The 279941-nt window shown below is 40.6% G+C and overlaps 3 protein-coding genes and 1 pseudogene across 7 annotated transcripts; 1 reads left to right on the top strand and 3 right to left on the bottom strand.

The window, feature by feature from the left end:
* Nucleotides 1–34962: 34962 nt before the first annotated feature.
* On the bottom strand, nt 34963–64040 carry TNFRSF11A (TNF receptor superfamily member 11a). Of its 3 annotated transcripts, XR_003927443.2 has the most exons (11): nt 63532–64039; nt 50874–50955; nt 50288–50413; nt 49592–49735; nt 48418–48511; nt 47953–48047; nt 46965–47072; nt 45008–45060; nt 42460–43345; nt 36608–38191; nt 34963–36569 (listed from the first exon to the last, which is right to left on the bottom strand). XR_003927443.2 is itself a non-coding variant. In XM_030042151.2 (10 exons), exons 1-10 carry the CDS (start codon nt 63589–63591, stop codon nt 37812–37814), a joined length of 2025 nt encoding a protein of 674 aa, XP_029898011.1. In that variant the 5' UTR covers nt 63592–64040; the 3' UTR covers nt 34963–37811. The 3 variants fall into 3 exon arrangements, 2 of the variants coding, with proteins under 2 accessions (XP_029898011.1, XP_029898010.1); XM_030042151.2 differs by having other exon boundaries at nt 34963–38191; nt 45008–45057; nt 63532–64040; XM_030042150.2 differs by having other exon boundaries at nt 34963–38191.
* A 7616-nt stretch (nt 64041–71656) lies between these two features.
* On the bottom strand, nt 71657–158263 carry RELCH (RAB11 binding and LisH domain, coiled-coil and HEAT repeat containing). Its single transcript, XM_041118301.1, is given in 32 exon segments — nt 71657–73474; nt 79904–79974; nt 84802–84890; nt 85932–86048; nt 86993–87026; nt 87028–87132; nt 88754–88817; nt 89817–89899; nt 94033–94132; nt 94792–94898; nt 95762–95841; nt 96280–96328; nt 97405–97528; nt 98085–98241; nt 101357–101504; nt 102399–102563; nt 103255–103395; nt 104135–104206; nt 109007–109097; nt 113761–113873; nt 122044–122067; nt 122203–122298; nt 122691–122766; nt 127166–127474; nt 128445–128536; nt 128628–128831; nt 131536–131649; nt 131760–131815; nt 131924–131995; nt 140247–140336; nt 157531–157924; nt 157926–158263. Coding segments are annotated over 32 exon segments (3675 nt in total). The 5' UTR covers nt 158043–158263; the 3' UTR covers nt 71657–73353.
* A 159-nt stretch (nt 158264–158422) lies between these two features.
* PIGN (phosphatidylinositol glycan anchor biosynthesis class N) lies at nt 158423–269689 on the top strand. 3 transcript variants are annotated; one of them, XM_030041907.2, is made up of 29 exons: nt 158423–158517; nt 174224–174483; nt 179398–179519; nt 180658–180756; nt 185568–185674; nt 191435–191559; nt 192795–192925; nt 196809–196925; nt 201741–201781; nt 203715–203774; nt 204812–204904; nt 206796–206851; nt 221223–221301; nt 223539–223721; nt 227043–227179; nt 228219–228318; nt 228449–228541; nt 229950–230041; nt 235056–235167; nt 241198–241306; nt 247625–247727; nt 250153–250255; nt 252420–252506; nt 255173–255228; nt 255715–255790; nt 257089–257162; nt 260081–260123; nt 261846–261898; nt 269285–269689. In XM_030041907.2, the coding sequence occupies exons 2-29, from the start codon at nt 174257–174259 to the stop codon at nt 269406–269408; spliced, it is 2802 nt and encodes a 933-aa protein (XP_029897767.1). In that variant the 5' UTR covers nt 158423–158517; nt 174224–174256; the 3' UTR covers nt 269409–269689. The 3 variants fall into 3 exon arrangements, 2 of the variants coding, with proteins under 2 accessions (XP_029897767.1, XP_040974265.1); XR_005930827.1 differs by lacking the exon at nt 158423–158517 and adding an exon at nt 264280–264356 and having other exon boundaries at nt 269285–269376; XM_041118331.1 differs by lacking the exons at nt 158423–158517; nt 252420–252506; nt 255173–255228; ... (3 more) ...; nt 261846–261898; nt 269285–269689 and adding an exon at nt 251912–252407.
* On the bottom strand, nt 222736–222879 carry LOC115353181 (annotated as a pseudogene).
* Nucleotides 269690–279941: the final 10252 nt, after the last annotated feature.

The following is a 279941-nucleotide window of genomic DNA, read 5'->3' as shown; positions in this document are numbered from 1 at the left end:
TCGAAGCCTCGCAGCCGCCTGAGCGCGCAGAGGCTTCATCGGTGATCCAGAAATGTTGTCCTTATTGACAGATCCCTCTGTGAACTTGGTTGCCGCAGGCTGCTGGCTCAGCTTCTACGCCTAGCTGTGACGGTCGCAGTTTGGATGAATGAGCTGTGGAGAACACCGAGAGACGCGCAAGCCAAGGAGCCCCCGTTTTCCTGTACTCTGTGTCACCACGCTGGGTGCAGGCAGCCGCAATGTGTCTCCTGAGGAGTGAAATGGCCTCCCTCGCTAAGTTCTTACAAAGACGTCATCGGCATTTGGGGGTTTTTGTTCAGCAGGTCTAAAACTTCTCCAGCAGTGCTTTTAGAAGGAAGAAAGCCATAAAGAAGAATAAAAAGCACAACACCGCGACACCGGACTGAATGCTGAAGCTAAAGGAGGAACTAACAAAGTAACCTTCAGCACTATCCACATACAATTCTTTTGTTTTTTAAATTATCCTATTTTTTTCAGTATTGACTTCTGACCAAGGCAGTCAAAGATTTTCCATTAATTTCAGCAACATATAAAACCAGTTTCATAATCTCAGTTTGTTTGATCCTTAACCACTATTAAGGATCTGCTAAAACTGGTTTGTAAGGGTGTGAATGAGGTTAATCTGTGGCCCATTTAAAAATCAGATAGGGAGGCTGTAGGACATATATATATATTGCATATAGAGTAGTGTGTATATATATATATATTTCATATATATCAGGATATATATTTTTTACATGTTGATACTGTTCTCCAGCTACTGTCTGTGCTATTAGTGTTCTCACTTTTACAAAAAGCTGTAAGAAATGCTCAGTGAGGATCTTTGCATGGATTCTCATACTACAGGGTAGAAGATACATAAATGGGGAAACAAAATCTTCCTTTCCTCCTTTCTTCCCTTTCTTCCCCTTTCCCAGACTGTAGGAAGATCAACTGCCTCTTTATACAAAGTTTGCAAATGAGTTTAATTCACTGTCAGTAACATGGATTATTGTCAGGTCTCTCAGCCCAACTCCCAAGGTGTAAGGGAATCGTTTCAGGCAGTGTCACCCAAGTGTCACCCAAATATCACCCAAAAAACAGCCTGGAAGAAAATGTAAGTTCCCTGACAAATCTTTGGAACAATTTTGCTGACTCATGATTTGTCATTTATCTCATGATAGTTGGCATTTTTTTGAGTATCTTACCTTTTGTGAAAGAGGAGGTACTTACCTTTCAGCCCTGAGATCTGGAAGAAAAAGTCTTGAGAACGTGACACTTGAAATTCGCTAAAAATAAAACCTGACAAATCACTAGGTTGTTATTACTTATTTTTTTTATTTTTATTGCTTTGATGTGTTTTGAATATTTGAGCTGGTTTATTCTTTCTTTGGGCCTCTTCAGCAGGAGTTGAACAAGCTTATATTTGAAAACTAAATACAAATTTAAGAAATTACATTTTTTCATTAGGCATTTATGGAATGAAGACAGGCATTTTTAGGACTTTATATTCAATATGACTAGTAAAATGCAGAAGATGACCCGTAGTCCTAATTATGTTAGCATCCTGTGGAGGAATACGCATACAATTTTAAGCACAGTTTAAATGGTTTAAACATAGTTTTGGATTTAAAGTTACTGCAAAATAAGTTCAGCGTAGGCAGAGCGTGTGTTCCCAGGATCAACTTCATTATGAAAGACTATTTCTAAAGTCAAAGTTGCTGGTTATTCATTTGCAAAGGTCACCTATCCCAGGCCTCTTCGGCAAGCTTGCCAATAAAGGTACTGTTACGAAACAGGGTTGCAAATTTCAGCTCACCGTTCAAGGAAAGCTGAACTGAGGCCGCGGTCTTTCTTTTACGTTAATGTCAAAGGTGAATTATTACTATTTTCAGCTGGATGCCGCTCAGAAACGTAAGAAAGAGGGACACGTTACCAAGCTGCTAAGATGGGGGGAGCTTATTTCAACTTCTGTGCAAATGGAGCGGGTTCCTTACCTGCACGGCGTTCCAGCCCGTGGTACGCATGGCAGCCTGTATCGGTTTGCTTTTCTCCCTGTAAAATAACAAACAGAAGTTATCAAGAGAGTTTAAGGAGAGTTAAGAATACAGTAGCACTGGGATATTCTTATCCTTTGGATCTTCTGGCCAGCAGTTTCCCTATGCTGATGGAAATTCTCGGTGGGATTTTACCATCAGAGTACAGCCTGCACTGATTCGGATCACGCTGAGTTCAAGCCGGCATAAATTGTGCCGTGTCAGGATACATTGTACCCAGAACTGAAATTTGCACAGAAAGCTACTACCTGATCTAGATGACAGTTCAGTTTTGGGGAGGAAAGCAATGGGATTTTCAACAACATTCAGCTCCGGGTTTTCTAATATTCCAGACGGACAGTGGTGAAATGCCTGTGCCTCCAGAGTGAACCATCGCAGTGAGCAGCAGGTGAACTCGTGCACGCGGGCAGTCTGCACGCACAGCCTAGCTAACGCCAGGGCTTTGCTGTCGTGGGAAGTCCTACTTCAATAAGACCATTAGACAGAAGACCATTTAAGCATATGCCCAAACCAGTCTCTGCCCTAGTTAGCAGTGAAGTACGTCCTTAAGTGCAAGGCAGTGAAATTTAAACACCTACACAGAGAAGAAAATACTTGAGCCACCTTAAACATCTGATGAAAGTTAATTGAAATCTGTCCTGAAATGAGGGCTCGCAGGAGGAATGTGGGTGTGGCTCAGGCACGAAAGAGCCTAAGCACCAGGCCTGCCCGATATTAGTCACGTACGCGATAATTATGTACACAACAAGCACCCGGGAATCAAACTCTCCTGGGAGGTTTATTGACTAGATTACTTCATAATCTCTACACTTGGGCCAGGAGGAGAAGAGCAACCTGCCGACCAAACCGTAAGGAACCGTCGTGTGCACTGGACATTCTTCAAAGCAAAACTCTCGCCAGTGTGGACTCAAAGGTACCGGGGAAGCAGCGCTACATCCTGACCTTTAAAATCTGCAGTCACAGTCACAAAGACCAAGGGATGCCAGCGTGAGCTGCAGAAGAGTCATGAGTCACTTGTGAGATCTGTGCTGCAGAAGGAACACGTTATCCCTTCGCTCTGCTGGTAGTGCCAGTCTCTTTCTGTCTTAAATGATCCATCTGCTGCTGCCCAAATTAGACACACAGCTCTCGCCGTCACTGTGCAAAGTGGCCGCCGCCAGTGCTCAGAGCGTGGCGTTCTCCGTGGCTCAAGCCTTGCCTAGCATCTCACCTACAGCCAGGGAAACCCCCTCATGCCAAGCGTGGCTTATGTCCCACCGAAGCCCTCTAAAGAGGAACGGTTGCTGCAACTGCCAGAGCCAATTTGTCAAGGTCAGGACCCTGTGGGTCTTTGCCGGGAAGCCCAGCTGGAGGACAAAAGGAGAGATCTTCCTGTGGGGTGGGAGTTGCTGTCATGAGCCTATGGACGAGATGGGGTCTGGTGGAAAAAAGAACACCTCAGCTGCACAGCTCGGTGCTGCTGGAGGTGTGAGGCGGTCATCTGCTACTGCTCCTTTGTCTTCTGCTCCACACGACTTGTTTGGGTCAGGGCACACAACATCACTGTTCAAAACCTGCTCGAGCTTCAGCTCATCTCAGTATGCTGTTGCTGTTTGTTTGCATCCACTGCATGCATTAACCTGAAAACAATGCAGGAGTGCTTACCAGAGCAGGTGTTACAGGCTGCCATTCAGTTATTTTAAGTAGGTTGTGAAAATATGTAGACCCAAAGAAGCAACCTTCACTTTCCTCACGCTCTCTCCCACAGTACATGTATTTATATTGAGGTGACTGTAGTTCAAGTTATCTGTCCTTGAAAGTTTTACTCTTTGCTCTTTGGGGATGTCCACTGTTCAGTTCAGGTGTGAATCCCTGCTGCTAAAGCAGGCATTCTCCATTTGGCAACCTCTCGGGAATAAAACAAGGAATTGGAAACCTCTTAATGGGTAGGTGTTTCATACTGGAAGTGTTTCTGGCTTTCCACTTGTGAAGAACGAGTAGGTTGCCTTGAAATAATGACATTTGTAGAAGCTCTTTAAGTCTGATGTGTATTTATTAGGACTTCATGGCATATAAGCAGGATGGCTTACAATCTGGGGTATATGAGGAAAAGCATCACAAAACCTATTCTGGAAAAAAGAAGAAATTCAATGAATCAGTCAAGTGGATACCTCCTACAGAAAAAAAAGAAACCTACATAAGCTCTTGTTCCTGCTGAAATTAATAGCCCCACTTCAGTGGTTTTTAAAGGATCGAGGCATCAAATTCGGTGTTTAGTGTCAAAATCTCGAACCCTGAGCAAACCTGAAGTAGGGGACCATTGAATGGAAAATATCTAAAGCATCTCTGGGCACTGAACACCAGCATGGGTCCTTGGAGCTACTAGTGCAGCCCATGGGAGGGCAGCCCTGCCCTCAGCTCAGCCAGTCTCCAGCCTCACCCCCGGGGGCATCGCAAACTCCCGCAGAAAGGCTCTCCTCTGCTTGGGTGGTTTGGTTATTTTGATGGTAGTGCCCAGTCTCAGGAGCAGCTGCGTTTCTTTTTCATAAGGAAGAAGAGTAATTTCTACGTGGAGGATACAGGGCAACCTCCTCACGTCAGTGGGCGCTCACCTCATTCCCACTCCAGTTCAGCAAGGGCACTCCAGCATATGCTTAGCTTGAACTTGCATGTAGAAGTGATGATGCTTGTGCTTTGTTTAGCAGAGAAAGATGTTTCATGCTGTTGAAGCCCAAAGCCTTATTCTTTTTTTTTTTTTTTTGTCCTCAGTTACAGGCTGTCCTTAATAATTGAAGACAAGTGAAGGGTCACAAATTACCCCATTTCACCCTGCCCCCATTTCATCCCTACCTCAAGGGATGTTTTCAACAGGATATAATTATCATCCACAATCGTCTACTAACTGTTGAAATAATAGTTTAGTCATGCCTAGCTTTCTCTAGCATGTATTGAAAGAGCAATCAGTATTTGAACGAGGAATACCCTTTCTTTCCCAGAAATCTGGAAAGTATTAGAGGCTCTGAAGAACTAAAAAGCCTGGCTGAAAAATCATTGGTAAGAGGCTCATTTTTAATTAATAAATTTAAGAACTTTTCTGTCAAAAAACCTCTTAACATCATCTTCTCAATTAAGCAATTCAAGATTTACAGACTTTTTCTGCATTCATCCCATTTTTTCTCCTCTCTGTGCCATTTTATTCACAACTGCTCTTCTTCCTTAAATACTTGCCATTGGATATCAATGAGCTTCAGATGCCTTTTGATGGCCTTTGAAAGTTATTCCCTTAATAAATCTGTTCTTAGCCCAAATGATGTTTTCTTGCTGTGACCTGTGCCAAATCTCTTAGTCCCTCCAGCTCCAGCCATCCCTTCTGCTCTTGCAACGTTGGCCAAACAAGGTTGCTCAGTGTCTTTCCCACAGAGGTCCCAATATTGCCTGCTGCAAGGGAAGATATTATCTGTAGAAGTCAGGCTGCCTCAAGGACGTGGATGGGGCCTGGGCTGCTTCCAGGATGGACGGAGAAGATGCTTCCAGAGCTGGCTGGCTCGAGGCCAGTAGGGACTCCTGTGTTTGCCTCAGGTCCCCATTCGAGAAATCCCTTTTCTTCTACGCTACACTTGAATCATCCATTTTGGTGATAAACTCATCTGGCCATGACAGAGCCTTCCTCTGTATTTGTGCAGTGGCCAAGGCATTGATCAAAGCCTCTAGAAAGTAATAAGATACATAATAAAAGAGTAATTAAGAAACCCTCTCTCAGTCAGGGACACGTTGCTTTCTGTATCTTTAATACGCCTGGTGTACTTTGAGACACTAAAAGAATAACAAACTGTAATACTTTGAGTTTGCCTGAAGATGATGAAAAAGCCCTGATGATAGAAGGCTTAAATTGGAAAATGTTGTGAGCACGCAGTCCACAGTGCAGCGTTCTTATCTACCTTGACAACCAGCTTTATCACCTCCCAGAGAAAAGGTGGCAAAATCAGTTAAATCAAATGAATTACTGTTGCAGCCTTTTGCGGGATCCCTAAAAAGGCACTCCAGCTCCTTGGGAAAGGATGTTCTGTACCTGCATTTTAAATCATTTCAAGAACTTAACTTTTTACCAATTTACTTACTAATCAGTGTCAGAAGCCAGCTGCAAGATAATTTTGCCCAATTCTTTCTTTCTCTTCCTTTCCCGTTTTAAAGGTTCTCCAGGGATTGCCATTCTTCAGTCCTGAACACTATGTTTAAATACTTTAAAAAAAAAAAATCTTTGAAATGCGAACATCTAGCTTGGATACGTAGCTTAAATCTGGCATCTAATGAATTCCAAGGGGTTCCCAGCTCTCTCAATTCCTCTGAACATCACACTTTAAATAATTTAAAGATTCTATTGTCCTAGGAGCTCATGTTTTTTAAGCAGTAGTAATGAACACGAGAGAAAAGCCAAAGGAATGTGACAGAGACATGAATTTCAAACTGCAAGTGCCAAAAAAAGCGAACACTTCTTTTCCTTTTGAATAAGCTTGCAACCATAAGAGAAAAAAATGAAAATAATTGTTGAAACTGATTTGAGACATGCAGCTTAACAGAGGTTTCCTCTCGCTAGATCTCTGGAAACGCTTGGACTTTTTTTGCCATCTGCAAAGTGCTTTTCAAACATTGTTTACTTAATCTTAACCCTCTCCTGGGGGACCAGTGGGAAATTACTGCATTCTTTTTCAAGGTGTAGAAATTGAAACAAACATGGTTAAGCCTCATCATTTAGGAATTAATTCCCAGTAGATGTAATCTCTTTGGCAATTCCATCTTCAGGAGTGATGGCTGGAGGGAGCAATTGGAGAGGACAAGAACTGGGAAACTAGAAAGTTTCCAGAGGAAGGGATCTTCAACAGTGAACAGGGATTAAGGAGGAAGAATGTGTAAGCTGGAATCATGCTCAGGAGTAGGAACAGTTATTTGGGAGCCCTGTAAAATGTCTGAGAGGTAAAGTAAAATCCATAGGCCTGGTGGGGCAGGGGGAGGTGAAGATGGTGTCTCAGAGGAGCGGAGGGGCGAGTGGCACAGCCTGCCTGGGGTCTCGGCAATAACCCTCTCCCGTCTCTGTCTTCCCGTCTTGGTCTGTGGAATGGACCTAATACTTAGGCAGATTTCCTCAGGGAGGGGATGAAAGCACTGTGAAAGCGTTGAACAAAGGAGGGCATTTAATGACAGAAGTGAGAAATACAGCTGCACCACATTGCCTCTGGTTAGCCAAACACTGACCAACCACCATCTGCCGTTGCCACTGCAAAGACATATACCCAGCACACGTTTTAGCACTGCCAGTTCTCTTGTTCTGTCTTATGCTAAAATATTTGTTTGCAATAAAAAAAACCCCTGCAGGTCAAAAAAACCTTGACAGCATATCTGAAGAACACATACTTACCCTGCCGTGCAACGTCATCGGAATAGTAGTGGTTTACTTGTTGGCTATAAGACCCAATAGGCAAGGTCTAATAGCTTGCTTACCACTGGCTTCTCTCTCCTGTGGCCACCTCAAAGCTTTAGCCCAAGAAGCTTGGCAGAATTGGTCCATAGTGTGCAATTAATTGCAGATTAAAAATACAACTTCAGGAACTTTGCCAATGAGATAATGTCAGACAGCGCTCTTAGGCGCTCAAGTAGACTGATTTATCCCTAAGCAGTATCTGCCCTTTTAAAGATGATTAGAGCAGTCAGAACTTTTGACTTAAAAAAAAGAAAGAAAGAAAAAAAAAGCAAAGCTTTTGAACATTATCCTGCATTGCATTCAGTGTGAATTAGTGAATGATGTCAGACCTGGAATGTATTGCTTTTCATAAACAATATTATTTGCAATAAATCCTCTATCAAATTGTATTGTAAGGGGGGCAGGAGAAGCAGGACATTACGTTAGGAGCTCTGTATTCCTAACCTGCATTGCCTGACCCTGTCAACAGTCAACATGAAGATCCATTTTACTGCACTGTAGCCATATAAAAAGGAGCTTAAAATGGAAATAAGATGATTGGAACCAATGAGAATATCCAACAAAATGAATTTGCATTGAAAAATGGTTTTTTGTCAAAGCTGAGATGATTTGTAGGGATGCATTAGCTGTGATGAAATTCTTGATGGTCTCTGAAAACTAGTGTTACCTTCTTACTGCTGACCAGGACACAAGCAGAAATAAAACATTGGGATTTTTCAATCTCACAATAGATGCTTCAGCACAATTTTGTTCTGTTGCATAAAAATTGTTTCAAACCCTAGTGCAGCTTGATAACACATTTCCAAATGGTGGGAGGGAATTCGCGTCCTGAGGCTAGCTACAAATTATACTTGTGTCTTCTTTAAAGCCCATTTACGTGACTACAAGGGTGCAAAATTGCTTTTGTATAAATGAGACTAAGTCAGAACATAGGGAGTATCATCTCAAACGAAGCTCGCGTATACACCCACAGCGCAAGTGTTGGATACTGTTTGCTTTTATAGATGTGGTTTTCTATGCCAAGAAACCTATAAAGAAGACCAGCATAGGTGTCATCAAGGAACAGCTAGTAAAATAAGAACCACTGAAAGAAATAGACCCTGCCCCATCCTTTGGATCATCATTTTACATATCAGAAATCCTGTCCTTCTGGAAGGCCCATAAAAATAGCAAATTCTGGATACTGTTTATTCTATAGGTATAATGGGTGTGTATATTTTTGGTGGAAAATGCTGCCGATTAGCCTCATGCTGTCCTTAGCACAAGGGAGGGGAAAAGTCTTTCAAACTTTCAAACCTCAGACCTCACTGGAGGGAAAAGTAGCTGATAGGAAAGCAGGCTGCATCAGTTACAGGAGGCAATTATGGAGAACAGAGTTGAAAAAAAGAAAAATTCAAAATGGCCAGGAGTCAGCCGTATAGAGGGAGACGAGATGGAAAGGCTGTGAAGGAGAGCAAGGTTAAGAAGAAAGTCCAGGACAAGAGAAGCTGCCAACTAATTTCTAGTGCTCAGGAGAGAGGCGAGAGCACTGCTCCCAGGTCTGACCCTTCCATGTGCCTCAGCTGTGTGAGGGGGCAGGACGACAGTGTCAGCTGCTGGTATTTTCCTGATCCCACTGCAAATTGGTTCAGGCAGCTGAGTGAGCAAAAAGTTACCGGATTTTTTAAATATTTTTTTTTTCCAACTTGGCAATTTCAGTTTTGTATCCATTAATTTTCTGGTTTGCTCTTTGAACTGTCTCACCATCAGACAAACTTTGTGTTGGGGCAAAGCGAGTGCCTGGCTGGAACTGTGTTTGTTCCAGCTCTGACTTAGACCAGCTTAAACTGTCACGGAAATATCCGCAAGATGTTTTCTAAACCTAGTGTGAAATCTGCAGGCTTGGGTGAGTGTTAGTTGCTTTAGAGCTATTGCTAGCTGTACACTGGGAATCTCTTCAAGTTCAAAACTTGTTTTTTTGCAGAGACCACCAAGCAGACATCACAGACATAATAGTAATTAGATATCACATTTGAGCTTACTTAAACTAGCAGTTGATTTGGCAGACGCCTCATCCCCTATTACACATACTTTGAACTATTCAATCTCTATTTTCAATGTTCTTTGCTTAAATCCAAGCAAATCCAGAGTCTTTCCTGAATCCCAGCCCACCCGTAATACTGAAAGATCAGAGAACTTTAAATATTTTCATTTGTGCTCCCTTGTCAGAGACATTAACAGAAGAGCATGGATATATACCGTATTTGTATGTGCTAATGCACAGGTAAGGTATCCTGCTCTACTTAAAGAGCTGCAAGAGGCAGAGTCACTTGATTTGCATAAGTTATGAAGGCATTGCCATTCCAAGAGGCATCCCTTCCCTTTGGACTAGCACAGTAAAACTTATTGCATCCTTGTCTGCGTAACCATTTCTGCCTGCCAGCAGGCAGGGAAGAGGCTGCTCTGACACAGTAGTGCTGCAGCGGGACTCGAGAGCAACTGGCTGAAAGCAGGAACGCTCGCCGACGTGGGGAGGCTGGTCGCAGAGGTGATCAGGACAAAGTGACATGGAAACGCATCAGAGAAAAACATAACGTAACTGAACAATTGGGCGGAGGTAATGAATATATCCCATGGAGATGAAGGGTGAAAATTACACAGGACAGAGGGGTGGGATATTATCACAAAGTTGTTTGGTCCCAATCACCGGTTTTCACTCACATTTTAAGCAGTGCAATGTGAGCACAAAATGGTTGCCGCCACCTTACCTTTGCTGGTTTTGACCCTGGTTATTGACTGGTGTAAACATAAGCAGTTACAAAAAATGCACTGCTAATCCATTAACAGCACTCAGAAAAAAAGCATTTTATGTCCTTACAAAAACTTCCATTACAAGATCTTACAACAAATTGCAAAGAGCAATATGGTAAAGCTCAGAACATCTAAGCCAGGCAGGCTTTTTTCCATCTCGTGGTGCAGATAGCAAGTTGAGGTGCTGAGAGATATTAAGTACCTGGTTTAAGCCGCAGAGGCTTGAGCACAACTCAGGCCCGTAACTCCCAACTTGGACTTAGCTCAGCAAAATGAGAACCCTCCTTCCCTGACATAATAGCTTGAAACAGGAAGCAAGAAAGGAAAGCAGCTTTGACCAAATTTTAAAATTAGTTTTAAATTAGAGTAGGTAATGGGAATATGAATGGATGATGGACAATAAATGGGGGTGGGTGGGGAGGGAAGCAGTGAAGGAAGGTAGGCTAGAGAGAGGTGGTGGCATTAAACTGATGAGGTGTTCTTCTGCTAGCCATAACAATAAACTGTCCAGCAAAATCATAAAGGAAACATATATGGTATGACTGGAGCGTATGCATACACGGGCTAGCTCTAATCCTGCTGCCCCAGGTAACGAGAGCAACAAAACCGCAGCAGTGCAGACTAACGGAATCAACTAACTGGCGGAGACTTGTTGCCTCCCAATACATCTGACACCGCTTGGTACCCGAGGGGATTCCACCGCACAGCTCCGGGTTGCAAAGCCAGCCGGTGCGTCGCTCCCTCGCGGGTCTCTGCATGACACTTCATTGCACGGCCGGGATGTGCTCTCAGAAACGGGCCCAGGCGTTGATCTGCCGGAGAAGCACTTCACTAGGTCGTGCTGATGAGAAAATCCAGACTTGCCAACCAACTATTAAGAGGAATGAGTGGGTTTTTTCCTGTCTTTGAGGAAGAATCTTTGCCTGTCGCTTTTAATTAGCCAAATTATAGCTGTCATTGTGTTCCACAGCTCATTAAATACTAGGAGTCTGCTTCAAATGTTATGGGGAAATTAAAGAGACAGTCTTGATAAGATCCCTTCTTTCATCCAGAAAAAATACGACCTCTCTTCTATCATGACACTTCACTGAATCAAGCCTTTGTTTCATCCAAGCTTGTTTTTCCCCTGCATTACACCTTTCTAGTAATACCTAGGGACTTTAATAGAGTGGTACTGTTCTCTGGAAAAAAACAAAAGAAAAAAAAAATCTATAGATGGACAGGCCTCTGCTACCAGGCATGCTGACCTCTCACTCTTACAGCCAGGATGGTTGAGTACTACATCACTTTGCCTCAAGATACCTTCCACATAATGTCGTCATATTCTTTCATCAAAGACACACAACCACATATTCCTGAACTGGAATTTCCCCTCCCTTGCTGGAGTTTATGGAGTTTTGATCATAAATGTGGCACACACAACTGTTGTAATTTTTTCTCTGCATAATGATTTATCTATCTACTGGAGGCAGCTGTCGTACAGGCCTTAGTTCAAATACAGTGTATTACAGAAACAGACTCTACCTTTCCACACTGGCTGTATTTTTTCTTGCTTTGCTGTTGCTCTAAAGAAAATACAGATCAAACCTAACTAGATTATAAACCATTCCTACTAAAGCATACATTTATATACAAAAAGCGCAGGAATAACCAGTGAATAAAAGACTTCCGTGTTTGAATTCTGTATTGAAGTCTTACTCCAGCCATAACAAGAGTTGCTAATGGATAGATTTCAACTACTCTTAGTCTTAAATATTTAATTACAGACAGCCTTTGGGATCTCAGTCAAGGGTGTGGATCCCATTGTACTCAGCACAAATCCAGAATGAAAGGATGGTGAGTTTACAGCACAGATATAAGGCCAGATGCAGTGGACTATAAATGGGAAGATACATGGAACCAATGAAATTATATTGACCTGTGGGCAATGTCCTGGTCTCAGCACCCTGGTGGCTTAGCCCTTGTCTTTTCTTTTTATCAGCACCATAAAAAAGCAGGGTGCTTTAAAGTAGTTAGTGAAAGCGGTTAATAAAATAGCCTTGTGCACACCTTCAGTAAACTCCATTAAAGTAGGAAAAGCGGCATCAGAGAAAACCTGATGGTGTTCATTTCATTAGCTCTTCAGAAAGCGAAGACGGCAGCGTCTAGTGGAGACCAGCTCAAGGGGCTGGTCCTTCGGTAGGGACGGGGATGGTGTTGCTCAGAGCACGAGCACAGGAAAAGGCAGAGAGAGGGAGAAAGGAGTCCGGAATCAAAATCAGGGACGAAGGCCAAGTGGGAGCAGTTAGACACAGAAGATGGACAACATATGGCAATAATATTGAAGGGGATGGAAATAAAATGCTGTGCTGTTTAATACAGGAAAAAGAGCACAGAGGAGAGATGTCAGGTGGGGCAGACGCTGGAGAGAAGCTCGACTCTTCCAGTACATTTAAATCTAAAGAAAGGAAGACGCACAAGAAGGTGCGTGCAAGGACGCTAATCAAGGATGCTTCTACATTGCGTAAGATCCTGGGACCAAAATAGCTATGTAACTCTGAAGCTTTGCCTATGTTCAAGTACATTTCCAGGGCCTGTTATTAAATACAAACATACTGTTTACTCTCTCTTTCTCTTAGAAATACCAAGTCACACTGGGAAAATACAGTTAACATTTTATAAAACTATCAGCACACTGCTTGGTAATTTTAGTCCCATCTAAGTCCTGCCTATGCAGTTAAAAACTGGGCCATGTGCTTCCTGTTAAAGCAGAACATTGTGTCCCACCGTGAAAGGCACACCACGTTCAGGTGTCCACATTTCATGGGGCAAACTAATAGGTCTGATGGGGCAGCAAATCTGAGACCTCTACAACACTAGCCACTCGTTTATCAGTCTTGCAAATGTGCAAGTAAGATACAGGCTTGTCAGTAAAATACATTTCAACTTCATTTTCTCCAAGGCAGAAAAATAAAAGGAGAGACCCAGAGAAAAAAAAAAAAGAAAAAAAAAAGATTTTTGGCGCCTGAATGTCTATCCTTTCATTTTCAAAATCTGCTTTTATTTATCCTCTGGTTTTCATTGATCTCTGGTGATAAATGTGCCAGCTGAGAGAACTTAGTTCTAACAGACAGTTTTTCTTCCCTCTGCCAAAAATGATCAGGTTTCCTCTGTGAGCTGTGCTTGGGAGTCTTCAGTCAACTTGAAATATATCTCAATTCAGCAGATTATAACCAAATTAAATACAGCTTTGCTCCAAAACCTTTTTTTTTTTTTTTTTTTTTTTTTTCAGGGTCTTCGGAATGAATTTTCATTCCTTTTCTCTCTAAAACACACAGGTTTATTGACAGCATGTGTTGGTCTCTGAAATCCAGCACAAGTTTCTTACTGCACCTTATTATGAATCCCTCCTCTGATCTTTCTCAGCCAAGCATCTCCTTACCCACCCGCTCTCTCCTTCCCCTGCTGCTTCCAGACCCAAACCCTTCTCCATCACCCCGCTGGCACGGTCACCTCCACGTGCCTGGCCATACTGGTCCCCAGCGTGGGGCAGGACGGCTCCGAAGGCACCCGCGAGGCCCTTACTGGTACATCACCCCACAGTGATTTTTTAACTGCACTTTGCAGGCTCCTGGGCCACCTCTGGGTTTGCTGCTCAGGGGGCTCCCAGCCCACTGGCAGGAGGCAAAAATTAGCTACTCGCAGGTCTGCAAATGGAAAAAGGTGGAAAAACTGCAGCTCAAAACCAACCCACTTCCTCCTTGTTGCTGCTAGCGAATCCCTTTTCCTAGGCTGCTTCCCCCAGCTTATTTCCTCTTGAGCCTCTCTGTGTGCATTTGAGTATTTTCTGACTGCCAGCATCTGAGTCACCTCTGTCCCATCCTGAGGAGCTGAAAGTCCCTTTTACAGCATAGGAGTTAATTCAGTAGGAAATCCCAAGGAGCAACCAATTTAAACATTGTTTAATTAAGGGAAAGTGCTTCTTTTAGCCTAAATTTGATGCATCCCTATACCCCAAACATACACTCAGTGGTTAAAATGGCTTGATAGGGCATACAACAGCATACCACGTTTGCAGTGTGAGTACTAGCACTTCTGTAAAATACTGGGAGTGCTGAGACTACATACTAGCACTTCTCCATTTGCATACTGATACTTCTGAGTTTTCACATGGGGACTTCTGAATTTCCCCTGTGACTGACATATATAAAGCGTGGGTACACGCCAGAAGGTAAGAACATACTTCTACGTGTGCTTGCTCCACTTGGTCTCTGTTTTTTCCTCTATAATGAAACCTCCTAATCCATTTAAATCAGGAGGGTTACATTTTAATGGTTCAAATTTCCCAACATATAAAGCAATGGGTAAGTTGAACATTGATTGTGCTTCAGTAAATCAGGAGTTACTTGGGGGTAGTTAACTAACTATGACCTGGTCTTTACCGCAAAGGAGTTGGTAGCTCGGACCACAATGGGGTCTTGTACAGAAGTGGTTGCAGCTCCATTACCATTGTCATCTGGTTGGTTAATACTATTAGTAGCATGAGTCAAACTAATTTCATTTGGTAATGGTGAAATAATACATCTATAAATAATGCTCAACACCTTATGTAAAAATAGTTAAAGTAAAAAAATGGTATGACATTTTACCTTTCCTGAAATTAAACTTACTGCCACTACAGAAATCCAATTTTAACATACTGGTAAAAACCCAGGAAGAAAAGCAATACAATTATTATTAACGGGTTAGTAAAAAACTCCTATGACGCCACCAATTGTTTCACTTTTAGGTAGGAAACACGTTCAACTTCACTGCCTGCTTCTAGTTGTTTATCACCAGCAATCTAAATATCCTTTGATCGGGGCTAATGGGGCTTTTTGTATGCAAATTCCCACGGTTCAAGTAAGAAAGTGAAAGTGATTTATAGTACGTGCAGCCAGACGCACTTGAACGTCACACGTCATCGGGGCGAGTTGAAGCCCAAAGCCTTGGCACGGGCGGTTCGAGGCGTGGAAGGGGTCCCTCGCCCCTCGGCTAGCGGGGCCGATGAGCAGGGCACCCCGACCCCGGCCCCATGGCGGGCGGTGGGAGGGCTGCTGCTCCCGAGGAGGAGGAGGAGGAGGATGACGACGTGGGACCAGACGGCGGTTGTTTAGCTTGGCCATCCTCACCTCCCGTGGCAGCCGCTCTCTCTGGCGGCATCCAGTCGTTCCCACAGCAAGCCTGGTCTTAGCCCGGGATGCTCGCGCTCAGTTATTACTTTGGACGCAGCTGAAGTTTTCCTGAGGAGCTCGAGCCACGGCGCGGGAAGCACATATTTCAGTTTGCAGCCGGGGCCAGAGCTGAGCAGGATTTCTCTGGCAGGAGGAGGGCGGCAGTCGTTTCGCCTCGGGCCCCTCTCCTGGCTGGATGGCGAGGGGCGGTGGCAGGGGAGGTGGGAGAGCTCCGCAGAAACCCACAGGAATCTCCTCATGCAAAGCCTTCGGCCGCCTGAGACGCTGGGCTCGAGCCAGGTCCCCTGGAAGTGAAAACAACTACTTAACAGTTTCAGAGCCTTCTTTATGTTTATTTGTAAAGCACTTGGCTACAGGTGAGTTAACATTAACCCCATTCCGCAGAGAGCAGAAGCAGACAGAGATCCCCAAAAGCACCCGGCAAACTAATGGCACAAACGTAAAGAGAAGCTGCGGCATCTTATTCATAGGCCACATGTAAAAAAAAACAATTAATGAAATCCATGGAAAGTAAGAAAAGCACATTTGTCTGTAGAAATGTTTTCATAGGATCACTGTTTGAGCTGTGACTCCAGCTGATGTTTAAGTCTGTGAGCAGACAGCGGCTTCACAGCGAGCTCTCCTTCCCTGAGGAACCACATCGGGAAGAGCCATTTGGACAGAGGGAAACATGGCTTGGATGCTGACAACCTGACTTAATTTCTTATTTCAGGGTGACTTAAGCCTTCAGAGGTCTATACCAATTAGCTCATAACTCGTTAATGATGTGGTAAGTCACCACATCTCCATTTTGTTTAAGAGATGTAGAAGACAAATTAACGGTCTGCCTTATTGTTCCTTGAAGAAAAGAATATTTTGTTCCATTTAAAAAATGCAGTCCCCTAAAATAATTCTATAAAATTTAAATAATGGGTAGACCTATGTCCTTGCTCAAAGCCCCATAACTACACATACACACACCAAAAAACCTGCAAAATGATGCAGCAACCAACCCAACACAAAGTATCATCAGCAACGGCTCTGAATCATCCAGGGAAATGCCTGTCAGCATCACTCCTAGAACAAGAGTCTGTGGCTGCTCTGCTCTTTTTATTACCAGAGAAGAACCTGATGGTGGTAGAGCAAACCATGTTTTTATTATTTGTTGCACAGGTCCCCTGTGGCACTCCTTTATGTAGCCATCCTTGTTAACTTATGTGCAGAGATATCACATTGCTCAACTTAACTGCACCCTCGCAATATCAGAAATATGCCTGTAGAACCAAAGAGATAACTTCATTAGCTCAGCCAGCAGAGGGAACTGCTAATCAGCACTAATTGCTCACAAAGGCCTAATGTACATCCTACCAAGTTCAGTAAATATCCATGGTTTAACCCCAGCCAGCAACTAAGGACTACGCAGCCGCTCGCTCACTCCTCCCCTACCCAGTGGGATAGGGGAGAGAATCAGAAGAAAAAAGGTAAAACTTACGGGTTGAGATAAGAACAGTTTCACAGAACAGAAAGGAAGAAAATAATAATAATAATAGAAGAATCGGAATATACAAAACAAGTGATGCACAATGCAATTGCTCACCACCCACTGACCAATGCCCAGTTAGTCCTCGAGTGGTGATTCCTCCCAGCCCCACTCCCCCCCAGTTTATATACTGGGCATGACGTCACATGGTCTGGAATACCCCTTTGGCCAGTTTGGGTCAGCTGCCCTGGCTGTGTCCCCTCCCAACTTCTTATGGCCCTCCAGCCTTCTTGCTGGCTGGGCATGAGAAGCTGAAAAATCCTTGACTTAGTCTAAACACTGCTTAGCAACAACTGAAAACATCAGTGTGTTATCAACATTATTCTTGTACTGAACCCAAAACACAACATTATGCCAGCTACTAGGAAGAAATTAACTCTATCCCAGCTGAAACCAGGACAACCCAGTAAGTTATGGTACTTCATGTTTTCTACTCTGTGTCAGAATGCAAATCACCCAGCGTATTCCAGCATCTCCCTCCACAATACTCCCTCAGGCCTTCCTCTCCCCTCACGTTGACCTTACAGCTTTCTCCTGGAAGGAGGGCAAGCTCTGAAACCCATTTTGCACAATGGCATTTTTGTGTCTTTCTGATCAATTGAATACTCAGCCAAGTTCAAATCCTGGCTAAAACAAGCAAAGTCATATTCCCCTCTAGTTCTGCTCACATCCCAGATATATTCTGCCAAACAGCAGCTGTACAAAGCTAGGGTTAAATCAGGCAGTTCATATTTAACCACAAAGCCAGAAGCAGGTTTGACCCACACTGACTGACTGGCTGCGTAACTGGGCCAGCACCACAGCCACAACTGGTGCCCCAGCAGGTACCGCTCCTCTGGACCCGCCCCCCCCCCCCCCCCCCTTGTAATTCGTCCCAGCTTCCCACAGAGGAAACACACACACACAAGGTGCAAAATACTCTTTGCTGTTAGTGTTGCTTATTAGCAGTCACTTCAGAAGCACTGTGGTTATCAACAGCTGGTCAAGGTACAGCCTGTTTACATCCCCTTCCCTGCCTCAGCCCAGCCTGAACCAAGGCACTTCACATCTTCCAACATAAAATACTTCTCAGTGATATCAGTTTGCTTCCAAGAGGGAAAAACAAAGCAACGCCTTATGCCATTTGCAATAACAGTCCAACTTGCTTTACCCAGTGCTCATCCTGGTGTTTTATTTCCCTGCAACAGGTAAAAGGTGCTTGCAATACCTCCTCCCTGCCGACAGCCATAGCTCCCATTCTGGCAGAAGCAGCCCCACCAGCTAGAGTGGGAAACAAAAAATCCTCCATCAAACTCAAGCAGTCAAAAGGGGATCCACCAGCTCATGAGCAAGGCAGGCATATGGCAAAAACCTCATTAAGCAGCTTCTGATGATCTCAGATCTCGGAGTTCACTGAGCAACGAGAAGAACTAAAGGCAGCTCACTCTTATACCAGCCACCTGCGAGCCACCAACATCACTTTAATGGGCAACGAGCAGCCGGAGCGCAGGCTGTGTTAGCCACACCTCAATTACAGAGGCTAAATAGAAACCCGTATGGCAGCTCCCTGACACCTCGTTTTCCGCACGCTGAACAGTGTAAGAAAAGGCTTGGGTAGCCGAAGACCTGGCCTGCTGCATTCACATAAAGTCAGCAGGGGAGTCTCGTTTGGAGGAATATAATGAATTAAACTGGAAGAGGTCCAGGACTCAAGTTACACTAATTATGGGTTTAAAATTAATGTAACACTAAACACCTGCTTCCTTCGATCCTGAGGAAGGTGCCTTAGAAGGGTGTTACATCTAATTTGTGCTTTGACAACCTTGAGGGGAAGGTGCTTTTTGCACATGAAATTAATTGCTTAGGAGCTCTCTCCCTGGGCCCTCACATGGAAATCGGAGCCTTTGAAAAAATGAGGGAGTGAAAAGACAACGGCTGTAAGATGAAACTCATGATGGAATAAAGGCGGCAGCACCTTACAGAATTAATTTTACTTTTCCCTGTAATACATCTATGGTTAGCTTAGTAGTTTTCCATCTCTTTAACCCTTCCTTTTCCATTACAACTTATCTTTGAAAAACCCCAAAACTTTACATGGCTCAGCTATTCCTTTTCCAGCCTGGATTGTTTTTCTTTTCCGTGTTTAAAACAAAACTAATTTAGGCACACAAAAAGCTGTCAAAGCTCAGAGCTGATGAACCTCACCCAGCCTGCCCCCACCTCGCACTCCTCAAGGGAGTCTCTCTCTTTCTTCTGGGGTCCCCGTGAAGGGGAAGCGGCACGGCAGCCGCCCTCCTCCTCCAGGTACCCTCTGGCCAGGCACGGCTGGCATCAGCTAAGTAGCAGCCTTGCCTGTGCATGCCACCTGGGAGCAGAAGCAAAAGCCTCCCATACACCGCCGCAGCCGGAGGAAAATTGTTTAGGGGGCCACACGCCTCAAAAAGCCCTTTGAGGGTTTCTGGGGACACCTCTGACCGCAGCTGCCAGCCATCGTGTGGCAAAGCGCACGTTCCTCTCCCAGGTGACCCGGGACGCAGGTGCCTCTCCGTCCATCGCGTGGCCTCGTGGAAAGGCAGGGAGGGGAGACAAAACCATTCCTGCACGCCGAGCTTTAAAAGCAGTGTGACCTGCACGCAGCCGTAACACCTGGGAAATCAATCCCCTTTGGGACTGGCTTACAGCTTGTAAATATTACTCACCCAGAGTAGTTATCCCAGAACAGTTATTTTGGGACATGTGTAGTCACTGCCTTTCTTAGTTCTTGCAGCTGCTTGTGCTTCCTGCATTTCCGATGCCTCCCGTGTGCTGTACTGCACCTGTGGGGAGACTCGTCCCACTCTTCCAACTTTTTGGGGCAACTTGGAGCAGCTGCCATTTTATAAAGGAAAATAACGGAACATAAAAATCATTTTACTTTTTTCTGGCTCAGCGGGATCCTTAATCAGCTGGGAACAGGGATTAGCTGTCTATTATTTTGAGTTTGACAAACTTAGCCCTGAAAACAGAATATTGTTGATGTCTTAGAAGTCACCAGGTTCTCCATGGGGCAGTACTTAGAAGGTGGAAACCATCTGACCAACTTGCAAGCATTTTCTTACTCCAGAAAAACGGGTAATGAGATAAATCCTCCTCATTCTGCAAGCGGATTTTTCCCAAACTGAATAAAATCAGCTCATTACTTCCAGCTCTGCGCTAACTGTAAACAGCCCTTGTTCCCCACGGCTGCATCCTCAATATGTTGTGGGCCCAGAAGTACATCCTTGATAAAAAGGTCAAGCATTCCCATAGCCATCGCTCCAGGGGAAGGGGAGTCCCAAACGGCTCGCGGAGGAAGGTGTGAACAGGCCCGCAGGTTTGATCAGAGGAGGTGGTAAATTACAGAGCCGAGAGGGAACCAGCCCTGACAGGCTTAGCTCGAGCAAACTAGTTAAAACAATTTTTGCACTTGTTGATGCTATTTCAGTGCCTCCGTCTGTAACATCTGGTTGCCTTAGATACATGAGGTAACTACGGCAACTAGCTATTACAGGGAGACAGATAAGAAATAGATCAACATTGCTGAATTTGGCAGGCTCTAAAATAGGTTTTCTGTAAAGTAAAGCAGGTGCAGAAGGTACAACAGCATCGTGGGGCCGTGAATGGGAAAGGTGGCCGTGGCAGGAGGATACCCTAGTGTTAGGCTGTGTAAGCATCTGGGAGCATTACCCCTTTACATCTGCTTACAGCAGAATTACTGGCCAGAGAGTATTAACAATACTTGGGATGCTCAAAGGGGATGCCCAGTATTTGTATTGGAGCTATTTTCACAGTAAGCCATCTCATCCCCACCTCCCTACCCTCCCCCCCAAAAAAGAAGGAACTGGGAGCTACAAGTTGTCCTCCCCAGTTTTCTAACTAAAGCGGGGGGAATATCTGAGGTGAAAAGATTGTGGTGACCAGAATCACTGTGAGCCTGAACACACTCACATCCTAAATATCACCACTTTAATGGCACAAGTGACACCACGCCTTGGTGATGTAATGTACTGTAGTGCCACAAAACAGACCAGAAAATGTTGCACAGTTTTCATCTTGGTGCTTTGCAGAATAATTAGTTAATCTGTTTGAAGGCAAGCAGCTTTCAGGCTGTGTATGGTGGGTTGTCATCCCTGTAGAAAGTCATTAAAGTGCACTGAAACATCCCAGTGACCTCTTTGCTCTAGACAGTAGGGAGGAGTGGGTGTTCCCAGATTTGAAAGTGAACCATCCAATACTGCCAGAAAGACATGTTTATGCCCAAAATGTCTGTCTGACTTTTTTCTGGCTTGCAGGAAAAGCTGTGTTAATAAATCCACATGAAAAGCTGGATCTGCATGCTGTCTGAATATCCTTCACCAGGATTATTCCTACACAGAAATTTTCTCTGCATAGCTAGAACAAAGCCTTCATTTCTTATTTGACTCAAAACTGCAGGCTTTTACAGAAGGAAGCCAGCTCCACTGCTCCATCTGATGCATTTCATTAAAAATACCTGTAAGATCAGGGTGTTACAACAGCTAACCAGCCCAGTTCTGCTAATGAAGGGCATCATTCATTAATCCTGGCAACATTGTCTTCCCAACCACAAAGGGTGCTGCCTTATTATATTGCTTACATATGAAATGTGAGTGTCTAACCCAGAAGATCCCCACCTTTTCACCTCAGCATGCTCCTTGAGTGAAGTCTGCACAGAATTTTATTTTCCTGAGGATGTTTTTCTCATTAAACAGACTAGTTGGTAACTAACGTAAGGCCATATTTTTCCCAGCAAATTGCCCTCTTGGAATTCTTTGCTATTTATCTTTAGAGACGTGAACTAGTTAGATGAACAGAAATGAAATTCAGTCTCAGTAAATGTAAAGTAATACACGCTGGAGGAGTAGTGAGAGCATTTTCAAGCACCTTAAGGGCTCTAAATTAACTACCTCAATTTTGTAAAGCGACCCAAGTGGCAATGCATAGCTCAGTGAAAATCGTTTCTCAATAAGCAATCAAAAATGCTGACAAGATACTAGGAAGTTTAAAGAATGGGCTGCAAATTAAAAAAAAAAAAAAAAGAAAATATTTTAAGACAATTTCAAATGACCAAGCACTGGGCAGACTCAGGTATAATATTGTCTATTCACCGGTCAAAAGATTTCAGAAAAGGTATCACAAGGGTTTGGAGGAATTTCATAAAAAATAGCAAATAAGAAACCTTTCCAATCAAAGACAGATTTGAAGGAGCAATACTGTATTCTTTAGGAAGCAGAAAACTAGGAGGGGACCTGAGGGCAAGCATGGGAAATGAGAAATGATCTGGAGAAGAGAGATCAGGAGCTTCTCCTTTTCCTTTGTAATACAAACTGGGAGTATTCAGCAAATTAAAAGATGGGAAGTGCATAACATAAAAACCGAAATGCTTTTACACAGGCCATGCAACATAAATCCCTGGAGACTGCTGTGAAAGCAGTCTAGGAGGTTACTGCCTGGACGCCCTTTCCTGTTTGGTACCTGCAGGGCAGTCTCTCGAAGGACCATATGCTGGCTCCTTGGCCACCCCACATCCCTGGCTGAAACCTGAGCTTGAAACCTGAAGAGAAGCGGCCATGTAGCAAGATGTATGACGTCTGGCAGCTAGGAGTTGAGGTACATGCTCCACTCTACCTCATTATGGGGTCGAAAGCCACCAACAGAGGGGTAGTAACAAGTACGTGACGATAAAGAGCTGCAGCTGCTGGCTCAGTGAATATAGGTCAGAGCTGCAAAACCTTAATCTACAGAGGAAGTATGAATGTGAAAAACATAATCAGATTCAAGCAGGATTGCAAGTTGTGTGGGTAACCAGTGCCCTCAGAGTTCACCTAAATTAACTGATAGAGAATTTATCTCTTTCCATGTAGATGCAAATGAGACTAAGCAGCAAGACCTTCTGAAAACACAGTGACCTTGTCAGGTACTTTAGAAAAATTACAAACTTTTTCCACCCAGTGGGCAATATATGGCCAGGACCTTTCAACAGTGGTGCAGCAAGCTCACCTCCACTGTCTGTTGTTCAGCCACTATTAGCTGGGCAGCGCTTGAAATGAGAGGGTGGGTAGAGGAATGGGGGTCACACCACATCACCTTGGCACAGAGGATCAAAGTCATTGTTTTGGGGGACAGAATCCACCAGAATACTGGTGCATCACTGTATGTTAAACGGTGATGTACCTATGTGAAACTTCACTGTGTGTTAAACTGTGAGCATCACTATGTGTTAAACAGAAAACAGAGAAGCAATCTTAAGCCAGACAGAAATTTCTCAGAAGTCAATTAGCTTTTTACCTGTGGGTAAGTTCCCTTTGGACAATTCAAACCCATCTTTAGATCTTTCTTCCCTGTAAAACTGTTGTGGGTGATCTGCTCACCATCACCAAATTGCCATGTTAACATTACAGCCACTGAGGCAGCTGCGGAGGACAGGCGAGGGCATGGTTCCTGCGGGGGGCAGGAGGGGTAGAAGCGCTGTTAGCAAAGCAGGTGTTTGGTGGAGGAGCAAAAATCTCAGGTGCGGAACCGTTATGACTTTGACTCAGAAAGTAAAATAAGGCTTCAGTTTTGTGAGGCCTTTACAAGAGCATTTTTCTTGACATGTGCCAAAATTCATATGTGGTCCAGTCACATAAGCAGTGACCCTAGGTGCAGAACACCTAATGATTTCAATAGGAATGTTGTATTTGGGCTGCTTGCAGAATCCAGGAGCCCTGTGTTGCACATAACATATTTGGTACTGTGTCAGCCTTAATAGGGGATAAGCTGCTCTAATCAGACATCCGTTTAGGGAGGGAAAAGAGAGCCTTCAAGTCTTGCTCTTTGCAGACACATGTCCTTCTCACTGTTAATCTGAAAAGTGACATTGATTCTTTTCTCTGTAGCGGAGCCATGCTTACTTCATTTACATCTATTGAGGTCTATGGCAAAAACTTTTGCAAAAAGAACCATAAATTTTCGCAGCTGACTTGAAAACTAGCATTGGGACAAGCGGAAGACGACCTAAGTCTACTCAAAACTCAGCGAACAAGGTGGTATCCTACTGGGATGAGGGGTTAAGCCCTCTGTGTGAGCTATCTCTCAAGGAGCAGGGTGAAGTAAGGCTATACCCCCAAGATTTGGCTTTTTACTTTACGGTGCCATATACAGTGGTTTGAACACTGTACCCACCTTTGGTTATTCTCTGATATTTGGGACATTAAGCCCTCCTTTAGTCTACAGAGGCAACAGAGCAGCCTGGGCTTTGTGTGATGGGACCCAGTTTTTATAGAACTGGATTATTGAGACTGGTTTGAACACAAAGAAGCCAACTGATTTTTTTTTTTTTTTTTTTTTTTTAACCTTCTAGGCATCAGCAACAGAACTGGAAAAAAACTCCTAACCATCTCTTTTTATACAAGGAAGTGTGGCGGTCTGCCGTGATAGCTGCATGGGCTCTGAATAAAGCAGCCAGTGCAGCAGAGGAGGAGCGTGGTGGTATCTCAGGCAGCACCCATGTGAACATGACCCACCCTCCTCTGCCAGAGCAAGGGAGCCCCTAAATGCTGCAAGGTGTGACTGGTTCAGTGACTGATTTAGTCGCTGTTGGTTGGTTTAAAGGTGGCTTGCTGTATACAAAAGATGAGGAAGAGGTAACGTGCTCTGAAACCAAGTGTGGTGTAACCAGGTTGCTCCTTTATGAGTGCTGCCCAGTGGGCTCCTGCCTCTCGGAGGACACGCCTGGAGACCCGCTGCTGGGCACAGCCACACAGCTGAGACGATGTGCTGCTACTGCTCCCTCCAGGGAAGTTTCTCCTCTTTTGGTAGACAGACTTCAGAAATGCTGGTCTTCCTCCAGGAGCACTGATCCTGAGGGCCATGTCAAACAGGGGCCTGAGCTGACAGCTCCACTGGGGCCAGAGAAGCCCTTCTGGCCATGCCCCTGGCTCTCCACCTTCCTGAGCTAGATCTCATCACCCTTTCTGACTTCGAGGCATGCAGCTGCACGTGCCTTGACCATCTAATCCACTGTATTTGGGTTGACTTCCTTCCCTGTTTGCTGCTTCTTGCTCCCAGTAAATAATTCCTTGTCCTCTGTAGCTGGGGCTCCTCAGCGTTTCATCTCCTCATCCATCAGGCACCTCACCTTTTTCCTCTGCTTCACCAGGGGTACCTGGTGCCTCTCCCTCTGTCTCACCATTTCTCCTTCTGTTCTGCCAGGCTCCTCCATGGCCACTAAGAACTTGAGGCTCACCAGCATCCCATGAGACACCAAATGCCTCAACCCAGGGTGTCAAGGAGTTAGGAAGTGAGAAAAGATCTTCAGCAAGGAAATATTTCTGGTGCCTTTGTCTTTAAATCTACATGCATGTAACTTCGGGGAAAACAGAGGAAAAATTGTTTCAGAATGAATGCATTTTCTTTAGAGTTTAGTACTATGTATTTACTATATGCTATTAATATTACTTACCAGCATTGCATCACAACATTCACTCTTTAACCAACAGTATGTAAAGCCTCTGCTTTGTTAAAAGCTGTGTCATGGTTTAACCCCAGGCAGCAACTAAGCACCACGCAGCCGCTCACTCCCTCCCCCCTCCACCCAGTGGGATGGGGGAGAGAATCGGAAAGGAAAAGGTAAAACTTGGGATAAGAACAGTTTAATAGAACAGAAAGGAAGAAACTAATAATGATAATAATACCAATAATAAAATAACAACAACAACAACAACAATAATAATAAAAAAAGAATTGGAATATACAAAACAAGTGGTGTACAATGCTCACCACTTGCTGACCAATGCCCAGTTAGTTCCCAAGCAGTGATCCGCCCCCCAGGCCAACTCCCCCCAGTTTATATACTGGGCATGACATCCCATGGTCTGGAATACCCCTTTGGCCAGTTTGGGTCAGCTGCCCTGGCTGTGTCCCCTCCCAACTTCTTATGGTCCTCCAGCCTTCTTGCTGGCTGGGCATGAGAAGCTGAAAAATCCTTGACTTAGTCTAAACATTACTTAGCAACAACTGAAAACATCAGTGTGTTATCAACATTCTTCTCATACTGAACCCAAAACACAGCACTGTACCAGCTACTAGGAAGAAAATTAACTCTATCCCAGCTGAAACCAGGACAAGTTATCACAGGCAAAACCAAGTCCTGTTTGTGTTGTTTTTGATGAAGTTTGAATCTGAACACAAATATTCTACTATTTTTTAATACTGTGTGTGATAGCTATTAGTGCAATGGAAATCTATCAGGATATTACTAGGCTGCCAATATTTGCTTTAAAAAAGTAACTTTTTATAGTAGCTGTTTTACATTTCTGTGCTATTTTTTTGCCTCAATATGTAGTCTTTGTTCATAAATCTTATATTAATGCTTTCCTTTTTAGGATATATATAGTCTTCACATATAAGCTATATTCTATCCATACATCATATTTTACAGAAATGGCAATGGGAAAATACACACAAGTGTATTCCATCTTTAATACTATGTGTCATCATTCAGACTCAAAAGTGCAGAGGTTATAGTAGCTATAAATGAAATAGTTTTCTTTATGTTGAGTTTATTATACAGAATGCAGTTCTCACTTCAGGAAACTATGTCCAGGTTAGACTCACAGGCAAAACCGACTTCCATATTGTAATTTTCAATACAGTAAATGTCAAGGATTCTTTTTCTCTGTTAAGAAAAGTCTTTTTTCAGAATTTCTACTCTCAAAGGCAGCTCAGAAATGAGACGACTTCTAGGAAAGGATTTCAAATGGAGGCAACTCTTGCCCCTGTACGACCAGAGTCAGATAAGAAAGCTTTAATACTAGCACAAAACATTCTTTGACTTCAAAGGTTTAATTTCTAGCTGGCACAGGACCGATAAAACCAATCATTTCCTCTTTAGATTTTGGTTTCTACTAATTGAATGTCTGTTCTTGTAAAGCATGTTAGTGAGTGGCACACAGTGCTGGCTGCAGCCCAGCTCGCCAAGCTCCCGAGTTTATCCATTTGATAAAATACATAATTATGCGCATTGTGTGCGCGCAGCCCAAGGTCCCACTGACTTTGACGGCTGATAAGATCTCATTTTAAGACCATCAGCATCTGTTCATAAGTTATTATTCCTCCCATTCCAATTTCAGTTACGTTATTCGTTGCGGCTGTTTATCCTCATTGGCTGAGGATTTCGAAGCAGCTTCGGGGATTTAGACACATTTTCTGGTTTATGTCTATATTCTTTACATTTCCTTGAAGAATCCCAGTTACCCTATTTATAGGCCTTTGTTAAGCCCTGTGACAGCAACCTCTTGGGCCTTTGGCACAAAATTTATACATTTCACTTAAGGGTTGGTCGATGGGTGAAACAGATTAAAAGATGTATTTGAAGAGCACAAGAATAATATATTCTCTGTGTACGTAGCGGCCTGAAAAGAAGAATACAGGCTTGGACTGTGGCAGTGGTGACCTAATTTAGACATTAGGAAGAATTATTTAGCAATAGACACAGCGACACGTAGGCCTACGTTGCCGCAGGATGCCGCAGCGTTTCCATCTTCGGATTCTTTTTAAGGGCAGGCTGGGGTTATACAGGGTCTTCTGGCGAGCCGTGCCTCCTCTGAGGCCGGCTGGCTCTTCAGGACCCCTCCGACCCCGAGGCTCTGCCGTTTCGTACCGCTTGCAGGGAAAACGTGGCGGTGAGGCGATTTTGGGGAAAGGGGCTGGCAACGAAACGGCCGCTCCCTCCCCCCCCTCCTCCTCCTTCTCGTTCTCCTCCTCCTCCTTCTTCTCGTCCTCCTCCTCCTCCACCTTCTCCGCCTCCTCCTCCTCCTCCTCCTCCTCCTCTCCCCCTCCTGGCCGCCACCCCGTGCAGGCGCTGCCCTGCCGCCCCATCTAGCGGCAGCGCGCACCGCTGCCGGCAGGAAAAGGCAGGAAAAGGCAGGAAAAGTCAGAAAAGGGCAGGAAAGGGCAGAAAAGGGCAGAAAAGGGCAGGCAGCTGCCGGCGGGCCTGCGGAGGCACCGGGCAGGGCCAAGGGAAGAAGGAGGTTTGTTGGCGTACGGGTCGCTAACACGGGAGAACGGCGGTGAACCTCGCAGCTGCGCGACATAGCGTGGATGTTATGCTGATGTCAGAGGAGATGGAGTTTTTCTGTGGTTTGGGTGGTTTTTTTCCCTTCTTGACACCGCCGTTCTCCTGCCTCCCAAAGCAACATAACCCTGTTTTACGGATGGAGGCTGGGGAAAGAGAAGGGGGTCAGGGCTAGCACAGGAACCGCTCATGCCGGGGTACGAGGGCAGGCTGGGCCCGGCACCTCTGGTGGCAGCAGCCGCTCCAGATTTAGGGCGTTTTCCAATGGCTCGTTCCCAGGTGGGCTGAGGGAGGTCACAAAGACTGGGGCTCAATGAGGCGACCACAAGGTATTGCCTCGTCTGCCCCCCGAGCCTTAAGAGTCAGCGTTGGCACCTTCACACGCTACAAGGACAGCTAAGTCACGACGGTGCTTCAGGAGGCATCGCTTGGTTGATCCCAACCTTGAGAAGTTATTTAAATACTAGGCACAGTGTAATCTCCCATGTATACACATATACATGGCTGCTAAAGATGTTGCATGCATTTACCCAATGGCAAAAAGTAATCTGCTTATTTCTATGCAGCACTGTCAGGTTAAAAGCATTTTCTTTGACCTCGCGCACAGTCAGAAGTCCATAAGCGATCATACATGATACTGGCAGTGCTCAGGATAGCCAGCATCCACAAAGGCATTTTTCACGCACGCTGGCTGCAGGGAATACACACCACACCGAGACTTCTAAGTTTCCATCTTGATCACATTGCTCAAACATGAGAATGAGTCACCCACCATACTGAAAACCATGACCTTTGTATTTACGCCAAAAAAGGAATGATAAGCTTAAGAGAGGGAAAGAAAACTAGAGAGAAAAAAAAAAAAGAACCCAAACCAAAGCCTGTCTGCTGTTTGAAACATGTCAGCTGCTGTTATTCAGATGCAAGCTAAAGAAGTTGTTGCTGTGATTAGGTTTGGTTAGTGTATCTGCGTGAACTCCAAGGGACTCATGCCAGCAGCACTGCAGTCCCCGCAGCAGGCATATTCTGGTCACAGTAAAGCAGGGCAAAGCTTCGGTGTCCATCCATTCAGTAAAGGAACCATATGAGATTTTTATTTAGAAATAGAGTCCACCTTTAATACGGAGCAATCCTGCCCTTCAACCATCTCCAGCAAAAAAATTATGCTGTGAGGGAACAAAATGGTAGCATGGAAGAACGCTTACTGTCAAAGTAACCAAAACATGGAGATCCAAAAGCAAACAAGTCTTCGAGACTTTTAAAAATGGTTAATGGGACAGAATTCTTGAGTCTGGTTTTCCTCATGTTCAGTATCTGCCTAAAGAAGAACAAAAGTACTTACTAATTTCTAGTATTTTTCATCAACAAAGCACCAGCTGCAAAATTTACTACAGAGCAGATAAAAGTATATAGTGTGGTAGGCCTGAATGGGACCTGCTGAAGAACGTGACTTTCAAGAGAACAGACTTAACGTGCATCAACATTTAAATATAGCAGGCTGGCCTGACTGACAAAACCTAATCATTGAAGTGGATTTATTTTTATGTGCCTCTCTATATCATACTTGGATCATCCTTTCAGACAAAGGGGACAAAACCCTTGCAATGATTATTTGTGTAAGTGAAGATGATGAACCGGACAGGCTTCTAACATATCCACAAAGTGCTGCCCATCCAGCAGACAAGTTGGATTCACGGCGTGAGGATGAAAAGAACAGGGGTTGCAGGAAACATTTATGAGCAGCCTGCTGAGACCATCATTACAGCCACTTGCATCCATCCCATTCTCCGATACGTTCAAAGGGTGTTCTCAGAAAGAAATTTGGCCATGCACCAGCGGGCAGCTGCATTTTTAAGTGGACACCCCTGTTAAAGAAACATTTTCTGTGTTATAGCATGAGCTCTACCATCTGTTGTCTAGCTCATTTATCACCAGCTAAGCTTGCAAAAAAGCTGGTGAGGAACTGAAATGATGCAAAAAGCAAATGTCCTTGGGGAAACAGTGTTTTGTGTTTCCCACAGGGAGCAAGAACTCCTGTGCTTTAGAAGTGCCTACAACACTAAAAGAGAGAGAAATAAATGTCAGAACTGATCAAAACCAAAAAGAATAAAGCAAGCAAGCTGCTTCATAAAGGCTAAGTAATTGAGATCTGTAATAGCAGGCCTGCATGCTGAAAAACGCCTTCTAAATCCTCATTTAAGGTGCTTCAAATAATTGAGACTTCGTTTAAATAGCCTGCCATTAAAATCTGGTGAAGATCAATAGGAACAGCCTATTAGGGCAGCAGTTTCTGCATTTGAAATGGTTGGCCCTTATGTGCTGCCTTCTGATTTGTCTCTTCTGTGGCTGCCTATGGCCAATTTCACTTCATTTTGTATGCACTGATTTTTTTTTTTTTTTCTTCAGAGACACACAGGGCTGATTTAATCTGATGGAAACCCTGGATCACTTGCCGGCTGCTGCTTCCCCTGTGGGAGAGAGGGGACCCAGATCTCACAGGGTTACACCTGGTGCTGAGCACTGGCCATGACAAAGCCTCTGGGATGCTGCTGCCCACCTTGCCTCCGCCGGAGGGGCAGGGGTCCTCTCCAGCAGCAGCAAGTTGCTGTCTTCTCCCCCCGTCCCCACAGGGCAGTGAGAAGAGGGAGCACGGCTCTTTCAGCCTCTCCTCTTCGTACCAGCTCTAGGCCTTGCCGCTCACCCTCCCCTTCCTACAGGTGGGAAATCTGAAGGCCCATCCCCAGGCACAAGATAAAGCTTTCAGACCTGTAACAAGACAAAAGCACAACAGTGGGGAACTTGCTGAAATATTGGGGGTTTTTTCTGTCATTTTAGAAACTGGCTGAGGAAATAGCTGTATTAGAACAAAAGCGAGAGCTTATAAGCTTTTGAGGAAAGACAGAAAAGGTAGAAGCAAAGGAGGGGTTATGCTCTTTGTAAAAGAGTGATTTGAGGATGCGGGCAAGAGCACAGGTCAGCTGAGTGCCTTTGGGTCAAAATCAGAGGTGTCACCATCAAGGGAGTGCTTGTGGTGGGTGTCCCGGATGGGCGACCTGATAGGCAAAGAGAAACAGATGAAGTCTTCTTCAGATCACTTGAAGACTGACAATGGCAGCCTTGGCTGCAGTGATAAGATAGTAGAGTTTAACATCCTAAGGGGTGTGAAGAAAGTAAGTAGCAGAATAAAGCCCCAGAACTTCACAAGAGCAGATTTTAACTTGCTCAGGGAGATGGTAGGAGGTATCCCAGAAGAGCCTGCCTTGGAAGCCAAAGGTGTTCAGGAGTATTGGGAGACTTTCAGAGACAGCCTTCTCAAAGCACAAGAGCAGTCCATCCACCTAAGCAGGAAAAGGAGCTGGCACAGCAAGAAACCAGCCTGGTTAAACAGTGAGCTACTGAGAGAACTGAGATGCAAAAAAGGAACATGAGAGAGATGGAAAAGGGAACAGGCTTCCAAAGGAGAATATTGAAATACCACTCAGGCACACAGAGAAAGGCTAAAGCCCAGCTGGAGCCCAGATTGGCAAGAGACGTCAAGAGTAGCAAGAAAGTACTAACATACTGTATGTATGTTAGCAAGTCGAATGACAAGGAAAAGGTAGGTCCACTGCTGAGTGGGGTTGGCAAGTTAGTTACAAATGACAAAGGGAAACCTGAAGATTTTCCTTCATGTGTTCTTTGCCTTGATCTTCACGAGTAAGGTCAGCCTCCCAAGTCTCTATGGAAGCAATGACAAAGCAAACAATGAACTGCTGACAGTGGGAGAGGGTTGAGTTCGCTGAGGTATGTGTTGGCTTCTCCCACTGGCCACCTTCTCGTTCATGCCTGGAGATAGCTTCCATGAGGATCCATTCCATAATTTTTCAAGGGACTCAAGTGAGGCTGACTCATCTGTAATTTCCCAAATCTTCTTTTTTTTTCCCCCTTTTTGTAGATGGGTGTAATATTTGCCCTTTTCCAGTCAGCTGGGACTTCCCCTGACCTCCATGAACTGTCAAAGATGTTAAAGCGTGGCTTTGCAATGACGTTGGCCAACCCTCTCAGCAGCCTCAGATGGATTCTGCCAAGTCGCATTGACTTGGATAAGTCCAGCTTGTACAGGTGGTTCCCAACACTCCTGAGCTCCTTTGCCCTCCTTGGGAACCTTTCTAACAGTTTCCTGGGAAGTTGAAATCGGGAGCAAATTTGCGTGTGATCACCTGCATATAATGTATAGAAATATGAGACTACGAATAGAAACAGACCTGTCAACTTTGATGCAAGTAAAAACTAGTGCAATGCCCGAGGATCGATCAAGTGGTCAGGCTAAGGAATGAGCCAGAAAGGCTGTGGTAATCCTCAGCCAAAACAAAGAAACCATAAGCCAGCTAGCCAAAAGAAAAAGAAGAAAAAAAGCAGTGTTAAAACACATCTGATCGGACACTCTGGCATACTTATCTACCACAACATGGTTCCTTAATGTTATGCTGTCATTGCCTTGTTCATAAGCCAGAAAGAATTGTAATAATGCATTTTTTCCCCATGTTCATGCTCATGTATGCTCACGTTTTACAAAAACCCCACAACCAACAAATGTTTGACAATATGACAAGAGCGCTGGAGGGCCCGAAGGCAAGACGGGCAGGCTAGCAGACCTTGCTGCAGAGACGACACAATCACTTGGTGGCCACAACCAGCTTTGATGCCTTGCAGAAGGAAAAACCAGGGAACCAGACTTACTGAAGTGAGAGCAATGGGAAATGCAGGTATATGCTAGGATCTGTCAAAGGGGAGATCCTCATGGGGACCCCCTAGGGTACAAACACTGGACGACAGCAGAGGCCTTTGAAGGTGCATGCAAAAACTGCACATTGCCCATTGAGGAGTGCAGCCTCAATTGCTGGATAGAATGGGTTTGAAGGCATAACAAAGACTGAAAATAACATATATTCAGCTCAAGTAAATCATCCCATACATGGTGAAAGTGGGAAGGAAATAAGAAGGTCTAAAACCCCCTACAAGAACAGGAAAAAAGGAAGAAGAGAGGAATTTCTGCTGCACCATCTCCTCAGGTAAAGACATCATGTGTGATCAGCAACACCACTTAAACAAGAGCAGTTCCTTCTCTGGATTTGGGGGGAGGAATGCTGCTTTTTGATTTGCCCCTTACAAATATTACCACAAATATTTGCAAATTGTGGACTCAGCAATCATATGTAAAGTAGTGTCTTTTACCATGGAATCAGGTTAAGTAAACTGGGATGTTAAGGAGCTGTTCCTTTGTGTTTTGTTTTCTGCTTCAACCTTCCCACTCAACAAGGTGTTTGACACCGCAGCACAAAGGCAGAGTAAACTCGTATGGCAGAGCTCTAAGAGAAATAATTTCTCATATAGCAACAACTCACTCTTCATTCTGGAAGCTAGGATAGCACCAGGCAAGAGGAAGAGGGGAGAAACACATTTCACACCAATCTTCCAGTCTGAAATGGGACTCGTTCCCATCAGCACCTGGGATCACATGCCCTTTGCTTCAGCAGTGACTGCGACTGCCACAAAATTAGTAGTTCAATTTTTCCAGAGATACCACTGCAACTCAGCCAAGGTGAATGTGAACTGTTGGCATTTAGCATTGTGGGGAGCAGGGGGTGGGAATCCTCACAGGCCAAATCCTGCCAGGCAGAGCTCTCTGGTGCCCGCACCTCCAAGCCAGAGCACTGTAAAGCAGCGCTGTGGGCAGGTTGCCCTAGCATGTACCTTCCAGGTCAACATCAAAGTATTCCTGATGGACAGAAAAGCCATTTGGAAGGAGGTATGAAAAACTAGCTTGTAAGATTTGGAGTGGTTCAGCATTCCTTGCAAGAAACCTCAGACAACTTGGTCAAATACACTTCAATTTTCTGGTGAATATTATTAAGCGTCTATTAATAATATATATTACATACTCCAGAAATAACTTTTCCACAAGAAGAATTTGCAGCCATTTTACCACATCCAGTATCATGTGCTGGCAGAAATGAATTCTCCAATCGTTGCAGATTGTTTTTAAGGGTGGTGGTGAGGGGGCACTGCTGCCTAATTTGAATGGAGGTATCTGATAAAACTATAGCTCTATTAAATACCTAATGAGCACAAAGGTGTTCTTCAGCAGGGTTCTGTTTTATAATAGACACAGGGGTGTAGTTGCTCAGATACCATCAATATGATAAAAGGAAGGGAACCTGAATGGACAAGTAGAAATTACGACATCTTAGCGATGCTACTCCCAGGTATGCTGTAAGCCTCGCAGAGTGATTTCCAATCTCGGTGTAAACACATAGCAAAGTACACAGATTAACAGCAGTTATTGTCTGTATTGATCTTTAATGCCATATTGTTTTCCATGGGGATAAGAAGGGCTGTTCTAGTGCCCTTGAACAAAAGATTGTTGCTTGTTTTCCCATGGTTATATGCAGAATTACTGCTGCCCTTCTAGGCCTGAAGTGGCTGACTCTCAAGAGCACCTAGTATATTCGTCATGGATAACGCATGTTGTGACTCCTCAGACTGAAAGACTTGTAAAAACGTATGCTGTGCAGGAGACTTCAGAAATGAGTTGGAATCAGTGCCCAGTTCTCAGCAATAAAGCATTACCACACCAGATCTACGAGAGCTCCTGTCTGGTTCCACGCATGTGCGTGGATGCTCTTGTACATTATTGCAGAACATACTGGGGAAGGGAAGCACTTTTTGTTAAAACAATTCTACATACAAAAAATGTTACAGAAGCCTAACCAGGAATGTTTTTATATTCACATTTGATTTTTTTTTGTCAAATTAAGCATAGGCATATAATAATGTATTTGATTTTCTCTATTCGAATAAAATCTTCACTTTTTCTCAAGTAGATCTTTAAGATTTTTATTATCATTAGTTATGTGTATTACAATAGCAGCCAGAAGCCTCCAAATTAGTGCCCAATGCATAGGGCCCCATTGTACAAACAGATGTTAAAGAACAGCCCCAGCTCCAAAGTGATGACAAATGAAATCGTGAGGATAAAGAAGTCCCTTTGGGGCCCATGTCTAAGCAGCCAGGCAGAGACCCAGGGAACACTCGGCATGCTGATGGTTTCTTCGTTTTTGGGTAGACTCTGGAGGAAGAAAAAGAATCAGATCTCTTGGCGCATCACATTTCCCCTTAAGGGAGTGGCCACGGCGCTGAGATCACTATGACCCATTTCTTCATGCTTGCTGATGATCCTAGTTTCAGTCCTTGCTCGGTAGGATCCTGAAATTCAGCAAGTGAAAAATGTGTCCTCACTGAGGACACATAGTAAACTTCCCATTGTCTTCTCTGAAATCAGGATTTTCAGCCTGCTCTCTGGTGGTGGATACAAACCAAGGGAAGAAAGAAGCTGCAGAGGAAGAAGGAGGAGAAGACAGACTTGCAGACAGGTAGTTCACCCTGAGCTGAGCACAAGAATTCAGTCCCTCCTGCCCTGTAAGTGGGGCTGGTTGAATGCTTTCCAGTGGGGCTGATGTCCTGCATGAATGCTTTCCAGGAAAATACAACTGAAAAAATGAAGATGAAGAGCGAGAATATCTGCACCACCTTGCATGAAGGTGATGGTGGCTCTACTTCTTTGTCCCTATTGCACCAATGCCTAGGGGACAAAGAATTAGGCCAGAAGAGGCTAGAAAAGTTGTAAAGGATCCAGCAGGAAAGGCAAAAGAATACCACAGATAAGAGAGCCTCAGTTACACACTTTCAAAGAGGCAGAGGTAGCTTGGGCCATCACTGAATGGGACAACCTACCTGCCTGGCCGAGTCTACGCTAGGATGGTCTAGTTTTCTGAAGGCCATGCAGAGATGAAAAGGAGACTGGTTGTCCATGCGCCCTTTTTGCCAGCCACCTAAGTGAGAGCCTTGCACGTTTGTACTGAACTTTACATCCCAGATATATAAATAATGCAAAATTATTCTCCTGAGAGGTGAAGGTGGCTAAGCCCATCATTTTGTTTTATGGATGAGAAGCTCATTGTGACACAGTGGTCACCTTGTCAGCTTTATAGGTGCTCTTCACCCACAGAGCAGTACTATTGCAAAGAGAGCAGCTACGCAGTGAACCCCTCAGCTTTATAACCTCCCCGGGTAGGAGCCCTCCCTACCAGAGAGCTTTTCCGTCAGGGCAGATGAGATCACGCTAGATAAGAGATCTCTTTGCTGTCTGGCAGGAAACACAGCACTGACCCTCCTGAAGGCTCAGATTGACGATAGCCTCCTGCAGCGCTCACATGTGCAGGATAATGTCAGAAAATTACCCCATGTCAGGAAATCATTAAAAATGTTATCTTTTCCTCTTGGGAGTTCCTTGAGACTCTGTTCCCTTCACCTTTCTCTCCACAGTGGCTGCTAGAGGATGCTGCAGGATACGGGACCTGAACCAAAGCCAACTGAGTAGCTGAGACTCCCTTCTGACTACAACTACTATTATTCTTTAAATCTGAACCTTTGGTCCCATTGCTTATCAGCTCTCAAAATCTGAACCTTTGGTCCCATTGCTTATCAGCTCTCAGTGTGACAGTGGCTACACTCTGATTTCAGCTCAGACAGGCTGAGCTCTGGAAATAGCTTCATGCTACCTAAGTAAAGCTCTGCTTACTAATGAAAGTATTAGAGGGAATGACAAAATTGTTTGGGCAGATGAAGGAACCCGTGTTTGACCTTGACTAAATTCTCCATCTTTGGGTAACCCCTCCCTCTCCTGTCACTCAGGAAACGTCCACAGCTAGTTATCATAGACCCTTCCTCCACCTGCTAGCAGCTCTGTGTCTTAGATTTTGGTAACATTATTCATGCAGCAGCACGCCAGGCACACGTCACTCATCTTCAGGGGTTTGAATTCCTCTGGCGAGGTGCAAGAAGGCAGAGGTGAATCAGAGTCCAAAACGATAAATGCTCTTTGCTCGGCATTAATCTGATATGCTTTTAAGGCGTATCAGCTGTATTTTGCCTGTTATCATGTGCTTGGAGCAGCATTACACCTATTCATACCCACGAGTTAATAAGGGGCAGACCAGGATCTTGGCTCTGGCGCTGGTTTGAGGCTGGAGCATCTGCTCCCTTGGGGAAAGATGGAAAGGGCTGACGCCACCCGCCCGATCGCCACAGGGAGGCACAGGTTGGCGGCGGCACTGGGCTCAGCGGCAGAGGTGGCCGCCGCTTCCTTCCACCACCAGCGGCACGGAGGAGGCCCAAGGCCCAGCTAAACGGGCGCAGCTTCGTCGCCAACAGAAAACCCGGGGGCAGAGCTCAGGGGCCCCTTTCGGTGCGCTCCTCCGCCACGTTGTCCCCTCTCCGGGAGCGCCCCGCGCGCCCGGCCAGCGCCGCTCTCCTCCTCACGGAGTCCCCGGCCCGAAGGATCTCCTCAACCCTCCTTCGCTGCTTGCCGGGGAGAGGCGCCGGGGAGCGGGGGGCCAGGCGGGCGGCCCGCCGCCCCGCCAGGGAGAGGGGGAAGGCCCGCCGCCGCTTCTGCGACGGAGGCAGCGCGCCCGGCTTCACGCGCGCGCCTGTCCCCACCGCCGAGCTCCTCGGCGAGAGCTCCGCCACCGCCACCTGCGCCACAAGGGTCCCTTCCGGCCGCGAAATTTCCCGGGAGACGCCCGGGGCAGCGAGAGTCTCCGAATCCGTCGCGACGCCCGGGATGGCGGCAGCCCCGCGCCCCGGCCCGCAGCAAGGACACCGGCCCGCCTCAGTTCAACGCCTTCTCCGAGAAGTGTCCCAGCTTCCCCTCCTCCTGCACGGGCTGCGAGGCCCGGCCGTGGCAGGACGGGCCCCGCTCCCGGGCCGGGGCTCCGGCGGGCCACCGCGGCCCCCCGCTCCCCGCCGCCAGGCGGGCGCCCTGCAGCTCGGCACACTTCTCCTTGTAGTGCTGCGTGTTGCCGGCGAAAGTCTCGCAGCGGCTGAGGTTCTCCTCCTGGACGGGGCTGCCCACGTTCTCCTCGCTCGGCCCCGAGGCCGTTGCCCCCTCCTGGGAGTTTTGGCTAAGGTAGACAACGATGATGTCGCCCTTGAAATTCATTACTTGTCCGCTTGAGATAAAGGTGGAGTTACTGTTTCCAGTCACATTTCCTGGGGAAGGAGGGGGGAGGAAAGAAGACACACGTGATTAATATTTTCTCCTCGTGAGATGGACGCTTAGCACCGTGAACTTAATCCGCTGTGGTGGCTTTACTCTTGTTCCATTATTTTTTCCCCGTGACACGAGAAGGCTCTTATAATCAACGCCTTCCACTGGACCTTTTCATTATTTCCATTTTTGCCTCCTCAGGACGAAGCCTGTCATCCACAGGGAGCCTGTCTGGAAGGCTTGGAAACATTTTCTCTCTCAATTGCGCTCTGAGAAGCAAGAAGGAGCGCGATGAACTCATGCTCCCCGTGCTGCCCAATGCACAAGCTGCATCCAAACTGCCTCTGCCCACGGTTTGTGAAGAAATGGTCATAACGTCTAATTATGAGTTTTTGGGGTTTTTTTTTTTAGAGTCCCAGGCATCACATTGGGTTTTTTTTCCCCTTTGGTAAACAACAATCAGTCCTACCGTGTGGGCTAGGTAGCAGGCTTATTGAATAAATAGTGAAAGACTTAATGCCAGACCACACAGTCACACAGTGTCCAAATGACACAGAGCTTATACAATTATCTTACATTGTCCTGATCCTCCATGTAGGTACACTCCCGTACTCACCTTGTGCCCTCATGGATTTACCTGGATATACACTGACTCCAGTGAAGAGACAGAGTCTATATTATAGCAACCTAATGGAGTTATGGTTTCAGTCAGTTTGCCTGTGGTTAGAGATTTTTTCAGTATAAATTCAATCTTTCTGCCATTCAAGAACTGGGTCACTGACTCAAGGCTCTGGGAATTAATAAACTTCACTCAGAGCAGAAAGAAAATAACTGAGAGCAAACTTTCAACAACAAACTAAAAACTTGTTAAAGTTTGAAAATCAAACAACCGAAGCAGCCAAGTAAAAAAAAAAAAAAAAAAAAAAAAAAAAAAGAAAAAAAAAAAAATTCTTTTGTAGCCTATGAACACTCTTCCTAAGAAATGTTTTCCCTGCTGTGCTTCACTTAATTATTACTTGTGGACTGATCTGACACCTTTTAGACATTTTGTGCCTTTCCTCATTACGTTCCTCAACCCTTGAGACATTACCATTTTCACTGCAGCTAAGCATGGCCCAGCCCAGAGAAATGCTGGTTTTCTAGCGGCCATGGGTGATGTTTGCACATCAGTAAAGAACACTGGGCTCCAGCTGTGCTGAGTTAGGACCTGTGCCTGCTCATAACCAAGTCTGGGTAGCACTTGAGCATCTCCTTAATAGCCCCCCTCAAGCAATCCTATTTATTTTAGCTAAACCACTGCATTGCTAGCTCTTTGCTTTCTTTCCAAGTGTTGTTGATTAACATGAGATGTCAATAAGAGTTTTCTCTGCGGGAGTTTTTTCCCTGCCAATTGCTTCCCCTGTTTCAATTCGGTTTGGCTGTCTGCCATCAACAAAACTGTTAGGCATAATAGGAGTACAAAAATAACAGTTTGCCTTTATACAGATTGCCTGTCACTTGCAAAAGGTACTGCAGAAAAGTTTACCAGTGCTCAGTATGAGATCAAGAATTTAGAAATATATGTGACAGTGGGGAGGGAAAGAAAAAAAAAAGGCAGATTAACGCATTTATAATGTTTAGTTGAACGTGGCTGGCAAATCTTCACTGCTTACTGAAGACACTGTGCTGAAACAAAAGGATATTTGGGGACCAAAAGCACAGAAAATGGACACAAGAGCTTCCTGCACTGTACTAAGAGATGTGCTTCCAACCTGGAAAGTATAAGGGACGCCTTCAAAGGATAAGTGAAGGCATCGTTCTCTGCAGCGTTTCAGGCTTTTGATCTTTTCAGAATACCTGATGATATTAATTACAATGACAGATTAATTTTTGTGGTAATTATTCACTAAGAACTGGAACAACGCAGGCAATTAATTTTCTCTGAGCCATCTAATAGCCTCTAGGTGTTACGAACTGTTTGTCGCTGCTGAAACAGGCTGGTTTGGGATCTGGAAGTGAAAGGCTCTGCAAAACCATTCCTGATCATGAGTCACTTTGGTCTTCTGGCACTCATGCTTTATGCTGTAGCCCTACACATGACTTTGAGGTGGTCATGAACCGACGCTTCATGTTCTGACTGCCTCCAGGCTTGGGAGTTTGAAAGAGTGCTTGAAGGCTTGCCTCCGTCTCTAGTAGTGACCCCTGTAAGTGGCACCTGTCCAGAGGTTTACTTTGGTCCTCTAGGGTTGTTTCACAGGAGGGACAGAGTCTGCAATTTCTGTTGTCATTTTGAGCGTTAGGGAACTAAACCCAAAACTTCATGGAATTACCCATGGCCTTTTTCTTCCTGTTTGTTCATCTACCCTCTTTTGTACCATTCTGTCTTAGCATGACTGTGTACAAAGCCCGGTGGCTTCAGTTGCTTTGAGAAGCTTTACAGAAAGTTATTTTGCATGCACATTTATGCCATCTGGACCTTTTACAAGGCCCAGCGAAATGACCGATGATGTTGCAGCTCCACGGGCAGCCCCAGTGTGGCCGGGGTGCTTCAGTGTGGAACCTATGGCCAAGCCCTGTCCCACTCCCCGTGCAACCAGGCATTGCTAGCAAGGCATGGTCATTCTGCAGACAGAAAAAACCTCTGCCAGCAAGCCACATTAGCTACAGATTAACTAACCCCCATTCACACTGCCCACAGCTCTGTCAGTACCTTCTGGCAGTCGTGCCTAAAAAATGGCAAATTAGGAACACAGTGTATGTGCTCAGGTTTCACCAGATGGCACTATAGCATGTACATACCCGAAGGCACAGACACGATTAAAATACCATGTAAAGAATTACGCTGCAGATCTAAGACGACACTTTCTAGCACGTCTCTTAAATCCAAGCTCTCCTATTTGCCCTATTGTTCCTTAATATTTTCTCTTCCTCTTCATGTCAGATTTAGAAAGAAAAGCAGTACTTCTGCAGTGCCAAATATGACTTGACTTTCAGTTGTACCTCAGAGTCCCCTGCCAACAGCAACGAAAGATATTCTGTGTTCTTTTTTACTACTGCTGAATTTCATACAGACCAGGCAGTGAAACTGTGTCAGGATTTCAGGAAACTGAAGCAGCAGAAAGACTATTTGGTCTTGGAAAGATGAACGCTACACACTTTCAGATTCCCACATGCATGCATGTTGAGAGAGGAAGAGCCTTCAAAAGTGTTGCTTTTGGGTTTTGGCAGACTGACAAGAATGTCTCCGTAAGAAACTTTAAGGCACGACATGGTTTTAAAGAAGGGCAACTGCTTACGACTGCTGCGTGTATTACAGTAATACTTAGATGTCCCAGTCAAAACTAAGGTCTCATTATGCTTGGCAGTGCATCGACATAAACAAAAATAGAGCATCTGACTTTAAGAGATTATAATCTAAAATGACTAATAACACATGACAGGCAGATTGCAGACTTTTATACTGAAAAAAGTCTGAGGGAGGAAGGTTTCATCCAGAAAAGGCTCATTACTTCCCTTCTGCTAGTTTTGCTTCAGTGATTTTTTTTTCCCTGCTTTCATTTGACAATTTTGATATATTTACTCAATATGTAAACTGGTAGTCAATTCGTAAATTTGCGACAGTGTTTCAGAGTTGTTTAGGGGGCAGAGCACTTGTGTATGGAGAATCAATGTCTCTATGAAATTATTTTTAGGTGAATGCTTATATCCTAGCAAATGAAAACAAAGAGCTAAAAACAGAAATTTGAACATAATCTCTTTGACCCAGTCGTGGCCACCAGGTTACAGCTCCAGATGGAGTTTCACTGACCGCCACATAAATGTAACCAGATTAAACCTAATGGCAAAAATGTACAAGCAGACTGTTGAATGGAAAATTGTCTGTCTGAGCGTTATGCATCCTTTCTTGACTCAGCATCTAGGTCCCTATACTCTCCTCCTCCTAAGTCTTCTCCAATACACACCCCTGCTATCACCAAAATGCTTCAGTAAAGGAATTGCCTGGCCTCTGCAGTGACAGCCAGAAGATGGGTTCTGCATTGCTGGTTAGGTAAGGGCAGGACAATGGTCCCTCATGACCAACAATAGTGCTCATACAATCTGCAGAATTCACTACAAACCAAATAGCCTTACTATTTCAGTTTTGTTTTCAGATTAGCTTCAGGGCAATTAAGTGAAAAGGCATAATTTTATTCTTCTCCCCTTCTCCTAAATCAGACCCTCTGAATAATACCGAGCCAGCACAGAGAATAATCCTATACAACTGGGTACAGGTCAAGCCTAGTGGGCTTACCAGATGCTGGAGGGAGGTCTGAAGTGCTGCTGTTTGTCCCTGAAGTGCTTCTGTTTGTCCCTGAAGTGCTTCTGTTTGTCCCTGAAGTGCTTCTGTTTGTGTTCTGGTACTTCATGTTGGTACTATCTGAAGATGCATCTTCCATACTATGATCACTTGCTAGTGTGCTCTGACCAGCAGAGAGGAAATTCAAGCCACAGGTGCACTGTGCATAGGATCCAGTTTCTGGGGAGGTGGAGGCACTGTCAGCTGCAGCACAACAGGGTTTGCTCCACTTTCTGGGAGACTCCCTGTACGAAATGCCACACCTCACACAGATCTTCTCTGAGTCATTGTTTGTTGCAAAATGATCTGTGCCTTTGTTGTCCGTTTCCTTCAGGCAACTATGGGCATGTTGGCAAGATTTCTGAAGAAGTTTGTCCGTGGCAATGTGTGCCCCATCTGTGTTGGAAGAAGGGTGAAAGCCTTGAGAGACTGATATGTCCTCTGTGCTCCCAATCCCTGAAAAGTACTGATTTAAGCTGTCGTTCTCCCCTGCCTCCATCGGTTCCGAAAATGACGACACTGTTTTACTGGCAGTCCGACTCAGCAAAGATAAATAATCGGCGGTATTGAGATCCTTATCCGTGTATTCATCTTCCGTGGGCACTGGTGGGAAATGGTCATCATCAGTCTCAGTTACGACAGAAAACTCTTGGAGGTTCCCTCCCGCCTCGCACGGTGCTGTGCTGGGGCTCCCGTTCCTGCAAGGAGCGTGACCACTGGCGCAGCATGAGTTTCCAGGGGCAGGAGAGCTGGTGGGGCCCAGGAGACACATGCCTTCAGAGGCCTGGGGGACAGCAATGTTCGTGATGTTCTCGGTAACAAATGCATCTCTGTGGGGCTCCTGAAAGAAATTAAAAATAACTTGATTAAGAAATAGATCAGAAGAAGATTATTTGCTAGACAAAGAAGGAACAAGCAGATCCCTGTTCTTCCTTGGTGCGGAGCTGCTGAGGTTGAGCAGCACAGCTATATTTGAGTCTTGAAGTGTAATTCTGTTCTGCTGTGAAACTGTGACTGGTCATGCTGTGCTCAGCGGGTGTTCAGAAAAAAATCTGGTGTCCTGGGGGGCAATAACGTTTAATTTGGGGACATGACTATTCCTAGGTCTTAAGAAGGCCCTTAAGAGTTAATAAATCTAGAAGAGTCGCTAGATTCTGCTGTTCCTTATGGACCATCAGTAAGACCTACCTGACTGCTTATAAGGGTTTGGAAACCCCCTAGCGTCTGAAGGGCTGTTGATCTGTGAAGGCCTTACTGGGAGCAGAACCTTTATTATCAGTAATGATCGGAAAAAGAAACTGGGTTGATTCAGAGGGCCCAAGACAAGCTAGAAAAAAAGAAGTCACATGGGCAAGGTTGCTTTGACCTGGAAAATGTTAGGACAACAAATGCTAAGGCCCAAAACATCATGTTGCCAGTACTTGTCAAATAAAAGCCGTATTTTTGGTTGCAGCTCCAAAAAAAAAGGGTTGCGAAATAATTTAAGGGTTTCCTTCACTTCATGGAAGTTGTGCTGTAAAGACAGGTATTTGGGAACTGATACCTTTCATTTCTAGCATCTGTTCAGATCTTCCAGGATAGAAGAGAGAGTATAAATGCTGCCAGCCCCTAATTCCTGTTGATTCACTCCTCTGTCCCAGAGGATCTGAGCAGCTGCCAGCGCAGGAGGTTGCATTAACACTTGTGAGACAAAAGAGGAACTGCCTACTCAAAAAGGTGTGTTTGTTTGGTATGGGGGTTTTTTGTAGCAATGGAATTTGAGTCTTTCAACAGCTAAGCTAGGCAGAGATCCTAGACGGGGTGGTGGGAGAGCTTGCACCTGGGACACCTCAGTCCACGGCCGTGGTGTGAAGCAGGCAGTGCACATGAACTTGAACCTGTGCCCCCATCTGAGTGTTTCAAGCATGGGATCTGGTGTTCTTCCAGAGCAAATCCTCTTGTAAGGTCTTACTTTTATCACATCCAAATAGACAAGAAGGATTTCTGTGAGCACTAGAATTAAGGTGTCTCACAGCCAGTTTCTTCAGCCGATGGCTCTGTGCTTAATGCTTTGCATGTCTGGCATTCTTGGCATTACCCCAAATTCAGGTTTCTCCCGTGTGAGCACTCTGGTATGTAAAAAGGTGCAAACTCAACTGAAGCTTTTCCTGCTTTTAGGATTTAGAAAGGCTTTCTCCTAGGCAGAGTCTCAGGTGTTCAGCAAGCAGTGGGCTCGCGTTTAACGTTCTCCTCATAAATATTTAATCATCACAGAGACTTTTACCGCTGTTAAAACTGGCTGAAACCACAGAGCAGGTTCAGAAGCTATTTGAGAACGGTGATTTCATACGCCTCACATTTACAGAAAACCAGACTGAAAAGCCAAAGCTGCGAGCATTTTTTGAGGAACTCAAAACTTGTTTTCTAACCAAACATTAATGTGGAGTCTGCTTCAGGAGGAGTGTCAGGAATGCCATGTGGAAAACATAAAACAAAGAGAAAATGCTAGCGTCTTTGACTTTACCTTTGTTCCTTTTATTTGGCTGCACACTTCGTTAGCCCAATTCTGTAGATCTGCTATAGGGAAAACAAAAAGAGTAGCTGTAACATATAGCAGGCACTGAAGTTAGCCACAGACCTAAACACCCACAGTCATTCACAATCCGCAATATCGTATTAAATAAAAACCAGCGAGACTGTTTTTACTGACTGTTCAAGTGTCCCAGCGTCGGTCTAGCTGAGGATTCATTGTAACTGGAACAGGGATATATTTCTGTGGAACAAATGTTTCCAAGCTCCTAAAATAGACCACGGTTAAACTGTGTTCCACATCAAATGGGGTTTCTTTCCTGGTCATATGTCACACCAAGCTATGACTGGCCCAATACCGACCCGCTTGCAGCCGTCCGGTCTATTTCAAGAGAAGTCACATGGATGGCCCAAAGGCCATTATCAGACAGGAGTAAGGAGCCTGGAGAGAAGAGGGTAAGCCACTGAGACCCCAGGACAGCGGGCTCAAATACAGCGTATTCCACTTAATCAGGGCGTACTTAATGGGGAAATTCACTTAATTGGAGTATCTCCCAAGGAAAAGCTTTAAGTCCAACAATGCTTTATGGCAAAGACTGCCACTTAATAGAGTTAGCAATTCTTGTTTTCTGTTTACACTTTCAGGAGATTTTGTAGGGCTCAGGTCTCACATACATTTGAAGCTTACGCTGGTTTTGTATGTCTGAAGATAGATCAGCTACGTAGCCACTGCCAGTTCCCAGCAATGACTCTGTTCCTCTGATGTTGAGTCTGCACATTTACCATCAGACCCCCCCTGTCCCAAGCAGGCAGAGCTTCTTCCTGATCCTACAAGTCTCTGGGGCTCCGGTTAGCAGGGTTTACAACGCAAAGGCAATGGAAGGACTATCACTGCAGAGGAGCAGGGCAATAGAAATGTCAAATAAAGAGCATTCCCCCCTAACCTGCTTTGCATCGGATTTGGTTTGCAAGGAGAGTCACCATTTCCTCCAGCCCATCCCAGGAATTCCAGATTTAGCACAACCCGTGTTTAGTGTGGCAGAGGCAGCCTATTTCTAAAACACAGGCTGAAATATACTTTACAACAGAGGGTTGCTGTCTTCCCTTCCACTGCTCCCAAAACATATAAAAAATTGCTAGGGCTTGGGAAAGGAGAAGATGGAAAAACTGCACTAGGAAAACCTTTCCACGTTTAGGGGGAGAAAATAAAAAGTGAACAGAACAATATGGGTACGTCCTTAACTAAGGAGATCCAGGGCTTAACACAGAGTTGAGTAACTTTTGAATGTATTTCTGTTGTATTAACAATATATTCAGTACCCCACTGTTATCCAGTATGCCTTTGCCAGAATTTTTCTATTTTTCTACTTTTACTGATTATTCTATTTCCTCCTAGTATTTCTTCCATAGCTCATCAGAACTTTAGCCTTCAGCTAAAAACATTGCCTCCGTGTTTTCAAATACACATCAAGCCTTTGTCTTGAAATCCATATTTTAACCTGTCTAGATGTAGGCTTCAGGGGAGGAGGGAAAGTGGGAAGGAGGAGACACAGGAGGTGGTGAAAGCCCCCTGCTTCCCTTCGGCCAAGGGGTCTGCTGTGCCCCATGGTGCAGAGCAGCCGTGCTGCTGCAAAGCCCCCAGCACCAGCCCTCCATCACCCACACAGCGGCTGCGTCCGCCCCGAGGGCCGTCACCCCGTGGTCAGGCCTGCAGGAGGCTGCCAAGCAATACGCGTTATGCGTTAAGTGTAATATGCCGCCTGCCTAGAGGAAAGGCATTTGAAGCCTGGCTTTGCACTAGTTAAAGCGTACCCATATGGAGAGGTATAGGGATAGTACAGATCTTCCAAAATAACTCCCGAGTTTCTTAACCTGGTGGTTACCCATGAAATCAGAGTGTACAGAGAGCCATGCAGCTGTCACATTCATGAATATCACTAGCTATCACGTACCTGTCAGCTTTTTTCCCTTATTCTTGTAGTATACAATGAAGATGACAATGCCAATTAGTGCCACAAAAAACAAGATGACAATCAACACGTATAAGATCCTGTTTGTTCCTGCAGAATGTAAAAAAGATAGTGCCATCAACATGCAGCTTGTACTCAGCAGCATGACAATCCTTGCTTATTTTACCTGCTTTTCTACAGGAGAGGTTTTTTTTTCTTGCTTCCTATTTGATTTTTCAGTTTCTATAATAAGGACAACAGCTCTAGCACTCACGCAGTTCTGTGACAAGCAGCCTTACTGAAGGTACCTGGTACCAAGCCATCTCCATAAAAAACAGAGTCTTGGTGTCTCAGAGAGGTGTGATCCAGTCATGCTCCTCTGAAAGTCCCCTTGCAAGCTGCCAGTGTCCACGGGCTGTGCTTGCTCTCCCTCAGGGGATGGAGAACATACATTTCATGGAGACTATCGAATTCAGCTGGCAAAATTTGTCCTTTATCTCAGGCTATGAAGGATCACTGCGTGCCAGGCAAGCAGCCTCCCTGGTACCATACCCACACTGGAGAAGGAAAGGAGAGTGGGCAGGAAGGGAGAGATACATTCACCTGAGACGGTATCTATTGCTATAAAATAAGCACGAAGAGAAGCTGCTAGCCTTTATACAGATAATGTGTGTATTGAAATCAGCAGGCTGAAAAAAATGAAAGAGCTGTAACTGTGATGGAGGTCACGGGTATAACGGCAATGCTGCTTGCCAGGCACCTCGGTGGGAGGTGTAAAGATCTGCTTAGTAGTGGACTTGGGCCCTAGGGCCACCAGGCTTAAAGTAGTCTTTAAAGGTGGGATTTTCCAAGAGCACTGTCCTGGTCTACAGCTGCTCTCCCTAGAGTTACCCACAATGGGAATGGAGTTAAGCCAGCCAAAATCCCTAGCAAACACATCCCTCCTCCCTCCTGCTACTTTCTAACAGATAATCTGTATGAGGACACGTGCCGTCTTCCGATGGCTCAGGCATCTTCCGTTCTGTGCAAACTGCATCTGACTTGTCAGTCCCAGGCACGATTTCTGCCATTCCTAGAGCTGTACAGCTAAAAAAGAAACACAAAGAGGCTAAGTTCTCAAAGAGGAAGCTCGTTGTGGCTCCTACACTTATGCAGAGCACTACTTTCTGTTGTAACATACAACATTTCTGCTGCATTTCCCCACCCTTAAGAACCTCAGATACCTTCTTTATTTTCAGCTGCGTCACCTCAGCAATTCTGTTGTTACTGCTTTCTCTTGCTCCCCGCAAGGAGAATTCAAGCTTCAGTGTGAGAATACCTTTACTGCTGCACAGCCGACAGAGATGCTCTGTGCGCTCTGCAGACAGCCTGAAACACCCCACTGTAAAATGCTTTTGCCCGAGCTTCTCCCTGCCTTCTAGCTGTCGTGGTCCTTTTACAAGATACAGGGACTTACTTGGTCCAGGATTTACACTCGTCAGTAGATGAAGCGACCTTTGAGAAGTAGCCTCTGGGACATGGTATACACATTGTGTCCTTATCTTGTTGCACTGTGTGTAGTAAAGGAAGAAAAACTTCATAGCTGAGTTTCCGTGGGTTCCTTTCAGGTGAGGGGAAGGTGACTAGGCTCCCCATCCTCCTGCTCCACACCCCCCTGCCAACCCCCCTGAAAGCTTCCCTGAAGAGAGAAGGATCTTAGATTACATTACAGCAGCAATAACAGTCACATATAAGCAGAAAAAAGTATGCTAGTCTCACCTGAGCACTTCTCTACATCATTAAATGAGAAACAACCAGGAGCAATTTGCAGTTATTGTAAAATAACACATATCTATTATATCCTTCCCCCTCCACTAGCTTCCTTGTGTCGATGCTATGCCACAGACAGCGACACTAACTGGTGTTGTCACTTCTATGAAGCCACAGTAAACAAAATGTTGTATCAGGATTTGCTAGACTGGAGAAAAACCAGCACCACTGTGCTCCAGGCCCATGCAGCATTTCGTCTTCCATTACTCTACTATGTGCTGCTTTTTGGGGGTTCCTCATGCTTGGCACAGCTGTTCCCAGTGTTCATTACAACTCTGAACTTGACTGTCTTTATTTTCCACGTCTGTAATAAATCTTTGCATTACAAGTCATCTAAAACAGAATACTTGTGCTACCTGAAAGGTGTTAATCACTTTTAACTTGCTTATAACGTTATAAAATGGCAAAGAAAAGTCATTGGACAAAAACTGATTTCAAATCCGGCCTCAGAACAAACCCTAATGGACTGCTGCTCTGCATATTAGAGCAATGCATGACCTAGTGACTCACAGTCAGACACCTCAGCAAACATTAGAAATGCAGTGAACACCTTGCGACCATTGCCATGTCCATGCGATAGCTTGCAAAAGTCACTTGATCCAAGAAACTATTTAAACTACAGAGGTAGAAGCCTTCAAAACACAAATAGCCCATGAGGGTCATATGCAGTAGTAATGATAACTCAGATATGCATCTTCTGTTGATAGTCATCTGATACTCTAAAGTATCCTCTCTATCGTCACCAACCCACAAGATGCTGGCCTCATCCCGTAGGCCTGAGCTGGACATTTCACTTCATACGTCCCCTTTCTGTATCTTACCAGGATGCTCAACTCCGAATCCTGGAGCACATATGGTATTTCGCTGACAGCAGTCGCAGTCTTCATTCCAGTGGTAGCCCATCGTACAAGCACACTGCCGCTGGAACGTGCTGTTCCCTGGGTTCACTTCTCTCAAAGCTTTCCCTAAAAGAGAAAGCAGATGGGAGTAAAAATCTCTCTGATAATAAGCCTCAAGTTTATGAACCTACTGTTCTACCTATTTGCTTTGCTTGAATGACAGATGCAAACCCATTCACGTTAGAGGAAATGTTATCCTTCAAGAAGCATGGGACACCCTTGATCAGCACGGGGCTCCTCACTGATTGCACTCCTGAGCAATACTTTTCCTTGTAGCTGCTGTAGAAAATAAACAGAGCTTTTGCAAGGGTGAGACAAACGTGTTAGGGGAAGTGAATGCGCAGTATACTGGGCAAAAGAACAACCTTTAAGATCCAACTCACAGGAGTGAATGGCCCCAGTGGAGATAATCATTATCAGCAGCATGGAGACCATGGTCGCGGTGCTCAGCACAGCACAGAATCTCTGCTGTCTGGGGACCTCCCTCTCCGCCAGGCTCTTCTGCAAGCCCAGCCTCCAGTGTCGGGTACCTGAACAAAGCAACTTCCCTAGATCCACTTTCCCACCTTTGTGCTTCACTAATTTGGATTAAAAGGTTCTTCAGTATGAACAGCTCACCTTGATCACATATTTTATGTAGTAAGCATTTATCTTCTTCATTCCAGACATCCATATACTCGTTTGGGCCACACGGCTGGCACACGCTGTCAGAAGTACCAGTGCATCTAGCAGACATATACTTTCCTGTGAATGAGAGAAGGACAAGTAGGTCATTTGCAAGTTGCATGCCAGCTGTCTAAGGAGCTTAGGGAAAATAACAGGTTGGACTAACACTGCTGTACACAAATCATTTCTTCTTGCCACCTTTTCATTTCCTCAGACTGGCTCCCATTTAGTGTGGCACTGACACATCCGCGAAGCTTACGGCCTGGGAGCAGTCCTATCTACACGCACGAGAATCAAGCTGTTCTGTCTCCTGTAGTGGTTAAGTGCTATCCCAACAAAATAGCTGCTATGGCTTTTGCTGAGGTCAGCAGGACCACTCCTGCACTCGAAGGCACTCATAAGCCTGAAATCATGCATCTACAAGGGCATGTGCCAACAGATTAGCAGAGTCACAAGAGCAAACTGCCTTACTGACCCACGGAGCTGTTTCTAATGAGCTTTTCAGTTATGAAGCCGGTACAGCCCAGTGCTCACGTACCTGGCTCACACTTTGTGCAGCACCGTCCAGAGTATTCATAGTGTTGTTCGTTCTCACACGGTGGCGTGATTTGTAGTGACAACTGGAGCAGAGAAGGAGAGACAGGACATGAGAACCAATATACCTGGAGAGCTTCAGACCTACCTACTCACAGTGCTGGCAGAGAGAAGGAAACCCTTTCTTCTGTATAGCATTTTGGATAGCTAAGCAATAAAAATTGCCCAACATTTATGACTTCAAAGGTGCTTTGTAGACACGCTAAGAATATGTACTTGATGCTGTACACACAGGGACTTGTAATACAGCCAGGTGATAAATAACACAATCTTGCAATTTGTCATGAACTTTTGGCCTGCTATATAACCTTTTCTTACAGTACTCTATTATTTGAAATCTGACTTCAAAACAATGGTAAAGAAAAAAACCTGGCATACAGATACTTCTGTAGTCTCTTCCACAGATACGACCTCAGACCAAGACCCAGGCAACTGACAGTTTTAATGTATAGCATTAAGCAAACAAGTAAGGTGAATGATTTATACTCCTGAAAAAGAAGAAGTTCCCAGCTTCCCACTGGGATACACAATACTCCTGGCTAGCCCCAGAAAATATTGGACTTGAATTTTGCAGCTTTTTATGGGTCCCACAGTGTTCTGCAGAGATGGTCTCGTGGAACTGAGGCAGCCATCCAGAGAGGTGACACCATTAAGCCAACAGCTTTTTTCTGCTCAAAAACCAAACCAAAACCAATGCAAACCACCCCCCGCCCCCAAACCACCTGAACCTGTTAAATGAGAGGCCATCTGCAAAGCAGGTCAAAGCAGGCAGCAGCGCTGCCTCTAGCTCTTATAGGCCTTCACATCCCCTCCCTGCCCTCGGCCGCCTGTACGCACGGTGGTCCTACGCGCAGCCCCACGCGCACGGTTCGCTTGGCCAGGCTTCCGGGCAAGGCTCGTGCTGGGGACCCTGGCCAGCCGAGCACCGTGCCCAGCCCCTCGCTTAACCGGCTTTGGCTGCCTGGGAGTCTCCCGGCAGCAGTCCTCCGGGCAAACTCAACACCTTACAGCCAGTTGTTGATCTTGTAATAGATAAGATGAGTCAAGATCTGGCCTGTAGCAAGGAATCCTTCATTATTGGAGAGAGTACTTAAAATCTCATTTACTTTGAGAAAGCTGCAATAAAGCTGCCGCTGCTGGTTAAAGGGAGCGTTTGCCATCTAATACCATGTGACAGCCCTGTGCCTACTGATACTGGTTTCCATTCCTCTACCTAGCATTCTCCCCTTGTTTCCTCCAAGTCTTTACTTCTCCTCTTTCCTCCTTTTCTAGTTTCAGCAATAGCAACCTCTCTAACAGAGAATATTTTCCCCTAAGCACCTTGTCCTCTTGTAATGCTGGGAAGGGTCTTGTAACTTAAAGATGACCAAAAAGGTTGAAATTTTTCTTTAAAACACCACCTTTTGGCCTGGAGTTTGAGCCATGGGTTGGTGCATGACTTGTGTTTATCAAAACTGCACTACCTGTGTCTGGAACAGAATAAGTACCTCGGGTCAGAGGTCTTGAGTTTCTATATTTTTGCAGGTTATAAACAACTTATAGCCATTTTCTTACCATTACAAGAACCCCAGGTCAAATTAAGAGTCTAGCCTTGCAAGAAATCTTCTGTTGTCTTATTTTTTCCTTGTCTCTTTCTTTGCATTCATTAGCAGTACCTTTCTCGTGATTAGATTATACGTTTTTTGGAACAAACACTGCATTTCATGTTTGCGCAGCACCTCCCAGGAGGGGCGCAGGATAGCGATCAGTGCTGGCGAGGCAAGAGGCAATCTAGGAAATGGAAAGCTGGGCCAGCCTGGCAGCTGAACAGTGACACTGCTCCATGTCCCAGGGGAAGCACTGAAAATACTCCTGTAATCGAAGGAGCTCGTTTTCTGTAATGCACTTCAGGTGGCATCTGTTAAAACACTAAACTGGCCAGCACAGGGTTGAGGCAACATTGCGGGACCGAGCAGCAGAGACAAGGTCTTGAGTGACTGATTCTCTATTCCCAGGCATCTGAAAAGGCAACAAAAGTGATGAGACCAACAACAGGTCCAGTCACTCATTTTTGGCACAGAATATCCTCTTCTTCCTCGTTTGCCCCGGTTTGATAGTTCCTCTTTAGCAGAAAAGACTAAAAAATTACTGAAGTGTCAAACAAGGGCAAAGTCATCCTTTTTAAGGAAGGATATGCAAATCTGCAAAAGAGCATTCAGCTAAAGGGTCTGGAATAATTTCTGAGAATCACAACTCAGCCTGAGGAGAAGCAGCAATCCCCTGGCACTGATGCTAGGGAGCAGGCTAATTGCTCGGCCACCTTTTGGAAATCGTTTCATACCTCCATGCTTTACCATATAAAGAGGGCTATTGTTAGGTTATAACTCACAGCTGCAGCTGCATAAATCTACGCTCTTTATCAATAAGTAGTCTCTTCTGCGACCATGTCCTTCCCTTTTTCACACAAGCCAATGCATTCACAGAGCTGCAATACTCCCTCCTTTGATTTATGCCTAACGGCATAAAGACGAGGCTCTTGGCATCCACGTACTAACCTCCAGGTGAGCCCAGCCTCCTTGAGAAGGCGAGGGATTTGGGGCTGGTATGGACTGGCTGGAGCCGCCGAGCATGAAAACTGGGGGCAGAGACGACAGGAAGGGAAACAAAAGCAACCTGGGGTTTTCTTAGGGTGGGAGCTGAACGTGGGCCCTTTTGCTAACACAGCCCCGCTGAAGTCAGGTTATCCCTTGTTTAACCCTCTGCCAGGGGACTGTGTATGTCTCATCGTCGAACTGTACGTCAGCTTCCCTCAGGGGCTGAGAAGTACTCGTGCTGCCGGCAGCACGATGACCTGACGCTTCGCCATCACCAGCGCATTCCCGCCACAGCGTCCTTCCGAGATGGGGAAGTGCAATTCAGTTCGCAGATGAGGAACTCGCACCCGGAGGCTGGCTGGCTTTACAGAGGTGACAGGAAACCAAACCAAGTCTCCCAAGTCTCAAGTTTGCCCCGTAACCCCTGGAACATCCTTCCTCTCATCGGGTCCTGGCTTGTGGGTCAGAGGGATTTGGACATCACCAAGCTCTTATCTAGAGAGAGAAAGGGCCTTGATGAATAAGAAGGTGTCAACCACCTCTGAAGTGATTAAGGCAAACCCCAGCCTGGTCATTCCTTTAATGGTCTTGCTATTGATGAAGCTGCCCATTAAATCCCACCACCACGTGCAAATGAGTGCTTCAAAGAGCTCTAGGTATCCTGTGTAAATGTAATTTGTCATTTAAAAAGTGTGGAAAGCACACAGATTTGCACCAGTTCCTAAAAAAAGTCGGCTTTCCTGCTTGATTAACATTACCTCAGAACAAGTATATCTGACAGGGGAAGAGTCCAGGGGGAGAAAAAAGACAAACCTCCTCCAGGCTTGGTGGATCCAGTTCGGTAAAGCACGCCAACACCTGCTTACCTTTAAGCACATGAGCAGCACCATTGACTTCTTTGGAAAAACAGGCATGATCATGTCAAGGTTTGCAGGAGGACTGTGTTTTGGTCTTGAGCTGCAGGTAGCCTTTTCAGCTTCTTTTGTTTTTGCCTATTTGTTGAAAAGGACGCGAAGCAAGAGTGTGCTTGTGCTTGTAGGGTCGGAGAGCTTCGATGACTCAGAACTACAAAGCACCACTGTGTTACTCAGACCTTGAAAAAAACACACACACAGGTGCTTCTGAAGGGGGAACCAGCAGCATTCAGATTCCTGTCCTCAGGCTTAAGGAAATATTTATTCTTGGTGCCGTTGAGCAATCAGATGGCAGCAGAAGCTGTGTGTCATGGATGCTAAAATTACTTTCTCGCTCAGATGAATATCCAGACAGACGTTTCAGAGAAGATAGAGTTGCATGGGCCTCTTCCCTTTAAAAGAAAAAATCTGGAAGAACAAGCTCGGGGGTTTCCACAGCCTTTTTCCCATGCCACTTCTGAACAAGAACCTGAGGCCTCAATGAGGATGGCTCATTAGCAATAATCTTAGTTTTGCAAAAACTGAGATGTAAAGGGACACGTCAAGGGGTAACTATCTTAAGATGACACCTTCTTGCTCAGTGTAGTTGTTTCTGGAGAGTATTCAAGTCATCTGTCATCATTTTACTGAGCAAAGCACATTTTTTTCTCCATTTAATGTTACAGAACCAAAGTACCTATAAGAGAGGCAACTGTGGTCTGTCCTGCATTGCACACCATTTGTTCTTTATACTCTGGAGACTGAGTTTATTCAAACCACTTGCTTTTGAGGTCCTTAGACTTGCCTGCTGGAGAACTGTAATATTTCTGTGGATTTGGGGCTTTATTTGCCTTCATCGCAGGGACTGAGCTTTGACCAACATTTCCAGATCTGAAGCAGCCCCTGCAAGCGCAGCACCCTGGTATCCAGCTAGGATGGCCTCTGCAGTCATCTGCTGCTTTTTCTCCCTCAAATATGAGCCACTCCTCCTCTTACAGGTACCGATTGTGTGCCCACAGCCTTCCAGCTTCCTACCTGATTTGGGTCAGCAGTATCGCTAAGCAAAACCCAGATTTCTTCAGCTCATTTTCAGTTTCAGAGGCTTGCCTAAAAAAATTATTTAAGAATAAAAATAGAATCAGGCTCTTGATGGGTGCTGCTCCGTGGCTGGTGCTCCCAGGCACTCTATTGAGGCGCATAATAGTAACGCACACAATGAACAACTCTGGAAATTTTTACAACTGTGAGTTTATAAGGGGAAAGAAGAGTCTTATGTTAAAAACTTAATCACAATCACATGGACGCTGAATGCAAGTTCCTTCACAGGCAGTCTTCACCGCTGATAAAAATTCAATCAAAGCAGCACACAAGACACAGCTTTGCAATTCCAGTTACTGGCTTGCAGGTCTGTAATTCATCACGAAAATCTTAGATTGTGAATGAAATGCTTTTGGTGATGTCAACTTTCCAGTGACCAGTAAACCACATCACAGAACTAGCACCACGTGGTAAAATATAGCCGGGAAATGGCAACAGCTAAAAACTAAATATTATTTCACTCTTAAAAATAGGTCCTTGAAACCCTGCTAGAGCCTGAATACCCAAAGATGCTAGGAAGAACGTGAGGGATAAAACCGATAACAAAGAGGTCAAGAGAAAAGTGTAACTTGCAGCCAGGAAGCAGGCAAACGGCGGTAGAAGCCCCATCCTGACTCTTCCCCTTGCCCCTCTGTTTTAGCACGCAGCAAAAAGCAAACACCTGAGCAGCTGGTGCTGCTCTGCCAACGGGAAGGACCAGTCTTCTCAATCTCAAACCCACCAGAGTTATTTCTGGCCGGCAGACTACGTGAAGGAGAAGTGCCGCACTGACCACTCTCGCAGCAGGGCGGTGGGGGTAAGGCAGACAGGAACCTCAGGTGTATCAGATGGGAGATGACGGAGGTGATAGATGGCAGGGCTGAAACGGCTACCGACCAAACCTGTGAATCAGCCAGCTTTCTTCAGTGGACTGAAAACTCGCCATCACATGCACAGCATTCATCATTCAGACACCAAGCCTTCTTCATACAACCATCAGAAGGGTACACCTAACATTTCCATCGACTGGGTGGTCGGTAGTGTCTGCACGTTGCCTGCGCTTTGGTGCAAAACCTCATGTTTTAACCTACGTGTCCCCACTGCCACAGCAATTCAAAGACTAATAGCTACTAGGTAGAATAGAATATTTTAAAGATGAATCAGAGAGTAAAAACCAAAAGCTAACCAAACTAAAATATTTAACAAAAAGGCTTGGCAGCAAGAAAACAGTCCATAACAAGCAGAAATAAAAACTGCAGAATAACGACATTACTAAAGCTAATACCTAGATGTGCTTGTGAAAAGGCCTGCAAAGGCAAATCTCTTCTAGATTAAACAGGTGCAAGAGCAGCACTCCATACAGAGTGCTGAGAGGTACAGTCTCAATGGCTCGCCATGAGTATCTCTACACCCATTCACGCTTAATCAAAATAATAATACTACTAAAAAAAGCACTAAAGACACAATCATTTATGGGGAGCATGCTCCTCTTGCATTTTAGTTCAGCAGATTATTTTTCTATGCTTCATCAACTGAAGTCAACTCTTAAAGAAGAAATGACCGTGACAGATTTTTTGGGCTGGGCTATTTCTGGACACCAGACTAGGAGTTCAATGGGGACTTTCTATGCTTAAAAATTCTGCATGTTTATGTACCCCTTCCCTCCAGCATGCCACCAGAGTGGAATATAACATATTAACCAATTTGGTGTGAGGCGAGACCCTGCAATCGTAGCTGAACTGCCGGGGAGAATTAAAAAGCTTGTAAAGAACAGGGGAAGCCTGCTTTCACCACCTGATGTTCTGCTTTGGCTTCCTTCTCCTGGATTTTAGCATTGCACATGGAAGAAATGCTGAATATTCTGCAGGCAGAAATACGAATGGTAGCGGTAGGGCTGTAGCCCTTATTTTGGATGAGGGTCGTATAGAGAGGATGCACATAACATCCACGGACCGTTCTGCCTTGGTGTGAGTTATAGTAAGAATTGCATGATCGGATCTGCGCCTTCTCCATCATGAAGGAATTGCTGCCTTTATTAAAGGGCTCAGGACTGGGCTGAGAATTGGTTAATTTACTCTTTAGATGTCACCACAAGGAACCAGCTTTGCCAAGGACCGTAAGCCAGTCAAGTCAGTGGAAATATTCCTCCCTGATTTGAACAGGCTTTGGCTCGTTTCTGTAAGCAGCCTGTTTTACTACCCGTGGTATGGCAGGGGAGAATTTTTTTTCCTGTGAGAGCAGATTCAAGGAATCATCTCATCCTTGCTACTGAACAATGATAAGTTACTGAAGAACATGATGTTCACAAGGCAAAACTATTTGCTGTGGCAAAATAACGTGCTCAAAATAGATTCCCTTCTGTGCTACATAAGCAATTTTTAGGACTTCATATGAACCTAGTAGCACATTTTTCCCTATCTGTATTTCAGATTAATGGGTTGCCTAACAAAACTTTACAGTATTTTTTTTTCCGTACAAGACTTTTTTTTCTTTTCCCTCCACTTTGACCACTGACTAAATATATTCTGCACCCATCTGTAGTCACAAATGTTGTTCTTTGTCATTCCTGAACAGATCCTATATACTTTTTTTTTCTTTTGGAGTAGCCACAAAGTGGTGAGGGTGAATGACCTCATTTTTTTTTTTTTCCCCCCTCCTTGGCTAATTGGCTCTTACAGAGTGGATTAAACCGGCCAGCTTGGCTCTTTTACCGAACACAGCCTTTCCTGGTCTCTTTTATCTAGATTTTAAGAGGGGAGCAGCCGGCGGGTTCTAGCAGAGCCGAGAGGCAGCTCTGGGTCTCAGCTCTCCGCTTGCCCGCCGCGCTGCCGTCCTCTGCCACGGCCCCTGCTCCAGCCTCGCCGCCGGGACATGGCGGGGAAGAGGCAGGGACCCACCACGAACACATTTGGCCAAGCGGTGCGGGGAACGCGCCTCCACCGCGGGGGTTCCGCTGGGGCCGTGGGCAGAAGACGACCCAGAGAATACGGGTGCGGGTTGGATGCTGCAGCCTGGGCCATGGTAGCCGGCCAGGGGGATGTTTCTGCTCCCCTCCTGGGCCCGCGTGGGCAGACCTCCCTGTGACTTGGGTGGGAAACGGATGGGGCTCTACTATCCTGCGGTGATTAATGACTCTTTGGCTTTGTTTGCAGCCACGACATCCTAAGCACTATACAAACACCAAAGAAAGCCAAGCCCTTGGCCCAGAGAACTCACGCCCTGACAAGGCAAACAACAAGAATAACCATGGGAAGCACTGTGAAGAGCAGCTGAGGTGGCTGCATAGGTATGGGACAAAAACCAGGATGTCCCGGAGCACCGGGACAAGTCGGCATCGCTCCTCCGGTGCGGTGCTGAGGCCTCTGTGAGGCACCACTTCACAAATATGATTGCGCACTGCGGTGACACATGAACAAAGAAAAATCAGGAAAACTTGCATTTCCCCAGAGCTGAAGCATCACACCAAACCCTGCTGCCACGGAGCAGACAGAACAGCAGCGTGCCCTGGGTGCCAGCGCAGCCTGCAGAGCAGGATTCCCTCCTGCAGCCCACCCTGCGACTTTCAGCCATTGCTGCTCACGGAGGTCCAACAAGTCTTTCTTCTACTACGTGAACTTTGGACCATTTTCAAAGAAGAGTAAGTCATAAAAAGGGGCAAGTTCTTGCAGGCAGGCTATTGTGTCGTACAGACTGAGGCCTACCCAAGTCCATAGTGCAACCTGGTTAAACAGCACTTCATTTTCGTATTGCATTTATCACACACAAATATTTGCCTTTGCGCTTTCCATCAGTAATAATGAACCATTCTCAGGGCAGCTGCTTCTCCGTGCAGGCAACACCAACCAGTGCATCCTTAAACCAGAGGGTGAGCAGCTGCAGCAGAAGCCAGCGCTGCCTGGCAAGTTGAGTTTCCATTGAAAGGAAGGGGGCGGCCTGGGCGAGAAGCACGGTCGCAGCCAAGGACGTGATGAACCAGCCATCTCCATTTCCCTCTTCTGCCCACTGCCCACCTCCTTCGCGCTGGAGAGCGGCCCCTGGCAGCTCGCGGCGCGGGATGGAAGGAGGTCTGGATCCTGCGGTCACAGCATGCGGTGGCAGGAACCCTCCTGGCTCTGGTCACCGCAAACACCTCCTGGAGACCTGGTCACACAGGGAGGAAGGTGACAAGGAGGAGCAGGAGGAGGACAGCCTTGCAGCAGGGGTTACCTTTTTGTTGCGTCTACGCGTGTACCTAGTACAGCAGGGTCTTCCACCACTTGAACTCCGAGGGACAGATGGGTAAACATAGCAAAGTGACTCAAACGTGATTCCTCTAAATAGTCTTAAGGTATAAATGCCAGAGGGCACAACTTCGAGGTTTTCGTGATTTTCTACGCTGTAGTTACGCGCACATCCCTTTTAGCGTCTGCACTGGTTCTTGCAGAGTGGTCAAATTACATCCCACTTATCTGAGCTTGAGGGTCTTGGCATGACAGTAACAGGCAATAGAAACAGATCCTTAGGGCCACAGTTAGTCTCTCTGCTTGACCTGCATTTCTTTTTCTTCTGGCATAGCATGAAGAAAGCCCTGTGCCATAAATGACGTCGGTCAGTACCCTCCAGATGGCTGATAAGCTTTGAGTTCCACTGCCCTGTGAAATGTGGCGAAGGTTTGTTTTGGTCCCATTTGTGGGAAAGAATAAATTACATCAGGAAGATGATGCTTAACATGAAAAGAAGAGTGGCAGAGGTTTCTTAAATTGTGGATTGGTTCAGTTTTATATGCATTATATTCCTTTTATATGAGGTTCTGTAAGATTTTTCACATGTTCCAGGGGAAACTGCAAAGCAATGAAAAACTTTGCAGTTTCCCTTGCAGGAACCGTTCCTGCAAGGGTATTTGACAAGTGAACTAATTGAATTACAGTAACTTTGAAACCCATGCTGTTAACAACAGAATAAATCCAGGAGTTTAGATCAGATATTGTAGTTTTGCTCTACTGAGTGATTCCTTTGGTCCTGATCAGAGCGGGAACACTGGACCAGGAGAGCCCATGATATAACACAGCATGGACGTTTTTAAGCTCTTTTTTCCCCTCTCATCATAAAGACTGTGTATTTTAGGAAGTTAAAAGATAATCTATATTTTAGCCAAATTTTTTCTAGGTTACAAAGAATTCCAGATGCTTGCACTGAGCAAACTTTCCCTATAAAGTAAATATTACAGAGTAGTGGGAGAACCCATCCCATTGCCACAGAAGGGAAGAGTAGTCCTTGGCATTAAACCAGGCAACTGGTTTATTGCATATTTGCAAATGCACCTTCTCACAGGCTTTAACTCCTACCTGATAGAAACATTTATGCTCTTCACCGGTGTTAAGCAAGGAAGGGATGTGTCTATTCTGTACAAAGAAGCTGAGCAGATCATGCTTCAGAAAGCAAAATAGCGGGTCCTCTAACAGGTGCCCAAGACAAATTACTTGGAAAGATCATCTTGTGGCTGAAGCACAAGACAAGGAGGGCTGAGCTCTGCTCCCAGCAGTTCTGCTCCACGCTCGGTGTGTGACCTAGAGCAAGTCATGAATTCTCTGTTCCTGTTTCCTCTTTGGTGAAAATGATGACGATGATCATGTCTATTCTCAGCAGAATTACGAGTACTTGTTAACTTACATTTCTAAGTGTTTCTCATTCTTCGCAGGAAATACATTGCAAATATCACTGCCCTACCACTACCCCACCATACTGTCGACTCTAAACCAACAGAAGTGCATCAGACAAACTTCAGCCCTACCACACTTACTGTCACAATTTGTTCCATCAGAACACAGCACTCTGATAAGAAGCCACTGTTCAAATCAGTCAAGCAAAGGAGAACCTGAAAGGCTGGCTGGGAGCAGCATCTCTCCAGGCTTGCCTTGCTTTCACATTCTTGACTTGCAGGTTCTGCTTACTGTTGCAGACAGGATATTAGATTAACAGGCTCTTTGACAAAGTGTGGCTTATCCTATGTAAACTTACACTGCAACTTTCCTGGAGCCCCCTGCTATTTGGTACTGCTAGTTGTCCAAAGGCATTAGCAATGGAAAGTTGCACCCTGTGCAACCACTTACAGACTCAGAATTAAGCAGATGTTGAATGCAGTGGAAAGACTTTACACATCAGCCCCAAATAAATACAAGTTCCCTGTTTTGCATCCTCTGAAAGGCTATGAATTGAGAGGTGAGAAATAACGAAGAGCTCCTCCTGGCTCCTACATCAGGGTACCCGAAACATGCTGGGAGCTATAGCATGGAAGAGGTTTGGTCAAGAGTTGAGCACGTTCCAGGCAATGAGGAGGTTCCAAAGGGAACAACTGCCCCAAATCCAAATGGCTCCAGAAGAAAGCAAATACGTAATGGTTAGTGACCTGAAGCAAAGGTACGAAGAACATTGAGGTCTGCTCATCATGCTGCATTGATCACAGTCCTGAACACCAGGGCAGAAAAAGAGAGACAGATAAAGAGGATACTGAGGAATGGGACAAACCACCTGAAAGCTATGATGTAAAAATCACTTTTGAAATATACAGGCTCATTCATATACATATGGAGGACACCTGGAAAGCAGCAATTTAAGAGAAGCCTAAGGAGCGAGGGTGGACAGCATGAAACATATGTTTTAGAGGGGGAAAAAAGGCCGGTGTGGTTTTAGGCAACATATTTAGGACCAGGGATCCAGAGGAAAGGCTCTCAGGACTATGCGGTCAGACATTAAATTGGAAGCTGTAGACAGCAGAGGGTTTTTTGTTTTCTTTTGGGTTTTTTTATCTTTTTTTTTTTTTTTTTTCCTTGAAGCTGCACCTTGCTCTCAGGGAACCCAGCCATGGCCCAGTAATAGCACCATGTTGAAGGAAGCACTTAAAAATGACACAACTAACCAAGAACAATGAGATGCAGGAAATACTAGAAGTTCAAATGAAAGAAATACAAATGGTAGTGAGGCTGCCAAATATTGATTAATAGAGGAAATAAAGTGCCTGTAGCATGGGATTTGCAAACAGTTTAGAAGGGTCTAAATAACCCAAAGGGAAAGGAATAATTCTTAAGCTGTATAATTAGAAAAAGCAAAGCAAGATTCTGCAAATTTAAACCACTGGAGGAAACCCAGTGTATGCCATTCACAAGGCTGAGCAAGAGCTGGCTGTAGAAAATGGTCTGTCTGAAAACAGGGGAAAACGAGCAACGATCCCAACCGTAAAACACGCTGACCATGAGCCACCTGGCATTGCACAAAGCTGCAAAAAGAGCACGCTCAGTTTGCAAACAACTGCAGAGCCAAACCTCGCTCACGTCTTTCCCCCTGAGAGGAAAGGGCTGCCCTTTTGGGGGAGCTGACCTGGGACTGGGGTTTGGTTCCCAGCTCTGTCACGAGCGGCACGTGAACCTCCAAGAGAGTCACGTAGCCGGTCTGGCCTCAGTCTTCCACCCGTGGACCTGGGGTCACAACACCGTCCCACCTCCGGGGCTGCTCGTTTTTGCCTGCATTCGGCTTGGCGGGGTGGTCGGAGCACAAGGGGGGCTGCACCCCTCCGGGGGAGCCTGAAGGGCTGTGGCTGGGCTGCGAAGACCATACGCGCTCAGCCCACGTCTGAGGAACAAGCGTGCTCACGCTCTCTTGAATAAATCTGTTTGGTAGGGTGGAGTCTGCCTTATTTTTACTCTACATGCAAATTATATCCCTCAACAACCTCACTGCAAATATTTTCTGGCTTCTCACACCCTGCCCTGGGCAGGAGCAGGCTGTTTTTGCTGCAGATCCTCTGGCTTCCTTTGGAGCTTTGGGTTTGGGTTATTTTGATTTTAAAGAAGCGAGAGAAGCTTGTGAGACAGGGCGAGTCACAGGGAAAAAACAAAACCAAAACCCGAACAACCAGAGGGAAAAAAAAGGCAGGCGAAGCCGTCCTGCTAAACGCCGCTCCGCCAGTGCCGGCGGTGCAAGATGCCACGAGCGCCGACTTCGCCACCGCCTCCGAGCGAAGGACCGAACCTCCCGACACCCGCCTTCCCCCTCCTCCAGCTCAGCCCTGGCAGCACAGCCTTACCTGTTTGCCAGCGGCAGCGAGGCAAAGGAGAAGGAGCCAGCAGCCTGACGGGACGGGCATGTCTGGGTGTCCGTCTCTGCCTCCTCCCGTGGCTCCTTTTCCTGCCACCGAAGAGAAACTAGATTCTTCCAGCCAAGCCCCCGCGCCCCGGCAGCAGAGCGAGGCACATTTGAGCTAGCTACTTCTCTTTCTTCCTTTCCTTCCTCTCAGCTACACGAGGGGAGAAGAGAGAAGAAGCAGAAGAAGAGAAAAAAAAAAAAAAAAAAAAAAGGGCGCCTGGCTGCAGTTCCCACAGCATTTCCTCAGACTTGACATGCAGGTTTTTTTTTTTTTCCCCTCTTCTTGTCCCTCCCTTTCCTTTCTCCACCCCCTTTTACAAGAAGTTTAGTCACCAAGCCCACGTCCCTCCTCCTGCCGATGGGGACTGCTTTCCCGGTCCTTTTCGGCAGGGCCATCCCTCCACCTGCCTCCCACCCTCTGCGCCCTCCTCTTACCTGGTGCCATCCCTCGCCGTGCGTCTGCCCTGTAACCGCTTCGTCTCCCCACCACCTCTGGACGTTGCCTGACGCTGCCAGAGGACATCTTGGGCCTCGGCCGTGGCTCGGGCAGCCTCCCACCTCGCTCTCCGATCCGCCCTGGAGCAACCACCCTCCTGCCGGCACTTGCCCCCGGCGCTGGGGAAAACCTCCCGTCCCGTCCCGTCCCCTATCCCACCTCTGCTCCCGTGCCACAGCCCTGCGGGTGCCAGCCTCGGCGTTTCGGCAGGGCTCCGGCCCCCCCCCCGCTCCGCCAAGCACTTTGCTTTGGCTGATGGCGGGAGCCGGCGGGTGGGATTGCCGCCAGGGGAAAGAAAAGCAGATGACGTGCTTCGGGAGCTCTCCTAAAACACCCCGCGCCGCGCACGGGGCCAGGCCCCGCGACCCGACTTGGGACAGCGCAAAGCGGCCTCTCGACCCCCAAACCAGACTCATGGCCAACACCACCGGCCCAGCGGCGACCGCCTTGCCCGGCAAAAGAGCGGCTGCAGCCGGCGGCACGCCATTCAAACGCGAGCTCGGAGCGCGATGCCCCTCGTCTTGCAAAGGGAGCGGGAATCCTCTGCGGTGGGGCAGGACAGGGCAGCGCTGATTTATGGAGGCTGCGGATCTGGCAGAGCTGACCGTGTCGGCACAACGGCTTCCCTGCCTCCCTGCGCTCACACGCCGCTGTGAAATAAGCCAGGAGCGTGCTTCTGACTTGAGCAAATAAGGGAAGTTGTTCTTTCACTTGTGTATTTAGATTTAACCCTTGGCCAGGAAAAAAAAAGTTATATATAAGTTGCTCTGCGTTTGCAAATAAAAAAATAAATTCAAATACAAACGATGAAGAGGATATTAAAAGAAATCCTTTACCTGTGCTGCTGTTGTCTGATTTCTGCTCAGAGGAGCGATGCTCAGAGGCAGGGAGCGCTCAGGACAGAAACGGCTGCCAAGTTTCTCTCCTGTAGCTAGCATGGAGGGTCTGCCTGCTTGGCAAAATGAAGCTATGACCTTCACCTCTACATAGTTTCCAGGGACCATAAATCCAGACCTTTTTAAATCTTCCTAAAGTTCCTTTTAACACTTAACACCCTCAATGTCCTCTGCAAGCGTTGGGCCCTGCCCAGTCAGTGCTCAAGCAGGTCTCAGTGCCCTGCTCTCCAACACGACACGGCTCTTTGGGCGCAAAACCCAGCGGGTTTGATGCTCCACAGCGGGCTATGGGGCAAAGGGACACCGCATGGTGTGCCTGGCTTACGGCCTGCGGCTGGTCCTGCTGCCCGTTCATCTCAAGAAGAGCTAGACCAAGGGACATGGTGATGGGTTTTAGCAAGCCGTAGAGCTTGCAATGGCAGCGTCAGAGCCCTGTTGACCTGCCAGAGGAGTCGGGGTCTCACCACACTCGGGCTGGACGGGCTACAGCTCTAGTACTGAACAGAAATTGAGTGGGAGGCGACGGGTGGGAGGAATGGCCGTGGCACCCAGCTTGCCCGGTAGGCAACACAGGCGAAGCCAACTTCACCGTCGGCTTTGCAAGTTAAGGCTTGAGGCGTGGGTAACGCCTGTGCCCGGCCGCTGGCAGCGGCGCTATTCCCTGTCGGTCCTGGAGGGAGCCTGGCGAGACGGCGGAGCCGCGCCGGGCGGACGTCCTTCTGCCAGAGCCGTGGCCACCCATTGCCAAAAACTTGCAGCCCTGTGCTTGCCAGGGTGTTTTAAAATGTTCGTATTTAAGGTACAAGGAAATGTTTCTTTTTAAACAGAACAGTCTGTTAAGTTTCTTCCCCTTTTCACATTTAGCACAATACCAAGGCTATAGGCTGTGTTTATTTACCAGCTGCTCATTCTAACCACAGATTTACAAGAGCAAACTCACACTGTCATGAGCAGTTAGACATGTTACCGGCTCACTCTGAAGGTGTTGAGTAAAGGCTCTGAAGGCGTTGAGTAAAGCCTCAGCTCCAGAGGAGCTCCAGACAGTTCACTATTGCATGTTAGCTCAATTCCTTTTGCCTTCTCACCCCTGATCCTGCCTGAAGTATTTCTTGTTCAGGCTGACATTTCTCTCGTTTTCTACCACTATGTGAAAACAGCCTCTTTTTGAAAGCTCAGACATTTTCCTCTGAGTTAAATTTTATGTTTCTGAGCCAAAACCCGCAGAAGCCACTACTGGGTGCTTTATAGTCTTAATTATGTATTGCAGTAGATCATTAGAAACTGAAATGTGAATGCTTGAAAATATGAACTAGGGAACGTATAGGAGAAAGTGCTGTCAATGCTCTTAACTTTATCGTGTATATCATTCTATGTAGCACAAGCAAAAATGAAAAATTTACATCCAAAGTGGCTTGTCAGCTTTTTCTTTTATAGGAAAGATTTATTCTTTTCTATTACACAACACTAGGTTTTCCACCACCTTTGCAAAACACCTATTTTGAATAAAACGAAAATGCTTGAAATCGGAATGTTTCAAACTTACGGTAGCATTCAGGTGCCTCCAGTTTCTGCTCACCACTGTGGCATGTAAGCCTAAACTGGACTGGCCTTCGGGATGCTCTTTCTAGAGAAGAGATATGGAAAAGCATGCGCAGCCTGAGAGGTGCGACAGAATCAAAATACTCCCCTGGATAATATCAGGATCCCTTCCCCAGTGAAGCCTGCCATGGAAAACAAGCCGTGAGCGCGGCTGACCGTTTAGCAGGTCTGCGGTCAGTACAGATCTCTTCTTACCTCCTTCCTAAAGAGAGAAAAGTGGAAAGTACATACTAAATAACAGTTTAAAAGAACTACAGCATTCAATGCAATACTGCAAGTTTTGTAACTGTCTGAAAATGAAACCACTTCAGCATCCGTGTAAGAATGCCTCTTTTCCAGGAGCTTGGATAAACGGTGACTAACTCCCGGGCAAATCCCTGAATTTGACTCCCTTCTTCCTAAAACTTTCAACCTGAAAAGCAAAGGTAAGGAACGGTTTGGTGGATACACCAGTTGCCTGGGCATCTGAACAGCACCCATAGGCTCACGTTCACGTCCCCCGCTACTCCTTCACTTCATCCGTGCCGCCGAACTCCCCTGCCCCTTACTGCACGAGGGCCCCAGCCCCTCGGGATGCCCCATTTCCCCGGGAGGGAGAACTAGGAGGCCGCGTGTTGAACCTGGGTCTTCGAAACAAAGTGAAGGAAACCTGGGTAGAGAAGCAAAACTGAAAGGCACGTGGCTGCACCCCTGGATGCCTTTTCACACCACGCAGAAAGGCTGGGAAGGTGCTCCCATTCCCTTGCCTCTCACATCCTGTGGAGGGATAGGGAATGAGACGAAGGGTTGGATCGAGATCAACGTTTTTCTTCCACTAGATGTTGTAAAGGTTGGTTGGGGTTTCAGACTCCGAACTAAATACAGGCTTCGTAAATACGAGCACCCGTCTCAGCAGGTGAGCGAGAAACCCATTGCATGTGCGAAGTTAGCATGAGCTCCAAGAAAGAGCCCTGTCAATCAGGGGGATGCCTTGGGGGGCAGGTGGGTCGTGGTGCAGCTTATGGAGTATCAGCAACCCGTGCAGAGAGTCCGTCATGGGGCCAGGGAGAAAAGGCTGCCTCCAGCGGGCCGTCACCCGCTGCAGGGAGACGGCCCTACTACATCATCCAGTATGTGGAGCTTTCTACACTGAGCCAAAGAGAAAAAAGGTAGAAAAATATCTGCACACTTTCAGCACAGGGGGCTCTAATTTCAGCTGTGGTCTCTAGCTATTAAAATTAATCCATTAAAAAAAAAATTTTATTATTTGCCTAAAACCCCATAGAAATCATACACAAAACCATGCCATCAACTTGAAACTGTTTTCTTCCTGTGAAATGCAAGTTTCTGTAATAGACTATTGCTTGATCTTCTTGAGATTTTCAAGCACACAAGTATTTTTCATGATGGAGCAACTATAACGAAGCTTCTTAGTCACATTGGTGTGGTTTACGCAACACACCTTTTACAATCCCACAAAAATGTACTAGTGCTGAATGCCTGTCAAAAACCTGAAGTTTGCAGCATTTGCAAGAAAAAAGCTCACAATCAGGCACCACAAATGTGTCAAATACTTGAAGTATGTGCAAGCACACGCTGAACTGATAGGTTATCACCAACCACTGCGGCAATAACAATACCTACATACTTCTGTAAAGAAATACAATGTCGTGGTGAATTTTTAACTTTGAATATTTGTTCATGCTTGTAAGAGATGCCAACCTGATGACCTCCAAGACTTAAGTCATATATTCATCCTTAGGACAAGAGCAATACTGGCACAAACTGGGGAGCTTGCTCTGTCCTGCCTGGAGATGAGTCTTTCAGGCTGGCAAACACCCACCAACCCCTCAGCAGGAGGACTGAGACCATAAGCCCTTTGAAACACTGTGCAACACCCCATTACCAGTTCCAGAGAGTCACCCTGTCATTTTATCTAAGAGCACACTTAATCTTGAACTTCTTTGAAAACTCACCTGAATATTGAGATGACTCATACTTGGATCAATAGAGTGCATTATTCATCCCTCAGCAAAGGATCAAATCTAAATGACACGTTATTGCCTATTAAATGCTACAGCTGCTTCTTCCCCCTTCCCACGTCCCGATCCCCTTGCAGCATATTTAAAGGGAAGGTGTAACAAGTCTGGCAGAATCACACACAGAATCCTACAAGGCACACGCTACAGCTGCTGTTACTTTAAGACTCCTCCTTCACATTGCCTCCACCTCAGCTGCAACTGAAGCCAAAGAAGTTTCTCAGGTTTTGGGGAAAGGGAAAAATGTCCATTAAAGTGCAGGGCAAAGAGCAGCAGCACAAGACCACGATCAAAATAATTTTGGGACACGGTGAGGGGAACATGCAATACCAGTGCTGGGAAAGGAACAGCCAGACCACTGTCATGCCGTTGGCCCTTAACGCCAATTTGTGAGTCACCTTTTCAAGTCACCGACTTCTACGGTAGAACTGCTCATGAGGTTTCTAGGAACTAGAAATCTTCAGTCTAAGGAAGTCTTTCACTACATTGGAAGTATGATAGAAGTTCAAACTCAGCATGTTAAGACAGATGCCTCCAAAGAGACAGGCTGTTTACCACTGACTTGCCTGTCTGTTACAAACTACACAAACGCAGAATCATCTCTTCTTACAGCTTACCTGTAAGCGTGAAACCTGACTGGCATTAAAACTGAAGGCAGAACACTTTAGAAACAGTTTCTCTGGAAAATGATTATTCATTCATGGTTACTCATCGAGATTAGTTAACACATGATATATTAGCATACAGTAGTAAAATCCAGGACTTAAGTAGCCTACTTACTCAACAACAGCACTCCTCCACGCCTTTGTTGACCAATTTTATAATTTAAAACAAATTAGCTACATATCCGGATGTGTTTGCTAGAAACGTTAGCCAAATGCACTCAGTAAACCAGCACACCAGTTTCCTTGAAGTGTTGTTGCCTGACACCATACTGCAGTCCTGTAATTCATCAGCACTTACATCTCATGCAAGAAATTCTGTGATTCTCTCTCAGATCAATTCCATGCCAATCAGCTTGTTACATGAGCATATTAATGATTTTCTACCCCACAAAGCTTTGCTAGTACTTCATGGTTTACTTAAATATCAACATCAGTAAGTTTCACATGGGAAATGACTCAAAACATTTTGAATGCATGATACCCACCTTTAGAAACTGCACTAAAATGTAGAGCCACTTAGTCCTGGAACAGAAAAATGCTATTAACGCTGTCACAACACAGAGAACAGAAATATTCCACACTTCTGCTTTTTCCACAGCATTTTGAATCATCTTATCATCCACATGTAGCAATGAATTCCTACAACAGATTACAAAAACTCCTCCTTGTTCTTCACAACAGATCTTTTTAATGGATAATTTTTATCTTTCAATTTTAACAGTTTAATTTGCAAACATCAGCTTCCTCATTTTCTCTAGCCACTAATCCATTCAAAAAATGCTTTTAGTTCTCCTAACAAGAATATGTACATACAAAAGAATACTTTTATGTACAGCAACAGCAGCATTTTTTCTTTTCTTGGTGTGAAAGGGGAGTGGAAGAGACAGAAGAAGAATGTGCAGCTTTTCTTAAAGAGCTCCCTTTATTCACCTTGATTAGAAGATAGGAAAAGAATATTTTTTCTCATTTATAGTTTTAGAAAAAAATCTCTTTCAGAACAAAACATATGCATAATATCAGTCAGCCTTATGTTTAATCTAAAGAAAACATGTTTAGATCATGAACACTTAATTCAGGCAGCCATGTACCTTCAGCCCACTGATCATCTTTGCTTAAGAGCATGAGTCAATCCTTTAAAGAAAGATACTAAGATTCTGAAGTTACACTAGGGGCAGCATGAGATCTTCAACATATCCCCTATTTAAAGTCAACAAGTTGTAGAAATACAGGCAGAGCTAATAAAGCCAACTTTTCCTTTTTTTTCTTTTTTTAAACAGAATCCTTGTTTTGGAAAAATCATAAGCAATTGAGGATAACCCTTTGGGGATTAATTGCTTTCCATGCTGGATATCCAACTGTCTTCTTTTAAACAAGTATTTTCTCCCAAAAGGTTTACTTAACTTGTTTTGTATAACAAGAGGGAAAAAAGTTAATTTAAAGTGTCCTGGTAATTCTTTTCTTTAAAGATTTCTCACTTTTCTTTCCCACTCCTGAATGCTAGAGGAGAAAAAAGAAAAAACAAACACCACACAGAACAACTTCTTGCCATCTTCTTGAAAACCTGTCAACATTTGGTAAACTAACAAACACTTACAAAAACCTCCTGCAACCAACATATATCAACAGGGACCTGAAATTTAGGAGACAAAACTCCTGAAGACAACCTGCATAAGGCTTGTTGCCTACACAGATTTTTTTTTTTCACCTCAGTAGTTACCAGGACAGGGGAGCGGGTATTCCTGGGATTCTCACTCAAACTCCTCCATGGATCAACTGGTATGAAGTAAAAAGCTGACTAGGAAAAGCTAAACTTTGCAAGGGGCTGGAGAGACTGGACCTAGCTGGTCAAAGATGCTACATTTATACTAACAAACTAGAGTTATACTAACAAACTAGAGTCTCATCCCACAATCATCCATAGTTAAATCGCTGTCACAGTTTTTTGACTTGTGCCAGTTAGCAGGCTTCCAAACGCTGGTTGAAGTTTGGTCTGGGCTAGGAGCCATTCTCACAGGCAGCCTGCAGGCAGCTGCCCTGCTTTGGAAAGTAGGAGCTTAACCATAAAGAAGTCATTTTGGTCTCATGACTACAGAGCTATCTCTGGCACTGCAACTACTGGAACAGACACAGAAAAAAAAATTTAAAAAAAAAAAAAAAAAAAGCATAGCACAGGAGAGGAGGAGACCCTGCATGAAAATGTCAATAAAGCCACATGACTAGAATCCAAAGTGAAACAGGCACACCGAGATGGTTCATTTACAAATTCAGTCTACCATCTGCTATGTACAAAAAAGTTAAGGCTAAAGAATTTCTGCGCATTAGATCTCGCTCCTCTAACAGCTGTTGTGATGCAATAATCTTTTTCGGAGAAGACTAGAAGTAACAAGACAAGGCAGGTATACAAAACTTTTTATTGACAACAGAACAATAGAGAGGAACGTCACCACTTCCCATTCCTCAGGAATGTCTCCATTTCACAGTCAGTCTGCTAAAAGTATACTTTCATGGTAACAAGCAACAAGAAGGCATGGAGCTGTCTGTAATCTGAAGAAAAATGTTTAATCAGTGCAATGTAAAGGGACTGACAGTGTGCAAGTGTGCAGCAGGCCCTGTCACAACACAAACATGGCAGGCGACTGTATATGCAGAGCCAACAGGCACAGACACGAAGCAGTCAGAAATCTCAAATTATATCTCCATTAATTCCATCTAAGGGCAATACCTGAAGTGCTACTCCATCCATATTCCATTTCAGAAGTGAATACTTTCTTCCCTCACTCCTTTTACTTCCCCTGTCCTCAAAGATGTTAATACTTCCAACTGAATGGTACTGTGTCAGAGAATGCCTGAGCTTTTATATTTTGCTACCTCATACCAGTTCATGCATGCACTTGAGTTTACTTTCAGAAGCTTACACTGATATAAAGAAGGGAAAAAAAGTGCTGCATAAGAATAAAAGGATTTAGTTGTTAATGCTTCCTCGCTGACAAAAATATTTGGTAGCTGAAGACACTCCTTGTAATGTCATTTTTATAAAGTATGTACACAGTCTACTTAACATTTTCAAGATGCTGCATGTCAAGCATCTTAACATAATTTCAAATACTCTGAAATTAAATTTGAACTGAGATTCAATCTAAACAACAAAATACCTGAATTTTAGCTTTTACAGTATACACAACTGCACACTGACTGCAAGATGAAAGCACTCTTTCTCCTTCATAAGTTTCCTCTGCCTGCAGAACTGTACTGGTACTCCTGTGTAGTAGCTTATACGTTTGTTAACATTTATTACTTTATTGTGTTTTTCCTTTACTTAGTGGATGTGCCTCTGGATGTGTAGACTGGTTGTTAAAGTGCTTTAAAATAAAACAGAAACTCCAGCAAAAGAAAACATCCCTCAAAAAACCACAACAGATGTGAGAATTTTATCTGAAGGACTTTGTACAGCATTTACAATGTCAGCATAAAGCATCTGAAACATGAGCATTCCCTGCAGACTGATGCAGTGCAAGCAGTCTCATACATTAGATACTGCAACTCCTCCGGATTCAAGATGCACAATACTTACAAAAACAACCCTAGAAGCACAGACAAATGCTGGTGGCTCTTCCTCTTCTTTTTAGAAACATAATAAAAAAATCTGCATTACTCTTTCATAATTTAAATACATAAGTAATCTCCACTTTTATTACTTCATGACAATGACTTCAAATTTACATTATTTTAAGTACCGTCATAATAGCTCCAAGTATAATACAGATATTTGCTGATATCTTGTCAGAAAATAAAAAAAAAAAAACCAAAACAAACCTTCCACTATATAAAAAAAATTATGCTGGAAAGACAAGAACACAGAACAGGGACTTGGTACAGACTATGATTTCAGTTTTATATCAACCACAGTTAACCCAAAATTAACAGATACACAGCGATATTCAAAAGCAGTGCAAATATCTTTGGAGGTTAGAATAAAATTATACTACAAGAACATAAGACAGAAGAAATTAAAAGGCAAGTACTTCAAGTACAGGAAACCAGTCTCTGTGAGGTCCATCTTAGTGTTAGCTGGGAGTTCCTTTTCCCATCTTACTTCTTTCTCTGAAACACATTAGCCAGCATTGCACCTGATGTAGTCAGCTGGCCCATTTTGTTCAGAAACTTGGTCTTTGTATCTTCACTCACGAGGCTCGCTGCAATCGACATTGAGCTAGGAAAGTAAAAAATTTAGTGACATAAGACTAAAAAGAAAAAAAGAACACTGTGCTGTTATTTAATAAGCAACTGAATTGTCTTTGAATTTTAGAGGTTTCAAGATCACAAAAGACCAGTCTGTCAAGAAGAATTGAAAAACCATCACAATCAAGCCCAAATACACACTGTTAAATGAATTATCATGCCCTCGCAGTCCTAGTGAAAAGTTGTAAACTATTTTTGTGCACGCTACTTTTTACTACCTTTAGAAGTCACCACATTAGCATTTGTTAGCTATTTGGCAATTGGTCTAGTGACAAATACCTCTGTGAAAGATCAGTTTTACCTTCTCACTGGAAATGTCAATCTTATTTAATAGAAGAACAGTACTGGTTCAGACCAAGGATCTACCTAACCCAAGTATCCATCTAGCCCAAGTATCCTGCCTCTGACAGTGACCATTAGCAGACATGTAGGAAAGAGTAAAAGCAAGTACAAAACAGTGACCTCTCTCCTTAATTTCCAACTCTCTTATTTTCAAACTTTTTCCACCTGAGCAGAGTTTAAAATTGGTGTGGACTATCAATCTAGTCACTCACAATGAATCTTTACATCACTTGTTCAGCTTTCTTTCGATCTCCTTGTAAATTTCTTGTACACCCCACCCTGGGGCAGAGTCCTACTAGGTCTACCCCTCGCTGGGTAAAGAGCTTTCTCCTTCTGGTTGTTGTGGATGTGACTCCTACTACCATTGCTTGAGTGTTCCTACTTCATACGTACTAGAGAAGACAATGGAGAGTTCACAAATTTCCCACAAACTGGATTAGAAGGAGCAACCCAATCAATGCTGGACCTACGAGATGCTACAACTTTGAACATGTTAAGAAATTATCCCAATGCTGCAAAATTAACTGTTGGTTTTTTTTTTTTAATTTACAACATATCAGTGAGTTCAACTTCAGCTATATGTAACTGTTCAGCATAGTAGCAGTAATCTGTCCCAAGACAAGAGTGCAACAAGGCAAATGTATGATAGCAGGAATATTAATAGATACTCCATACTTCCTGTATTTGTAGTTAAAATGGCAAACATTTTTCAACAGCAGACAGGGTCAATTTTACAAAACATTACCAGTGAAATTCTCCCTTGTGAGCTCAACGTGGACACTTGTGTTTAAAAATTAGACCTAAGATCACAAGATCTGTCTTACTGGCACAGGGCAGCTTCCAAGAATTGACTTTTCAGTCTGCAAGGTAGGTCATAAACAGTTCTGTTAGACACTTTTGCATCAAGGCAGGTCAAGTTGAAGTTAACTTCAAATTGCTTCAACAGAATTTGAATGATTTCTTCAAAGGTAGCAGGGATGCATTCAGTATTTTTTCCCATTTCATACCACAAAAAAAGGTGCTTAATGGTAACAAATTCTGGTTCTTTTTAAACAGACTACTTGAAAAAAACAAAAGGGAAGCTTCTCACTAAAGTTGTACTGTGGATTTACAGATAACTTAATTGTATCATAACTGTATCTCCTCAAATGTATCCCCCATCCCTTCTACTTTTTAAGCTGAAGTGACTCCCTGTCTTCTGCATTTCCACAGTGCTTAATGGACCTAGATCCTTGAAGGGGCCTTACGTATGCCTCACACAGCATACCTAAGAGTATCACAAAGCATACTCCTAGGTATTTTTTTCAGTACATCTATTAATGGAAGAGGTTATCCAAATCAATCATCTCAATGTAAATATTATTAGTTGGTATTTTCTGAAAGCTCTGTAAAGTTCCTCATTACCTAAGATTTAGTGTTTAAGCATCATTTTATTGAAAGTATGATATCTGAATTTTTAGTGAGGTTTAAAATTTTGAAAATTTTTCTCAGGTTGTATCTCTTTTTAGACAACATCTGATAAAAATTGACATTTTATTTTAAAAATAACCTTTTTATTCTATTTAGCAGCCAATGATGAACATATATACTGTTTTGGAATTATTTATAAACTTTTTCTGTGAAATATTTCTTTCAGGCATAAGCACACAGCCAGACATCTTTGGCTTGATTAAACATCTACAGTCAACTAGGAATCCCATATTTCCAGCTAATAAAACTTAGCAGGTAAAACTACTACTGTAAGATGGATTTCTTGTGCAATTTCCCTTGATTTCATGATAAAGCAAAGGCATATAAATTATGTAAATAACAGTTTATACTTGCTATCAGCTGGGTAATCACAAGAAGCTATTCCAGCCTATAATGTATTCTACAGTTGTGTGTAACAAGGGAAAATGATTTGGGAAATATAGTATTTTCCAAGCATTAGCAACATTAAGAAAAAAAAATTGCTCACTTCAGAAAAGAAAGCCTAGCAACTGGTGACAAACCTGTAGTTGTTTTAAGCAAACTGTGCTGTCATTCCAATGATCCTGAATAAGCTTGAGGAAAACCCGGAAATGTTCAACGGACTTTCAAAACAGTTTTGGGGGATATCAGCCATCTGATGTTAAAAATTAAAAATTAAGAACTGGAGTGTCTAGAAGTTCATGTTTTCTAATATTATGTTACTGTAAACAGAAGGATAATCCACAACACTCAACATACTTAAGAGTTTAAATATGCCTCAAAAGTATTTCTATTACTATACGAATTGAACATTTAAACATAATAATAAAAGCAATATGAAATCAAATAATATGAGTCTCATGTCTTCAAAAAGTAATCAGAGAACCCAACAAGGCAATAATATATCTTGTTTGAAACAAGAAGTCCTATAGAAAAGTCCTTGCATTTACTCATTATTTAAAAACCAAAACAAAAAACAACCCACAAACAAAAATAATGTGTAACCATCAAATTTTTGACCAGCGTCTAGATGAATTACATGCTACCTGTTTTATGGGAAAGCTTTAGGCCAAAACAAACCTTCATGCTGGACATTTTATAAAAATCAGTTTGTAACGTAAGTTGTTACCCATGATTGAAATACCTTGTTAATTGCTGAAGCAAATGTTTAACAAAAGTGGCTATCCAATATTTAGAAAGACAAAGTTTAATCTTTTTTAAAAAACTATTTCTGTGACCCCCTATTATTTGACCAACCTTTTCTAACAGTGAGGGGCAAAGATAAGATAACCAACAGCATCTTACGGTTGCTTTTGCATCCAGTTTTATTTTTGTGCATGCATTCTGATGTTGTTAACAAAAATCAGTAATTTATCTCCTAGTTGCATTTAAATCCTTTGTCAAATATATATTTAACACTGAAATTAGGAACTGAAATTCACAACAGCTTAGCAAGAAAAAGGAGATATTCATGTATATGAAAAGGTCATTTCTTCAGTGGTAAAATATTTCGTGTTAGTTTTGTACGGTAGGAGATTGCAACCATAGCCTGATTTTGAATAAGAAAGGGGAAGGCTAATTAAAGAATGAAGTGATGCATTGTGAAGACTTATTCTTTTCAAATCTAAGTTTTCAGCAGCTGCATTCTAAAAGAAAATACACTGGATGTTGCATCATGTTTGCATTTATCTGTTTCTGCAATGGCTGAATAGCACTAACTGTGATTTCAAAATATTTCTCTAACAGGGATTTTAATTCAGACCTCTTAGATTTAGGTTAACATGTCTGCACTGACACAAGCTAAAGCAAGGTAAGTCTAAACCCTACATGAAATAAAAGTTGATCACTCAAACTCTAGCCACGCAGAGAACGGCTTTGATGAACTAAATAGGTTCAAACATTTGAGAGAGGTGAAAGAACACATTATAAAAAAAAAAAAAAAAAAATTAAAAATCCTGTCCAACTGAAGAGAACCACTTGAGAATTAGGAAGAGCTCAGCCAAGGAATTGTGTTTCATAACCTTAGGTTTCACAGTTCAGTTAATACAGGTAAGATAATACAAACCCTTCAGGTTAAGGTTAATGGTGTTCTTTAAAGAGACCAGTTTGATAGTGCATACACTTGCTGCATTCTGGGAGAGAAAAAAATTTCTTTCACAGTATGTTTGCCTGAGAAGGAATCAATTTCATCTTTTCTAATGATCTCTCCTAAAAGGCTGTCAAGAAGTTGCTCAAGAAGCAATAAATTCATTTACTTCAAAAAAACCATTTATCAGGCATAAAAGTCTTATCTATTTAGATACATACACTGCTTTTATTTTTTCTTTACACAGCCAAAGTCTGAGGTGGTGGCTTTTTTTATTGCACAAAGAATTAAAAAGAAAAAAGAATATTGGTTAGTCTGTAGATAAAAAAAAGAGTCCATAAAACCCAGGCAGGGGAAATATTTGCAAAGTAACAGATGCCCATGTATGCAACTGATTCGAATGAATCAACTTTTTAGTCAAAATATTAAGTCACTGCTTATGTGGAGGGATGTCCTTACACAGGTTGGTTGGTGAGAGTCTGCAGCAATTGCTTAGCATCAGATCTGCAAAGAGTCTGGCTGTTAATTCTTCCTTATCACAATTACCTATTGGGTATCTACTATGCAAGGTACATAGTACAGGGAAGACCTTGATAAAACTAATGCTTACTTGCAAAAAGTAGGATATGTCTAATGGGGCAACTAGCAAGTTTCTATCTTGCCAAGAATCATTACTGGTAGGTTGTTTTCTGAGGAAATAGCTGGCTTAAGTGCCAACCTTTAATATATCTGAAGGCAAGCTAAGCATTCACCATTCTTTAAAAATAAAAAGCAAATGCACAGCTGCTGAAGAATCTGAAGGATACAGGAAGGGGGTGGGCATTCAGTGTATGACTCCCAGGGGCCGGGGATGGGACACACAGGTATGCATGCCAGAAAGCTCCATTTAGGAGAAGGCAGAAAGGATAAGGAAAAAAGTACAACAGGAAGTAACATAGTGAAGCCCTGGGAAAAAACAATGCATTTTTTGGTTCTTGACTGACTGCCTATTTATGTTGCAAGCAAAGAATATGCCTGTGGAACGATTAAGTCAAATAAACCTGTTCTTATTCTGTGAATAACTAACATGTCAAAGAAATACCTGTTTCATCACGAAAACAGCCACTCAACTGGAATGCACTGAGTCAGTACAATCCCTACTTCATCATATTGCCACAGACAGAACCAACTACCTTATTAGAACAGATACACTATGGATTGTGATTTGTTGCAGAACCTGTATATTTTTAGTCTTAAAATAATTTCCCTTGAGAAATCTAAAGTTCTTTTCTAATACACCTTTAAGAGTTGACCTGATGCTCATGTCTCATTCAGTTCTTACTGGATTCAGTTCTTACCACACTCCATTCATTATCAACTACATCAGTAAACAGGCTAATTACCACTAGTAAAGTCTGAGAGATTTTATTCGGTGCATGAGAGACTGACTCTTTTTCTACACCATGTCTCTTCTGTTCAATTCTTGTACACCTTTCCTATTTTGAGAATGACTGAACTACCGGTTGCTTCCAGGATTTTGCCTGAGCTCTTTCAAGAAGTAAATTCTATAAATTTCTTACAGGTATGGAAGCATAACATAAGTTTCAGTAACTCTCTTGATTCCCATGGCCATTCCCATGGTATCACGACTGAGGACAGATTCTCTTTTTTCAGATACCTACTGTTTCTTCTCAAACTCTTCCTGGCAACACTGCTAAGGATTTATTATTGTATATAGTAATCCATGAGAAGTTACCTGCTGGTATGCTGTTCCAGGCAACAAGCAGGCAAGAGAACACATACACCTCATCATAATGATGCTTAGCTTTCCAAATTTGTGGGTCTGTTCGCTTCTTTTGTTATCAGGAGAGCACCACATACATATGATACCACTTCTACCACGAGGCAAATTGATACATACACACCACATGTCTGATGCCTCACTGGAGAGCTGAGTTTACTGTGCATTTGCAGAATGGGTGTTTTACTGCAGTGCAACATAGGTGGCATTTTCCCAAAGCCAACATATTTACTAAATAGTGTTTTCACACGGGTGGGTCAGTTTATACACCAGAGAAACCGTTCTCTCGTGTACACTAGTCACATGCAATCAAAGACAGCAGCCTGGAGCAGGTCATTACCGTGACCAGAACAATTCCTTCAGCCTGCAGGCCACCCCCGTGAAAGAGGGTTGCAAGGTGCGTGCTGCATGCATTGCTCTAAGCACTTAAGCCAAGCACTCCCTGCTTTCTCAGATTCAGGACAGAAATTCAATTACTTCTTTAAATGGATAAAAAAATAAGAACAAAGTAACATGGGAAAACAAGAACATCATTGCTACGATAAAAACGTGTTGTCCCCTGTTTTACACTGGAGACAGAAACAACCAGAAACTGAATTAAAGATGAAGCTCCTAAAATCTGCTTTCAAATACAGAATATGTCAGGGCAGGCTTTCTGGTCACAAGCCTTGGACACCATTATGGAATACGCTCTGCAGAACATTACTCTGGAGGCAGAGAAAAAAGAGAAGTGGAAGTCTTACCCCTGCGGTTCTTGGACAGTCTTGTTTTCCACTTTCTGTTCACACTCTTTTATCATGGAGCTTAAAATAACCTAAGACACATAAGGAAGAGACATACATGACATTTTTTCTTTTACATTAACACTTCGTACGAAATCTACTCCACAACTAATTCTGACATTAGCAGAACTGTTTAAAAAGTTTCTCTGCTGTTTTTCAAGTGCACTTAAATTCCAGCCATCTCACAATACCTTGTGGCTAGCAACAACAAAACCATTCACAATACTTTTAAGGAAGAAAATGTTTTTGAAATAGTTACAGGAATTCAAGACTCCCTCCTGCTTCCCTTGGCATTTCAAAATAGAGCTAAAGCAAACTCACTTCTATGACACACCTCCTTATCTTCCTTTTTTCAAAGAATACTTTTATTTATTAGCAGTTAACTTTACCATACATTCATCTTCCCTCTATTTTCCTTTAGAGAGTTTTCAAGTACGTTTTAAAATTTGTATCCTTACCAACATTATGCATGAAAGAAAAAGCAAGGAAAGAAAAGAAAAAAGTGTGATGGCATCCTGAGACAGCATCTTAATGGAAAGGAAGTGCTAAAGCAAACTTGGTATCATTTCACTGGTGTCATCCAGGGCTTCTATGAATCAAGTTTTTTTTCTTTACTTAAGCAATTGCAACGTTAAAGGTTTCTACAGAATATTTAAGACTAAAACCACTCCCCCTCCCCCTTACATTTCTCCAGCATACCAAAAATAAAGGAACAATTCCCAATAGCAGGCTTTGAAAGAAATCATACAATTCATTGGACAGGTACATAACTTCCTGCCCTGCTCCACAACAGTACTGTTTTAACAAGTTAAGACAAAAGCATTTGAAACACTTATGCAAAACAGTTGCAATGCAGAGTGTGAAACTATAAACATCTATATATATGTACCCACTGCATAAATGGAAACTTTCTCTGCTCACAGCTCAGGAGAAAGCTAAGCATTTTCTTTGAGACAATCAGCTTAAAATCTAAAAGCTACAAGCAACTAAAATAAGTACCAAAACCTGAATATATACAAAAAGGAAAAAAAATTTAATTTCAATCCCTAAACTATAGATCAGTCACTAATGGTTACTACCAAATGTAACTATTTTAAAATGTATTTATATACGTTAAAAAGCTGGTTTCTGTCAAATCCCTGTTAGACAGCTGCAGCACAATATATCCTTTGAAACCATTTATTACACTGATAAGATGTGGCCCGGTCTGCAGATCTGTGCCACTGTTCACTCTGTTTCTCCAAAAGATAACTTCAACATTTGAAACAGTTTGGATAGCAGATGTTATATACCCTTGAATGTTTCAGAAAGCAGCATTCAAACCTGTGTATGAGTCTAACAGGACTACAACTCTTACTGCTAAATTTGCTGTCCTTCACTTGCATAAAAAATTACGCAAGCACTTAAACTCAAGAGTACAGAGGTACAACAGAAATGCATTCCAAATTCCAGTGAAAAAGCAAGCTTTTCTTTCTGTATCAAAACTGAAATTTCTAAGCACACCGGCCATAATTTTTGTTACTTAGCATTTCTACCTGTGCATTGGAGCACTTCTACTGTTTTGTACATCTGTCTGAATCTGGGTGTTCCAAATATCAACAATATGAAGTCTTGATCAAGGAGGAAAATAATTCGGCAAGGACCTAGAATCATTTGAATACCGGGACGGAGCCCCCATCCACTGCACAGCTCCTTCCAGGAAGGCTGCATAATTCTTGGATGAAGTGGAGCAATTGTTCCCTCTTCCCCAAATTAATTTGTCTTGAACTTCAGCGTGAAAACAGACGAAAGGTACAAATATAGTCTCACATGGCAATTTTACATTATGGTATTGTACATACTGCTCCCACCTATTCCCTTGGGTTCTCTTTGTTTGGTCATAGGACTGACTATGAAATCACTTAGATCTCCTTTAAGAGACATTTTAGACACGTAACTCTGTATTTAGAGACATATGAGAGACAGAACCTGTGCTTAAGTATTATAAACAATACTGCAGATGGACTAAATATTTTTATCAAGTACTGATTATATCTCACTATCATGCAACTCAAAATCCAATTATTTTGAAAAGAAATAAAGGGCAAGTGGTGAAGGGGGAAGAAGGGACTTGACATGGAATTAGAGATGCTGGCAAAGTATCTAAAATGTCTGCACCCTTTATGAGAGGGTCTAGCTTACATGCCCAACTTGCACTTTTGTTCATGTGAATGAAAGGAAAGCAAATATGAGGGATAAGTGGTAAATGCTGCCTGACAGGATCACACGCCAATTCCACAAATGTTACATTTCCAAGATGAACATAAACTGTGTACTGACGTTAGAGCCACAAGAGCTAAGGCACTGTGAATATGTGTTTTTGTAACTGATATGCCATTTGAATTGTGAATAACACCACAGTGATCAAAATGAGAAATGGGTTGATTATGTTTATGCAAATGTATAACTATTTGAACCAGTGAATCACATTTACTTCAGAAAACATAATTTTAAGACAGAAGGCTTGAAAGACAGACACTAGAACTAACCAAGCCTCAGAGATCTCTATCACGGTGCCTACAAACATCCTGTTGTAGCAAGATGCTGATTAAGCCCCAAATTTCCAATTCTACAGTAAAAGCTGTAGTGAGTTTTCTAACCCACTGGAGCACAAGTAAATATTTTTAAACTTATGTTTCTCTCTGGCAAAAAAAATAAAGCACTTGGCATCATGCCTGAAGCCAATTAATCACAGTGATACAGAATGCGGTAAAGGAGGATTGAGAGCTGTCTTCTCTTATTTATTTTTAATCCTATTTAAGCCCTCAGTTCCTTCTCCAGTCACAAGACTCAAACTCAATCAAATAAGCTCTTTTGTTCTAATTCAGGGCATCTTTGACTATGTCCTTAAACCTTAGAAGTTGCACTAACTACTATACAAAAATGAAGTATTAGTATTTTTATCAGTTATCCCATTAGTGAATATGACAGAACAAAGAAAATTAAACTAAATCCAACTGTTGCTTATTGCAGCTTTCAGATATATTCTTAGACTTCCCAAAACACAATACATCTCCCAGCTCTCTCTGAATACAGAGTATCATTGCCAGATCTCCTCCAGTGCTGCCTGTGGTAAGGAAGTACAATTCTGTTGCTTTGACTGATGCTCAGGTCACTACTGTCCCTTCTGACTCAGCCTTCTGAAGTCAGATTATTTCCTTTTAGGTCTAAAAGTTCCTCAAATGAATTTACCTCCAGTTCCACATACTGTATATTATATAAAAAAAATAATATACAGAAAATAGAAGAATGAGACTATAGGCTATCAGACTGAAAATATAACTGGAAGAAAGGACTTTGTTACCAAGTACAAGAATTCAGAACTCCTGTAGAACACAGTCATCTCAATTAAGTCACTTTTGCAAGCAGAAGAAAAAGTAATTGCTTTTCTCAAGTACAAAGTAATCCATGACAGTGCAATATTAACCTTCAAAAACCAGAAGGATGTTCCTTTGTACATTTTGATTTAATCTTTTCCTCCATCACTTGAAAAGTTCACACTGTCAAGATTTTCCCAAAATACAACTACACTACATCTCACGTTCTCAGCTACTGACTTAATATTTATGTGTTTCAATCTCTGTTAGTGTTCATCCTCTTCAAGTATTTACAAAAAACTGCATAGACATATGGCCAAGATTTTCAAGTTTCTCAAGTCAGCTTCTCCTGCTAACTCTTCTCTTTTGCTACTTTCTGTAAGCTCCTTCTATCAGAGATCTTGTTAGCTTCTGTCTTGTCCTGTCTGCTTATTATAATCTGCGTTTTACACTTCACAGAATCACAGAATGGTTGAGGTCGGCAGAGACCTCTGGAGGTCATCTGGTCCAACCCCCTGCTCAAGCAGGGCCATCTGGAGACAGTTGTTCTGGACCATATCCAGATGGCTTTTGAGTATCTCCATGGACAGAGACTCCACAAACTCTGTAGGCAACCTGTGCCAGTGCTCCATCATCCTCACAGTGAAAAATTGTTTCCTGACGTTCAGAGGGATCCCCCTGTGTTTCAGTTTGTGCCCATTGCCTCTGGGCCAGTCCCTGGGCACCGCTGAGAAGAGCCTGGCTCCGTCCTCTTTGTACCCTCCCTTCAGGTATTTATACACAATGATGAGATCCCCCCCGAGCCTGCTCTTCTCCAGGCTGAACAGCCCCAGCTCTCTCAGCCTCTCCTCCTAGGAGAGATGCTCCAGTCCCTTCATCATCTTCGTGGCCCTTCACCGGACTCTCTGCCGTAGGTCCATGCTTATGTACTGGGGAGCCCAGAACTGGACAAAGTACTCCAGATATGAAGTACATCCCATATATTTCAGGACTATCCTTGCCTATCATTTCTCTCCTGAACTGCACCCATTTTCATCTGCATTCAAGGCCAGGTTGGATGGGGCTTTGAGCAACCTGGTCTAGTGGAAGGTGTCCCTGCCCATGGCAGGGGGGTTGGAACTAGATGATCTTTAAGGTCCCTCCCAACCCAAACCAGTCTACGATTCTATGATATTGTGGCCATTGATTTTAGCGTATCCTTGTTTTGATGAAAAAACAGATGGGAAAAACGTTTCCTTTTTTCTTCAGTCTACAAAGATCTATGTTTCTACACGCATTTCTGACAGCTGAATATTTCTCTGCAGAGGTCCTTGGCTTAGAAATACGTTTTAAAAGATTTTACTGGGTTTTAAGTCATGTGACCTATTCCTTATCAAAAACCCCCTCAATGCTATGTTTTGATACCACTTAAGCTCTCCTTAACTTTCGTTTTTAAATACCATTACATTTCAACTTCTGCTGCCACCTGCGTCTCATACTCAGTTAGAAAACATAGCTGCTCACCTCATGCTCTGGCGAGAGATGTTCCATGTCAGTTCGTAAACACTTAAGTCCTGGTAAAAAGTGATTGACCATTAAATCCTCTGAAATAACTAAAAATCAGGTTGTTAAGGTATTATAAGGATTGTCTTCTGAAATTATCCTTTTTTTTCTCCTGTCTTCTCATAATTTTATTCAAATTAACACAGGGACAAGCTACAGTAACGAAACCCAAGAAAACAGAGCAGCATTTGGCACTTCATGACTAATAAAAAGATCTTAAACATATTTAACTCCATATATTTCATACATCCATACCATTCTTTTCATATGTTTTCTTAATTTACTGGTTAAGATCAAGGGCTTTATTTTTTTTAGCTTTTTTTTTTTTTTTTTTTTTTTAAGAAGTATCCATCAGTTCCACTGTATTAGGTCTGGCTGAGATGGGGTTAATTTTCCCCATAGCTGCCCTCATAGCACTGTGCTTTGTAGTGGTAGTTAGAAAGGTGTTGATAACACACCAGTTTTTGGCTACTGCTGAGCAGTGCTCGCACAGCATCAAGGCTGTCTCTCCAACATTCCCCCTCACCGGCAGGCTGGGGCTGGGCAAGATCTTGGGAGGGGATGTAGCCAGGACAGCTGACCCAAACTGGCCAAAGGGATATTCCATACCATGTGATGCCTGCTTAGCAATAAAAGCTAAGAGAAAGGAGGAGGAAGGTGAGCATTCGTTATTACAACATTTGTCTTCCAGAGCAACCTCTACGCATACTGAAGCCCTATTTTCTGGGAAGTGGTTGGACATCACCTGCTGATGGGAAGTAAAGAATAAATCTTTTGTTTTCCTTTGCTTTTGTGCACAGCTTTTGCTTTATTAAACTTCCTTTATCTTGACCCATGAGGTTTTTTCCATCTTATTTCCCCCCTCCTCCCCAATCCTGCCAAGGAGGAGAATGATAGAGCTGCTTGGTGGGCACCTGGCATCCAGCCAAGGTCAACCCACCACATTCACCTTCTGTGAAAACCTCTTCTTTATACTGAGCAGATCACGTTTTACATCACACATTCAAAGACCAACTGAGTTATTTCTCAAGTATCAATCTTCTCCCCTCACCAGAGAATTAACAGCTAAACTTCCCCTAGAAAAAGGATACAACAACAGGAAAGAGCACTGTAGGCTTCAAACAGGTGGGTAGCGATATCCAGTCTCTTTGAATCCACAGACTGCTGGTTGTTGACCAAGGCTAACTTGTGCAAGTGTGGAATAACAACTGTAAAAGTAAATATTGGAATAAATATTTGAAATTGCTTTCCGTAGACTTGCTTAGCATTAAAGAGTTGCTAAGTGGCAATCACAGGCATCTGAAGCATCACACATCAGTGTGGAATAAGAACTGCAAATAATAGCTTTTGATGGGACTGCCCTTGTCGATTTAACTGATCAACTCAAACTTGAAATAAAACTGTGGTAATGCCATCTAAAATAAAAGGGTACCCCTCAGAGTGCTTTTGAAATAGCAACAGTTCACAGAAAATATTTTGCAACATTATTACTTTCCTGCTGCTAAAGCTGTCTAAAATATGCTTCTATTTTATTAATACAGCTGATAAGCTAGTGACAGGGATATGCATGTCATGAGAAATCTTCATTGACTATAGAGGAAGCCTCTCTAATGAGTTTCACCTGCTAAACTAGATGCCTGCAGTTGGGATTCATGATAGCTCCTTGTGTGGTCTACAAGTATCTTTAAGACAGTCTAACAATCGACTTTGCTCTTCTATGTGCTTTACATTTCAGGGCCATGAAAAAAAGCCATTTTGTTAATCTGGGATGCACTTACATTTAAGATGTGTGGAATACTTGAAATTTATATGCCAGCAGGGGGTGAAGCAATGGGGGATGGGGGTAGAAGAAGGCATTTTACATGTCAAGATATTAAAAAAGACAACTTCAAATTTGCTCTGCAGTGAAGTGACCAGTCCCCTCCGGCTCTGAAATCATTCATCACCAGGTGCTGGTTTTCTACATACACACCAATGTTAGGTAAAGTGAAAATTATATTAGTAAAGTCTTAAATATTGGGACATACCAAACTCTGAAAACAAGAGTTTTCATCAAAATTTTTGTAAAGACAAGAAGAGTCAACATAACCAGCATACTATTAGCTTTGGGACAGAAAGAGGAAGACTGCATCTTCCCACTTATGCAACTTACATTCATCTCTAAATCTGGGCTCAGCATTAGGTCCCAACTCTTCCAAATGTTTTTATGATTTCTGTATGTAGAGAATGTTGGTCTTGATATTGAGGGTCCTCCAGGAAAGATGCCAGCTGCATTTTTACTCTTTCCAGAAGCTTAAATATTCCCAGAGAAATAAAAAGTACACAAAAGAATGAAGGTGCTAGAAACCGTTATGGTCAGTTCAGAGCATGTCTGTAATCTTCCACGTTTCAGATGATAAACCTTGGACCTCCTGTTAATTTACAATTTTCTTCTGACAGGATGTTCCAAACTCTTCAGTGTAGCTCTACATTTTAAAGACCGTTAACAGTGTTTTAATCTGATCTATCTTTAACTGTAGACACATGCTTCCATATAGCCTGTCTTTCCTCCTGAAGTTTCCTCGGTTTTCATACTCACATTTTTTACCTGCTATTAAATTTTCCCTCTTACTATTAATATCTTTGGAGTTTTCCTGTTTAATTAGATCTGAATTCATGTTATTTTTTTTTGTAATATATCTCAATTAGTATGCTGAAAAATTTTCCACAGAAGACAGAGATGCAAAAGTAAGCATCATAAAAATCAATGGAATTTAAAAGATTTCTTTAACTAAAGGCTAGAAAAACTGAAATATATCTAAGATGACATAAGTATTTAATTTGCATTCACAGATGTAAAAATAACATTTTCTGATACATTTTGGAAGGCGGTATCACCTCTATAGTCTAAGGCTTATTATAATTAGTGCAATGGATACAGTAATTTTTGTGTGGTAACAAAACAGTATTCTTCCCAAACTGATTATAGGCATGCATTCCAAGCTACAAAATTGTAACTTATCCATCTTCCAAGTACTTGTGAGTCATCACTGACTTCTTACTCACATTTCCTCAAACACATTCTTTTAGAATATGTTGAAATTACAGGAAGAATGCAAACTCTGCAAAAAGCTGCAAGGACTTCAAGAAGAAATTCGATTGCGCAGTTATTATATAAAAGAAAATACAGTATTTCTACTGCTTACAGCAGAATCCTGGGTGTCTTTTTTCAGAATTCTGATCTATTACCAAAGTTTCATAATTTAAAGAACAAGAAGGAATCGCGTATCTGCATTACCCTCAAGGATTATTTCAGTTATGTCACTATGATGTCTTTTAATGCCATCTTGGACACCATGGGCTAAACCAGCAGATATGACGGGAACTACAAGAGACTTGTGTCCTTCCAAAGTAGTTGGAAGCCAAGCAGGATACAGTGGATACTAAAGCATCTGAAACAGTACAATATACTTATGTGGAGATAACTGAATCCCACCATGAGTTTTTGGTTAGCATTTTAAAGTAAAGCTATTTTATTTGAAAATAATGGACTTGGATTTCTGAACTGTACTGGAAAATGTTTTAAAAAAACCATTTTGAGCCTGGGATTTCCCATGTACTATAGCCCAGGCCTCCCCCTCTATGCATCTGTTTTTCTTTGTTTATGTTTGGTTTGATACTTAGAAGGAAATGTTTTTATTAGTTAAAATAGCATTGGTTTGTTTCCAAAAAAAAAAAAAAAAACCCAACCCCCAAAAAAGCCACAAACCATTGCAAAGCTGGAAAGCATTCTGGAAGAAGATATAACAAAGGAAGAAATAATTTAAGCTGCTTTTTTTTCCCCCCTCCAAGTTAATTAATAAATTACTGGATTTATCAAAAATCACCCACTTCTTAGGCTACAAAAACAACAGCCTGACAACAGGTGTCTTACCTCTCTCTGAGTAACAGTTTCCATGATGGTCCCAAAAGCAGGAATTGTTGCAATCCTTACTGAACTACAACAGAAAAATAGTGTCTTTAAGATGTATTAAACATTAAGAATAAAATTAATTAAAAATAAAGCAAAATTAAAAAATTAGTACTTTAAGTTACATTAGTTTCTAGCAATGACAAAACAAAAAAAGCAGACCAGGAAAAAGACAGACAGGATTTACTCAAGGTCTCAATCTGAAACTCACAATTCAGGATCACTGGACAAGGTAACAAGGGCCGGAGCAACCCGCTTGTCAACTAAGGCTTCACTCATGCCTCGAAGAGTCAGCTGTAAACCAGTCAACATGCAATAAAAAACGGTTTGGTAAACTTGAAGAACTGGGTTAGCTGTGACTGAGGATGGGCAGGCAGACTCTTGGGGTTTTTTCTTAGTTTAGTTACCCACGCAAGACATTAAAACAATTAAGAGACTATTCATGCTCTAGCATTTATTAGTAACAACCTGTTAGTAAGATTAGCAAAGCATCCCTCCTTAGCTTGAAAGAAATATCACATCAGAATGTCCAGGAAATGAAGTACTATGGTTGTCTATCAGAAATTAGATACAGCCAAAACTATTTTGCATTTCAGTAATGTAGATATTTAATTTTGCAGTAGTAAAGTTGATAGCATTGCAGAACATATTAATATCCAGCTTTCTGCTAGAAACGATGTAAGCAAATTTCAAAACTGAGAATATGATTAAATATAAAAAACCCATAAAAATTAAGTGACATTGATTTATGTTTTCTATTTAAAGTTTATTCAGCAACTTTATCCACTTTAGTTCTAGGTGCTGCAGTACACCTTTTTATTTCCAAATAAATAAGTGATTTAAAAGTTTAAAAGTTAAACTTTTAATTTAAATTAATTTAAAATTTAAATTTAAATTAAACTTAAAAGTTTAATTTGTTTAAAAGTAATTCAATTTTTTCAGCTAGAATTACGAAACAGAACTGATGGTTATTTCTTCCTAAGTATTAAGAGGGATGCTAGGTATATAAGACAGTCAGGAAACTTACATTTCAGGGTCACTGGAGAGAGTAATGAGAGCAGGAACAACTCTCTGAGCTACCAGAGTTTCATGTACCCCCTTCACCAACAGCTGAATGGTCGGAGCAGGGGGGTATCACAGGTGATGCACGGAAAGAGCGAGCACAGTATCATGGGAAGAACAACGGCACAACCAAGAGAGAGAAAGAAAAAACACAAAAAGCAAACCAAAATTAGAAGCTAAGCAAGTACTGCTACACTAGTGCTTTATATATGCAAAGGCATGAAGAAAGCTGAAGTGGTCTGGCAATCAGCGCAAACCTGACAAATTCAACAATATGATGATGTTTTCTGTATTTTCACCTATTTTAAAACTTGGAACTCTCAAAAGTTTAACAAATAATTATGTATTATAATTACACATATAACGATGTATAATTAAATACTGAAGTGATGTCAATTTGAGTTTGACAGTTTAATCTAAATGCTGTTCCTAACTCAATGGAATGCTATTTATTATAGTAGGTTGCTGTCACATGCAAAACAGATGTCTTTAGCTAGGCCAAATACACGTAGTTTTCCTGCACTGAGTGATACCTTTCAGACCTTTTACCATGGGAGAAACTGCACCTTCCCAGACGCCAATAACCTTTCCTCAAAGTCATTCAGGTCTATTTTACATTTAACAGCCATCCAAGCAGTATGTATGCGAAACTTCCCAAGTTTTCCTTGCTGGTCTATGCAAGTAAAAAATGGAGAATCCTTGGATTATCCATGAAATGTATTTCACCGAGTCTTTTTGCAAACTAAAGAAAAGATATATTTGTTGCAATACATCCCAAACGTTAAAAACTGAGATCGCAGTGAAATTTGTTACCCATAAATATGTGGAAATTGTTTGAATAGGTGACTTGACTTTTTTTTTTTTTTACATATGTAGCTATACATAAGCATACATTTGCTGCATATGTAGCAGATGCCCTTTACATTTTTTCTACACATGAAAAACTACTAATTTTCAAAAATGACAAATTTCAAACTTTCTCCATATTAAGCAAAACAGTTTTTTTGTCTGCATTAATGAAAAAGGAAAAGCCTTGACATTTCCATTTTGTATCTCATGTAAGGAAGTCTGCATGTATTTGCTGGTTTTAGGATAAGCATAAAAAGTTTATCAGTAGTTTCTGTGAGAAATTTGAAATGTCTTTGTAATATTTAGCTACATCCTAATTACTCAAGTTACATCATGAACACAAATTAAATTCTATGCTTTTCCCCCCAGCAAGTGTAACAAGAGAACACATAAGATCCACAGGGCATGGGGAAAGCATTAGCTGTCAGTGTATCACGCAGTACTAAAAGCAGGCAATACTTACACCCTTCTAACTAGAGAAGGTTTTACATTCTGCTATTTGTTTGAGCATTCCTGCTTTACCAACTCTGAATTTAAAACAAAGTAAATTGTGAAAGATTGGAAGGAACCTGACTTTCCAGAAGCCTTCTATACAAAGCATCAATTTTTATTTAGCAATACTTGTGTGTGCATGTATGTGTGTGCATGTATGTGTGTGCATGCATGAGTGCACACATGCACTGAATATATTGTAGCCTTATAGATAATAACTGGAGGAGGAAGAATGGGGAAAGAATTGTTAAGCTGTGTAAGAATGTATGCATTATTGCTGCAAAGCACCTGGAAGGGGAAGCTGCAACTTCCTACACTTATTATTCAGAAAGTATTACTAAGAATGTCAGTTCAACTACTACATTTTAACATTATTACATTTCACGATTATTTACAATGGCAACAACTTCAAGTGCTGATGTGTTGAGCTTATGGGCTACTCTTCAAACAGCTGTTAAGGACATAGCTCACTGTTTTACTATTAAGATCTTAGTCTCATATACAGATTTACTGATTTTCCCATTGATTACAATAGAGAATGCTTACTATTTTCAACTTTGAACAAATAGGGACTTGAGTTTTCTTTACTAATCCTAATTTCGAGAAAAGCCTAGGGGTAATGTTGTGCTTTGAAAAAAAATGCTTGAGATTTATATAATTAGCAAACAATTTAGAATGATCTCAGCTTCATGACTCTGTGGGCTGCCACACTTCTAACTATGGTAAAGCATGGTAAACAGCATTGTTCTGTCTCACAAAAAATAAAACATGCTTTATAATTCAGGTGTCATTCTGAAGATAAGTGTTGCTAGCCTTGAACCTAAACAGACCAAGAAAGCTTATAACTCAACTATGCGCTTCATGTTCAAACCAGCAGCAATCAAATCCGTTTGCATCATCATTCAAATGGAAAACTACTGACTGAAAACATTCACACAGAAGCAACAGAAACAGCTGGATGGGCAAAGCCATGTAAGGTTACAGTGAGACAGACAATGCAAGTTTTTATCCTGTTTTGATTCCTCTAGATCAATGTGCAATCATTACTTATGCATACTACACCTTAAAAATGGTAGCACAAAGCTTCCTGCCCCCGAAGGAGAGAAGGAGTAGAAGGGTTCCAAATCAATTCTGTGTCCTTCCATTTCTTAACAGACTGTAAAGGTTTGGTAACGTAGTCTGGCAGGCCCAAATCACAGCAGTCTCTGTGCTGCTGTAGAGACGGCTGTGCTGCTCAGAGTCTTTACAGTTCTCATACAGCTGCTCTGCAGGTGACATACTCTTTATTTTATTATCTAATCGCTGGGCTTTGCCATTCAGCAGCCTTTGAGAGGTCAGAAATTCCTTGAATGAAGAAATCTTCCAAAAGTGAAACCAACTATTACCACCTCTTTACACAGGTGAAATTCCCTATCAAAGAAGCGGCAATATTATACTATTTTCAAGTGAGAAAAGTACCTGCAATGAAGTTGCCTATGCTTTAGTAAACTGAAGCATACTAGGAAACCAGCAGTCAAATAGCATGCAGGACTGCCTAAAAATACTCAACATGCAGTTGAATTTGAAAAGAAATGGCAACCAAGAGAACAGCCTGTTGTAACTGAGATCTTTCAGATGTTTGGCTAATGGTTCTTAAAAAAAAAGTTTATTATTCAGAATATAAAATATAAGCAATGTTCTTGTTAGATTAAAAGGAGAAAAAAACCAACCCCAACCCAAACAACAACTCAAAAATATTTTAAGGATGACCAAAAATTGCCATCTTCTTTTTAAAGGGAGAAGAAAAAAGAAAAAAAGAAAAAAAAGACAAGGTTGGATGTTTTCACCTGAAGTCTCAGGATATGTCTCAAAAGGGTTGTTTAGTGCTTTATCTGCAATGACTTGTAAAGTTGCAGTAAAGAACACTAATGGTTATGTTAAGTGCTCTTTTTTCTGAGGCAGAGTTGAGATTTGTTTTTGCAAATGGATACAAGGTAGCAGGTGCAGCTAGAGGTCCACTGCAAAGTTATCCAAATTAGTCAAATGTGGAAGAAAAACAAACAAAAAGGTAATCTCTTTGTTCAGCAAGTGGAGAATGTGCCATAGTTTCTGTATATGCCTTTTTAAATTAACACTTGATAAGACAAAGGCATGATGTGGAAATAAAAGCAAACTTATTAGTTAAATGTAAGTCTTTACCCTGAACAAATTTATAGATTTTAAGGGAAAGATGAAGTTGTCACTATGTAGCAAGTAAAGTAATTGTACATTATTTTAACTTTGACAAAAAATACAGAATTGGTTAAATATTTTTACCACCATGTTTTGCACCAACAGAAACTAGTTTGAATTGCAGTGCAAGTGCATTGTACGAGTATACACAAAAAGTATTGAAAACTGGTAACTTGTGAATTAGGCTACTGATGATGTGTTGAATAGCAAAAGCAAATGTTAAAACTCAGAGATGCTTGTTTCTGTTTATCTACAGACCTAAGCAAAACACATTTGACAATATATTTAATTCTGGTTTGAACACAGTTTAGCAATGAAATGCGTTTTCATAATTGGAAAATGTTTTTCAGCATGCAATAATCAGAATGCAACAATCAAGTCAGCAGCAGATCAAAGAACACACATACATCTTGCAAGTGGCTAATGACAAATTGCTTAATGAAAGATGTGCTGTTGAACAGAGAACAGGTATAGACACAACTGCACAACTTCCTGCTCCATCACACAGTACACAACTTATTTAAGCCATTTGTAATTTTTCAGGAATGTAGCAACATTATCTGAATCACTGTTTTTAAAAATAAACTCTAGTTTTAAAAAAGGTGTAAAAAAGTTTGGGTAACACTTACCTCAAACATTCTAGCAGCTGTACACCGAACAAGAGCAGAAGTATGGACAACTCCATACCATAAGACAGTTAATAGCAGCTCATGATAAGCTGGATTTGCACTAAAAGAAAACAGTTCGGCAATCAAAACAGTAACAACAAAAAAACCCCCCAAACCCTCCACCCAAACCAAACAAAAAACCCCAACCCCCCCCCCCGCCAAATACTCCTAAACCCTGAATATGTTCTTCGCCTACAAAATGTAGTCTCAAGAATCCATTGCTCAACAAATCTAAAACTCCAATATTTATCCTTTCTGAAGGATGCATAACATTTATCTCATTCTGAAGGACATGCAACATGTTGCTATCTAGAAAACATTGCATTTTGAAGTTCTTTTTTTTTTTTTTAAAAACCCTTTAAGAACATAATTTTCAATAAATTATGACACTCAACTGAATGCAAATACATATCTAGAACACATCATAATAGCATGGAAAACACAAAATGAACTTCCATTTTATTCTGAGTGACTGATTTTTGTGGGGTTTTTGTTTGGTTTTTTGGTGTTTCTCTCTTATGCTTCAGAATTTTTTTTACCGCTACATTTTTAATCTAGAGATAATAGTTTAAATTTTGTGAAACACCAAGGAAAAAAATGGAAGTATGCTCTTTATTCATCCAAAGCATCACGGTTATTAAAATTACAGCCAGATTAGCAGCTTTTAATAAAAACTTCTAATGTATTTAGATCTAGTCAACTCCAAGGTATATTCTTTACCCCAGTTCCACAAAGGAAGCTTTCAGGCTATCAAGAGGAGCATGGGATAGTGAAAGCATGGTCATTACATCTTCTAAGAATCCAACCAACAGCTTGCGGTCTTCTTCCTGAAAGAAGAACGTACAATGATGAATGGAGTAAAACTATTGCTGCGGTTGTGATGACCTACAGCTACGAAAGAGACAAACTTTAAACAAGAACAAACTAGATTTAGCCTTTAACAATCTTACGAACTTCAAAAATGGGGTTTAAGAACAAGAACCTTTCAAAGCAAACACAAGAAGAGACTATTTCATCAACTAAGCACATACTCGTGCATAAGTTACCCAAATAGTTGTACTAAAGAAACTTTTAAGAGTAGTACTTAAGCATTTTCATGGCTCCTGACAGTTTGTGATTGCTCACAGTCCACTAAACTTTTATGAGATGATCAAGTATTTATTTCTTCCTGTAAACTGCATATATGCCAGTCCATAACTGCTGCTTACTGGTGGATTAGGTAGTATTATTTATGGAATATTTATTTTAGTACTAGGTAACACTAAAATTTTAAGACTCCAAATGTGCCTCAAATGGCGATTTACCTGCTTATCCATTTCAGTAAATTTTGCAAAATCATGTTTGCAGGGGTCACAGTTAAATGGCCAAGAACTCATTTATGGAATAACTAACATTTTGCATAAAGGCACACGGCAGCTGTCAATGTCTGAGAGCTAGCAGTGGTGAAGATGCCAGATGTCATTTTAAGATTTAGTGAGTTCAGGTTTTAACACTGATGACTATCATCTCAATGTAGTAGACCTGACTAGAAAACTTTGCTTTTAAATGTGTTTACAGCTGCCCACTTATCTACCTATCTTCAAAGCACAAGAGCACTGTATGTTTTCATAAAAAACACTAAGGGTTTTTTAGTAGAATAAATCCTATGTATTATTATACATTTAACAAAGAAACAGAAAAACAAACCTACCTGAATATAACATGTAAGGACCCCTGTTGCATAGATGGGAACTGTGGCTTTTGTTAGCACTCCATTACCTGCTGTGGAATCTAATAAAACAGTGAAGAATTTAGGTTTTATATATACATATATATGTATATGTGTGTGTGTGTGAAATATATATGCTATATATTTTATATATATATACATAAGGTAGACTTCTATGTGCGTATTTTAAGTATTACATATTCACCTTTTTATATATACATGAAGAATTTATATACATATATATGCATATATACACGCACACACGTGCTAAAATAATGCTCAAGTGGTATTTGGATGTCAGATTTTATTTGCACTTTACACACACACTATCTATAACTTCAGAGTGTTCCATTCAGATTAAGATTAGATTTTCAACATTTCAGAAAGATAAAAAATTTGAGAACTGCAGTTTGAAAAAGTTATTTGAACAAGAGATTGACAGGTTTTTTCCAGTTGTGGTTAAGATGAAATTTTAATCATTTGAGTAAAAAGCTACTTACCTATGTTTTCCTCAGACAGTCTTAAGATTTCCTGGAACTGTGGTTTTACCTACACAAAGGATGATGAATCCCACGTAAGAAAACCTGTTACCAGTATCAATTAAGTTAGGAAAAAAATTAAGAATAAAAAAAAACCCCAACACAACAGAAAAAGGACGCTTTGAAGGTACAGAAAGAAAAAAAAACCTTTAAAAAGCATAGCCAGCTTTTACGAAAATTGAAAGCATGACATAAGAGTAAAAATTTCTATGGAGTACCCACACCAAGGTAGCAGTATTTAGCACTCCTGACAGCAGAAGTTGAAGTCTCTTGGCAATATGCTTCGTTGGGCTTTAGGGTTTACAGTTTTAACAAGCTATATGTTAAAAAAAAAAAAAAAAAAAAAAATTTTGTTTTGTATCTTTGCTGTCCATGAAGTGCTCTCTTCCAAAATATAGCTGTGATAACCAGCATCAGAACAATTTTACAGAAGCAAGGGCTCTAAAGATAACTTACAGAAGGGGCATGTAAAGACCAGAGGCTGGTTTTAGTCTCCTCTCTGGAGGCAGCACATAATCCTAACTCCGTTTTGTAATTTTATCTTTAGGTAATCCTCTCGTGTTTTATAATTTCCCTTTAAAACATTTTGGAATTTTATTCAGAAGTTACTTTATTGAGAAAAATTATGTATTTCCTTGATAAAAATGTTTAGATACCATCTATAGAAAATATTTCATGCAGGAAAAGCATTAATTTTAAATTTCCAGTCCAGTCCAGGCTGCAGTACTTATGTATGCCACAAACACTGAAGAGTATGCTGTTCTGAAGAAAGAAAATTGTTAAATCACTAGAATGAGGATGATCTCTCTCACTCTCTACACCATTCACAAAGCAAGTATGAAGAATACAGTTTCAAAAAAAAAAAAATCCTTCCTTGTTGGGCAAGATGAGAAGGCCACTCCAAAATGGTCAAAAACAGAAATCAAAAGGATGCAAATAGAGGTTTACATGTATGTATGGAAAACCATCAATGTGACATGCAAATGTGAATGGTCACAAAGTGTGGGTATTCAGACACACCATAAATATGGAGACTATATATCATCAAAGTACTCTTTTTGTAGAATATTTAAGGTAATATCTTACCTTAGTGTTTGTAAAAATTTTCCCAAATGTCCTACAAAGTCTCCAGAAAAATCTAGAGAACTCATGGACACAGGCAGTTGATGCTACATTGATCTTGCCAACTATTTCTATAAGCTGTGGTAGCCTAAAAATCAGGAAACAAAAGGATATTAAACACTCCTCTGATCTTTTGTTTCTCTCCAGTTATATTTGTATAGATTTACTGTTTATATTAATATATATACACACACAGCACTATTCATTTTAATAAAATTATCTACATGTTCTGTACAATTCCTGACCCTTGAAGAAAGCAAGGATTTAAGTGCCAGAAAAATCTGACCTATATTTTCAAATGTCTGTTACTGCAGAATGGTATATTTAATTAGATATTCAAAATACAACAATCTTCACTTCAACAGAGAATTGATTATACTAGTGCAAAGCTGAATGAAACAATATTTTGGAGCAAGTAGTTACCTATACATTCTGCTAGAAAGTTGATAATTTCTGAACAAAATCAAAGTCAATTCAGTATAAAAATTAGAACGCCTAAAAAAATTTTTTCCTCTTTAATAATTCTTAAACACAATCATACTTAAAATTCATATGTTTAATAATTGTTAAACATAATCATGCCTAAAAACTATTAATTTTGACACATTTTGAAATCAGGAATCATAAGATACAAATTAACTCACAGTTGATTGACTACCCATAGCAAAGTCTCCCAGCCTGTGGTACCCTCGTGCTCTAGCTGATAGTCGTACAGTTGCAGCAACACTGCTAATTGTTCGCGGCTTCCAATGATGATGGCCACATCTTGAAGAGGTGATACGGGTCGGGGAAATCTAGTGACTGTAACAGCAGAGACAGGTGATCATGAACAAAAGAAGATGAAAATACCTTGGAGATGATGACAGTAAAGATAGCTAAGAAAGTCTGAAACTCTTTAGTACCTTCTGTGTAAGGTTATCAAATTGCTTTTTAAAAATCAGTGAGTTAAATCCATCTCTGAAGAGATTACATAAACCTCACTTAAAAAGAGAAAATGCCAGTACAGGGACATTATGGAATTATTATTGCCAGCAAGGCTTCACCAAGGGCAAATCCTGCCTGACCAACTTGGTGGCCTTTTATGATGGAGTCATTACATCAGTGGACAAGCGAAGAGCTAGGAATGCCATCTATCTGGACTTCTGTAAGGCCTTTGACACAGTTCTCCACAACATGCTCCCTAAATTGGAGAGATATGGATTTGATGGATGGACTTTTTGGTGGATAAGGAATTGGCTGGATGGTGACATGCAGAGAGTAGTGGTCAATGGCTCAATGTCCAGATGGAGATCAGTGATGAGTGGTGTCTCTCAGGGGTCTGTATCGGGACCAGTACTGTTTAGTATCTTCATCAATGACATAGACAGTGGGATTGAGTACACCCTCAGCAAGTTTGCAGACAACACTAAGCGGCTGACATGCTGGAGGGAAGGGATGCCATTCAGAGGGACCTGGACAAGCTTGAGAAGCGGGCCCATGTGAACCTCATGAGGTTCAACAAGGCCAAGTGCAAGGTCCTGCACCTGGGTCAGGGCAATCCCTGGTATCAATACAGGCTGCGGGATGAAGGGATTGAGAGCAGCCCTGTGGAGAAGGACTTGGGGGTACTGGTGGATAGAAAAACTGTATGTGAGCTGACAGTGTGACTCCAGGGAGACCTTATAGCAGCCCTCTAGTCACAGAGAAGGACTTTTTACAAGGGCATGTAGTGATAGGACAAGGGGTAATGGCTTTAAACTAAAAGAGAGTAGATTCAGACTAGATATAAGGAAGAATTTTTTTATAATGAGTGGTGAAACACTGCAACAGGTTGCCCAGAGAGGTGGTAGATGCTCCATCCCTGGAAACTTTCAAGGTCAGGTTGGACGGGGCTCTGAGCAACCCGATCTAGCTGAAGATGTCCCTGCTCATTGCAGGAGGATTGGACTAGATGACCTTTAAAGGTCCCTTCCAACCCAAAACATGCTATGATCCCTAAGAACACACCACAGATTTACAGTAGAGTGACTTGCAGGCAAGGTTTCCTGACTCCTGCTGCTACACTTTAATCATCTAACTGCTACAATCTTTATATATGAAGTAGTTTTTGACACTCCCCACTCCCTTCCCCAACTCCTTCATTATTTTAATTATCAGAAGAGAATAATTCACACATAAAAAGCAAGACCTCAAAAAAATTCTAGACCATTAAAATATCTGGAGATTGAAAGCCTGCTACACCAACATTGCTTTTATTATTCTCAATTCATGTCAAGCATGCTTAAAATTATTCAGCAATGAAGTTAAGCAACAAGAACATCATCTTTCCTACTGCAAAATTCAAGAACGCGAGCTTGCAGTTCCTGCAGTGCTACTGGTTTAGTGAAAACTACATGAGATTTTTTCCTCCACTTTTGTGGAAGATGAAACTGTCAGACTAGGCTGAAGGCTGAAATGTTTTAATTCCTTATTTCAGTAGTAGCCACTCAAGGAAAAAAGTGCTCATCTTCAAATGACTCAGGTCAGCTGAACAAGTTTTACCACAGCATGTTTAATATTTTCACATTAATATTGCACAGTAACATACCACTAGCTACTTTCCAAATTCTGGTTTAAAGTTGTTACCCTTGCTTTGCATCTTCACACACAGCACAATTATCAGCATATGGCAGGTATTACCAATAAATATCTTTAAAAAGTATTTGTAACAGGAGAAAACATTCTATAGGCTAGGATTGCTGATCTAAGTATAACTTCACTATGAGGCCATTGAGTCTGCTGAGATATTACACAGATACATAACAGATGGTGAAGCTCCTGCACTAGGCTGTATTTTTCCCACTTCATAAATTTTATTTGTAAAAATTAACTGAAACTGAGGCCAGCCTTCTTAAGCTATTTTTGGCTATTAGTGGAAATCAATTCTTTAGAAACCTTTAGGAAGTCCAATTAAGGATTGCTTTGCTTTCTCAAAAGCTTCTTTTGAGAAGTAGCAAGAAATAATGAAAGAGGAATTAAAAACTTTTTTGTGATAATCAGGTCTCTCAAGCATAGAAATGGGTGGAAAAAGGACGCATTACTTAAGGATTTGCTAAGGGACACCAATATGAAAAAACATTTAAGTGGCAAATCAGAAGGCAATTTTCACAATTTATGTTGTGTATTAGGACAACAAAGTATTTCATTGCAAGACTCTCATTGGATTAAATAAAGCTATGTCTCTGGGCGCAAATAAGCCATTTTGCCTGTAACACTGCTAAGTAAATACAGGAAAAAAAAAAATCCAAAAGGATACCATTTAGCTCTCCTTTATTCTACTGACAATCATTTCATAAATATTCACGACTTACATATTTCTTCTGCATCAATAAGCTGATATTCACAATTAGTTAAATATCTGATAAAGGTTCATGTCACACTGATTTCTTTCATAGGAATGAAGTAGGAGCAGGAGGAGAAAAGGAAGTAGAAAGATGTTTTCCCAAAAAGGGAAAAACAGAACAAAGAAAAAAGTCGTGACAAGTCAAGACAAATCTTCCTATGGTGGAATCTGCCTTTAAAAAAAAATAATTCTGTCAACTCAGCAACATTAAAGAAAGAAAATTCACAACACGACAGAGGTTCCCTGAATTTCTTTCTCTGTACTTGCTATATATGAAAATACAAAATAAAGAACAGGTGGATTAGAAAAAAGGCTTGGGTATATAAACTTAAATCATTATTGTACAGACAGTGTGCTATAAAAATCTGAAGTTTACACATAGATTCTGCAAGTTATGTTTATGTAGTAACCTTAAATACACACAAATCCCAAGTGAATGAAGACTATGGACTATTTCCTGAAATTCTTCCTTTGCAGTTAATAGCGATTTGAGATTTGTCACTGAATTATACTTAAGTTTATAAAAATTCCACATATTGGAAATTAATCATTTACCTTCTATTTGTGGTATTTCTCCCTGAAGTTTAGCCTTGCTTGTGAAAGGTGCATTCTGTAGCACCAGTGCAAACAGTGAAGGAATCAATGACTGCAGAGCAGACAGATACATGTGGAGCTTATGTTCATCCAAGCCATGTTCTCCTTCCTGAAACAAACAGGACATTTACTTAAAAGCTTTCAGTTTGGGTGACCTGTTGCTTAGGCATGTATTCCCTGGCAAGAGATCAACACATCTGTGATGAGCTTCTACACAGAGACACTAATTATATCGTAATTTATGCTAACTACAAGCTTTGTGTCACCATCCAAATCCCCTTGTCACCCTTAAGTCACTTCTACTCAAAAGATTCAAGCAATATAGCCTTTGGCATTTAGTAATTCATGTCGATGAACATAACTGATATTCTGAAAGAACATTTTTCAGCACATTTTGGAAATGTGAATCCTTGGTCTCAGAGACCAATGCATCTAAAAACTGAATAAATTAGTTGCCTGTACTCTGAAAACAAGCATCTTGGTTAAGTGTGTTAGATTGTTACGAGATACCCTATTTTCCAGAACTTTCCAGATATCTACCAAATCAAGTGTGCAGACAAACTGGCTTATAATTGCAAATGACCTAACTAAACCAATTCTACTTGTTTTTTTGTTTAATAAATATTGCACTTTATTAGAAACTACACTATGTGACACTTAAAAACTATTTAAACACAGGGCAAATGAACTCAGAATAACAGACATCATCTGGTCACAGCTCCACGCAAGCGTTTTCTGAACTGCACTTTGATTATTTGGCTATAAAGCAAAACATTGTTAAAGAAGAATATGTTTTTTTTGGGGTTTTGGTTTTTGGGGTTTTTTTTCCTTCTTTCAAAGGACAAGTAAAAGTTATGGAGTTACAACAAGAACCTCCAGAAAAATTTTCCCCCACAGACCATTAAGTAGCAATGATTTACATTTTTCTATTTTTTAAAAAAGCCTGCATATGTAATAGAAATACAAAAAAAATTCTCCAATGTAGAAACAGCTGAACACATACCCTGAGCAATTTTTCAATTTTATTAAGCAGTGTAGGTATAAGATGGAACTGTAAATTTCCCAGTTCTGTTGTCCAGGCAGCATAAGCAGGTAAAAATACCTGATGTGTTGCACTAACTACACGTTCTGAAGGGTCTCCTAATGCTGAAAGCAGCAGTTCAAAGCCCTGGCAAAAAGACAAAGAATGTAATTATTCTCCTAAAATTTGTGCTAAAGTTTACCGCACAAAACATACAGACTAGAAAAAGATTATGATCTATTTTTAAAACTTTACACTAATAAAAATAAAACAAGGTAGTACACGGAGGCCTTTGAACAGACAGTCCCAACCACATCTACAAAGGTAAACAGTAGGTGGTTCAATGATCCTGCTAGTATTTCTATAAAGTCAAGTTATCAGAATCAATACAAACACTTTTTTCCACTCTGCCTTCAATAACTCAAAGACAGAAGTTCTTCATTTTCACTTATCTGAAACATTATTAGGCAGTATTAAGTCGAACTACAAGTAGGCTTTGTTGCAGTAGACAAATCTCTGTTAGCAAGTGATGATATCAAATTGACTAACAGTATCAAGTAGGCAATGAAGTGGTATGTTCTTGAAGGCAGATTATGAATTATTAGAGAAACTTCTGTATATGGCTTATCCCTGATGTTCTAATGACACTTGTTAAGTATATGTTTTCTTTTTGATCTTGGTGAAACAATAAAATTAACATTAACATTCATATAAACCACCAAAATTTTTAAAAGTATCTGGAAAGATTTAATAAAAATACATGAAATTATGCATCCCCCTATTCACGAGATAACTATAGAAGACATTTTATACATACAGAACCCAAACCAAATTATACCTGTTGATATTTGTCTGGATCATCAATATATCCCATAATGATGCCAAGGCTTTTGATCACAGCTTCTCGTACCAGATCTGCCTTATCTTCCATTAGCATTTGCTGTAGCATGGAAAGCACTAACGAACTACGAATTTCTTTCTGTTTGTAAACAAGAAACATACTTGTTAAATCCAATAAAAGAAATGTGGGTTTGTATCAATTTTTATAAATAATTTGCTCTTCTGTTAGTGCTCACAAACAAAATGCCTTCCTCCAACCATAGATCCCTTTATGAATATTACACATTCAGTTTCCACAACAGAAGATGAATGAATATAAAATGTCAGCAGCCTCATTAGAGAGCCTTTTGTCCTACCAAGCACAGAACTCAGGTCCTTTAATTCATATGGAACCAAAAATAACTAACAGCAAAAAACTACTATAGGCCTAGACTTAGAATCTTTAATCACTGCATTGCTAAGTTGGAGAAGTGGGTTTTTAACTTGGGTTATTTTCCTCCTTCTCTGAAGCTTCAAATTCTAGTTCACCACTGATTTAATTTTGCTGCTTCTTCTGACTGGCAGCACTCTTCATGTAACATTCCACACTGCATGAAGAACTCTATTATTGGGTGCCAATTACTTTTTCAGAGATCATTTGCTTAATTGGTCCTAACTATCTTTGCATCATCTTTACTGAAACAAAGATGATTTTTTTCAGAACATACTGTTTTTTAAATACATTTTATAGATAGATTGACCTGTATTCCTTTATAAAAAGCTATCTCCTCCTTAACGTGATTTATTGAATCTCACATATGTGATACAAAGTACAAGACAATTTAACTGTCCAGGCAAAACATACACACTTGGGAGGATGTTTCAGTATTAATACCTACTGGAAGGTAAGGTGCTAAAGCTCCACAGGATTCTGCTACCAGTAGCCGTCTCTCTGGGTATTTGTGGTTAATCTGGTAAAAAGAAACAGAAAAGCTATTTGCTTTGCAGTAACCAATATTCAAAATGTGGTTAGAATGAACTGCAACGGAGGAATACGTCTGCACCTCTTAGATAAACATTGACTGTGCCCATAGAAGTTGTATATGGGTACTAAGCAGTCTCAAATTCTTGCACTGAGGCATAAAGGCAAGGCAGATACAACCTTCTCTAGTTGTCCTATAAAATAGAGCTTATAATAAGAGAAAAATCGGAGCAGCATGTATGTATATGCAGCAAAAAGAATGGTGGAAAGTGGCACGCGGGCTACTGTACTCTGAAGAACAACTTCTGAGCTGGCATGTCATGAAATACTTTGCCTTGTGTAGCCCTTGAGGAGCACCGTTCCTCTAAGAACTGCACAAGTGCCCCCTAGTGCTCTGAGCCAAGCAGTGTAGCATAGCACAGCTGCCTAGGTCTTGCTGAGCGATTGGGCTCAGAACACATATGTACTAAGTCAAAAAGTACTTGCATGCTATTGAAGTTCTGCTCTCAAGTCCAGCATAAACATGACACACCTCTAAAATGGGACTGAAAACTGCTCCTATTCCCAAGAACCTCTTGATCCTGCGCTACCTCCCCTTTCCACTCAAAGGCCATTCGAAACTTCTGCTTTACAAATTTAATATTGACACTTCGGAACCAAGCATCCTGGTGGAGTCAGCTTTAATGGCCTGTAATGGTTGTAAAATGAAACATGTGGTATGTTTCAATATACTTTGTGAATAAAATAATTTAGGGTAAAATGGTGAAAGGGAAATGTGAATAGTTTGATCCTGTCAGATAAAGTAGGATATACATGTGGTGTGACTATCTCTCTCTTGCTCTGCAGTGTACAGCCTTGGGAAGACAACCATCTTACCACAGAAAAGACCAAGGTACTCACTGCCGCCTTTGTCTCAGTCTTTACTGGGAAGACTTGCCTTCAGTAGTCCACAGTCCCTAAAACCCATGCGAAAGTCTGGAGCAAGGAAGACTTACTTTTGGTAGAGAATTATCAGGTTAGGAAACATTTAAACAAATTGGACATACACTGGTCTGCAGGCCTTCATGGGGATGCACCCGTAAGTGCCGAGGGAGCTGGCTGGTGACTTTGCAAGACCACTCTTATCAATCACAAAATGTTGCGGCAATGGGGGAGGTTCCCGAGTACTGGAAGAAAGCAAATGTCACTGGTATCTTCAGGAAGGGCAAGACAGAAGATCCAGTGAAACACAGACCAGTCTGCCTCACATCAGTTCCAGGGAAAGTGTTGGAGCAATTAACCCTGGAAAGCATTTCCAAACATATGAGGGACAAGAAGGTGGTTGGGAATAGTCAGCATGTATTTATATAGGAAAAACCATGCATGACCAACCTGACAGCTTTCTGAGATGACTGGCTGAGTGAACAAGGGGAGAGCAGTGAATATTGTTTATCTTAACTTCAGCAAGACTCTTGATACTGTTTCCCATGACATCCTCATTCACAAACTGATGAAGTCTGGGTTAGGTAAGGACAGTGAGGTGGATGGAAAACTGGCTGAACTAATCACAGGCTCAAAGAGTTGCAGCTGGGGGCCAGTCCCCAGTGGTGCACCCCAAGGGTTGACTCTGGGGCCAACAACAAAGATGCATAACATCTTCATTAATGACCTGGATGGCAAGACAGAATGCATCTCAACAGGTATGCAGATGACACAAAACTGGAAGGAGTGGTTGATATACCCAGATGGGTGTACTGCCATTCAGAGGCACCTCAACAGGCTGGAGAAACGGGCAGACAGGACCCTTATGAAGTTCAAGACAAGGAAGTACAAAGTCCTGAACCTGAGCAGAAATAATTCCCATGCACCAGTACAGACTGTGGGCCAACTGGCTGGAAAGCAGCTTAGCAGAGAAGGACCTGGAGGGCCTGACAGATAACCAAGCAGAGCCAGCAATGCACTCCTTGCAGCAAGGAAGACTGGTGGTATCCTGGGCAGCACTAGGATAAGCATCACCAGCAGGTAAGGAAAGTGATTATCCCTCTTTATTCAGCACTGGTGAGACCACATCTGGAGTACTGTGTACAGTTCTGGGTTTCCCAGCTACAAAGACATATGGGAGCAAGTCCAGTGGAGAGACATGAAGATGATTAAGAGAGGAGTACCTGATATATGGGGGGAGGCTGAGAGAGCTGGGATTGTTTGGTCTTGAAAAGAGAGCTCAGGAAGGATCTTATCCGTACGTATAAATATCTGTACCTATCTGTAGGGGTAAAGAACACAGAGGTGCCCAAGGAGAGGACAAGAGGAAATGAAATACAGGGAATTCTGTTTTACTGTAAGGGTGGCCAAACCTTGGAACATGTTGCCCAGAGACGTTACAGACCCTCCATCCTCAGAAATATTCAAAACCAGACTGGACTTGGTCTTGAGCAACCTGCTCTCGTTGACTCTGTTTTAAGCGGGGGGCTTGGACTACAAGATGTTCAAAGGTCCTTTCCAACCTCAGCCATTCTGTGATTCTCTCAATTCTACTGGCTTAAGAGAAACTACAGATGAAGACATAGTAATAAATCAACTTTGGATACCTCGACTTTATTTCCACAGCATACTGAACAATGGTACCCAACCACTGATGTAATATTAATGTCTTCAACTTTCTCACTATTCTGATCTGAAATGACGAAGAACTCTCAAGAATGAAGTGTGGCAAAGATCATTTGAAAGAGACTCAAATGAACAAATCATGAGCCTCAGACTAAACTGAAGTCTCAAGCATGGGAGAACGTTCTTTGAGTGTGTCTATCATTATTTTGCATTCATTCATCAGTAGGGCACCTGTAATATTTTTTAGAAGTATGGATGTTTCACAGATGAGAAACATTATGGGCACACAACAGGCTGCTTTAATACCTATAGTATCTTTGACTTATGTGCCATCCTTCCACATGCAAATTCCCTACTGGTAACAGAGATACACTTTGCCTTCTGGAGCTTTGCCTACCTGAGGGAAACAGCAAAGACTAGTTTCAACTGGTTTACATGTACTGGCAAGGCAATATAAATATCAACCCTAATACTGTAAAGACATACTGACACACTGGAGGAAAAAAGACACAAATTTCCACAAAGTTTGTGTTCAGGGAAGATTATCAGCCCTTGGAAACTTAAACTGTAAAATGTTTATTACCATTTCTTTTCCTTTCATCTTTAATAAATAAGCAGTAGTACAATTCTGGAAGCTAATTAACGGGTCACTAGTTCTGAGGGAACTTTTAGCATTCACAGAGCCTTGATCTAAACTCACATGAGCCAGCCACCAATTTCTACTTGCAAAGAGCAGGTAGAAAGAACGCAAAGGCTAGCCTGATAATGCTGAGCTCCAGAATGTGTGGATGAAAAAGCTGAATCTTCTGAGGGCCCAGTCCTTTGCATCTGTAAATAGGTTTTGGTTGGATACCAACTGCATGAATGCTTTCATGATTAAAGCATCTACTGAGAAAAGGTAGAAAATTATGTCTATTTTTGAGTTCCTTCTACAAACTCAGTCTTGTGACAGTGAGATTCAGCTGGTATTTTGCCAGAGAAAATAATGACCTGGTTTCAGTACTGCAAACAAAGTCTGGCAAACTGCATTAAATAAATGCATGATGACATATGGCTTGGCAGCCTGACATGCTGTACTGTTACAGTTGGACTTGTTTCTCTTTTACATCAGCAATTAGCAAGAAACTGGTATGATGAAGATGTGCTCTTACTGAGGTGAAACTGTTTTTTTTTTTTTTAAAACACTGTTTAAATTTCATGAGGACTAAGAAAACAAAATGTGCTTTATTTTGTGTTCAACTACTATTACCATGAGTCCTTCATTTAAAAAATAGATACATCAGTCATACATACAAGCACAAATGCTGCATATAATACATACTTCTACTGTCAGAAAGCATTACGACTATTAAAGCTTGGACTTTACTGTGAAACACAGATGGCTGCGTTATGCAAGAAACAGTAGACAATTATCAGACCAGAAAGACTGTGCCATCAAAGCAAGCATTATCACTCTGTCATGGCTTAGTCATCATTGCCTAAAAGACAGTGAATAAACTCCCTTTTCTTCATTATGGTAGGAAAATACCATGCATTTTCACATGAACTCATGTTGTTCTGTTTCTATGCCTCAGATGAAACAGTAAGAGCATTTCAGTTTGCTTGTTCAGTTATTTCTATTAATTTAGAATATCTGTGGAAAAGGCCACTGTGATTCTAGAAGTGACATGTAAACTTCAGGCTGATCTTACAGGTGTAAAATCATGCCCACCTACAGGGGACTTATTTCTGACTACTTTGATCTTTAATTTTCTGTTTAAGAATTTAAACTAGCTGAAGTGTGGACACTGCTCCAGGGACTTAATACAATATAAAAATCAGTGAATGAAATGTTTGAATGAAAATGGATTTCCAACAGCCTGGAAATTACAGTACAAGTTACAAAGGCACCTATCTGGCAATAGGTTAGGCAACGCTGATGATGAGCATGTGCATATCTACATTTCAAAACAACAGACATATGCAGGTAACTAGAATCTCCAGATAGTCTTTGACAAATCTTCTGCTTCTGAGTTCTTTTTAATGTTATATATAAAAAATATATAATAAGCACAAAGAACATTCAAGTAGCTTTCTGAAAAATACTTTGAACTGCCATTCAGCAAAAACCAAAACCAAAACAACCTCCCCTCGAGCAAATAAAGTTCAACATTTATGAATTCTTAACTAATTTTCCAGTGTAAAGCACAAAATAGTTAGTTACCTGTTCCCAACACTGTGGTAAAAGCTCAGCTTCTACACGTGTTGGTCCAACGTGTCGGGCAAATGCCACACACCCAGTTAGTATCATCTGTCTGAAAACATAAATTTAAAGATTTAATCTGTTTATAAAGTGAAGTTCTATAATATATAGAATATATTCTTTACAGGAAAAGCAGATGCTGTCAGGCAACAGGCAACTGTCTACAGTCAAAATTTCACACCATACACACTGACTTAAAGGCTAAATATTAAATTGAAAGCCACTATTGTCGCTGCTCATTGCAGGGAGGATTGGACTAGATGACCTTTAAAGATCCCTTCCAAACCAAACAATTCTATGATTCTATCTTGTTTTCTATTTAATATGCCTTTTCCAGAAACTTGCAGATCCCAAACTCCATGAACTAGAGCCTGAGGAGCTCTGATTTGGGAATCTGTGACTTCCTAATGTCTGAGACTGGGAATCCCTGACTAAATCTCTCATTTAATTCTTAGTACTGAATATTATGACTCATCATGCAGTAGAAGGATCTAAATTACTTTTTACTATCATAATATCAGTATTTTAGTCAAGTACACATATTGCTTTTATTTAGAAGCATTTGTGAGATTTAATGAATTTTGTTCAAAACAAGTGACTTAATTGTTTCATGACATGGTTTTGCAACATTCTAACATGCAAGCTACTGTCATCTCTCCCAAAATACTGGATTTTACTGTGTCAGAAATCTTCTAAAGTCCTTTATAAAAGGGAAGCAATTAATCAGTCAGTAGTATTTACAATCACCTGAGTCACTTGTATTTATATTCTTGCATTTTTTAACTTTCCTCAAAGTTTGCAAGAAATCCCTCTTGTTCCATCAATTTCATAGGCACAGATATATATTTAAAATTTCAATAAAATTGTACTTAACTATCATTTGGATAAACTTCTATTTAATGAGTGTTTATCTTGCCAAGATATTTTACTTCTAACTATTTCTCCTGTTAATAGGATTGAAATGATACCAACTTCACATGCAAATCACCAGTTCTATTTACTTTTAGTGCCTAAATCAACACTTAAGTAACCAGTTTCAAACAATACTGCATGGACATGAGACACTCTTTTTATCACCTCCACAGTAAGATTAGGACACTACTGAGAATTTGTTCATTATTACTTTGTGGAAAGTAAGTCAGAATTAATTTGTTACCGTTTTAGTGTCATGTCTAAACTCCGAAATATTTACTGCAGCTAATAATATACCCTTAAGGTTGAAAGGCAGAGATCCTGCTGGTTATTTCTTAACCAGTTATACAATATACTCCATCAAAAAAAGACTCATTCACTTTGAGAATCTTTTCAAGGATAAATAGTCTATTAAAAAGATTTTTTTACCCCAGCATTCTTTAGGCCAACAATCTGAGCAAGCTCTTTGGTTTTGTGTTGTGGTGTGTGTTTGTTTTTTCCTCTCTACCACATACAGAGAACTAGACTTTTGATCAAGGTAAAGGTTGGGGAAAACAAAAATCCAATGATTACATAAGACTCAAAAAATCAACAGCTGATAGGTGATAGCAAGATGGAGACAAAAGCCTGTGGTAATTCCGAGTTCTACAAGAAACAAAATAGTTATTTGAATGCCTGTCTTTGGTTCTACACACTGCACCTAATCACAGAACTGGGCAACAGGATATACTTTTATAAGATATTAAAAGAATCAAATAGCAGAATACAGTAATCACTTGAAATCTTCTGCATGAGAAATGGGGAAAACCAAAATGTCATTTTTTAAAAAAAAAAATATCAAACCTTCTCAAAAAAGTTCCATGAAATCTCAAAATTAACTCAGATTTCCTTTTACCTTGCCTATCAAGTAGGAAACTTTAAGATATTGCAAAAATATTAAATAATAATGTTTTAATATTTTACTGTAACCATCTTAAAAGTATATGACAACAGTCATTAGGTATTTTGGGGGAAGGAAAGGTTGTAAGGATCTCAACATCAGGTCATTGAAACAAAAAATGTTAACACTAAGCTGTTGCAAAAATTGCAGTCTAGGCTGGATATGGGAAAAACTTTCTACTTATTGTCGTAATGATCTCTTCTGTTAACAAGATGCTAGGAAAGCTTTCCTCAAAGAGCTCTCTCCAGGTTATGCACTTATGATCACTTAGGCAGGAACATAAAGCAAATCAGTATGATTCAGCAGAGCACTAGTTTGCTTCATCAGTACAGAAAACAAAGTGAAATCAAGAATCAAACTAGAGGAACAAGGCAGAAGTTAGAGTAGAACAGACATAATTTAACACTGCTAAACTCTTTCTAGAGGTTTTAGAAAGTGACTGCATGCACTGGTAAGCAATTCAATCTTGTATTACACAGTTCAAGGTTCTTTTGTCACACCTAAAGGTTATATCAAAAACTTACTAGAGTTTTCCTTAATATGTCAGCAAGTTATGTGTGTTCTGTAAGAGATGGTATCATATGACTGATGGAAAGTCATATTACATACACTAAGTTTAATGTATTTTAGCTTCTTTTCATTAAGAGTGCTGCTTCTGGGTACATTACTTGGAAATCTTAAAGAGTTCACATTTTGAACTATGTTGTAACCTTGTCCTAAAAGACCCCAATGTTAATCTGACTTCTTCACAGCTCCTTAGCTTCCAAAACCAAGATAATTGTCCAAGAAGAAGTTTAAGTAAAGCTAACACATATTTATTCCTTTGCAGAAAAGAATTTGATAGATATTTTGAAAAGTTGAATAGTAAATTAATGGGCAAAGTCTTGCTGATAAAAGTGTCCTTATTAAATATAACATTAGTATACAAGACTATGGCAATATGCTATATCTGCATGCACCAAAAAGACTCTCACATGTGCAGGAATACAGGCTTTCTGCCTAATTGTTAACATACTTTACAAGGTCAAATATTAAAGTAAAATACTTATTTTAATGGGTTCATTATTAGAAATGTAATGTCACATTTCAGTCTCTTGCATTTAACAAATTAAAAAAGTCAACTTGTTATCAACTGCTACTTTAATGTATACTGTAGGCATGTACAGTATAGCAGAAGGTAAACAATTAACGTAGGACATAATTAATACCATTGTTCTGGTGACTAAACCTGAATGTCTTTGGTTACTTCGTATTGCATAAGACTGCTAAAATATTATTTAAACTTCTTTAGATAAAAACCAAGCATGCATAATACACTTCCATACAAATATTTAAGTATAAAAAACTGACTGAAATTCTAATAATAAATTCTGAATATGTTTTCTAACTAATTTGTATTCAGAATCTCTTTTATTTGATGGAATTTTACTTATTCTTCAGTCAGGTGTTATTGCACCTTTAAAACAGATTATGATTTTTACATGTGTAAATGTATATTGTGTATGTACATGTTTTGTCCTGGAGATTAAGGCAGAATATTCTTCCCAAATTTCTGATGAAAATGAGTTATTTTAGGTATAAATCTCTACCTCACAACAAAGAATGAACAACTTCAAGGAAAAAGAAGCTTGGATTTTCTTCTTTCTCAGCTGCTGAAGAGACACACCTAACTGCAGCTAAACAGGCATATGAAAAATCTACATGATAGGCCACCAATCCTGTGACAAATTAAGTACAAGAGATTACAAGCAAGATGTAATTTCCTTCCCCTCTCAACCACAAAATAATTTAGCTTCTCAATCTGCATGGGACATTCAAAATATTTTAGACAGTGGTAGATGTTTCAGAAGCAGATTTCTAATAAATCTGAAGTAGAGCAAGGACTGCATCTTTTTGTAATTTCAATCTGCATGATGCCACTGTGCTACAAGTTGCTTTTATTTATTTATTTATGCATTTTTTTGTCTCCAAAGCCATCTCTTTCAATTGTACCTCATCTCTAAATTTTACCATGGGAACAATTTAGAAAGACACCAGAACACTTAAGTTTCAGAGGATCTTCAAAAGGAATGCTTTCCATCTATTTCATAATGCCTATTTTGTCTGAAGACAGACTAGAGCAATGATAGATACAGATGCTTTACAAAACACCTCTAATAAAGATAATGAAAAATCTTTTCACAGTTAGAGATGGAAACATACCAGCTAGGGTACTGTCTTTCAACCTTAAGGATATTCTTACCAAGATCAGTAGAAACAAAGTCAGATTTCCTGAGTACTAAGGAAGAACTAAATTTATAAAACAAAAAGTATACTTTGTTTCAAAGTCTTAACCAAAATAAAACAAAGCTCTTAACACTTGTCAGAACTAACTCACTGCTTCAGTCTTCTGAATTTTTTATTGCTACCATCGTACTGAACCGCAAATAGGAAGAGTACTATTTTCTCATGCTGTTTTCCCCAGCTAAACATGGTAGTTAACTTACATAAAGATCACTAAGATACACTAAGACAGAGGTTTAAAAAAAGCTGGTTTGATTTCTGTATCAATCATTGCTACGAATTATTATCTTAAAGCTCATTTTAACAAAGCATTTCAGTTCATCTTTAAGAAGAAAAGGAACTGAAATGTTACACTACAGCTTACCAAGCACATTCTTACATTTCAGTAACTAGAAAGTACGGGTCATGGAAATGGAAAGTCCTGAAGTCCACATAAATTTGTCAACACTATACCAGCAAAACATCAGCTTAAGTGAAACTTGGTTAAAATCACCCAATAATATCCAGTTTCTATTAGTTCTGCTTCTTTGACAAAGAAAAAAGTTCCTTCTTGTCCCGCAACACACAAACGCAAACACACCTTTGCTCATCATCTGGTCGTTTGATCAAATTGAACAGTATGTGTAGAAGCTGATCTCTCTCTTTGGGTTCAGGATGGAGGCAGGCTGTACACAGTATGAGTGGGATCAATTCCTAAAAAGTTGCAGGTAGGGGAAAACCAAACAAAGTAAAAATGCTTTGGGCATATATTCATTAATGGCAAAATAACTAAGAAGAAAAATCTAGCCACATAACATCAAAACAGTTAGAGAAGATTTTTTAGAGTCTTGATCTCTTATTAAGTGACCTGAAAAAAGTGAAGGTCTACAAAGGTTAGAATTATTTTCCTGCTAGGAAAGATCAGGGGAAAACCAGCACATAAAATAAAAAGCTCTGCAAAGGCTACAATTAACATATGCAGGTCACCTGTAACCAGAATTAGAGGACAATCATGGTTTAAATTATCTTCACTACCTGCTGAACTGAAGCAGGCTCCACAGACATCTGTGGAACAAAGCTCCTACAGAAAAAGCTATTTCTGATGCCATGGAGTTAAAGATTAAAATTTCCAATTAAGCATGCACGCAGTTTTGTGCACAAGTTTGAATAAGCACTGAGAAACATATATTGGTAAAGGTGACTGCAGACAGATATCCTCTATTTTGTGTTGACTGAGAACTACATGATTTTTTTAAATGCTTGTTGGTTTTTTTTGTTTGTTTTTTTTTTTTTTTTTTTTTTCAATAAAGAGGCAATATCTGAAGCTGAATTTTCTTTTTAGAGGAATTCAATTCCCTTAAGGAACAAAGTATCAAGAAAATACTGTGTAAAACTCTAATGGAAAGAAAATATAAGGCTGTTCAAAATAGTGAAGACCTCCTCCTTTCTAAATATGCCTTCAAAGCTCATGGTATTCATTCCCAGAAGAAATAAACATTCTAAAGTTTCTAAATGTTTCATGGACTGGAAGTCCCTTTCCTTGACCTTGTTGATGTGAGCCTTTACTCCAATCGAATTTGGAAGACACACAATTTCTACGTGATTTAATATCTTAGGAACAAAGATCACACCGGGAGGTCGGGGGAAAAGAACAAGACAAACCTAGGTGTCTGCAGAGAAAACATGGGCAAGTAATCCGGAGACTTCCCCTCCCACCTGCCGCATACTTTTGAACCACTTTCAGCAGACAAGCTTTTTGTGAATTAATAAGCCATGACAAATAAGGAGATGACAGTGGGAAACACTTCTGAAGTAACTAGGAAAGATTATATGCAGCCCGGAAAAATCTATAGTTATTTGTAAAAACTTTGCAGGGAGGTACCAATTTCTTCCTGCAGACATTCAAAGTGACCTGTTCATGATGTTCTTGAGAGTAAGCCTATTAAACAAGCTGGATATGTGGAAACAACATTAAAGACACCCTCGCTGCTCAACTTGTACTAAAAGACACCCTCGCTGCTCAACTTGTATTTTCCTGAACAGCAATTACTATGTTTATTTTAAACATAGAACAATATGCTATTTTAGAGCACTGCCTAAGCTAGTCAACTCCTGATAAGCTTTTGTTTTCATTTTACAAAAATTCTACGCAGCGTGCTATTTTCCCCCCCTTGAAGATGACTGAGACACATCCTAAAATGTATTTTAACATTCTGGAAGATATTTTTGGCAATATTTAACCCAATTATGGCACAGATTAGGGAATTTATGATGAGACAGAGGAATTGATGTGGAAATATCCTACTCACTGCTTAAAAAAATCTCAAAGTACAGAAGGAGAAATGAGAAATAAATTTGAACAATTTGGACATTTCTATTTCTCAATATTTTAAACTAAGCCAGTTTTGGGGTTTGTTTTTAAATAAGTGTAGCACAACACAAAATAACGTGAATTGAAAACCAGTGTTGAAGAAACTTTACAAATTACATCGCACTAAGAGCTACATAACTTTCGTCAGCTGAAAGCTCCTTTCCCTCTAGAATTTGCATGTTAGATTTTATCTTTTGTATACCTAACATTCAGGTTTTGTGCATTTAAAGTTCTGAGAATGCAGAGGCTTAATCTATTTAACTTTTTTTTTTGTACTTCACAGAAGCATTTTCTCTTCTGCAAACACTGTTTTAACTCAAAAAGATTTGAAAAAATATTATAAAAATACCCCACCTTGCCACTCTAAATACCACTACTTACACATCAAGCTAAGATCTTTTAAAGAGGAAATCAGACTACAATTTGTAGATACACAACATAATTACTAACTTCACCATAAAGAATATAGGTCATGGAAAAACCTTTAAATCAAAATAAACCTGTGTTACTTTACTGAGATCTACCTTTCTGAAATCTACCCTGAGTTCACTTTATCCAACTGTTCTTGCAATTATTCTTAAGTACTCCATATAAAGATTTTTTTTTAAAAAAAGAATATACCCCACGAAATGGGACATGTATATTTTTTTTATGATCCGGGGTTTTTGTTTCATCTGTTGAAACCATCACACTTCACTTTCCTAGTATGTTTGAGTACCTACTCAAAAATCTCAACTGCTCACTCAGAACTACTGCTAGATTTCAAACAGTCCCATGAGCTTTTTTTTTTCTTTTAAAGCTTCTTTTCAAATTTAAGGAAGCTAAAAAAGTTGATTTTTCCAGCTGACTCTGTATGAAAGGAAAACACCTCCAAGTATTCACCTAGATACTACTACCTTGTGTGTGAAAGGCTAATGAATAACCTAACACCATTGACATGGGGCAGACACAAGGCTGGTTCTTTACCTTGCAGAAAGCTGGTTATTATAGCTGACGGAATTAGCTGTTTGTTCTTGTCCATTGGTCACATTCTTTCATGCATACTATGGGAGAAGAGAGTGTTCTCTGCATCGCTGCATCAGTGCTTCTACAGTTCCTTCTATTAAGGGGAGTGGAGAAACAGTGAGAAGTCTTGAACAGTGTTTTATGTGCTCCCTATAGACTTAATGGACAGGAGGGTAAAACTGGAGGCGAAAGGGACTTTCTGTGTGACAAGAACAACAAAACTGCTCTCATAGATGGACAAACCAGGTCAGGTGAAGTCTCCCAAAGACTTAAAAGGGGACAGATTCTTCTCGGGATATTCAGGATCATTAGGAACAAAAAACAACCTACAGGCAAGTTTGAGCTCATTCCTTTCTGTTGCTAAGGGCCACGCCTTAGATGTAGACTTGTTTAATAAATCTCAGATTTTTCATTCTCAAAAAAAGCAGAGAAGTGCTGTAGAAAGTGGTAATTTTCCAATAGGACACAATAATATTAGCATTTAGCTGTTTAAATTCAAGAGGAGGGATCATAACATTGTTATGGAGACTGTATATAATTATTAATAATCAAGGAGAGGACTTCCAGTGCTATTTGAAACACTCTGCCTTCCTTGGGAAGGAATACCACTTGTGCTGACAGTCATAAAGCAAGAACATAAATTTTAAATAAACCAACCACCTTCCCTCTATTTAATTTGGGATCCTTCCTAACTGTCTTGTTCATCCCCAAGTCCCTCTTTTCCCTTTTGCCTCTGACTTAGGAAAACTGATTAGTTCCTGTTGGTATTAGTCAACAATACCAGGAGAATTGACTTGCGTAACTATGACACTGTTTTCCCGTTAGACGCCAAGCAGACTGCCATTATAACATCATCAGCATTTGCAACTTGATGAAATAAAACATCATGTGTCGGAAGTCTCACCTCCACTACTGAAAAGGCAAGTTCATATCTGAGGCAGTTTATATCTGTGAGATACTCAGATGTAGAATAGAGAGAAAAAAGTTATTTTGTTTTTACTGTGAGATAGGCTACATACAGGAGAGTGACAGACAAAGCTATGAAGCTGACCTAATGCACTGCACAGGAGAACTGAAACAGCCCATCTTCTCTCTGTTCTACCTCTGCGTAACTGTCCACATAGGTCTACCCAAAGAAAAATTCCATTTTTTCCATCATAGTACCTTTGGACAACGTCTCCCTAACTTACAACGACATGTTCCATTATCTTTGAACAGGATTCACTATCTGAGCTGATTTAAGTTCTCAATAAAGGCAACATTTACATATGGAGCAGCTCTTCATTATGGTCAAAAGAAGGTGGCCTTTTAATGGTAACTGGTATCACCTCAACTATAGGTAAAACAGTTCCTCCTACATATTAAAAGTATTAAAACAAAATATTAAAGTTTGGGTTTTTTTAAAATGCATCCTATAGCAAACATTTGTCTATTTTTCTGACAATTTTCTTACAAGGTAGAAAGGAATTTTCTAACTGTGCTGTTGCCTTCATTGTAACTTTTTTCTTTAATGTTCTGACAAAAGTCTTCTACATCTCAGTTTCTCTCACTAATTAGTGTCTTTTTGTTGGAGTACTCATAAGCAAAATAATTATCTCAAAGTATAAATTTAATTAGTGTTAAGTGTCAAGACTAGTTACTTCAATAGCTTAGGATAGTAATCTTTTCTATTATTTCAAATATTTATGTAATAATATGGCAAACAGCTGACAACATAATATATAAACCAGGATGACATTATGATTGATTTTGTAAATGTGCCCTTTCAATCTTCTCTAATAATCAATGCTTATATTGTGAACCAATGCTACGTTAAAATTCTTCTGTAACTTAGCCTCTGAAAACCAGTAAATAAAATCAAATAATCTTATCTGCAGCAACTGAAATAGGAGCAGGTACTAAACAAACTACTGATATGGAGTCTCTTGTGCAAGAAGGTATGTGAAGTTCAGAATTCATCCTTTTAGTTTCAAAATGAAAAAATATTTAATCATAGGATTAATACATGACTCAGAACTTTGTGCTACTCATCTTACTAATATTAAAATTACAACTATAATTACATTTCATGGGATGAGACTATTATTCCAGGATCCAAATTAAGCCTCTTGTAGATCCCAAAGGGATGCTTTTACATAAGAATCAATGCAGATATGGGTGTGAAAAAACTTTGTATTTCTTTGTTTATATCTATTGTTTACCTGCATATAAAACTACTGTGATAAACTAGTAATAATTGGCAATTCAATTCATAAACATTAAATTCAACTCCTTGCATCCATGAATTATGTTATATTTAAAGACATAGTGTTGAAAGACATCAGCTTTCAGACTACAGTTGAAAAGGATACTCTATGAGATTGAGGTATTTCATTCTAAGAAAACCACACTAGCCCCTCATATCCAGAGAAGGAAACTAAAGGACTTAAATTACAAAATGGTTATGTATGTCTCTCGTGTGTGGGGGGCAACCCCACACCCAAACAAAAAAGCCCCCAAACCAAAACCAACACCCCATGCAAACCAGAAGAGAACCAGCAAACAGGCTGTGGTCAACACTACCCCTATTTTTCAGAAACACAATCTATAAAAGCCTACCACAATCTAAGTTTTACAGAGAACAGAAAGCATTTTAATTGTTCATTTAAATTTTTCTATTCTCCACTATTCTGTGAAATAGAAACAGTCATTTAAAGATACTGATGGCTGACAATTTTCATGCCGAGGAACTCTAAACTTACGTGCCTTTATCCATATCCAACCAGAATGACATTTGCTTGACACAGCCAATGGAAACAGCCACTTAAATATACTGCCAAGCTCTGACACAGCATTCTTTTACATTTCTTAACAAAGCCAATTATTTTATGGCTTTTAAAGTGTAAGACTGAGATGAAAATCTGTAATAAGATGTTCAGCTCTACTGTGTTTTAACAGACAGCTACCTACAAAAAAATGCCAGAGAATTAAAGTGCCTCGGTGATGTCTACGCATAGTTACTACACGTTAACGTGAACAGTCTACAGCATTACTTTCTTCTAGCAGAGTCGAGAATGGCACCCGTTCAGAGTTTGAAGATTCAGCATTACCTTTGCTTCAACTTTAAAAAGAAATAAAAGCAAAACTCTACTCTTAACATATTGAACTCTAGATACATTACAGTTTCTTAGTATAAAAATTTAGTGGTGCACATTTAGTAAACCATTACTATCATGATTTTGCTAAGTTTGTGTAACACAAATGAAAGTTACAGAAACTAACCCTGGAATAATAGGTGAAATGAAAGGTATAAATAATTAAGGAAAAGTGTTTCTTGATTAAGAGCAAGAGTAACAAGATCCTGATATTAAGCCAAAAATTTTACTCTGGCCCAAGCTCTGCTAAAGGACTACATACTGCAGAACATAGAAGTTGTACATACAAACAAGGTTACTCCTGTTACCCGACAAAAAGATATTGATTTCTACATCTTATAAAGTATGAGAAATCAGTATGGCACTGATTAGTTATTGCAAAAATTTTAGAAGATTGCTTTTCTCTAATTACATTGTAGCCAAAGGAATCTTTTTATCTTCTTGACAGACAGAAGGTGGCTGATTTTTTTTTTTTTAAATATTAACTGTGTTTCAGCTTTAAGTGGTAAAAACACAGTTGAGGAAGCAGATTCCAATGCAGATGAAATTTTATGAACTCAAGCTGCTCATCTGCAAGAAGCGTTATCACAGACTGCATACCCAGCCAAAGGGGTACTGAGAGACTGTCAACCTCCACAAACCCAGCTTCTCCAAAATGAAAATGTATACCACAACATTTTCAGCTTCACATTTTGCAAGCCATTTCAACTTGATGCTTAAAGAAAAAAAGATAGGTACTTTAGGGAGTCATTACAAAATTATGTTTAATTCTCACATCTAACACACTGACAGTGTAAGATCTTAAATACTACTACTGTGTATTTTCACTTTGGTGGTAACTTCGCATTACAACCTGAGCTTGTTACACATCTTTCTAAAATTAGTGATCTTTTGGTACATTTTTACACCGCTTGTCTGTAAAATTATGCTAAGACTCTCTCATGATAAGGTTGTTTTTGGACGAGACCCAAAGTTGTACCTTGTTGAAAAGAGTCCAGTTCTTAGGTTAGCTTTTCGTAATACTGATATTAATAAATACTAACAGATGGTCTACCCAAGTTTTCCTTCAAATTCCATGACTACATCTGAAAGAACATTACAATAGTTATAGCAATGGGTGGTAACTGAGAAAAGCTATTTTTAAAGCAAATTTCAATTGGAACGTTAAGCATCCCATGCAATCCAGTTACACAATTCTCACTTGCGGCTTTTTGAATCAAATTGAAACAGATGATCTGTTTAAGGCAAAAATACATGTAATCAAATGCAACTTCAACTGTAAAACAAAGTAAATAGAAAACAGCCTAAAAAGTCACGGAAATATTAAATGCATTACACAGATTATGCTACAAGCTGTGAAAAGAAGCCAAAATACCACATCCTGCCAAGCAGAGGGAAGGAAAGGAATAAATAAGAAAACAGAAATTAAGCACTGATCCAGGAACATTCACAGAATTATTCTGAAAGACTATTAACAGAACCATTTCCAGAGCACCCAGTTAACACCCCCACCCCCTCAGAAAAAAAACCTCTTTTATAAAGTTTGAGACTTTCAAAACGTGGTACATCTCAAACTCACCGTGTCAACTCCTGATAATTAGTCATATGTTATAAAATTTTAGATTATAGGATCAGTACAAATTTCTTGAGGATTTTTCAAAGCCTTAAAATGAACTTATGCAAAACGCACTACTAAGTCTACCATACTGTAGGTCCCCTCAACAAGGACTAAAACTTACTCAACAAACTATGCTATTTCAAACCCTTTATTTTGGTGTCAACTATAAAGCCGTTGAATTTCTGTTTGATATATTTTCTGATTTTTATTTTTTACACATTTGGTAGTGTGCAATATTTACAACAAAGCAATACAAAACCAGTCATTTTTTTTCTCCATCTTCAATAACAGTCTTCCTTTTCTACACTATATATTATGAACGATTATGCAAAACACCATCTTCATTTACATTCAAAATAAACATTACCTCTTCATAATTTTATTTAGCTTCATTTTAAATTTAAGGAAAACACATAAGCAAGATTGCTAATTTTCTTATGAACCTTATCTTGGCTGATACATGGAGCTTCTAAAAAAAGACAGTAAAATAGATTTTTTGTTGAAGTACATAGTGCTGCAAAAGAACCTGAACATGAATCCTTGTTAAAACTGATAGATAAAATAAACCAAATTTAATGTTTGAACTTATAACCTCTGCTCTTTATAACACACATTAACCACGGTCTTCTCTAACAAAAACATTCGTGCTACCACAAATAGATGGACCTACAGTAACAGTTACTCTTGCTGAATGCTAATGGGTGCCTTAAGCAAAGGAAGAAATATTAGGATACCATGCAGGTTTACTGAACTCACCTGACAGAGGTGTAAAACCATTCTCTAGGAGCAGAGATGCATGCACAAAAGTAAGAACATGATTGCAAGTAACAGACTTTCATGAAATTAGACACATCATCTTCAAAATGAAGAAAACATCCTGGTAAACGAAAAAAGTAAAATTTCAGGGTTCCTCACCTCTCGCTTTGCAAGCAGCACATTAGGAACAATATGAGGCAGGCAGCGTCCCAACATTAACATGACACTTTTTTCACTGTCTGCAATCCGAGATACCTAGAAAACCAAGTTGTTTGTTTGGTTTCTTCAAATGAAACACAGGAACAGAAAAATATTCTTTCAAAGGAATTATAAGAATTGCAACAGGCTGATCACTTACCAGAAAATATTTAATTTACTCATACACATTAAGCCATAAGTTTTTGTAACTTCAAAAGCATGAATCCACTTGTGTGACTCAGAACTTCCCAGTAATTACATGTCTATCACTAGCTTCCATATTTAAGCTAAAATCTGAAAGAATATCCTTATTTCTTAAGTTTCATGCACATAAATTTATCTCGCCATATATTTTAGTAAGTCTTGTTTCAAAGCCATTAGTGCTTGTTTAACTATTGCTGCCATGCAGAATAAAGGATCTTCTACTTTATGTCAACTGGGAAATATACCTCTGATCCCAGACGGCTGTCTGCTGACATCCGACAGAAAGACAGTAGTGCTTGATGGAAAGCTGGTGACAATTTCCTGAAATATCGTCAAAAAGGGAGGGGGGGAAAAAAAGCATAGATAAGAAAGGTGACTGAACAAGTCCTTTCACTCTGGTTTAACCAGCTAAGTAAAATGACATTCAGCAAGCATGTTTTACATGAAGCATACTGCAGAAGTTTTGGGTTAAAATTATCTTTGACTGTTAGGGTGTTTAGTTTGTAGCAAGAAAAAAAGTGGGTGTCCTAATTAAGAAGTTACTTCTAGTTCTGAAAAATGTAACATCTTTCAAACTGCTGCACAGACAAAAATAGGACTAAAGCACGAAGAAAAGGAAGCTTTAGCAATACAAGAGGAAGCATACAATTATGCAAACTGGGGGGGAGGGGGCAGAAATCACAAGAAACAGTATTTTTGCTTAATGCTCTGATTCTGCACATCGCATAAAAACATTTGAGTCAGTCACTTAAAACTTCAGGATTAAATAGAGATTGCTCAGCTGCCACTCTGGGATCTAAACATTGGATTCAAACGTATAGTGAGAACCTCAAAACTAACCTTAAATTGCTGTCCAATCCCTAATGTAGATGTATATCTGTAGAAGTACTGCCTCATGGCCATACACAGCACCAGCCAACACAGCTGAGCTACTCAAAGCCTTAAGCATACACATAAAACCCTGATAAGAGTCTCAAAACAACCTTGTCCGAGAAGGGTAATTTGGCAGAAATGTTCTCAGAAAACAATTACTGGACTGACCATTACATAAAACAGACAAGCACCATCAGCAGCAGCATCCTATTTTTCCCAGTAACGATAACTCCCTCTGCCTTATCTGAGGCCTGTATTTAGATGCTAATCTAACACTGCCTCACCCACTATGCTTAAAGAGGAAAAAGAACATTTCTCTTCCAAAACACGCACAGAAATCATCTCATTCTATATCATCATCATCTGCTGTTTGAATCCTCTAATGACACTATATGAGTTTAAGGTAGGGGGTGACTCCTATTTCTTATATGGAAAGTGGTTATCACCTTTCAACTCTTAAAAATGCTTTTTGTACACTTGAGCACAGAAAATCCTACACACGTGCAATTATGTGTATGGACACATATGCTTTTATCTAATAGATTGAAACATCACACTATTTATAGAAAATACATCATCATTCACCCTTTTCTAACCAAAAAAAGCACATTAAGAATCTAAGTTCCTACTTATAATTGTTTAAACTAATCCAGGAGGACACGGGTAAATATACCAGAGTAGTTTTCCTCTTCTGACTATTTACAAAATATGATAAATAAGAATATGTTTATTACTTAAAATCAAGTTTTTTTCTTGACAGTATGGGTTTTTAAAACACGTTTTAAATTTTAATGAAGTAAGTTTGTTTTAGTTCCAATCAGCTTGGTTTTGTGCAAGGGTTCACCTTAAAAAAGTTACTAAACAACTCGGATGGTACTGAGTTGTAAAGGACTTCTGTTTAACAATATGTTAGTCCTTATTCTGTAAAAGTATTCTTGAATGACAGATTTACAGGCTCTACTCAAGGCTTTAAGGTTTATTTACACCGGGAGAACAGGAGCAAGTGTTGCAAAGCAGCAGCTTAACGTTAAAAGAACAGCAAGGCCTTGCCCAGCCCTTTGCCCAGGCTCTCCTTTCCTCAGCATTTGAGCCGCAGAACATCAGATCCTTCCCCACTTGAAACCTTAATTAAAATCCTACATAAGGGCAAAGTTCTATCCCCCTTTTGCAGAGACTGAAAACTAACTAAATATGACAATATGACACTGAATTTCCCTGTGGGTTAATTAACAGCAAGCTCTGAGCAGCGTGGATCCCATTACGATTGCTGGCTCTATTTAGAGTCAAGAAAGCGTCTCCTTGATGAAGTCTAGTAAAATCCTTCATGGCTATGCTGGACAGAAACAATGAAAGACCCAGGCCTCTTGCACATGAAGCACTACTAATCTATTCCATTTAACACTGGGACAAGAGAGTCAATTCACTGAAAAAGTCAGGAGTGACTGCTATATACAGAAAACACCTTGTATTTGGTGCAAACCACAACACCTAAAACGAGTTGAATAAATACATGTGGTGCAGTCTATTTAAACTGCTGCTAGTGCTTTCTACTGCAATCTGTTAGACGAGGCACTTTTCCAATGATGGCCACGTCCTCATTTGTGGGCACGCGTGCACAGCTGCTCTGAGTGCCGTCGCACAAAGCAGGCTCACTTGCACTTCTATCCTCTCTTCCCATCTGGGCAAGATTTATGCCAAGAATCCACTCCCTAGCTACACTAGTAACAATCTTGCCTTTTAGGATAGAGTCTTAGTTTTTAATACCTCTTAATACATTCTAAATAAATTGTAGTAATTGGCTTCTACAAATAACCACCCCAGACTGAAATAAATAAATATCCAGCACTTCTATCATGCTGCTTCTCCCACAGATCTCAAAATACTTAACAAATAATAGAATTCTAATGAAAAAAATTACTGTATTATTACAAATCAAGTGCATAATCCAGGAAAACAATTTAGTGATACAGATCTATAAAACACTGTATCAAATATGGTTTCCTTTGACCTTTCACTGACACGTTAAGCCCAAAACTCAGTACAAAAATAGCCACGTATTACACTTGCATTACTTATTTCTGCAGTGAACTGCATTTGAGGGGACTTCTGAAGTTAACTCAATAGGGATTCAAGGCTTTATTCAACTACTTTTCAAATAAATCCATGTGTAGTTATATTTAAAAGAGCTGTGAGCAGCAAAACAAATTTTGTTTTTCTAGAGACTACTGTCATAAATCCCACTGGAGATACTCATAGTTCCTTCCACACTCAGTGATCTCATCCTATTTTGATACCCACCCTCACTACCCCCAAACCATCAATCTAAAATTCATGCACTTAATGCCTCCCAGCACTCCCAATTACTCTGAGGAAAAAGAAACTTGCAACAAGCCACAGACAAAAGTAGGTAGACAAATTTACGGCAATCAATGCACGACAGCCATAAGTTTTAATTATTACATAGTCATTACACATTCAGCTAGAAAATGAAAGAAATTAAAAAAAAAAAAATCTGGAAAGCTTAAAATGAACCACTGCAAATTTTCCAGAAAATCTAAGTCAAGTTTTACTTTCCTGTTAAACACTAGTATATTCAACTAGGAGAGAAGAAATTTTTAGTACCACTCAGACTCTAAGGTACTATATTCAGAAATCAGAAATCTTTCCTCCTGTTCAGTTCTAAAGTTAAGATATCACTGAAAAAGTGCCCCTGGCCCTAGGACTCAGTGCAGAAGTTAAGGAAATCCAGAGAAAACAAACAAGATACTTAGGGTTTGCAGGAAAATTTAATTAGTAGCAGAGGTAGAAACTCTGGTTTTTTCTTCTTCTTGCCCCCTGCCCCACTTGTATTGATTGTCCATCTGCACAGAACATCACACATAGATTTCTACTTGGTATTTTCATGTGGAAGATAATTCTAGAAACATATTACTGTATCAACACCAGCAAAAGAACGCTAAGGGAACTGACAAAATACAAAGCAGAATGGCTACCTGCTCCCCTAGGAACAGCAACAGTAAGACCGTAAAGTGAGCTACTTGGGCATCTTTGTCTACAAAGGTAATTTTAGAAGTTGTACGTACTCTCATTAAGTTTGTGGTGTTACTCCTGATGGCTACACAGTGGTTTATCTATTACTTAATGAACATGTTACTTCCCCTCTTCACTATAACAATTAAAAGACTGTGTAGACTGGAGGGGCTTTCTCAAGAACAGTCAGACACACAAACTCAGGCTCCATGTAATAACACAATAGGAGTACCTCATTTTTATTAAAAGAATCATAGTTACCCAGTGAAGGCTTCCCCCAAATTCAAAACTCAAAAAGCAGAATGTCATCGAATACCCCTTCTGATTATTTAAAAAAAACCAAAACAAAAACAAAAACAAAACATACAGCTTTCTTAGATACTCTGAGTTATACACATCTACATAGGAAAACTTAAAAATTTCCCAGCCACTCTTCAAGAAGACCAGAAGAGATTTCATTATGAAATTAAAATTTGAAAGAGAATGGAAATATCCTGTCTTCCCATTCACCACTTTGACTTCAGCTTTTTTTTGTTGTTGCAAGGAACAGGACTGGTTTTAGAAACAAGTAGGAGGTAAAAAGAAACCCTTAAACTTAATACTAAAAATGTAGGTTTGCCAAATGTACTCCTTCCTAAAAAGATTACGAACAACATGAAAATATCAGCACTGTACCCTAAAGGTATGTTAAGTCTTTTATTTGCATTCAAAACACAAATGATCTATGAATTCTGCAGCATTTCATTGTTAGAAAAATCTCTATCCACTTTACAAGAGTTTTTAATTAAAGCATTTCAGTTTAAAACTTATCACTAACCTATTAGGTTTATCGAAGTGGACTGCAGCTTTAGTTGATGGAGCACAAGAGGACAGTTTCTCTGTTTCTTTACAGGGCACAGAATTTAGCATATCATCTTTAGAAGTCCTTGACTCCACTTCAGCTGACAAGGAAAGGCTTGTTTCCTCAGTGTTTCCATGTTTGTTGTCATTCTCAGAGCTCTTGATATCCAAGTACCGTCCATTGTCCTCTGAGACTGTGAGAGGCACTTGTTTTAAAGAAGGATGGGGAGCTACACCATAAACTGTTGACACAGCAAAGTTTTCATTCTTGAGAAAATCTATTTCACTAAAAAAGGAAAAGCAAAGAATGAAATATTTTTGTAGCTTTCCTGAGAAGGTTCTTGGAATCACAAGGCTGGAGCACAGAAATACGGACAACATACTGAAGAGCTCCCTCTTCAACTCCACTATGTTCAAAAGTTCCTTTAATATAAATAACTTGTATCACACAAACTCTTCAAAGGAACACTGGTTTAATGGAGTTCTTTAGTCAATAATTAGTAGTAGGAAAAATGTTGCACTCGGAGTGAATCAACGAAACAAATGAATAACAATAGTGTTATCTGCTTCTGGCTGAAATCTTAGCACTGAGACACAAGCCGTCACAAGACAGAACTCCATCTGGGACGCAAAACTTAAAATACTGTAGTGGTGAATTAATATATACTTCCCTACCTGGCTTTGAAATGGTAACTATGCAAGTCAATAAAGCCACTTAAAAATTATGCGCTTGCCCATATGTTGTATTGGTGCATCTCTTAAGAGGAATGATTATCTTATAGCTTTGACCAAACTTTTAAAGTCTCTTTTTTTGTTTTTCTTAAAGATACTGTCATTTCTACTAGTCTTGCTCTCTAGAAAGAAAAACTGTGTTGAAATAAGTCATTAAACCAAACATCTTTCTGTTTGCAAGCTGTACACACCATAGTAGTGAGTGAAATAAAGCTGACTGAAAACCTACACAAAACACATCAGATATGATTCTGTTTTCAAAGTAGTAAATAAAGAAGTTGCATTGAAAGAACAAAACTGATTGCAAAATTAAATGATGTAGGTTATAAAAGGGAAATAGTCAGTTTGAAGTCTCTTCCTTTTTCTAAATCAAACACCACATATTAAAAAGGAAGGACAGCCCCTGCTCTGAAGAACTAGTAATTTTGTAAGCATAAGTTGTACATTTTCATATATGTGCTAGAAAAACATTGAGAAGTTATTCCAACTTTTAACAGCAGTTTAGCAGATTGATAAGTACATACCTCTCAAGTCTTTGGATTTGTTCCATCAAAGACCATTTCTCACTGTTTAACACACTAATTTGATCTTCTAATTTTTGCACTATTAAACATTGCTAAATACAAGATAGAAACAGAAGAGTTTAGTACAATATACTTAAGTAGTACTGCAAACAGCTGAAACATTTCTTCTGTACAATCTCTTACTTCTATTGACTGTGGTGTTGTTTCAAATACAGGGACGCTCCCAAGTATAGGAGTAGCAGCCTCTAACTCATCATCTTCTACACCAACTGATACATCCACCACATCTCTCGCAGTAACATGATGGTTTCCAAAGTCACGATAGAGTTGTAACAGGTCAGGAGGTTTTGGAATGTTCAATCCTACATCATCCCAAAGTTCAAAATCCTTCAAAGGAATAAAAGAAACTAAAGCATGCAATATACTTCCTTTTATTTTTGTTTCTATTCCTCGTTTGACTGCAGGTCATACAACAGCAAAATAATCACATCAAGATTACATTGTAGTAAAGGACATGAAAGCTTAAATCAGATAGCAAGAAACAAAAGTAGAAAAAGGATCCACTTCACGACCCAAAGCAATTTCACCCTCAAGATGGCTCTAGGTAATGTACTAAAAAAAGGACATTCCAAAAACACATAGATCACAATATATTTTTTCTAGGACATTAATGCTTTTTAGAATCAGATATGATACTGATCAAATTCTAGCAGAAGCCAGTGCAGTTGACAGAAGGCTTTCTACTGATAGGGGTATTGTTTTGTTTCCATCTCATTCACAAGAACAGGTGTAATTTTCCAGATGGAGACAGTCAAATAGCTTTGTAGATGACTGATAGACAGGGTGCACATTCTCAGTGAAATTCGGACATAACTGTATTAATTGTGTAGAGGTGTAAGCACTACTAGGGCCTCCTGTCTCAAACCATCACTATATGGCATTCCTCTTCTCACTGACATGTTACCATCCCATTATTGCAAGACTATTCCATGTCCGAATATATAAATAAGCATGTGCACTGTTCTAGAATCACAGAATCATAGAATGGTTTGGGTTGGAAGGGACCTGAAAGATCATCTAGTTCCAACCCCCCTGCCATGGGCAGGGACACCTTCCACTAGACCAGGTTGCTCAAAGCCCCATCCAACCTGGCCTTGAACACTGCCAGGGATGGGGCATCCACAGCCTCTCTGGGCAACCTGTTCCAGTGCCTCACCACCCTCACAGTGAAGAACTTCTTCCTGACATCTAATCTAAATCTACCCTCTTTCAGTTTAAAGCCATTACCTCTCGTCCTATCACCACATGCCCTTGTAAAAAGTCCCTCTCTGGGAATAGAGGGCTGCCATAAGGTCTCCCTGGAGCCTTCTCTTCTCCAGGCTGAACAACCCCAACTCTCTCAGCCTGACTTCATAGGAGAGGTGCTCCAGCCCTCTGATCAGCTTTGTGGCCGCTCCAACAGGTCCGTGTCCTTCTTATGTTGGGGGGCCCAGAGCTGAACGCAGCACTCCAGGTGGGGTCTCACCAGAGTGGAGCAGAGGGGCAGAATCCCCTCCCTCGACCTGCTGGTCACGCTGCTTTTGATGCAGCCCACAATGCGATTGGCTTTCTGGGGTGTGAGCGCACATTGCTGGCTCATACTCAGTTTTTCATCCACTAATACCCCCAAGTTCTCCTCCGCAGGGCTGCTCTCAATCCACTCATTGCCCAGCCTGTATTTGTGCTTGGGATTGCCCCGACCCACGTGCAGGACCTTGCGCTTGGCCTTGCTGAACTTCATGAGGTTCGCACAGGTCCACCTCTCGAGTCTGTCAAGGTCCTTCTGGATGGAATACATCCAGGACTTATACAGGTTATACAGGAGTTGTGATGGTCTCTTTAATGACATTAAATTTCAATTTTTAATTTTTTTTTCCTAAACTTTTTTCCTACTGTTCACTATATTTTTCCACAGTCTGGTTACATACACCTATTCGAAGAAAGGTTAGTTTGTGAAAGAATGATGTGAATAATCTAGAAAAAAAAATGTGCATTCTATGTGTTAATTGTAGTACATTTATATTTACATTTTAAATTAAGAACTTTTTTTTTTTTGTAATTGTCTTACAACATAGAACATTTTCAGTTGAGAACACATAAAAAGTAAGGATAAATTATTCATCTTTTCTCTTTTGGGGGCTGTATCCTCACAAATATTTGTATGAAATCTAACACTGTTAAACTCAAATCTTAAGTGGATTATCCAGAAATTTTATTTAACAACTCATTTTCTTTACAGATTAGGATATGAACTGTAGGAAAAATATAGGACTAGTTATAGACAGAACTGGTTGAAATTCAATATTTAATACTGAATTCAATATTTAATTCTTCTGGCAATATTCCAGTTTTGTGCTGAATATATATTGAGTGTTGATGTTACTGGGTGTTTTGTTCACCCAGTAACAGTCAGAATGTAATTAGAACCTTCCAAACATTTGAAGAAATTTTTTCCCATAAAATGCAAGCCAATAGAAACATAAAACTTATCATCTTAAGAAAAATGCATCAAAGCAAATCTATGTTGGGAAATATCTAAGATAACACCTTATTACCGAGAGCTTCTCTAAGACTGTATTCAATGCCACAGTATAATTAAGTATACTCATACACATATATATGCCCAAGAGATGACAAGCAATAAGTATACTGTATATCCTCCACAAATCAGCTGAGTATGATTTAAGATTATGTTCAAAATTTTACTACATTCAGATCCTTGAGTTTAACTGAAAGGGTGTCCATCAGAATCCAGGAAAGTGTATAAGTACCTACAACTCACAGTATTTTTCTTCTTGTTTTGCTTCCTTTAAAGAATGCAAGCATTCTGACTCCTTCCTACAAATTTTTGGCAAATACTCCTCAAAGTGCTGTGTTTTCAAGCCATGCTTTATATATGAAAGTGCTAACTAACATCTTTAACTCTTAGAATACTCATATGTATGAAGTGAACTACACGCACAGGAAATATCATTTAAGTTCACTTGAGCTTATTACAAGATCAGAATATGGAAAGCAGGCATGTAAAAAAAAAACCACAAGAAAACTTTACCTGATCATGATTTTCATCTGAAAACGTTATTGATGTAAGCTTGTAACTATTCTTCAATAAAAATTCATTAACTAGGAAGTTTAGAGCTCTTTTCTCAAGAGGTCTGATTGGCTCCTGGGAAAAAAGAAAACAATACACTACATCTTTGGTTCATCTTCCTTCCAACTACGGAAGCATATCTGTCTTAAAGTCCATGCAAAGCTCAGTTACCACCAGCCACCTACCTGAATTTCAGGACTTGATTTATAATTTTTTCGTTCCTGCAAAGGAACTTCATTTTCTAGGGAGGAAAAAAAAGTAACTAAATTTTACTCTTTCACACAGGATGAGCTCAGCTACTTCTACATTGTTCAAAGTAGAGACTTAAGAAAAGGTTTATGTACACCACCTGCAGCCTGAGTCAGGTTGGCTCGGAGGGCCTGTATGGTCTCCTTGGCTTTCCGTAGTTCAAACTCCAGGACTGGACAGGGATTTGGATTAAACACACACAGGCATCCAACCAAGGCAAGGGAAACAAAAATAAAATATAAAAAGCAAGGATGGGTGTGAAAAAAAATATACAGTTTGTATTAAACAGAAAGCATGCAATCTTTATGGAACTTATGAACACATGCAGCAGAGTTGGTCTGAAAGCAAACTGGTGAACATTTTCCATAGTTTCATTGGTGTTAAGTTAGCTAAATCAAAATTTCAAGCTGTCTGACAAGGACTCACTGTAGGGTTTTGGGGTCTTTTTTTTTTTTTTTTTTTTTGCTTGCTTTTAACTTTGTATATTACTGGGAAATGTTTGCTATTTCTTCCCTACTCTTACAATCAGCTGATACTGTCAAATGTTTCGATTTCTTGGGGCAAGGGGAGTATGTGGGCAATGAGAGGACAGATCTCAATGAAGCAAATACATGGTGGCAGCAGAGGAAGCTGTCTCCATGTAGCAAAGCTTAAAACATGAAGTGAATGTACTGTCCCATTGAGACTACAGGTTGTTTTTTTTTTTAATAAAATCATACACTGAAATTTTACTAGTTTAAATGGCAGAACTTGAAACATACTTTATTTTACTACTAAGAATAGTCTCATTTTAAATCTCTATTTAAAAATAGTGTTTCAGGAATATCCTAGAGTTGATTAAGATTTTTAATTTAGTTGAATACATTTAAGAGATGCACAAGATAAAAAAAAATGCAAAATATGCAGCTCTCCTATGGTACTTAGAGAAGCTTGAAACAAAAATGTCTTTGCTCCATTATTCTTAAAAGTTTCCAGTGATTCTAGACTATACAAAACTTTCAATGATCTAGAGTCAGTTTTAGAGATTCAAAAATACATAATTCTAGCTGCTGTTATCACCTGCTTCACCTCCCCACCCCCCGGTCACTATTATGTGTTTCTCATGTTCCAATGTTTCCTCCAAAAACGGCCAGTAGTGCTTTGTTCGCACCAGAATTCCATGTGTTTTGAAGTTGAGATCACATGTATACTGTGGCTTCAAATTTTAAAACCCTGTACCTTTGCAAAACATATCGTAAATGTTCTTTTTATAGCCGTTTACAGTTAGAGCATCTAAGGGAACCTATTTAAGGAATTACCAGATAATTACATGCATTTAATTAATTCTCAGATTAATCTAATTACTATACAGTTACCAGAAAGGGTTCTTGTACTTAACTAGAAGAGATGAGCCCAGAACAGCTACCATACTGAAGTGTTAAACTACTCTAAATAGATTACCTAACATTTACTTTACTCCCATGCAAAACTAAAAATACTGTAGCTGCTTTTAGTAAGAAAATATTAATGAGATTTTTAATCATTGCCTGGAAACATTTTGAAATATTTTGGCATTTTGAAATATTTACACAGAGAACAATGCATGGCCGAAAAAATGCATTGGCTCTGGCTTGTAAGAAATGCTACTGAAGACTACAAATAAAATGGTTTCCTCTTTTGCACATCTGTTACTAACGATCTTTTGATAATTAGCACGCATGGAAAAAAAGATTCACTCAGTTTGCATTTATCCATAAAAACTGAAGGATAACTACAGTACACCACATTTGCTACATGAAAGTAATTTGTTTGATGCACAGAATTTTACTGCAGCGATACAAAAGCGCAACTGAGGATATGATGAATAAAATATGTAAAATCTCTCTAGTATTCAGCAATGCTGATCTGCAAATACTTCTGTGCAACAAAGTTAGAAAATGCTCTTGTAATAAAGTATCTAATAATTTTAGCACTTCCTTGCATTTGAGTTACTAATTCACAGTTACAATTCTAAGTTGTAAGCTACTAATTTGTTAGTTTTTGAAAATTGCGAAGAATTCAAATTAAGTAATTCTTCTGATGGAAATGACTCTATGTTAACATTTTATTCTTGTAAAATATTTTCAAAGACCAGAACAGTTGCAGATCAGGAGTGCCCTGCACTAGAATGATATAAATAATAAAAAAAGTTAGAAAAACAACAGAAACTAGAAAAACTCAGGAATCCCATTAAGGAAAATAGGAATAAGACATGTCTGAAGGCGTAGAAAGCCAAAAAACTCATGTCAGAGAAACCCATGTCAGACGGCAAGAATTAATTTTTAGTGAACTGTCATGATGCTGAAAATTCTTAGAAGCCATTAGGACTTTACCCATTCAACCTTAAAAGTAGATTACTCTGCTGCATGTTTCTCTGTATACAGTGGAACTTTCTGGACATAGTATATTTGAGAAGTTGTCACTTCGCAGCATGTCACAACAGCCACATAGTTCTACTTCAACACAGCATTGTTACAGTTGTACCTCATCTCCCAGTCTTACTAATGCCACCATTGTAATTGCCATCATACAAACCTTGAGGCATCTAAGTCACAAATTTAGCTTTTATTTGAGGAAGCTTATTTGTAGTTTTTTTATATAAGCATAAATATTTGTAAATAGCTACAACATAATTTCAAATTTTCAATTATGATTAAAAGCTCTTTATTTTAGAAGTTATACTGAAATGCAATCTTCTGCCAAAATACATAATGATTTTTAACTCAACATGTGAACTAATGAAATCAACACTTGAAATCCCCATTTGTTGATGATATGACATTCTGTTAAATAACAAAAAGCAACGTCTAACCCCTTTCTTTGTAACCATTGTTAAGTACTGACTTTTAAAATAAATTACCTGATCTTGAAAAGCTTATGTACCTTAGAGAAGCTAAGCCTTCAAAAGCATTGATAAAGCCAGCTAAAGTTTAACTTCATGCTTGACTGAACTGATAACATGTATAACTCATTATAGTACTCGGTGAAAGAGGCTGACACTCCTTAAGAACGATGCACAGAGGAGTTTTGTTGCAGACAGCCTAGGAAAGGAAAGAACCAAATTGATTCTCCTCTACATCAGGAAAGCAGAGAACAGAAATTTAGAGCTCTGAGGTTGGTTACTCTTCCTACAAGGAAAGGGCCTTTCTGAACAATCTGTTTTGCCTTAGGGGAGAAAACTAGTCTGAATTTAAGTAGCTCTCTTGCTTTTTCTTTTTATAAAGAACTCAAATCACTACAGCTACCATTCTGAAAAAAATTACCTAGACTTTCTCAAAAGAGCTGAATCTTTCAAGCAAGCAACAAAGCATTTGACCAAGACTTTCAGATTAGTGATTTTAAATGTTTCAGTTTTCATGCAGCTAATCTAATACACCTTAGAAGAGAAGTGCCTATCAGGAGTGGGCAGCTTGTCTGCTTGGCTTTGAAATTTAAAAACGAAACTTTCTCAAGGATCTTTTCTATTCACTCACATTCGTTAATGACTTCATAAGTAATGAACCATAGATTGAGAAGTTAGCTATAAAGAACAACTTGTGATTTAGGATACTGAACAAGTTGAGATCTACATGAACAGCAGTCTTGTTGGGCCAAGGCCAAAAAGTTGAAGAAATAAACAGTACTTCTAAAAATTTTCAGTACTTGCTTTTGTATAAGCAGTATTTTTTCCAATTATACTAGAATTTTACATTCTATGTATGAATTATCTTGTCAGACTTTTGCATACTTCGGTATGAAATACTTCAGACAACAGTAGAAGGTAGTTTTAAGTTGTGAAGTCACTATATCGGATTCTGGCACTTTCTTTTAAAAGTAGTTCTCCTCTGAAGTACCAAGGGCCCCTGTGCTTACCTTGCTTTCCTCAAATTTGGACATATTGTTACAAGTTCTGTTGTTGTTTGTTTCTTAACTGTCATTTCAAGTTCTTCCTCCTTGTAGAGTAAATGTAAAACTCTAGATGTCCTAAATTATGCCCTCTAAAACATGTATGACATCCCATTACATTTGATGGATTTGCACATGCATTGAGTCAATCAGAAGAAATTTAAATTCTCCAACTATAGTTAGCAATGAAGCCACCATCACAATATACTTCAAGACCTGAGGTTTCCTAATTCCCACTTCCCTGATACAAGTCCTAAGAAGAAACAAAGTGACCATATTTACTGTCAGTGTGAAACACTTCAGGGCGTAACACAAATAGCTTGAACCAGAAAGTAGTACTACAGCACGAGAGGTGACTATCAAGCTACAGAATTTATGATCAGCGTGAAAGCTCATGAGCAAGCTAACAGAGAACTGGTTATCATTCTAAGAGTAGGAAGCCAACACTTGACTCATTAGCCTCATTAATGCTTTTAAGTTGAGACAGGACCAGCTACAGAGGAGACCTGAACTACAGCAGACTCATCTTCAGGTTCAACCCTTGGAGGCTATCGATCTGGAGGGAAATTAAGGAGACTTACAACTGCTTAACAGGGCTTACAACAGGAAATGGGAAGACAAAACCAGACCCACTTCCAGGATGAACAAATTGAACACACAATGTTAGCAAGTGATTGTTTTATTACAGATGCCTTTTGTGTTTTGTTTTTGTTTGGTTTGGTTTTTTAAGATCCTCCTCTGATTTTGATTGCACACGAGTAATAGTATTTATTAAAAAAACATAAATAAAAAGGCTATTAAAAAGCAGAAACTGCAAACCTAAGTCTAGATAAATGAAATCCTGAAAAATAATCAAGTGGGTTTTGAGCTTGTCTCTTCCCTTCAAATCCTGACAGGGGCAGTATTTTATTTTGCTAATCAGAAATATATAGTCTAGCCAGAAATCAATGCTAAGGAAGGGAAATATAAGAAGATAAGTGATTGAAATGGAGTTTGATTATGAAAATTAATTTTATTATCATTGAAAACACAGCACGGTGTTTTTAAAATTATCAGATTCTCAGAACAGTAGATGTCAAAGCCAGTTCAGCAATACTAAATATTTTGCATCATGGAAAGTAGGGGTTTTAGATCACAAACATACTTGTGCACACAGTCAATTTAAGATGAAGCAGAAGATTCAGTTCCTTAGACTGAATGTCAGATGACCTATTTCCACTGAAAGCTGTGGGTATTTAACTTCAAGTTAGGCATACTCTTATTCCACAGGAATGGAACAGGTTTTCCATTCTCTGGTTGTTTTATGAAAATGAATATTTGGAGGAGGTTTACTAAGCCTAATAAATCCTTCAGTACTGACTTGATCTTAACACCAACTGTTTCAGCACTTAATACACAAATTTAGATTCAAGACTTATTAGAGAACAGGTTGTTTCCATCTAGTAAATTGCAAGCTCTAAGGATGCATATATTTTTTTAAATTCTTAGTGAATTACAAATGCATTATCCAATTTGTTACACAGCTCTCTATATTTATGTTTAGATGTGATAGATAAGGAAGAAAATTGATGTTTTCTAAATTGCAGTTAGTTTTGTCGTGCTCATCCACATCCTGACTGGCTTTTGTGACTTGCATCTTTTCAGTCAAGCTGATAATAATATTATAGAAGAGTCTCACTTAGCTTCCTTCAATCAGATTTCCCAAGTGACAAGATCACACCAACTCTTCAAAACATGTTTGCTTCTAGGCCAAATTTTGATTCTAAAGCCAGATGGAATGAACTGGGCTAACAGATTTGAAATACTGAAATCCATTTCAAGCAAGAGTCTTTCTAGGTATTTCCAGGAATTTTTGGATTGGTAAAATAAAAAATATGGCAGCTAAGTCTAACACCATCCATAACAGCAAAACAGAAATATGATGGCTTTGGATGGTATATATACAGAATTTTTGATTTGGTGCTTCCTAACATTGCCATGGTATAAAAGTATTCGTAACTGGATATGTTATAACTTCAGTTTTAAAGTCCTTCTGACTTGGGACCAGTTTCTTTTAGTGACTGATGCACGTTTATTTCCTAGGCTTCATTTGACTAGGGAATTGATATGGAAATCACGGGTTCTGTCCAAACAGTAAAAAACAAAGATAACAGCATGAGAAAGGCATTTACAAAAAGAAACTATTCAAACCTCACTCCGAGAACTATCAAAAGAAAAATATGACTATCAGATCATGGCCTCAAGCTTTCAAAATAGATTACAATTTTATCTCCTAAGCAACAAAGCTCTTCACTGAGAAGAAAGAATATGAGAAGAAATAAGCAGGATGGACTTCCAGTTATGTTTCAAAGTGCATTTGCAGCTAAGAACTACTTCAAAAGCAGAAGTTATAAGCCAGAGTTTTTTCAAAGAAGGAACTGGATCTGAAAAGTTTTTGAAACCTCTACTGACATAATTTTTTTATGTGCAAATTAAATACTTATCAGTTTTCTGAAGTTTATTGCTTAGGTAGATGGTTTTAAACAGAATTGAAGCAAAAGATTTTAAGGAATTATAATTGAACCAGAACTTTAAGTAGAAATAGGATATTTTGGAAAACTTTGAGTCTTTACAAACATCCAGAAATAATATCCAGTCTTGCTTTGTGCAAGTTCTTACATCACTTCTTAACAACTCTTCGAAAAATGTCTCTAAAGGAACACAGAATCGTAATATAAATATCCTGCCATATAATTTTCTTGTCCATTACATATGACAGTGGTCAATTAATATACTGTAATCTTCAAAAATCTCTATCTATTTTAGGATGTACTTAAATATAATATTTATTTTAAGGATATATTAATTTCATACTGCAAGTAATCAATATTTTGTCATTAATGTTCCATCAGAAGATTAATGGTTCTACTGGATGTCAATTCTGACTGGTCTTTACCTTCTATAAGCATCTCTAATCCAATTCATTTACTAAAGACAGCTCCAAGCAAAGATCAGACTAGCTCCTTCAGTAATACTATTGCCAAGAAAGATTGACTAGAAACAGGAAAAATCTAGCAAGATGATGAAAAAAAAATCAAAATATTTTGAATTTTCTTGTTTCTTCCTTGTATTCCAGGACACAATTCAGAAATAATTGCGTTCCTTAAACACACTTTGTTTAGAAGATTAGCTTTGTATTTACAACTATTGCCTCCTTGAAACTGACTACATATATTGAAAAAGACAGTAATTAGACAGTAGTAAGAATCCGGAAGTTTCCAGGTAAATTGAAGAACAGTAAGTACCTATAGTTCCAGACCAGAGCACCAAAATACCTGAATTTACTTCATGTTCATGAATTGAATCCAGTCCTTTACCTCAGAAAAACTGGCCAGGTAAGAACAATGAGATTTTCCCAACACTTTTGTTTCTTCTCTCTGGATCAATACTGGTTGCCATTTCAGACTGACCAAAAAAGTAAACTTCAGAATCAAGATCCTTTACAGAACTATGTTTCACCAGCCTTTTCTTTGCTTAAGAACGTGACAGTGTTTCTGCTAGGATGAAGTGTGGTGGTTCAAAGCAGAGACAACAGCGTGGAACAGAGACACAGCAGCTTGCATCACTTCAGATGTCGTAAAGCTAAACTATGTGAACAAAGGCCACAGCACGGAGAACTTTCATGTGCTCATGATATTAAACAGTATTAATTGACAAGAAGTACACAGAGTTCTGTAGCAGTTTCCAGAGAGCTTTTATGGATTCCTCTACAGAAGCTGCAAATAACTTAATACCTGAACTTAGAAAGAAGCCTGGATTAGAGAAACAAGTCTCACATACAGAAGAGATTATTATAATAACTTCAAATATAAGAGAAAAGCAGCCTCTGCCTTTGGCAAGATAATCATAAAACCTGAAATTAAAAATGCCACAGGCTTCTGTTCAGAACAACTGCAAGAGGCAACCCCCCCATCATTTCTTTGAAACAATCTTATAGAATCGAGAAATCAAATGGGAGAGAAGAAAAGCACTACAGTTAAGATTTGTAGCAAAGACGACTTATGGAACTAAGAAAATCCCAAGTGTACGCTGGGTTTGGTAATGCTTATTTGATCTACACATAAGCTATATTTAAGAGATGATGTGCTACAGATCTTTATATCAGAAAGCTATCACCCCTGTAGTAGTCACAGACTACTACATAGAATATTTCAGCATGTGTTTCAGCTAAATGGTAGTAGTCAGTAGGCAATATCAAGATACTGTTCTATTGTTAAAAACAGGGCACAATTTTCAAGTATACTACTTGCTTCTACCCTGGTGACATCTGGAATCATACAGAAATACACCTGCCTGAATATTTACAGTAATTATAGTAAAAGTGTCTGAAACATGATTATATCATTAAGTGACTAGTTAAACAACCACAGCGAAGTCTTGTCATCTTCAGAAATGTTCATTTAAATATACTTACGCTAGAAACAACAAGTCAAATGGTAAAGTTGGCATTCTATGATTCCTAAATCATACAAAAAACTTACCTGCTACTCTTTCGTCCGTTTCCCTATTGCCATCATCAGAGTATCTTGCAAAATCTAAGGAATCAAGAGTACTGATGCTTCCAGCGCGATCTTAAGTGGGGGAGAAAAAAAAAACCAAAGATATCAGAAAAAAGTCCTGACAAGCTGACTGGCTTTGATAAAGAAAGTCAAAACACCTTCTCATTTCAGAAACTATGTATCAAAGGCTAAGTAAGTGTTCTGCAAGACTGAAATTTTATTGCATTTTCTAAAAGTCTGCCTCTACATAAGGAGTATGTGAGTAAATCTGAAAAGAATAGAGCATGACAGCAAGTTCAACGAACAGACACTGTAAGAAATTCACCCTTGTTCGCCACAGAAGGTGGCATTTCTACCCTGTCCACAGCAGCCGCAGAGCAGCGCAGTGCAGCACTTCCCCTTTTCCACAAGGGCCAGGGACCTTTGCTTGGACATGCAAGTGAGCACGCACAAGAAACCAAACAGATACAAACTGCTCTGCAACAAGTTTCAAGCAGTTCTGTTCCCATTTTAAAGAAACCTGTAACTAGCCCAAATACGCTACTTCCTTTTCCCTTTTATAGTATTTTAAGGCATGTTAACGTGACCAAATGCTTTTCTACGTATCTCCCGATCCTGCCATTAACTTCAGTACATACCCACTTAACACAACATTTACAAAGGAATTCATTACCTAGCAAAATTAAAGCAAAGCAAGTCCAGTTCATGCTATTGCAGGTATAATATTCATGCTCTAGAATTAAATTGTTACTCAAAAAAAACATTCAAGAAATTCAGTAACTAGCATAAGGTTATGATCTGACCTTGATGTTTTTCATTTCGGGGGGGGGGGGGGGGGGGGGTTGGGGGGGGGTGGGGTGGGGGGGGGGGGGGGGGGGTTGGGGTTGTGTGTGGGGGGTGTGTGGGGGTTCAAACAGAAAGCAATTTTGATAAATTCAAGTCTGTTGAGGCACACATTCACTTTTTAATTAGAAAAATGCGCAACAAAATTAGTCAGTGACATAACCCAAACCAAACAGAACACATTCCTAACACAATTGAACATGCAGAAATTATATTAAGTAACTTAGTATCTTTCCCCTCCTTTTGAAATTAATTTCTATGTAGCACTTCAGAAATAATTTTAATTACATTAGAGGTGTTGTCACATTAACAAAGAACAAATTCTATAGGGCTGTCAAAAACAGCCTTGTAACTGTCAGTGGAAATAGAAGCAATTTCATCACTTGTTAGTCATGACAGAATTTGATTGACATCACAGAAAGTATTTAACCCCCCCAATTCTGCATTATGTAAAAAAAAAAAAGAAAAAAAAAACAACACCAAACCCAAACAACCAATTAATGACTTTCTTTTTTGTACATTTGAGCCTAAGCTGTCCCTTGAGGTCTTGTGACATCCTTTCTACATACAGCCTCGCAGTAGACTGAAATAAGAACACCTGGACTGAGACTGATTAAAGCACCTACACTCACCTGAAAAGCTACAGAGAATATTAAATTTGCCAACGCTAGTCAAGTTACACAGTACCAAAGTGCCTGACAACCCTAACTTGCATTTTTTCTAGACATTAATCTGATTTAACAATTCTCTCTAGGCTGTTCTGTAGTGCTTAGCAGCATAGTACAAACTCTTCTTTTTACAGCATCTTTGCAAAATGGACCATTGTGAAAATAAACCAGATTTTATATATGGGGAACCACATTTAGAGTGGTTAAATTCAAAAGTAAGCATGAATTTTGCATGCACACCGTGACAATCTTCAGAGATGACTTCTCAAAGCACTAAACACCTTGTTCAGCAAGTACTGCTCCAATTTCTTTTCATTGGGAGCGGCAAGATCATTTTTTGAAACCAAATCCAAGACTCGAGTTAAAGAAACAGACAACATTCAAATAGAGATCTCAATGAAAAGCTGACATTTAAGAAAAGTGACCCAGTCTCATATAGAGCATTGCTATGGCAAAAGCAGAAATACAACTGTTTCCTCCTGCAGTCTTGCCATGTTCACAGTTCTATTTTCTATTTCTCTTATGAAGCAGGTAACATCAGAGAAACAATGCTCAAATTTTCAGGTAAAGTCAACCACATCATAATTATTAAAGCATCCAAAGCCATAAGCAACAAAACCTTTTTCATATGACTAGTGGCATGCTTTAGAGGCAAAGGCTCTTCCCCCACAACTGATAAAACAAATCCAGCCATAAAACGCAAACTTATTTGCCAAAGCAGCCAGAAGCTTCTTGAAAAAAAAAAAAAGTTGCCTAGAAAAAAACATGGGGTAATTGAAGTCTGTATCAGGATGTACACAACAGAAGCCATTTAAGATCATACCAGCAGTTGTATGTTCAACAATTCATAATTCCCAACCAGTGAATATCAACCAGTTTTACAACCTTAATGGTCCTTATAGAAACTAAATAAAACCAAGGGGTTTTATGATTGTAACACTCAAACTGTCTTAAGCACCACATCTACATGTACAGCAGCAATTTGTAGGACTGAAACTTCACCATTTAGATTTCTCCTTATCATTACAGTGTTCATTCTCAATTTAGCATCCCACTAGATGATACACATTGCAGAACTCAATCAAGTTGGGAAATTACAGCTTCCGTAACACAAGTCAATCTAAATGGTTAGATTGAGTAGTGTAACAAGACTTCTACCACTACTTTGCTATAGGGCACTGCCTTTAAAATACGTGTTATGGCTACAGAAGTGGTTCCTGCTGTTAAGATAAGAGGCCACCAGTGCTGAAGCACTTCACTTGAGACATCTCCTAGCCAAACTGGCTCCACAGGCATCAATGAATCATCAGTGCTAAGGTTATATACCCTGCCAAGTCCCAGCTAGGGGGAAAGCCCAGTCGCAGATGCCGTTGCACTGCCGCAGCTCCCGCTGAAGCAGGTGTTTCAAGCAGTGGGAAAGGAAGCGATGGGGGAGCAGCTCCCTCTGCCTTCAGCGCTGGTGTGCCTACCTGTTTCTGCTACCCACTGGAAAAGAGGGGCTTCCACCACAGCCAGGCTGGTGAGGTCCAAACGGCAGCTCCACCCCTTGCACTCACGCTGCAAAGCTTGTAGTGCCACATGGCCCTTGCCTGCCTTGGCTACACCGCCGTCTCTGCCCCGAGCCACAGCTGCTGTGGGGCCAAGGCTGAGGGGCGAGCGGGCAGCAAAGGGACCTGCTGCTTCTATCAAATGCCACGGCAGCACTACTGACCTGGATCTTGCCCCGCTGGGACTAGGTGAGATGAATTTTGGAGCTGTTGTTGCACAACGTATTGAAGCTTCTCAAGGAACAGAGCCAAGCACTGCACAGGAACTTAGATAGTAGGTTTAAACAGCAAAGAGAGATTTCCAATAGAGCCTTCTAAGGTATCAGCCATGGCATAACAAGGTGAGAAGAGAAAGCTAAATGAGACAATTAACTGAAAATGTCACCCAGGAAGGGGAGGGCTGGCAAGCCTGCCAGATATGTCATCAACAGTAGAGTCATGGCACGCACGCGCTGCCTGGCAGGGCTGTGCTGAAGACTGCCCAAAGCTGAACAGTGTCAGGTCTGCCCCATCGCTTCACCTACCTAAAATGTCACTGTGGGGGTAACTATCTGTTGCCTCACTGTCATGGTTTAACCCCAGCCAGCAACTAAGCACCACGCAGCTGCTCACTCACTCCTCTCCTGCACCCAGTGGGATGGAGGAGAAAATCGGGAAAAGAAGTAAAACTTGTGGGTTGAGATAAGAATGGTTTAATAGCATAGAAAAGAGGAAACTAATAATGATAATGAGAACACTAATAAAATGACAACAGTAATAATAAAAGGATAATAAAAGAATATACAAATGATGCACAATGCAATTGCTCACCACCCGCCAATCGACACCCAGTTAGTCCCCGAGCAGCAATTCCCGCCCCCCCCCCAGTTTATATACTGGGCATGGTGTCACATGGTCTGGAATATTCCTTTGGCCAGTTTGGGTCAGCTGTCCTGGCTGTGTCCCCTCCCAACTTCTTGTGCCCCTCCAGCCATCTTGCTGGCTGGGCATGAGAAGCTGAAAAATCCTTGACCTGAGACCAAACATTACTTAGCAACAACTGAAAACATCAGTGTGTTATACTGAACTCAAAACACAGCACTGTACCAGCTACTAGGAAGACAATTAACTCTATCCCAGCTGAAACCAGGACACTCACTCCTTACCACTGCCTTCATAGGCAGTCATCAGCAGAGGTTTATCCCTTAAGACTAATGCCATCATCCAGAAAATTATGGAATAACATCTTATAACCTCAAATTTTACATTTCCATAAAGGATATACCTGCTCAGCAAAGGATCAGAGGTTGAAAAGGTACCTCCCTGCCAGGAATGCAATGCCCTCATTCACCATGAAAACAAGCAGGGCTGTTTGAATGAGAGGAATCAGCAAGGGAAGGGCTGTGCTCAGCCAAGTAGATCACTTGAGGGATATGAAACATCACCATTTTTCTGAAGTACAAATAGTTGCACTCCAGTACGCTGAGTGGAAGTATTTCAACTAAAGCATTCAGAAAACTACTTTCTGAACTGAAAGGGGAAAAGAAAAAAAATCAAATTTTTAGGAAAACAATGTATATTTATTCAGATTATTTTTTAGATAAAAAATAAAAATCTTAGGTTTAAGTTATCCAGCAAAGACTAATCAAAGCAGAATCTTGCAGGGAGGAACCACTGAAAAGGGGAAGTACACTTTGGCTGAATTCTGTCTCTTTTCTAGAAAAAAACCCAATGTGATACAGCAGTGGAAAGCCATTTTCCTGTCATGATACGCACATTCTTACTAAGTCTTCTGCGTGTGACTTTTATATTTCTTTCTCTAGTATTCTGAATTAAAATAGTTTTCTTTTTAATCAGCCATTCCTTTTTTCTAAGAGCTTTCCTAATGAATAGTGAAAAAATATTTGCTGTCAGTTTAATGTTTCAGAAATGGTAAAGCAACAAACAGGTGTAAACAACTCCAGAAAGCCTATCACTGCAATATGGAACAAGGGAGTGCCACAGGTGCGTAGAAAACAAGTGAAATAGGCTCAGGCTTTTCATAGCCCATACTAGTGAAATGCCAGGAGATAGACTGGGATAGCAAAGGAGAGCCTGTGTATAGTTCTTGTCTCTTAACTCTACCACTGGAAAAGGGTTAACAAAATCAGAAAGCTAAGATTCGTATTTGATACTGAAAGCCACAAAGTTTTTTAATCCATCTATTGAAAAATGCAGTGGTTTTAATTTCATTTGTGAAGCTAAAAATCAGGTTCACCACCACGTTTTGCTTATTAACTTCTACAATCTTTTAAAACATTGCTTCTTTCCAGAGGAAAGGAATTTTAATTCCTTTCTTATTCCCAGAACTGTCACCTGTATGACATGCAGATTTCTGCTGACAGCTTCTGTTCCCTAGGCATATTCAGCTCTTTCACTGAAAGCTGAGTATAACTATATAAGGAGAAAAATGTAAAACAAAGTGATACATCCCCTTCCACTGACATACATAATATGAAAGAGGTTAGGTTTCATTCACTCTGATGGTAAAACCAGTTTATTTTTACCAGCTTACCTAAAGGGACACCAAAAGGGATTATATTAGCCGTAGTTTCACAGTACATGAATTAAGCAGAAATAAGTTAGTCTTCTATAAAAATACATTTTTAATTAATCTTTACATGAGCATAACATTGTAAATCAGCTAAAAACATAGACAAACCAAGCGATACTACTTCTTGATAGAAAGGCTCAAGAAAAAAACCCTAAAAAATTAAACAAATCTTTTGGAAGCTTTTGAATTTACTTTTCAAACATCTAAATTTATTATAAAAAAATTACTAGTTGGTAAAGCAGCCATTAAATTGCTGTATTTTCTCCAAGATCACAGGAAATCATATCGTCATGTACTAACAATTAACCAGTCAGAGCATATGAAGACCAAGAACTCCATCTTTTTCCTTGAAATTCAAGAAGTAATAATGATACTACACTTGTACAAGACAAATTCACTTTGCAACTCTAAGTGTTCACTTGTACTGAAAAGTATCTGTAACCCTGAAACAAGACTGTTGCCTTATTTTAAACTGATGAGCAAAATAGCTGGCTAACCACATTTTAAACTGATCAGACAAATAACTGGAAATTTGGTTTTGATTAGCATCCATATGGAACAAGATGCAGTGCAAAGCGAAGCCTTCCAATCAAGATCAGAGCAGCTTTCCACTGGATATTCCATATACTTGGACAAAATCTTTCCCAGTCTAAGCCAGGCTTTACATGAGTTATATGTAGGAAGAAACAGCTGTAGGCAGACAGCTCACACGTGTCATAGGGGGATACAACCTTTTTGGAGATAATAGAAGTCCAAAGTCCATTAGTCTGGATAATAACTTACGCCTATTGTGCTATTACAGAACCATCATCTATACTCTTCAGGAATCCACCCTCACACATCACTATTTGGAGAAGAAAGAAAACCCAGTACTTTGCATTAAAAAAGGAAAACAAAAAACCCTCTTTGAAGACATTATACCTGATAGTTCAATATAGTTTTACTTGTCATTTACTGGAGCCTTACCAAACAGGAACACGCAACGTACCACAGGCTTGGAAAAAACTGTTATGGAACATTGTTCATGCTACTGGATACACCAAAGACTTATATAGAGAATCCTCAATATTTATCCAAGAAGAGCTCCAGAAGCACAGACTATTTTTTTTTATTTTACTTTTTTTCTTTTTTACTTTAGAGAAAGTTAAAAAGTTTTAACACTGGTGTTGGAAGTATCTCGCAACCAACTTGGATCCACCAGAAGTAATTTTACTGGATAAAAAACCACTTCCTTCACTAAACTAAATTTTCACTACATAGGATTTCACTTGGGAGAAACCTTAACAAGACCCCTCAGTTCAGTCCTGGGTAAAACTCTACTTACAAACCACCTCAGGTTAATGCCTTCTAGCTTCTCCTGAATAAAAACAGACACTGAAAGTTACACAAGCAAATGACTGAGGCCATCAAAAATTATTCCTTAGCATCACCATCCTGATGACTATTACTAGAAAAGAAAAAAACCCAATAGGACTCCAGGATGCAATTCTCTGCAGCAATAGAAATAAGCTGTACTTTGTTCTTGAACTGAAAATCGAATATTTGTTTTGTAGAAGAAAATTATTAAAATAGGGAATTGCCAAGGTTTAATTTTCTTATGAATTAAAAAAGAAAATGATAATTCAACCAACAGACATGCTACATCTTAATATATGGCAGTAAATTAGACTCCAAATGTTATGAACAACTATACAATGAAAGTAGCTGGGGATTATAAATGTCAGAAAACCATGTAATTACAGTTGTATGTGAGAGAATTCAAGCAAAATTTTCTAAATCTGAGATACTCTTTCAGATCTATGAAAAGTGAGAAGCTAAAAAAAGCCCCCTTCTGCAATGTTATTCAACCTACAACCCAAGGACTATTACTAAGACAAGCTTTAAGAGACTGAAGAATACAGTTCCATGTAAATTTAGAAAAACATATTTTTCTAAAAATATTAAAATACTTTTCCTGATGAGTTGTGCTATTCTTATAAGTTAAGTTGTCCCTCCTCCCAATATACACATACAACCTTCTTGCACAGAGGAACCTCTGATGGAAAATTTTTCATCCAAAAGAAAATTATGTCATAAGGAGATCAAAGCTGAAACTTTAAGGGGTCTGCAAATCAAAGGCTGGAAAAAAAAAAACTTCATATACGTCTGGAAAGGACAACAGTACAACACATTTTATAGGGTACAGCTTATCTTTACATTTAGGACATCCAACCTAATTTTTAAGTTCAAAGAGATACAGGCAAACCAGCAAGTACTCTGATAACAGATCCTGATGGCGAAGTTTCCTTAGAAACTACTCAGGTCTGCCACTTTTTTCTCTGTGCTACAGGTACAATAAAAGAACTGTTGAAGTTCAGTCCTAAGGAAATGCGAGTGTATAAATATATATTTTAGATCTGTTTCTGTTGGTGGTAAAGAAGTCAGCAAACCAGGTATTTTACCTGCCTTAAATATTCAAGACCTAGAGTAAACTAGCCCTTATGGCCACGCAACAGATGGCCTGCTCTCTTCTAGAGATACTTGTCTAGAAAAGCATGCCCTTGAATAACTTGCATTTTCAGCTGTCCTGCACAGTATCACAGGCACAGAACAGCAGAAGCCAAGAAAACTGGGGACAGAGACTATCTGGGAGAAAGAATAAACTTGCTCTTATATTTACCTGCACATGCTTAAGCGCCATATTAGTACTGACCTGCACATATGTGTATGTGAATAAACCAACTGGAAAGAGGGATAGCATTCACAGAAGACGTGGAATAACGTAAAAACCTGAAAGGCTTTAATGGAGTCCCTTCTACATTAAATGAAAGAATCAGACATCATTAACACTTTAACAAGTGATCATCAATTCACAGTTTGTATTTGTGGCTGCATTATGGAGCAACTGAAATAGATACGTTGTGCAATACATATGAATAAATGAATTAAACTATTTATATACTGCAAATTTCTTTAAGCCTTATCAAATTTCACAAGACAACTCTGAAGCAATATTACCTTGAGAAGCCTTAAATGGCTGCTGCATTTAAAACTTCTGATATGTTTCAACTTGTTCCAAGCTTACCAATGCTGGATCAGCCAGCAAAGCAAACTCAATCCATGGCAGCAGATAACTGATCTACCATAAAACCTTTATGGTAGAAACAGACTTATATATAAATTTTTTAAATCAATTTGAACTTGCAGAGTAAATTTTGCCAGATCAACACATTCCATATTGCTATGGTAACTCTGAGATGGAACTAAGAGCCTTTAAGTAATTAATTGCATCAGGCACTAAATCGTAAGTACCTATCAACCTTGTTTTGTGACTACAAGTGCCTGTTTTGCTCTCTCCCAGATGTTCTAACTCAATCAGACCTGCTGAATTTTCAAAGTTGGTATGTTCTGAAAAGAACTCCTCAGACCATCACTAAATGAAAAGGAAACTAAGTTAAGTAAAGCTACTAGAATAAAATGAACTTTCAAGCTGTCAGAGCAATCCACTTACAAATTACCTAAAACAGTCATTCAAGATGATAAGATAATACTAGTCTCTGATGGGCAATCCAAACCAGATTGAAAACAGATGATCAATACATTTATGTATTTCATATTACTAACAAGCTACGAACAAGGTATAGAAAGTACATGAGGGTAAAAACCCTAAAGCTACTTGGAGAAAACTAACCTATGCTTGTTGGCCAAGAACAGCAGAAAAGAAAAAAAACAATCACCAGATACGCGAAACAAATACTTTGCAGACACATTGCAGTAAAAAGATGTAAGCCTCGCTCCCATGACAGGCACACAGTAGAAGCTCATGAGAAAGATGAAATTACAAGTAGAAAACAGATAGATCTTGCACCCTAGCACACAAATAACACACACTCACTGAATTGGGTTAAGATACAGATACACCCGAGCTGATCTCATGGAGAGCCGTACCAGCAACATACTGCTTTTATGGGGGGCTTATTGCATAGACAGTCTCAGGCAGCATCCAAACTAGTAGAGTCTGAAAGAATTAAGCCAGCCCTGCACAAAGCCATTTGAATGTTGCTGCAGTGAACACTGAAGTCCAGGAGCATATGACCTTGGGGAAAGCATCAAACCCAGCCTGGCTCCCTACATATGTGCTGCAGTGTGCTTGAGCTACCAGATCTTCCCAAAACAAAAAAGCTAAGGGAGAAACATGGCATGGAGGTACTTCTTCCAGCTCAAGACCCTAGCTGGCTTCAGCAGAAGTCAGAAAGCATCAACAGCACCAAATTAACTCCATATGCTCGATGTTGCAGCACTGCATTTCCCCAAGTGTATCAATTAACTTGCATTACAAGGATTTTTCCATTCTCTGCAGTAACTCAGCTTTTTGTTATACTCTCTGACATCAAGCAAAATTGTATCAATATAGTCCTTAAATGGCTGTCTTTGCTGAGGAACTACTTAAAGTGTATAGATAATAACCCATCTTGATTCTCAAGCATTGTATTCTCTCAGTTTTCTTCATATTTCAATTCTAGTATGTTCCCCTTTCCCAGATTTCTGCATTTATCTCAGGACAGCAGTAAATTTTCCAGTTAAGTTTTAACAACATGTGTCCACATGGAATCTATGCAGAATTTAAAAAATATATGTAAAAAAAAAATTAAAAACTAGCAACTAGAGACCAAAGCATCTCTCCTATGAGGAGAGGCTGAGAGAGCTGGGGCTGTTCGGCCTGGAGAAGAGCAGGCTCGGGGGATCTCACGAATGTGTATAAATACCTGAAGGCAGGGTACAAAGAGGACGGAGCGAGGCTCTTCTCAGCGGTGCCCAGGGACTGGCCCAGAGGCAATGGGCACAAACTGAAACGCAGGAGGTTCCCTCTGAACATCAGCAAACACTTTTTCTACTGCGAGGGTGACTGAGCACTGGCACAGGTTGCACAAAGAGGTTGTGGAGTCTCCGTCCATGGAGATATTCAAAAGCCATCTGGACACGGTCCTGAGCAACTGGCTGTAGGTTGCGCTGCTTTAGCAGGGGGACCGGACCAGACAACCTCCAGAGGTCCCTTCCCACCTCAACCATGCTGTGATTCTGTGATTATTTTTGTCATGAGTTCTCTTACTCAAATGACAAAACAGCTGATAGCTCTCTCTCCCCTCCAACATCAAACCGAGATGAAAAAGTACTTGTTATATAAATAAGAAATTCTTATTCTGTGAGTTTTTACATAACAATATTTCCTTCAATTCAACAGCAAAGTAATCAGTTGCATCACCATCATGCGGCATTATATTGCAGGAAGGGAGGAAGTAAATTGCCTCTCCCCTATGGTGCACTGGGGGAAAGAGTTCAGTATTTCTCAAAGGCTTTTTCAGCTTGGTCTATCTTCAAAAAAAAAAAATCATCACAGAATTTTTTTACCTTTTTGTCCAACAAACTCAATATACTTTGTGCCACGTCTCACACATGTGCATCATAAATAAAAATACAAGGCCTACAACCTTTACTGAATCACTCTGTTTTAGCCTATGCTAGAGGAGAATTCAACTCGGTTTCTCAAACCTGCATCTTTACAATACACTAGGAAATGAAATACGAGTAATACATTGAAGATAAAAGTTATAACTTCGAACACACAACAGCATAAGGTTTTGTGACTTATCTTTATATACTGATAGGAAGGAGACTTCTGATGCTATACTTTAAATAGTTCCATATATATATAAATTACCTAACTAAGAATTTGTAACAAATCTTAGTTTAGTTTGAAAGTATAAGAACTTCCTGAAAAATATTCTTTTCCCATATTTTCGGTAATTCTGAGTTTATAGAACATAGAAGTCCAGTATTTACAAATTTTAAATTAACAGAGGTGATGGACTTCATGCAGATCAGCTTCCAACACAACTGATATCAATACCTACTTGATCATGACTTGCTCGCAAATATTAGACAAATCTTTTTGTATCAGGTAATGAATCTTGTATAAAATTTCCAGCAAGCACTTCCTCACCTGAACAGAATTTACAAAGTCACATCTTCAGTCAAGAAAAAGATAACTCTCAGAGGAAGAAAAGCTACAGGAAACTCGATATACAGCATTGAAATTATGTACAGGGGATCTTAAAGAAGCTTCCAGTGGCTGGTTCTGAAATGCAAAGCTCTAGGTAATCTTACTGCTGTTTCTTTCCTTCTCTCCCCACCACTCCCAAAAATCTCTCCTTTCCCTAACAGCAAAACTGTCAGAAGGAAACATGTGCTGCTTCAGCACAAAGCCTGCTCGCTTTGCTGGAGCTTTCAACCAAGGCATGGTTAAACTCGCACATAACTAAACAAGGTACAGTGCCTATTATATAGAGGTTCACTTCTGTCTTCGCCAACATAGAAAAGTAACAGTAATTCTGGCATAGGAACAGAACAAAGTCAGGACTAAAGCAGCTAAATTCCCCTTAGCATATCTGTAAACATCCTAAGAGAACAAGAACACACAAGTAAGTTACTACAATGTAAACTATAACAGGAACATATGGGATACACTTGCTACTCAGTGATAACTTGGTATTTGCCTGCCTAGTACTAGTGGCTAGTCTGTCCTTCTTTGCCCATCAATGTCATGCTTATCTCATGCTACCTTACCTTGTTATTTCTTTGGGTAGTTATACCCTTATGTGGACTAACCTGTCTTAACTATCTACCATTGTATCCCAAATCTCCCCAACACGGATGTCGGCCAAAGCTTAAATTATCCACTCATCCATGAGAAACAGCTTCCAGCAGACCTGGTTTCACCCCTTTGACAACTCCCAACAGTTGCCGAAGTCTTAAACTAAGAAGCTCTTAAGCTATAAAGTGCATCTCTGAAAACTTCTCAGAAATACCAGTGTCAGTAAAATGGAGGGGGGTTTTAAAGCAGTTGCAATGGGAGAAAGTTCACCTGGCTTCTCTATCAGTAAAGCCAATATCAGAGCACTATGAAATCTCAGGTTTCATCCAGGCATTACTGGTTTCTGGCAGGTCTGCAGGGAACTCGGCTTCCCTTTACTTCAGCATTACATACAAACTTGTTACTCCTTCAACTGTTTTCTGCACTTCTTTTAAAGAGACAACATTCAGACTCTTCCATCTGCTGATGCCAGCAGCTTTGATTACCTATTTATCTGCACCCTTCCATCCTGTCCTTACTAAGAGGAGCACCTTTCCCAAATCAGGTAGTAAAACCACTGCCTCACCCACAAGTCATCATTCCACCTCACAGCATCTGGAGAGGTAGCCAACAAGACTACGTATTTTGCTTACTTTCATAAGGTAACAAACAAAATACTTCAGCTGACAAAAACAAAACACCTAACAAAGAACTAGTCATTAGAACAACAGAAGTTATTTGTCTTCTTCCCAGTTTCCTATCTCATTTAGACTGCCTTTTAAGCTGAGACATAATGAACTGTTTTGAGGTAGCCCTGTTCTGCTATGTATTCATACAAAACAAAAATCTGGTGAAACACTGATCGTGACAAGGGCCTGCACAGCCACAATGTCTGTAACTCAGGATTGAGAGCTGTTACCAAGACACCCCTTTCTCACAAAAGCATAATCAATACGCTCTTCCCACATGGCTTTTTCCAGTAGGACGCATCTGAATTTCAAAGGCTATAAGCAAAACAGAGAGATACTGCACAATATCTGAAACAAACAAACAATAAAAAGAATCCCAAATCGTAAACAAAGCCAGGACCTTACTATGAAGCAGTTGCAATACTTTGTACTTTTGTACTCACAGATTAGCTTAATATAACTGGAATCAAGTCCCCAGAAAGTTATAAACAACTTCACTTTGGAAATAACTAGAAACAAATTATCTGCTGAAAAACATAAGTATAACATATATGCTCAAACCCCTTCTTTATGATTTTCATTAAAGCTATATCAAAATTTTTGAGAATGTTGAGCTTTTGTAGCCATAAAGAAAAAATAAATGGCAAATTTTAAGACTAAAGCTAGTTCTAACAGTGTAAGCTGCATTCCTTCCAGGAAAGAGCATTTCCCAAGCATAGCAATCGAAGGGCATCATATCAATCACATTAAAAAAACAAAAAAGTTTCTTCACCCACTATGCTCAAGCTGAATTATGGTCGTATGTATATACGGGAAAACATCTGAGGTTTGGGAACAGGCATGAGACATTTGAGCCGCAGTTTTATTTCTAAGTTTCAAGTGTCTCAATTTGTACTGTACTTTCTTATGCAAGGATGATAGGGAAGGGAACACAAATTTAAATTTAATATGTAGGTGCTAACCAAAGCCTTGTAAAAGAACTGGAATACTGTATGAAGGAGGGACTTCCAAACTATACCACTCACATGAGTAGCATTAGAAAAGTGGTATCAAAATGGTCTAGCAGATGTAGAGCTACTGCTATTGAAGCCAAGGGAAGAAGCTGTCATAGAAGTTTGGGAAGATCTAGCAGAGATACAGGACATGAAGGATGACTGTACACAAGTGCTGTGCATCTAAAGGAACAGTGTTGACTCCTTCTGAATTTGCTTCAAACTAGAAGAGCAAAGTTGCTAGACACAATATACATTTCCATATTTTTCATTACAATATATCTTAATCTCTGTTTGCAGCTGTGACATTACTGCTACTGGAAAATGTAAGGGTATTTTTGCAAAAAACTAAGAAATCCTAGTCATCTGACTATCATTTGCTTTTGTAACCAAGTGCTCTGAAGCATGGTTCAAAGACAAAACAGCTTCTAAGTCACCAGCTGACCACATGATGCTAGTTGTTTAAATCCTATGATACTTCATTAAAATCTCTTCATAGCAGTCTATAAAGAGAAAGATCCGAAAAAACCAAAAGAAATTCCACCATGCACTCATGGTTTAGCTTGCCTAAAAGGATTCTGAGAAGTGCCAATGAACACTTGCACTGAAGTTCTCCCATTCTGTATAGGAATGCACAGTATGAAAGCCTTCCATTGCTTGGTGGAAATCCTCAGGCAGCATTCCAAACATACTTCACATTCAATAAGAAATGCTAGTCAGGCTTTTTCTGCATCCACTCAAATTATCAAAAACCTCAGTGTAAAACCATAGAAATTCATCTAACTTGGGGGCAGGGAAGAGCAGGTGCAAAGCTAGTGCTGAGAGGAAATTCTGACTTTAGGTATCAACAGAAACAAAGAATTTTTTTTTTAATCTGACCACATTAAGAACTTTTTTTCACTGAAGCATAAAATTTAAGTGACCTTGAAATGCCAATCATGCCAAACTCCACTACTTTCTACATCAATAGTTTCCATGAAGAAAACCATTGGTTTATTTTCAAATACCTTTTGGCATGTTAAAGAGAGAGAAGGTACCTGCACTACTCTCACATACATTCTCTGCAAGTCTCCATGTGAGGATCCACAAATGCGGGCCCAACAGAAGGGACCTCTCAACAAAACTGAACTTTTTTACTAACTTACTAAACTATTGAAACTTACTGCTGGATCTGACCTGTGGCTTAGACCTCTACCTAAATCCAATAATACCAGATGCTTAAGAGGAAAGTGAAAAGAACTCTTGGAAAGACCATATAATTTTCAGCCCATCAGAGCCTTCTGCAATCTATTTTTTAAAATTTGGAAACTGGCATGAATTCGGAGGCATGAGACTATCAGCTCTTGTTGACATTAACCTGAATTCAGCTGAACAGCACTATCACAATTGCTAGCTCAATGCTAGACTCCAGACTGCAAGAAAGTCTGATGGCAATAAGTTCAAAAATCTACTTGAGCTATACAAAAATACTTTTTTTTTAATTGTTCTGGATCTGTCACCTTTCAATGTCACTCATATGAACTGGCTTTTGAATCATTGTTGAGACCAAAAAATCCTTTGAAAAGCACTCTAACCTGATATAGATATCAGATTTCAAAACACACTTAACCTTTAACCTAAGGTCTAGCCTGATGCTTATTTTTAGCACACCTCAGTATTATTAAAGTGCTCCAAAATAAGTTTTAGTCCCCCCTCCTCTCTCTCCCTTGCCTCCTCCCTCCTTTTTTTAATTGTGATGTCCCATTGCCATCTATCATTCAGCAGGTCAGCATAATAAACATTAAGATGTTCTCATACAAGTGTACATTGGTCTAGGACTGCAAGAGGTCATTTTTTTTGTGTGCACAACACCACACTTAACACAGCCTGCTGTTTTTCTAGTTCTACTGGAGTACGTACATTATCAATAACTGGAAACAACACATGTTAACAAAGAAAATAGAATGTTTAATCAATCAGATGAATTGACTGGAATCCCCGAGGAAGCTGCTTTTAATCAAACAGAAATTTTATATCAGTTCGAAGCCTTGAAGCATGAGTTTTTCCATCATTCACCAATCTTATAATGAAGAAGCCCACACTGAAGCTCTCAGCCAGACAAAGCCAAGTATGAAATTCTAAGTATTCATAAACAAGATAACCAGAACACAAACAACACAGCATGCATTAAAAAAGATATTGAAAAGCAATAACAAGTTGAAAGTTTAGATGTCTCCTATTATCCCAGATACCTAGATACTATCAGTTATTTCCAACTTTTAAGTCTAACTGCATATCTTTGCAACATTAGAAACTTTTTTTTAAAGCAAACAAAAATATGGGACTATTTACAAAATGCCTTTAGGTGTCTTAGAATACACATACACATAAATAAGTCTTTCAACTGTCTGCTAACCACAACTCCTTTCATTTCAGTACCTTCCCATGAGTTCATTAAGTCCTCAAAAGTCAGGTGGCTGGGCAGCTTCTCTCCCTCAAAGCCACTTCCACAAGCTACCTCCTTTTTAGAACTCTACATTTCTTGACAGTAACATTGATAAGACACACAAGTAATTTTATTCTAAGCCATCTGCTCTACCATTAAAACTGAAAAGCTTTTGAGGCCAGCTACGTGATGATTTTCCATCCAAATATCTGCACCACTTTTTCTCCCAAAAGCTGTACTAACCCAGCTCCAAATCCCAAAATGGTTAGCCAAAGACTGCAGGCGCTTGGTAAACACAACAGCCTTAATTGCAGGAAACATTGTATTAGTTGTGCATGACCTGTGAAACTCAGACCTATCCTTGGATGACTTAGCCATTCCAATGCATCAGCAGAAATAACACGCTGGCTCCTGACGCCCCGTTTTTGACAGTTTTTAGACTTTTAAGTGTAGCAGCCGCGGCTTAACTCCCAACTCTTTCTGCTAGCAGCACACGACTTATCTCTTGACAGCAGGCACTGAAGAAGGCACAAGAAACCCCGAGACAGCTAAAAACTAAGGCTGACATTTCCATCCGTCACATTTCTTCCACGTTTGGCACACGCGTGACCTTCACAGGAAGACCGAGGCTCGACAAGGTACGCGAGCGGGACGGGGGTAACGTCGGTCCTGGCGCCCCATCTTCTCAGCCCCCGGCCGCCCCGCTCCTACAGCCTCCCCCCGTCCCGCACGCAGGTAACAGAAAACAAGCGGCGATGCCAAAACGCCTTCCCCCCCCCTCCCCCGCCCGCCCTTCTTCCCCACCGCCACGCACCGGCAAGGGCCGCACCGTGAGGCACCCCCGCCCGGCCCCCCGCGCCCAGCGGCGGCTGCCACCGCTCCCCGGAGCCCCCTCCTGCCCCCCCCCCCGAGCCACTTACTGAGCTGGCCGGAGCCGGGCTCCCTGCCGCCTGCTCCCCCGAGCACGCTGCCGCCCAGGCCGCCCAGGGCCCCGCCGGCGGGCGGCGTGCCGCTCTGCCGCTCGAAGTTGCCCGGGTTGGAGAAGAAATCGCGGAGCCGGGGCAGCTCCCGGCCGCTCTCCAGCAGCTCCGTGTGCAGCTCCAGCGCCGTCAGCAAGAACTGGTCCCGCAGAAGCTGCGCCGCTATCGCGTCCATCGACACCCGCGGCGGCTCCCCCGCGCCGGGGCCCGCGCCGGCCCCGCCGCCCGCCCCCGCACCGCCGCCGGCATCGCCCGGCGCCGCCGCACGCAAACCCGGCAGCTCCTCGGGGCTCCCCGCGGCCGCCGCCGCCTCCTGCTGCGGGTACGCCGGCCCCGCCCGGCTCGTTGCTGCTGCTGCTGCTGCCGCCGCCGGGCCTGGACTCCTCGGGCTCGTCCTCCTCGGAGTCGCTGAGGAAGGGGTTCACGCTGCTGCCCCCGCCCGCCGCCGCCATCTTACAGCCCGACACGGCGCGACGGCTGCCAAGGCGCTACCTCGGCAAAGCCTGCGCGGAACCGCCGCCGCCGCAGCCGCTCCTGGCGGGGCCGGGGCCGCTGCCAGCCCCCTTCGCTGCTGCGGGCGCTGCCGCCGGCGGCAACAGCGGCTGCCTCCCGCCGCCGCTGCCTCCTCAGCCGCCTCCCACCGGCCCCGCTACCGCTTCCGGATCCCGACTCTCGCGAGAGCTCCCCCGGCCAACAGCGCCCCAACGCCCGGACCCTTCCCCCGCCGAGGCCGCGCGCCCGCCCCCTCCGCGCGGGAAACGGGCGGCAGCTCAGGGCGGGGCCTGAAGGAGCGGGAGGGGCCTTTGTCCGGGGGCGGGGCTTTACGGGCCACGCCTGGGCGGGGGGCGGGGCCGGGCAGCGGGGGCGACCAGGCGGAAGCGGCCGGGCGGAAGCGGAAGTTGCCGGGGCTGGCGGGCGGAGAGAGGAGTGAGTCGTGGCGCGTGCGCACAGGAGTGCTGCCCGGGGGGGAAAGGGAAGGGGAGGAAGGCTGCCGCCGCCGGGCCGGTCGCCCGGGTCCCGGTCCCTGGTTGAGGGGGTGGGCACAGGGCTGCCCCGCCCGGTCTCCGGGGAGCTCTGGCCGGTCTGGGGGCTTCGCGGCGGCCGCCCAGTCTGTGGCCTAAGGGCGTCGCTGGGCGCGGTGCGGGGCTCGGCTTCAGAGGCCGGGCTGGGGCCCGGGCCCCAAGGCACCCGTCGACCGACCCGGTGCCGGTTGTGTTGGGGGGGCCAGTGTGGGGCCCCCGGTCCGGGCGGGTGCTTGGGCGGCCTGAGCCGTTCTCTGGCATCAGGTGTGCCTGCTAGGCCTTGAACTGGGAAGCGTGCAAGCATGGGTGGTAGTAAGTTGTGCGTCTGGAAGTACGACGCAGTCAATTTTAAAAAGACGATGCGAAGCTCTTACCTTGTCTCTTACCTTGTTTCTTACCTGGCAAGAAATTCGAATTGAAGCCGGAGGTTAGCAACAGGTGGTGTTTGCTACCGAAGGAAGTTCAGCTCACTAGAAATGATGCACAACAGGGTCAGCGTTGGTTTGTGTTCTGTTCCTTTGACAATAACGTCCCATGCCCACTAATAGGAGCTCTGTTTGTGTACAGCTGATTTACTAGGAGTTACTTGCTTAACTGCGGCTGTAATCTTGGTAATAAAATAGTGGCAACGTTTTGCAGTGATACCGAGATCTAGAAGCAATGTCAAGTACTGTGACTGCAAACTGTTCCATTCATATCCTGCTATAAAAGATCGGTGCTTTCCTTCTGTTTTTAATTTGCATAAAAATTTGTGAATAGTGTGATCAATTTCACATTCTCTCCTGTAATAAACTGTGAATTTTTTTACTAACTCACTGTTTTATGTTGTCGATATACAAAACGAGAGTAAGTAGTGGAGCGTGACCTGGTTGTAGCATAAAGTAAAATGGTGGTATATCGAAAATGCTTTAAAATTCAAGTCAGACCACAATAAAAATAAGAATATTTCACTATTGGTGCTCCGGTGGAATTAGTAACCCTTAGAGAAATCTTGTGCTTTTTCCTTCCTTTCTGGAGAGTTAAAGCATGTTAAGTATAAACGTGATAACAGTTGATACGCTGGTGTTGTGCCGCTTCCCTTAAAATGGAGGGAAAAACTTACTGATGTCCTGTAGCAGCCTCTAGTGGCGATCGGCGATGTTTACATGTGCCTTGAAGCTGTTCAGATGTAGTTCAAACACTAAATTCTATCTTTCTTTTAAGAGACTGATTTCTGCCGACTTCTGTGTGCGGTTGCAGGAAGGACTAACTTTTTTCCCTCTTCCTCACCTAAAATAATGTAAAAGTATTCTTCTATTTGTTTGGGTTTATGAAACTAACTTAAACATTTACAGATGTTACTCAGTTGCTCCAAAATAATTTATGGTTAGCTGGGCTAAAGTTAATACAGCTGAAACGTGTATTCCAGAGCTGAAGAATGTAGGTAGAAAAGTTTGTTTTTAACGATATGCTTCAAAACAGTTTCTTATGTGGTATACCAAAGGGATGTTTTTTTGAGACACCTGAGAAGAAAACCTGGTAAGGAAAGTGTAGCACTTTGGAGGACGTGTGAGGCGGAAAAAGATGTGTAAGTTCTGGAAACAAAGCATTATATAGGTCTGCTTGAGACAGGTAGCTACAAATTATTTTTCTCTTCATTTATTTGCTAGTCATTCTGAGAAAGGCAGATTGTTCATCAAGCTGTGTTGTTTCTTACTGGAATTAATGTTTCCTTCTAACTTTTGAAGGACTTGAGTTCTATATCTGAAGAACGACATACCTAAATACATCTCAGCTTGATTTCTAAAAATGGGTCTGACAAGCTAAGTATCCAAAATACAAGAGGCTTGTAGAAAAAAAAAAAGATCTTCAGAGTTTTTTGGAGGTGGTGTTATATAAATAATTTTTTCCATCTATGCGTGTTTTTTCATGAACTTTTAAACTTGCAGTTCTTGAGATGGAAAATAAGTAGGAAAAAAAAATCAGTCGTTGCTTTTACTGTGTTGATTTTGGTAGAAGTGTTAAATCTTGAGCTAATGCTTCAAAGTTTAATGAACTTAAATGTATGACCAGTTTCAGGTTCCCTCTATGCTGTTTGGTGGGGTCGTGTGTGTGTAAAGTATGGTTTCTTTCCATGCTACTCTAGTACAGTGTCAACTGCTCTCACAATGAGTGAATGCACAGTTTAAGTCAAGCTGTAAGGGGTTTTCTGTTTCAGCTTCTACAGACAGGGTTTAAAAAAAAATGTGCTGAATACTTGGAATGTATGAATTAATGTGTCCTAGTGAGTCCTACAGTGAAGTAGGGTAGCTTTGTTTCGTCTGATTGGATTCCCAATCAAGACGGCGAACAAAGTAATGGAGGCAAATCTGAATCAAATCTGATTTCTACTTTAAAATAATGCAGATCTGTGAGTTCTGCCAACTCTGCTTAACTCTTCTTCTAAAACTGAGCTACCTGAAAGAATCTTTGTCTATGTATGTTTATTTAAGACTAACTTTTACTCCCTTTCAAAAGAAACTTTATGGAAGTTACGATTTTTATGTTTATCTTCAGACCTTAAAAATTGAATGTTAGTGCTTTGTAAACTCTAACCTCAAAAATATTTTGATGTTCTGCAGGAGCTGAATAACGCACATGTTGAGATTCATAATTTGGTAGTTTGTGCTTACAGACCTCTGCCATTTCTCTGAAAATATATCAGTTTTAAGGGCACGTTTTTTAATGAGAATAGATTGTATCAGTAGTAAACAGTTACTTGTGTGTTAAGTACAGACATAGCTTTACCCAGAGAAACTGACTTTAGAAAGTTTTTCTTAAATTGGGATTTGAAGTAAAAGCAGTACAGCAGTGTGAAGGGGCTCTTGGAAGTATTTTCAGCCTCAGCAAAAATGTGATAACGTCCCATGAAGTCAGATGAGGACCTGAATTAAACAAAACAAAGCCCCAAATCCCTTTGAATCAAAGTTTGGCTGTGTTTTTCTACCTCTAAAAGTGTTGTTCTGAAGCATTACGGTGAACAGTGGATATTTGGAAGCCTACCATCAAAAATACAGTGAGCAAACACACTCAGAGCCTAAGGAGTGATTTAGAAAACTTGTTCAAGCTTCGTGATGTGTGTATTATGTTTTTGTGAGAATGAATAGATGGGAAAAAATGCTGTTACAGTTGAGTGAGGAGACATAATTTGGGAATAAAAGATATGACCTTTTATGACACCACAAACACTAAAGTATTGAATTGCTTGGGCTTTGTTCTCCCTAGTCTGGACGATGCAGTGTGTTGTCTGGAAGTGTAGGCTGCAAAGAAAGCTGCTCTAGAGGGTAACAGACCACTCTAAGGTGGTATGCCTTAGCATGCTGCACCATGGTGAAGGACAGTGTAGATGGGGAAGGGAAACAGTACGCTGAAGTGAAGTATGAAAATGATCATTATAAAGTCATTCTTGAGTTATGAGGTCTAAAGGTACTAAATTCAAATGAAAAGTTGTTTTGGCCCAAATGTAAGTGTCTTGTATTGAAGCTTTGTGGAGGTCAAGACAATTAAGGCTTGACATTGAAAAGATCTTATTTATTCCTATCAGTGCAGAAGCATGGGCCAGCTTGCAGAGATGTTGCTGTGCTGATTCCATGCTGCTGCTCTGTGCTTTTGAGGGTTGCCTGCTTCACCTTACTCCTCTTCAATTTAGTATTTGCACAGTTTTGCAAAAAAACCCCTTATATTTTCCTTATACTGGCTGCTGTTCTTCAGTCATGTTCAAATATAAGGGGAAATAGGGTAAGAGAGATTCGAGATGGCCTGTGGAGGAGGTCATGCAATAAACTATGGTGTTAATAAAAGGAATACAACTAGTGTGAGATGCAGGCTTTGGAGAACAAAGTAGGAGTCTGAGTTCATGCTTTGAACATGCTGAGTTAGCACTGTTGCTGGGAGGAGATGCAGTTGGCAGATGGTGCCAACACAGAGGTTTGTTTTGGGAATTAGACTGGGGAACTAAACTACAGCAAAGTTATCTTTACTCTTCCTTCCCTTTTTTTTCCTTGAGGTTATTTTCAGTTGAACTCATTCTCCAGTCTGCTTGACTATACAGTTGTACAGATGGCTGTGCCAGCCCAAGGAAGAGGTTTGGCATGGGAATAAGTGGGCAGGAGCAGAGGAGGACAGGACAACTCTCTGCAGCTGTACTGGCTTTGCTTTCCTTGCAGTATTTGTGACTGTGAAGACCTCAAACTTGCTTTTAATTACAAGCAAGTTTCTGCAGATGGTAGGGTACAGGTGAATAACTGCTACACAGAAGTGAATAATAGACTTTTTCTGTCATCTCAAAACTAGCTGGTTGTGTCCTTTCTGAGAGCAGATACTAAGATAGGTAGACTTTGCCTTCATGTTCTTGACATGAAACTGTATTTAATGTCTGTCTCATAATAGTAATTATCATCTCTTTGGAGTCTTCTACCTATCTGTGTTGTATTGCTCCCCTCTTTTGCCAGCAGAGAGATCAGGAAACTACAAATGATTCTCCATCTTTGGGGGGAAGATGTAATAGGAGAACTGGAGAGATGTTGCCCATCTGTGTTTTCCAGGTTTCTGGGACTCCCAACAGCTTTTGTCTTGCTCTCTGAGCTTTTTTTCTACAATGAAGCTATTGCCATTTTTTTGCCAAAAAAGTTTCAGTGGTGGGGAGCTTTCATTTTAAATCACCAATGCCCCATATTGCAAAGAGGCAGAATACTGATTGTTTCCAGGAATCATTTCCTGGCTCTGTTAATTACTAGAGTCAGTCAGCAGCTGAAAAATAAAGGTGTCTTACAGAAATGAGAAGTGGCTTGGCTTTGTCTTAAAAACAAACGTAGGCTCACGGGGTTTCAGCAGAGGGTGTTTACAAGTTGATATATCGTAAATGTTAACGAATGTTAATTATTCTGTTAGTAGAGATTGCTGTTGGAGCAAAAAGAACTTTATTCTAAAGTGAATGTCAGTATTTCAGGCTGCAGTAACTGATAATCTGAGTGGGTTTTTTGTCTTATGCACGCTTAGGAAAGTGCTTTCTATGTGAACACCTTGCAACTATGGCTGCTAGTGGAAGAGTTAAAGAGGAGCTGACTCCTTTGCATAAAGATTTCTTACTGCACCTCAAAGTATCCTTGGACAAATACTGTATATACTTACATTGCTAGCTGAGAACTTTGATGCTCTCTTGAAGGTAATATAATCCATCCTTTTAGTGTTTTTCTGCACTTTACAAGTTGGCTATTGCAATTTTTTTTTCCAGTAGTTTGTTTCATTTGGTGAGTGAAGGAATTCGAGAATTTTTTTCCCTTGTGCTTATTTCTTTATGACGAAGCAATACTTCCTGGCGGCACGTTTTCAGGGTGGGATTTCCCCGGGATTTGGTCTCTGATGGTGCCGAGTACTGGGTCGCACCGTGAAGACGATCGGCTGCGTGGGGGCCGGGAGCGGTGCAGGACCCTGGAGAGCGCCCGCCTGCCGCCGGGGCGGCGGGTGTCCCTGTCCCGGGAGGGCACCGGCCATCGCTGCCCTGGGGCTCACGGGTTGCTCTTCTCAGCCGCGCTCATCGGTGAATTGTGTCGCGTGATGCATCTCCCATTTGGATTGCTTTCCTTGTGTGTGTTCACCTCAGGCTTTAAGAGAGTTTTTGTTCTCGGTGGGAGACTTTTACCTCTATCTCTGTCAACTTTGCTGTGAACTGAAGTTTGGTATGTAAAGGTGTATGAAATATCAATTATGCTAGCCAACTGAATAGTATTCAGTTATACATTATATTCAACTGGCTCGCATAATTAAGTAGTACTTTTGAACTCAAAAGCTTGGAAGTCCTTTTTTTAGAAAAACGCTTTTGGAAGGGTGGGACCCTACAAATTGATTATTTGACTTATGTATTCCTTTTACTGAAAGTTATTTTATTGAAATTTATTTTGAAATTTTGAAATTTTATTGAAAATTATTACTGTATGTTTAGAAGGTTGTCTTGTAGTCCTTTTTTGCCTTCAAACTGAAGCTATTGGCCAGTTGGCATTCAGAGGCTTATGTGCAAGATTCAACAGATTGACTTGTTACTATCTGACATAATTCCTGTTTATTTGTAATGGTTGATATTGATAAGAAAATGTGACTTAAGATAAACAACTTCTGTCGGCTTGTTTAAACCTTATTCATACTAGCTTCTATGGAACATACTTTAAGCACTGTTTGTTTGTTTGTCAAAGGCTGTTTTCTCCTCTGTGTGTATACAGAATACATTTGCAAGCTGGTTTTGTAAAGCTCAATGCAGCTGAAAGTTCTTTTTCCATCCCTTTCCCTGAGTGCTCTATGTTATTGTTTGTTGTATGACTTTGAAGAGTTTGACCCTTGTCCCTTTTATTGCTAAAGGGAAGAACTGTGTTGCTTGTATTGGTGCACATGCTTTATTGCATAGCTTTAATGCAATTTCTTTAAAAACATCTCAGGGGGCTTTCAGCTTTCGTTTGTCAGGGAGGGCTCCGATGAGACAGCAAGATTGCTGTGGCAAGCTGCCTTCCATGCTTTTGCATTCTTTTAAGTGCCACTTGCCTCTTGACCATAGCAGCTGTGGAAGTTGGTGGGCTGGGTTCTGTTAGACACTCTCGGGCTGACATTCTTTCCCCAGAAGTATCCCATGAAACTGGTAATATGAAAAAATCTATCTACAAGATCTCCAAACAGGGCAAGAAAAAACAATGATAGAAAAAAATCCTTAATTTTTGCAAGAATAGAGAAATCTGAGTAATGCAACACACTTGGCAGCACAAAAAGAACTAAATAATCCATATTGAGATGAAAATATCATGTTAAGCTGTAGAACAGTAGTGCTTGAAGAAGACTTGCTGATAGAGTATTGTTGAATGACTCAGAAATCAAGAAATAGCCAAGAGGATTTGCAAATACCTCCTGAAAACAGGCATAGCCCCCCCCCAAATGCTTCTGCCCAGTGAAATAGCTGATTTGCAGCAAAACCACTTGGGGTTTACTGTTGTTGGGTTTTGCTTTTTCTGAGTTCTGAATTTCTAGCTGCCTGCATACTGAGCAGATGTAATGCTGAATTTCTACTTTTCTTTTTTTTTTCTCCACTTGGCTAACAAGTGTTACCAAAGGGTGATGCCCTTGTTTTCTCTTTCATGGCTCAAAGCGGTCATCATTTCTAAAAGAAGTACCCTTGTTATATTTGTCAATGCTGTCCTGTTGTCAGTGTTGTTCTCAAGTATGTTTTTGTGCCTGGGAGATTAGGGATATGATTTCCCATGTTTACAGGATAATTCAGAGAAAATTGCGTAGGCTGGCATTGGGGTAACTGATTTGCAGTACGTTCAAGTATTAGGACACTTGATGTTTTATTGGCGCCTTGCAGGCCATAGTTAAATTTATGCTTGAAAAGTTTTGGCAAAAGAGACTTTTCTAGGCAGGCGGAGTAATTTTGATTATCAAGTGATGTTAAAAAGAAAATTAAATATTCTTTGAGCTCTTTGCCTCAGCTTTGGATGTGCTTTACTGAACCACATTTAAAATTTAAACCAGATGTCATTTGTTGTTATAATCCCTAAAATGCTCAGTGAAGATGTTGAACATTAAATAATTTTAAACAGATGGTTTGAATTACAAAAGCCACTTCAGTGCAAGAGCAAGTGGAAATACTGTAGTTGCAGTTGCATTGTCTGGCAGAGCATGTTATGCCTCCATAGAGAAAGAGAATGAAATTTTGGAAAGGAGGAAAAGGGACTGTATCACTATCCCACTCCTATTCATAGTATGATTATATGATGAAGTCAAGATGAGGATTTTGGGTTTCTTAAGTAGGATGTAAAGATATGAGAGAGAGTTACTCTGAGACTGGCTGGCAAGTATATTCTTGTATATATTCTCTTGTATAAATTATTTTATGCAGTCAATAGGTGTATGTGCTGTGACAGCAGGAATGACTTGATTGCATTTCTTGACTAGTGTAACTCTTTAAAAATCTAAATTAGTAAAAGAATAGGGTAGGGACTGCTAGTACCATCTTAGATGACGTTTAACTGCCATACCATGCAAAATACTGTCAGTTAGACCACACGACTTCCACTTTGCTCCCCTGCCCTAAGCAAAAGGATCATTTTTTATGTACGGACAAATTGTACAGTCACTACTTTGACAGTTTAAATTACAAAATGCACAACACTGTTTAGTTGAAAAATGTATTCGTCAGCCAGAAACATTGCAGACATTCCTGTCTTATTTCTTTTTTCTGTAAAAGATACTTAGCAAGGCCATTGATGCTTATTGAAAATACATTTCCAATGGATTTTCTTCATCTTAACCAACAGACTTGACAGTATTAGTGAAGCATGGTCCCTCTAAAAGAAATAACTAATTTATCTTGAGCTCCCTGTCTTGACACTTTATTATCCTTAAAAAAATATTCCTGCCAATGGGGCATATTCCGTGTAGTATTTTCTGTATGTTTTATTGCTTATGTGAAGAATGAAAAATATAGAAGGGAAATGTTACATTTCTCATGAAGAACTATATTGTATTGTGGTACAAGTACAGTTTTCTTTGCCTCATAAATAGTGGTGAGAGATTATAACTTCAGAGGAATGCAGCTTAGATGTAGATTACTTCGGGAAAATGAGGGCTGCACTTAATTATGTCAGCCCTCCTGTTAAGCACTGAGGAACCTGATCCAGCTTGGGGCTGTGGATGTAGCTTCTGTGGCATGAGTCAAAAAAAGAGGGGGGGGGGAAGTCTTGTCAGCAAGTTATAGATCAACTTGAAGAGAGGGAAAAGCTCATGTGAAATAAACTGCCTGCTTCTTGTCTCTGATGGTTGGGCTTCAGTGGCTCATTGCAGCTGACTTGCTCCCCTGCCACTGTCACAGTCTGGGTGTTTTAGTCCTCGCACTGACATGGAGGAACTCACAGCTAATAGCAGGATTTTTTTGTATTGTTTTGATAGGTGCTAGTACAAAGAAAGAGAGGGTCTCTTCATCCCATCTGCCATCAGCTGAACTTCCCGTATGAGGATTCTGGGGGAAAAAAAAAAAAAAAAAACAACCCCCAAAAAAGACCAAAACCAAACCAACCAAAAAACCCTTCTCTAATACGTGTGAATCACTTTATTCTGGAAAAATAATAAATTGTGGTCAGGAGGTCCTTGCTGCTTTTCTTTCTTTAATCTCCTAGACTTTAAGAAAGGTATCTGATGGTTCTGCCTTGTTGTCTGTCGGAATGATTGCTCCCCTGCATTTGCTCACTCTTTTCTCTGCTTGTGTACAACATCCAATAAAGTGAGAAGCTCTGAAGTCTGCTGAAGCCCCTGCCGTAGCCAGGGCAGTGCTAATTTTCTACTTGCTCTGTTCATGTGGACAACTCATATTTAACAGGCAGTGAGTAGCTTGGTGGATCTTTAGTACTTTTCTGTTAAGGATCCAAAAATGGTCTTTATTTAAGAATCCATGCCAGCTTTGTGTTGTTGGCTCCAAATTGTTGGAACAAGAAATATCTTACTGGGATAGCTTAAATTCTGACATACTGGAGGTTGGACAGTATCAGTATTGGCTCTGTATTTAGTTTAGGAGGCAATGACAGAAGGAAAAAATATAGAAAGAAAATAATGAATCTGAGTCTGATACATAGCTTACTAGTTGGGCTGAGTCTGTAGGGAGGTGAATTGGCTGTCTGAACTGTATTACAACAAGTGATATGTTTGGATGGACAGTAAGAAATGGCATGTGGCAAATAGGTTGCAACATGCTCCTCTGTTATCTACAAGGTTAGAAGCTTCTTTCTCTTCTCTTGGTGTGATAGGCAATTGCTTAACAGAATTAAGTAGAATAATACAGTCAGGATTTGGGCAAAGATGGCATGTTGCTTTGTGAAGGTAAGGACTGTGGGAGGTAGTGCACTAAGTCACTTGCTAAGGGATTGCCTGGGAAGGTATCAGAGGACACAAAAATGCTGAGATATCCTTGGCTTAAGTTTTCTTGACAGAAAGATGTAAGATATATTTCCAAGTGACAGTTTGTTTATCCACTTTTTGGATGGCTAGGCACCTGAGGGCAGAGACATTTTTGCACTAGTAATAAATAGGTCTGGCTCCTTGTCCTCCAAAATGAAAAGGGCTGTGCGTGTTTAATACATTTCTGTTTTTCTTCTCTTGACAGTCTGTGGCTTTTGCTTGTTCTTATAAGCTAGAGTTTAATCCACATTTTTCCTTTTATCCTTGTTATTTCTTCCTTTTAGCATGCCTAGCAAGGTTTCTGCCTTGAACTATCAAGCACCAGGCTCTACAGAGAAATTTGCTCATGATGACCTCTGTAACAGAGGGGGAGAAGAAAACTAAAGGACTCTATTTTCCTTTGTGTGGTATCCTATAGAAGCTGGATTTCATTTCTGTATCTCTCATGTGAGATACAGAGAACTAGTATATAGAAAAGCATGTTTCCTGCTAGGGCAGATACATATACAGTGCTAGCTGTGCTTTCTCTGTGCCCAGAAGGCATGAGAGTAGACACTACAGATTTGAGGGATGGCTGAGCACCCAGATTTTACTGGGTTAGCTACTCTCTCCTCTTCTCAGTCAGAAAAGCGTGCCAGAAGGCTGCTGGGCACCAAGGAGTTTGATACTGATGCTTCCATTTGCAGCTCCTGCTGATGCCAACAGGCCCGTCAGAACGCCTATGAGATCCTGTTCAGCCTCTGGTTCCCACATTGGATCTGCAGGTTCAGACTGGCTTTCGAACCACCCTGTCAAATGGTGATGCAAAAGCACAAAGGGGGAAGAAAAGAGGGGTGGAAGACATCTCTGTATGGCAGAAGACTCAGATGAGTGAAGATCAGTGCATTTTCAAATTTAGAGGTGCTGTCAACTGGTTCCAGCTGATCCTGCACTGGTGGTGTGGAGGCTGACTGTTAAGTGACATCCCTCTTTGGACTTGCAGTCTGAGACCTTGCATTGCATCTTTGAGAACACAGATCAACTGATGATTCCACTGCTCTTGGAAATGGGTGGGGGAAAAAAGGTGTAATGCTAGAGCATATCATAGGCAGAAAAAAGCCAGATGTGCCAGGAGATCTACACTGAGGTTTTCACTAAATCTTCTTTTTCTGACTCATGAAGATTGTGTCCAGATCTTGTAAGGAAAAGGATATTTTCAAGATAAATATTAACTTTCCCTCTCCATAGTGATGGCCCCTCATGCAAGAGTGCAATGGAGGAGGGATGACCACAAGTATCCAATTTATACTTGAAGTGAGAGATATTAATCTTTTTCTTCTGTTCGTGCCACGAATGCTTGCAGCTGCAATTACACAGCACAAATGTTGCTTAGCATTAATCCTCCTTTTCTATGGAGGTCCATTCACAAATCCCAGAGGTCCCTCTGTCTTTTACCTTCACTGTCTTCCTTGATGATTTACCGTTCAAGGTTCAGTGATCCATGGTAAATCAACTTTTAATACTAGGGTTCCGGGGGATGGATGGCTGCTCCAAGAAGAGATGTTTTGTCTCTGTTGCCTTGGCATCCATTGAACTAATGACTCTTCATATCAAGTAGCTAGAAATGGATGGACAAAACTATCTTGTTGCATGGCACAATGAAAGGTGGTAGCCCATTCTAGATTTAAGGAGCTCCAATACCTGCAAATGTGAATTCAAGTGACGTTGGCATTCCTAATTAGGGAAGAGGGTTGTCCTCCAATTTGCAGGACATATATTTTGACACCTGAAATCTGGAAGTGTACAATTAAATGTTGATAGTGAAATGCTGGTAGTCTGGCCTTGTCAGCTCTGTTGGCCTTAACTTAGATTGTAGCTGGGGTGACTGCTTTATCTCTCTTCCTAGGAGAGATAAAGCACCCTCATTTTTCTTACCAGTGTAGGTGCAAACTGAAGAAGACTTCTGAATGGTACCTCTGATGCTCTTTTTGATTTTTTTGACTTCCTGTTGTGCCGCCTTTTTTTAGTTAAAAGAACTCTGTGCTGTACCAGTTGGTAGCAATTCAGCCAAGAAATGCACCAGTATCAGCCAACACCTGTTTCTGCACAGCAATGGATCACTTAGACAAGCTCTTTCTCAAACTGGTTTTTATATGGGAAGGGGCCATTTCAGCCTGTTGTTCAACTGTCTTCCACCCATGTCTGTCTTAGACTGTAGTGCCTTTAAATTCAGAGGGGCTAGTGAAGGCATTTCTTTGACAGGGAATACTTCATTAATATCTGAACCTGTTTGTTTCCAGATGTATTTGTCAGGTCTCTGATAAGTAATTTTGTAATTCAGTGAATATGAATGACTGAATGTGTTATCTTGGTTACCATTTTGTCTGCCGTAGGGTGGCTCAGAACCTGGTCTGTACATATAGTGGTTGCAGCGTCTGTCACAGGCAGTGTGCCTGGGGGATCCCTCTGGCTGTCTTCAGTCTCTAGGAGAAGCTTTCTGGAAATTAACTTGCCCATTTTCATTCATCTTGCCATACCTTTTAGGCAAACTAATGTTTCTGTATCATGGGTGAAAACAGAAACTTAAGTCTGCATTCAAGGACCCAAACTTTGCCCTTCCCCTGAGCACTGTCTCCCTTTGAGAGGACTAATGTGCACGGTCATTCTTTTCTGATACAGTCTCATTGCTCTCCTTTGTCAGATCTTTCCTGCCTGCCCCATTCAGCTGTTAGAGAAGAGGATCTCTACAAGAAATGTTATCCTTGTGCCTGCTTGCTTGTCTTTCACCCTTCTTGACAGTCAAATAGGTATCAGTATCATGGGCTGAGAAGAAATGGGGGTGTGCTCCAAGTGGCACAGCATGTGTTGAGAGGAGCTGAAACCGAGATGGGAATGAACCTGTGGAAAGTTGGGCCCAAAAAAGCCTAGTCTTGGGCGTTTGTCCTACAGGGGTAGAATGGATGCTTTGGTTTGGAAGTCCCAGAGAAACCCAGGCAGTGATAAAGAACTTCCTTTTCCATTGAAAACTAGTTACTGGAAACATTTTGTTCTTCCGTGATACTTTGGATGTTTGAAGAGGATGTATTTCGCATATCAGCTGTCTTAAATGAACTTCAGGCACTTTGGGCTTGCAATGACCAAGTTGAGTTGTAACTTGGTCAAGATGAAAAGGTGTAGAAGGTCACTGGTTCTGTAGAATTGCTGTTGACTGTATTTAAACTTTGTTCGTTGAGTTGGAGCCTTCTCTAACCACAGATGAGTGCTCGTTTGCAACACCTTGCTGAATTGCTTAGTAGTTTGAAAGCAAGACTGCTCTTAGGAAAGAGCACCAAGTGCCATTCTGGCATTCAACTGAGATGCAGTTAGGAGCTTTCCAAACACTTTATACCTGTGGGAAAGTATTTGTAAGCCTGAGGATAGGATGCTCTTCACAGTGGTATGTCACAGTGGTGACGCACCAAGTCATGCATTAAAGGAGCAACGTAAGCTAAGCTAGAGGCAGAAGGAGGTTCTTTGGGAGCTGCCTGTCTTGAAACCTTCTGATGGTGATGAGCAGTTGGATGTGTTGTGCCCAGATGAACAGTGTAATGTAGTCAAACTGTGGTTGCAAAAGACAGTATGTTTGTTTGTTTGTTTTAATTAATTCTGTAGATCACTATAGTCTAAGACAGCATTCAATCTGAATTGTGTTGATTGCACTCTGCTGCAAGCAAGGGCTCAGGCCTGGGGAGAGTTAAAGCAAAAAGAAATAGGTAGTGCTGAAAACAATTAGGTTACTAATACTTTAATTAGAAGAACTTAGAATATGTTAAGCTATAGAACTGTAGCACTGGGAGTATACAACAGCAAGTATCTGATTGAAGTAACTGCTTTGTTTATTAGGGTGTTTAGTCTCATCAGTTTAAGGCATGAATAGTTTGGATTCTCTTATCAAACACAACTATATCAAAAGAAAAAACCCTATGGAAAATAAAACTGATTGAATAAAATGAGGTCTGGCGTTCAACTTAATGGTATTTCTGTGACTGTGGTTTCATGTATTTAAATTCATGCAGGAACCCTGAGTACTTAAAAATAAAAAATAAACAAACTGATATTTACAAATATTCCAAGTCTCTCTTGGAATCTCACTTGTAGACACAGAAGCACATAAGTTCCTGATTAATGAAAAATTTTTGTTTGATCACTTAAGTGAGACTACTATGTGTCTCTTTGAAATGTTGTATTTAGTTATCTTGATCTTGTTATGTGGTTTTCTCTCCAAATCTCAAAAATGAGAAATTACTATATTAATGTTTCTGATTAGGACTGGAGTTGTTGCATCTGTGTTTCGGTAGGGAAAATGGGTGGAATTGGAAGTTATGGTTAAGTTGCATACAGATCTGAATTTTCCTTGCATTAGTAAGTAATAATATATATTAACTTTCAAAATTTTTTTTTAGTATGTGGGGTTTTTTTCTGTTTTCCCTGGCCCTTTAGAATTTTTATTTAAAAATATCTTTCAGAGTTTTGATCAGAGTTAAGGTTATGTGGTAGTGAAGTCTTTTTTCTTTATTTTGTAAGAATTACAGTCTTACCGTGTGGTGGCTGCCTGTGTCTGTCCAGCTACTGGAATTCTGTAAATAGCAAGATAAACTTATATATTGTCATTTAGAAGCACTGACTAGATTCTGAAACAAAGAGTTTCTTTTAGAGAGAGGTGTGTATTTACATAGGTAATTGAATATCTGAACCTTCCAGGCTGTTAGGAACTTCTGTTTCTAAATTGGTGAGTGGGGATGTTGTTTTGTTGAGGTTGATAATTAGCTAGTATTTAAATAACTAAGTTAGCAGCCTGGACAGACCTAATAGTACTTTGTCAGAACTAAGCCTCATTCAGGCTCAGATCCCACACTTGCCTGAGTCAATATAAATATTTGCTTTGCCTTCAGTAGGCATGAACCCCTCAGTACATGTGGCAGACACATAATTTCCAAGCATACATGCTATTAAATATATTTGTATCCTGAACCTAACTTCAGAGGATGAGAGGGCAGAAAAAATATTTTAAAAGGGAATATAACTATCAATGAAACATAATCCTTCAGCTGTTGTGCTTTTGTCACCTGTTTTAGAAGAGGAATAGTGTTCTGCCCTCAGCAAAGCATCTTCATTACTTTAAAAGAAGTTTCCTGTTTCTAGGCAGAATATAATGAGCCCAGAATTGATAGTAAACTTAGAAAAAGCAATTTTGGATGGATGTTTGCTATAGGATGGCTTTCCCTAGCTGTCTTTTGCTTGTGTTTGCCTCGACATACCTCAACACTGTCATGCGATCAGCCGGCAGAGGGTAGTATCTTCATGGAGACATTGCATTGTCCGAGTCTTCTGTCACTGATGTAGGTAACAAAAAACTGCTGAATATCAGACAAACTGGCTTGATTCAATGGTCTTTTGAAGCCATCTGATACCCCACTAAACACCAGAGATGAGTTGCTGAGACATAATTACTATCTGAAAGTCTGAATTAGCCATGCAGTGACTTTTGACCAAAACTTCTGGGGAAAAAGCTTGTTGGAAGCAGAAATTGATTATGTATCCTGGGTAATGACTGTGGTTATGGTACTCCCATTCTATAACAAATGAAATAAATATTGATTCTGATAAGTCTCATCTGCCTAACTATTTTTCTCACTCCCTCTCAGTGTTGGACTTTGCCTTGCCAGCCTGCTGTTGCCATGGGTATACCAGTCTTCATACTCGCTGGTCTCCTTGTGCATTTTGTGTTCTTGGTCTCCATTTTTGACATCTACTTCAGCTCTCCCCTGGTTCATGGTATGACTCCTCAGCAGACTCCACTGCCACCTCCAGCAAAACGTCTCGTACTCTTTGTTGCTGATGGACTGCGGGCAGATTCACTGTATGAATTGAACAGCAACAATACATCCCAAGCACCTTACTTGCGGTAAGTCCATCTGAAAACTCTACTGATGCAAAAGATTTCACTTCCAGAGGCAACTCTGTGTAAGAGAACAAGAGAAACGATGGCAACTGTGGTGGCCTGGGTACTGCCTTTCCTCTGCCTTTGAAGTAACAAGCCTTGCAGAAATGCATGAATTTGAGTTGGTGTCCCTTGTTGTCAGTAAAGCTGCCAAACCATGAACACAGTAAATTGAGTCAATATTGTCCTCTGAAAACTACAGCTAGCCAGTAACAGACAGGAGTGTGAACTTTCTCCATTCACATCAGCATGGTATCAATTCTGAAGCCTAACAGAGTCATTAATTTAAACTGCTTCCTGGATGTTCAGTTTAGGACTAGTAGTTCATTAATGTGCTTGTCTTCTAATTTGAAGCTACTGATGAAGCTTTTTAGGGAGTGATTAAAAAAGATGGCCTGAATGGATCTAACAGCAGGCTGCCACTTCCTATTTGTTCCACCCTTCCTGCATGTGTGACCCTGCTGCCTCTCTTGTGCTCTCTAGTGTGTGTCTGTTTAATGGAATGATTTGGTTTAAGATTGTGAAAAACTAGTCCTGCCAAAAAAGTGTTAAAAGTCATATCCTTGAGTGCTTAAAACTAATTTTCACCAACCTTCCCTGTTTCCTTGTATCAAGATAATTATTTTATCATAAGACAAATAATTTCTTAGTCTAAAAAAAGTAGACAGTCTTAAATAAGACTACTTTTGTGTAATAGCACTGGTCTGGCTTGAATATCGGAGCAAGCCTGAATTATCAATCATCTGAAGCTGTTAGGGTATTTGCATCTGCTATAGAAACCTGAGAAGCCCTTGCTACAGCATTTGCCAGTCTATATAGGATTACTTGTACCTGCTTTTCCGGTTGTGTTTTTGTAAGGTGCTGTCTGCCAGTGGCTGATGTCTGTCACATCAGTGTGAGTTTTCCATGTCGTCTTTTAGCAGTGGACTTCACACTTCCTCCAGAGCAGTTTCTTCTTCTAGCAGTAAAACTGTTGGTCTTTTGCACCATCAACAAGGTGTGAATGCCGTAGTGGCCCCATCACTAGGGGCAGTGATGGGTAGTGGCTAGGAAAGAGTTATAATGGGTATTTTTGCCCTTCAGCATTATCACGCCTATCTAGAAATAAAAAGTTAAACCATGTATTAGCTTGTCCAGTTGGGGAAGCTTGCGCTTTTGCTGTCTCTGCTTTACCTTGTTTGTGGAGTTACAGGCTTTCTATTTCAAAATCTATAGAAGTAAAAACATTGTCACCTGTGCTGAAAGTACGTGGCTGAATGGAAGGGAAGAACTGCCTTGTAACAAGCAAAGGTGCTGGTAGGTCACTGAGTGGAATAAAATACCAGTAGAGGATTGAAGTGCCATCTCTCTCGTTGTCTATCAATCTGCATATAAATACACATGTGTGTGACCATGTGTATGTGAGAAATGATGAAAAGAGAAAACATGTGGCATGTCATGCCTTTTGAAAGGCATGGGGCTAGGCAGTCCAGGGCATATCTTCAGCTGTATTACATTGTCGTGGTTTAAGCCCAACCAGTAACAAAGCACCATGAAGCTGCTTGCTCACTCCTCCCCACTGCCCCAGTGGGATGAGGAGGAGAAAATATAAAGGCAGGCTCGTGGGTCAAGACAAGGACTGGGAGGGATCACTCACCACTTATGGTCATGAGCAAAAGACAGGCTTAACTTGGGGAAGAAACAAAATCAGTTTAATTTACTACCGAAGACAGTGAGAAGTAAAAAACACCTCCTGCCCCCCCCTTCCTTCCTGGCTCAACGCCACTCCCGGTTTTCTCCACCTCTTTCCCCCCAGCGGCGCAGGGGGACGGGAATGGGGTCTGGGGTCAGTCCTCGTCTCTGCCGCTCCTTCCTCCTCAGGGGGAGGACTCCTCGCTCTTCCCCTGCTCCGGCGTGGGGTCCCTCCCACGGGAGACAGTTCTCCGTGAACTTCTCCAGCGTGGGTCCTTTCCACGGGCTGCAGTCCTTCAGTCCCAGCCTGCTCCAGCGCGGGCTTCCCCAGGGAGCGGCGGCCATCTTGGGGGCATCCCCCCCCCCGCTCCGGCGTGGGCTCCTCTCTCCCAGGGCTGCAGGTGGGCATCCGCTCCCCCGCTCCCCTCCGTGGGCTGGGGGGGACAGCCTGCCGTCTCACCACGGGCGGCGGGGGCATCCCCTCCTCCTCACGGACCTCGGTATCCGCAGAGGGGTTCCTCTCACGTCCCGATCCCCCGACTCGCTGCGGGTTCCCCTTCTGAAATCTGTTCTCCCAGAGGCGATACCGCCGTCGCTGATGGGCTCGGCCTGGGCCAGCGGCGGGTCTGACTTGGAGCCGGGGAAGCTTCTAGCAGCTTCTCACAGGAGCCGTCCTTGCAGCCCCTCCCCTGCTACCAAAACCCTGCCACACAAACCCAAAATATATATATACTGCTACAATTTCAAAGCAAGAGGCTCAGCGTTTTGTCACCAAACCTTTGAGCTACACACCTTCTGTAAGTTAACCTTGTAAACAGGTTGACAAGATCAGATGTCGGTTGCTGGAAGTGTTTCCTTTTTTATTCTGCCACGTTACTGCTGTCTAAGCTTTCCTTTTTCAATAATATTAACCCAAAGTATATGTAATTTAATATAAAGTTCACTTTTTTGCACATTCATTCCTAAGTGCCAAGTGTTCAGTCCCTTATCCACTTTATAGTAGCAGTCAATATAACAGCCAGATTACTTGTCTCATCCAGGTGGAGCGCTTTGGGCACTATTGCGTTGTTAACGAGGAAAGATTATTTTTAAATGAGCAAGAACCATTCTTGTAGCAATGTGCTATAAATAGAAGCAAAGTTTTAGTAGGTACATAAAATTAATAATAAATATCCATTAGGCTTGGAGCAGATTGCTGGCTGATATATGCCCAGTACCTAGTCTTTTCTCTTACAAATATTCTTGAAAAAAATCAATTTTTGAGCAGTGTTGTGATAGCTGTGAGGGACGGTAGGTGGTCTGAATTGCTGTGGTGGTGGTGGTGATTTTGGAGAAGATGTTTTCTTCCTTGCCTGTCATGTTTCAGCAGTATTACTATATCATATTCATCATTGTTATTATGGGTAGCTAATGTTTATACTGTCAAGGAAATTATTTTTTTTTACATGGTTCTTCTGAGTAAAAGGCTTCGAAATCATTCAAAATAGCTCAATGTATTTTGATCAGGTAAATGACAGTATTTGGCTATATTTTTTTTCTGCCTGGTATGTGTTATTGTTGACTTCAGATCCTATGATACAGCCCCACAAAAGCAAAGGTAAAGGATTACTTTCCAACTCAATAGAAATCACATTCTAATTAAAAGAATTTCCTACCTGTTGTGACAAGTGTGAGGAGGGCCAAAAGTGTTTTATTTTTGTCTTAAATCTTCCACTAATGCTAGTGCAATGCATTTTGATCGGAGTCTCCAGTGAGAATAAATTAGAAACCACTTTAACTAATACTTAAATCCTTTTTTCAAATTAGTACTTTTTTTAGTACAACTTGTCTTAAACCCTAGCTGAAATGAGAGCTACAAATAACATGTCAGAATGCTCTATCACCTTTTACAATTTTCACTGTGATATTTGGGCTCTTCCAAATAGTCCTGTGAGCTTTCAAATAGGCCTGAGAATGTGAGGTCTAAGATGAATTAAAAAAACCCCAACAAGCAAACTGTGAATCCTGCAAGCTTAGAGTGGAGCCTGAAATTTTAGGTTGTGTTTTGATTCTTATTTCATTAGTGAGAAATATATTTAGAGCAGAGGGTACAGATATTGTAATTAACAGTTGTGTAAAATCTCTGATAAAAATAAAGTTACAAATCATGAACTTAGAATCTACTTGGGCTAAAACACATCCGAAAAAAATATAGCAAGTTTTGTAGCTTATATCGTGAACAACAAAAATACAATTTCCTGATAGACTTGACTCTTAAAAATTGCTTTGAATTTGTTCAGAAGATTCTGCTGCTTTTTTCCTACAAGTTAGTATAAGGTATGTCCTGGTGTGTTTTGCGTTCTTTCTCCCCTTGCTGTGACAGTGGGCAGTGAATCTTTTTCTTCTTCCAGAAGATGGAGACAAGAAAACAGCATATGGTAATGTTCACTGCTTGCTCTCCGATGGGCTCCAGCTGTTCATATCCTCAGCAGACAAGAGTAGTTTATGAGGCTGTTCCTTACACCTGGGCTTTGTCCTCTATTTTCTTTGCTTTTTATCTGACTATTGTATGTGCATAATCCCTAGACAATTTATGTATTTCTGTATGTGTGGTGAGAAGGTATTCTCCTTTACTTCAGTGTCATTGCAAAAGATACAAGGTTTACTTAAATTTTCTCCATGCTGCTGAAATGATTTGCACCTTCTATTTACATGGGTTTTAAATTCACTTGGTGCTGGCCTCCAGTATTCAGCACAGATGAAGGCAGACATGGTCACAAGAACTAATTATAATTGAGCATATTTAATGAGTAAGAGAAGATTGAACTAGACACTTTCAAGCTAAATGGAAAGAACAAAGAAAAGTAACACCAGGCAGAAACGATCTGTTGCGGGGGGGGGGGGGAAGTAAGCTATAACAGAAAGCAGCAGAAAAAATAGTACGTTAATTCTAAGTGTATTAGAACATCAGCTAAACTCATCTGTTTGCAGTCCTGATGGGCCACAATAGTAATGTTCCCTGTGTGGTGTTATAATATAGAACTATTTGCAGGTTAATGTTCTGCTTGTTTTGCTGCACAGCAGGCGGTAGTGAAAATCTGCTTTAGTCTGGGTTTTTTTTTTTTTTTTGCATTTCCTGCCTCGCATCTACCTGTCACTCTTTTTATCTGCAATTCATTGTACTTTAAAGAAGTCATAAGCATTAACTGCCTTGTATCCTGTTTTCAGGAGTATTCTAGAGAATAATGGCAGCTGGGGAATCTCTCACACCCGGGTCCCAACAGAATCCAGGCCAGGGCACGTTGCACTTATAGCTGGATTTTATGAAGATGTCAGTGCAGTTGCTAAAGGTATGCTGGTCCTAAAGCTTTGAACACTGTCCTGCAAAATAAGGTGTTTCAGTGATGTGCTGTGCTTCTAGATGATTATTGATAAATACCTGCATAGTGGTTTGTGTACCAAGATTATATGGAAAAGAATAATTTTGGATGGATTTCCCACTCTTAATATTGATAGCTATGAAAATATTAACTTATGAAAGCCATTTTGTAACATGGTAAAATTTAGCACCCTGAGTCTAAAAGCAGAAGTATTTTATCGCGTGACCTCTTCATGTAACAAGAGTTTTTAATTATCATTTGGGATGTAATGGGAGATGGCTAAGTAGATGCTGCAAACAAGAAGTGAACTGCAGTGTCTTAGCTGAACCATTGCTAGGCTGAGTTGGAGAACCAGTAGCAAGATAAAGTGAAGACCGCAACTATGTCTTTTGTCCAGAGCTAGCTGTTAGTGCATGCTTCATGGTTAAAAATGTGGAACAAGCCTTCGCATTACTGACTTGATCTTTTGTGTGGTCCTCTGCTTTCCCCCAGGCTTCCAGGCCTGAACACTTGTAATGTTGTGTGTTGGTTTTGGACAGGGGAGGTAAGAGGAATTACTTGGTCTTGTCCATATTCCTAATCAAAAGGTTCTTCCTTCTGACATCTGCTACAAATGCAGGAATTGCTGTTATGAGCATCTCTATATTTCTGTCAGCTGCCTTGTCATGGAAACAGAACATCTTGAAGGTTTTACTGTGATGAGGTGGAACATGACTGCTGGAAATATTTTATATGAGTGTGTAATTTATTGCCAAAAACGCCAAAAGCTGAGTTCAGACAACAGGGGATTTAGAATTCAGGAGAATTTTAGCTGTTTAGAAGGTAAACCAGCTGTGTGTTTTGTCTGTTTGAATCCCTGGATAATGAGATTGGCTTAGGTTTTCAGCTCACTTCTTAATGAATGGGGGACTAATTGCAAATAGAGGTTGAAATGGAAGTGAAACCAAGACTCACAAAGTGGAGTTCATTGTGAAATAATATAAGGGAAACTTTAAAAACAAAAAAAGAAAAAAAAAAAAAAAACCCAAACATTTCACATGGACTATCAATCTTAGCAGTCAATGAGATCTGGCAACTCCTTTTAAATCCAGGTATGTTTGTTTAACAGGATGGAAGGAGAATCCAGTGGAATTTGACTCCATTCTCAATGAAAGTAAATATACTTGGAGCTGGGGAAGCCCAGATATTTTGCCAATGTTTGCAAAAGGTAAGGTTTAAATTTTGTGAATCTTTAACACATAGTTATCAGGTAGTAAAATAGAGACACTTATAATTTTTGAGTTAGAGAAGAAGGTGAATGAAGTATTTCCATTTTGTATATTTGTGTGTACCTGATTTCTAGTTTGTGAACTCAAAACTGGGTGGAGAAAAAGAAGCAAGCTTTTAAAGACGATATCCCTATTTATTACTCATCCATTTAAGTAGGCCTTACTTAATTCTTAGGCCTTAATTCTATCAGCGTACTAAATGAAACACAGCCTTAGTTAAAAGAACCTAATATTTTTATTTTGTTTGAGGTTCAAAGCTGTTTGCAAGCCTGCAGCTGGGGTTTTTCTTCCTCTGCATGCAGCTCCCAGTGAGTCTGGTGATAGAACTGCAGCCATGCTTTTTGAGTGTCTGAGCTGGAGAAGTAGCTTATTGTGGGTTATCCTTCTTCTACTTCAGAACAGTAATGTGTAAAGGGAAGAACTATATGCAAGTAGGAACAGCCTGGTACTATTCCTAAAGCTGAGGTCTTTTCCCCACGGCATGCAGTGTCTTAAAGTCTTGTCAGCCTGGTGCAATTGGTCTTTGAGCATGCAGAGATTGCTGAGCAACACTTCAAACGTTTAAAGGATCTCCAAGTTTAATTCCGTTTTGTTCTTGGAAGAATGAGGGCATATACACCCTTTCCCATAACCTCAGAGTAAAACAGACTGAAGTGAAAAGGGGACAAGCTAGGGGCATATGCTGCTGTTCTCTTCTAAGTATTGGCATTGACAAATCAGAAAAATACGATAGGCAGGATAGGAGTGGAATCTAATATTGGTTTAGAAAAAGTGTACATCATATTTCTCATGGTAATTCTTGAACTTTTTCTGAACTCCAGTGTCTTCCCCCTCTCATTCTGATATTCCACACACACGTGCCTCTCCTGTTCTTTGCTTGATCCTCATAAGTTTATGGTAAGCTGTAAAAATATCTCCTCATAATTTCCCATGACCTCAGATTACAGCTTGTGTTTGGGAATATTGTGATGGTGGCTGGGGAGAGGGGAAAGGTAGTACACTGCCCTTGCACAGATTATTTAAATTTTTGGAGATATGTTCTTGGAAAAATATTTGGGGAATTCAAGAATTTCCCAGACCCTATCCTTCTATTAGTTTTGTTTGAGTACGAAGATAAGCAGAGGACTTGGAAGCAGCTTTGATGTTATCTGGAGGGATGTGCAAGGGTAATTACCATACTGTTGCTGTGTCTCTCAATATGGCTTGTTTTGAGTGACATCAACAATGGAGCTTTCTTTTGCAGGGGGAGGGAAATCCCTCAAAATTGAAAAGCTTTTAGTGCAGCACTGTATCTGAGAAGTAGATGCTGTATGGGAAAATGAGTTACAGTTTCTCATGATAGAAAGGTAGATTAACTTCTTGTAGTAGAAAAAGGTATTTCCTCTTCTTCCAAAGAGGAGAAGTTTTAGAATACAGAAAGGATTTTATAATACAGAGTTTCCAAAGATGAGAAGTTTTATAATACAGAAGGGAATAGAATCAAGTGTTTGTTCTTTAACTCTACTTTTACAAAAAAGCCAAAAAGGAGATAGGGGAGCACAGCTTACTTTCACTCCCTCTTTCTATGTTGCAAATCAGTGATGTCACAGGACTCTTCTTGTGTGTATTTTTATCATGCCAGAATGTTCAGAATTTTATTAACTGTTTCACTGCTTTCATTGGATGATGCATAATGAGTATATAACACCTGCTGGGTTTTGGGAAGGAGAGAAAAATCCTTTGTTTCCTGTCATTATCTATGTTCTTCAGGTCCTTTTTCTGTCATAAAAAAAAATATTTCAATGAAATCGTTGAGGATTCTATAGAGAAGGTAAATAAAATGCTCACAGATCTCTTTCAATATCAAAATAGATATGCATGAAATCTAAATTTGTCTCAATGACTGTATGATTAGTATTTTAGTCTGAGAAAATGTCCAAAGTACCTTTGCAACTGGTGTCCAGTTTACTTGCATCTTAAGCAGGATTAAAAGGAGTTAGTTTCTAATAGTTACGTTTACTTAAGTGACACAAATTCAGTGTGCTAATTTTAACCCTATTTTCCCCGATATTTTTAGATTATGACCTTGAAATTATCTGAAAATAATGTACTTTGAAAATGCCTATTTTATTTCCAAAATGCTCCTTAAAATTTTGAGTATTTCTTCTACACTTGCCAGAACTTGATGTTTGACTTGAACAGCTGGTCCTGTTGTGTTTTGTCAGGGGCCTAGGTTGGAGTATAATCCAGTGTATTAAATGCCATGCTGAAAAAGGAGCTGAGGCTGTTGCTTCTGTTGAGGGAAGTAGATATTAGTCCTTTGCACCCAGATTGCCATTTGTTCCACAGGTTCCCTTTCTCTCTCTTGGAAACTAGCAGCAAGTCTAGGGTTATTGTTTAGCTTGAATATGAAGAAGGGTATCGTCAAAACCATGGGGACAACCGGGACAAACCTTTGTCAGGGTTATTCTGGACGGACAGACAGACCTCTCAATCTGCTCTTCTAGTTCCTTGTTCCTACAGCGTGCCAAGAAAAATGCAGAATTTCTCACTTTCCTCACCTGGCTGTGTTTGACAGCTCTCTGATGCCCACACGCTGTCGGCTCAGTGTCTGACTGTCCTTGTGCCTTCATTCTTTTTTCCCTCTTTTGTGCATGCAAAATTAGCTAGCAAAAGTCTCCTGCTGGTCTGGGCTCTGACCCATGAAAGGCTTGTCAGACACAGTACCTGCCCTGCTAGCAGAATGAGAGCTTTGCTTTACACAGGATGTAAATCTTATTGTAAGAGGGTGATAACTTGATCCTTGATCCTAATATTTGAATATTGATGTTGAGGACAAGATGATGTACCAGGCAAGCCTGCAATAGGAATACCTGGTGTCTGGTGTGGGAGTTGCTGGCACCTTCAGTTATTTCCCTTCATGTAATGGCAGCACAAAGTCCAGTAGAGCTCTGTGCTCACTGCTAAAGGATGTTTTCATCCCTGGATTCCTCCTACCTTGCTATCCCATCTTTGCTTCCTCATCCCCACACTTAAAGAAAGTATTGGGCACACTGTTGCTTGCCACCTCTCAAGCAACAGAAATAAAATAATATTTTGTAACATTTTGCATAGTAGGGTTTCTTATTTTAAAAAAAAGTCAATTATTTTGTAAGCTATGCAGGCACTCCAAAACTTTCCTAGTATGGCTTCGTTTTGCCACTGTTTCTCTTTAAAGCAGTGCAGAGTTGGGTGGGATGGTTTTTTTTGCTCTGGTAGAAATTAGCAATGGGCAAGTAGTAGATGTGTTCCTTTGCCCAGTCTGCAAACTGCATGCTTTCGTTTGGCTTCTTTGGTGTGGCACCTCTCAAAGACAGGTCTTCTCAGGTTTCCTGTGGCACTGCAGAAAAACAGTACTCTCCCCTCCTTAGACCATCAGTCATCCTGACAGTGATGGCCAGGGCTTATTTCTTCTTTTGAACTCATTTATCCACCAGGTGGAACTCCTCAATTCGCTTTTTAATGCCTGGGAGTATTTTCTTCCTTTTCTTTCAGACTGTGAGAACTGCAGCAAGTGTTCTGGGTTATAAGTAGTAGTAATGTCTCCTGGGGGGCAGGAGGGAGCTGCACCAGAAAATCTGTGCCAGCTTTCATCTTCCTGGCCTGAAATACCTGTATCCCATGTGTGGGTTTGGACATAATCTTGGTTAAACAGCTCCCTTATACGGGGATGTTAGTTCAGTCACAAGCCTGGAAGCTTACAAAACTGCATTATATAATCGTGACATCCAGCAAATGAGTTATATTCTCTCTGGCCATCAACTGATTGAAGAACATTTTCCCCTCTGGGAGTTTATGTAGTCACAGTAGAAATAGCATCCCTGAGCTGTAATGGCTCAGCCATTGACTGAAATTATGTCATTAAACCCCACCTAACTTCAGAGCTTTCCAGGTCTTCAGAAGTTTACTTTCTTCCAGGTCTTCATCTTTTTTCCCCTCTTCTCTGCTTTGCTTTCTTGACAGTGAGTACAGAATGATATTGCCTTGTCCAGATGCTGTGTTTTCGCATCAGTGGCCCTCATGTTGTACTTTATGCCTGAACATAGTCCAGTAGTTCTCCCTTTTTGTATTTTTAACCCAGGTTTTAAAGATGCAGACTTTGAATATTGTCTTTCTGAAGTCGCCCGCTTGGCTTTTGATACTGCATTGCCTCCTAGAATTGATGTTGTACAGTAACTAAGTTACATCCCTCCTGTTGCCTTCCTTATTTGTGATATATGATGTTTTCCTGTGTAAAAGGCTTCATTGATAGGGCATTGTCTTGTATAATTCAGTTCAACAACCAAAAACTAAGCATACTTTCCTTAAACATGCCCCCCCCCAATCATGTGTGTTCAAACAAGGCTCTTAATGTGTAGCTTCCTCCATTAGAAGTTTCTCAGTGAACTTCCTTGTTTCAAAACTAAATTCTGTTTAATTTGCTTTAGCTGGCATTTGTCCTATTCCTAACTGCTTTTCCATACTTTATTTCCTCACCTGAGCATACTGGATAACATTGTTCCTCATTCCTCTGAGGTGCTGATAAGCTAATGAGTTGAAATGGTATCAAGGCTTCAAAAAAACATAAATTATGGGAAAGTTTAAAAAAAGGAGAAAACTTCTTTGACTTCTCTCAGGTTTGTCACTCTTGATAAGTTTCTACTCCTATGCATTAATATTCATGCATTTTTTACTATGAGAAAAGGAAGAAAACTTTTCTCTGTCTCCTATTCCATCTATATTGTTTTTGCAGGTGCTACTGGAGATCATGTTTATACATTTTGTTACGCAGCAGAAAGTGAAGACTTTGGAGCACAAGATGCAGCCAAGCTTGACACGTGGGTTTTTGATCATGTTAAGGTGAGCAGAGATCTTTTTGTGTTATCTGTATATAAAAAGCCCAGCTGGATGTTAACTTTATCATAGAACATGTTAACTTTATCATAGAACTAGAAAATAAGAAACCTTTGAGAGACCTGTCACTTGGGGTCATAAGTAAAAATTACTTGAATCGATTATCATGATGAGTGTAATGGAAGCTTAGCAGAAGTATTTGTCATTCAATGCTAATAAAAAACCTAGCACTAATAGAAGTATCCTTTAAAAACGTTCTCGGCTTTTCTTTGTCTTCAATTTATGTATAATCTGAAACCCACCTTGGTGTACTAGAGACCCTTTAAAATCTTGAATGTGAGTAGTTAAGGATTTTATAACAAGTATTATGGTGTGGCAGAAATGGTAAGTCTTCATTATGAGAAAGAAGTGGACAATATTATTGACTTAATTTTTGTCAGGCTTGTACCCACTGTAATTATACAGTGTGGCTTGTTCTGATGCACGTAGCTGGCTCCTGACTATCTACTGTGGTTCATGCTATGCTGTGGCTGCTGGAGGAGTCACGGTTAGTTTGGGAGGGGGGAAGTGGAGGGGGGCAGAGGCAGTTTAGGCTCTGAAGCAGTGTAACTTTTTCACATGGTGCTCTGCTCAGCTGACTTGGGTCAGTGTGGGTTCATGACTGTTGTTTTTTGTGGTGCTGTCGCTGTATTAATAGTCCAAGGCACATAGTTTCTGATTGTTCCTTAATTCCTATATTCATGTTATTCCATGCTACCTCACTTGTCCTGGATTAAGAAATGCTAATAGTGGGTATTGGTGTATAAATATCTATATCAGTGGAGCAATTAGGTGAGTTACTTTCTGGATCTCATAACAATGTTAATGGAGTTTAAGACTTAATAAAACTTTTCCCACAAGATCTCTGGGCTGTATGCATTAACATTAGCTAACCAGCATAAATTAAATCAAACCAAAAATAAAACTAAATAAATTAATAAACCAAAGCAGCATCTATGTTAGGAAGATAAGGATGGGTGTGCTTTAAATAGTGATATAGGGTGGAAAAGTTCATTATAGTCTGCTAATTTTCAAAGGAAGTGATTTTCTGAGTTTGCAGGTGAAAAGATTTTTTTCTAACTGCTATGCTCTCCCTGAATGTGCACTTGTGCCAGCTTGCATTTTGCAATGCATATGAATAATACAAATCAAATTAGGCTGTCAATTACACTTGAATAGCTGTTGTCTTAAAGTTGTACCCTGCTGTCATTTGGAGCTGCGCAGGTATGTGAGGGTGGTACTACCTTTATTTTACTTCAAAACACCTAATGGCATTTCTTCTTTCAAACTATAATGATATGTTTAATATATATGTCATTACTGATGACTTTTTCCTTGGAACTAGCACCATTATTTTAAAGACTTATTTTGCCCATCTAAATTTCATACTGTGAATGGATAGGACTTGATTGGCTGGTGTGAAACACTCATTCCATTTATCGTCTCTTCAGTTACACATCAGTGATTGTTTCAGAAGCATGAAACTTGAGGCTGACTGAAACTGAGGTCACTCTGCTATTATAACTCGAACAACTCTCAGCTATGCTGGTGAGATTATGTATAAGTAACAATGACAATTTGCTGAAATCTAAATTCTGCTTTGCCTACATTTTTTTTCCTCCTTTGAGTTTTATCTCAAATATTTAACAACATATCGTTTAACTCTGGTGGGCAAGGTGGTCCCTGGATTTCTGCCTCTTTAGGAAGTAAAAGACACTAATGTGTACTCCCTCTCTACTGTGTAGCCAGCAGGTCCCAGTCATCACGAGGGCCACTTGTAGCTTCCTCTGCCCCAAAAAAGAAGGCTATAAAATGGAGAATGGCTAGCTAATGTTTGGGCTACTAGTGCTGGCACCCTGAAATTGCTTGTTCTCTTAAAAAGCACTAATGATAACTCAACTGGTGAGGAGATGTGAAATTCTGACTCATTTTTATTTGTATGGATCAGAAGCAAAATGCTTAAATCATGAGTGGAAGAAAAAAAGTATGATACTTGATAGTTCCCGTCATGTCTGCTTGTGGTACAAGGTGATCCTAGCCCTTTCTTGGGACAGAGAAAATTGAGTATAGACTAGATTGGGTAGGGTTTTTATCTGCAGGTGGGTTAAAAGTCAGTAATTGTAATCTGTGATAATAGCTTGGGAGTGGCTTGGAGATCCAGATGGGTATGGAGTTGATTGACTGAGTTTTTTCTGGGTTTTGGGGTGGTTTGTTTTGGCGTTTTTTTGGTTGGTTTTTTTTTGAAGCCTTCAGGATAATTAAGGGACTGCGTGTAATTTAGTGGGATGTGGCTCAATGATTCTCACATAAATAACCTTTACCTAGATCATAATTTGAGTCTGTGCTAACGAAAAATTAGGGAGCAAAATACTGGGAGTCTAGGTTAACTAACAGGGAAAAAAAAAAAAAGGTCTTTTTACTGCATTTCTGATTTTTTAAGTATTTTGTGAAGAACAGTTTTATAAGATTGAACTTTTTTTTTAGGGTAAAATAATTAAAATTCCAGGAACTCAAACAGTCTTGGAGATGAGTCCCAGTAATGGTCTAACCACGATTTATTATGACCACAGGGTTGGATATGCTCAAGATATTCAGTTGATGTCTTCTGACTTAAATGGACATGTAGGTGCAGATGGCAAATGTTTCTTTTTTTGGTTTTCTTTTCTCATTTTGAACACAATAGTTCATTCTTCCTTGCCCCTTTCTGCTGGAAGAAGTCCAGACCAAGCCCTCAGGCTTGTCCCTTCTGCGCAGGGGGCAGGCTGGAGTCCAGAACTGAATGACGTTAAACTTTGAAGCTCTGCAGACAGTGCCATGACCTGATGTTGATTTCAATACAGATAGCTCTGCTGTAGCTAGCAGTACAATGGTTGAGTGATTTATTTTAAATATGCGTAGAGTCTTGTGCATGAGCTTGCTCAACTGATATAAACCTGGCATATATATGTTTATCCTGCCTTTGTATGTTTATTTTACATCTAAAAACTGGCCTAAGTATTTAAACTCTCACATCAGCACAAATCAGTGTGCATAGCTTTCATCAACCAATTTAAGTTGTCCTGGATTTATGTATGAAGGAGCTTTGTGAAAGGAGAAAGTTTCTTTGGTCTCTTTCTCCCTGTATATCCATGCAGTTAGCAACAGTTTATCAGTTCTATTAAAGGATCGTGCTTCCATGGAGGGCTCTGTCTTGAGGGAACAAATGGTCCCCAACAACTTATGTTAAACGTCTAAGGAGTCCATATTTTGCTCAGACATCAGTCAATCATGTATTTGCTAGGCCTTCTAGGTAGTCTTTTTTTCTTCTTTGCTTTCTCGCATCCAAGGAGGGAGATGATACTAAAAGATTTCACATAGTTGTAACCAAACTTCTCTTGTAATATTTCAATTAGTATTACATTATAATTACCTTTACAGTTTACCGTGAATGTTTTAATGGGAAACTTATTGCTGATCTTACTAAATTGCATACGAGTTGTAGCCAGGGCATTATTTGTTGTTAGTTGCCAGAAAACCATAGAAAAGTTGCCAGAATCATAGAAGAAGAAGGCTGGAAGAAGGCTGTACTGGTTATTGAGTCCAACTCCCTGCATGAAGGAGGTCCTGTTAGAGCAGGGTGCTCAGGCCTTGCCCAGTCAAGTTTTGAGCACCTTCAAGGGCAGAAATTCAACAACCTCTTGAGGACCTGTTCCAATATCTGGCTACGGTTGTGGTTTAAAAACTAATTTTTGAAAGTCTTTGATTTTGGGAGTTTCCTGTTTGTCTGTTTTGATGTGTTGTTTCCTTTTATTTAATTAAAAATAAGAAAACAGAATTATACTGTATCCTGCAAATTACTGGTGTGCTCTGGAAGGCTTCTTCAGCCTGTGGTCAAATATGTGCAGGTGGATGGACCTGTGTGGGAAATGGAAATCTCCATAAAAATAATTATATTGCTATTGAATGTGATTGGATTTTGTTCTTGTATCTTTATTTAAAATATCTCTGGACTTTATCCAAAGAAAATCATGACCAAGAGCTGAAGTCGAGAGTGTGCAAATACTAGTCCATGCGGCTTGTGTATATTCAGGGAGAAAAAAAGGTGGAATTGCATACTGCCATGGTTTCCTGACATGGCTTACTATGACACTCTAGATGCCAGTTTGGTCTTCCTCTGGGTACAGTGACTTTCATTTACACAAGGTGTGAGCTTTAGTTTTTAAGAGCTCTGCTGCTGTCGCAGGTGTGTGGTGGACTGATATGTCCTTTGGTGGCAGAAATGGTTCACTGGCTCTACCAGCATTTTCCCTGGACTCTTGTGTGAAATTCGAAGACATTTTCCTTTATATTAGTGTACTGAAAGGTTCTCTGGATGCTCTTTGAACTAAAACCCTATTCGACTTTGTTTCCTTGGGCAGTGCAGTTACTAAGGAGATCATGTTGGAATAGCTGTTTGCCTGCATTTTGCCTTGCTGTAATATTGCTGGTCTAACACAGAATAGCCATGTCAAGACTCATTCAGTCTGAGGGGAAAATTCCCCCTGGCATCTGCCTCAGGGATGCTTAAGTAGGACATGTGCAAGGCAGATGTATGTTCTGTAGTTCATGTATTTGCAAAACATATCTTGTTTTGTTCTGTTTTAATTTAGTTTCTGCAAACAAGTTGTAGCTTGGTATCTCAGTCCTGCAGAGCCTGCTTCCAAAGTAAGAGTATTTGAGACCTTTTCTTCCAGCTTGAAATCGATAAATCAATGGAAATGTAAAGCCATAAGTGGTGCTCAGGAATGGTTCATTGTTGTGATTATACAGGAGGCAAAGAAGGGATGTGTCATGGTTTTACCTCAGCCACCAACTAAGCAACATGCAGCCTCTCACTCACTTCCCCCCCACCCAGTGGCATAGGGGAGAGAATTGGGGGAAAAAAAAAAAGTAAAACTCATGGGTTGAGATAAGGGCAGTTTAATAGAATAGAAAGGAAGAAACTAATAATGATAATAATAATAATAAAATGACAATAATAATAATAATAATAAAATAATTGGAATATACAAAACAAGTGATGGACAATGCAATTGCTCACCACTTACTGACCAATGCCCAGTTAGTTCCCAAGCAGCGATCCCCCCAGGCCAACTCCCCCCAGTTTATATACTAGATGTGATGTCACACGGTATGGAATATTCCCTTGGCCAGTTTGGGTCAGCTGTCCTGGCTGTGTCCCCTCCCAACTTCTTATGCCCCTCCAGCCATCTTGCTGGCTGGGCATGAGAAGCTGAAAAATCCTTGACTTAGTACAAGCACTACTTAGCAACAACTGAAAACTTCAGTGTGTTATCAACATTCTTCTCATACTGAACCCAAAACATAACACTATACCAGCTACTAGGAAGAAAATTAACTCTCTCCCAGCCAAAACCAGGACAGGATGATATGCAGTTATCTGGTATTTCTGCCTAAAGAAACTCAAAACCAAACCAAACCAAAAAACCAAAACACACAAAAAAAACCAACAAAAAAGACCCCTCAACTTGAAGAGTGTTGCCTTAGATAATCTGAAACTTTGAACTGACTATACTGATGGTAGTTATCCTCCAAGAAGTAAATTGGGAAGTAATTAATTTTTCTTTCGTAACTCTAAAAACTACTAGTATTTTGACATGAAAACAGCTGCATTTTAGTTTTAATAGGCTGCCTATCATCTTTTTCCATTGTACTCAGATTAATATCTTAATGGCTTATTCCATACAGAGCTTCTTTAATTCTTCCAGAAGTAATCAAACATTGTTCTCTGCACTGAATGAAGAGAAGGTGGTTCTGTTCCTGCATTTGCTAGGCATAGACACAAATGGACATGCTCATCGGCCAAACTCAAGGTAAGTGAGAGATTAAGCATATCTTTCCTATTAGTTTTAAAGGCATACAGTAACTTTAACAGTGCTATTTATCAAGCCTGAAAGACTTGTAGTCTTAAGGGTTTCAACAATAAGTTATATATGTCACCATGATTACTTACATTCTGGGTTTTTTTGGTTTTAAGGTGTCCTCTGTAGAAGTGACAGATTTTTGCTATATACAGTGTGCCTGGTTATACTCCTGTACTCAAGTCTGATTTTTAGCAGATTGTCTTCATTATAGTCAACACAAAATCTAGACGATATGAAGGAAATTGCAGTTTTAAATATAAAATGGAAACAGTTTTCAGATTCCCCGTGACTGAAATGGTATGGTTGAATTTATAGGCAACAGTAAGCTCAGGAATAACGGCTGCAAATTCCAGCATTATGTCTTAGCTTTCCTTAGGACACTTGAACAAAGAGAAGAGTTTAGACTAACAGTACTCATCACCAATTCATCTTGTAGTGTGTTATTTGAGAACTTGCTTTTCCTCACATGCTTTGAATGTAGGATATTATGTCTTGATCCTTGCATACTTTCAAAATCCTTGCTCTGATTTCCTACATCATTCCAAAGTTCATACTTGCTGTATGTCTCATGTTTTTTGTTACCATTTTTGGGAGATAGAGTTTTAAAACTGACTTTAGCAACAGCAGCAAATAGAAAATCAGTTGGCTGAAAGTTAATTGTTGTCACTTTTTCCAAAAATATACAAATTTTTGGTTTAGCCTCTATTTCACAAAAGTCTGGGACCTGTGCTGATCTGTGAATCATCTCAGAACAGTCCCTGTATGGTGAGATCTTTCTTTGCTATTTAGTTACTGGGTTAAAGTAATTTTTGAAATTTACAATTCAGTTCTGGAGTTTTCCAGATTTCCTTAGTTTTGGCATTCTCCTTAACTTGCTGGATAGCTGTGGGTGATTAAATTATACTCTTCAATCAAGGACAGGTCAGATTTGAAATATAAACAAACATCCATTTGAGACTGTGGTTTCAGGAACCTTCAAACCGTGCTGTGACAATTTAGTATCTCACATAAGACTTACAAGAGGAGAGATTTTACATCTAGGATGCCTTTTGTTAGCTTGAGGTTCTGTAGAGGATAGAGCTGTCTATAATCAAAGGACTGGGCATTATGACCATGGATAACTTGCTTTATACCAAGTGTGAGAGCCACCTTGAATCTAACAACATTTTTTCTTATTTTTCTAGGGAGTACAAGGAGAATATTAAAATAGTTGACGAGGGTGTGAAAGAAATTGCTTCGATGATTGACAATTTCTATGGAAATGATGGAAAAACTGCATTTATTTTAACTTCTGACCATGGAATGACAGATTGGGGTGAGTCTTTTTAAATGTTGAGTCAGGTGAGTTTATGGGTGAGTATCTGGAGTGCAATTAGAGCTCTGTCCCATTAGAAGCTTTGGAGCCCCTGCTTTGATTTGATGTCCTAAGTGTTGCTTGTATATGAAACCCGTGCATATTAGGAAATGGTTAATTGGCTGCAGGGGCCCTCATCAGCCCTGGGACAGCTGAGTTGCATATCTGAACAGAAAAAAAAAATTAATAGGGTGAAGCTTAACTCCCTTAGTGGCTGCTAGTAGGGATAAGAAGACCTGAATACCACCTCTGTCAGAGCCCACCTGGAGAAAACTAGCCCAAGCAGGGGGAGATTGTGTTATTTGGCTGCCAACAGCAAAGTTGGTCTTGTTCCAGCCCATGTGGGAGATATAGTTTTCACTTTGGTGCTCTGAAGCACCTGGAAAAGGTGGCAGATCTGTCCAGGACCTGGTGAAAAACTGGGGGAGGGGATCTTTTTGCTTTTTTTGGCCTTTTAGGTGCAGCAGAAAGGATGGGACTGCTGTGTGATCTTTCTAGAGGAGGCTGGTGCTAGAGACTAGGTGGAGCAGCTGAGAGTACAAAAAGGATACTGAGCCAGGTGGCCAGCCAGGCTGGTACCCACAGAGGGCACTTGTGAAGGGTATGACCACAGTGGCCAAATGACTTGAGGCGATTTTGGCATAACTAGATTAAGGGCAGATGAGAAGAGTTTACGGTGGTGAACTCATTTAGACAATTTTTTTTCCCATCTTTTTTCAAGAATTTTAAGAACACTCCTGTCCTTGTGTGCAGCCAATAAAAGTGATGTCTCTCCAATGCTATGTGTGTTTGTAACTCTTAACTGTGATACTTTTGAACCAAGGATGCTTCAGGCATGGTCTTGGCAAAATTCAGCATCTTACTCTGTGTGTGAAATCCTAAACTTTTTAAATGGAAGGGATGCAGACTTTTTCTGTCATCAGAGATGAAAAAAATTCATGTATCTATTCAAAATCAGCCTAATTACCATCTGCTCATTTGCAAACTAGTCTGTTTTGAATATTATTTACTGTTGGGCTGACTGCCACTTGCAATAAAATTTTAATTCTGGCAATTTTTTTTTTGTCTGTTTCAAGTAATCATTTCATAATTTTTTGGAAGGGAGGTGTGTATATATTTCCTTATATATGCATGATATATGATCATAGTGACCTCAGGAAGTCCAATCACCTACTCAATGCAGGATCAGCTTTGGGGTCAGACACAGTTGCTGTATCCAGCAGGGCCTTTAAAACCTCACAGGATGGAGCCTACGCAACCCCTTTTGGCAGCCTGCTCCGCTGCTTGCCTGCCCTCATGGAGGGGGAAGATGTTTTCTTCATCTGCAATTTGAACCTCCTTTGTTTCAACTTATGCCTGTTATCTCTCATCTTCCCACTACGCACCACAGTGAGACCCTGGCTCCATCCTCTCTCAAACCCCCTCGCAGTGGGGTACAGGGAGGATGCTCTGTTACATCCTCCCCAAAGCCATTTCTTCTCCAGGCTGAACAAGTCCCAGTCCCTCAGCCTCTCCTCACAGGACAACTGCTCCTCCAACCAATTTGGGGGCCCCCCACTGAGCTCATTCCAGATGGTTGATGTCTTTCCTGTACTGGAGGGGCCCAAAACTGGGTCCAATGTCTGGAGGTTGTCTCACAGGTACGAAGTAGAGGAGGATAGTCCCTTCCCTGGACTGTGCTTCTGTTAACACAGCCTGGGATGCTGTTGGCCTTCCTCGCTGCCAGTGTGCGCTGCTGGGATGTTCTCATTATGTACTAGGTGCTTTGAAGGGGGAATAAAAGGTGATAGGAATAACTCTTCAGGCGTTGAGGACCACTGGTCTGTCATAGTTTTCTGTCATCTCTTTCTGTCTTGAAGATAAAGCTTGCTCTTCTGCCAGAAGTGTTAATAACTTTAAAGTTGACTTTAGTGAGTCCAAGAGCGAACCCAGAGATGATGCTTAGGCCCATAGCCAGCAGTCTGAAGGCTAGTTCAGTAGCTTTTTATTTGAGCTTGTAGTATCAGCAACTGCTGCAGTCTTTCAGTTGTTATTTGCAGAATGGGATGTGCACCAGTTTTAAAATAAATTAAAAATTAAAAGGGCAGGGGGGACCTATTAGGGAAGAGAACATGTTCTGAACTTGACATGATCAAAGAAACTGTGTTCGTTGGCAAAGACCAACACTTGCTTTCTCAGTCTGACCCCATGGTTTTCCTTTAAGCTGATCTCAGATGGAACTGCTGACCACCAACATAGGTGGTCCCACACCCACCTTCACCTTGGCCACTTGTTCCTGCTACCATCCTGGCACAAGTACTACTGTGTGGTATGCTGGACTGGAGAACAGAAAACTAAACAAAAGCACCCTTTCCCTCCTTTTCCCCTGAGGGGTGGAACAGGGAACTGACCCAGCTGGAAATACCCCCCCTGCTGCCCCTTATAATTCAGATCAGGCTGAAACCTGGTTCTTATAACAGGGGGAGGGTGGGTACAGCTGCTTCTCTCAGCTGTATCTGCCTTAAAGTATTCATGGAGGCAGAGTCTCAGTAAAAAACACTGATGGAGCTGGTGGCTCAGCTAAAATGAAAGCTCACCAAAATTTGCACTTTCCTCGGGCAATAGAAAGAAATAACTGATGCCTGGGAGATGGTGGAAGTGCTCTCTCCATCTGCTCTTTTCCCAAGCTCTGCAAAGAGCAGCAGTTGTGCTGCTTTTTAGCCCAGAGAGTGCCTTCCAAGGGATTTCTGAACATTGGAAATCTTATTGCCAGACCTGTGTGTTCTTAAGCTTAGGGCTGTTTAAAGAAAGCAAAGCTGGCTTTTCAGCTCTGCCATAGTGATTGTTGTACAGCCACAATGCTAGTCCCAATTTCATACCCAATTCTGGTTTGTTTTTGTTTTAAAAAAAAAAAACCCAACAAACAAACTGTCCTTAAAACAATGTGTTATTCTCTGTCCTTTGTAGTTATTAAAATATATATGTATACACACACACACAGAGGGAAGAGTGTGTGTCTATGCAAATACAAGGAAAATGTATAATCTTGTAGACCATGCAGTGACCAGTGTAGAGTTTGTATAATAATGTCATTCCCTTTGAGATTGGGTTATCTCAGTGCTATGGTACCTCACCCACTGAGTTCAATGACCAGTGTTTCTTTCAAGCTTGTGTGGCTTCTGCTTCAGTGCAGCTGCTGTTGAGACTTCATAGTTTTAAAGCATCCTCCTTTTGGCGGCTGATATGTTAATCGGGAGGGAATTAATTTCCCTGGGGAAGGAAGTCATGTTTCATCAATTTTTAAGGAGTGTGCTACCAGGCTTTAAAACCTTAAAAATGAACTTGTATCACTGGAGAAAGAACGACTTTTGCAATGCATATTGTCTCCTGGTTTTGAAATGGAAGTCTAATCCTTATTTGGGGACCAGAGATCAGTTCTATATGATTTTGGGGGGGCACATGCCTAATTTTACTCAAATCAGTCATCCCTCATTTCCATGGGATGCTTAGGATAGGCACATGCATGTGTTTTGAGCAGGTAACTCCTTTACACCTTGAGGCTTTCAAATACTTTGGCTTTAGTTTCTGTATGTTAACAGTTTGGGGTTTTTAATATACAAAGTTATATCTTTATAGGTTTGACTTAAGAGGTACTGATTCCCCAACTTGCAACTTGAATTTAGCCTTTATTGTTAGTGGCATAAAAATAAGCTATGAAGGTGGAATAGGTTGTCTGTAACAGGATTTTAGTATGTATACTGTAACAAGAACTTAGTACATGTTTGCATAGATATAGGTTTTGTTTGTTTTTATATCATGTGTCTTAAAGTTTACACTTTTTTTTTTTTTGTTTGGTGTATCTTAGGATCCCATGGAGCTGGTCATCCCTCAGAAACTTTAACACCACTGATTGTTTGGGGTGCTGGCGTGAATTATCCACAGAAAGTCACATCCCAGTTCTTTGAAGACAATTTTTTGAAAGGTAGGTAAAATATGATACTTAAGTGCAAGATTTTGGTGAAAAGGGAGGTGTTTAACCATTACACCTGTCTATCTTCACTGACTTCTGTTCCATTACAATAAATATGACTTGCTTTGTGTGGCATGGAAAGAAAAGGTGACAGAGTATGCCTATGGGGGATATCGCAAAATTGGGTAGATAACATCAGAGTCGGTTTTCTTTTCTAATCATGGAATTGAAGACTTTCTCTCTTTGGGTACAGGAGGACAGGAAGCTATTCACACTCCTAAAACTTATTTCCAGAGGAGACTTAATTCTTAGGAAGACTCCCAGAGCTTAAAAGCTATTTGTACAGAAACATGATAAGTTGACGTCCTAAGACTCTTTTCTAGCTGCCCAGTATTACCCTGGGAACTTTGCAGGGCTGTCTTGTCTCGCTTGCATCCTTGTGGCTGTTGTGGAAGTGTAAACAGTCCTTCTTAATGAAAACCTGTGACTCTTTACTGTTATTTTTCCCCTTTGTAATTTATTTAAGAGTAAAATTTTTTTTAAAAATAATTTTTAATATTTCAAATATATAATGTAATAAATACTGGCTTACTGAAATATCGATGGATTTCTAGAACCATGTGTGATTAAACTGTGCAAGCTCTTCCTCCTTCATGTGCCCAATTCTTATAGCCTGCTCTGTTTCTTAAAATGCCTTGAATTTCTCAGGTTGTTACTTGTGATCGATGAGGTAATGACTTTCTATTTTATTGGATTGTTTTTCAAGCTACATTAGAGAAAACAGGTGAAAATAACTTCAGCCCTGAGATTTTAACCTGACCCTGCACCTGAGAAGGTATTTGGTAACAAATTAAACAAACAGGACTTCTCAGATATAGACCATGCTAACATTTCACTCTTTGTGATTAACTGTTGCTATAAAATTGCTATAAAACTATAACTTCTCTGATAAAGTTGAAAATGAGTTGTAGAATAAAAAATAGAAAACAGAGTAAAACCAACTGATTTTGGTGTCTGTGATGGCTGATCTGCTCGACTTCTAAGGATACTTGAAGTCTCTAAGGGTTGATCTGTAATAGTTGATTTTTACAGTTGTCAGTTTTCTTGATTCTCTCCAGCCTTAGTACAAACGTCAGCGTTTGACTTCAAGTAATGATGAAAATGATGTGAGAGCATTTCAAAAAAGATGATTATTGACCTGGCTTCCAGGTACACAATAGGGAAAGCTTTTTGGCTATCATCTGTTTGGAAGTGTGTATTTTCTTAAAGGAGGGAATGTGTCTGCATCCTGCTGTGCCTGCTTCATATTTTCCTTCTGATGGTTTAAAAAAAAAAAAAACCAAACCAACAGGCAGACAAAAAAAACAAGCACCCCAAAGCAAACATCAGAAACTCCTCCCTTCATTCTGGACTTGCTCTGCAGCTTTCCAGCTGTCAAGCGTGTTGTTGGTCTGTTTAAGACACTATCTTTACGGGTTCTTAATTGCAAGGGATAATCTTTATTGGAGATTTGAGTCTCTCTGAGTATCTTGGGAGTTTGAATCTCTATTTGAGTAATAAGTATCTTAAAAAGTGACTATTCCCTCTATGGTAGTACGTTATAGCTTCTACTAGGCTATGTAGCTTAAAAGTAAAGAAAAAATTGTTGTTGAAATGGAACTTGGCACTTTCACAGCTCAATACAGTTCAGCTACTCCATTAAGTTGCAACCCCAGATATTTTCACAAAGCTAACACATGAAAGAAAAGATGCTTAAAAGAGGTCTCTTGAAAAGGTCTTTGAATTTGCCTTTCCTCCTCCATACAAATGCTGCTGAAACCGTGCAGGAGAGGAGAGCATTTTCAAGACTTCTTTGTCACTGATGTATATGGGTCTCTGACTTACATTTGTGATTGCATGCACCAATGTTCAAGTTCTTGCATGTATTGACAATCCTTTTTAATTTCTCCAAGTTAAGAGTTCATGGAAACAGCAGAATATTTCTAATGCTGACAAACTTCTTATGCTCTGTTCAGTGCAAACAAGCTGTAGGCAGCTTAGTGCATTGTCTCTCTTTTCATCATTGCCATCAAGGGTCGATACCCCCAAAGGCGGTGCCGACAGGCAGGACTTAGTCTGTCCAATTTGTCATGGAAAGATTAATGTGCTCCTTGGATGGCTGGAAGGGCACAGTGTCTGCCCTGTGATGACAGCCTTCTCCTCATCAGTCCCTTCACCTGTGTTCTGCCTTCCCTTAGGCCTGGCCGTGCAATCATCTTGGAAAGATTTGTGATGGCAGCCCTGCATCCTGTGGGTAATGTGTAGTATTACCCATTTGGCCGTTGACTTGACCCTTCTTCAGAAAGAAAAAGAATACAGAGCTGCTCTCCGGCTCCTCGGCACAGGCCCTGCTGGGTGGCCTTGGGGTGCAAGTCCAGAGAAAGTTGTAAGTGAAGGCATAGTCTTCTGCAGCAGAAGGATGTGGGGTGGTTGTTTTCATCGATACACATCCCTGTTTTGGAGGGTGCTCAGCCCGCTTTGCCACAACTGAGGGAGCTCAGTGTACCCCTCACTGTTTTTACTTCTGAGGTTTTATGTGAGATTTCCTTTGGTTCATATAGCCTCATCCTCAGCCTCTTCTTGAACTGGTGCTTCCCTGCTGTTTCCCCTGGACTGTTTGCATCTGACCGCCCAGTGAGCTGCAGTAAAAGCAGGGCAGGATAAAGAAAGAAAACCCTATCAAGTGGGTGAAAACTGCTAAGCACTGTACAGGAAACCTAGAGAGTTAGCTGGGATTGTAAACCAATGTGGGCAGCACGTACACCTAAGGCACCGCACTCCCGGGAGTACAGCCTGGACTGGCTGGTCTGCGGGTGTGTCCTGGTCCTCGGGCGCTCCTGGGCTCAGTCTCTTATGGCTCCTGCTCTAAGGCAGATGTCTTCAGCTCTGCCTTTTGGGAATATCTGAGGAGGGGAAGCAGAGATGTAAAAGCTTCTAACAAAGCTAGATGTTTCTCTAGCAGAGCTACAGTTTCTTCCTACCTTAAGCACATTGTGTGCATGTAGACAGTTTTCCAACATTTTTCATTGGAAAATATTATTTAAAGGAAAACAAACAATGCATTTATGTAATAGAAATATGGGTGACAGTCTATGTCTCTAGAAATATAAACCCATTTCCTTTTCTGGGAAGCAAAAGGAAGCAAACTTTTTCATTTTGGCGTGGGTTTAACACAATTCATGATTAATGCCGATAATACTTCCCCTGCGTTGCCATGGGAACTCAGTGTAACTGTATGGCTCACTGCTGTTAAGGTACATGGCTGCTCTTCAGGGTGCTCTTGGGACCAAATAACAGTGGACCTGTACTCAGATCCCCAAAGCTAGCAGTGGTGTGAACTAATTGCTGAAAATAAGTTTGCTACATGCAATACTGCAAATGTAGATGTTTCCTGTCTTGGGCCATTTTCAGCTGAGACAGGTTTGGGTCTGGCACAGACAGGGTGTATTGAAAGATGGAGAAAGGGTGGTATGATCTAGGATTTGAACGCCTGTTTGGAGAAAATAAATGAGGTTGAGCCAGACCTTTGAGCAACGGTTTACTGATATTTCGCATGAAGCCTGTTTGTGGTGCATTTAAACTTCCACTTCATATAAAGCCAAAAGACACTTTTGGGCAACATGGCTACACTGTCAATGGTCTGAGCTGCTAGGTGGACTCCTGCTTCCATCTGTGCTGTTTCTGTGGTGTCATTTCGGCAAGTGGCGTTAGCAGGGCGGTAACTGGCCGGTTTAGCTTTCTGTGTATACTGAGGAAGGTGGCTGTGCCCCTGTTGCTAACATTAAGTTTTGTTCCCAAGTTGACGATAGGTGCCCCCAACGTCTTTACTGCTGTACTTGAGATCTGCTCTAGGTAGGTCATTGACAGTATTTAAAGTACTGTATCAGCAAGTCTGTTTCAGCCCCTGTCATATTTTCCTGTGTATCTGTTTGGTTTTTTTTTAAGCTTGAATAAAAAAAAGCTGTGTGTTGTCTTTTTTGGGTGTTTTGGGGTTTTTTTGTTGGGTTTTTTTCCTGCTCATATTATTGCTGTGGGTAGTGGGGCAGTGAATTTAAACATTGGGAAAAGAAGATGTGAAGAAAAAAAAAAACCAAACCCTGCTAAGCTCTGTTTCTAAATAATTCTCCACTCCTCCAAAAAACAGGCAATTTCCTCTTTATTTCCTTAGAGGCTAATGGAGAGCAGGAAAATACAGTTTTGAACCAACTTTCTGTATGATGCACCACAGCTTTAGGGGCTTGTACATTTGGCTTTGTCTCTGCCTTCATAGTAGTTGTTCTAATTGCTAAATCATTGAACTTTTCCCTTGAGCTTGCTCTTGGCCAGTATTGCTTATGGCAGACATGAAGTATGTTTGTACCACTTTGTACCAGTATATTTGGGACCTTGTGTTAACCTTTTTTAAAAACTATGGAAGAGATTTAACAGCTCTTCTCCTAAACCTGAGTTTGAATTTTTTAGTTGGCACAGGAGGCAATACATCACTTTCTATACTGTGCTGAAAAAAATAAAAACCTTGGACTTTCTTCAACTGATATGGGTCACAATTGCAGGCAGGAGTTTATCCTGATAGGTAAGAGGAAATGTGAGCTGAAATGAATGCATTTTGCTGTTTCTGCCTGTTGAGTTCCATCTGTAACCCCTCTTGATCTGGCATCCTAAAGCCAAATTATAATTTTCTTTAGTAACACTTTACAGAAAACGGCAACAAGACATTAAATGCCAACTGAATTATTCCTTTCAAATCTGTGTACATTAGCTGTTCATGTGCTCTGTTATTTCTTGCAGAATGGAAACTGGAGAACTTGAAGAGGCTGGATGTCAATCAGGTATCAAACATACTTAATTTAATAGCTCATAAGTTTTCACCTTAAATTATGAGTTTTGTGTGATTTAAACTAATTTATGGAATTTGAATGAATGATCACACCAATGTAGCATTTCCCTGGAATGTGTTACTTAAAGAGTTGCAGGAACTGCACCCATACTGAACGTAGTATGAAAAAGTTTAAATTGCTTGTCAACACACGTGGCCACTACGTACAACTTCTCCTACTGAAGATGCATTGTCACACCATTTTTAGTTAAGTGATCATATGCCATTGCAGAAAGAGTGCAGTACAATACGGCAGGTATTCCTCAAACTCAGTGCCAGATAGCCAAATGTAACTTGAATAGCATCTAATGTTTTCAGAGTGGGATTTGGTTTTGCTAACCTTTAGAAGTAACTTTTAATGCTTTCCTTCTACTTTCTACTTTGAAAATGTCCTGGAGCTGAGCTTACACCTCCTGGTATCTCCTATGAAGGTGCCCAGCGAAACACAAAGAAAGTATGGTCTGATGACCATGCTTCCCAAGTTTGTGAGCATCTGCTGTATGTCTTTAGCTACACTTAAGTTAACTCTGTGTACGTTCAGTTTAGTTTTTCAGAGCTATCTATTTCAATGTCTGTATTTTGTAACTTTTTCCAGAAGTTGCTGTCATCATTGAATCAAAACCAATTCTTGCTATACTGTGAAACTGTTTTTTTTCAACCCGGTCTGTGATTATGGCCCAGCTGCTTAGCAATTTAGACAATTTTTACTGTAAAGGAAGAAAAAAAGGTGATTGACTTAACCCTTGATACTAAATCAGACAAGCTTTTTAGATCATGATGCTAACACATGCACATGTATGCACCTGAAGCTTGTTTGCTTCTTACTTCCTATCATCCTATGAAATCCAATATGTGAATAACAGACTCCAGACCTGCTCAAACAAGGGAAATAAACTCGTGCTAGAAGGTTGAAGTTGGGAATGTTCTGGATCAACTGTTTCAGCAAAGCCTTGGTACAAAATTAGACATCAATTTTCCGCTCAATGTTGGCAGGAGTTATGGGAATGTTATTCTGAGACTGTATAGAAGAGTCTCAAATGTCATGTTGTTCTGGGTAATGGAATCCCCAAAGACAGAGCTTTTGTCCTGTAGTACATGTGGGTCTATGGGTAAAAATAGCAAACTAGACTTCTGATTACTATTACGCTACATGTATATTGTCCTCTACAAATAATGGTTTGGAGTCTGCTTCTGCACAGTAGATCTGAGGCTGGAGCAGTGCCTGTGGTTTCAGTGTACTTTCTTCAGATTTATGCTGGAGAAACAAAGAATTTTGGTGAATAGTTTTATATTAAAGGAAAATATAAACCTGGTGAGAAGTAGTGTTTTTCATCACAAATAGAAGGTAATGGTAACTTATTTTATGGGATGCCTAGGTGTAGATTGAAGGGCCTTCTTGAGGGCTGAGTGGACCAAAATAAATGTGCAGAATCCCCCTCTGAAGGGGAGAAGGTGAGTAATCAGCACCACAGAAACATGGGATGAGGAGTGTTGTGAAAAGCAATATAGTCAATGTACTGCTTAAAACTGTATATATGAAATTAGTTCTTTCTGGGGTATAAATAGTCATAAACAGTGGTATGCCTCTCTGCAGTGAAAGAGGTACTGAATTCCTGTGAAAAAATATTGTGGGGGTTTATATTTGCTTTTTAAACTAAACACATTTTTGAAGCTTTATCAGTAGTGGAGCCTCACATTTTGAATCTAATCATGCCATGATGACTACTGGAAACTAAAAAAAAAAAAAATTATGGAGAGTTCTGTGTCATAACTTCACAGTATTATACCATTTACTTTTGCAAATGCAGATATGTTAAAATTAAACTGCATTTATTAGCTCTAGAGGCTGGAATTATATTAAAATGGGAACGTTTCTGTTTGCACAGGCTGATGTGGCACCGCTGATGGCTTCCCTTATTGGTGTGCCTTTCCCCATGAATTCTGTGGTAAGAAGAGGTGTTGGGGACAAGACTTGAGGCATATGAGGGGAAAGATTATAGATTTGGAAAACTCTTATAGGGTATGGAGACTGCTTGTAGTTTTAGCTTTATGTGTATGTGTCTTCAGTTTAGAGTATAAACTCAGTCTTTTTATATATTATATAGTGCTTTCAATCGGGAAGGCAGCTGATCGTTTTATAATCTGCAACTTTATACTCTTGAGCTACATAAAAGTTTTTGTTACTTTGGTTTTAGGGATGGTAAAAATGCAATATGGTTTGAATAATACTTGATTTTGATAATGAAAGCTGAGCCTGTAAACAAGCTGGTTCCTGCAATTTCATGTTTAATTATTTCTTGTTTAAACTAGTGTACTTTCTTCAGATGGTATCTTGTGCCTCTAATTTAGTGAACAGTGAGTGCCCTCACTGCGAGATGGCTTTTTCTTTGAATTTCTTTCATATATTATTACATAGTCCGAAGGTTGTCTCATAATACTAATTGTCAATTAGTATTACATTAGTGTGCTTTCATGCTGCTTGTTTCACATTTAAAACACCTGTTTACAGCATATTTTTTGAAATATTTCTTATGGAGACTCTGCCCCAAATTCTGTCCCCCTGTCGTGCACTCATTGCTGGTCATTGAAGAAAGCTGCCCAGCACAGGGTGGCATGGGAATTGCTTGCTTTCCCATCATGAGTACTGGGTGAGTCAGGCCCAGGTGAAGCTTTGGATAGAGAACACTTTTAGGTATTTCAGAAACGGCTTCTGATCAGAGGTTGAGGTTGTATTACTATATAGTATGTAGTTTAATAACAACTTCAGTTATTTACCTTTTTTGCATTCATGTAGGAGCTGGAATATTATGAACCATCCCTGTGATGTTGAGAAATGATAAGAGTATTTTCAAAGGAGTTACAGTAGTTATTTCAGCAATAATTTGAAGTATTCTTACTGCTCATTTGGCCTGCAGTTCAGTTAGAGAAATTCCTGTTTCTTCATTTAATTTTTTTTATGTATATATGTATTTTTCTTCCGCAGGGAACTCTGCCTCTGGAATATCTGAACAATAGTGCTCATTTCAAAGCAGAGAGCATGTTTACCAACGCTGTTCAGATTCTTGAGCAGTTTAAGGTAACTAAATATATAGTAAAGAAAAATATTTCTTTGAATAATGGTTGTTGTTATGTGTAAAATAATTACAACAGGATATATGCTGTATATAGCATGCTGTAATTCAAAGGACTAAAATTGAATGCGCATACTGGGTGATGTTGATTGACTAGCTGTGAGCCATATCTGAAGGAGTTTGAAAGACTTTAATGAACACCTTTTTTGTAAGGAGAATGAGTAATTTTTTCTTGATTCTTTTGATGTTTATCAATATTAATGTAAACCTACTTGCAGTATGTAGGTAGAATCTGAGTTCTGATACCTGACAAGGGAAATACTGTCTTTGCATCAGGGGCTGGGAGAGAAGGCTCTAAGTCAGAATCAGTACACAAGCAGATCAAAAAGGTAACAGGCACCTGTCCATTAAAGAAATGAAATTAGTGGCCTAATTAACTTTTAGCTAATGCTGTCATATCTGTTGTTTTGCTCTGCAAGTGTTCATCTCTGGCTTCTCTGTCTTGATTTATCTAATACGAGATATTATCGTATTATGAGAACACATATGTGGTCCAAACAAAAAAAGGTGGAGTTTCACTAGATGCTTTTCAACTGTGGAATAAGAAACAGTCCCAAATCCAAAAATCTCAGTTTTGGCAAGACATAAATGCTGTGAGGGAAAACTGTCTTTTCCACAGACAGGAAGCTGAGAGAGAGAACTGTTGCCCTGTTGGGAAATCTGTGTGACAGTGGTAGAACAAGGAAGTAGCTTGAGAGTACCTTCAAGATATTAGCACCATCAGCACCTTCTGTCTCTTGAATGCTGGGTTCCCAAATGTAGTTTGTGTGGGTACCATGTTGGCAGTGTCAGCAGCAGAGTCACTTCCAAATCTATGGTGGAAAGCTGGCATGTAGCAGGGGAAATGTCCAGCTGGCTGTGAAGTTGAAGTGTGCTGGTATAACCTCCACAGTTGGAAGACCTCTGCTCTAAGAATTAAGGATGTGACTCAGGTCTTTTTCAGTTAAATTGGTGTCATGGGGATTACTTAAAAAAAAAGAAGTTATTGTCCTTCTTTTCTTTAGGTTTATTTTTATTCTGTCATTTTGTAGTGCTAAATATTCTGTTTTCTTTTTGGTTGGCTTGTTTCTAGCATTGTTTTGGAAGGATTTTGTGTGAATTTCCTTTGCATTTCTCTGCTGAAGCAGAAGTAGTGCACTGGCTTAGACATGCCAAGTGGGTTTTTACTTTTCCTGTGATGGACTGACCTGACCACAGTTTGTACTCCCTGGAGAGGATGTTGTCTTGGATGGATAGGATGAGACGTGTGGGTTGCTACTTCAAGCTATCAGGTTTTGGGAGCAGTATGCTTAGAAAGTTCCTGTCTGTGCTTTATGCTGACAGTCAGACTCAAGTCAGGCTGCTGCAGGAGGCCTTAAAGATATTTTGAAGGGCCTTGGGCAAAGTGGCTTTGACGGCATCAAAACCTTCTATTTTTATCCATGTGCAGGTTAATCAATCTAACAGCATTGCTTTGGCAGTGATGCTGCAGTGTACTAGTTCCCATCTGGTATAAATAATATCAGTTTTATCAAGGGAGGTTGTCACCGAAGTCTGGTAGCACTTCTAGCCATATCTTCCCTTTACCCTGCAAACTGTAGAACTCCTTCTGTGAAAATCACTGGCTGAGGAGTGGTTTATTCTACCTACTTTAGAGCAGGTCTGGGTTTCCATGAACTCAGAGGAGTTACACGTATGGGAGTGTAACACCCAGTTTCCTGGACAATATATTGACAGTGTGATTCCATTCCTTTTCCAAAGTCTTAGAACTCTTCTGTGATTTTTAGTTTGATTCCTGATACAATTTTTAGTCTTGTTGCAACTTGCACATAATGGTTTAATGCTTTTTTTATGCAGGTTAAGATGAGTCAGAAAAAGGAAACTACACTGTCATTTCTGTTCACACCATTCAAGTAAGTGTCTGTTAAAACTATATATATTTTACCTAATTGTCTTATCACTTTGGTATTTCAGTGAGATGTAACAACAGAAATTTGGTCTCTTCAGTCTGTTTTTTAAATGATAGTGTTTATCGGACTATGAAGCTTTGCACTAGTACTCTATGCAATTAACTTCTTTTTAAAAATTCTGGTTAGAAGTAGAGTTTTTTTTAAAAAAATCTATTCCTTACTTTTAATTTTCTGTTAAGGGTTATTTGCCTAAGCTTTTTGACAATATAGCTATATATAGACTACATGGTAGTTTTCACTGACTTTTTTTTTTTTTGCTATGTTCTTTTAGCATTCCTTGGGAGATGTAAGTCCCTATAGGGTCAGGAAATACAATCTGTTCTTGTTTATATGTATATAAAAGTTGAACTAAGAATTGTTTCTTCTGTGATTTAAATTCTAATGAAAAACAAAATGCCTTGCATCCAGAAAAGAAGCTCAAAATCTTTAGAATTTATGCTGCCTAGTGTTAGTGTTTCCAGGGCTGTGAAGGACTCTCTGTAGTGATTTGTGTATCCGCAAGCTCTGTGTTCTAGTGTATGGAGCAGTTACTGACCCGCTCACCCTTCAGTCTTACCAATTAAAGCTGCTTTTTCCTCTTTCTTTCCCCCTCAAAAGGTTTGTGAAAGCTTTGCTATGGGTGCACGAGATACTGTTCAATTCAGCTTTCAGTTTGTGGAGTGCTCTGAAAGTGCTTTGTCACAAAGAGCAGCTGTTTTCCTCTGGGAAATAAAACTGATGTTAATTAAGATCTTTAAATCATAGGAGCAGTAAAAAGTGCTTGAATCTCTTCCTGTGAAGTACGTTTAATCGCTAAATAAGATTGCTGTCTTTCTGAACAGAGATCTACTGTGTTATTTTATACCACTAGCTTCTTCAAAGGGAAGGGTTCAAGACAGTCTCAGACACGAGTCAAGTCAATCTTGGGTACATAATGAATGTTAAGATCAAATTGTGATTAAGAATGACAGGTGCATTATCAAAGAATTTACTGATCTGTATGGAACAAAAATGCCATATGGAAAGGATGGTCAGTCATCTTTGATTCTGTGGGGAAGAAGATTAGTTTGATTTCACAGCTCTTGTTTAAATTTTACCTTTCCCCAAGAAATAAGATTGATTATGTAAATAGGATGTATTTTTCTTAATGCTAAATTTATCTTTTAAGGAACTGAGTGTTATTGGTTGACTTACGGACTAGTGTCTATTTTTTTATGATATGTTGGATTGTTTTAAGTGGAAATGCCTGAGACATTCATCTCTGAAAATATGACTAAAACTTGGTATGAACATGTTGTTACTTTGGTATGGTCCATTGCAAAAATAAATTTATTTTACTTTCTTTAGGTATTCTTAAAACTTTCCTGAATCAGAATTTGGGTTAATGGTCCTTCCAGGAAAGGTTTTTGTATGAGACCAGAATAATTCCTGGGATGTGTGAATTACCTTAAAAAGGTGCCTATGCTTGCATGTTTTATGGGTAAAGACTTTCTTTGGTTCCTCAAGATGATGTTGTTTATCTTCACTCTAGGAAAACCGAAGATGACTCATAGCACACATTAATGCAAATACTCATCCACGGTGTGCTGGGTGGGGGGGAGTTTGCCCAGTTTCTAATTAGTCTTCACGACTCTCCTTGACTTTCAAAACTTGGCACATGTCTGGGAAGCCACCAAGGGGCCTTGACCAACCAGTTACTAATAGTTGGGATGAAGTGGTTGAACACCAGCTTATTTTTAAGCAGACAAGTAACTTCCTAGTGCTTCAGCTTGCAGGAACTGAAGGAAAACCTCAGGTAGTTTAAGACATGATCTGTTTACAGATCTATACCTTCCTTCACATGAGGTGACTGACTGTGTGTGAGCGGTGAACAGGAGCCTGGGCTTCACCTGCAAGTCATGATCTGATGCATTAGTGTAAAGCAACCCTCATCAGTTCTTAAAAAAATTTTGCTTGAATCAGAGTGAGATACTGAGGGAAAGGCATGTACCCCCTTCTGCTGACTTTACTGTGACACTGGTTTCTTTGGTGGTAGATAAAATGGTACAGAAGGGTACAGTTACTCTACCTTTTTCAGGAGAAGTTAAAAAGGCAAAGTTGGGGATAGCTTGCTCCTGTATCTGGAGCAAGAGATCTGTTGGTATACTGTGCTAAGTTTCAGAGTAATTGGTAATGATATGGAGATTGCATTTCTGCACAGCTATACGCTATTTGGACCTGTCAGCCCAGGTTTAACAGGAGGCTTGCCCGCTAATTTGTGTTAAACTGTGGTTGACCTTGACCGCTGCTGCAGCTGAGCACGGTTCTGTGCTGTGTTTCCACTAGGCACTACTGTCCTTTCATTAAGTCAAGAATAGCTTCTTCCACCACTGTTCACTGATTTGAGTTGTACAATGGAGTTATATCTTTTTCTAATCCTTGTGGTGCCTGAAATCTGTAACTTGAAGCTCAGAAAGTGTGTGCTCCAGCATAATGCTTTATTCCTTCTTGGTTTATTGGAGGTTAGTGAAGCATAATTCATGTCTGAACTGCTTTGGGACCATCAAGTTTATGCAGAAATTGAAAATATAAATATTCTGTTTGGGAATATCACAGGGTTTTTTTGTATATTTCAGCACCTTGATAACCTGAAAATGAACAAAGATATCTCTAAGAATTGCCTTTCTTGAATTATTTAGATTAAATTATGTGGTTGAATAGAGTCTGTGTAACAGAAACATAGCTATGATTTCCAGAAGAAATCTGAAGCTAAAATTCAGATTGAGACATTCTGGTTTCAGAGAAGTTGATGCAATCACTATTGAAGATGTATTTATCTGGAAGAGGGGCAATATGTTCACAAATAACGTGTTCTGTAGAAACTACAACTTAACCTCAGCTTAATTTTTCAGCCAGAAATAGTATTTAAAAGTTTAATATCCTCTGAAGAAAATCCTGTTTCCAAGCTTGATTTTCAAATGTTTTATTACCAAGTGACTAGAAAACTGTTCATGACCTTCAGATGCAATGACTTAAAAACTAGTGTTGAGTGGTATGTTGAATATATTGCATCAAAAGCATTAAGCTAGTTCATATATATATTAGAAGCCTATTTTTACTCATTTACACAACACTGGCAACAGAGAAAGTTTCTTGAATTGATACAAGGCTTCTGATTTCCACAGGGAATCTCATCCCTAGTAGAAGTGTGGCTGGCACAATGGGCAGGGAGTGAAGGAGGCCATTAGACATGTGCCCTTTCCTGCTTGGATCTAAACTTCATCTCTCTGAAATCCATCTGTCAAGTGTATAATGATGAGGAGAATGGAGCTGATCATTGTGTTGTGTGATGGACACTTCAATAGTGTCTACTTGACCAGGGTTTGAGGCAGATTAAAATGTGGGTAGCTGTATCTATTAATAAGGATGTGTCTGGCTGCCAGTAATACCGTTTTCATTTTGTCAGAGTGCCTTCATCAAGGAACAAATTTGTGTAAAAGCGTATCTTGATGCTACCTGTGAAGCTGTTGGGAATACTTTTCAGAAGGAGCTCAGCTGCAAGCGTCTGCTGATTGTGCAAGGCAAGGTGCACAGCCTGTGCCCGGGGGAATGAATATGCAGGAGCAGAGAGCATCCCTTGCTTGTCTGGAAGTTACCTGCAAGGCTGATATTGAATAATTGTTCAGAATACTTATCAGCAATTCCTGTTGGATACGTGGAGGGATTTATTGTCTGAAATGAGTTTCCTTCCCGCTTCCTTCCACTCCCTACCTTTTTTCCCTGCTATGAAAGACCTTTCAAAAATTATTTGCTTAGCAAAATCAGATGCTTTTCTTATCACAGTTCTGAGACATAGGCACAATGCTTGTACCTTTATGTGTAAGAAAGGCAGGTACCAAGATGCCAGATGCTTTGAAGGAAGAGTGAGGGAGGACAAATCTGAAGATTGCTGACAGAGGAAAACTGATGTCCAGAGTAGTGAACTATCTTATTAGCTTTCTGACCATTTGATGTGCCTTAAGGCAACAGCAGAGCTGGCACAGTTCAAAGAGGAGTGTGCCAAGGGGCCAGATGCTACTGTTGCAAAAACATTCCCAAAGCTAGCATCTCTGGGCTGTGAAAGTAATCCTACAAGGAGTAGCAGGAGGACCATTGTAGTGAGGTGAGTAGATGGGACATCAGTTGTTGTGCTAAAATCCTCTTAACCGATTAATGCAATTTGATTATCCCAACAGGTACTAGAGATTTAGCATATTAAATTACATAAAAGCACAGGAGTGCTTTTTGTGTATGCCTGGTGTATACAGTGCTTTCAGGGAAGACTCTTCTTCCAGCTGTTCAGGTTCTGGTGCCTCACAGTAAGACGGCAGGAGCAGTAGCTTAAGAATCATATTAAAAAAAAAAAAAAAAAAAAGATGCGCAGCTGAATTATAATCAGTGCTTGCTTTCTACTAGCTGTGCTTTTTTGTTGAATGTCTTGAGCAGTTTATATCAATAAGGGTTTTTTTTTAACAGGAAACAGCTTAAGTATCTTAAAGTCAAGTTTGTATCTTCTCATATATGAAAAAATCCCATACCATGTTGATGCTGCATTTTTTAAGTAACTTAATTGTTTGAATACTACATTTTAATCATTCCCAAATACTTATTTTTTGTGTATAATCAAGTTATAACTTGCATAGTTATATAGAAAGTCACTGCATTTTTTATGTGCAGTGTACAGCTATTTAATAAAAATGTGTCTCTCCCTCACTGCATGAAAACGTAACTCTTTCACTTTCCTCTGCCCTCTAGTATGCACTGAGATATAACTCCCTTAAACATTTGCATGGATTTGATGCAAGGAAGTATCGGTTGTGCATCATATATTTATCATGGTGATAGAAAAGAAAATAGTTCTTTCCTAATGTAGAGCATCTTTGAAGATGTACAGCAACTTCAAAGAAATGCCATATGCACTCTTTTTTCTTCCTTTCTCTGACTGGAGATAGAGCACTACATTGTTCCCTCTGTCTGATAGCCTTTCAAAACTTAAATAATAGGTATTTCCACAAAATTGACTTTTGGAGCAACGTGAAATAAGTGATTTCTCCTCCACCATTAAGTGGGGCAGGGTCCCTTAAAATGTCAGTAAACATAATACATCCTTTGAAGCATCCTATTCTTGTTTTGTTTAAATAAATGTCATTTGCAAGATATTTGTGATACACTTGATAAGGCATTGCAAGAGCAAACATTAAGGATTGAATGTCAGGAGGAAAGGGTGAAGCTATTGCAGTAAGGAAGGGTATTTTTAACAGCAATTACTCTCCCTGTCCATTTGTCTGCAGAGGAACCTTGATTTAGCAGAGGCACTGATTTATCAGGGAAGACATTTCAGCCCCTTTATCCTGTGATCAAGAGTGAGGGACAGCAGCTTCTGTCAACTTCTAGTGAACCCTGGAAAGGCAGCCAACTTTTTCTTTCTCCACTTTGTTTCCACTGTGTTACCCGGTGGGAATCTAGGCATCAGCCTGCTTCTGGGGCAGCTGGTACAAGCAGCCCAGTATGGGCACCTTTAGCCTGTTGGTGTCAAGGAGGTAGACTGGCAGCCCTCTCCCCTCCACCCTTCGCTTTAGGAACCTGTGTATATACGTATGAACAAAAAGTAGAAATGCAGTGCTATAGAGACAAAAGTGCTCAAATGGAAATAATGGCTTCATATTATTTAAAAAAAACCCAAAAACCTGATTGAATAGTATATGTATTATCTCTTTAGGGAGAAATCAATGCCCGTGCTATAAAATGCGTGTTCTTTGGCAAAAATGTCAGCTTCTCTTTCACTGAATGGGCTCTGTCTGAAGTACTCTGTTAAACGCTGCTCAGGGAGGATGCAATCCTCTTAGAAAGCAGGCATCCTGCTGGTCTCGAGTTTCAGCAGCACACTCAGGAGCTTTTAGTTTGTACATGAAAAGCTTACTGGCAGCAGCTTCTGCGCAGGAGGACCAGGCATAATTGGATTTACTATCAAGTAGGAAGTAGGTAAGGTCTTTAGAAGGAGCTAAGAGGCTAATGTATAAGATAAAATATCACAAGATTTATATGTATTTCTCTATTTCCTTGTACAAATCCCTTTGGCCTTTTCTTGGAACTTGTGCGGCTTCATGTAGTGAGGGTGAGGGAGGGTGTACAGGCAGGTGGTGGGGTGGGATGGGCAGAGGATGTTCTGCACCAGGGCATGAGGTAAGAGAGTGCAGGGGTCTTTCTGGATCCCAAGAAGAAAGGCCCGATAACAAATAGCTTAATAAATTAGCTGTTTTAATAAGATAAAATAAAAAGAAGAATACAGATAGCAAGTAAATCATACATCCCTTCAGATGCAGGTTACCGTGCATTCGCGCAGCATCAGATGGAGCCCAGGTGGGTTTTCCCATGGTGTTGCACAGGTCTTGTCTGTGGAGGGGTTCCCTCTTTTTGGTCATTCAAGCTCTTATACGATTTTCTTGCAAGAAATCAACCCTAATAATAATTTCTACTGTCAGAATGGAGGTTCACGTGAGAACTTCTAGATAAAGATGAGGACAGGCAGGCACTGTAATTGCTGGTACAGAGTGGGAGCTGCCTGCAGCCTCCTCGGTTACTACAAGCTGGCTGGCTTTGTCCTGTGGCCAAGGGTTTGTGCAGCACAGCTTGGAGCCACGCCGGACAGGTAGCACAGGCCTGGGCCTACTCAGGTTAACTGTCACGTGGATCACTGACTCCTTGATGTACAATGGTCTCCTGGTCAGGATCAGTACGGGGGGCCTGCCCAAACATGTGTTTCGGTGGCTGTGGGGCCCCCACTATTAGGTACCTGCCCACACACAGCACAAGCTGCCTGCTCTGGAGGCACCTGGTTGGAAAATGATAGCTACGGTTTAGGTTTGGCACATGGGATCACTGAGCAGAAGAGGACCTGTGGCACAACTTTACATATCTACGACGCTGCAGATATCTAGATCCAGCTCAATGTATGACATAAATCCATCACACATTTTGCAGAGGTGAGGGCTGACTTACAGCATGGGTAGGGCGTTGTTGTTTAGAGTCAGCACATGTCCCCTGCTGTACTGAAATAGAAGAGATTTTAAAAATGGTGCATTTCCTTTCCTTCAAGGATCTTCATCTTCTCTATTAAGCAGTTTCCCTTTCCGAGGCTGCTGCATCATGTCTTGCTGGCTCTCCAGGCAAAACTCCTGCCCCTGCTAGATCCCTGCTTCCAGTCTCTCAGGCAGCTTCAGCGTGTGGCATCCTCCCTCCTGACCTCTGGTTGTCCGAAGCTCTTGCCGTAGTATAGTAGGTCGCATGCAAAATCTGCTGTTTGCAGCCCAGTTATCTTAATTGTTTCTCTGTTCAGTGAATCGGCAGCTGACAGTTGGATTGCCCGCTCTTTTTTCTTTCATCTCTGCTATCTAAAGGATTTACATAAATATCCTAAGGCACTTCGCTGTTGAATATGCAAATGTGCTGCATCAGGGTCACTGATTTGTGGAAATTAAAAGGCTATTTTAATTTCTAGGACTTCACAGTCCAGGGTTAGACCATTAGCAGTCAGACCACTTCCTGCGGTTTCACTGATGTCCCACTGTTTCCTCCTTTGCTTGTTTATAAATCTGAATGCAAAAGCATATGTGTACTGGTAAGTTTTTGCAATGTGTCAGTAAAGATGCTTTTTGCTATCTTTGACATGTGGAAGTGTGTGTCCCCTCCCTTCATTTCATTATGCTTTAAAGAACAAAAACCTCAGAACTTAAACTAGGAGCTTCTTATTGACTTTCTTACTCCTTTCTTTTGGAGTGTCTGATGCATGCAGTGGTGCTTTTTAATGCTTCTTAAAAGAAAAAAAGTTGCAAAGATAACTAAGTACAACCCTACAGCTAGACTGGCTGATTTACAATCTGACATGCTAGTCAGAAAATCCAGAAACACAACAACCTACTTCAAATTTAGACACTCCAAGACTGAAACTCCTGGCAGTGGAACAGCAGGAGAAAAGAGAGTAGATCACATCAGGAGAGGGCATATTGAGGATCCTGGGCTTTAAGAAGCCATAATAAACCCTTTAGTGTAGGTTTATGTGGAGTACCTTTTCTTTAAGAAAGCATAGCTTTAGCACACTAAAAACATCGCTATAATTTTTTTATCTGTAAACTACATGCATCTTGTTTCTGAACTATGAAAATCAAGTTTTGTAGGACTTGCCTGTTCCAGTAGCTTACCTGAAAATATTTTGGTAAACAATTAAAATTCAGGCCATCTAAACAGATTGAGGATCACTAAGTTACCCACCAAATCGTTTAATCTTTGAAACTTTACTCTTTGATCAAAACTAAAACACATGCAAAGGACTGTCTCTGTATCTCATATTATGTGTTTTCAGTCTGTCTTTGGCAGATACAGTAAAACAATTCTTTCTTTTGAGTAGGTACATTTAAAGAACTGGAATTGAACACATTCTGAAAACGGGAAAAATAAGCTTATAGCAATTAAAATTCATGTAGACACATAATTTGGTAAAGTCCATAGAACTGTGACACATTTTTTTCCTGATCATTGCCCCTAGTAGCATCATGTACTCTGCACAGCAGGTTCAACAAAAAGTAAACATCATGGTTCCAGACTTTGATTTTTGAAATATTATTTGGTTGATTTTTCCATGTTTTGCTGAATGAACTCATGACTTTGCATCACTTGCCATTCACTTACTTTCTGATGGTTCTCTGCTGTTGATGGAGAAGTGGGGAGGTTTTATATTGTGCCTTTCATTCTGCTCCTACAAGGCTGTGCGCCACACCTTCAAAAGAAATGACAGAGCAATAAATTTAGGCTAGTTTGTGATTGCACTATTGCTAATATCAAGTCTCTGCACTCACGGGTTGCTAGCTGGGGTGAATTTGATGTGGAGCAGGAATAACCATGCAATCATGTTTCTGCTAAATTAATAGTGTTCGATGCAAGATCTGTGTTTCTACTTTCCCATTACCCACCTGATGCTTTCTGGGGTGCTGTCTCTGTTGTATGGTGGGAATGTTTGAAGGCAGCTCTCATGAGACGCTGACTTTGGTTTTGAAGGCTGTTGCTACTCTGAAAAAGGCTTCGAAAAAGTGTTGTTTGATTACTTGTATAACTTTTGAATAGCAGCCCTGCAAAAACATCAGGCCAGTCTTACATTTGCACTTTCAAGCTGCCATTTTGCCAGCAGCGATGTGGATCAAAGCAGTAACAGTGGGTCCTGTAAGTACTATTTCAGCTGATTGCAGAATTGCTGGACTGGAAGGCATCTTTCCTCCTTAGTATGGCCCTCTCACAGCAGGATAGGTGGTAACAGAGTTTGAACATACTCAGCTGCTTCTGTTGCTGGCAGCTTTCTCCCATGGTGAGAGCAGCGAGGCACTGCGCTGGCCCCCTCAGTGTCCAAGTGGCAGGAGGACAGGGGTGGGTGGCAGAGGCTGGGGGATAGCGCCAGTGGAGGAGCTTCACGGTGAGAGGGGCAACGTTGACCTGGGCGATTTCTTTCAGGTTGCAAGTTACTAAGATGCCGGGGATCTTCTTTCTGGAGAAGAGGACAAGAACCTGTGACTGCTCAGCCTTTGGCAGAAGAGGTTGCTCGAGTTGTTTAAACAGTGGCGGTCTGATGCCTCTTTTACTGCTAACAGTTTTGGAGTTAGAAATTTCATAGCAAAGCAAGTGAGAAGGTCTGCCTTATGTGGTGTTCAGGAGAAGGTAATCCATAAAAAATCCTAGCAGGCTTTATTCAGATGGCCTTGCTCCATCTTGGGGCTACCACGAGGTTCAAGGGATGTATATCCTTATCCTCTAGCTTTTTTAGTTTTGCATCAACAGGAGTTGGTCCTTTTCTCCCCATCCCCCAAAGAGCCAGTGTGAAAAGTTAGAAGACTGATGTCTGCTGAGCAGCTGCTTCTGATTTGTTGCTGGATATGGGTGATAGAAATGCAATTACTATGTCTTCTGCAAATCTTGCTGCTCTCAAAGGCTTGTAGGATGCACAGTATTATTTTTTTTTCTGATGGGAAGAGTGAAAAGGTGGTGATAGAAGGATGTAGATGTGCATGGTGCTGACAATAGTCAGGTGTGTGGAGTTTTTCTGTGGAGTGAAGCAGCTGAAATACATGTGTTTTCATCTGATAGTGAGCTAGACAAAGATCTCAGCCTTTCTCTTTATACATCGCATTTGCAGGTCTGTGATGCTTCCTTGACTTTCATTATTAAATCTGCAGCATTTTAAGTGTTAAACTAGTGCAGATCCAAAGGGGTTACTTTTTATAGTATAATTCTGGAAAATCGACTGTACAATAAAATTAATATAAAACATTAGCCAAATTACCAGGCATAATAAAATTAACAAACTAGCAGTGGTGGATACAGATGTATTTGCAAGACGTCTTCTTCTGTTCCAAGATTTTTATTTCATGGTTTGACTGCAGCATACTACCTATGCCGTTGGGGATGGTAATTTCACTAGTGTGATGATAAACAAGACTCACTGGCCAGAAAGAGGTCCCCTTGACATTGCTATAGTGAACATACTTCATCACAGTCTTGTTGTTAGTGCTGTCAAATAGCTTAGCTTCTATGAAGCGTGAATGATGTGTTGGAAAGATTAATTTTGTCAGGTATACTTATGAAAAGCGTAGCTAACGTCTCAGAAGGAATAGTTTACAAGCACTTGCATGATTAGCCCAATTGTTTTGTTTCATAATTAATTATGTTTATTCATGGATGAAGCTGTGATTTCTGTCTGGAACTAGAAAGTGTATCTCTGATAGCCATTGTGAAAAACAAAATTACTCTTTTAGAACCACCATCATTTTCTGTGAAGAATGTAATCTTAAGTCTTTAGAGTCCTGATGATACTGTGAATGCATGTGTGTTTATAATATGTGTGACCACAGAGTTCTTGGGTTTTCTTTTAAGGTAACCTCAGAGTACTACACTTTACAGTGCATGTGTTTTGCAGTACTTTCAAGATAAGAATAGGAGGACAGAGTTGAGTCCACTGACTGAATTCTCTTTGTGTGTATTTGTTAATTAATAGGACAGGTATTTTTGTGTTATGGAAAAAGACTTTTGATTTTACTAGTCAAGGCTATTCATCTCGAATTTGGTAGAATTGGATTTTGGTGATGGGTACATACATACCTTAGTTTTCTATATAGAGTTCAGAATCTTTCTAATAATGATCAGTAAATTCACTTCATTACTACTAATATTAATTGCATGGATGTGTGCATTAAGTGACCTCAAGAATACATTGACGAGCTAGTAGTGCCTCTGGCACATAGCATACTAAAACACAGGCAAGTAATTCTGATATCAGAGTTTATTCTTTTCTAATGCTATCTGTCCTGTATTTGAAACCTTTTAAATAGTTTAAGTTAAAATTGAGCAGTGCTAAGGATAGTTCAAGCTTTAACTTCTCAGATTTAAATTCTCCTTGTGGTTTTGTTGTCGAGTGAGTCTTGTAGGTTTTATAGAATCACCATTTCTAAAGTTCCTGACTTCTTTCTATAGGCAACTTTTCACTTCTGTTCATGTCTCAGCTTTGTCTCTTTATGCTTTCTGCTACACCTAGCAAGGGGCTCCTTTCAAATCTCCCATCTCCTTTGTCAGCTTTAGGAAGTGAATGGGAGTCCTCAATGGGTGATAAACTGCTTATTGGTGAACTATACCCATTCCTTAACTGAAAGGTAATCAGCATACTTGGTAGCTCTTATTTCTAGTCTGGTGTGAAATGCAAAAATTCTCTAATCACTTCTTTGAGTTTTTGTTTAATACAGAGGCAAAAAAATATCTTAAGATGACGATCAACCCTTGCATTCAGGTTGAAACCTGCGTTTTGATACAGTTATGTATGAACAGTCCTTAGTTTCTTGTGGAATTCATAAACTTCACAAAACCAATCTGTAGACAATTGTAAATTCAGCATCTTGAAAAGCGTGCATATGGAAGTAAGGTAATATGTGTGGTATGATGTTAGCTATTGAAAATTAACAACGCATCTACTAATGGTAACCCCATTTGACAAAATAATTGCCTTCTGCATTTGACTTGCTGAAGCTTTACTCTTTAAAACCCCCATTTATTCTGTTACACCATCCATGTACAGAGATCCCAGGTGCTGTCATCTAGGAAGGAATAGGTAAAGACTATTGTTCATTAATAATAAATGTTTCATTGAGAGTAAAAAGATAATTAAGGGGTTTATAGCTAAATGACTAAAGATATAAAGTGAAAGATAATTTTAGCATATTAAAAATTTGCATTGAATTTGACAAGGAAAAAGTCCACAGAAAATAGTGTGTGTAAAACAATAAAAATGAGAAAGTGAACATAGGAACATCTTGTATATATTTAAGTCCTAAATAAAGCTGATTAACATTTATTCCAGATTTTTTAAAATCCTTACCTAAAAGCTAAGATAACTTTTTTTCCCCTCCTATTAATCTCCACACATGGTGAAAACTCCCACCTTGGTTTGGTGTTTTGCTCCCTTTTCCCTGCCAAAAAATTTAGCAAAACTTGAGGCTTACAGATTTCCTTGAGGCAGTACTTGGGTCTGGTTTGCATATTTGAAGAATTGTTTTTAACTTAAGTCATCATCAGCCTCGGTATGCACTTGCTGGCTGCATACTAGTAGCCCTCAGCTTGTGGAGCTGTAAGGTTGGCTTTCATAGGGATGTGTCATGGAGGTGCAGGAACAACCTGCACTTTCTCTTACTCTTCTATTTTTCAACTCTGTTTTCTAAAATCCTCTGTTCTCTGCCCAAAGTTAAGGTGATCAAACACTTACCATCACCTTGTCATCATCTTTTCCTCCGTTCTTCCTTTTCCATTGGACCCCTCTCTTCCTACCTGTTTATAGATACCATCCCTCAATTCTTTTTTAGATTGAACAGAGTCAAACATTTTTTAATACAGTTGTTTCGCTTACTCTTCTCAAAAGCAAGATACATTGCTGCTTCTATTATCCAATTTTTTAGAAGACTCCTGCACAATCCTGCTGTGCTCTGAACTCAAGAAAATGGTATCAAAATATACCAGGATGTGATTAGTAATAAAAATTCAGGTTGTTCAGGCCTAGAATCCTTTTAATATATATCAGGGCTCAAAAGATGATATGTCTGTATTGTTGATGATGTATCAACTGCTGCTGGGTTGCAGGCAGAAGTGGTTCCCAAGTGTTTGGGGGCTGCAGGAATGAGCATTTCCATGCAGTAGTTGCATAAGATTAAGACTTGCCCCTGTGGTTCAGCTGAGTGACCACACAGGTGATTGCTGCCAATTTAAATAGTAGGAGTGAGACCCCAGGGCCCGTCCTGATTTGGCACAGCCTGAAACATGAAATTGGTGGTTGTGTATGAGGTTGTGAAGGAGTGCATCCGAAGGAGGGAGGCATGCGACTCGGCCATCATGTGCTGGGGATGCTGAGGAGAAGATGCTGTGCCACAGCAGTTTTGTGGAAGGCGTGAAGGAAAACTGCTGTATGCATTCATCAGCTAACAGAAAGTTGTGACCCATGATAGTTTGGTGCCTAGAGTGACAGTGACTGTGTTGTGGCTTATAACCTGCCCAGGGTAAGCCTGGGATCCTCTGGCCTGCCAGCGTCCTTAACTTGGGAAAAAAAAAGGTACAGGAAAAATGGCTCCTTCCCCCTTCATTTGGTGGAGGTTGGTTGACTGGCTTCTTTCTCCATGTTGCTGCTTTCTGTAAGGGAAGAACTGCTACAATTATTTAGGTTGATCTCAAATTCATTAAAATCAAGGAGGTTTTTGTCACTGACCTCAGTGTAGCCGGGTAACTGCATTATCACCTGCTCTGGGGACTCTGCTAACAGCTCCCTCCGTAACAGGAGACAAACTCTTATTTTTCAAAGAGAAGATTGTTAGGCATCACCTACTGTTAGTGTGGAACCTGACCAATTTGTCCTTTGCTGACAGGTTTATGAACTGCTTATAACCATCTATCAAATCAATTGAATTGCTTAATTCTTGTATGTCTAGTGCTTCTTGTCCAGAGCAACGGTCAATAATAATGCACATAAGAGATAATTTTCAGCAGTATTAGATGTGAACACCTACATAAAAGAAACATTTCTTAATGCAAAGATCTTGGGATAAGTTAGACAGCAGCAGTGTTGACACAAGTGTGAAGATGAATGTAGAGGAATGGATTAGTTCCAATTACCTCTAATGAAGTTCAGAATATTTTGGTATGTTTCATTCCAGAGTAATTTTTTTATTACAGAGTTAATTTTTTCTGCCTCTCCCTCTGCTCTTGAAAAGAAGAAATGTTAATATCTCTTTATGTTGTTGTACAGACCACTTTCTGATTCTGAACAGATCAACTTTTTAAAGAAAACGAGACTATATATTCAGCAACAGAAGTACGATGAAGCGGTAAGTCTGGTTTTGCTATATGCCTTCTAGAAACTTTTTACAGGAACTTTTATTATATATATAAATATTTAGATTTTTTTAACTTGAAACTGGGAAATACAACCTTTTTCCTTCCTTATGATGCACTTCTCATTAACACAAAATCCCACTGTAAGTCTCCAAAATTTTGCATTTTGACATCAGTTCTAATGAATAATACTGACTTGCTATATTTTTTCTCATACTTCTTAAACTGTTACTATTCCATAGTATACTAACAGACAGTATATGTTTTTATTTTCCACTGTAGAAAAGGGTATATTGAGAGAGAAACTGAGGAATGTAATTCATGTTCACACTTCTTAGGCTGTTAGCTGCACGGAAAAAAGTATGATGTCTTGCGCTATCATAGATCCTGCTTTGTTTTTTTCTTTTACATGAACCAGCTGTTCTTGTTTTTAATTTCACATTTGAGTTTGTCAGAGACTGGGAGCCATGTGTGGAATCGTTCTGTGCTTCCCAGTTCCAGTATTATTTTCCTAAGCATTTGCTGCCACTCACTGTGCAACAGGGTACTCGATGGGTGCAGTTCACCAGTGCTTGTATTCTGACATTCACAGAAATAATTTGTAGAGCTAAATGATAAAAAGAAGTCTTTCATTTTAACAGGTTTAGTTTGGTCACTGATTTTATGTTTACAAAGTACATGAAAAACTGGAATATGTAAGATTACATTTAACCTGCCAGATGCATGGAAGAATAATTCCATTATGTGTTAGGGTTCAGCTCTTCTTTTTCCCCAATACGTTTCTCAGGGTAATAAATTACTATTTTATGCACAGGACAGCTAAATCTATTTTATACCTTATACCTTTTTATTTACCTCATTGTAAATTGGAAATAACTCAGTTTAAATCAATGGATCTATTTTGCTGTGGGAGAAGGCTTTCTTTTTGGTTTTCTAATACTACTACTTGGCTGTCACACATTTACTTATAGGAGATATTTTATACATTTCAGCAGCAGAACCTGTGAGTTTGTGGTATTGGTTATATGTAAATTTTACCCCTTGTTCACTTGAGTGCCCCATGTGTTCAGGTTCCTTCTTGATCACTAACACATCGGGCTTGTGCCTGTTGCCCTGCTTATCCTCAGCTTCCTATATCGCAATGCAGAAAGGTTGGTGCATTACCAGCTGCTGGGGTATAGATGATTCTTTGCCTCCTCAGCTCTGCAGCTCTTTGCATTGCAAATGTGCGTTCATAATTGTACCCTCAGGAGTGACGTGATTTTGGGTGAGTTTGCCCATTGGCAGACTTGTGATCTCTTCAGTAGTTGACACATCTTTTTCTGTTGATTGTTGCTGTTAAGTCCCAATTGGATACCTGGATATATAAAGAAACATCGTCATGTATGCTCAACCTATTATACTCTTCCTTACAGATCTTTTAATCACCAGAGAATCCTCTGGGACCACAAATTACACAGCTGAGCTTACCATCTTTGGGTAAATCACAGGGGTCAGCACACCTCTGTGTAAGGAATGATATGGTGGGAAAACCCACTGTCTTTATCATGGTGTCTCCCCAGTGAAGGTACTGAGTAAGGGGACCTGTGATTAGGCTCAATACAACCCTTCTTGTGTCCAAATGATTTGCATCCCGAGAGCCCCAGGCAGCTGCTTTGTGAATGAAACTGGGGCTCCCTTCGGTCTGAATTCACCTCTGGTGCTTAGGCAAGGCGCTGGGGTTATCAGGTGTTACTGAAGTGGAGGACATCAAACCACAGGAAGCGGGAATTTCAGGCTGTGGAGAGTCACCATGTTTCAGCTGCATCCATAAGACTCCTCCTGCGTAAATGTTGTGCCTTCAGAAGCACGTGACTGTTTTTTTGGGGGTGTTACTTATACTGGAATGTATATATGGTCAAATGCTCATGGGAAAAACAGGTGGCATGCATGGTAGTAGGTGGTGGTCGAGGAGTGCTATCTGTGTAGCTTTCACCATCTGACCACTGTCATGGCCAGGGGGGATGACGAAGGAGCCAAATAATGGTTGACTTCATGTCCAGCAGGAGTCCAAAGCAGTGTGTACTCCAGCAGTTGGTGCTGGCCAAAACATTATACCTCAGAGCAGAGAGGACACACGTGCCAAGAGAGGCGGAGCTGCTTGAGCTCCAGTTGCTGTCAGTTAAGTTGATTTCTGGAATGGAGCTTACGCTATTCTAAACTGTTGCTTATATGTTTTGTCTGCCTCTAGGTATCTCTGTGCAAAACCCTGATTAACCTTGCTTTGGAAGGCTTGTCTTATTACCATACTTACGATAGATTATTCCTGGGTCTAAGTATTGCAGTGGGTTTTGTGGGCTGGACAACTTACGTGATTTTGGTCATTATCAAGACCCACACCAATTTGACCAAGACTGTCCAGGCTAATAACAAGGTAGGTCGGAAACATGCAATGATTTTTTACTATCAGTTTTCAGCATTATATGTATGCTCAGTCTCTCTGTGTGGGACAAATTGCACACCTTCCACTTCTTTTGACTACATGTGGAAAGTGGCAAGCTGTGGAGTTTTCTAGCTACTGTAATCCTGTGTAGCATTACTACTTGGTCCATTTATTAGGATCAGTATTCCTAAGCCGTATAAGTCTGAGTATGCAATATTGTGCTTTCTCAGTTGCTTCCTTCCTACAGCTGTGCATTTCACTAGACGCTAATGCAAGTGTAAGCCAACATAGTGATTTAAAACTATTAGAGGGACTGTCTTTAACCAGAAGTCAATTTTCAGCATTAATTGTGGTAAAGTCAGCACTCTGTTGTATTACTTGTTTAGAAGAATACAGACTTCAGGCTTCCATTTTGATTTTTGTTCTTTACTGGAAGGCCAAAAAGAAATTAACATGTAAATTATTTTATTCCTGTCCTCTTCGGCAATGTGAAATCAGTTTTCAGAAGCTGTGCAGTCCAATCAAGGCATTTTTAAAATATATAACCTGTTTCAATAGAAAGGTGAACTGTGGTTTCACAGATCAGCTTGCTGTCTTGCTCTTTGTGATTTGCAAGGGTGCAGCAGAAGACACCAAAGATGAAGGAAGTTCACTTTGACAAGTTTATTATGGTTTGATTTTTCACAAAGTACGAAATCCGAGGAAATTAATTTACTTTCAGTTACTCATCAGGAAAAGAGATACCTCAAAATGGTAAACAGGCAAAAAGCTAGCATTTCACTGAAGGTTTAAAACCTTGTGGGGGGGAATCTCCTAAACTTCAAGAATTTGTTTCAGAATAAAAGAAATTGTTTCATTTAGTAATGTAAATGAGAATGAGCACTTACTTAGCATCTTTACTGCCTTCAGTATATTACTCTGAGAAAATCCTTATCATGCTATCTTGAGGTTTTTACTACTGGCTGAAATGAGATAATCTTGGCCTTTAATGAAAATGATCAAACAAAATTGAAATGGAAAATATTCATAAGTGCGGTACTGCATGATTTACATTTTCTTTCATCAAATAACTAAGAAGAAATAATCCAAGATGCATGTTATGTTAGATATGAACAAAATAATTACAATAAATAGACTGGATATTGGGCATATTAATAACTATATTAAGCAAAAACTTCACGTTTTTAGTTGACATCAGATTTTCATTTGGTATATTTTATTTTACTTGTTGAAGACAACTTTTATGCTAGTGATGCTGGCAGAAAAAAAATTAGGTTTCTTAGTTCTTTGTCTGTAGAATTTTTCTTTCCTCAGTTTCAGGAAGAGGCCTTTTTCTGTAGTGTCTTTTTAGTGTTCCTATTACTTAGGGAATCACAGAGTGAGGCTAATGCTTCATATATGAAAGTTATTTGGTTTATAGCTAATATTGGAGCTACTTAAAGAATATTTCGGAGAAACTAATCTACCATTCACTAATAGTCTTCTGCAAAGCACAGCCTTATAAAACCTGAAAGGAGCCTTTGAATAATGAAACTGCATATCCTGTATATATCATCTTTAAAAGTTTTTTGGCTTCTTACAATGCATATGAAAAACCTTTTTTTCTTTTAGAGTAGTCTGTTGTTTTACTTTGCAAGAAGCCTAACCGTTTAATCTATTTTTAAACATCCACAGAAAATGCAAATCTGGTTTCCATTTTCAATGCATGACCAACTAGATAGGACTCTATAATATTTATGTCTCTATATGGAATAAAATGTTGATTGCATGTGTTTAGTCATTCAGTGATAAATTATATTGTATGCATATCGTATCTATACATATTCATTCTGTCTATATATCAACAAATGTAAACTTTAACACTAATAAAACAAAATTGCATTAGGTCAGCTTTCTATATGACATATTTTTGCTTACTTTAATGGTATATCTTAACAGAAATTCTGTTTTTAAAATCATTTAGAACTTGCATTTGCTGTCAGTTTAGATCAAGGCAGTTGTATGTCAGTTAAAGGATGGGGTGGATACGACCCAGAAAAAATGTTAACCCGCCTATGTGAACTGCTAATTGAATGTCTTTTCTTCTAAGCATATTTAACATAGTCGCATATCTGTCTACACAAGTCATTCAAAGAAACTGCATTCATGTGGAAGAAAACACTGTCTTCAGTCATTACCTACACAATACACTAAAGACTGCTCAGTCACTAAAGGTTCCTTTGCTATGTCAAGTTGTAATATGTAAAGATAAAATTGTTTATTTATAGGTTGTACATAATCTTCCCTTACCAGTAATTCTACTGATAACTGAATGTCCCTAAATAAGGAAGAGTAGTTCAACGACCAGGTAAAAGGCAGATGCAGAGTGATTGTTTAAATGTTCCTCTTTGCACAAACAAGAGATTGCTGCTTCCTGATGATTAAGGATCTGAGATTACCCAGTTTTTAAATTTCCTTTCTGTCTTTGATGTTCCTCCTTACAGCGCTCTCAGTCCGAGAACGTGTGTCTTTGAGTACATGGTAGGGAGAACGTTTTAATCTCATGTCTTTTTTTTTTTTTTTCACCCCCTTCCCCAGAAAAGCCCAAAGCTGGCGTTGTAGGTCAGGATTAAATATAATGACAGTTCTAGCTATGCTACGAACCTTTTAGTGCCATGCAACTCTAGGCCTCTGTTATATTTTGAAATTGTAGGTTCTCTGAGTAAGGCTGTCTCTCCTGTGGAGGGTAGGTTGCAAGGCTCCTTCAGTAGCTGTCCCTAGATCCTGAAGAGTTGGATTTTTTCCAGTAGGAGTTAATGTTTCATATTTTACTCTAATTAGTTATCTTACAAATGTCTCAAGCAGGAGGAGGAAACACGCGCTAATGGATTTTTTCATTAAACATTTTGACCGTAATGCTATGAACTTGAACTCAAAAGGTTATGCTCCAAGTCTGTTTTTAGAATCAAAATTTAAGAGAGTTCTTTTTTCCAAGACTCTTAGCATCTCTGACTTCCACTGGATTTCAAGTATCCATTGAACATAAATAACATTGCATACATTGGGCTTCAAGATTGTACAAGTGTGCTTGCCTGTGCAGTTTTTACTGCAGGACCTTATGTAGAGACATATTTAGAATTAGATCTTCAAATGCTACTGTTGTTTTTTTTTTCATCTGGCTGGAAACAGTGTACAGAGTTGTGTACATAGACACAGGGCAGCTTGAGCGGCTGTGTTAAAATAACATTTGCTTTACTATGTAACTAACAAATGGAAAATAGTGTGTAGATTAAAACATTTTACTGCTGTTTCAGGAAGCCATTTATTTTTCAGGAATCTACTGTTCTCTTCTACGGTTTTGCCTGTGTTGGAATGATAATAGCTTTTTTCCTGTTGATTCAAACAAGTCCTTGGACATACTACGTATACTGTCTCTTGCCAGTACCAGTATGGTATGCAGTTGTGAGAGAGTAAGTAAAGAATACATTTCACAAATAATGTTTTATAAAAACAGGTCTGTGCTTCCTTTTTGTTGATAATTAAATTTTTCCCATAAGTTTGGGAGAAAAAGTGAGATATAATTTTATTAAACTTTCTGAAATGCTTCCTGAGACATTCCAGAGGACTGTGGTTTATATTTCACTTGACATATAGTTTCCAAACTGACTGATACAGCTGCCAATTCTAGAAGATATCTCTTCTATTAGCAAAAGTAAACCAATGTCTTTCCAAGTTGAACTGTTTTTAGTACTCTTGTAACTGTAGCAAAGGGGTGCTAAAATCCTGGGCAAATACCTGTAGCAGCTGTTGTAAAATGGGACAGGTTGTTCCTTTTCCTCAGTAATTTTGAAATAGTCTGATCCTGCAAAGTGTCAAGTATGCTGAACTCCAGCTGCTTTTGGACAGCATGTGCTGGTCATGTTGAGGATTGTGTTCTGATATTGAAACAAACTTGTCTTGTTTGGGTCTCCTTTTAATCTAAATCCAAAAATACTTGTTAACTTCTGATTTCTGTTACTTACCTAATCTACTGGCAATTCTGTAGATACCAACTTGGTATTATTCAGAGAAAATGAGACCAACTGCAGTTAGATAATGAGCTGCCCCATAAAACATTGGAAAAGCTAACTGGGGATTTTTTTCTCTCTAAAGCTTTTGAATGTGTTTCATCAGTTATGACAGACATTAAGCACAGCATAAGCAAAAATGTTCATAAACTCAGAGTCTATTTGGATAAAGAATAATCTGAAGCTTGTCCAAATACTGGTGAAGATGTGCCAGAAATAGGAGGGAAAAAGCTGGAGGGTTTTATTGTAGATTTTATATCAAGTAACACCAGGCAGAAGGAGCTTAGGCCATCACCCACTCTGTTTCTAAACAGCCAGCAGGATCAGCAATACCTGAATCATTTCTTGTGCTCTGGCCACCTCCTCACCCTTCAAAGGCAAAATCCTATGTTATTTCTGTTTTTTAAAAATAATTATTATCTTGTTCCATCATTTTGAACAGACTTCCGGTTATTCAAGACCTTGCCACGAATCTCTTGTCACTTCATCTCGGTCAGTCTATAGGATTTCTCTTGGTTTGTACGCTGGGAATTGAAATACTAGTAAGTATTTTATTCATATGTATCAACAGCGTATCTCATTGCTAGCATTCTACCTCTTTGAGAAATTGTAAGTTTTATTAATGTGCTTATTTTTCAGTCTTCTGTTGGATTTTAATTTTTTTTTTATTAGGTCTTCAGCTTTTTCTACCGCTCTACACTTACTGTTGGTCTTCTCGTCTTTGCTGGCTGGCCAGTAATCACACAGCTGTGTGTTCAAGCAAAGGTACTGTATTGCTTTGCTTAAAAAGAACATTTTAAGTGGCTAACAGCTAATTGCATCTTAGGATGTTGGGACTGGTCTCTTTGGAATGCTGCTTTAGATTCTTGTTCAGTTATGCTCTTATTCTGATCTCTGTCATAAACAGCATGTAGCAAGGCAGGGGAGTTTAATATGATCTGGATAGATATACAGGATAAGTAGTAAGACTGCTTAAGAATTTTGGGGTAGCTATGAGTTAGCTATCAGTTTTCTGTTGTTAATGATAACTAAAAAATGCTTGACTGAAAATCATATGAAATGCACATCAGTTAGCAAATTGTCATGGTGACAAAAGTGTTGACATGCATGATTGGTGAAAGTGATACCATTTAAGTAATATGATCATTTCTTGAAAAAAAAAATTGAAGATAACTGGAAAACGCTTGTCAATTCCATTATTGTCTGCAATCAGCTGGCACATACTGTTCCTCAGAGGCGGCTTTCTGTAGTGTTTTTCCCAGGAAAAAAGTCCACTTTTGTAGATATGAGTGTGAAGTGGCACAACCTTTAATGTAAGCAACATTTTTTTCCATTAGTTTATTCAAACATCTCTTATTTCACAGGATACCTGAAAGCTAAAGTTCTAGAGTAACTTTAATATTTTAATTAAAAAAAATTGGAGTCAAATTGCTAAGTCTTGCTCTGCAAAAACTGTCTAGATGGAGGCTTGTATTTGTTTATTTACAATTTTTTTTTTTGTATTTGAGTAATAAAGTAACTTGTCTTAAAGCTGGGTATACACAGAAGATGTTTCGTTGCACTGAAAAATTCCTTTCAGGAATTTGAATCTGACTTGAGCTTGAAAACTTTTAAATGATGTAGCTCTTGATGTCTTTATTTAAAGTAAAATACCTAGGATGGTTATTTTTTCTTCCTAGCAAAGAATTTAGAGAACTACTTAGATGATTATGGTTGTTAAATCAAATGGCATTCAGATTCAAAGACTGGAAAATGTTACCATATTGCTAGAGAATAGGTGATTAGTTAGCTGCTGCAGACTTCTGATGAGATTAGTTTTACTCCTTTCTTCCATAAGGTTACTCATCAGCTTTATGGCAACTGCAATGTGTGTGAAGGCCACACTTTGAGAAAGTGCTTTAAAGTATAAGCTTAGCTTTAATTCTTATTGTCTTTGATAGGATTTTGACAGCTGTGTAAATGAGACTCTTTTCTGTATTAAATTGAAGTGCTGTAATACCAATGACCCTGTGCCCTTTTTTCAGTTAATTTTAGTCTTGATAGATGCAGGGGGGGTTTGCCTGTGGGAGATGCTAGTAGCTGTTAGTAGTTCGCTGAAGTATACTTTTTTCTGATTAGACGATTGTCTGCCCCCATGACCTCCAGAAAATCCCATTTGTTTTTCTTCTTTTAGACAAGAGCATTGATCTGGACTCTTCTGTGTGTGCTCCTGGCAATATTTCCTTTAATGCCTGTTGTAGGAAGAGAACCAAACATTCCTATGGTGTAAGAACCACATCTTGTTCTTTAAACTTTTTGTTTCCCTCTTTGATATTCAAAATTTAGGCTGCCTTTTGATATATGTGAGGAATTGTATTATTGAAAGCTGGCTAAGACAGGTATTGAAATTCAGAATTTAAATAACATGATTATAGAGACCTCAGTTATTCACTAATGTGAATGAGAATAGACTTTTAATTCTTTTGCCACATCCATTTGCTCTTTGCATTCTTCAGTAATTTCTTGTCAAGGGAAACATTTCTTCCAATACAAAAATTTGCAAATTTTACATGAAAATGAAGGTCATCATTAAAGGAGGAGCTTCACTGGGGTGCAAACATGGTAAATAGCACTGACATGTGAATAAGAACATTTATTCAAAAGCAATTTACTTTGTCTGAATTCCTCCATCTAATTTTGAATAATCTGTCTTCAAATAGTACTCTGTACCTAATGAGATATTCAGGGAAATAGAACAAATAGTATAGGCAGAGCTTTCTTCTTCCTTGGTATCTCCTTTGTCTCTTCTTTTTCCACTTCTGCTTCTCTGTTCTGCATTTTCCTTTCTGGTGTTGCCTGTCTGATTTTCTATAGTTGTTGATTTGCATCTTTTTTCTCGTGCATCTTTGTCGTCTGTCCCTCTCCTCTTGTGAGCTACGCTTTCATCATACAAGCATTCTCTCCTATCTGGATGCAATCCAGGTGGTTGGCCTGAAAGCGTTAGGCTTGTGGTATCATTGTAGTTGCTGCAGAGAGAGACTTGAATTGACCTTGACTGCAACGGCTCCTTCTGCTGTCTGGCAGAAGATACTGTGCCCCATCAGACCCAGGGTGCCTGATCCTCAGTAATATATGGGATTTGAGCAGTAATATATGATTGCAGATAGAATTATGAGCCCAGATATTTCCAAAATTATTGACATTCTGCCTCAGTATTTTTCACTGTGATTTAAATCTATCTGTTGGAAACCCTTCTTAGTCTTGATGGTTGGGCACATTAGAAATATTCAGGACTGATTTGCTTTGGCTGTATTACAATCTCTCAGCTGTATGTACATGTGTATGTATTCTACTGGGCCAAACTGAGGGGTTTTTATTCTTTAGAACATTTGAGCACAGCTTAGAAATCAAAATGGAACTAAATTACCTTCAGATCTTCCTTCCTGATGCTTCTTTACATTCACCTTACCAAGGCTCTACATCTTCCTATTTATTCTTCTAATAAAACGTTGTACCTCTGAAACAGTTTGCGCCTCTCTGAATCTTGTCAAGGGAGTTTTGAAGCTGAAAAAGCTTGAAGCAAGAATTAAAAATATATGTGCAAGTAACACTTTAGGATATTGAAGATAAGGAGATGCTGGGAGAGAAGATACAGGAGGCAGAAATTAGAGTGCCAGTGAGAAATAGGTGCATTTATTAAATCTGTTCTTGAGCAGTGGCACTGTCTGTCAGGTCAGGGCTTCTTCAGTACATAAACAAAACTTACATGGTATGAACAGGGAGCTCCTGACTCAACTCAGTTGTAAAAAGGAAACATACAGGAGTTGAAAGCAGGGTCAGATGACCCAGGAGGAACATGGAGATGCTGTCTGAATATGCAGGATAGGTTAGGAAAGCCAAAACTCTCCTGGAGTTGAATCTGGTGTGGGATGTAAAATACTACAAGACAGCGTACAGCAGCAAAAGGAAGACTAGGGAAAACGTGGCCCTGCTGCTGACTGGGATGGGGACCTGGTGATAAAGAACGTGGAAATGGGAAAGGCTGGGGCCTTCTTTTGCCTCCATCTTTACTGGTAAGACTGGCCATCACAAACCCCAGCCTTCAGACTGCTGAGACCTGTGGGGAGGACTGGAGCAAGGAAGACATAACCTTAGTGGAAGAGGATCAGGTTAGGGAACACTTAAACAAATTGGACATGCATTACTCTGTGGACTCTGATAGGACACACCCAAGAGAGCTCCGGGAGCTGGCCAATGTCACTGTGATAATCTTTGAAGAGTTGTGGCAGTGTCTGGTGGGAGAGGTTCCTGAGGACTGGAAGAAAGCAGATGTTGTCACTGCTATCTTCAGGAAGGGCAACTACAGGCCAGTCAGCCTCACCTCAATCCCTGAAAAGGTACTTGAGCAACTAATCCTAGAAGCAAACCATTTATAAACATATGAAGGACAAGGAGATTGGCAGTAGTCAGCATGAATTTATGAAGGGGAGATTATGTTTGACCAAGCTCGTAGCCTTCTAAGATGAGAAGACTGGCTTGGTGAGCCAGGGGAGAGCAGTGAATGTTTTATTTTGACTTCAGCAAGGATTTTGGTACTGTCTCTCATAATATCCTCATACAGAAACTGATGAGGTACAGGCTAGATCAGTGGACAGTGAAGTGGACTGGAAACAGGATTAACTGTCAAGTTCAAAGGATTGTAATCCGGGGCACAAAGTCCAGCTGGAGGCCAGTCACTAGTGTACAGCAGGGTTTGGTACTGGGGCCAATACTGTTTTAACATCTTCATTACTGACCTAGATGATGGGATAGAATGCACCCTCAAGTTTGTAGGTGATATAAAACTGGGAGAAGTGGTTGATGCATGTTGTGGTTTAAGCCCAGCCAGTAACTAAGGACTGTGCAGCCACTCAGTCATTCCCCCACCACCCAGTGGGATGGGGGAGAGAATCGGGGAAAAAAAAAAAGTTAAAACTCGTGGATTGAGATAAGAACAGTTTAATAGAACAGAAAGGAAGAAACTAGTAATGATAATAACAACAATAATAAAATGACAATAATAATAAAAGGATTGGAATATACAAAACAAGTGATGCACAATGCAATTGCTCACCACCTGCTGGCCAATGCCCAGTTAGTTCCTGAGCTCCCCCCCCAAGGCCAACTTGCCCCAGTTTATATACTGGGCATGACATCACATGGTATGGAATACCCCTTTGGCCAGTTTGGGTCAGCTGTGCTGGCTGTGTCCCCTCCCAACCCCTTGCGCCCTTCCAGCCTTCTTGCTGGCTGGGCATGAGAAGCTGAAAAAATCCTGGACTTAGTTGTTGCTAAGTAGTGTTTATACTGAAAACATCAGTGTGTTATTGACATTCTTCTCATACTGAACCCAAAACATAACACTATACCAACTACTAGAAAGAAAATTAACTCTATCCTGGCTGAAACCAGGACAATGCAGCAAATAGACGTGCTGCCCTTCAAAGGGACCTCAGCAGGCTGGAGAAATGGGCAGACCAGAAACTCATGAAGTTCAAAAAAGGGAAGTGCTAAGTCCTGCACTTGAGCAGAAATACTTTCCATGCACCAGGACAGGCTGGGACCAACTGGTTTGACCATGAGCCAGCAATGTGCCACTTGTGGGAAAGGCCAGTGGTATCCTTGGCATCACCAGGATGATGATGAGGAAAGTGATTATTCCTCTCTACTCAGCCCTGACAAGACACATCTGAAAGTGCTGTGTCCAGTTCTGGGCTCTCCGGAAAGAAAGATGTGGACATGCTGGACAAGGTCCAGAGAATGGCCATTAAGATGAGTAAGGGTTTAGAGCATGTGTCACACGAGAGTGAGTGAGAGCTGGGACTGCTTATCCTGGAGGAGAGATTGAGAGCTGGAACTGGTTATTCTGGAGAAGACTCAAGAGGATCTTATGAATGGATATAAATACCTGTCTGGGGGAGAAGAGTAAAGAAGACAGATTCTTCTTGGTGTCCAGTGAAGAGACAAGAAATGGGTAAAAATTTAGATATAGGAAATTCCATTTAAACATATGAAAAAAGCTTTTTTACGCTGAGGGAGGTCAAGCACTGGAACAGGTTCCCCAGAGAGGTTGTGGAGTCTCCATCAGTGGAATTATTCAACACCCTGCTAGACATGGCCCTGAGCAGCCTGCTATAGTTGGCACTGCTTTGAGTAGGGAGTTGGACTAGACTGATCTCCAGAGATACCTTCCAATCTCCATTCTGTGAGTAGCCTGCAACCATGTTCCAGTATTGGTTAGATCATTACTTGAAAATTGCTATTGAGATATGCCTATGAATATGAGGTATTTGTACAGTTTTGTATTTATGTCTGAGAAAACACAATGAGTGGAGCAGTCACAAATGGACGTTTTTGTCAGTAGTCTTTCAGTGGAGATGCCGAGGGACAAGTGGAAGCGAGGACTGCATGGTTTGGCTACTTCCATATCAAGGTTGTAGCATGACAAATATATGCAAAAACTTCTGCTGCCTTTACAGTTCCTCTGCTTGCTTGCTTGCTTGCTTGACGGGAGACAATTGGAGGTGGTATCAGTATTGATCTTTTAGTGAATCATGTCTATTATTTTGGAACAGTGTCATAATTAGCACATTTACTCAATAATGCCAAGCAGTATTTTTCCTGTGTTTATGTGATAAGTGACAATCTTCCTGTTAGTCTTGCTGTTGCATTTAAACAAAGCTATGTATTTGATAGTAATGGTGGTGTAATTACCCTGTTAAATGACAAACGTTGAAACCACTAAGTTTAGATCACTGGTCACTGTTACTATTTTGTTCAAAATATTATTTGGAGGTAATTGAAAGTACCTAAAAATGACAGATCAGACATGTGACCAAAATGGAGAGGGGTTTGGTTTTTTTTTTTTTTGCTGCTGGCATCAGAGGACCGTAACTGTATTTGTCGATGGCAAGCTTGTATAAAAAAAAACCCAAAACCCAAAACTCCCCCCAAAACCAAAAATACCCCCCCACGCCCCCCCCCCCCCAAACCAAAAAAACAACCAACCACTACAAAAAAAAAAAAAAAAAAAAAAAAAAAAAAAAAAAAAGCAAACCCCCCCCAAAAAAACCCCAAACCACACTTGATTCTGGATTGGACTTTGTTTTTCTAAAGTTGGATGTTTAAGTTTCCTTAATGTATTAAGTCTTGATACTGTATTGAATTATTTCATCTTAGTGAAGAACACTTCTAGGAAAATTTCCTGAGCCTTTTTATGATATTTCCTGGGATTTTATTGCTCTCTTGTTTGTTTTTACAGAATAGGAACTGGTTTGCTGACTCTCTTGATCTCTTGCTTCTCATTGGTATCTCTTTGTAAAAACGAAAATAAGTACAGAAATAACGAAGATCTGAAAGTACATTTTTACCAGGTCAGTTGCTACTTTTAAGTAATTCTGAATGTTAGAGGGTTTTTACATGCGAATTTTTATGTACTTTCTAAGAATGTGTTCCTACCAAGGGTTCAATTTTCAAGAAGAAAATTATTGTTCCTAAGACTTTTCCACTTGAATATTTCAAGGGGACCATGTGCTCATGGTAATATGCATTTTTAAATATCATAATGCTGTGTTCCCAAAAAGCTTATCCTGTGCATATTTATATGTATTGATACATAGATGTGCATACACATTTTGATGCTCTACTCAGAGTTTGACAGTTTGTCCTGTCTTCAGTCTGTGTATGTAACTTCCAGTGACCTTCCAGGAATTGCACATGCACACTAAGCACAGGCTTGCTGGTTCAGGGGCTTCTTTCCAGCTTCTGGCTGTTGAATAACAAAGAGAGACTGATACTGAGCTGGTTTTTTGTTGGTTAAATCTTCTTTCAGATGAAAGATGAGATTTTTTTTCTTTATAGCTTCATGAAATAGGTAGATCTTTTCATAGTAGGTACTAATTAAGTTCTAGAGAGCCTTTAAGATTCTAACAATACCTTTTATGTCTGCTGTCCTCTTTTTTTTTTTTTTTTAAACTTATTACAGAATAATGGTTTTATTTCAGGACCAGCTTTATTGGTTATGACTTACAGGCTGGAGTTTCTTACTGAGCTAAGCAATGCATTCATTATATCACTGATTTAGGTATGGAGCTTAAACTGGTTAAAAGGAGGAGGGGAAAGAATAATGAATGCTTAAGATGTCTTTACCTGAACACGCACACATGCGTAATGTGCTGGTGGTTTCTCTTAACTTTTCCAGCTGAACTGTGGAAAAGAGGTATCAGTTCCTTTCCTAAGCATTTAGGACAGATACTTTCAGTATATACTCAGCAGTGGATTTCTCACTGGAATGCCTGAAAACAAATTGTACTGGACGGAGGACTGAGAGGACAGCTGGGTGGGCATCTGGCAGCTGGCTGACATCAACTTGCCACATAGCTGCTGCAACATCTCATGTGGTGTAACTTCGTGGAGAAGGTCACAAATGATGATGATGATGAAATAGATCTGTAGTCAAAAAGTAATGCCAGACTATTCTTGAGCCAACTTTAGAGAATCAAGAAATTCACTCACAGAGCCCTGGGATACTTAATTAAATTAAAATGTTCTGCTTCCTTGTTCAGGGAGTAACATCTTTGTTTTTCTCCCAACCTTGGAGAATATCATAAAGCTCCTCAAATTGCTTCTTTATCAGAGGATATTTTACAGTAGTGACATCTAATTACTAGTCTGTTAGATTTTTATTTCAAAAGCTTACTTGGGAATGGAAAACATGGGAGCCACCATTCACACTGAGGGTAAGGAAAGGATTGGGAGGGGAGATTATTCAGACTTAGACGGGGAAAAGGACATTACAGAGGGATTACCCATTTCTAAGTAATTAACTTGTTTTGAGGTTAGGTTGCATTTAGTTGCTTTGAAATGGACAGCAATACGAAAGAAAAACGTTTGCCAGAAGACTAGTATTTCTAGGCAATGAATTTCCCTTGTTCTCCTTTTACGTTTTCTTTTGAGTTGTTGTTGGGGACAGGGAAGGGGGTAATCTTCAGAAATGGTGGTTTGGAGCATTTTGAACTCCCAGGCAGTTTTAATGGTGCAATGAATCCTCTAGTCAGATGCAACAGACCTATTTTGCAATGACAGACTGTGATCACCTCACTGACATTCATATACATAACCACACACGATCAGGTTCCTGCTTTGCATCTGACAAGGGGTTTCTTATAAGTAGTTTTGGCAGCTCCCCCATATGTGGTTTTGGAGGGAGTCACTGAAGGTTATGCTTTCCTCTGATAACGTTGTTCCTTCCTAGACAGGAAACTAAGATTGATTGATGTTTCTTCATTTTGGGGAATGAGAAGATAGATTAATTTGCTACAGGTCTGTCTTCTTTGTGTGCCACTTTCCTCCAAGTATTGACTGAAGTGGAAGGGAAAATACGGCATCCCTTCCTCATACTCTTTATGGTTTGTCTTGGGGGTTCCCTTAGCCCCTCTGCTAACATCTTTTGTAGGTTCAGCTCTGACTAAAAGCCTTTAAATTACACAATGGAGAAGGAATAGCTGGTGTTTCTACTGTTTTTCCTTTTAGCAAAAAGTCTACTGATCTGGCCAAACTTCTCTGATCAGTCCCCTGACGTTTTTTTTGTTTTTTTTTTTTAATCCTTTTTCTGCTTTGTTTTTGGTAGTGTCTGTGTGCAAGAACCCTCTTTTAAGTCTTTTGTTTTGCCTCACCTCAAATTTTTGCATCTGCTCATTTGGGATGAGATGCATTTTCATACAAGAAATAAGGAAGTATTTCCCAAAGGCTCAGGTAGTTCTTATTTGCCTGAGCTGTTCTTCACAAGTTATTTTGGAATTGCATCTGAATAAAGATACTTCCCTTTTCAGTTCTTTTCCTATTTCAGTCAGAGAAAGAGAGGGATTCATAGAATCATAGAATCATTTAGGTTGGAAAAGACCTGTAAGATCATCGAGTCCAACCGTCAACCCAACACCACCATGCCCACTAAACTATGTCCTGAATTGCCATGTCTACGTGTTTTTTGAACACCTCCAGGGATGGTCATTCCACCACTTCCCTGGACAGCCTGTTCCAATGCCTGACAACCCTTTCAGTAAAGAAATTTTTTTCTAATATCCAATCTAAACCTCCCCTGGCGCAACTTGAGGCCATTTCCTCTCAGCATAGCCTAGGCTTTTTGTTGAGCTTATGATGAATTTTTTTTGTCTTCTGAAGACAACTTTCTTCTTTCTTGTCCAAGTGAGCTTCCTTTTCCATCTGGGAATTAGCCTGTAGTGAAGATATCATGCCTGGTAAGGAGCAAAGCTTGTACCATTACATTAATTGCTCTTCTTTTGGTCAAAAAGAAACCTGAGTTGGCAGAGACCATCAGAATAGGCAAAAAAATGGCCAGTTTGTGTGTAGACCTCCACAGAAAAGGTAATTCCCTCCTATCCAGTCCTGAACTATGTATTTTTGTGTTGGTTTCTCCGTGGATGGGACAGAGTGTACACCTTAGCAAATGAGTGTGAACTACATACCTGTATGGATCTGAGAGGCCATTTACAGGCTGCTCATTTATTGGTGGTACACTGCTTTTGTAGCTACACACTATAGATTTCCAACATGGGTATTAGCCTTAAAGAAACAAAAAAGTCCTAGACAGCCAAATAGCATGATCAAAAGATTTTTCAGCAAAAGTGTATAAATAAAGACATTTTTTAAAGTAAAAATGCAAGCTTGAGTAGCTTCATATGGTTACATTTGTGTTACAAAAACTTCAGTTATGTTTAAACCTAATTTTGAAGTTTTGATACGTGCCACTGTTTGCTTGAAGCAGAAGATAATAATTACACCCTCACAGTTTTTGAAAATTGCCAAGAGTTTCTCAAGTTTTCTCTTGATATCATTAAAACAGGAATAACATTTTTCTTGCTGAATTTTGATTGCTATGGCAAGGAGAGAATCGTCTTTTGGTTGATGCTACTTTTGTCTTCTACCGAGGTGGGTGTCAGTCTCTTTTCCGAAGTAGCAAGTGATAGGACAAGAAGAAACTGCCTCAAGTTGCACCAGGGAGGGTTTAGATTGGATATTAGGAAATACTTCTTCACTGAAAGGGTTACCAAGCATTGGAACAGGCTGCCCGGGGAAGTGGTTGAGTCACCATCCCTGGAGGTATTTAAAAGACATGTAGATGTGGCACTTAGGGACATGGTTTAGTGGTGGACTTGGCAGCGTTAGGTTTACGGTTGGACTCGATGATGTTAAAGATCTTTTCCAACCTAAATTATTCTATGATTCTATGATCTTTGAGAAGTCATTAACGCTTCAGAAATGGTGAAAACAGGAGTTATTTATAATCCATCAGCTAGACTGCTGCAGTGCTTACTGTACAACTTAATTTTTTTTGCTGGAGAGAACACCAGTTTCTCTTTGCCAGCAGTTTCATAGGTGAAGTCCCGTTTTTCCTGCACTACCGAAAACACTGCTGTTTTCATTGTTTGATAATGTTGGGCCAAGTTGTTATTTCTAGGAGGCTTGAACTTCATGTGGGTCCAAGATCGTCGTTTTTTTAGTTTTCTCCTCTAAATTAGGAGGAGAAATAAACAGTAGTAATCTATGTCATATCGGTGGAACTAGGGGACAGGAGGAGTGTTTTCAACCAGCCTTCTAAAGTGTCCAGCTGATGGTGCTGGTTCTCCCAACACTTTCTCTATGGGTTATCATGTTAAATGCTTCAGAGATCTCCCAGCCAGAGCTGCTGGCAGAGAGGTGTTGGGACTGCAGATGTCACCCCTGATTTCTTTCTAGCTGTGACCTGTGGATGAGTGTTTCTCAGAGGCCAGCTCTTAATCGTTTCAAGAATAATCTCTGAACTTCAAAGAAGGTTGTGAAGGGGGAAGGAAGACAGATTCTTAGCTGGAGACCTCAGTTTGCATTTCCAAGTTGCTTCTGCTCTGTTCCACAGCCCTGGAGATGTTGGTGAAAGCTGAGAGCAGTTTAAACATTACTTAAACTGCGAACACAGGAGTCTCAAAAGCAGATGCTGAGCCCTTCCCTGGATGCTGGCATAGATCTAGCAGCAGTAAGTTGGGTTTACTAACGTGCCCAGGTCATCACAAGTCTTCCACAGCACAAGATACATTACAGGAGATGACACAAAGTGCGTGCAAGTGACTTCACCAGTGGCTAGGGGATAGCAGAGGGATTACCAGAGCTCATGACACTAAAAGAAGTTGAAAAAATATATCAAAGGGGAGAGATCTTGCCTGAATACCACAAAAGCATCCCAAATAAACATCAGAGGTCTAAAGGGGCCAATTTCCTGAGCTTTTGGAGGCTTAATGCTTTGGCCTAGCTTATTGATGTCACACAGAAGTACAAGTTACATGTTCTTGTGGCCTGAAATTAAATAGAAGCAGCAGATACTGAGCACCTGTGAAACCAGGCCAAAAAAGGATGCTGACTGCTAAGTGTATCCTCTGGGCAGGTACCAGTAGGTATCACTGCATCTGGCAGGGGAATGGCAGCTCTTCATGGGGTAAAAAGTGATGGATGTGAACACTATGTAGTTGCTTTGCACTAAAAAAAGCCACAACAGCAATTATACCTTGTAATGCAGTTTTAAAGCACATGTTTGCAAAGTACCATGCATGCTTGATTTGCCTTTTAGTGGAACTGCAGAGTTCTGAATAAATAGCAGCAATTGAAAACTGGGCTCAAGCATTTTCTTGGATAATTGTCATCTTTCAAAAATAACTGACTGATGGGGTAATTTTCCTAAGGTTTTTCGCATCTACTTGATGACTGACTGGTGTCTCTTGAATTAGTCAAGAAAAAGAAACCCTCTTCAGCTTCACTGCTTCTCCAAGGCAGAAGGCTCTGCTTGAGATGGTTCAGACAATTTCATTTGAACAGTCTGCTAAGATTGCAGCTTCTTTCTATCTCTTAAAATCCACCTCCAATCTGCTCTGCTGCTGCTGTCTCTTCTTACAGGAGCTGTGCTGCCCATGCAAAACTCTTGCTTTAACTGGCCTTCCCCTGCACCCTGTACCTGATCCTGCAGCAAAGCCAGAGGTTGTGCTAGTTCTTTGTGGTTGCTGTTTGAGGGCAAGTGCTCCTTGAAAAACTGGGGGCGTATGTTTTCTGTGGTTTACATGAGTGTTTAAGTAACCAATCTTGACAGAAAGCTTATCATGTCAAATCAGTGATCCAGGGCACTTGTTTAAACTATTTTAAAATAGCACAAATAGATAATAATAATAATAAAAAAAGTTGTTTTAAAAAGCATAAATTGTAAAAGGCTAGAAATACTTGACACTACATATCAGACTTCCTGTTGTTATATTGATTCAGATGATGTGTTTATGCAACTCTAAAGCATATTTACATATTTAGTATGGGATGGCAGAGATACATACATTAATTATGTGTTTTATTACCTGATTTCTTCTTTCTAGATGTTGAGTATTGCACTTTCAACATATGTTGTGAGCAGTACCCATGAGAGTCTTAAGAACAAACAGGGATTGCCTGTATTGAATCAAATTATTAGCTGGATGACTCTAGGTAAGAACATCTTCCCTCTCAAACTTGTATGCAGGTAGTTTGTGGGGTTTGAGGTTGGGTGGAGGGCGGTGACACTTTTTTACATCTTACTTTTGTGCATATTCCTTTATTTGACTCCTAATAGTTCTTCCATGTGTTCACTATTCTTTCCTAAGTGAGGTTTTTTGAGGAATGTTAGTCTTCTAAAATATTACTCATTTGTACATTTGTAATACAATGCAAAGAACTTTGATTTACAAGTAGCTTTATCTTTTGTTTTGAATATTCTGAATATCTTGAAGACCTCTTTTAGGGATATGATGGTATAAATTCCCTTTTTGTTTCACTTGGAGGCATATAAGGGTGATCTGAGATGTTCTGCAAGCAATCCAGTTAAGCATAGGAAAGTGAGGAAAGGTTGTTGCTGAATTTCAATAGAAACTTGAAGTTGCAGCTGGTGATGGAGACCCTTGGGGTATGGAAGTGCTTTTCAGAGCTGCCTTGCAAAATACGTGTGAACTGATGATGCTAATGTATGTTTGATATCTGTTAGAACCTAACTATTAAAGAAAAAAACGATTTACAAGTTCATGGATTTTTCACCACTCTAAAATTAAAATGCCAGTGCCAGCAATAGATGCCCAGAGCCTGGAGAGGGATCACAGGTCAACAGGAGAGCACCTGAAGAGCAGCACAAAGGAATTCCAGCCACTCCAGCCAGTAAGTCAGCTTCATCAGGAGGCCCAACTTAAATGCCTCTAGCATGGGGAATAAACAAGAAGAGTTAGAGACATGCGCATGCCTGCAGGGCTGTGATCTTACTGGCATCAAGGAGATGAGGAGGGGGTGTCTCCGCCTGTCAAAGACCAGCTGGAGTGCATGGAGCTCCGCCTGGGGATGGATGAGGAGCCAACCGAGAGCTTATGGGTCAGCAATAAGGGAGAGGAGGGACAGGTGACATTATAGTGGGGGTCTGCTACAGGCCACCTGACCAGGAAGACCAAGCAGATGAGGCCCTCTATAGACAGATAGAAGCAGCCTCACATTCATAAGCCCTGGTCCTCATGGGGGACTTGAACCACCCCAATATCTGTTGGAGGGACAACACAGCAGGGTATAAGCAATGCAGGAGGTTCCTGGAATGCGTTACGACAACTTCCTTCTCCAAGTGATGGAGAAGCCAATGAGGAGAGGTGCTATGCTGGACCTTCTTCTCACCAGCAAGGAGGCACTGGTGAGGAATGTGAAGTTCAAGGGCAGCCTTGGCTGCAGTGACCGTGAAATGGTGGAGTTCAAGCTCACCCCTTAGGGCAGTGAAAGAGTGCACAGCAAGCTTGCTACCCTGGACTTCAGGAGAGCAGACTTTAGGGCCTCTTCAGGGATCTGCTTAGTAGAATACCATAGGATAAAGCCCTGGAGGGAAGAGAGGCCCAAGAAAGCTGGTTAATATTCAAGGATCATCTCCTCCAGGCTCAGGAGCCATGCATCCCAACAAAGAGCAAGTCAGGCAAAAAGGGCAGGATGCCTGCATGTATGAACAAGGAGCTCCTGGACAAACTCAAACACAAAAAGGAAGCCTGCAGAGGGTGGAAGCAAGGACAGGTAGCTTGGAAGGAATACAGAGAAATTGTCTGAGCAGCCAGGGATCAGGTTAGGAAAGCTAAAGGCCTGATAGAATTAAATCTGGCCAGGGATGTCAAGGGCAGCAAGAAAAGCTTCTGTAGGTACATCGGTGATAAAAGGAAGACTAGGGAAAATGTGGGCCCTCTCTGGAAGGAAACAGGAGACCTGGTTACCCAGGATATGGAGAACGCTGAGGTACTCAATGACTTTTTTGCCTCAGTCTTCACTGACAAGTGCTCTAGCCACACTGCCCAAGTTGCAGAAAGCAAAGGCAGGGACTGGGAGAATGAAGAACCACCCACAGTAGGAGGAGATGAGGTTCAAGGCCATCTAAGGAACCTGAAGGTGCACAAGTCCATGGGACCGGATGAGATGTATCTGCAGGTCCTCAGGGAACTGGCAGATGAAGTTGCTAAGCCACTCTCCATCATATTTGAGAAGTTGTGGGAGTCCAGGGAAGTTCCCACTGACTGCAAAAGTGGAAACATAACCCCCATTTTTAAAAAGGGAAAAAAGGAAGACCCAGGGAACTACAAGCCAGTTAGTCTCACCTCTGTGCCCGGCAAGATCATGGAGCAGATCCTCCTGGAAACTATGCTAAGGCGTATGAAAAATGAGGAGGTAATTGGTGACAACCAACATGGCTTCATTAAGGGCAAATCATGCCTGACAAATTTGGTGGCTTTTTATGACAGGGTTACAGCATTGGTGGATAAGGGAAGAGCAACTGATGTTATCTGCCTGGACTTGTGCAAAGCATTTGACACTGTCTCACATGACATCCTTGTCTCTAAAGTGGAGAGACATGGATTTGATGGATGGACCACTCCGTGAATAAGGAATTGGCTGGATGGTCACACTCAGAGTTGCAGGCAACGGCTTGATGTCCAAGTGGAGACCAGTGATGAGTGATGTTTCTCAGGGGTCGGTATTGGGGCCAGCACTGTTTAACATCTTTGTTGGCAGTATGGACAGTGGGGTTGGGTGCGCCCTCAGCAAGTTTGCCAACAACACCAAGCTGTGTCATGCGGTTGACATTCTGGAGGGAAGGAATGCCATCCAGAGCAACCTTGACAGGCTTGAGAGGCGGGCCTGTGTGTGAACCTCATGAAGTTCTACAAGGCCAAGTGCAAGGTCCTGCACATGAGTCAGGGCAATCCCAAGCACAAATACAGGCTGGGCAGAGAATGGATTGAGAGCAGCCCTGAGGAGAAGAACTTGGGGATGTTGGTTGATGAAGCTCAGCGTGACCTGGCAATGTGCATTTGCAGCCCAGAAAGCCGGCCGTATCCTGGGCTGCATCAAAAGAAGAATGACTAGCAGGTCGAGGGAGGCAATTCTCCCCATCTATTCCACTCTTATGAGACCCCACCTGGAGTACTGCATTCAGCTCTGGGTCCCCCAACATAGAAAGGACATGGACCTGTTGGAGTGAGTCCAGAGGAGGGCCACGAAAGATGATCAGAGGGCTGGAGACAGGCTGAGAGAGTTAGGGTTGTTCAGCCTGGAGAAGAGAAGGCTCCAGGGAGACCTTATAGCAGCCTTCCAGTACCTGAAGGTGGCCTACAAGAAAGCTGGAGAGGGACTTTTTACAAGGGCATGTAGTGATAGGACAAGGGGTAATGGCTTTAAACTGAAAGAGGGTAGATTTAGATTAGATGTCAGGAAGTTCTTTACTGTGAGGGTGGTGAGGCACTGGAACAGGTTGCCCAGAGGTTGTGGATGTCCCATCCCTGGCAGTGTTCAAGGCCAGGTTGGATGGGGCTTTGAGCAACCTGGTCTAGTGGAAGGTGTCCCTGCCCATGGCAGGGTGATCTTTAAGGTCCCTTCTAACCCAAACCGTTCTATGATTCTATGAAATCGATTCAAGATTAATACAATTGATTGTGATCAGTGTGTATGTGAGCAATGCTCTCTTTGTAATGTAGTTTTCTTTGGAGCATTTTCCTTTCCATCATGCTTTCCTAACTCTTTGTAACCTGCTAAGCTAAGTGGGGATCTCTGCGTGGATGAATTCCTTGCAGTTGTAAAGTCTATGAAATCAATGATGTCCTGCTTGGCTTACTGGAGCAGGAATTGAGGGTAAAGGTTATCTTTCTCTCCTATGTAAGGGTGAGAGAAAAACATTTTTCATCTAAGAGATGATTTGGGCAGAGAGGTCTAGAGTTATGAGGAAAAAGTATATCAGAAATTCTCTTTGCTGTGGGTGATGTTTCTATGATAAAAATAAAGCTAACAGTGAAGTAAACTGTATGTACCCAAAAAGTCTACTTGCTACCATGGTAGTATTGAATATTTTAGCAAAGTCTTTCAGACTGGAAGTAATCATTTTAAGTGAATATGATATACAAGGTAAGAGCTTTATGTACTTGTTGAAGCTGCTCTACATAATTAAACACAGAACTAAGCAGGTAAAAAGCTAAGGCATCCAACAACATATCCTCAGTACTCCTGTTGGAGAGAAGTGCCTTGTCACTACCATAACCACAACTAGCACCTGCCTTGTCACTAGCGTGTACCACAAATATGGCACCATAAGAATTAAGGTACCAAGGTCTACTGTAGCTTTTCCAAGGTTGGTGGCATTACAGCTGGTCAAACTCCTCTTCATCTTTTTGCTTAGTTGCGGAAAAATGGCACTGTTACTTACTGAACTCTCATTTTGCACCTCTGTGTGTATTTATATAACCAGAAACACAGTTACCAGTGTTTATTCATAATAACATTGATAGGATTATTATTATCATGTCAGTAGGATAATTAAACTTGTGAAGTTTTCTGGAAAATTGTTCCTCCCTCCCCAGCTATTCATTCTGATTAATATGAAGCCTACCTTGTTTAAAGTTTTAATTTAGGCCTAAAATTATTTTTTTAAAGAAAGACTGGTTTTTGGTGAATCAGGCAAATGAATTAGTGATGGGTGGGTTCCTGCAGGCCTGTGTCTAGCTGGCTTTAGCTGTTACACTGTATGGTTTGTGCAGTGTACGTTAACCACAAACATAGAGGTAAAACCAGGAGGCATAAAGTTAATCCAGCTGCTTCCTGTGTTCTTCAGAACCGTCTTTGTTAGCAGATATTTCTAAATGAATGTATATTATGTTTTAAAGTTTTCATCAGTGGAAATCTATCATAGCAACTTGCCAAATTTTGAGGAATTTGGCGTTGCTACTGTCTGCAGGGGACACGTACAGAGATTTGTATAGGTCAGCCAGAAACCTGTAGGTCTTTTGATGGTTAACATCTGATGTGTCACATCAGAGATGGAAGGGAAAAGCTAATTATTACCTACCAGCCACTCATCTGTTCTCATCTATGATTGCACTCACAGTGATACACATCTGATGTGTTGAGTGTCATTCAAAGAGGCCAGTTGCCATGCTGAATTTCTTTGCAGCTGTTCTGACTTGCAGTGAAGTCCCTGGAGTTCCTCCTTGAGTTGGGCCTTCTTTAAATATAGAAAGCTACAAGTGATGCTGAAAGGCTGGAGCACCCTTGAAATGAAGTCACTTACTCTGTAATTGTAGCAGTGGCCAAGGCAGAAAGCCAGGAAATAAAATATACTGACCCCCACGTTTTAGAAACAGCCTCATCTTTATTTCGTTGATATGTTTACTATAAATACTAATGTATACTATGACAGTAAGCACCAGCGAGCACTTTCCATATATTGTAGTTTTATTTCTGTTCCTTAATAGAGTGATGATTAATTATGACTTACTGTTTATGCAGTCTTTGAGTGATTCAGTAATGTGAGGGCACTATATCACAATGAAGAATCACACCAATGTTATTTGTCAGCACACTTCTTTATAAACACATAAAACTTTCATATTAAAAAAATCAGGTTTAAAGATTAAATCACAGCAATGCTTTTCCTTCTCTCTTTCCTTGCTTCAAGCACTGGCCACTTTTCCTTTACTCTTCTTCATCTTTACTTGCTTTTCCAGTAGCCCATTTCCTCTCTTCCCAGTTTTCCTCACCTCCTGCAAACTGTTGGGCCCTGTCCTCAGCTGCAGAAGTTTCCCAGCTAGAGGAATGTCTTTAGGGGTGGCACAGACTCTTCTAACCAGGGCTGACTGGGCAGTTGAGCAGTGGACTGCACTAAGGAGCAACATGCAACTCTTAAAATCCCACACCTGCATTAGAGAAATGCATTGCAAGTTGAAAGCAAGGGCATAAATCATGACAGATAGATCCCCTGTAGTTCCTTAAATACTCCTGTTTTAAAACTTTCAAGTAGAGAAGCTAATAAATTGATATGTCTTTACTACCAGAATTTTCAGTTGCACCTCAAAATGTGGCAGGTTTCCTAATCTAATCCAGTGGAGCAGTGTCTCTGTAACCACAATCTTGGAGCTGCCAGAGGTCCTTAGGGCCATGGTAAGTGGTTCTCAGAGTAGTATTAAACAGTCAAGTTTGAGCGTTTTTTTCAAGTAGTGCTTCTGCATCATCTTAAGGACTTATTAACATCAGTTTGTGAGAAATTCTAAAAGCTGTGAGGTAGAAAGCCAGGGAATTAAAATTATACTTTTGATAAATATTAAGCATTCCAAACATTGGTTTTTCTTTAGCAAAAGTAACTTCTGAAAATAGAAAGGCATGTATGACCAGTATTGAATTTCTGTACATAAAGTGTCAAGATTTGGAGAATGTTATCTTGTTACTGAGAATGAAATGTTTTGCATGTAGTGACTGGTGGATCTCTCTTTATTGCAGTTTCTTCCTCGGTGTTGCCGTTGCTGAGCCCCACATTTCTCTTTCAGAGACTGTTCAGCATATTGCTCTCCCTGATGTCCACCTACCTGCTCCTCAGCACAGGGTACTTCTTTCTTACTCTGTTTGGATTGGTCTTACATATGAAAATCAAGGGCTAAATGTGAAACTGCTGAATCTCATGAACATTTCTGTTAAAGGTGTAACGTGTGCTTCCAGCTGTAGTCTCACCATTTATCTCCTTGTTTAGTTTCCTAAACAAAATTTCAGGGGAACTTCCATATTCCTCCTTGTATTATCAACACTGTTTTGTTGTCATTCCTTTCGGCTAGACCAAGCAGTGGCTGGAAGGGTATGTATTCAAACAATCTTGCACCAAAATAAGTAAGTCTGGTTTAGTTTATGTCTTTTGTTGTTTTGGCATGTGCTTTTCTGCTTGCAAACAAAAGGAACCTTCTTTCCCGGTTGCTTAGCACTGGTGTCTAGTTATGGCTTAAATGATGTGTGACAGGAAACAGGTAGCCCTAAAATGAGGGAAAATTTTATTCAGAGAGATTTTCATGGAAGTAATTTTTTTCAAAGGGATGCTAGTCCCCATAAAGAGTTGGGCTTGCTTCTTTTTTGATAAAAGACAGCTCTGCAGAACTTGTAAATGAAGAAAACACTGTGTCAGCCAACCCTTTTTTTCCAGACTCGGTAGCTCTTAAGAGCATAATTAATGGGGAGTATAGGAACCATTCTTTCTGCCTCCCTCCCACTTATCCTCTGGATTTAATTACACTGGAAAATTAAGTGGAATAAAATATCTTGCAGCAGACATTTTGCAATAGCTGCCTCTTGTGGATACTCTCATTTTAGATGAAGCATCTCTCTTTTTTAATCTCCTGCCTCCCCTTCCTCCCACTTCCCTGTTAAGATTTTGATCCTATCTTACTCCTGTCCGCACACACGCTCTTACACTCAACCTTCTTAGCCTGTCCTGGCTACTGGATAAAGCATGAATGTTGCTCTCTCTGAGGCTGGTAACCTCCCTCTTTGTATTTTGGCCCTGCACCAGACCACTTAAACACTGACAGCTCTCTGCTGTCTTCCTACAATGTTTAAATAGCCCAACAAATTTTGGAACAATTCTTTTCTAAAAAAAAATAAAAAACAAAACCCCAAAACAACCAATCATAGCAAAAACAAGGCACTCAGTGCCAAAAGTATCCAGTGTTTCTCTCCTCAGTGTTCTGTTATGTCATGTAATGATAACTAAGTGCATTGCCCAGGTAATTACACCACCTTTCTAGGTGCAGTTAAGTGCAAGTATTGAAGAGCATGGTCACATACAACCAGTTGTCACCAAGTCAGTTGAAGACATTCAATTTGTAGGGAAGTGTAGACCATTGTGAGGATTGTAGGTACCTTTCTTACTGACAACCCAACCATTGTCTTCATGTTTAACTGCTTGTCATTCTGATAATTAAAGCAGAAATGTCTAACCAAATTTTTTTGTTCCAGTTTGAAACTGCTTTGTAGCTATGCTAGTGGGGAGGCACAACAGAAACAATACCAAGATTAACTGCAATGATATTCTTATTTTTAGACAAATAAGTGTGTGTCCAAGGAGGAAAAAAAGGAAAAAAATTAAATGTTGTCAGTATTAGTGTCACAGTCAGTGTCAGTATTATAGTTTTATCCTGAAAGAAAAAAAAAAAAAAAAAATCTGAGAGGTACCATGAAGTGCAACTGAGATGTAGAGGGCAAGGAGAAACTAGGATTATCCAATGACAGTCTACACCCCTAAGTTATCTGGGGGTTTTAATCTCTCACATAAGTAGACTCATAGTTTGCTATGTTTGAGTGCTATAGGAGCCAGAAGTAATCTTCTGAGATTGGGGTTGTAGCTAGAACAGCTTAGCGGCCTCGGTTAGAGCATGACTTGACGCTGCTATTGGGATGGATTGGTATATAGTAAAGAAAAGGACATTTCACTTCAGTGAAATGTAATGCTCTTTTTATTATACAGATGCGTCTCTCCTTGGAACTATACTGAGATGACCAGAATGAGTTTGTGTGATTAGGACCTAAAGAGACACAATCTTTAGTTGCTGTCTAGGTTGGACTGAAACCCCTCAGTTCCAAATAGTTTTCATTAGAAAATTTTCCATTTTGCAGAAAACGGGTAGCAAATGTGATTCTTTTTTTTCCCATTTCTTTTTAATTTTATTCCAGTTTTGTTAAAATTAATCATGACACAAAGGGCACTCATCCAATGTTGTGGCAGCCATCAAATGAGAAAATGGGTGCAAAACATGACAAAGCTAAAGAAGCCTCGCTTTCTCCTACTTTCACCATTTAATTACTGTATGGCTTTAAACTTCAACCAACTTTGGGCACTCCTCAGAAATGTGTAGAGAAGGGGGAGAATGCCACTAGATCTTTGGTTTATCATTTGTGTGAAGAAAGAAGAAAAGAAATGCGTCAGTATTTGATGTTAAGTTGTTGGTAGTGACTGCGCTTACTGAGATTATTATGTTACTCTTCAGGTATGAAGCTCTGTTTCCACTGGTGCTGTCTGGTTTGATGTTTGTGTGGATAACTATGGAGCAAGAAGCACTGCAGCACTATGGTCTTTCACTCAAACCAAAGGTAACAGCTCCAGATAGTTATATCAGGTTAATTAACAGCTTTATCTTTTTCTTCCTTTGAGGATATAATAAATATTCTGAGTGGTTTTCACAGAGCAACACTTTGCATTCCTTTAATTTTGGGAAGCCAGTATGAGCTGTTTTATGGAATAGGAATGTGACCTTCTAAGAAAGATTTACAGTTTATGTTACTGAAGATACTCCACATCAGAGCCATTTCTAGGAAGGCTGGAAATCAGTTTGACTTAGTGATATGTTCTGTAGGCTACAAAGCTCTGTTTGTCAAGCATAGTGCTAATTCAGCATAAGGTACAGTAACTCTTTAAATGTTACTGTACTTTTTTTTATTCTGATGACATGTTCACAAGTGAGAGGCTGAAAAGAAATAATTTGATTTCTGAAATGACCCATAGGAAATACCAGAAATCTTAGTTTGACTTTGTCCTTCCACTCTTTCTTCAGGGACAGTTTTATTTCTGATTAGACAGACAAGGAGCTGGAGACTAACTTGGAACTAGCACCTTCTCGGATTTGCCTGGAGAGGGAGTTTTGTAATCAATGCAACTTCTTTCACCTTAAAATTTAGTATATTGTCAGCAATTTTCAAAGCCCATGCTGCTGCACTGCTACTTAGCTTTTAGATTTCATCAGGGGTTTAACAAACTGTGGCTATGCCATTGATTTGGTTAGACCTGAAGTGCCGGTTGCAGAGTCGTGTGGGTGCTCAGAGCCAGGCAGGGGTGCAGCACAGCTCTCCCGCCCTTCTCCCAGATGTGCTGTCCTTGGTGCAGGTCACAGAGAACCTGGGTGCAGATGCATGGGAGTGGCCAGAGTCACTTGTAAGACAAGTGGCAGTACACATCTTTCATTCCTTTCACAGTTCATAATAATCAGGGAGAAGTGCCAGGAGGTGAATTCTGAGCCAAGGCAGTCACCAGAGCGGACCTGACACATACTGTGGTTTTGTGGTTCTCCTGCAAGGGAGACAGTTTTAAAACTTGAGAAAGAACAGGCTTTACCAATTTCAGGCTGAATATCAGAAATAAAAATGGGAATTGCTTTTTATTTATGCTATGTATAGTTATGATATTTTGTGTGACCGTGTTCCGTGGCATCTTAAGTGACAGCGAAGGAATCTGAATGTAAAAATGTACACTTGGCGTGAGGCCATGATTGCAACTGGAGGTTTCTAGCACAGCAGAGTAATCTGTGGGATGTACTTTCTCTTCTACTCTAGAACCCACTCTACCTTTTGCATCTTCTAACGAGGCATCTCAGTAATGCTTGCCTGTCTGATGGTGGTCTGATGTTCTGTACGTTTTAAAATAAAATTCTATTAAACCGGTATTAAAAGTGATGAACACTTTATTAATGAAATGCAAATGAAAAGAACATAAGTACGCTGTAATTAAGTTTTCTGTTGTCACTCCCTGTATGTCATTTGACTTTTGGTTTTAAATGAAATGAACAATAATACTTACCCCTGCTTCCCGTTTTTAGATTAGAAAAATCATCTTTAGAATGCCTGTTAATATATGCCACAAAGTAAATCTTGTATTAGAGAATCCAGCTCAGTTCTCTGATGATGTGAGATTATTTTTAATTAAAATGTTATCAGTGTTGAATGTCTATTACTTGAATTTTTTCTTTTCCCCAGTGAAAAGGAGTTCATTGACCTCTTAAACTCCATGAAGACAATTTCTCTTCAGGTCAGGTGATACTGTGCTGAGAACTGATTGAAGGAGATGGAGAATATTTTAGTATTCTCACTCACAACATAAGTCAACTGAGGATAATTGCAGTCTTTTATTTCTGTGGGTCTTTATCCACATGCTCCTGTGAGCAGTAGAAGTGCGTGTGTGTAGGAGGAATATTTATGATGAAAAAAGATGATAAGTCTAAGGCACAGAAGTTCATTTTTAGTGTAGATAACAGCAGAAGCTCCACTGTTCATTTGATCATCTCACTTGTACAATCTTTCTGGCAGATTCATTAAAGTATAATGAAAATACGGGAAACGTTTGCAGTCCTCATCATAGTGCTACTCTAAAAACAGCTGATAGGGGAAGTAGGTTTATTTCTCATTCGTTTCAGTAAAAATATGGTGGTTCAATCAAAGTACATCAGTTGATACTTGGTATTGATTTCTTCTGCTGTCTTTCCAGCTTGCTGGTTTCAACTTCGCCTATGCTACTGATATAACTCAGTTTCGACAGCTCCACCTAGATGACATCCGCAGGTCTTTCTTCTTTGTATCCTTTTGCCAGTTGCTGCATTCCAGGGAAAAGATGGGTTTGTTTCAAAAGGCCCTGCAATCAAAATTTGTAGTCTGGTAGGCTCTGGAAACAAAAGCTAGTGAAGATGATTTGACTGATGTTGCTTAAAAGACAATGGTCTTGTACATTATGGTTTTTGATAAAGTATTAAGAAATCCAGTACAAACTGCACTGGTTTGGAATCTGGCTCCTTGGCCACTTTGAAAAGTTTGGTCTTTTATGACCAAGTTGAGGTAAACTTTCTTCTAAGGAGGCCTGTTTTCAGTTTGGTTTTATTACATTTTGGCTGGAGGGAACTCATTCAACTTTCACAAATCATTTAGAAAAGGTGATTTTAAACTTATTCTCATTTTCTCATTTTTAGAATATGGCAGTGTGTTAGGAAGAAAATGTTAGGGGGCAGGCATTGGCCATGGCCAGGCAGATGAGATGAGAAGGAAAGTTCCTGCAGACTCTTAGTGAAACGTGTTCCCAGAATCTAGCCTAGAATTATTTATAACACGTGGTTTCTCCTGTTAGAAATTATATGGGCTTGGGAGGGAAGAGCTGTTTGTTCACTAACATAGCAGTTATTTTGCATTAGTGCAAATGAAACTGCAGCTGATTTTTTTTTTTTTTTTAAATACTGTAGAGTTGATAAAGTCATTTTTCTCTTCCATTGTGGGACTGCAGTTAAGTGAGAGGTATTTGGCAGCAAGGGTGATTGGTGTGAAAGTGGGAGAGAAATTATGAGCCAGTCTAGAACCTATGGGTTTCTAGTGCAGGTGGGTTATCATAGCTGGAGCTGGGGAGGGAGTTGTCTCAATACTGGTTCCTGCAAAAACAGGCTTTATAACTCGTAGGATAACCAAATCTGAGAGGGTCGATCACAGTCACAGAGTCTGTGCTGTTGGAATTTGGGAACCTGCAGCAGAGGAGGTGTGACAGATACCTCATTAAGAAGGCAGTTCAATGCTAAGGAAGGAGGCAAAACAATTTGCTAGGTGTTGAATGTTTGTGTTTGCTTTAGAGTATACCTGAAAAGCAACTGAGACACCTTGCAGTAAATTTATCAATTTAATTTGCTATTTTGCTATTTTAACAAAAAATAAGCTAACTTTTAGTAAAGCCACTGCTGTCAGATGCTAAAAATTAGCCAAAACAAAAGTCAATCAATCCAATTGCATTTTTTAAAGCTCCAGCATAGACCTTCTTTAATCTAACACTTGAATGTAGCACTACTTTAATCTCATCTTAATCTAAAACACTTGAATGTATTTTGTCCCGCTTCTGAAAAAATACACAATTTGCAGGTCTCCTTTGCAGAGACCAGGTATGATACACACCTGCTCAAAAGATGTTGTGCCTTTAATTTAGATGCTGTTTAATGTTTAGAAATAGTGGTATTAGAAGAGAAACCTTTTCTACTAGAGCAGTCACATTGCAACTATGACCCAGTGAGCTGTATATCTTAAAGATTGTCTCAAAGTTCCTATATTGGGCCCAAAAGTCAGCATGTGCTGAGGGACCTTATACCCTGATCTTCCAGAAGAAGATTCAGATTGCTTATGCTTAACATTTTGATTAGACCTATGTGCTACTGGTATTTTTTTGTTTTATTGCAGAACTGTTGTTCTTATAAATCCTAACTGGCAGAACTGTGCTATGCTGTTAGACTGCTGTGTTACTAAACTTGAAATGATGTGATACTCTTGGGAAGCATAATTTCTTTAGTTATGCTGACCTAATCCTTCCAAAATATTGCATGCAGAATCCCAACGATTCTGCTGAACAGTTGGTAGAAAATTGTTTGTGCAGAGACTTAAATGATCCAGTGCAGGAGTTACAACAGGAGTGGAAGGACCAGAGGGAGTTCTGGCAACAGCAGCCAATTGTAGTGACTAACCCTTTACCTGATGCAAAAAAGCAGTTAAAAACCATTCTTTGACTGAAGAGACGTGAGCTATAATGGGCCCCAATGAGCTCAGGAGGTAGAATAATATCTTTCATGGGCTCATGTAGCAGCAAGTGGTGTACCTAGATGAAAAGCGCAGAGTTTATAAAAAAACCTTCCAGCTGTACAGATACTGCCAGAGTTGTCCTCCCTTCCCTCAAGTAAGAAAAAAAATGGGAGTCCCATGTTGCAATGATAGACTCAGCATAACCTTTAGACAACAAATCTATGGGAGGGATAGCATAGGAACCTTTAATCTTGTTTCATAGCCGACTACCTCTTCCACAGTCAATTCCTCAATAAAGCCATCTCTTCTGGTGTGCAGTACACATGCATATGTCATTACATTCTGAAAAAGCATGTGCGTTTGAATGCACAGCTGGGTTTGTGGTCCAAGGATGTTCCTGTCTTGCTAGGTAGGGACCCAGAAAAAACAAGCTGCAACTTTCTGGCAGGAGCCTCAAGACAGGCTCTAAATTCTTCCCCAGGCAATGCCTGTCTTTTAAAATTGACACAGTCATGTGTGAAATCTTGGGTAGAGCTAGACAATACTTTGGATTTCTTAATGCAGTGTAAAGCTGTAATAGTGGGTCAGCTTCTTGTAGTTTCACGATAGGATTGTGAAAGTAAATTGCAATGAAGGGGGGAAAATGCTGGGTTTGTTTTACTGCAGCCATTTCTGTGATGTATTTTCCTTAAATACATCTAGGTTTTCTTCATAGTGACAGCCTTTTTTGGCACCGGAAACATAGCTTCTGTTAACAGGTAAATTTTATTCATTGATTTGAGACACAGGGTACAAAAAATTCTTCCTGCAGTTGGCATACTAAATATAAATTTGGTTAGCAAAATCAGGGCAGCAGAATTAAAGCAATAGCCAGTGGAATAATGATAACAATATATTTTGTTTCTGCTCTCTGTAACATGTTCCCTAAGAGCCTGAGCTTGTTGGTTACAAGGTCGTCTCAATTTCCATTAGAAGTTATTGGCAGCGTGAGCAGAGAAAGCTCGGCTACTCACCAACAGCATGGTGCCTCAAAAGACATGAGCAGAGAAAAATTGTGGAGAAAGAAGAGTGAGGTTGGCACTCCCTGCTATTTTAATATTTGAGCAAGAGAAGAGAAAGTTGGCAGCCTTGTTTAAAAATGTATATACGCACAGTGTGTTACAGGGGTAACTAAATGCTCTATTTTTTTAATGGAAAATGCCATTTCAAAGATATGTTGTAATATCTTTTTCATGTTTCTCTAGTTTTGATCCTGCTTCTGTCTATTGTTTCTTGACTGTGTTCAGTCCCTTTATGATGGGAGGCTTGCTTGTGCTGAAGGTTAGTAATCTTACCTTAGTGAAATTCTCTCAAAACTGTTTAATAAATACCATATCATGTACATGCTTGTAACTATGCAATTTACAAAAACGTATATATGTATTTGAGCTTCATTAGCCGCCTTAACCATATGTGAAGCTTTCGGCCTTTGTAGTGTTTCTAGAGATGGATTCTGTTTCCCACAAGAGAGAAGCTGAAGTGCATGGAAGTATAATTTAACTGCATTAGATCTGTTTATTGTATTAAAATGGAAATTTTAAATGTTGAAAAGACTTAAGTTATTTAAAAAATGATAAGCTTTCCCTATAGCGTAATATCTACAGAAACATTGAGGATATATATATTTTATTTGCTCTATCTACATTACATTAAGTACAGGCTTTGAATGCCCTACTGATTAGATTGTGATTTTACAATGAATATTATATCTTACAATTTTTAATAGTCTATCAAAGATTGGATTGCACTTCTTGTTTGCAGGCAAGGTGTGGGAGCTCTTTTCTAATATTTGAGTAAAGGATCTGCCAGAGTGGTAAAGAGGCAAACAGGAAGGGAGACATGGTATTTATGGGTTATTGCTAAAATAAGCAGTATTTCCTGCCTCTGCCTTTCTGGTGCTTCAGTCCCAGAGAAAGCAGACTTAAGTTACAGGTATACCGTGTTGTTATACTGCAGGACATAACTCAATAATGCCAGAGAACAGGTTTTAGCAATGCATTTACACTACTAACTTAAGGATTACGAGTCAACTTTGGAAAGAGGAAAAGGCAACATTCATGTTTCTAGCTTGTTTGTTTTGTTCTTAGTTTACTGAACTGTTTACATTTGCTTGATTTCACTTTGGAGAGCCAGTGTGATCCTTGCCTTAGTGAATACATTCTATATTCAGATATTTTTGTGTTTGAGATGAGATTGTCCTATTATGCTTGGAGCTCTACAGCCTGTCACATGAGATATTGGATCTGAATAGTTCTGTCTTCTAGCCTTGTTGAAGTATTTATCAGTAGTGCTAAAATGGATAAATGAAGTGAGGATCATTAATGTGTTTTAATTATAGTTTTCCATATTGCCTCATGGCTTATTTCACTGCAGTTCAGCTATGACCATGGAAGGAGTTTTTTATTCATTTACTAAATGTGCTTCCTGCAAAATGAGTTTCTACCCTTTCTCGCCAATATTTTATTTTTGTAACATACACATTCTGTAATAATTCTAAAAGCAGGAGAATGTTTCCACAACCTGCCAGGTTGTTTTGTAAATATGGCTATAAACTAAAATGTGGCTTGTATTTTAAACAGGTTGTAATCCCATTTGTTCTGGTATCATGTGCTTTCGAAGCTGTTCAAGTCACAACACAACTGTCTTCTAAGAGGTACAGTAAGTGCTATATTTCTGCATTAGTGAGGGTTTCAAATCTATTTTGCAAGAATTGAGAATTGTCAAATCTCAACCTAAATTTAAAAAAAAGCAGTAGATCATGTTATTACTTTTATTTGTTTATTGTAGTTTGGGTTTTTGTTCAGTGATTTTTGCAAGCTCAGGAATTCTTTTCTTAGTGATAAATGAGTATAAATGGAAGTGTTGGCCCTGTCTGAAACAATCGGATATTTAATATTCTTTGCTGACAGTACACAGAAGGAGCACTTTTTCCCCATAATATAGAAAAATGAGCGGAATTTAAAGTCTGATTTTTGTTTTATATTGCGTCTCTGTCTATAGTATAATATTTTTGAATACACATTTATAATGTAACTAATTTCTAGCTTTGTAGCACTGACCTCACCACAAATAGCATTTAAAAAAAAAAAAACAACAAACCCTGCTGGATGCCCTTTCATTGCAGTTCAGTGCTTCTCAGGTGTGTTCAGTATTACATATTTTTTGCAGTAGGACTAGATGGCTGTCAGTCCTTTCCCCATCTCTGAAGACTTTTCAGAGAGAATGCAAGACAGATGCCCAGCCTTGCAGAGTCCTGTATCCAGACTTGAAATACCCCCATGTTTCTCACTGTCTCAAGATTTTTACTTTTTTTAACTGTTAGCCCTCCCTACCCTTTTCAGTGGACCCAGTGCACGTGACTGAATCCTCTGCTCATCATATGAGATTATGGATGCTGCTGAGTTGGAGGAGGTCCCTGTCAGCCACATGATTTTGAGTTTGTCACTGGGGAATGTTGTGTGGAGTTGACCAAAAGTCTTGTTGTCAGTGGCAGGGGGACAGCAGCGACTCTCTCCTACATATTGCTTACCTGAGCAGGAGGAAGCTGCCCTTGCTCAGTGTGATGCCCTCTGCCTTTCTGTTTGTTTTCATCCTGCCTGTGCCCTGCCTGTTGTCTCCTTGTACACCACCCAGTACTAACAACGGACAGGGCAGCCCGAAATCTGACTTCTTGTTGAAAGGGCAGCACAAGGCTCACCATCCCTTTTATCTTCTTTGCCTTAGCTGTGTGTGTGCAGCATACTTGGGCTGTTCCTAGACCCCCAAGGAAGGGTATTCGTTCTCCTTACTAAGGGTTATAACAAGAGCAGGGCTGTGTTCAGGAATTGGGATTGCTCAGAAGACCAGCTAGCAGTTTCCATTTCTAATGCTCAGGCATCATAAAGGTCAGCATTTCCTAACTTGTGAATGCTTGCCTTGGCAGCGCTGATGATATTGCAGGCTTTTATGGAATGTGCATCTGAGTGTGTGAGAGGGGAAACAATACCAACTTCTTAAACCAGGGGACATGAATATGTCTGTGCCACTTGATGAGGCTGTGGTTGTAACTCCGGCTGGTATTTGTGCCAGCTTCATTTAGCTGTGCTCAGGTAACAATAGCAGTGATACTGCCACAGCATCAGCTTAGGAACAAGGCAGAAACCACAAGACATGCCCTGGATCCCTGGAGAGGTTGTGCTCTGATTGCCAGCGCGTCCTGAAGACTGTGCTGCACTCTTTATTGCTCTTGCTGCCCCTGCTAGATAAATTAAGCCATCACAGGGGACAATGTTGTCTTTGCAGTGTATAAACACACCCTAAAATTAGCATTGTCCTTCTGTTGTGAAAGGCTTCCTGCAGTCAGAAGGGCAAAAAGTAGATTTTTGTGATTTGGACAAATTGCTCCTAAACTCCCCATTTACAGATTAAACATTTTTTTCTTTTTTTGTTTGTGGGGAATGTTCTGTCAGAATATGTTCTTGGAACTTGCCTGTGAAAACAGCCCTCTAGCTGAGTGCCTCCTAGGCACTACAAGATTGCAACATCTTATCTGAGCCATAGCTAAGTGGAAAGAAGCCTTTCAGTGCGTCAGATGCAGTTGGTTTGTTGCATCCTTATTTACTAATGAAGCATAGCTCATGTAGACAGTATCAGAAACTTCCTCATCAGGAGTCATTGGTATGGGTGTCCCCCCAGTACATACTTGTGCAACACTGCAGCAGGACGTTTTCCAAAAAAAAGCTTCATGGATTTATGGTGGTAGTACTGATAAATTAACTGTATTCTAGTTAAAGACTTCTCTGTTAATGGGTCAGCTGTTTGCAACATTGCTTCAGTGTCATTAACTTAGAAACTAGTTTTAACCAGTTATAGCAATTGCTTTCATGTAATTTAGGATTTACATAGTTTAATGAAAAGAAGATTAGGTTAATGGGTGAAAAAATAGCTCTGCGTGCACCCTTCTGGTTCCTTTTACTGGCCGCAGCCTACTTTCCAGAAGTAACCTGCCGCCTAACAGAGAGGCCCATGGATTTGGGAGAACGCCACCAAAATGCTGGGTGTTCCCAGAGCAGCTTATGGGCACCCAGAGATCTGGAAGGGGGGGCGAGCACCTCCTTTAGCAGCCTTGTACCCAGCAGGGTGGTTGTCAGGATAGGACCCACCAGCTCACTACCTGTCTGCCTATGCCAAACAGCTTTGCTCACTCTTGAGCCCATCTTGAAGCTTCTAAATCATCTTTATTTGACCTAACTGGCACAGGAGCTCCGTGCATCACAAATGGGCAGCTGCTGTTTGTAAGATGCTCTTGTTCTACAAAAAATGACTCGTGTTAGGTTTCTGTGTTGCAAAATTGAAACTCTGTTAATGTGAAATATCTTCTTCAAGCAGGGTGGGAATACAAATGCCAGATGACCTAGCCATGTATTTTAACTGTTCTCTAATACATTGAAATGTATCTGAGTGTTTGAAAGGCAAGAAATCATATCTTATTTTAATTTCTTTATGGGGGTTTTAATAAGCTTTGTAATATCTGTGGCCATAAATAAAGGTTGATGTTCTGGTTCTTTTATCTTTTTTTTTTCTCCTTTGCAGCCTTTTCCTCATTGTTCTTGTAATTTCAGACATTATGGCTTTGGTAAGTTGTTGTTGTACATTCTCTTCAAATAAGATCAAGAAGCAGAGGGTTCTCCTAATTCCATCTAGAGAGATCTGAATTTCTTTCAGACTTCAAAGTTTTTGTAACTAGGGCAGTGAATTGGATTGAAATCCTAGCATAATTTAGAGATAAAACTACTCCAATCACTGCTCTTTGAATTTCATGTAATTAATGCTTCTGAAAAAGCAATATTCTCATAATAATAAGAGACGAAAATGAAGTAATAAGTTATCGTTCTGAGTTTTTAATGTGCTTTCCAATCAAATTCCTAGGAAGAATTTAAATAAGAATATCAGTTTTAGCTGTGTGCAGAGTTCAGTTAATTTTTTCAGGAATTTTGAACCTTTTACTCACCCAACCTTCCCTTGAAAAAGAGAGGAAAAGGAGAAGGGCATTACCCACCAGCTCTGTTAGAGTTGTCAGAATCCAGGACATCAGCAACATCCAAAAAGACGCTTTGTGCCCTTTGTAATAAGCTGTTAGGAAATGCTATCTTCAGAAACTTTGCGCCCACAAACCAAGCTAGCTAAAACAACCCAAAGCTGAACAATACCCCAACATAAGTTTTACAGATTGAAAGTACATTTTTGTTGCCCCCTCAAACTGTCTTCAACCCAGCAAGCAGTGCCACTTGCTATCACAAGGTAAACAGAAACCTTTTCAAAGCAGCAGGTAGAGCTGGTGTTCTCACTTCATATATGCTGTTTTAGTTTCATCCTTTTGGAGTAAGCATTCCTGATGTGATTTCCTTGTACAGTGTGATCTGTAGATCTCACCTGATAGGAAAAACAGTGAGTAAAAAAAACAAATAATGACTAATTTGTCTGTAGAGTGAGAAATGGAAAAGGTATAGTTTTGTGTAGTTTCAAATAAATCTGTGTGACTAATCTGATTTTTTTATAACTTCCACAGGAAAAGGTTTAAAATACCAAAAAAACCACAGTCATAGCATTTCATTAATAAAATCAGTCTAACTAAACCAAAAGAAGAGTGCAGGCATGTACTGGTGTGTAGCAAGCCCCAGTGTATCCAGGTCTTACATCTCACATACTCTCCTATTTTGGTTTAACTATTTTAAAACAAGTAGCAAACATGTACTTGGTGTACAAAACAAAATATTACCAAAGAGGTTTGATATGCAGGAGCTGTGTGTATATCAAGAAATGAGAAAGTTGGCAGGAAAAAAAAAAAGAGAGAACTGATTTGTCTTGAATCAATGTGGCCACCAGATAGAATTTGGGGGATTCACTAATAGACAAGTGCTGTGTTCTCCCAACATTATTCCCATTTTACAGGTGGGGAACTGCCAGAGTTGCCCAAAGAAGTTTGTGGCGGAATTCCATGAAAACAATATGCAGCCTTCTCTTTGGCACTAGGTGTTATTTGGGATCCCATTATTTGAAACAATAAGGTGGCTTGGCTTTTCTTATTGAAAAAGTTCTCTGCTAGTAATCTTCTGTTTCTTGCAAGCCTAGCTTGACAGAACTTAGTCCATCTTTAACTATTTTTGTTTGATACCATGCTGCATCTATTTCTGGCTCCTAGACTATTAGTCCAAATGAGCATTCCTGGAAAGGTCTTGCCCTTGTTCTACTTGAAGAATTAGAAACTTGGAGTAAACAGCCTGAAAACAAGGTTTCTAATTTTGTGTTTCAGATTGTGCAATGTTGATGTACTAATCAAAGTTGTTTTATTTCCTAGCATTTTTTCTTTTTGGTTAAAGATTATGGAAGCTGGCTGGATATTGGAACAAGGTACAGTATTTTTTTGCCTCCGTTGCATTTTTAAAAGGCTCATAGGTTAATATTGTTGTTTATCTACTCAGAACTCTTGTAATTTTTTGCAATTACTCTCCTTAATCAGATGCTTCAGTGATGTTCCCTGTACTTAAAACGTATGTGCGCGCATATGAGCATACATGTATACACGTATACATATCCCAAGCTAAAGCTTGTGTCTTAATATCTGTGCCAGAGCAACATGGAGTAAGTAATGAATCTAGCATGGCAAGAAATACAGTTAGTAGGATTTCTTTGATTTCTAAAGAACAGTAATTACGCAAAAAAAAATTTAGTTACTGTTTTGCATTTTAATTAGTAATGATCGCTGTTAAAATAGAAATTTATCAAAATTGTTAATTGTCTTGAATCTAGTTAAGCCTCCATATACAATCCCCTGTGACTTAATGAACCTTGTGCAAATATGTTGGTGGCTACCAAGACCCATGCATTTATCCTCCCGCTAGTTCAGGAGGAGTAAATCTGTAGTGTTTAAACATAGAAATCACAGCTAAAATGAGAGAATTTGTTTTGCATCATGAGTTGTACTAGCCTCCACAGCATACGTCATGGTATAGATTTTCAACTGTGAAGTCTTATTTGTGAATAGTCCAGAAATAACAAATACAAGGAATACACATTTCAGATTTACCTTCCCTGAGTTCTAGAAATAGATAATACGCTGTAATAAGCTTAGTAGGGAATGTGGTGTTAATAATCCAGCCAATCTGGTCACTTGACACTGTTATTTAAACAGAAGTTGAATAGTGACCCATTGTTAATATTCTGTTTAGTCTACATTTACTCTGTGCTTTGCTGAGCCCCAGCTTTCCCTCCAGCGCATGCATGCGTGTACACACGTGTGTACATGTATTCTGCTTGTTTCCTTTGGAGGTTCAAATTCGTGCTTGTAGCTACCTTTTGGAGGTTCCTAATGGGAGGAGATACAGTTAGATCAAATAAGAAACGATGCTTTAACATCACACTTCCTTGCTGTGGTCAGTTTATGGTAAATCAGTTGGCCTCATCCTTTGGTTTGAATTCCTGTGCAGATTAATAAGGATATTAAAGACCGCAGAAAAGCTCTGTTCTGCTGGGCAAGAAGCTTTCTAATTGGGAGTTAGCAAGCAAAAATATAAATTGTTACAAGTACCCAAAAACTTCCTGTCTGATATACAGTCTTCATAGCATAGAGATTTACAACGGTGATAGATTGTTGGATCTATTTCAGCTGGAAGTTTGCCTTATCCTGAAGAGTTTAGGGGAGCTCATTATGCGCAACCATAATTTTGCCTTTCCATGTGTGTGTTTTGAGCACTGAAGAAAGCACTGAAATGTCCTTTCAAAAGAGAAATTTGTGATTAATTTTTAATGTGGTAATGCATAATGCTCAGGCAGCCTTAAATTTGTCATTACTTCACTTTTGAGTGCTTCACTTTGCCACCTATGTTATTTTATTGTAGTCTTTTTATATATGTTTTATATGTATGTGTGTATATGCACATAAGATAAAAATTGCTAGGTTGCATAAGAAAAGAGGTGAAGCCATAGGCCCAGAGTTGAAATGGTCTTTCTTTTACCTAGCATGAGCAATATTTTGGCGCCTGAACCTTTTCCTCTGAGCAGATTTCTAATGTGTGATCCTCAAGCTTGGCAAAATTAGCAGGCAACAGCAGATTTTTTGTTTGTTTATTCCTGAAAGGGAAGATAAGCTTCATGGGGTTTTGGGCAATTCCCAAAACCAGTGGGAGAGAGATAATAACATGACTCTTTCCTGTTCTCCTGTTGCAAGTGCAGTGACATCTCTGTGGCATTCCCATTGCAGTGTTGTCTGTTGTTGCATTGACAGCAAGGTCTGAAAATATCCCATCTCAGTTGACATTTTAGGTGTTGCCAAAATTTTCCCAAGAAGGCTGAGTCAGTTAAGGAAATGACGGTTCTTTCCACCACACCCCCTCCCCCAACTGTTTGTACCTCAACAAAACCTGTGTAGGATTTCATGGAACAAATAGGAGCACCCTTAGGGACAGCTGCGCTCATTTTTAATTTTTTTTTTTTTTCCTTTTTTCTTTTGTGGCATAGATAGGAAGCGTGTGCGTGTGCATGTGCACAATTATCAGGGTTCGTTTTATATTACTAGTTACCACATCATTGAAATCATAGGTGGAAAAGCAGCAATTTAATTGCCCAGTGAGCATTCATTCCTCTAAAGTCTATCAGAGTCCAGTGGTGTATGTGCCGCATTTGCAAAGCTTCTGACTTATATTTCCATACTCATTCTTTTTTGTGGTGATAGCTTTCTATGGATTTTCTAATTGTCACGCTTCAAAACTTTCGTATGTTCTCTCTCTTACTAGGGACGTGCAAGTTCAGTAGGAAACTCCTATTAGGAAATACTTGGGTTTTCCAATACCAGTGCTCAGAAGTTACACGTGTAAGAGCTGCTTTTAAATAAAAAGACAACCTTCACTGTTTTTTTTTATGGTGATGTTTTGTCTCCTACTGGATCTCTCTCATTGTTTGGAAGTAGGGTTTGTTTACTGAACTAACATATTTCCTTTTTTTTAATTTCACCCCTCATTCCTGGCTTTTACATCTCATTCTACCGTGCCTTAACCACACTACACATCATTTTACTGTGCCTCATACCTGCCTTAACAATGTGATGTCTTTATTCTCCCAGTTGAATTCACCATGCCACTTAAGTATTGTCTTTGAATTTAAAGAGATTTCTACTTTTCCCACTCTTCCACATCATTAATGAAATGCTGAGCAACAACAGATCCAACATACATCATGTATTACCACATTCAGCAAATTATCAACGCACCATTGATTCCCTCCTCTCAGTAAATTATCAATTACCATAAATACTTATGGCTTCTTAGAAAGTTTTAAAGCCCTTTTGCTTAATGGTCATGCCAAAATCAATGTGAACTTGTTTTTCAGAGAGTGCTTTTCGTTGTTTTAACAACGGGATAATAATCTTGCAGTGAATGCAGAACTCATAGCAGTGGCTTATGCAAGCTTCTGAGGTCTGCTAACCTTATCCTCTACCCATATATCTTGAGGTCACCCTAAATTGCATCATATGCCCTAGAAGAACACACCATTACATTTCATAAAAATAATAATGCAGTTTTCCTAGTATTTTTGATGTATCAGTGTGTAGTACATGATCATGAGAAGTTTGTTCTGACAGATTCGTTTATTTTTGAATAACAGATAAATGGAATAGCTAGCTATTCGGCTTCTTTGTCACTAAAATAATTTCTCTATGGCTTAAAAAAAATGTTTATCTATCTCTAGCTACAGATCTTTATAGATAGAAAGATATAACCTTTAAAGCCTACTATATCTATACAGTATATGCAATTTGTAAATAGCTGTATATTCAGATAGTCAAGATAAACCCTAAAGCTTCTTTGTATGACAGTATTATATAGTTTTATACAGACACATACTGTACTACTCCCTCTTTTTATAACAGTTGCTGGAAGATGAAGATACAATCTCAACTGTTTTGCAGTTTCAAAGTTCGGGGGACGTAGATAAAGCACAAGAGATTGTTTTTTAGGTTTTAGGATAACAGAATCGATTTCAGGTTTGGGATGCTGGGGCTTCTAGGTATGACTATTAAAACAAAGGTCTTATAACTAGGAGGAAAACAGTGTTTACCAACAATTTCTAAAACAGGAGCTGGGAGTGATGTGCTTTGTGATTTGTTTTGTGCAAAACAGAGGAGAGAGGGTATGGGATCCTGGCTGGAAATGCAGGAGACTTAAAATTCATAATCTAAATCTGGGGTCTCAGTCTGTGCTTGGAAACAATCCTACATTTCGAAGTAGCATGTTGTGTAGAAATAAGGTCCTCGAACTCTTCTGGGTAGTGCTCTTCGAAGTTCTTGCATGAGTTGTTTTTTCTTTACTTGTTTTATTTCTAGTTTTATAATTGCTATGGAAACTTACTCTATCTTACTGTCTTCCCAGCTTCTAATCAGGTCAGCCATCTTAGGAATTAGCCTGTCTTGGGAGAAAGCCATGTTTTGGAGCAAGATTGATTCCTGCTGCTGCTCTCCCTCATTTTTTACTGATCTTTGATGCATTTTGTCTTTAATTAGTACTTCTCACCGATGTACACTGTCACAAACAAAGCCAGGAGATGGTAGTACCTCATATGTTCTCCTTTTGGTTCCTTGCCACCGAAACAGGTGTCTTCCTCCCTGATAAAAAATTTTCCTAGCACCAGCTTTGCCTGTTGACCTTGATCCATACATAGGGCACTCACATTTCCATTAAACAGTGCTGCTTTACCTTAGATCATCTGTGATCCCCTACACCAGCTACCTCTTCTCTAACATTAGCTGTCCCTGCCCATCTCATCCTTTATAAGCATTGCCCCACTGTGCCCCACTATGCTATTCTTTGTACCTGTTTAATGTCTCTTCTTCCTCCACATGGATCTAACTTGCCTGGAGCCTAGAATCTCACACCTTTTTCTTATTAGCTCAGGTTTGACTTCTGATGGAGGAAGCTTGTTTTGAGAATTACCTGCTTCACTGTAACTACAGATCCAGTCAAGGGTGCACCTCTGGTTTGTATAGGGATCAAGATTATGCCACTGCTGTTGTGGCATATACCTGTAAGAGTCTCGCTTTGTTTGTTTGTTTAATTACAGCATTACCCCAGCCTGAGAACTAATTTACCAAGCAGAGCTGCCTGCAGGCACTGCAGTACCAGTTGCTGATAGCCCTAGAGATGCTGGGTGTTTGTAATTATGTGACAAGTAGACTAAAACTGTTTTTAATTGTGCTCTATGGTGTAATATTTATATACATTTCTTTACTCTGAACATCTGATATTTTAATAAAGGAGCATAACTATTCAGCCTTTTGCAGTATAGCAAGGGAGAAGTGTGTGCAGCACTCTTTTCTGTACAAAAATACGGAGGACCCAGTCCCTCAACTGACAGGTAGCTAAGCAGTTTTTGGAGACTTTTTTCCTTTGAGAAAGCCCCTCTGTATGCCCCCCAAAATCACTGATTAGCACCCACATCTGGAAAAGCTCCATGATGGCAGCAAGTCACTGATCCTCTGGTGACTGTCTCAGGGTGTCTGCAGGAATAAAGGCAGGGTCTTCATTTGGTTCTGATTTTCAGATTTCTCATTCAAGCTTTCTTTGAAAGCTAGCAGGAAAGTGGTGTTGCTACTTACATGAAAAACTACAGATCTGGTGCCAGGTGAGAAGGAAAGCTGAGGTGTTACCAGTAATGCATGAGACGTTAAGCCATCCAGCTATTTACTAGAGTGGCTGTTCCCTTAAGAGCCACGCAAACTTCTGTACCTGTGGTGCTTGTACAGTCCCCAAGGGCACATTACGCCATGAAGATAACTGCAAGCAGAGTTTGACTTTCAGTTGGCACCATGTCCTTTCCCATGGAGAACTGAAACTGAACCTTTAACGCACCCAGGTGGACTTCCGAGGGCAGTTCTTGAGGGAGTTGTGTTATCTTTGTTATTGTAAATGTGCTGTCAACTACAAAGCCTGAAGCGCACTGACCAGGTGAAAGTAGGCTTTGTGCCTGACTTCATGCTCTCCCTGTGTCTTCTTACACCTTTCCCACAGAAACAGGGCAGCAGTATGGCTCTCATAGGCATGCTGCTCTGCTTAGCTAAGACTGGAGAGGGGAGATGCTTATAGGAAAGGCAGGTAGGAAAGATGGTTCCTGTCTGATATTTTAAATCTTGAGTTGTTCTTATTAGTGAATATTTTCAGTTGTGCTGCGGACAGGTGGGAGTTTACGCAGGTGCAAGCCACAGCCTGTTGGCATGGATTATGCTTGTTGAGGTCTGGGCCCATTTAGGCTCGTAGATTTTTGTAACTGATTTCTTAAAACTATGTATTTTGAGCAAGGTATTTGTGAGAAGATTTAGTCAGACTTAGCTGAAAAAAAAAAAAATCTTATAGCATGAGTCAAGTCCCTTTCAGTGTTCTCCATCCACTTTGGTCAGACAGCTGCTTTGGTTGCTGGTATACTGGCTGTGGAAGAGCTCCCACTCAGTAGTGAACTTTCTGGATTGCTTCGATTCTCTCCCACTGGTTAGTGGCCCAGCTTTGTTTAGAGATGATGCTTCTCCACTTCACAGAGCTAAATTGCACTAGGCTAGCACCAAGGTTGTCAGTCTCGGGGTCATGAGGATTGATAACGTCGACATTATGAGCTTTACTGCTCTTCCGTGGCTAAACTCTCAAACTGAATGAGTCCTCTGGCAGAAATTCCAGGTCATTAAACTGGCAAGTGCTCCTTGCAATCCTTTTTCGTGACTAAACTCAGACTTCATGGAATCTGAAGTTACCCTACTCTTCCTAAAGAGCCATCTGCTTTGAAATAGTGGGTATGGGTGCATCAGGAGGTATGGGTACTTCTCATGTCAGAATGCCAGGATCTTCAGTAGTCCCAGAAAAAAAACCAGCCGCACTGGATGCGTGATGGACAAGGGTACAGCAGTGCTTCATCTGCAACTCTAGCCTGAAATGTCACTGGATTTGCAAAAATTCTAATTTCTTAATGGCTAGTGGTTTACATTAACAGCAGCTCGATTCAGACAGTGAACACAGGATGCTGAATATCCTAGGTCAAATCTCAGTCTGACCCTAAATAGCCCATCTGTAACACTAGTGAACATCAGGTACGGGAATTCAAGCAAGTGGAGAACAAGCTCTCTGCTTGTTATCCTTTGAATCATTAGTGACTTAAGGACTTCCTAATCCAGAAGCTGCATCTTCATATTGTGTTTATTAGCCACTCTTGAACTCATTTGTTTAATCTTTTTGAAACCATGTGTTACCACAGCAGAGAATTCCACAATTTTTAGAAATGTTGATTGGAAAATTAGCGGGCTTTTTTTCCTTAAAGCTGCTCATCACTGGAATAGTGTTTTCTCTAGAAAATTGCACTTCAGCTGATGTAAATATCTGAGTTGTCTTACTACCAAGGAATGTCTACCTGATGGCAAGTTCTCCCTAGGTTCTGCATTATCAGTTCACAGCAAATGGAAGTTTTGAAATGGTTTCAGTCACATATGCTGAATTACCCACTTGAATGAAAAAATATACCCAGTGCCTCAGTTGTGCTTTCTGGTGTTCCCACCATTTTATTTTGTCACAGGCTTTGGTTTTTACATGATAGTGCTGCTATAATAGTTGTCTTCTAGGACCAGCATATATAAAATGACATACTAGGTCAATAATTAGGCCTAGTTAAAAAGAAAAAAAAATATTCAGAGGGTTGTTTTTCAGGGGTTTTTTTACTCTTCAAATTTGTATTTTTCTCTCACTTCTTTTATCTATCTCCTCCTTACAGCATTAGCCACTATGTGCTGGTGATGTCGTTGACCATATTTATGATGCTGATGAATGGACTGGCCCAGCTGCTAACTACACAGAGACTTGAACTTCCCAGAAGGACTAAGCACCATTCCACGTGATAAAGTGATAAATGTGTCTGCCTTGTTCCCATCCTCAGGCTTCCTGTGAACCAACCTCCACCTCTGGAATGTAAATATAAGTTAAAGGACTAGAGTGCCAAAATCCCATCCAGGGATCAGAGTGCTCTGCTGATACAGATTAAATGCTGTCCCATGATTGAAATTTGCATTTGGAGATTGCCATTTAGACATCAGTGGGGCTAAAAAAGCCTCAGCTTTATTCTCCAAGTGTATGTATTTCCTGAAAATAAAAACAGCAACAAAATTCTTTTTAAAAGAAATAGGCAACCATCTTTTGGGGGTTTTTTTGGTTGTTATAACTTGTCTGGCAGCTGTTTGTCTCACACATGCTTACTCTCTTGAGGAGCCTGCAAAGTCCTTGCTTCATTTCATGTCTCGCATAAGCATCTCGCAGACTAAAGCATAAATGAAATCAGTCTGGGCAGATCACTGGTTTGTATGTAGCCGATGTGGCATACGCATTTGAATATCTCTAAAACTGGCTGTGCTTTCTGCAAGCTGTGTCAATGTGCATGTGAGAATATGTTGAGGCAGGTTAAGACTGGTATGCTGTAAGGCTGTTGCTGTAAGACAACAGCTTTTAGCTAACCTCAGTGCGAATTGCTGCCTCCTGTGCTTGGGTTGGCTGTGCAGTATGCCAGCTCAAGTAATTGATCCAAGTGAAAAGGAACCTGATTAAAGAATTGTAAAATAGCATTCAGACAGGTTCCCTGGTCCAGCTCGTGACGGGACGGGCAGGAAGGTCAGGGCTGATTGTTTCAGTGGCAGCCCAGAGTTAGATCAGCATAAAGAGGTCATGAAACTGTAGATGGAGTTGGTGGTTTGCATAGAGAGATGCCACGCAGAGGCTTTTTTGCTATGTTTCCTTGTTTTCCTTTCCACTTGTGTTCCGTTCCTGATCACAAGCACCAGCCTGGGTAATGGGTGTGCCATGAACCAAACTCAGACACAAATCCCCTGGTTGTATGCTGATTACAAGTGAGAGCAAAGAGTGTGGGTGCTTAGAGGCTCTGCTGTTGTGGGTGCTCCTGGGGACCCAGTAACTGTAAATCCATTGCATGAGGCTTTGAGATAGACTTGTAACTTTGTGGCCCTCCAACAGCAAGCATCAGCTTCCCTAACACTAGCCCACAGTTAAGTAGCACGAACTACAGAACCTACATACACCTCAATGGTTCATCTTTCCCTGAGGTTATCTGTTGCAAGAATTACACAAAAATTGTATCTCCTGAAGCAAAAATTGTATTTCCTGCTCATCAGGAGGCCTGCACAGAGCCAGGTGTCCTGCCTTTGAAACAGCTTTTTCCATCTACACCATCAATAAAAGGGCCTTTGAAGCAGATCCCTTTGCACAGTAAAGGAAGCGAGTGAAAGAAAAAACTTTTTTCTTTCTGCCCCATTGTATGGTGGCATCACTAAAAATTGTACAATGTAATTTCCCTGTGTCACACTCCCAACTTGCAGCCAGACCTTCCTATCTGGGAGCTGATACATATGGTACGTGATGCTGGCAGCCAAGGCTAGACATTCGTCATGAGGGCTGCTCCAATACTTTTTCCAGCCATCTGGCATTTGGCCATGGTCACACGTCTGTTTAACACTCTGGAAACTAGTCATCCCTCTGCAGGAAGTTTGGCTGGGAGAAACCAGTCACAAACCTCCATCTGCTTGTTGAGTGCTAAAAAAAATATCATATCGTGGGCCTGCAGTCATCTGTGCAGGTTCGGAGTGCCTCTTGAAGAGTGTCTGAGCACTGGAGAGGGAGTCATTTTTCCACTAGGTAGTGGTCTGGTGGTCTTACTGGGCATGTTGGTAGCACAGCTGGCCTCGGTCACAGGAGATATTTCACATTTGTTACAGAATATACCTGCAGACTTGCACGCTGGAAGGTGGGCATGTGCCTGCTGTTGCTAGTTGTACCGTACAGCCAAGGCAAGGAGCGACTGTGAGCAGGGGGAAAGTTGCCGCTACAGCAAAACCTATGCATAGGTATGGGAATCTGCCACACTTGTTCTCCTTAGATCCAGTGAGTCTCTGCATTGGAGAGCTATCCCCACGTCAGCCCCAGTCTACATGTATCTATAAGTATCTACAGTGTATTGTATCATTGCGGCGTACTGTATCAACACCTTTGTGTGACCTAACTGATGTCTTGAGACTGCTGTCTACAGCGCTGCCATTTCAGTACACACAGCTATAGGCAGCTGTACTATTGAGCATCCCAGCCTCCATTGCTGGAGTGATTTCTTTGCAAAACTACTGTTTGTAGAGCAAATTCACTGATGGGAGCAGCTGAACAGCTGGCATTGGTATGATTTGAAGGAACTGACTGAAAAAGTAGGAACGTGGGACCCACCGGGCTGCTACCCTGAAGGCACATCTTCTGCAAGTATCTCAAAACCGCTTGTTTTCTGTGACAAGGCCAAGCGGATGTCCTACCTACTAAGTGAAAACACCAGAGGTACATACTGTCTGGTGCTGCAGGCTCCCCAGGAAAACGCACAGGAGCTCAAGCCTGATGTCTTTTCTTACCACGGGGGGCTGGTAATAAAACAGCATCTCACCCCACTGTGTCTGGTACTGCTCATCTATGGTAGTAGGAGTAATCCATATACTCTGGTATGCGGGGAAGTGGAAATGGCTGTCCAAAGTATAACCTGCATCAATTGCTCTTTCTGCTTATGGCTTCCGTAGTGCCTCTTTCCACAAAGCAGGTTTTGTTTTTTACATCCATTCTTGTAAGAGCAGAAAGGGGATGATGAGCACGGGAGAACATTTGCAACACACACATTTTTTCCCCAGTGCTGCTCTGCGGGGGTCTGTTCTTGTTGCTGTTTGCTCTGGTTGGGCCATAGTGGTAGCAACCTTAGCTGACCTTTCCTTTTCCCCCGCTGGTCCCTTGCATCTCTGTGACATTTGTGAATTCAGTTTCTAGCTGAGGCCGCAGGAGTGCTGGAGAGCAGCTCTCGTGGAGAGGCAGGATTGGCTGTGCTATTCCCGTGTCTCCCCAGGGGAGGCTCTTGCTGGAGTCTTGGCCCACACTTTTGGGTTTACTCCAGCACAGGGAGGTGTCAAAAATTCTCCCACTCAGCTACTTTACACAGCCCCATGGTGTGTGTAACAAAGTCGACTCTTCCCTCCCATGGATGCGTGTTCCTCTCCTTTCCAGAAACAAATGTCATCAGCAATAAAAAGTCCTCCCCAACTTTAGGAGCTAAGGTAGGGAATAAAATTTTGTATTCAGCTGAGTTTGAGCTTTCTTTTCCTCTACTTGCAGGTCTTTGAGCATCATCCCTCTTCGTGGTGCCCAGACAGGACTTGGGCCACAGAAAGGGGCCTCTGAGCCAGCAGAGCCTTGCAGGCCAGTGCAGCTATCACCCAGCCCCTGTGTTTTCTGCTAAGGGCACGAAGGCAGAATTGCCTTGAGCCCTCCTGCCTGCCTTCTTTCACTTGCAGTAGAGTTGTAGACTTTCTGGCTCCTAGAGCAGGTGAGGCTCCAGACAGCGAAAACCTCAGGCAGGGAAAGGCAGGCAGATCCACATTGTTATTTATGCTGGGACTGCACAATTTTTTTTAAACTATACTCATAGTGTAAAAACCTCTGCAAAGCTTATATCTTCTTGGTTTCAGAGCCACGGACCCCTGAAGAGCTAACCATAAATGTGGAGTGCCCATCAGGTGGTGTAATGCGAGAGAACTGTACTGAAGAGTAGCTGATACAAAGATCTTGTAATCTTCAGTGCTAGGAATTGTTCTCTGCTATTGTGTTATCAAGGCTGTACACAGCAGCCTTTTGATATCCATCCAGGGAGTGAGCTGTTTCTTCAGAGATGATGAAGCTTAGATTGTATCAAGACCTCTTATGACTCACACTAAATGATTTCCCCTTCCCCCTCACAGAGTAAATCAGATTTTAGAAGCTTTGGCAATTTCAGTGCATGCCGTGGCTGTTAGTTGTAAGGCTGCTACAGCCTTCACATTCTTGAATGAGACAAAGATATGAATGAACTTTCATGGTCTTACCCAAACCTTGCTCTCTTGAACTGCGGTGTCTGGTTTGGCCAAGCCACGATACAAATATCATTTCAGCTCCTACCACCCCAGTTAATCTGTAAGGGTGCAAAGCTCATCGCTTTTCAAAATTGTCCGCATGAATCCTGCAGTCCCTTTTCCTGTGTCTTTGGGGTGGTAAGGGTACTTCTCTCAGATGCGTTCGGCAAAGAGAATGAGAGCATGGAGGGTGCCAGGCTTGCTGCTGCATCGTGGTAGATGTGGAGTGCAGTGAGCAGGAGCCAGCCGGAGAGAGTATTTTGGGGAGGTACAGTTGGGGTGGGGAAGGGAGAATGTCTCTGTCTTGCACCCACTCTGGGGTGTGTTCTGTGTCACAGTAGTGGGGGAGCTCCAGGTCCCCCCTTCTCTATCATAACATGGCTTCATCTAGCCTGAAGGCAAGAAGCTGACTTTCTTCTCCTGTGTGTTGTCTTTGGGCAGCCGCTTTGTGAGCTGCCATGGCTGGGGAAGGTTTGGGAACCTGTCTTGCACTGCTACCACATGTGTGAGACAGCCCTGGATCAGCCCTGGTCATTTGTGAGACAGGGCTTTTGGTGAGCTGGAACCGACTCTCACAGCGGCTGTGATCACCAAATTATTTGCAAGTCTCTCCTCAACTAGTCTCTCCTGGACTGGTTACATTAATAAGGATGTGCAGGGTTGAATCCAGTTCATTGGCTTAAAGAGGCTCTGAATTCAGCTGCTTCCAGCAAGGGCTCCCTCCTTGCCCCGGGGCAGGGCACGGCATTTTAGCATTTGAGGAGGACTGAAAAGGGGAAGGGGAAGGAGAAGGCTGAAAGCATGGCACTTGCCCCCTTCCCATGACTTTTGAAAACAAGCTTGTTGATATTTTCTTTATTTGTTTATTTATTGACTTATGCTTGGCAGCAAGCTTCATAACTTTCTAACTTTGAAGGTGAATAATATCAAGTGGAAATACAGGAAAACACACCTTATTTTGTTTGCATTTTATTTTCCATGTGAGTTGTAAGAGCACATGCCTTTTTTTTTTTTCTTCTTTTTATTTCCTTTAATGTTACATAAGGTGAAGCTGGTTTACCTTTCGCTCAGGTCAGTACCGCTGACAAACGTGTTAATGGCTGGGTATCATCCAGGGCATTCTCTGAGAGGGGGAGGGAGAAAGCACCGCACCAAGATCCCCAGCCGAATGTGCTTGCAATAGGAAATGACCAGTGATGGACCTGCTTCTGCTCTGAATTTCTCGGCGTGTCACCTCCACTGCAGGGAGGTCCTTCCTGACCTGAATTGTGTGGTCCAGTGTACAGGCTGCCAAGTGCTGCACACCCTGTGCTTGGGCCAGTGGCTGAGCAAGGGACAGGATAGTGCAGAGTCAGGCCTGGGGAATTTAAATTTAAATCACTGCAAGTGCAATCACACCCGGGTCCAACATTTTTTGCCTCACAGCAAGATGGGAGGAGAAATACAAGAAAGCCATGTGTCACTAGCACGGCTCTTCGCTGTTCTCGTCGCCTCCTCTTCCTCCTCAGGGAGTTTGCAGCATTGCTCCAGCAGTACCTGCCCAAGCCCAACCCCAAGCTTCAGCAACTGCAAGCTGATCCAAAGGGTACATGTCCAGTAATAAACGTTGCAAAATTGAACCACTGGCATTTAGGGTTGGGGAAATCTCTGACCAAGACCTAAACTCCTCTAATTAAACTTAGCTTATCACTCTTGCAGAAATGCTAAAGGACAAGGCATTCTGAGCGCAGTTCTCATATTGACTTTCTGTGGAGTAACCTTTATATATCTCAATAGACGTGGCCTTTTGTGCTGGACATCATTGTTCTGCCTTCTTGGCATGTGAGACAGTGCAAGACAAAAACTGCAAAGTAATTTCAACAGGGGCTGGAATTTGGTGGTGTGAGTCCCGGTGAGCACACAAGCAGAGGCGGGCTCTGAAAATACTGTTATTTTATTTTTGTGTCAATTTCCATATTAAGTTAAAAGACCCTAGAACTTACTGTACAAAGCACTGCTATCCACAGCTATATTTAGCTGCTCGGATGTTTGTGTCTCCATCTCACTAGATCTCCAGAAATGAGTGGATATTTTCCATCATGGGCTTTGAGTAGGAAGCTTGTTATATCTGACCTACTGTGAAAGGAAAATATCCATTTCACCCCCGTGCATTTTCTCATACAAGTGGTATCTTTCTACATCTCTTCTAACCTACATTAACACATTATATTTCCTTTAAAATGCTACAAACTTACTTGCTTTAATGTAATTTGGCAATTGACTGGTATTTACGGCCAAAAGTAGAAATGAAACGTGTGTGTCATTTTTAGAGAATTACATAGTGAAGGAAAACCTCCTACTATTTGGGATGACAGCCAAATCTTCATCTGGGACCTGAACTGAACACAAGCCTTGTGAATCGTTGTCCCAAGCTCCTCCATTTCCTGGGGCTTCATTTCCCTGCCAGTCCCAAAGAAGTCGTGCAGCGAACCCTGCCTAAGATTTTTGCCCCGAGCGAGGCTTTCGGTGGTTCCTGTCGAGGGTCCCTCCTAGCCTTGCTCCTCCGCCTGTGTCCTGGGTGGCCCAGGACCCGACCTGCCAGCCTGGCTCTGTGGCAGAAGCTTGGGAGCATTTGCAGAGTCAGCGCCCGGGCCCAGGGCGGTGCGGGGGAGAGTTTTGTCCTGTGTGGTAGGTCATGATGGCAGCCAGTCTATCATGGGGGGGAGCCTGTTTGTTTGGTTTGTTGCTTTTGTTTGTTTGTTTAGGATTTTTTTTTTAATGATACTTAAAGCTTGGGGTTTGGTTTTTTTTTAATTAATGATTGAGAGACCAGCTGTCGGCATTAATTCATTTTAATACGACTCAACCTGAGAAGTGTTCAAGCTTCCTCTCAGAAAAAGTGGCTGACTGCATTTTTTTTTCCAGGCAGTTTGCTTGACAGATAATAATTTTTACAAAAATTGCTCTACAGAGCAAGGGACCAGACTCTGTCATTTTCCCTTCCCAGTATTCATTTCTTGCAAAAGTACCTGACATTTGGAGGAAAGCAGCCTTTTCATTAGTGGATGCATGGAAAGCCCCATGGGCAGGAGCGCAGAATAACTGGCTCTGCAATCTACAGAACTGCAACTAATTGTATTTTAAGGCTCTATTTCAGTGAGGCACCATTGCCGGTTATCATTCCAATACAATATATTGGAACTGAATCACAGTAACTATATTTTCTCTCCTCGTGGCAATTTTAACTCTCTGTGAAAAATCACGGGAGCTGTGAGCTTTCTGAATACAAAGCAACAGGGCACAGGTAAGTGGAGGTGACATTCCCCCATAGTTCACAGCAATTAACCTCAGCGAGGGAAAGAAAAATTAAAATGGTCACTTGCGTTTGCAAGAATTACCTTGTGATACATTGCAAATACCCTCTTGTAGGCAGTTATTTAACTTAATCTGTGCTACTGTTATGCAAATATGCTTATCATGCATTTGACAGCTTGCTCGCTCTCTCACTCTCAGAGTGGTGGTGTGTGTAAGATGGATTCATGTACACACTCCTAAAGGCAAAATGCGTGATACTTGTCAGGTTAGGGCTAAATGGTGTTATTTATTTGTTTATTTTGCAAGTCCAGGAATGCGCCTCACTATTAAGAAGAGGAACACCGTAATGATTCTGTTTAATTAACGGAGAAGTAACTTTCTTGCCAGTTCTAAGCGCAGATCTATCTGAGATGTCACAGGACTGGAGAATTCCTGTAAAGGGCTGAGAAAGCGTTATTTGTGCTTGGTGTGCGAGGCTTTATGAAAGCAATTTACATATTTGCACACTGAAGCATAACTACCAGCACGCAAGCAGGGTGATAAATGATTAACTATAAATGATTGACAGTTTGGCCAAAAATCCAGCAGAGCACTTGAGCATGTGCTTAACTTCAGACAACCTGGCTCTGCTGACTGCGGTGGGGCGGTGTCGGGTCCTCTCTTAAGTTCAAGAAACTGCTCGTGCACTTCAGTTAAACAAGTGCATAAGTGACCTGGAGGACCAGAGTCTGGCTAAGAGAGCTTATAAAAGGGAAAAACTTTCTCGTATAATGCTTAAATCAGGATGGCAGCAGTAAGTAGAACTGTGAACAGATCAGAGCTCGTCACAGCTTGGAGCATCCCCAGCTCCTATCGATGAAGTGGCAGTTGTCAGTTGCCTAGCATTTCACAGACTTAGGGCAAAAATAGAGCTATTCCAGCAAAGGACTAATCTAGTCTGCCCATTTCAGAACAATGTTTTGTTCTGTGCATTTTGTTCCATTTTGTTTTGTTTTTAATTTTGGGGAACATAAACATACTAAATATTTTATTGCCGTTCTGTGAAAATCTCATTCTGCTTTGGCCAAATATTGCTTTCACTAAATGGCTTAATTGGAAATGGAATTAGGCCAGAAAAAGCCAAAACCCCCAACCTCCCAATAGTGCTTTCGTTTTCCAGTAGCTTGAAACTCTTCTCCAGCATTCGTCTTGCACTGGCCTCATGCTACCCACTGGGAATCCTGTTAGGAACTTTGCTTCGTCACAAGCCACTTTCTTACAGCATATTTGGAAGTTCCTGAAGCTGGAGGTGGAAAAACCTGCTCTGAACCACAAGTGTTAAGCAAAAGTTGAAGGTCCAAATCGGGGTCATTCTGATGAAGTTGGTTTTGGACTCCATGTAACAATGTGGGAATGTTTTCATGTGCCTGAGTGAAATTTAGCAAACTAGAACTACAAGTGAAGTCCACCGCTTTCTCCTTTTTTCCCTTCTAAAGGAGAATATTTGGGCTTTTATCACTGTCAGAAACATATGCTCCTTGGGTTACCACTTCCATCTCCAGCAGATACCTGAAAGCAATGGCTACCCTACGTTCATCAGGCATTCAGTCAAGCATGCAATCTTCACAATGATCCCTGTGGGCTTTTACATCACCACAGAGCAGAACACGCTACTCTTGCGTGTTCTTTGCTTTTTGGGAAGCTTTTTGACTCGATAATTTCAATTTTTTTTTCTTTATTTTACCCCTGCTGATACCATCTCTCTTAAAATATGTCTGAAGTTCATGGTGGTTGGGTAAAGATTAATTAAAGCATGTCAGTGTGATGGTGTCTTTCATTCATGAGACATGCAGGAAGATGATAATCTTTTTTGGAATAAAAATTAATGGATTCAGTGCCCAAAACACAGACTCTAGATAATTAACAAGAAACAGAAAAGGATGGTGAAAAGCTTTTTCTAGGGCCCAAATTCAGATCTAAGCAATAAGATACTGTTACTGGAGTGTGTGTTTTCCAGAGTACCAAGGAAACAAGCAGAAAAAAGGATCTAGAAAGTCCTGGAGACAGAAAAAAGTTGGAAATATGATCTGGAGAGAATGGCTGAAAAGTCTTTACAAGTTTGAGTGTGGGCTAGAAAATGATAAAGAAATTACCTCTGATTTGATTCAGACTATCTTCAAGGCTTTTGTATTTCTTTTTTTCTTTTTTTGCAAAATCAACAGGATCGCATAAAAATACCTGAATCCCTCAGCGATTTTCCTCCTAATGGAAATAACTTGAAAGACACTGGACAATGATCAAACAGCATGACATAAAACTACTATGAAAGTAGCCATATCTTTTTAGTCAGAGGGGAGGGGGCCTAGAGCTTTCTCCTTATCTGTTTAAAGCATCAAAATAGATTTTATGCCTCTGTAATCCATGAACCTTGGATATAAGCCAACAACTGCCAAAATCATCAGGAATTTCTCAAAGCCTGTGGAAGCCAATGGATCCAAAGGTGGGTCGATTGTAGATAGTTCAACAGTCCAAATGCTCTCTCAAGAGCATAACTTAAAGGCTGGTTGTTACGTTCAAGCGCTTACACTTTTTGGAAGTCTATTATTCCTTTTTTAAAGCCAGGTTTGATACACTGGACCTATGTGCAAGTCGTGGCTTTCTGGTATTGCAGCCACATTGCTGCAGCTTTTCCAGGTAATGGTTCTGGTTGAGGTGACGAGCTCACTGTCTTCTCATATGCAACCCACCCCACTCTCTCCAGCCAAATCCTCCAGCTCCCTTGGTCTCAGATTTGAAATCCCAACCTTCACTCAAAACTCTTTGTATATTGGTCAGCTCATGAGCGTGAGCAGGAGCAACACCTGATCAGCTGTGAAGAGGGAAAAATCGCTAGCATTCATTTTCATAATCAATCCTGATTCCCTGGGGAGAAGGTACATGGGGTGGATTTTATCACCAGCAAATTAACTTGAGAGTGGGTGAGGGATGTGGAAGAAGAGCTCACAACTCTTCCATTACCATTATTGAATGGTTTGAGTTTGCTTCTCTTACTAAAGGAAACTATATATATTGTCTCTTTTGGGTTTTTTTCCTCTGGGCTCAGACAATTCAGAAATCAGTAAATCACATAAATTCATATCAGGAGAGGCAAGTTTATTGTTTTCTGTTTTAAACCAGTTCTTCTACGTT

This window comes from Aquila chrysaetos, chromosome 18 (genome assembly GCF_900496995.4).
Source record: "Aquila chrysaetos chrysaetos chromosome 18, bAquChr1.4, whole genome shotgun sequence".
NCBI lineage: Eukaryota > Metazoa > Chordata > Aves > Accipitriformes > Accipitridae > Aquila > Aquila chrysaetos.
The sequence above is the reverse complement of the archived record's forward strand: the minus strand, read 5'-3'. Positions and strand labels throughout refer to the sequence as shown.

Coding starts and splice junctions, on each gene's coding strand:
- TNFRSF11A (XM_030042150.2), bottom strand. CDS start 63,591: ATGCCCGTCCCGTCAGGCTGCTGGCTCCTTCTCCTTTGCCTCGCTGCC. Junction 49,736..50,287: donor ACATAAAATATGTGATCAAG/GTGAGCTGTTCA, acceptor TTTCTCTTTTAG/GGAAAGCTTTGAGAGAAGTG. Junction 48,048..48,417: donor GAGTGTAAATCCTGGACCAA/GTAAGTCCCTGT, acceptor TTTCTTTTTTAG/CTGTACAGCTCTAGGAATGG.
- PIGN (XM_030041907.2), top strand. CDS start 174,257: ATGGGTATACCAGTCTTCATACTCGCTGGTCTCCTTGTGCATTTTGTG. Junction 191,560..192,794: donor GCTCATCGGCCAAACTCAAG/GTAAGTGAGAGA, acceptor TTATTTTTCTAG/GGAGTACAAGGAGAATATTA. Junction 230,042..235,055: donor GAACCAAACATTCCTATGGT/GTAAGAACCACA, acceptor TTGTTTTTACAG/AATAGGAACTGGTTTGCTGA.